At 44.2% G+C, this 246,692-nt stretch overlaps 6 protein-coding genes, 1 long non-coding RNA gene and 4 other non-coding genes across 13 annotated transcripts; 7 read left to right on the plus strand and 4 right to left on the minus strand.

The window, feature by feature from the left end:
- Window positions 1-31,998: 31,998 nt before the first annotated feature.
- Window positions 31,999-76,032, plus strand: TMLHE (trimethyllysine hydroxylase, epsilon). 3 transcript variants are annotated; one of them, XM_060692104.2, is made up of 8 exons: window positions 31,999-32,111; window positions 53,622-53,770; window positions 57,670-57,846; window positions 60,719-60,998; window positions 66,197-66,316; window positions 68,455-68,691; window positions 71,214-71,352; window positions 72,102-76,032. In XM_060692104.2, exons 2-8 carry the CDS (start codon window positions 53,623-53,625, stop codon window positions 72,231-72,233), a joined length of 1,233 nt encoding a protein of 410 aa, XP_060548087.2. In that variant the 5' UTR covers window positions 31,999-32,111; window position 53,622; the 3' UTR covers window positions 72,234-76,032. The 3 variants fall into 3 exon arrangements, with proteins under 3 accessions (XP_060548087.2, XP_034279936.2, XP_034279937.2); XM_034424045.3 differs by lacking the exon at window positions 31,999-32,111 and adding an exon at window positions 43,209-43,482; XM_034424046.3 differs by lacking the exon at window positions 31,999-32,111 and adding an exon at window positions 46,981-48,108.
- Window positions 76,033-83,058: 7,026 nt separating this feature from the next.
- Window positions 83,059-89,614, minus strand: LOC117669504 (putative G protein-coupled receptor 34). Its single transcript, XM_034424013.2, has 2 exons — window positions 89,425-89,614; window positions 83,059-85,682 (listed from the first exon to the last, which is right to left on the minus strand). Exons 1-2 carry the CDS (start codon window positions 89,436-89,438, stop codon window positions 84,680-84,682), a joined length of 1,017 nt encoding a protein of 338 aa, XP_034279904.2. The 5' UTR covers window positions 89,439-89,614; the 3' UTR covers window positions 83,059-84,679.
- A 4,292-nt stretch (window positions 89,615-93,906) lies between these two features.
- On the plus strand, window positions 93,907-95,931 carry LOC117669527 (40-kDa huntingtin-associated protein). Its single transcript, XM_034424047.2, has one exon. It carries the CDS (start codon window positions 94,090-94,092, stop codon window positions 95,149-95,151), a length of 1,062 nt encoding a protein of 353 aa, XP_034279938.1. The 5' UTR covers window positions 93,907-94,089; the 3' UTR covers window positions 95,152-95,931.
- Window positions 95,932-103,607: 7,676 nt separating this feature from the next.
- On the plus strand, window positions 103,608-123,133 carry DKC1 (dyskerin pseudouridine synthase 1). The gene is made up of 15 exons (XM_034424048.2): window positions 103,608-103,973; window positions 106,041-106,099; window positions 108,239-108,325; window positions 108,659-108,750; window positions 109,423-109,607; window positions 109,719-109,783; window positions 110,434-110,560; window positions 110,921-111,051; window positions 112,718-112,861; window positions 114,028-114,148; window positions 117,034-117,152; window positions 117,898-118,004; window positions 120,039-120,114; window positions 120,443-120,601; window positions 122,235-123,133. The coding sequence occupies exons 1-15, from the start codon at window positions 103,853-103,855 to the stop codon at window positions 122,304-122,306; spliced, it is 1,665 nt and encodes a 554-aa protein (XP_034279939.2). The 5' UTR covers window positions 103,608-103,852; the 3' UTR covers window positions 122,307-123,133.
- On the plus strand, window positions 110,740-110,815 carry LOC117669558 (small nucleolar RNA SNORD83). Its single transcript, XR_004592471.2, has one exon. It is a non-coding gene; the product is annotated as a small nucleolar RNA SNORD83 (small nucleolar RNA).
- LOC117669560 (small nucleolar RNA SNORA36 family) lies at window positions 111,093-111,229 on the plus strand. Its single transcript, XR_004592472.2, has one exon. It is a non-coding gene; the product is annotated as a small nucleolar RNA SNORA36 family (small nucleolar RNA).
- Window positions 115,411-115,660, plus strand: LOC117669561 (small nucleolar RNA SNORD17). The gene has a single exon (XR_004592473.2). It is a non-coding gene; the product is annotated as a small nucleolar RNA SNORD17 (small nucleolar RNA).
- Window positions 117,616-117,691, plus strand: LOC117669557 (small nucleolar RNA SNORD83). Its single transcript, XR_004592470.2, has one exon. It is a non-coding gene; the product is annotated as a small nucleolar RNA SNORD83 (small nucleolar RNA).
- A 1,494-nt stretch (window positions 123,134-124,627) lies between the features above and the next one.
- MPP1 (MAGUK p55 scaffold protein 1) lies at window positions 124,628-162,534 on the minus strand. The gene is made up of 12 exons (XM_060692105.2): window positions 161,960-162,534; window positions 143,934-144,077; window positions 142,362-142,440; window positions 140,172-140,257; window positions 137,603-137,671; window positions 134,512-134,708; window positions 132,862-132,968; window positions 130,953-131,033; window positions 130,269-130,349; window positions 128,469-128,671; window positions 127,196-127,270; window positions 124,628-125,589 (listed from the first exon to the last, which is right to left on the minus strand). The coding sequence occupies exons 1-12, from the start codon at window positions 162,065-162,067 to the stop codon at window positions 125,413-125,415; spliced, it is 1,407 nt and encodes a 468-aa protein (XP_060548088.2). The 5' UTR covers window positions 162,068-162,534; the 3' UTR covers window positions 124,628-125,412.
- Window positions 162,535-167,152: 4,618 nt separating this feature from the next.
- On the minus strand, window positions 167,153-174,193 carry LOC148112222 (uncharacterized). The gene is made up of 3 exons (XR_015729713.1): window positions 173,675-174,193; window positions 170,930-171,059; window positions 167,153-167,364 (listed from the first exon to the last, which is right to left on the minus strand). It is a non-coding gene; the product is annotated as an uncharacterized LOC148112222 (long non-coding RNA).
- A 1,765-nt stretch (window positions 174,194-175,958) lies between these two features.
- F8 (coagulation factor VIII) lies at window positions 175,959-231,041 on the minus strand. The gene is made up of 26 exons (XM_034424050.3): window positions 230,706-231,041; window positions 223,494-223,594; window positions 221,356-221,478; window positions 220,400-220,612; window positions 219,273-219,344; window positions 218,219-218,323; window positions 216,714-216,935; window positions 215,984-216,251; window positions 215,346-215,517; window positions 214,008-214,101; window positions 211,290-211,501; window positions 210,088-210,238; window positions 207,895-208,104; window positions 202,086-204,408; window positions 200,538-200,703; window positions 197,261-197,473; window positions 195,655-195,883; window positions 193,429-193,611; window positions 193,140-193,256; window positions 190,658-190,729; window positions 189,202-189,287; window positions 187,855-188,010; window positions 183,454-183,598; window positions 180,449-180,597; window positions 178,599-178,775; window positions 175,959-177,207 (listed from the first exon to the last, which is right to left on the minus strand). The coding sequence occupies exons 1-26, from the start codon at window positions 230,834-230,836 to the stop codon at window positions 177,049-177,051; spliced, it is 6,249 nt and encodes a 2,082-aa protein (XP_034279941.2). The 5' UTR covers window positions 230,837-231,041; the 3' UTR covers window positions 175,959-177,048.
- Window positions 231,042-246,692: the final 15,651 nt, after the last annotated feature.

Consider the following 246,692-nt stretch of genomic DNA (forward strand, 5'->3'; position numbering starts at 1 on the left):
AGTCCACTTACTGTCCAGCTCTCACTGTCAGAAAATTCCTCCTTATTTCCAGGTTGAATCTCTTCTTGATCAGTTTCCATCCATTATTCCTTGTCTGGCCTTCAGGTGCTTTGGAAAGTAGATTGATCCCCTCCTCACTGTGACAGCCCCTCAAATATTGGAAGTCTGCTATCCTGTCTCCCCTGGTCCTTCTCTTCACTGGACTAGCCATGCCCAGTTCCTGCAACCGTTCATCGTATATTTTAGCCTCCGGTCCCCTAATCATCTTGGTTGCTCTTCTCTGCACTCTTTCTAGAATCTCAACAGGTTTGGAGATTCAGTGTCTGGACCAGTGGTTTCTCAGCAACGTTAAGAAGTGTGGACTTCTTAACTCCCAGAAATCCCCAGCCAGCATTCTGGGAGTTGAAGTCCACACCTTTAAAAATGACCAAGGTTGAGAAGAACTGAACTGCTGATGAGCTGGGTGCAGAATCTGAACAGATGATCCTCAGCACTGTGACTGGTTTTTCCAGGTTCTCTTTTGTGTGTGTGTGTTTGCGTGCACACAACTTCCCACCCTCTGCTTTTCTCTTGACAAAAAGGGATGACCTAGCATGGAAGGGGACAAAACTCTATGTCCCAGAGACTCTACACACCCTGGTCCCAACCTATTGTCATGCATGTTACATACCCTGTTTCCCCCAAAATAAGACATCCCCTGATAATAAGCCCAATCGGGCTTTTGAGTGCACGACAATAAGGCCAACCGCTTATTTCAGGGTTCAAAAAAATATAAGACAGGGTCTTTTCGGGGAAACACAGTAATTTTTATTTGTTTTAATCTGAGGAAAGATTTTCCCTGTGACACTTTTGAATGATTGACACTAGGGCAGAAAGTGCGTTGACTGAGAGGGAAAACCTAGTTGGCTTAAAATGTCCTTCGGCTTGGTTTTGCAGATAGACACTTTGGGCTATGCCAGGGATCAGCAACCCGCAGCTCTGGAACCACATGTGGCTCTTTCATCCCTCTGCTGCGGCTCTCTGTCGCTCAAAATATATTCACAACCGCCAATGTGCGACACCTGTGGCACGTGATTTATGGAGCTTTTTGACCCTGGTAGGCCAACCATGGATAAATCCAAGAAAAGAAAAGTTTCAGAAGAAAACAGAATGTTTAATTCAACTATATATGCTAGTTTTGTGGTCACTCGGGAAATAGTCAGGCACGGGAAGGGTTTTGTGGCTCCCGGTGTTTTCTTTTCTGTGGGAAACGGGTCCAAATGGCTCTTTGAGTGTTTAAGATTGCCGAGACCTGGGCTATGCTCTTATCTTCTACCTTCTTGAAACTGTCGCTGGTGATTTAGGAGACAACCTCAGGGCCCCTCTTTGTGCTGGTGCTCCAACTCAGCCTGCCAGGATCAATGTCACAGAAGAGGTCAGGTGTGAGCAGGGTAGCTCACCCTCTTCTCCTGGGGTCATTGGAGAGGCTGAAGTTTCTGGCAAGGGGCTGGGCACACAACAGTTGCTACTGCATTGACTTTCTTGGCGGAGAACCAGGAATGGAGAAGACAAAAGAAGACGAGACGCTTCAGAAGGTGAATTCCTGTCAAAGTCAGCTGCTCTTGTCAGGTGGAGTGAGGCTGAGAGCATCCTGCCTTACCAACGTTGATGGGACAACATCACCATTTGCCAGCACGCTATTTTCACAGCTGACATCCTATCTAGAGCTAAATATAGCCATTTGGGCTTCTAGGCTGTTAAACTTTAATAAACTGCCTCTACTCGGGATCACAACTGCCTTCCGTTTCTTAGTCATTCCTTCCGTCTTGGTCTGTCTCTGCAAAAATAAATCAAAGAGCAACTTTTCCAGTTTCTCAAAGTTCTTATAAAAAGAGGGTGGGGGGCGATTTTAACGGAAAGGAAGGAAACAAAGAAATAGATAATAAAGCAGGGAAATGGATCTGGAAGGCAAGAAAACAAAACCAGTTCTTTGGAGGAGAATAGAAATGCCCCCAATGCATTTTTAAAATCAGATAGACGTGTCATTTCATCGTTTAAAGCTAATTTCCACATTTCACAATACCATGCGATATTAAAATTAGAAATGGTGACTATAAAGAAGATATTTTCTGGAAAATTTGGAAACCATTCGTGGACTATGCGCTGGGAAAATTGGATGCTTCGGTACCTGTACCCCGAGAACATGGATTTTGGCGATCATGAGGATATATCCGAAGAACCAAATCTTCCTTTGTTATGTATAGCACAGGGTGAAGTATTTTATATGTTGTTTGTAATGTTATTTTAAAAAAATAAAAAAAAAATTTAAAAAAAAATTAAAATCGGATAGAGCAGAATTACAGCACCATCTGACGCCCACAAGTTATTGAAAAATAAGTCCTCTGCAGCCTATTTATTTGTGAAATATATGTAACCTGAATCTTCATAGCGTGGCTACCTGAAGTAATAATTCAACTGGAACATCAATAAAAAAATAAGGTGGAAAGAAAAATACTGCTGGAAGAAAAAGGCCCAAAGCCAAGATGATCAACCCAGTGGTGAAATCCAGTTTTTTTTACTACCGGTTCTGTGAGCGTGACTTGGTAAGTGTGGTGTGGCTTGGTGGGTGTGGCTTGGTGGGTGTGGCAGGGGAAGGATATTACAAGATCTCCATTCCCTCCCCACTCCTGGGGGAAGGATATTGCAAAATCTCCATTCCCACCCCACTCTGGGGCCAGCCAGAGGTGGTATTTGCAGGTTCTCCGAACTGCTCAAAATTTCCGCTACCGGTTCTTCGGAACCTGTCAGAACCTGCTGAATTTCACCCCTGGATCAACCCAGTAATATTCAGGAACAATATTTTGAAATGATATGATGGATTCTTTTCTGCCCATCTGGGTGAAGAACTGGATGGTTTTCTTCCTACAGCAACATTTTCTCCATGAGGTGCTGGTGCCAAGAAGTCCATGTCTCCAATGATGTCAAGTTCTAGATTGGGGTTTGAAAATGTGTGGACGTCAATTCCCAGAATTCCCCAGACAGCACCTAATCTAGATGATGAGACAAAACAGGGTATCCAATGATAGTTGTCAGTTGCAGTCTTGTTTGTATTGGAAGAGGCAACAGTGAAAAAACCGCGCTATAAAAAAAGAGCATTGTAAGCACTAATCTCTTAAAATTCTGGCCATGTAGAGTTGGTAGTTATAGTTTTTAAATAATTTTCAAGTACCTCAATAACTACGTTTTCCAACTGCTACTTCCCTGTAGATGATAGGATAGTAAACTATGGAAATGACAAGCCAGTTTGGTCTCGTGGTTAAGGCACCAGGATAGAACCCAAGAGATGGTGAGTTCTAGTCCTGCCTTAACATGAAAGCCAGATGGGTGACTTTGGGCCAATCACCAAAAGATGGTGAGTTCTAGTCCTGCCTTAGGCATGAAAGGTGGCTGGGTGACTTTGGGCCAATCACCAGGAGATGTTGAGTTCTACTTCTACCTATGGTTTTCCCAGTTGCAATGTAGGGCTGTGAAAGTTGGACCATAATGAAGGCTGAGCGCCAAAGAATGGAGGCCTTTGAACTCTGGTGCTGGAGAAGACTCCTGCGAGTCCCTTGGACTGCAAGGCAAGCAAACCGGTCAATCCTAGAGGAGATCAATCCTGACTGCTCTTTAGAAGGCCAGATCCTGAAGATGAAACTCAACTACTTTGGCCACCTAATGAGAAGGAAGGACTCCCTGGAGAAGAGCCTAATGCTGGGAATGATTGAGGGCAAAAGAAGCCCCCTATCTCCAGCAGATAGGAAAGTTTGCTGCCTGTCAGTCTTGGGCAGGGATCAGCAACCTTAAACACTTAAAGAGCCATTTGGATCCGTTTCCCACAGAAAAGAAAACACCGGGAGCCACAAAACCCTTTTGACATCTAAAATGAAGATAACACTGCAGATATCTTTTTTTTTTACTTTTATGCTATGTATAAAAAAAAACTATAGCGTGTTGCATTTATGAAAACTGCGACAGAGAAAACAAATTTTTATTTCTTCATGCAACAAAAACATTTTGAACTCTGAAAACAAAAAAAAGATGGGTCAAAAAACTCAATAAATCACGTGCCGGCGGGTGTCACACATTGGAGGTTATGACACATATTTTGATCGACAGGGAGCGGCAGCAGAGGGATGAAAGAGCCACATACGGCTCCAGAGCCGCAGGTTGCAGACTCCTAGTCTTGGGCAACTCAGCACTCCAGTTTGGCAGCCAGGTTTGTAAAAAACATTTGGGGGGGGTCTGTGAAACCCCGGGGGCTGTTATCCAGTTTTAGCTTGCGTTAGCTTCACGGCAGACACAATGGCAGAGGAGGTCAGGGTGGCCAAAGGGGAGATATCCTGGAAGCCGCTTGCCAAATGAGCCTCGGAAGCTTTTGCCAAACCAAAATTGCGCTGAGAAGACAAGGGTGGACTGAAAGGGTATGGAAGGCCAATAAATCCCCGGTGAGGTTGGCAAAGGAGTCAGAGTGAGCATTATTTGTAAGCTTATTTCCTGTATGCACTGGAATCCAGCACCCCACAAGGCTGGATTGGGTCCTAGAAAGGGGCAGGGCAGCCAAAAACAGAAGTGTTTACCTTTCATTAGTTCCAGAAGAGGCTAATTTCTCACTTCTCACCTTCCATTATTTATTATATTTACCAGTATCTCGGTTCCTTGGCTCTAAGTAAGGAAAAGATTGCTCTTTCCTTCCTCACAACCAGGGGTGGGGGTTCGTAGGGGTTCGTAGGGGTTCGAGAGAACCTCTAGCTAAGATTCTGTGCAGTTCGAAGAATCCCCAAATCCCACTCCTTGCTGGCTCCACCCATTCCACCCCATCCCTCCTAGGAGTCCCCACGCAGCCCATTTTAGATGCAGGTAAGTGCAAGGCACACACAGAGGCTCAGAGAGAGCAAAAAATGGGCCTACCGGAAGTTCAGGAAGGCCGGAAATGGGTTCCAGAACCTGGGAAGGCTGTTTTCACCCTCCCAGAGGCTCGAGGAAAGACTCCGGGGCCCAGGGAGGGCAAAAACGCCCCACCCCCACCCCACTGTGGTGAGGGAGGCCGAGTAGGCCATGCCCACGATGGCCACGCCCACCAATGGTGGGTTTCAAATTTTTTTACTACCGGTTCTGTGGGTGTGGCTTGGTGGGTGTGACTTGCTGGGCGTGGCAGGGGAAGGTTACTGCAAAATCCCCATTTCCTCCCGATCAGCTGGGACTCGGGAGGCAGAGAATAGATGGGGGTGGGGCCAGTCAGAATTTTTACTACCGGTTTTCCGAACTACTCAAAATTTCCGCTACCGGTTCTCCAAAACTGGTCAGAACCTGCTGAAAGCCACCTCTGACGCCCACCCAGCAACCGGGCTGAGAACCCCTTGCTAACATTTTTGAAGCCCACCCCTGCCCACAACCATCTTCACCAAGAGATCTTCCCTTCCCCGTGTTCCTCCAGGTAAGGTGTTAAAGCTTCAATCTAAACTGACACTGAATTGCCATCTCTTGAGATAAGTCACTGCAAGGCAGGGGCAAGTTATTGCTGCTACCGTCACTTCTAAATGCCCGGAGAACCGGTAGTAAAAAAATTTGAAACCCACCACTGATATACATCCTTTATTTGCTCCATTGGATACTTTCCCCTGCATTTTCACCCACACCAACAATCCTGTGTGTGTGAGAGAGGGGGGTGGGACACACGACTCAAGTCGCCCAAGTACAACAGTCAACTTCACGTGGCTTAGCATCAACCTGAAGTAGGATCTTCCCAGTCATAATTAGTCACTAAGCCATGCTGGCTTAAAGCAGAACAGTCACCAATCATTAAGCAATCTGTAACTGACGAATAGTTTACTGTAACTGATGGGTAGTTACTAAGAGAGTAACTATCCATCAGTCACCTGACTACAGGACAATAGGGTGTCCTGAAGTCAGGTGACTGGTGGATGGTTACTCCCGTATGTAGGTTGTTTAATTTTAAGTCGGATTTAAACTTGACAGGGTGCCTAAGAGTGGCTACTTTTAAAGAAAAATCTACTCCTTATGTATGTAGCTCAATTTACTTCTTGCCCTCCCTCTCTGCAAAGAGAGGCAGACACAGAGAAGAATATTGCTCACACACAGTTTCTGCTTTCTACTTTTTCGTTGGTCAGAGGTCAACTGCATTGCAACCGAGTCAGGAGGTTTCAACACAGCACTATTAGCTCTTTAGACAGTGCGTTTCTCTCTCTCTCTCTTTTCTGCTTTCCTTCCTTTTCCTCTATCACTTTAAGGCACAGGCTTGGCTCCTAGCCAGCCAGCCATTTCCTGGTAATCCAATAGCTACAGATAAACTGAAAATGCATTTCCTGCCACCCTGCATTTCCTGCCACCCCGCTGTACAAAAAAAATAAATAAAAATTATTTAAGTAACTGGAGAATTTGCATCGTTGGCACAGGTTGCATCCTGAATTTCTCCCACCAATGAGACCGGTTGCAAAGATGAAGGAAGGGAGGGTTGAAATAGGGGTGGGAGGGGATGGATGTCTACTGAGCTGGCCACAAATGTGTGGTTAGATCTTTTGTCGATTTGTTACAGATACATTCTGCCTTGTCTCAGGATTGCAAGGTGAAACACACAGCATCCCCTCTTGCCTCTTTTCCTCATCTAAATAGGTTGGGCTGTGAGAAAGTGACTGTCCCCTAGCCATCTTCCATTGTTGGGGTAGATTCATCCCTGACTTCTACATATGTGTGTGTTGCCATTTTCCATGTTGCAGAGGGGAGGGAATGAAGATTTTGCAATATCCTTCCCCTGGAGTGGGGAGGGAATGGAGATTTTGTAATATCCTTCCCCTGGAATGGGGTGGGAATGGAGATTTTGCAGTATCCTTACCCTGCCACGCCCACCAAGCCCCACCCACCAAGCCACATCATGCCCACCAAGCCACGCCAACAGAACCGGTAGTAAAAAAAAAAAATTGGATTTCACCACTGCATGGTATCAACCACCTTCTGGAAGACATGGCTTTTGCTAGAAGCCTTGCTAAAGGAAGTCTGTCGTTTTTTGATCTGAGAAGCAATCAGGTTTATGAGGGCCAGAGTGGGCAGAGTAACCACACTTGGATTCCTGACTTAATGTGGTAAGATTTGGCATGCCTTGGATGGTCTAATGGGCTGCATAGGCACTGGATTAGCTCACAGTTCAAGTTACAGCAATAAATTGTTTTCTGCTAAAGAGAAAAGCTGGAGATTACCTGAGTAGTCTATTCCAGCCTTTGGCCCCAAAAATTCTTAATACACAATTACTTTAACCTCCAGCCAACATAGTCAACTCTTAGAGATGGAAGCAGGGTAGTCTAATATCTGGAGATCAAAGCTTGGGGAAAACTCCTCTACTAATAGCAATTACTGTACTGATTTAACCATCAATGGGAGCTGTCCAGGGTGCTGCAGAGTTCATTCACCCTAAATACCTACACACTTTCTTCTTTGGGGAGCATGGAAAAATGTTTTATCAACTGACCCTGAAGTAGACTTCCCCAATCAGAACATTAGCCAGATGTGTGGACTTCAATTCCCAGAATTCCTTAGCAATAGCATACTGATGTTGAAATTCAGGGAGTGAAGTTGACTCTTCTGAAGTCCATTGAAGACCACTGGAGGACAGCCAGACTGGAGAAGCTGTTCTTGTTATGTCTTGTGACAGAGATGTGAGAGCTAAGAATAGAATAGAATAGAATAGAATAGAATAGAATAGAATAGAATAGAATAGAATAGAATAGAAGTACAGTACAGTACAGTACAGTACAGTACAGTACAGTACAATTCTTTATTGGCCAAGTGTGATTGGACACACAAGGAATTTGTCTTTGGTGCATATGCTCTTAGTGTACATAAAAGGACAAGATACATTTGTCAAGAATCATAAGGTACAACACTTAATGATAGTCTTAGAGTACAAATAAGCAATCAAATCATACTAAGAAGCAATCAATATAAATTGTAAGGATACAAGCAACAAAGTTACAGTCATGCAGTCATAAGTGGGAGGAGATAGGTGATAGGAACGATGAGAAGATTAATAGTAATAGTAATGAAGATTTAGTGAATAGTTGGACAGTGTTGAGGGAATTATTTGTTTAGCAGAGTGATGGCGTTCTGGAAAAAACTGTCCTTGTGTCTAGTTGTTCTGGTATGCAGTGCTCTATAGCATCGTTTTGAGGGTAGGAGTTGAAACAATTTATGTCCAGGATGCGAGGGGTCTGTAAATATTTTCCCAGCCTTCTTTTTGACTCGTGCAGTATACAGGTCCTCAATGGAAGGCAGGTTGGTAGCCATGGTTTTTTCTGCAGCTCTAATTATCCTCTGAAGTCTCTGTCTGTCTTGTTGGGTTGCAGAACCAAACCAGACAGTTATAGAGGTGCAGATGACAGACTCAATAATTCCTCTGTAGAACTGGATCAGCAGATAATCCTAAAATAAGAGTATCCAAAGATATATCTTCTCCTGGAGTTACTGTAGTCATGTTTATGCAAATAAACACCATGAGAACCACACAGGCTCATCAGGAAAAATTGAAAATGCAAAGCTTGGTATTACTCAGACCAATTGAAATGACTTCAAAAGTTTCCATAATATTTAACGTTTACCAAAAATTTACACCAAATGTGCCTCCTCAAAAACCAACCATTTATTTTTATCATGACAAATGGTTTTGCGCACTTGAGACTACTTTTGTCAAAGGTACAGTAGGTCTTTCTGCAGGAGATAACTGATATTTAACAATAATTATTTTAAATTATTAAATTATTAGGGACTTGGTGGTTCAGTGGCTAAGACGCTGCTTGTTGATTGAAAGGCCGGCAGTTCAGCGGTTCGAATCCCTAGTGCCATGTAACGGGGTGAGCTCCCGTTCCTTGTCCCAGCTTCTGCCAACCTAGCAGTTCAAAAGTACGTAAAAAATGCAAGTAGAAAAATAGGGACTATCTTTGGTGGGAATGTATAACAACGTTCTGTATGCCTTTGGCGTTGAGTCATGCCGGCCATATGACCACAGAGATGTCTTTGGACAGCGCTGGCTCTTTGGCTTTGAAATGGAGATGAGTACCGCCCCCTAGAGTCGGGAATGACTAGCACATATGTGCGAGGGGAACCTTTACCTTTACTATTTTAAATTAAATCACATCTAGTTTTTACCCTGGCCATACCCACTGTTTTGCATATCACTTCTCATTGTGAGAGGTAGTCCTTAAAATCAGGTAGTCCTCAAAACTACAGGTAGTCCTTACAACAGGAAATATTATATAATCCTATTATAGAAAGAATTAAAGTGATGGAGCTTATTTGGCCAATGGATAAAGCTGTAAAGAAGTTTAGCAGACTCGTGCAGTTTGAAAGAATGACGTTTAAATAAGGAACAAAGGAGATTTGGCTGCTCCATCATTAGACCTCTGAAGTTTTGTTTTGCCTCTTGGGAGTTTTAGAGGAATTGCTCCTGACCTTAACATGACAGCGAGGAGGGGTAGTAGGGAGAGAAGTAAATAAAGACATGGCAGCTCCTGTAAAAAAAAAAAGTCTTCATGGATCTTGCTTGTGATTGAAAAAGAGTTGCACATGCATATGTATGAGCGTTCATTAATACTTTGAGGGGAAAAGCAAGAGAGTTCTACTACACTCACACAGGGCGGTGGGAAATAACAGATGGTGCGACATATGAATGGCTAAAAAAATATGAATTACAAATTGAGAATTTCCCAGTTGGACTGTCAGTTGAGATATAAAATTATGTCCTAACAGATTTCCCTAAGCAGGGCTCCCTCAAAATATGGAGGAAGACATTAGCTGTCACTCCCAACTCGGCGCAATCCTATGATGGGTGACATCATGTTGTATTGTTGAGGGACACAACCCATGTTGCAGTCCTGCACGTCTGTAGCACATCTGGTCTGTGAAGGTTCTCAACCTTCTTAGTGAATCCAGATAGAGCTAATCATTGTTTAGTCATAGTTATGATAAGATAGTGAATAGCTCGAACAGTAAAGTGGGTAATGGGCCAGAACACAGGGTGGTAGGTAGTTGATTGATTGGAGAATGCGGGCTCCTGTATGAGGCAATCTACATTATGATTGGTTGCTGGGTGTAAAGAAGGAGAGGGTTTTCTCTTTTTTCCCGCCTTTTTCTTCTGTGTGTTCTGTATGCCGTTCTGTGATTCACCTGACAATTTACCTCATGATGTAGTATGTCTTATTTGCTGTAAATATGGGTGTAAAATGTATTTATTTATATAAAGTTGCAAGCTCGTGTCAGCGTCTCTGGCTTCATTTGGACATTGGCTGTGCAATTCCTTGACAGATTTATATTTTTACATAGATTTTTATTTTTTATTTTTTCTATTTTTATTTTTATTATATATACAATATATGTGTGTGTGTGTGTGTATGTGTGTATGTATATACACACACACACACAAAAAAAACAACACTTAATCTCTCCCCTGGCTCAAGCTGATGAAGGGAGGAGAACTTGTGGCTCAGAGGTTAATACAACTGCCTAATATGCAGGCAGCCCAAGTTCAAATCCCAGTAAGGGTATGGCTAGCTGATGAGAGCTAAATACCTTGAAATAGATCTATACTAGTCTCCCTTTATTACTTTATCAGCAAATACAGGTATATTAGTAAAGAAAGAAGCAGACATCCTGCGAGCTCTGGAACTTAAAATTTTAAAATAATTAAAATTTTATTTTACTAAGCTTTCATCAGCCATCTGCTGACATCGTCAGAGTATTAAACTACCATTAGCTTAGTAAAATAAAATTTTAATTATTTTAAAATTTTAAACTTTTAAGTTCCAGAGCTCGCAGGATGTCTGCTTCTTTCTTTACATATGTGTGTGTGTGTGTGTGTGTGTGTGTGTGTGTGTGTGAGTGTGTATACTTTTTTTATATTTACCCTGCCTATAAGTACCGTATTTTTCGGAGTATAAGACGCACCTTTTTCCCCCAAAAGAGAGGGTGAAAATCTGGGTGCCTTTTATACTCTGAATGTAGCCCCGCCCAACTTCTCAAATGGAGGTCTCAGAGGCTGAAAAAAGCATCAGAAATGAAGCTTCAGAAAAGAAGCCCCCAAACAGAGCTTCTGAAAAAAAGTCTCCAAACAGAGCCTCAGAGGCTTTCAAAGGCAGGAAAAAAAGTTTTTTCTCAAACAAAGTTTCAGAAGTTTCAGAAGCAGAAAAAAAAGCAAGGCACAGAGCTCACAACCAAGGAACCTGTTGCTAAAATTCACCTCTGGGAACAGCTGATTGGGGGTATTCCGGGAGGCTGATCCACCTGCCAATCAGCTTTTTTCTTATTTTCCTCCCCAAAAACTATGGTGTGTCTTATACTCTGAAAAATACGGTAACTCAAGGCAGCAAACATACCTAATACTCCTGACTCCTATTTTCCCCACAACAAAAAACCTGTGAAATGAGTTAGGCTGAGAAAAAGGGACTGGCCCAAAATCACCCAGTTGGCCCAAAGGCAGGACTAGATCTCACCGTCTCCTGGTGATTTACCCGAAGTCACCCAGTCAGCTTTTATGCCTATGCCAAGAGTAGAACTCACAGTCTCCAGGTTTTCTGAGCCACCACCTTAAACACTACATGAGCCTTGGTGGCGCAGCAGACTAAAGTGCTGTTTAGCAGCACCAGCTGCCTGCAATTACTGCAAGTTCAAATCTCAAGGTTGAACTCAGCCTTCCATCTCAAGGTTGACTCAGCCTTCCATCCTTTCGAGGTAGGTAAAATGAGGACCCGGATTGTGGGGGCAATAAGCTGACTTTGTATAAAAAAGAACACCGCTTAGGGGGGGCCAAAAGCCCTACTAAGCTGGTATATACAAAAAGTATGAAGGCTATTGCTTAACACATTGTAAGCCATGCTGAGTCTCCGGAGAAGGGCGGCATATAAATCGAACCAATAAATAAATAAATACACCAAACTGGCTCTCTAAGGTGTGGGATTCTTCTTTAGGGAATCTATATCTTCATCCAGACAAGAAAAATGATAAAATAATGTCGGATAACTGATCCTAGCCAGAGTAGACCATACTGGCTGAGTTGGACCCAATGGAAAAATATAGGAATTTTTTCCTATAGTCCTCTCTCTGTCCCCCTACTCCAGATGTTGAACTCAGATTCCCGTGATTTTGAAACAGCAGCATTTCACAAATGTAAGAAGAGTAGGGTTTTGATTGCCCAGCCATGCCTACCATTTTTAAATGATAGTGATAGTTACTGCAAAACAACCCTGCTTCCAAAGGATTGCTGACTGAGGATGAACAGATAACCTGGTATCCCTCAACAGGTTTTGAACTACATCTCCCACAATCCATGGACATTGACTAGGCTCCCTGGGGGATATGGAGTTGGGTCTACAACAGATGGAAAACATCAAGGTGGCTTCCAGAGCAAAGGAAGACAACAGCGAGTCCCTAACCTGAAGAGTCCAGCTTTTAGGGAAGGGAAAGGTTCTCTTAAAATGCTCCATATCAAGTCATTCAACTCATTGTGGCTTCTTCTGCTGATTGAGAACAGAAGCAACCGGAACACCACACTGTCAGGAGATGAATAATTTAGTGCTCACCATCAACCATTGCTTCATTTGCTCTTGCATATCCATCTGCTTGTCTGGGCCAGCAGGCACAGATCCCAGAATTCTGGCTTCAGGAAGTGGAGAGGCAGTAAAATAAAAATGAACCAAGAATGATGGAAGACTTGGAAAAGGTCTTCTCCCGTATCTATTCCCCATGTTTAAAGGCCAACTACAGATACCATTTCAATGGGCCTATTATCTAGACAAAAACAAGGAACGGGAAGCTATCCAGATGCAAATGACACCTTGAGGTTAATTCCCAAGAGTTGTTGAGAGGTGTAATTCAGGAACTTCTGGAACATTACAGGTTCTACTGGGTTGGTGATCACCATGGCCTCCAGAAAAACATAGAAGTGATAGAACCCGTTATCTATTGTGGTTCACCACAATAGATTCAAGTCACCAGGTTTAGTTTGGAGTCTTGGATCTTCTGAAATTCTAAAACTTGACTGGAGTAGATAAGTTTCTTGTAGCTGATACTGCATGAAGTTTCATTTGGTTCTTCTGCTGTAGTAGCTAGCAGTGGTGAAATCCAAGTTTTTTTACTACCGGTTCTGTGGGCGTGGCTTGGTGGGCGTGGTGTGGCTTGATGGGCGTGGCAGGGGAAGGATACTGCAAAATCTCCATCCCCACCCCACTCCATGGAAAGGATACGGCAAAATCCCCATTCCTTCCCCATTCTGGGAGAAGGATATTGCAAAATCTCCATTCCCACCCCACTCTGGAGCCAGCCAGAGTTGATATTTGCCAGTTCTCCGAACTGCTCAAAATTTCCTCTACCGGTTCTCCAGAACCTGCTGGATTTCACCCCTGGTAGCTAGAGTACAAACATTGAAATTGCATTCAGTTTTATTTAATGTTCATCACCCATTAATCATTACATTGGAAGGTGAGGTACCAGTGTCTTATTAGATGGTGAAAATGATTATTTCATTATCCCAAAGAAAATGTTTTACTTCTTCTCCAGGAAGCTGGATGTTTGGACGAGAAGTGAAACATTTTCAAGGAAAAAAAACCAAGGAAGTCCAGTTGCCTTTTGGAAAAGCACCTTTTGAATAATCATGACCGGGATGATGGAGAATCTCCATAGTTTCTTTTAAAACAAGCCGCTAATAATCTTGAATAATAAATCTTATCTTGAAATAAGCCATTAGAAGCAGTGAGCTCCACATTTCAAGTTGCACTCTTTGTTTTTGGAAGCTTAACTCTAGGTGGACATGAGTAGATGAAGCTCTTCAGATTGGAAAAAGCATTTTACATCTACTCAGGAGGCTTTTAGCATTATTGAATGATTGGGCTGTAAGGACATGGTAGACTAGAGTAAAAAAGTATTATGTGGTTTCAGGGTGTTGGGAAAACACCAACAACTTCTAAACATGTTGCGTGAACCAGGCCTTCGCATGTATTGTATGATATTGTATGATACTATCGCAGCACCATTGAGAGTGTCCTGACATACGGCATTCTTGCATGGTATGGGAGCAGCTCTCTAGCAGACAAAAAAGCTCTACAGAGAATCATTAAAACTGCCCAGAATATCATCGGGCTCCAGCTACCAGCCCTGGACGACATCTTCGAATCTCGTTGTTTGAGGAAGTTGCATAACATTCTCAGAGACTCTTCCCATCCTGCTTACAATCTTTTTGGACTGTTGCCTTCCAGCAGAAGATACAGAACAATTCAAACTCGGACCACACTGTCTTCTGAATAGTTTTTATCCCAGAGCTATAATTGCACTCAACAATGAACTCAAAGGGCCACCATCAGTGAGCTGTTGGACAGCATTACCTGGTCTGTTGTGTGGATGTTTGGGTGGTTTAGGGGTAGGGAATTGTGGTGGGTGGGAGTGTGTTTGGGGATTGTTATGTGTGTTGGACCTGGTCTTTGGGTGTTAAGTGAATTTCATTGTGTGGGTATACTGTGTATACATGTACAATGACAATAAAGTTATTATTATTATATGCAAACAAAATTTGTCAATGTAGAGGGCATAAGTTGGTATGACAAGGGCGCTATGAATGGTTGCAAGAAAAGTGAAGTGTCTTAATATTTTTGAGACGTGGTGGCGCAGTGGTGAGAATGCAGTACCAGTACTGCATTCTCACCACTGCGCCACCATGGCTCAAGCTACTTCTGAAGGCTACTTCTGCCAGCAGTTCAGCAGTTCGAATCTCACCAGGCTCAGAGTTGACTCAGCCTTCATGCCTAAAACGAGGACCCAGATTGTTTGGGGGCCAATATGCTGACTCAGTAAACCACTTAGAGAGAGCTGTAGAGCACTGTGAAGCGGTATATAAGTCTAACCGCTATTGCTATTTTCCTTCTGCAAATTGACTTCACCATCTTCCAAAGAGGGCATTCAGAAGAGGCTATCCAGTATCCAGAATAAGTTTTAATTTTTTTTTCTCCTTTTTATTCTACTCTCAATAGAAGGTCCATAATCAGTCTCCGTGGCACAGTTGCCTCTGCTTCAACCTCGCAATATCCCTTTGAAGTAGATGATCAGTCCAAGAGATAGTGAGTAGTGAAAGGCCTGCATCTCCGGATGATGCATGGATCTATTGCAGAGGAAACTCTGGGGCGATGCCCAGGCCCAGACATTATAACAGCAGGGAAAGCTTTCTAAATTATAAGAGAAAACTAGAAGACCAGCAGGAATTCTTCCTCCTCTTACCCTCCCACCCTTAAACTGCTTAGTCTGAGCGTCTGAGACGACAGATAACCAATGTTATTTAATTTATTTTTTCAAAAGGGAAAAAAAAGGGGGGGAAGGAAGTTAATAAATAATGTAAAATGGAGAATGCATTAATGAAAGGCAAAGAAAGAGAGAGAGAGAGAGAGAGAGAACGAGGCGGGGAAGGGGGAAGGAGCAGAAGAGATGCAGAGGAGGTAGAAACTGGGGTGTATATATTCTTGTCCTCATCGATTGTATATGATTACATTAGACCTATCAAATATTTATAATGCATCCCACAGGAGGTCACTGTATGTCGTCCCACCCCCCCAAACCTGGTCTAACTATACCGTAAAGATGGAGGCAAGCCACAGGGTGAAGGAGAAAGAGGCTGGGATGTCAGTCTTCTTCCTGGGGGTCCTTTCTTTGGGTCAGGACCAGAGGGTGGGCTGCTGGAGGTTCACAGGGATTTGGGAGAACCAATAGCTAAGATTCTATGCAGTTCGGAGAACCCCCAAATCTCACTCCTGGCTAGCCCCGCCCTGCCCACCCCTCCCAGGAGTCCCTACGCGGCCCATTTTGGATGCAGGTAAGGGCATGGCACAGACAGAGGCTCGGGGAGGGCGAAAAATGGGCCTACCGAAAGTTCAGGAAGGCTAGAAATGGGCCCGTTTCTGGCCTCCAGAGGGCCTCAGGTGCCTGGGGAGGCCATTTTCACCCTCCTGGCCCGTTTCCAGCCTCCAGAGGAAAGCCTCTGGAACCCGGGGAGGGCAAAAACAACCCCCCTGCTGTGGTTCAGGAGGCAGAGTAGGCCACGCCCACCATGGCCACACCCACCCAGCCAGCAAACAGACAGAACAGAACCCCTTGCTAAAATTTTTGAAGCCCAACCCTGGTCAGGACTCATCACCCACAAGAGCTTAAGGAGGACGTACTGGTATCAGTGGTGAAATCCATTTTTTTTTTACTACCGGTTCTGTGGGCGTGGCTTGGTAAGTGTGGTGTGGCTTGGTGGGCGTGGCTTGGTGGACGTGGCAGGAGAAGGATACTACAAAATCTCCATTCCCTCCCCACTCTGGGGCCAGCCAGAGGTGGCATTCTCCGAACTACTCAAAATTTCTGCTACCGGTTCTCTGAACTACACCAAAATTGGTGGCTCAGCAGACTGATAGCATTATGATTAACACCAGCTGTCTACAATTACTGCAAGTTCGAATCTCACCAGGCTCAAGGTTGACTCAGCCTTCCATCCTTTCTAAGGTAGGTAAATTGAGGACCCAGATTGTGGGGGCAATAAGCTGACTTTGTATAAATATACAAAAGTATGAAGGCTATTGCTTAACGCATTATAAGCTGCCCTGAGTCTCCGAAAAAGGGTGGCATATAAATCAAATTAAAAAAAAAAATTCCGCTACCGATTCTCCAGAACCTGTCAGTACCTGCTGGATTTCACCCCTGACTGCTAGAAGATGATTAGTTGGTTAGGAGACAGAATTCTGAGATACTTAGGCTTGATCCCTGGTCCAGGGACCAGGGGGCTCCTTTCCTGCTAAAAATCTCCATTCCTTTGAGCATTTGCAGAATACCACTACAATGTCTTCTCTCTCTGGAGCAGATGGAGGAAAAGGAGGAATCTAAGCACCCAAGGGAGTTATAATAAAGTGGAGAAACAGCGTGATGATGAAGTGTCAGATTAGAATCAGGTTTACATCCCCATTCAGCCTGGAAAGCCGAAGGTGATGGCGAACCTATGGCACGCGTGCCAGAAGTGGCACGTACAGCCATCTCTCCGACAGGGGTGGGGTTCTAAATATTTTTACTACCGGTTCTGTGGGTGTGGTTTATTTTGTGGGTGTGGTTTGATGGTCATGTGACAATTCTTTAGGATTTAGCAGAGGTACTGGTCTACCAGGCTTTTAACTGCTTGCAGAGCTGTACCGGTCTACCCATTTGTTTTTCAAGCGCACTGGTCTACCACCATACTGCCTTTTAACACTGATCAGCTGTAGGGCGGCCCTTTGAAGCCCCACGGCAAGAGTTTAAACAGTTTTTTTCCTTCTAGCCGATCAGCTGGGACTCAGGAGGCAGCGAATAGATTGGGGGCGGAGCCAAATAAAAGGTAAGAATAATGTGGGGGTGGGCAGCTCCCGAACAAAGAGAACCGGTTCGGTGATGTCATATTGTCACTGCTATCGGCTCCGCCGAACCGGGCTGAACCGGGAGGAACCCACCACTGCTCTCTGGGCACGCTAGTGGTCCCCCGTTGCTCTTCCGGGTTCTGGCACACCGGCCAGCTGGTTTTTGCGCATGCGGGAATGCCAGAAACTGGAAGAACAGTTCCCTGGCGCTCATGCATACGCCGGAAAGCAGAACTTCTGGTTTCCACCAGACACACGTGTGCCAGCCAGCTGGTCTTCGAGCACGCATGCACACCAGAAACCAGAAGGCCAGGTGAGCCGTGCACATGCGCATGCCGGAAACCGGATCTCAGAAATGCTTATGTGTTGAGGGCGTGTCCTTAATGCTCTCTGAGTTTGGTTGTTTCCTTGCGGATGTTTTGTTACCCAAATTAGGTAATATCATCAGTGCTCTGCATCATCACTGCTGTCAGTGCTGATGATGTTACCTAGTTGGGTAATGAAACACCTTTCTTTGGGTCAGGACCAGAGGGTGGGCTGCTGGAGGTTCACAGGGATTTGGGAGAACCAATAGCTAAGATTCTATGCAGTTCGGAGAACCCCCAAATCTCACTCCTGGCTAGCCCCGCCCTGCCCACCCCTCCCAGGAGTCCCTACGCGGCCCATTTTGGATGCAGGTAAGGGCATGGCACAGACAGAGGCTCGGGGAGGGCGAAAAATGGGCCTACCGAAAGTTCAGGAAGGCTAGAAATGGGCCCGTTTCTGGCCTCCAGAGGGCCTCAGGTGCCTGGGGAGGCCATTTTCACCCTCCTGGCCCGTTTCCAGCCTCCAGAGGAAAGCCTCTGGAACCCGGGGAGGGCAAAAACAACCCCCCTGCTGTGGTTCAGGAGGCAGAGTAGGCCACGCCCACCATGGCCACACCCACCCAGCCAGCAAACAGACAGAACAGAACCCCTTGCTAAAATTTTTGAAGCCCAACCCTGGTCAGGACTCATCACCCACAAGAGCTTAAGGAGGACGTACTGGTATCAGTGGTGAAATCCATTTTTTTTTTACTACCGGTTCTGTGGGCGTGGCTTGGTAAGTGTGGTGTGGCTTGGTGGGCGTGGCTTGGTGGACGTGGCAGGAGAAGGATACTACAAAATCTCCATTCCCTCCCCACTCTGGGGCCAGCCAGAGGTGGCATTCTCCGAACTACTCAAAATTTCTGCTACCGGTTCTCTGAACTACACCAAAATTGGTGGCTCAGCAGACTGATAGCATTATGATTAACACCAGCTGTCTACAATTACTGCAAGTTCGAATCTCACCAGGCTCAAGGTTGACTCAGCCTTCCATCCTTTCTAAGGTAGGTAAATTGAGGACCCAGATTGTGGGGGCAATAAGCTGACTTTGTATAAATATACAAAAGTATGAAGGCTATTGCTTAACGCATTATAAGCTGCCCTGAGTCTCCGAAAAAGGGTGGCATATAAATCAAATTAAAAAAAAAAATTCCGCTACCGATTCTCCAGAACCTGTCAGTACCTGCTGGATTTCACCCCTGACTGCTAGAAGATGATTAGTTGGTTAGGAGACAATTCTGAGCTACTTAGGCTTGGTCCCCGGTCCAGGGACCGGGGGGGCTCCTTTCCTGCTAAAAATCTCCATTCCTTTGAGCATTTGCAGAATACCACTACAATGTCTTCTCTCTCTGGAGCAGATGGAGGAAAGCGAGGAACCTAAGCACCCAAGGGAGTTATAATAAAGTGGAGAAACAGCGTGATGATGAAGTGTCAGATTAGAATCAGGTTTACATCCCCATTCAGCCTGGAAAGCCGAAGGTGATGGCGAACCTATGGCACGCGTGCCAGAAGTGGCACGTACAGCCATCTCTCCGACAGGGGTGGGGTTCTAAATATTTTTACTACCGGTTCTGTGGGTGTGGTTTATTTTGTGGGTGTGGTTTGATGGTCATGTGACAATTCTTTAGGATTTAGCAGAGGTACTGGTCTACCAGGCTTTTAACTGCTTGCAGAGCTGTACCGGTCTACCCATTTGTTTTTCAAGCGCACTGGTCTACCACCATACTGCCTTTTAACACTGATCAGCTGTAGGGCGGCCCTTTGAAGCCCCACGGCAAGAGTTTAAACAGTTTTTTTCCTTCTAGCCGATCAGCTGGGACTCAGGAGGCAGCGAATAGATTGGGGGCGGAGCCAAATAAAAGGTAAGAATAATGTGGGGGTGGGCAGCTCCCGAACAAAGAGAACCGGTTCGGTGATGTCATATTGTCACTGCTATCGGCTCCGCCGAACCGGGCTGAACCGGGAGGAACCCACCACTGCTCTCTGGGCACGCTAGTGGTCCCCCGTTGCTCTTCCGGGTTCTGGCACACCGGCCAGCTGGTTTTTGCGCATGCGGGAATGCCAGAAACTGGAAGAACAGTTCCCTGGCGCTCATGCATACGCCGGAAAGCAGAACTTCTGGTTTCCACCAGACACACGTGTGCCAGCCAGCTGGTCTTCGAGCACGCATGCACACCAGAAACCAGAAGGCCAGGTGAGCCGTGCACATGCGCATGCCGGAAACCGGATCTCAGAAATGCTTATGTGTTGAGGGCGTGTCCTTAATGCTCTCTGAGTTTGGTTGTTTCCTTGCGGATGTTTTGTTACCCAAATTAGGTAATATCATCAGTGCTCTGCATCATCACTGCTGTCAGTGCTGATGATGTTACCTAGTTGGGTAATGAAACACCTGCAAGGAAACAACCAAGCTCAGAGAGCACCGAGGACTTTCCTTTTCAACCCTGAGCTACAAATATTCTCCTTTATTGGCTTACGGGGTGCCAAATACAGGTGGACCTTGAGACTGGCATGTCAACATGATATCATCTTATTTCATTTTAATCAAATTGATCTAAAATGGCATTGGGGCATGAGGCCCGCCCCGCCACAATAGTAATACCAGAGACATTGGTACTTCTGGTTCCCAGGATGGAGATTCATCGTTTAATGGATTTAGTGAATTTAGCTTGTGGTGTGGTTTTTTTTTTTTTTTAACAGATCATCATTTCAGGCAATGTGTCAATTCATTCAAAGGTGAGGTGTCCCTGCGTCACTGCCATCACAGAAGTGACACCCCTTAAGGGGAGATGAAAGCAGTGTGATTGTCATAGGGCCCTTCTCCTCCTAAGACCAGAGTGCTCTGAGCATTATCCGGCACATGGACCCAAGTGGAGAGAAAAGACAGCCAGACGGGGCAAAATGTCTTAATTTAATTGGTTTTTAACAGCACATTTAGTTCCCATCAGACCTGTTTCCGCCCGCCTGCCAATCTTCCCTGCTCTGCCATTTCAATTAGCAGCTCTCGAGTCAGCAGCTTGAGGGGTTGGGGAGCAGGGAGAGGCCAAGGCTAGAGTTACAGCCAGCTGAGCAGATGGCTGAGGGTTTGAGTCCGCAGGAAGCGAGGGGCGTCCCTGTATCAGCAGTGTTATCGGAAGGCAGCCTCTTCCAGCTGCTTGGGCACTACTGTTTCCCCCAGGTGAGACCTTCTAAGGCAGTGATGGCTAACCTTTTTGCCGACGCATGCCAAAAGCGGGGGGAGCACAGGGGTAATTCAATGGGTGTGTGACTCCCCCCTGTGTTCCCCCCACTTTTGGCACATGATGGCAAAAAGGTTACCAGTGGGCCCAGTAGGCCTGTTTTTTGCCCTCCCCAGGCACCAGAGTCTTTCTAGGAGCCTGGGGAGGGCGAAAACTGTCTCCCCCCCCTCCAGAGGCCCTCTGGAGGCCAGAAACAACTTGTTTCCCGATTTCCGGTGGGCCCGGAAGGCCTGAAAAGCAGCTGGCTGGTGTGTGCATGCGAGCTAGGGCGACGCTCGCATGCGCACAGATATGGCTCCGCGTGCCATAGGTTCACCATCACAGCTCTAAGGTTTCTCACCATTATCTCTGCTGTGTGAATGAAGGCAACCCATGTGGAATGGCCAGGTTAAGAAAAGGCTAAAAGATAACGGTAAAGGTTCCCCCTCGCACACATGTACTAGTCATTCCCGACTCTAGGGGGCGCTGCTCATCTCCGTTTCAAAGCCGAAGAGCCAGCGCTGTCCGAAGACGTCTCCGTGCTCATGTGGCCGGCATGATTCAATGCCAAAGGCGCACGGAACGCTGTTGCCTTCCCACCAAAGGTGGTCCCTGTTTTACTTCTACTCTTCGGCGAAGAGGTTGTAAAAAAAATGCTTTCAAAAGGCTCTGACGATCCCAGCTGAGTTGCCTGATCGGCAGAGGCTCCTTTTCTTTTAAAAGCTTCTGCCGATCAGGCAACTCAGCTGGGATCTTCAGAGGCTTTTAAAAGTATTTTTTTCTACAACCTCTGAAGAGGTTGTAGAAAAAATGTTTTTAAAAGCCTTTGACGATCCCAGCTGAGCCACGCGATCATCAGAGGCTTTTTCTTTTTTACTTTTAAAAGCATTTTTTCAGCCGAAGAGGTTGTAGAAAAAATGCTTTTAAATTTTTTTTTAAAAAAGCCTCTGATGATTGCGCGGCTCAGCTGGGCATGTGGGGGGGGCAGGGATTTTTGCTACCGGTTCTCCGAACCACCCGCCTCCATCGCTACCGGATCGGGCGATCCGGTCCGAACCGGGAGCATTTCACCCCTGGTATAACAGAAAAACAAGAGTTGGAAAAGACCCTTGGAGTTCATCTAGTCCAGCCTCCTGCTCACTCAGGAGACCTCTACTAGAGATTCGAACCACCGAACAGCCGACCTTTCGGATCGACAAGCTCAGGGTCTTAGCCACTGAGCCACCTAGTCAGGCTGCGCGTGAGAGAATCAGCAGAATTTCGTGCCCATGAAAGGCTCAGGGCAACTCCGTCGCTTGCCGTGTGAACTTAGCAAGACCTACCTTTTTACCCTGGGCTGCAGCGAGGGAATGCCCAGCCCAGTGCATCTATCAGCGAGCCGTCTTCTCCTCATCCATCCCCGCACGGCATATATTCAATACTCCATAAATATTTGGCCATTATGGACCATGTCGAACATATATTACGTTGTGTAAGGAAGTGGAGCGTTTGCAACCTAATGGCTTGAGTTAAAAGCTGCAGGGGGTCCTGATGGATTTTCTTCCCCTGCAGATGCTAAGAGCCACCTGGCAGCTTTGATGTAGCCGTTGGAAGCACAAGAGATCCAGCTACGTCACTTTTCCCATCCCGGCGCCTTTCAGAAAGCGTGTGACTCGGTTCCCATCATTCCCAGCCAGTTGACCCGGTAGGGTGATCTTAAACAACACGCCAGCCAAGGCACTTAGCTACTTTTCATAATCTGATCCCAGCAGGAATACTGGACTAGAACTCCAATCTTCCTTCCTTCCTTCCTTCCTTCCTTCCTTCCTTCCTTTCTTTCTTTCTTTCTTTCTTTCTTTCTCTTCTTTCCTTATCTCTCTCTTTGTTTCCTTTCTTTCTTTCTTTCTTTCCTTCTCTCTCTCTCTCTCCCTTTCTTTCTTTCGTTTCTTTCCTTCTTTCTCTCTCCCTCTTTCTTTCTTTCCTTCTCTTTTTTCTTTCTTTCTTTCTCTCTCTCTCCCTTTCTTTCTTTCTCCTTTTTCTTCCTTCCTTCCTTCCTCTCTCTCTTTCCTTCTCTATCTCCCTTTCTTTCCTTCCTTCTCTCTCTTTCTCTCTTTCTTTCTTTCCTTCTCTCTCTCTCCCTTTCTTTTCTTTCCTTCTCTCTCTCTGACCCTCTTTCTTTCTTTCCTTCTTTTCTTTCTTTCTTTCTTTCTCTCTCTCTCTCTCTTTCTTCCTTTCCTACTCTCTCTCTCTCCCTTTCTTTCTTTCTTTTCTTTCCTTCTCTCTCTCTGCCTCTTTCTTTCTTTCTTTCTCTTTTTTCTTCCTTCCTTCTTTTCTCTCTTTCTCTATCTTTCCTTCTCTCTCTCTCTCTCTCTCTCTCTTTCTTTCTTTCTTTCTTTCTTCCTTCCTTTCTTTCTTTGCGTATGGCATATCATACATGGACTAACAATAGATGCAGGTAGTCCTCAACGTATGACCACAATTCAGCCCAAAGTTTCTGCTGCTAACCGAGACAATTATTAAGTGAGCTTTGCCCCATTTTACGACCTTTCTTGCCACGGTTGTTAACTGAATCACTGCAGCGATTAACTCAGTAACACGGCTCTTAAGTGGCCTCTCCGTTGACTTCGCTTGTCAGAAGGTCGCAAAAGGGGGATCAATGACCTTGGGATGCTGCAACCGTCGTAAATGTGAATCCGTTGCCAAGCGGTCTGAATTTCGATCACGTGACCATGGGGATGCTTACAATGGACGTTAAGTGTGAAAAACAGCCGCAAGTCACTTTTTTCCAGTTCTGTTGTAACTTCGAACGGTCCCTGAAAGTCCCTGTTGTAAGTCAAGGACTAGCTGCATTAACATTCCAGCTAGATTACAAAATATGAATCTTAAAAAGATCTAAGTTCAAATACCAAATGTCTAGGCCATCTAGACAGAGGACAGAAATGTTAAACCCAGGGGAACAAAGCGGTTTGCATTTTTCCCAATGTCCAAATGCCGGAAACGAAGCACCCTGAGAAGGAATGGGGGGGGTAGAACGGGGAAGGAAAGGAATGATTGTAGAGGAATGATAGTTCATTCATTTAAAATGCAACCATCATTAATTAATTGGCGAACAAAGTGCTTATAAGGCGTGAGGCAGATGGCATTTTCCCCCCCACTGTCTAAATATTGGAAATAAAGCGATGAAAATCTGGACATTTGCTCAAAACCTTCCAAATCACAAAGCATCTGGTCCCATGTAACAGTTGCATATTGTTTCCATAACTTCCGTAATCCACCTGTTACTAAAGCCATCGCCGTTGGGCGCAATTAGCCAGGAACAAGAGCTCAAAAGTACTGCGAGGTTTATCCATTCATACAACGCACAATGCCTACAATGGTGGACTGTGAATTGTAGCTCACTTCATTCGATAGAAATAAAATGGGATCCTTTTGAAAAGTGTTCCCAAACTTCTCCTGAAGTTGTGCTGCTCTAGGCTAACCCGGTTCTTCTCCAGGACCTAGAACTGAAAACTGACCTCTTCCATCTTCAAATCTACCATGGCTTTCAAATCCATTCAATAGTTCATCTCTCTCTCTCTCTCTCTCTCTCTCTCTCTCTCTCTCTCTCTCTCTCTCTCTCTCTCTCCCTCCCTCCCTCCCTCCCTCTCCCTCTCCCTCTTCCTCCCTCCTTCTCCCCCCCCCCGCCCTCTCTCTCTGTCTCTCTTTCACCACACTGCTAACAGATTGTTTGTTTGGCTCTCCTTCAAGGCATTTTCCTTTTCTGGAATTCCCACAGTGCAAGATAGATGGTTGTCACCGGAAGCCCTTCCCATCTGCTCCAGCATGACAGCTCAAGCACCAGACACAAGTCAGCAGAGAAAAGAGAGAGAGAGAGAGAGAGAGAGAGAGAGAGAGAGAGAGAGAGAAAGAATGGGCAAGCAAGCAAGAGAATGAGAATGAGAGAATGAGAGAGAGCGAATGAGAATGAGAGAATGAGAGAGAGCGAATGAGAATGAGAGAGAGAACGAGAGAGAGAGAATGAGAGAATGAGAAAGAATGAGAGGAAGAGAAACGAGAGAGAGAGAGAGAGAGAGAGAATGGGCAAGCAAGCAAGAGAATGAGAATGAGAGAATGAGAGAGAGCAAATGAGAATGAGAGAGAGAACGAGAGAGAGAGAATGAGAGAATGAGAAAGAATGAGAGAAAGAGAAATGAGAGAGAGAGAATGAGAGAGAATGAGAGAGAGAGACAGAAAGAGAATAAGTGAGTAAGAAAGAGAATGAGAGAGAGAATGAGAAAGAGAAACAAGAAAGAGAGAATGAGAGAGAGTGAATGAGAGAATGAGAGAGAGAATGAGAGAAAGAGAAAGAGAATGAGAGAGATAATGAGAGACAGAAAGAGAATGAGCAAGCAGGCAAGAGAATGCGAGAGAGAATGAGAGGGAGAGAGAATGGCTAGGGAGAGGGGTAATGAAAGGAAATCGCACCCCAGACAGAAATGGACCAGAGGGTACAGGGAGTCATGCAACAGTTTGTTTATTGACTGAAGTTGCAACAGCCCTGAAAAAGGTGACTTTTGACCATTTTTCACACGTAACAGCCATCGCAGCATCCTCATGGTTACATGATCAAAATGACATGATGCTTGGCAACTGACTCATATTTATGACGGTTGCAGTGTCCCGGGGTCATGCGTGAGCCCCTTCTGACAAGCAAAGTCAATGGAGACCTTTCAGAGTCACTTAACCAGTGTGTGACAAACTTCGCAACTGCAGTGATTCACTGAACAAACCGTGGCCAGAAAGGCCATACGATGAGGTAAACCTGCCTTAAATGGTGTAGGGACGGGTCTCTTGGGCTGGGGGGGGTGGGGGGTTGGACTAGATGACCTACAAGGTCCCTTCCAACTCTTGTTAATCTGTAAACTAATGTTTCATTTAGCCACAGAAATTTTGGGCTCAATTGTCGTGCTAAGTTGAGGCTGGGAGGCCTGTTTTTTCCCAGACTTGGTTGTTCTCGTCACACCAATTCCCAATTATTGGTGGTTGGAACAAGACCAAGAGAACAAGGACAGAATGGATAGACATCTGAGCGATGACTTCCTTCCTCCTACTAGATCAAATCTTTTTCCCCCTCTTTTTCAGCGAGGAGAGGAAACCGAGTTGCCTGTGAAAAAATGTAACACAAATAAATATGCCCAGTGCAAAAGATCTCGGAGAGATGGGGATTCAAGCTCTTTGAAAGAGAACATTGATGTCACAAAGCTGGGTTTTCTTTTTGAAGAGGCAACTGGAGTTTCTTTGTTTTTCCTTTTTTCCCAAATTCAATTTCAACAGCGTTTTAGAGATCTCAGCGATAATAGGTTCATCGTTGCCACCGAATGAAATTTCCAAAGGCGAAAAAATATTGGGCTAAAATTAGAAGTTAGCTAGAAGAGATAATTGGCTACTATGTGGACTTTACTAGGGATATTAAACAGAACCTACGGTAAAGAAACCCGATATTTGATTTTGCATATAATTACAGCTGCAAGGATAGTCTACGCACAGGCCTGGAAAAATGAAAATGTACCAACAGAGGAAGAATTGTTAACAATGAATGGTTAATTGTTCTCACTGTCAGGAAATTTCTCCTTAGTTCTAAGTTGCTTCTCTCCTTGATTAGTTTCCACCCATTGCTTCTTGTCCTGCCCTCAGGTGCTTTGGAGAATAGCTTGACTCCCTCTTCTTTGGGGCAGCCCCTGAGATATTGAAAGACTGCAATCATGTCACCCCTAGTCCTTCTTTTCCTTAAACTAGACATACCCAGTTCCTGCAACCGTTCTTCGTATGTTTTAGCCTCCAGTCCCCTAATCATCTTCGTTGCTCTTCTCTGCACTCTTTCTAGTCTCAACGTCTTTTTTTACATCGTGGCAACCAAAACTGGATGCAGCATTCTAAGTGTGGCCTTACCAAGGCATTATCAAGTGGTATTCACACTTTATAGAGAAGACCTCCAAGCTCCCTTCCAACTCTTGTTACTCTTTATTATTTTGTCTGTTATTCCCTGGTTCCCGAACAGGGAAATTGAAAACAGAGCCCAAGGAATGTGCTGGTTTTGGGGGGGGGTCAACGCAGGAGGGAAGCGAAGGAGACGGTGGTGTGTACATCCAGAAGGAACAAGATTCCATTCAAGAGACGGGGGTCATTCCCATGGACATCAGGCCTGGCCACCACCCGTCGTGGGCTGGAACGGATCCCTCCCACGAACCCTCCCCCCCAGAGGGGTGCCAGCAGCCCTCAGGAATCCCAAGCAGGGCCTGTGAAATGTTCTCAGGGAGGCCAGAAATGCTTAAACTTTGAGCTCATGGAGTGTGAGTCACCATCTTGTTTCCTCTGGGAACTGCTCGGCATGAGAGCTCCTGCAAACCTCTTCCATTCCTACCCCCAGAGCAAGACAGTGATAAAAACATGTCCCTCTGAGTCTTAAAGTTTGTTGTAAGCTCCTTGCTAGTTGGAGCAGAGGGCGGGGTGGAGGGAAACACAACCAGTCAGATGCCTGCAATATGAACCGAAGAAGTTCATCTTCCAGAAAAAAACAGATGCCTTTTGGGAAAAAAGCAGTGGTGAAATCTAAAATTTGTTACTACCGGTTCTGTGGGCGTGGCTTGGTGGCGGGGGGGTGTAATGTGACTGGGAGAGCATGGCCATTTTTTTTTTTTTACTTTTAAAACCATTTTTTCTTCAGCAAAGAGGTTGTAAAAAAAATGCTTTCAAAAGGCTCTGACGATCCCAGCTGAGTTGCCTGATCGGCAGAGGCTTTTTTTCTTTTAAATGCCTCTGACGATCAGGCAGCTCAACTTGGATCGTCAGAGGCATTTAAAAGAAAAAAAGCCTCTGATGATCGCGTGGCTCAGCTGGGCATAGGGGTGGGGGACAGGGATTTTTGCTACCGGTTCTCCGAACCACCCGCCTCCATCGCTACCGGATCGGGCGGTCTGGTCCGAACCGGGATCATTTCACCCCCGGAAAAAAGTATCTTTGGGACAACTCGATGATGGAGATTCTCCATCTAGCAATCCTTTTAAATTTGACTGTTGTTGGGATGAATGTGTTGCTCCAGCTGCTTTTCTGAAATTAGGGTTCAAATGCCAGAATCAGGAAGTGAAAGGGACACAAGTGAAATTCTCAGTTTTGGGAGGGTTGTCGGAAGAAAACCCCACCAATGCAGTGAGGGAAGGGTTAGGGTTAGGGTTCACATTTACGTTCAGGATTCCTCAATTTATAACTTGTTAAATTCAGGTGGCCTTTGAGATTTCGGATTCTTCTTAACGCGTTCTGAAAAGCTGGCACTGTTAATTATGGCAAATTTAAAAGCGGTTGGAGGCACGGGTGATGCGCAGATGTGGTATTCAGCCGGTTCGGGCGAATCGGTAGTGGAAATCATAGGTGGGCCTGCCCTCCCCCCGTGCCCTGGCTCTACATCAATGATGGCTAACCTTTTTCTTGTTGTGTGTGCCAACGTTGGTCTGCTGTTCTTCAACTTGGCAAACCCCATTCTGGTCACTGACAGAAAAGTAAGGACAGCACTACAAAGCTGTAAGGCAGGCAAACTTTTTCAACGAGCCACCTGTTGTTGATGGCTCTATTCGGTATGCCTTGATTAAGCTAGAAAGGGGACGAAACAACGTCTATGGAGATTCTCCGTCATCCAGGTCATGATTGTCCCAAAGATGCTTTTTCAAGAGGCAACTGGACTTTCTTGGTTTTTCTTTGAAGACGTTTCGCTTCTCATCCAAGAAGCTTCTTCAGCTGGTGCTTAGTAAGACCACACGTAGAATCCTGCAGTCCTAAATTGCATTAACAGAGGGATACAATCAAGATCAAGGGAGGTACTAATACCATTCTGTAAAGCCGTAGTAAGACCACACCTAGAATACTGCGTCCAGTTTTGGTCACCACAGTAGAAAAAAGATGTTGAGACTCTAGAAATAGTGCAGAGAAGAGCAACCAGGATGATGAGGGGACTGGAGATTAAAACATATGATGAACGGTTGCAGGAACTGGGCATGGCTAGTCTAGTGAAGAGAAGAGAAAAGAGAGAGGAGAGGAGAGGAGAGGAGAGGAGAGGAGAGGAGAGGAGAGGAGAGGAGAGGAGAGAAGAGAAGAGAAGAGAAGAGAAGAGAAGAGAAGAGAAGAGAAGAGAAGAGAAGAGAAGAGAAGAGAAGAAGGACAAGAGTAGACATGATAGCAGTCTACCAATATTTGAGGGGCTGCCACAGAGAGGAAGGGGGTCAAGCTATTTTCCAAAGCCCCTGAAGGCCAGACAAGGAATAATGGATGGAAACTGAACAAGGAGAGATTCAACCTAGAAATAAGGAGGAATTTTCTGACAGTGAGAGCAATCAACCCATGGAACAGAAGTTGCCTTCGGAAGTTGTGGGAGCTTCTCACTGGAGGCTTTCAAGAAGAGACTGGACTGCCATCTGTCAGAAATGGTGTAGGGCAGGGGGTTGGACTAGATGACCTACAAGGTCCCTTCCAACTCTGTTAATCTGTTTTTTGTTTTGTTTTTTAAACCAAGGAAGTCCAGTTGCCTCTTGAAAAAAAGCACCTTTGGGGAAAAAAATGACCCAAACCTCTTTCAATCGTGGAGTAGGGCGGCCTCTAGTGGTAAGATAAGGGCTTTCATGCAGGCTTAGCTTAATTCCATTTATTCGATGTTGGTACCAACCAATTCTGGCCAGCTTACGAAGCGTAAAAGCAACATTCAAACAGTAAGTTAGATTGAAATTGATCAAGGAAAATTACAAAAAAGTAACCAAAGAATAATTACATGAGGTCAGGGTATGAGATCTCCTGCTGCTTGGAATGGCCTGGCTGGACTTGATGGTGATTTTGCCAATGCCAATGATATTAAACTGGTGCTCCAGATGTGTTGGGATTGCACCAGGGGTGAAATCCAGTAGGTTCTGACAGGTTCTGGAGAACCGGTAGTGGAAATTTTGAGTAATGGCTCAAGCAGAAAATCCTATACCTTTTCAGACAATGACTTTTCCCAAGAGGCCAGATGAGAAACTGGAATTGTTGCAGAGGATCAAATCAATAGGGCTTTTAAGGTGTGTATGCAGGCACACATGCACAGACACATGTAAACTGAAAACAAAAGGAGATACCTTCAAAATAAAAGCATCGATGTGGGCTGGACAGGGACAGCCAAAGGGCCAGATGTGGCTCCAGAATCTGTAAAATACCCAGGTCTGCCATAGACGGACGAAAGTCACATTATCCATTGGGGCAGGGGTGAAATCCAGCAGGTTCTGACAGGTTCTGGAGAACCGGTAGCGGAAATTTTGAGTAGTTCAGAGAACCGGCAAATACCATCTCTGGCTGGCCCCAGAGTGGGGTGGGAATGGAGATTTTGTAATACCCTTCCCCTGCCACGCCCACCAAGCCACACCCACCAAGCCAGAAGGATAATGTCCTACATAATTAGACTTGGAAAATTATATTATTAAAGCCCACTTTAATAGAAATAGCTTTAGCCTTCTTATGGAGCTAAGATTCCTAATCTCGCCTACCGGGGGTGTGGGGATGACAACAGTCTTGTAGGTCTCATCGTGCTGTAACTCTCCCTTCCCTTATGTTTAGAAATTAAAGAGCGGTTGAGATATTTGCTTCATGCTTTGTTTGGAAGTATGCTCAGCTGCTCAAAGTGGAAATTCTCCAGGGGTAGGGAATAAAAGGTGGAAGGAAGCAACATTAGCTGTTTGTCTTAGGGTGAATGGACATTTGGAGATGCTACCCATGAATGTGATTTTAACACAAACCCCAGCAATGTTCACTGTGCAACAGGGATGAAATCCAGCAGGTTCTGATAGGTTCTGGAGATCCGGTAGCGGAAATTTTGATCAGTTCGGAGAACCAGTAGTGGAAATTTTGAGTAGTTGAGAGAACCGGCAAATACCACCTCTGGCTGACCCCAGAGTGGGGTGGGAATGGGGATTTTTCAGTATCCTTCCCCTGGAGTGGGATGGGAGTGGAGATTTTGCAGTATCCTTCCCCTGCCACGCCCACCAAGCCACACCACGCCCACCAAGCCACGCCCACAGTAGTAAAAAAAATTGGATTTCACCACTGAATTGCACTAAGGCACCACTATGGTATTAATACTACCTTTGCTTTCTTTTACCACAGTCATTCTACTTCTATTTGCAGGTTGTTGTATTTATTATTAATAATACTATTAGCATTTTCACCCCACAGCCTGCCTACCAGATAAATCCGACTGGGCTTGATACTTTTTAACTATTGTATCCTTGCCAGGAACTAGGGTAGCTAAAGGTATCTTTATAAATCATTATATGTTTCAAATCATTATATGTTTCAAATAATGCAACTTTTGTGATTAACCTACTGAGATTCTGTCTGTTTCTATTGGATTCCATGTTTTTCTAGGTATTTTTGGTATGGCACTATTTTTTTATAAAAAAAAAATAACTCGGCAGAACATCTCAAATACACGAGTTGAGTACAGTACAATATTTATTACATGTATTTATTAATAATAATAAAAGAATAAGATAAAAGAACATAGAAGTGTTGGCTTTGGGCAGTTTAGTGGTGGGTTTCAAAAAATTTTTACTATCATATTTTTTACTAATAAATAAAAATAAATAAATAAAGCAAAAAATAAAGCAAAAAATAAAGTAATAAATAAAGCAATAAATAAATAAAGCAATAAATAAATAAATAAAGAAAGAAAGAAAGCAAGCAAGCAAGCAAGCAAGCAAGCAAGCAAGCAAGCAAGCAAGCAAGCAAGCAAGAAAGAAAGAAAGAAAGAAAGAAAGAAAGAAAGAAAGAAAGAAAGCAATAGATGACCATACAAGACTACAACTCAGGATCTCGCGGATAACCGCGCAATTATTCCCTTTCCTACAAGGCAAAAGGTGGAAAAGAGGGAAAGGGGCATTTTTATTTTTATTTTTTTTAGCCACATGATCGATTGGGATCCGGAAGTGTCTTGGCGCATGCATCTCTTCCCCTTTGCGCTCTTCTCTTTCCCTTTCTTTCGTTAGGGGCGGGGTCCTTCTCGGGTCCGCTCTGCTCCGGTCTGCTCTATGGTTGGCTGCTGCCCTTCTCCTCCCGGAGGGGCGGGGCAGGGTAGGAGTCCCCCTGCCGTCCCGAGACCCCGCCAGGTAAGTGAGTCCGTGCCTCGGGGGCTGCAGGAATGGGGGGAAAAATGTAGGGAGAGAAAAGAAATAGGGGGGATCGGGGGAAGGGGGTGGGGGGGCTGGAGAACTTTTTGGGGTTCCTGGAGGGGGGTCTCTTACTTAACTGCATTTCATTGAGAGGGCAGCTCAAGAAAGAGTGTTTCTGAACATGTTCAGAGTTCATTTGCTCTGCATAGGGTCTGGGGGTTGGAAGATGCATGAAAGCGTTTGAAAGGAATGAAGCCATTGGTTCCCCAAAGAGATCCTAGAGGCTATTTTTGTTGTTGTTTTGTTTTGTTTTGTTTTGTTTTGTTTTTCCTTTCCTTTCCTTTCCTTTCCTTTCCTTTCCTTTCCTTTCCTTTCCTTCCCTTCCCTTCCCTTCCCTTCCCTTCCCTTCCCTTCCCTTTTTCTTCCTTCTTTTCCTTTCCTTTCCTTCCCTTCCTTTCCTTTCCTTTCCTTTCCTTTCCTTTCCTTTCCTTTCCTTCCCTTCCCTTCCCTTCCCTTCCCTTCCCTTTTTCTTCCTTCCTTTCTTTTCCTTCCCTTCCCTTCCCTTCCTTTCCTTTTCTTCCCTTCCCTTCCCTTCCTTCCCTTTTTCTTCCTTTTCTTCCTTTCCTTTCCTTTCCTTTCCTTCCCTTCCCTTCCCTTCCCTTTTTCTTCCTTCTTTTTTCCTTTTCCTTTCCTTCCCTTCCCTTCCTTTCCCTTCCTTTCCTTTCCTTTCCTTTCCTTCCCTTTTTCTTCCTTCCTTTCTTTTCCTTCCCTTCCCTTCCTTTCCTTTTCTTCCTTTCCTTTCCTTTCGTTTCCTTCCCTTCCCTTCCCTTTTTCTTCCTTCTTTTTTCTTTTCCTTTCCTTTCCTTCCCTTTTTCTTCCTTCTTTTCCTTTCCTTTCCTTCCCTTCCTTTCCTTTCTTTCCTTTTCCTTTCCTTTCCTTTCCTTTCCTTCCTTTTTCTTCCTTTCCTTCCCTTCCCTTCCCTTCCCTTCCTTTCCTTTTTCTTCCTTTCCTTCCTTTCCTTTCCTTTCCTTCCCTTCCCTTCCTTTTTCTTCCTTTCCTTTCCTTCCCTTCCCTTCCTTTCCCTTCCTTTTTCTTCCTTTCCTTCCCTTCCCTTCCCTTCCCTTTTTCTTCTTTCCCTTCCCTTCCCTTCCATTCCTGAGTGATTTGCTTAACAACTATGGTAAAAGGAATAAAACCGAGTGCAACTCATCTAACAAACACATCTCTTAGCAATGGAAGGTCCCGTCCCAATTGTGATCGTTAAGTCAAGGACTACTTGTATAAGTGCCCTTCAAGATATGCTTGTGGGTATCATATGTGGTGGACATGTGTGGAAGCAAAAAAATATTGGGCAAGAATTCGTATGTGGTTGGAGAAGATCACGCAGCAGCATATTGATTTAAAACCTGAGATATTCCTGTTGGGGATTTTACCAGAAATGTATAGTAAAGAAAATGTATATTTGATTATTCGTGTAATAATTGCAGCTAGAATTGTATTTGCACAACATTGGAAGGGTGAAGATATCCCTACAGATGAAAATGTGATTAAGAAAATATTAGAATGCGCAGAAACGAATAGATTAACACTTGCAATTAAAGGAAAGGAAGAATCTGATTACTATAATATATGGGATTTATTTTACCAATGGTTAGAGAATAAATTTGAAAGCAATGTATTATAAAGTTAAGTAAGTTAAGAAGGGAAATGTAACAATAGATATGTTAAGCTAAAATTTCTTCATATTTGAAGGACCATTCGAATGAAAGATATGTACTGGAATGGAGAAGATGGATTGACTATATACAAAACAAATATGGGACTAAAAAGTTGCAAATAGCTGAATGAAATATTCAGATGATTTCTTTTTTTTTTCTTCTATTTTGATATCTTAGTATCTATGGCGGAGTTAAAGAGTAAGGGGAAGTTAAGAGTTTATAGTTAGTTTGCTTATGTTAGATTATGTTTGTTAAATGCAATACCCTGTATTTTGCTCTGGGAAGTCGGGGGGGGGAGGGAGAGGGGAACGGGTGGAGGAAGGGGGGAATTTGTTTGTAAAATATTTTAAAACTTTTCAATTAAAAAAAATAGATATGTTAAGTATTAAGTATTAGTATTAAAGTAAGAATAGATATAAATAATGAATATGGTGGTACGTTTTAACTATATACATACACACACACATACACACTGATGGTAGAAAATCCAGACTGCATGGATGCCACTGGCCATTAGATGGCACCAAAGAGAGGCAGAGGAATCTGAACTCTTTCCTGCCATCTAAGGAGCACCATTAAATTAGCAGCTCCGAGCTAGTAATTCTGAAATATGCAGGATTGGAATAATTCACATTATTTTGACCCGGCAAGGCCCCAAAAAAGCAGCTCTTAACCCAATATGACAGGAAGGCACCGGTCTGAGAAAGAATTCTAGTGGTGGAAGAAGGAAGCCTTGACTGGCGAAAACCAGCCATCTCTTTTTAAATATTTGAGATCTCCCCTGGAGATCAAAACAACGGTTGTAGGATTTGGCTAGTCTAGAGAAAAGAAGGACTAGGGGGGACATTTAACAGATTAACAGAGTTGGCAGGGACCTTATAGGTCATCTAGTCCAACCCCCCATTCAAGCAGGAGACCCTACACCATTTCTGACAAATGACAGTCCAATCTTTTCTTGAAAGTCTCCAGTGATGAATCTCCCACAACTTCTGTTCCGCGGGTTGATTGTTCTCACTGTCAGAAAGTTCCTCCTTATTTCCAGGTTGAATCTCCCCTTGATCAGTTTCCATCCATTCATTATTCCTTGTCTGGCCTTCAGGTGCTTTGGAAATGATAGCAGTTATGATAGCAGTTTTCCAGAATTTGAGGGGCTGCCACAAAGGGGGGGGAGTCAAATTTATTTTCCAAAGCATCAGAAGGTAGGACAAGAAACAATGGATGGAAACTAATCAAGGAGAGAAGCAACCTGGAATTAAGGGGAAACTTCCTAACAGTGAGGACAATTAAACAGCGGAACCCTCCAAGAAGTCGTGGGTGCTTCATCAGTGGAGGTTTTTTAAGAAGAGACTAGACAGTCACTTTTCTGAAATTGTAGGATCTCCTGTTTGAGCAGGGGGCTGGACTAGAAGACCTCCAAGGTCCCTTCCAGCACTACTCTGATTCTAATAATTCTTCGGATTCTGAAAAATACCTGGGGGGTGACCTTTGCTGGCAGGTGAGGCTGTTGGGTCACTTTTCCTGATGGTTTACATTCCTTCAAGGGATGGAACAGACCTGGGACAGGGGCAAAAACATCTGTTTTTAGATAGAGAGAGAGAGAGAGAGAGAGAAACAGAGAGACAGAGAGAGAGAGACAGCAAAGTGGAAATACAGATCTCTTAAGAGTCCCTGAATGAGCTCAGTATCAACAGTTGAGACTTTTTAGCAGTGTTATTTCTTCAACCTTTTATGACCCGGTGCCCTGCAGATGTGCTGGGAATTTAATTGCCATATTTGCCAGTCCAATCTATCTGTGTGGCTGCTAGGAGTTGAAAAACAACTGGATGGCATCTAATCTACCAATTGCTAATCTACCAGTCGTGATTTTTGCTGGTGGGGCATTTCAGACGTTTTGTTTTGTTTTTTTTTTTGTTTTTATTGAATTTGTATACCGCCCTACTCCCGAAGGACTCAGGGCGGTGAACAGCCATAGAATAAAACATATAAGTACAAAATTTAAAATAGAATAAAACAAATTAAATAATTCGCCTGAACAGATTTAAAACCCCAATAATTTAAAAACCAAATTTAAAATTTCCATTTAAAAAGGGGAAAAGACTTAGGTCAGGCCAGCTTGATGAAATAAGAACGTCTTGAGCGCGCGACGGAAGGTACGCAGATCCTGGATCCTCCGTATCTCTGGGGGGAGCTCGTTCCAGATCGTAGGTGCCCCCACAGAGAAGGCTCTCCCCCTGGGGGCCGCCAGTCAACATTGTTTGGCCGACGGCACCCGGAGGAGCCCCTCTCTATTTAATGCCACTAGAGGTAAGCAGGTTAGTTTATTTTTCATTTATTGGTTAGACTGGCCTCCTGCCTTTCCTCCAGCCAAAGGATGGCAGATTTAGCACTCCCTCGTTCATTTGTTTCTTCCAAACAACAACCCTGGGAGGTGGGAAGGAGCTTCTATAGTTGTAGATGGACTTCAACTCAGCTCTTTCCTCTTCTGATTTGAATCGAGGCTGGGGTGTTACTTGATTAGAATTCTCTTTGGAGAGTCTCAATCATCTCATGGATTGTCCCAAAGGTTGTTTTACAAAGGGCAACTGGATTTTCTTGTTTTGTTTTGTTTTTCTTGGAAAAGGTTTCACCTCTCATCTCAGAGGCTTCTTCAGTTCTGAAGAATTGAATAGGGAGAAGCTTCTTGGATGAGAAGTGAAACGTTTTCCAAGAAAACAAAACAACAACAAGAGAATCCAGTTGCCTTTTTTGCAAAAAAACACCTTTGGGATTTGATTGGGTTGAAATGGTTGTTTACTTGGTTGACTCAGCCTTCCATCCTTCCGAGGTCGGTAAAATGAGGACCCGGATTCTTGGGGGCAATGTGCTGACGCTGTAAACCGTTTAGAGAGGACTGTAAAGCCCTGTGAAGCGGTATATAAGTCTAAGTGCTATTGCTATTAGGGAGCCTGAGGGCACAGTGTTTAGAATGCAGTATTGCAGGCTAACTCTGCCCACTGCCAGCAGTTCGATCCTAATCAGCTCAAAGTTGACTCAGCCTTCCATCTTTCCAAGGTGGGTCAAATGAGATCCCAGATTGTTGGGGGCAAAATTCTGACTCTGTAAACCGCTCAGAGAGAGCTGTAAAGCACTGTAAAGCAGTATATAAGTCTAAATGCTATAGCTACTTTCCTTCCTTCCTCCCTTCCTTCCTCCTTCCTTCCTTCCTTCCTTCCTTCCTTCCTTCTCTCCCTTCCTTCCTCCCTCCCTCCCTCCCAGTGGTTAGAAAGCAGTATTGCAGGCTAACTCTGCCCACTGCCAGCAGTTCAATCCTGATCAGCTCAAGGTTGACTTAGCCTTCCATCTTTCCAAGGTGGGTCAAATGAGATCCCAGATTATTGGGGGCAAAATTCTGACTCTTTAAACAGCTCAGAGAGGGCTGTAAAGCAGTATATAAGTCTAAGTGGTATTGCTACTTCCATTCATAAATTGCACAGCTAAAGTAGAGATTTTTGGCACATATGCAAACACAACATCTTGGAGTAATTAAGTGCTTATCTCTAAATCATGCTATTTAGATAACAGAATGTCAGCGGTTTTCCAGTATTGTGGGTTCAGGGTCGATCCATTGCAATAGACTGAAGAATTATGAAAGGCATGAGCTTGTAACCTGTGGAGACCTTGCTGTTCCCTGAGCTTGGGGGTTTTCTTGCAGACATTTCATTACCCAACTAGGTAACATCATCAGTGCTAGGATGGAGTGACTGTTTATATACTAGGGCCTTGCCCTATCAGTGTTGGTGTAACTGTTCCTAATTGTTTTGAGTTGGTAGTTCTTTGATGGGGCGGTATATGGTTTATTGCTTGATTGTTGGTCTCAGACCAACTCTCAAATAGACAACTCAGACCAATATTCTCTTCCTTTGGTAGCTTGTAACCTGGTTCCCTTGAAATGTCTTGGACTACTAATCAATAAGTGGAAACTAATCAAGGAGAGAAGCAACTTAGAACTAAGGAGAAATTTCCTGACAGTGAGAACAATTAATCGGTGGAACAACTTGCCTGCAGAAGTTGGGAATGCTCCACCACTGGAAGTTTTTAAGAAGATGTTGGATAACCATTTGTCTGAAGTGGTGTAGGGTTTCCTGCCTAAGCAGGGGGTTGGACTAGAAGACCTCCAAGGTCCCTTCCAACTCTGTTATTCTATTCTACACTTCCATAGAACCCCATCTAATAGACCTATCTAATGGGTGTGGTTCAGGGGTGGGTAATTTTAATCTGGTTCACCGAACCGGTTGTTCCAAGGAGTAGCTGACCCGTCCCACCCTTCCTCTCCAAGGTGTCTCCATGCGGCCTATTTTGGAGGCTCTGGGAGGGCGAAAAATGGGCCTATCAGAAGTCCGGAAATGGGCCTGTTTCCGGCCTTCGGAATCCAGTGGAGGCTCGAGGAAAGGCCCTGGAGCCTGGGGAGGGTGAAAATGGTCCCCTCCTCACCAAGGTGCAGGAGGCCGAGTAGGCCATGCTCCCATGGCCACGCCCACCCACCAATCGGGCAGTGCTGGTTGCTGAAATTTTTCAATCCCACCCCGGTTGTGGTTTATGGGTGTCCTTGCTTCAAAGAATAAAGCAAGCAGGATTTCTGAGCCAATTGTAGGACGTTTTACTGGGAGAAAATTGGAGTTTGGGATCTCCTGGGTTTGGGCCCAGTGGTGTTTGTCCAAAGGAACCAGGGTGGATTTGATTTAAATCGAGTTGATTTAAATCACAATTTAAATCATGATTTAAATCACTGGTAAAAAGGCTTGATTTAAATCAACTCAATTTAAATCATAATTTTTAAAGAGCAACTGTCATCTCTGCTACTCCTTTGACCCATTGTTGACTCACCGATAGTCCCAGTGTTGCAGAATATACTGCCTCATGCTACATAACTAAGCTCCATTTCATGCTGAGTAAACTAAATTATTTATGTATCTTAAATAGAAAACTATCTTACGATCGATTTTTACCCCAAAAGTTTTTTATTAAAATAAATTCGATAAAAATTAAAAAAAATCCGATTTAAATTTAAAAAAAATCCGATTTAAATCAAAAAAATCTGATTTTTTTTATTATTTTTTTTAAAAATCATTGATTTTTATCCACCCTAAAAGGAACCTTTTACAACACGACCGAATTGCTCTCTGTTTGTTTTTCCTGAATCCCTAGGAATTACTCTCCTCTTTTGACATCTCTCGATGCAATCTGAACCTGATCTGACTTTTCCCAACTGAGGTTTGTCCTCATGAATCATTTTCAAATGTTCAGGGACTCCGAGGAAAACATGGGTGGAAGGTTAAGTAACCTAATATCTGAGTTTCTTTCCATTATTGCAGCCTGGATAAACAGTGCATGCGTGTGCGTTAGAGCTGGATGCTTATTTTAGTATCTGGGAAGGTAAGCCAATAAGTGCTTTTGGCAAAAAAAGGAACAAAGTGTTTCTTATTGCTCAGCGTAGCCTTTTATTGTAAAACGATCAAGGGGTCTGGAGGCTAAACCTTGCCATCAATGGGGAACTGGGTAGGTCAAGTCTAACGAAGATAAGGACTAGGGGTGATATTTATTGGTTCGATTTATATGCCGCCCTTCTCCGGAGATTCAGGGCGGCTTACAATGCATTAAGCAATAGCCTTCATACTTTTTTATATACCTGCTTAGTAGGGCTTTCGGGGTCCCCCCAAGCGGTGTTCTTTTTTTATACAAAGTCAGCTTATTGCCCCCACAATCCGGGTCCTCATTTTACCTACCTCGGAAGGATGGAAGGCTGAGTCAACCTTGAGCCTGGTGAGAATTGAACTCGCAGTAATTGCAGGCAGCTGGCAGCTAAGTGCTACTTTAACAGCAGTTTTTAGTCCGCTGCGCCACCAAGGCTCTTTTTTTGAGAATGACCCTCCCTGTCCCCTCAAGGCAGGAGGAGGATCAGAATATAGCAATGGTACTTAGACTTATATACCGCTTCACAGTGCTTTACGGCCCTCTCTAAGCGGTTGATAGAGTCAGCCTATGGCCCCCCAACAATCCGGGTCCTCATTTTACCTACCTCGGAAGGATGGAAGGCTGAGTCAACCTTGAGCCTGGTGAGATTTGAACTCGCGGTAATTGCAGGCAGCTGGCAGCTAAGTGCTACTTTAACAGCACTTTAGTTTGCTGCACCACCAAGGCTCTTCATATGATAGTCTTCCAGTACTTGAGGGCAGAGGTGAGCTTCAAAAATTTTAGCAAGGGGTCCTCTGTCCGGGTGTGGCCATGGTGGGCGTGGCCTAGCTGGCCTCCTGCACCACTGTGTGTGGGGGGGGTGTTTTTGCCCTCCCCGGGCTCTGGAGTTTTTCCTGGAGCCTCCGGGAGGGCGAAAACGGCCTCCCCAGGCTCCAGAGGCCCTCTGGAGGCTGGAAACGGGCCCGTTTCCGGCCTTCCCAAACTTCTCATTCTCTCAGCCCTGCTTTACTGAAATTGGTGCAGCTTTTTTCCCAAACCTGGAGCTCTTCTGGATGTTATATTGAAAAGCTGCTGTCCTTACTTTACCAGAAACATGATAGCAGTGTTCCGGTATCTCGGGGGCTGCCACAATGAAGAGGGAGTCAAGCTATTCTCCAAAGCACTTGAGGGCAGGAGAAGACGTAACGGGTGGAAACTAATCAAGGAGAGAAGCAACCTAGAACTAAGGAGAAATTTCCTGACACTTAGAACAATTAATCAGTGGAACAACTTGCCTCCAGAAGTTGTGAATGCTCCAACACTGGAAGTTTTTCAGAAGATGTTGGATAACCATTTGTCTGAAGTGATGTAGGGTTTCCTGCCTAAGCAGGGGGTTGGACTAGAACAGGGGTCAGCAACCTGCAGCTCTGGAGCTGCATGTGGCTCTTTCACCCCTCTGCTGCAGCTCCCTGTCACTCAAAATATGCGTCACAACCACCAATGTGCAACACCAGCTGGCATGCAATTTATTGAGCTTTTCAACCCCTGGTAGGCCAACCATGGATAAATCCAAGAAAAGAAGTTTCAGAAGAAAACAGAACGTTTAATTCAACTACATATGCTAGTTTTGTAGCCCCTCAAAAAATAGTCAGGCACGGGAAGGGTTTTGTGGCTCCCGATGTTTTCTTTTCTGTGGGAAACGGGTCCAAATGGCTCTTTGAGTGTTTAAGGTTGCAGACCCCTGGACTAGAAGACCTCCTAGGTCCCTTCCAACTCTGTTATTCTGTTTCTGAAGAGCTCCAGGTTGGAGAAAGATGGAGAACAAAGGAGCTGGGAAGTGGCTGATGGTTCTTGTAACTACAGGTGGCTCTTGCTGTTCCCATCCTGCAGTCAGCAAGGCAGTCCCAGCTTCTCCTGAACGTTTAAAAATAAAAGCCAATTGGCCAATTTTTTTCTACAAGGGTGATCTTTGTTCTGCCCAGCTACGTGCCAAATGAACAGATGAAAAGTCTTCAGAGGAGCTTCAAAGGATGAGCTGAGTTAATGGACCAATTAATACACTCGTTTACAATTAGAAGACCTGGGATGACTTAGAAAAATCGCCAAAGGGTGACAAAGGAACCAGTCAGGGACGCTCTTATACCCTTGACAAATACCGGTTGCAAAGTTAGTACAATCTCTTGCTTGCCTTTTAATCATCCAAGAGTGAATAGCATTTAGACTTATATACCGCTTTATAGTGCTTTACGGCCCTCTCTAAGCCGTTTACAGAGTCAGCCTTTTGTCCCCAACAATCTGGGTCCCCATTTGACCGACCTCGGAAGGATGGAAGGCTGAGTCAACCTTGAGCTGGTCAGGATCGAACTGCTGGCAGTGGGCAGAATTATCCTGCAATACTGCATTCTAACCACTAGGAAGGAGGGAGGGAGGGAGGGAGGGAGAGAAGGAAGGGAAGGAGAGAAGGAAGGAAGGAAGGAAGGAGTAGCTATAGCACTTAGACTTATATACCGCTTTGCAGTGCTTTACAGCCCTCTCTAAGTGACTTACAGAGTCACCTATTGCCCCCCATATGTGCGAGGGGAACCTTTACCGTTACTTTATGTGTTATAAATAGTCTATTCCTGGGGACAGTAAAATTTAGGCTTACAAAATCAACCTTCCCCCCCCCCTTTCTTTAATTTGCTTCCTCTGGGATCTCACCGGAAGGAAGAGAAACATTCTCCTTGAATTTGACAATAAAGGGACTTCCCAGCAGATCCCAGAATTCATTCACGACATTTTGAGGGAACCAGAAGGTTTTTCAAGCCTGCGTGTGTCTGTCTGTCTATCTGTCTTTCTCTCTGCGTGTCTGTGCCCAAAACTAACAGCTGCATCAATGTGGCTTTTCTCTCTCATTGGAAGACTGTCTGCTTTCCTTCCCCTTCCCCTCCTTAAATACACACACACAGAGAGAACAGCTAAAAAGCCAGCCCACAGCCGAAGCACCACGGAGCTCTCTCGGCTCCCCCGTGCAGCGTTGGGGAAGGGCTCGACCAGGAACCAAAAAGATGCGCTTTCGTGGTTGATGGCCAACAGTCCACACGGACTGTAACATGTAACAGTAACAGCTGGAAGGGACTTTGGAAGTCATTTAGTCCAACCTCTTGCTCACACAGGAGACCTGTACTAGGGATACGAACAGGGGTAAAATGCTCCCGGTTCGGACCGGATCACCCGATCCGGTAGTGATGGCGGCGGATGGTTCGGAGAACCGGTAGCAAAAATCCCTGTCCCCCCCCCCACCCTCCATGCCCAGCTGAGCCATGCAATCATCAGAGGCTTTTTTTTAAAAAAAAATATTTTTAAAAGCATTTTTTCTACAACCACTTCGGCCAAAAAAATGCTTTTAAAAGTAAAAAACAAAAAAAAAGCCTCTGATGATCCCGCGGCTCAGCTGGGATCATCAGAGACTTTTAAAAGCTTTTTTTTTTTTTTTACAACCTCTTCGGCTGAAAAAATGCTTTTAAAAGTAAAAAAAAAAAGAGAAGTTAGCCACGCCCACCCAGTCACACTACCCACCAAGCCACGCCCACAGAACCGGTAGTAATTAATTTTACATTTCACCACTGCCGACCTTTCTGATCGACAAGCTCAGCGTCTTAGCCACTGAGCCACCTAGTCGGCGTTCAAAAATTGCATTTTTGCTTCCCCCCCCCAAACTCTATCCCTTCGTGGACGTGTCTGTTTTGCTGGCGCGTGGGCCCTCCCTGCTGTTAACCTCTGCTGAAGAACTGGTTGAAGATTTTTTTAAAATTCTGTTTGCCTTAAATTTGGCAAGTTTAAGTGAAATATAGCCGAGGGTGCCTCTTCCCAGTGACTCACTCAGCAAAAAAAACCAAAAAACTCCTTGGCAAACTCCTTTGCCTGCCTGCCACCCACCAAATCCTAGAAATAATTCTCATTTCAGTTTCCCCAGAGAGAGGACAACGTGCCCAGCATCTCTGTCGAAACACCCGCAGAATTAAGAAAGCCAAACTTTCAGACTTTTTATAAAAAAAACAAACAAACTCCAAATATTGAACAGTGACGCCTACCGGAGCTGTTCTTTTCATCGGCTGTTTGCAATGAAGCAGATGGAAGGCAATGTGGCACTTCGCTGGACTTAAAAGAAAAATCCAGCCGCTTGGTCCTAAGTCCACCTTCCCTCGGCTAGAGAGCACTTGAAGGATTGAGAATATCGGGTAAGCTTGCAATTCTGTTCCTGCATTAAGCGAGAGGGAAGAGAGAAGGGGCAGGGAAGGGAAGGAGGAAGGGAAGGACGGGAAAGCTAGAAATTTGCCATCAGGAAGGAGATATAGAAGCATAGCCAGCCGCACAAACAGGCTGAAGAACAGTTTTTATCCGTGGGCTGTCAAACTCCTGAATGCGAAATTTATTTATTTATTTTTATTGTTTCAATTTGTATACCGCCCTTCTCCAGCAGGACTCAGGGCGGTGAACAGCCAGAATAAAACAGAACATACAAAATTTAAAAACAGTTTAAAAATTAAAAATAAAAATTTTTAATAGTTAAAAATATTTTTGGCCGCAATTTAAAACAACCCAATTAAAATCAATTAAATTTAACTAAAACAGTGGGATCAAGCCAGCCCGGCTAGGTGAAATAAATAAGTTTTCAGGGCCCGATGAAAAGTCCAGACGTCTGGTATTGTACGTATCTCTGGGGGGAGGTTGTTCCAGAGGGCGGGCGCCGCCACAGAGAAGGCTCTCCCCCTGGGGGTCGCCAGCCAACACGGTCTGGCGGATGGCACCCTGAGGAGGCCCTCTCTGTGCGAGCGTACTGGCCGGTGGGAGGCTATTGGTGGCAGAAGGCGGTCTCGTAAATACCCCGGCCCTAAGCCATAGAGCGCTTTAAAGGTGGTCACCAACACCTTGAAGCGCACCCGGAAGACCACTGGGAGCCAGTGCAGCTCGCGCAGGAGAGGTGTCACATGGGAGCGCCCCGTCGCTCCCATAATCCCCCGCACGGCCGCATTCTGGACAAGCTGGAGCCTCCGGGTGCACCCCAGGGGGAGCCCCATGTAGAGAGAAATAACATCATGACTACATAGTACAATGGACTTGCAGGGCCGGGCGCAACATGTAACATGTTCACACGGGTACAATAGAACTGGATGTTTTGTTAATATGATTTATTGGGTTAGGGGTTTTCTGTCTTCACTGTGAGTTGTTTTGTGCTGGGGGGGGTGCATTGTGGGAGCTCAACCAATCTCTTTCTTTTTAAAGTTTTTTTATCAATAATACAAATTTAAAGGCATTGGACAGGGTTTGACTTTTTTCATCAATTATTACCTTGGAACAAATACAATTTCTGATCGCTATACATACTTATATTATTCATCACATTTCAAACACGTGAGTTCTTTCATCGGTGAATGTTACATCACTACCCAGTTCATTCCTATCTATCACAGACGACTAGCGTAAAAGTTTCTAAACATTCAACTCATCAATAATCCTTTATCCCAGCATTCTTCCTCCTCTCCATGCAATAATAAAATTTGTTCCAGATTTCATAATACTCTGATTCGCTCTTATCCTTGAGTTCCAGCATCAATTTCCATTGTCCATTTCCGGACAAGTTAAGATTTTAGCTACTTCTTCTTCTATGGGCGTCTCTTTATTTTTCCATTTTTGTGCAAAGGCCAATCTTTCTGCTATTAATATATGTAACACTAGATACCCTTATTGTATCTCATTGTACATATATTGTGCACTGACAATAAAGGTTTGAATTTTGAATTTGAATTTGAAGAAGGGAAAAATATGGGGAGCTAGAGAAAAAGAGGAAGAGGAATGGAAAGAAGTGGTCTTCAGTAACAGTAGAGTAGGAAGGGACTACTCTACTCCAACCCCCTTGTTCACACAGGAGACCTGTCCTAGGGATTCGAACCGCCGAACTACCGACTTTTCTGATCGACAAGCTCAGTGTCTTAGCCACTGAGCCACCTAGCCAGGTTCAGGAACTCTCAAAAGTTCTAATAAAAATGGAAACCCTTTCATCGCTTCAAAGTTCTGAATTGAGTTAAGGGGCTGGATGAGAGCCAGGAACTCAGGAAATCGAGTAAGCAGAAGACAAGGTTTTCCTGACCATGGATGGTGCTTGGTGTTGGTTTCTGGTGGACAAAGATAGTGGAACAGAGAAGGCTGATGGTCGTGTCTTGAGAAGGAGATAAGGGCTTTTTCCTGGAAGGCTCTTGCCAAATAAGAAATCACTCAACAGCTTTGTCTGAGCAGGTTTGCGGTTTAATAACCGGGAATTACCACAGTCTGAAGGGTTTGGAGAAGTCTCGGAAAGACCTTTGAACGAACAAGTCATTTGTTTCTAAGCTGACTTTCCCAAGAAACAGGCAGTCTGAGCTAATCCTAATGAACGTCAGATGTTCTTGTTTCTTCCTTTCCTCGCTCTTTTTTTTTTTAAATCCAAATGTTCAAATTAATCTTTCGTCATTAATTATTGCTGCTTTTGTGACTCTGGCTATCCTTAATATCACTTTTATTCTCTTGCTTTTCTGGCCTTAGGACATTTAAGGTGTTAAAAAACAAAAAAGGCATGAAGAGTAAATACATTTTATTTATTTGTTAAATTCAGATTGCCGGTTACCTCACTTCCCAAAGTGGTTCTTAATCGTAGAAATCATTATCCTAGAATCATAGAAATCGTTGTAGAGTCTTAGAAATCATTGGTTAGGAACGATTCAAGGCAATGTTTCCTTTCTTTTTGCTTTTGCAAATCGTTTGAAAGCAAGAGCATTAGGACAACTTCTTAGCAAGAGCATCTTTTTAAATTAATGTTTAATTAAACAGTAACTGAGAAAGGACAAAACACAAAAGAAAATGATGAGGGAAAGATACATTCCCAAGGAAAAAACAATGCATAAAAGTACTTTTAAAAAGGGGGGAAATGCAAGAATATTATTAAGGTAAAGGTAAAGATTCCCCTCGCACATATGTGCTAGTCGTTCCTGACTCTAGGGGGCGGTGCTCATCTCTGTTTCAAAGCCGAAGAGCCAGCGCTGTCCGAAGACGTCTCCGTGGTCACGTGGCCGGCATGACTCAATGCCAAAGGCGCACGGAACGCTGTTACCTTCCCACCAAAGGGGGTCCCTATTTTTCTACTTGCATTTTTTTATGTGCTTTCGAACTGCTAGGTTGGCAGAAGCCGGGACAAGTAACAGGAGCTCATCCCGTTACGCGGCACTAGGGATTCGAACCACTGAACTGCCGACCTTTCAATCAACAAGCTCAGCGTCTTCATCACTGAGCCACCACGTCCCCTTTAAGAATGTTATTAGAGCATCTTAATAAAAAAGTTGGAATTGGCAAGTTAAATACAGGAAGAGTGAAAAAGATGATTAAGGGCTTATCATAAGGAAGATTGGTTGGTGTTTAGCCAAAAATCTGAGAGTTTGAATGCCTTTAACGGGCTGTCAAACAGAGGATGGAGCAAATATATTTCATGTTCCTCCAAAGGATAAAACCTGAACCAACAAGTTTACATTTCAATGCAAAGATTTTTTTTTGCTAATTATTAAGAAGAATTATTGCCAGATTCTTTTGTCTATGAGTTTTAAAAATTATACTGGATTTGGGAGGTAATTTCAGCCAATTTCCTGTATCGGGAAAGAATTGGAATTCAATTATCTTTATGGCTATGTTCAATTCTGGCTTTTTTTAAGGGTTTTAGGAGGATTTCACCTTCTGAGATGTTACAGAATTTCTAAAAAAAATAAATAAATAACCAAAGAACCACCAAAACAAAATATCTGCAATAAAAAAAAGCACGTGATTGAAAATTACTTCTTTCGGGCCAGCCAACTGGGTATTTATCTTATAAAATGTATGTTCCCTAATGCAACCTAATTTGATCTAATAAAAATCATCATTGATTTGTGCATCTTGTTCTTTGAAAGTAGCATACAGGTCGTCCTTGATTTACAACGACAACTGAGCCCGAAGTTCATGTCGTTAAGTGAGAAGTTTGGTTAAGTGAGTTTTGCCCCATTGTACGACTTTTCTTGCCACTACTGTTATGTGGATCACTGCAGTTGTTAAATTAGTAACACCGTTGTTAAGCGAATCTGGCTTTCCCGTTGACTTTGCTTGTCAGTGGGTCGCAAAAGGGGACACTGTGACCGTCATAAATATGAGCCAGCTGTCAAACATCCAAATCTAAATCACATGACCATGGAGATGCTGCAATGGTCATAAGTGTGAAAAATGATCAGAAGTCACTTTTTTCAGTAACTTCGAACGGTGACTAAATGAATTGTTGTAAGACGATGACTTCCTGTAATGACTTTCATCTGGCCGTGTCATTCATTTAGCCTCTGAATGACTCAAAAAGCCCAGCGAAGGAGACCTTACCACATCATGTGGCAGGCTGTTCCACTGGCTGACAGCTTGTACAGTCAACAGGTTCCTCCTGGCATCTAACCTGAACCTTGTTCCTTGCAGTCCGGTCTCCATTGGTTCTCTTCCTGCCCTCTGAGTCATTTGAAAATAAGACCAATCCCCTGATTAAAATGATTTCTTGATAGCATGAATGATTTGTTGTAAATTAATCTCTGTTTGGTGTCTTTGGGATTAAGAAATCCCCACTGTTTTATAATTGAATTTCCGGGCAAATGAACGGAGGGTTCTTGCAGCACCGAATCTGGGGCATATTTCTACTTCCCTCAGGATGCCGCTATAGGGCATTGCACACCAAAACAACTAGACACAAAGAGAGTTTTTTTCCCCCTGTGCCATCACTTTGCTGAACACTTAATTCTCACAGCATCGTTTTAGGCCTAAGGATATTCAAGGTGAGTATTGCTGTTATCCTTCTCATCTGCTCATCTCTCTCTTGTCATCTTTTCTTCTTCTCATTTTTCCCACTACCTTCTCCTCTTGGTATCTTATCATCTATGATTTGTTGTTTGCATCTGACGATTAATTACTGTAACTATGATTTATGATCTATGACCTATCACCTTGTTGTTTGTATGTACACTGAGAGCTTAGACAAATTCCTTGTGTGTCCAATCACACTTGGCCAATAAAGAATTCTATTCTATTCAACTCTACTCTACTTTACTCTACTCCACTCTACTCCCAATATTCTATTCTATTCTATTCTATTCTATTCTATTCTATTCTATTCTATTCTATTCTATTCTATTCTATTCTATTCTATTCCACTCTACTCTACTCTACTCTACTCTACTCTACTCCCAATATTCTATTCTATTCTATTCTATTCTATTCTATTCTATTCTACTCCCAATATTCTATTCTATTCTATTCTATTCTATTCTATTCTATTCTATTCTATTCTATTCTATTCTATTCTATTCAACTCTACTCTACTCTACTCTACTCTACTCTACTCTACTCCCAATATTCTATTCTATTCTATTCTATTCTATTCTATTCTATTCTATTCTATTCTATTCTATTCTATTCTATTCTATTCTATTCCATTCCATTCCACTCCACTCCACTCCACTCCACTCCACTCCACTCCACTAATATTCTGTTCTGTTCCGTTCCATTCCATTCAAAAATAAATTTCAAATGCAGGGATGTTGGAGAAATATATTCAGATCTGAGTTTTTCTACATTTATCTTAAGTATATGAACTGGAATGACTTTCTGGAGTGCCTGTTTTTCCAGAACTTTGCAATGCAGTTTGTTTCTCAAAAGCGTGCAGCAAAAGGCCTGCAATTGAGAGAAATTGCATGTGCAGATATCTTAAAAGTTTAAAAATAGGACAGCTAGAAAAATGCTATTTCATTCCTTTTCATAATGGCATTCTTCCTTCCTCTAACCTTAGATTGTTTTTGTGGTTTTGCTTCTCTATATAAGAAGGCTTCAAACCATAGATCTCCAGATAAAGTTTCTGGAGTCCAAATGTCATCATTTCCAACTATCAAAGAAACAGAACCATATCTAGGTTATCTCGCACTTCCATCTAGAAGATGTAGGTTTGGGGTGCAACTCTGCTCCTTAATTGGGGAAACTGCTCATTTGTAATAATATCCATGAGGTAGGAGTAGATGGTCATCCGATACGGATTATTTTTGAAGACGTGTCCTGTAAAAATCAAGAAGCATGTTTTAGGTTTTAAAATGCTCAATTGCGATATATATCTGGCAATTCTTGCCTGGAAGTATTATTCTGAAAGCTCATTTAAAGTTTCCAAGGGTTGGCTTTATTGTAAATCTGTATTGAAATGTGAGTTAATTACCTCCAAATAGGAAACCTATACTAGGGATTCAAACCGCCGACTACCGACCTTTATGATTGACAAGCTCAGTGTCTTAGCCACTGACCCACTTACCCAGATAACAGAATAACAGAGTTGGGAGGGACCTTGGAGGTCTTCTAATCTAACCCCTTACCATTTCAGACAAATGGTTGTCTAATCTCTTCTTAAAAACCTCCAGTGTTGGAGCACCCTCGATTTCCGAAGGCGTTCCTCTGATTAACTGATCTCACTGTCTGGAAATTTCTCTTTTTTTCCTATGTTGGTTCTTTTCCATATTGCTTCTTGACCTGCCTTCAGGTGCTTTGGAGAATAGGTTGATCCCCTCTTCAAATATTGGAAGACAACTACCATGTCAGCTCTAGTCCTTCTTTTCATTAAGCTAGACATACCCAATTTCTAAGGGACGCGGTGGCTCAGTGGCTAAGACGCTGACTTGTCGATCGAAAGGTCGGCAGTTCAGCGCTTCGAATCCCTAGCACCGCGTAATGGGGTGAGCTCCCGTTACTTGTCCCAGCTTCTGCCAACCTAGCTGTTCGAAAGCACGTAAAAAATGCAAGTAGAAAAATAGGGACCACCTTTAGTGGGAAGGTAACAGCGTTCCGTGCGCCTTTGGCATTGACTCATGCCGGCCACATGACCACGGAGACGTCTTCGGACAGCGCTGGCTCTTCGGCTTTGAAACGGAGATGAGCAACGCCCCCTAAAGTCTGGAACGACTAGCACATATGTGCAAGGGGAACCTTTACCTTTACCTTTTGCCCAATTCCTGCAACTGTTCTTCATTTATTTTAGCCTCCCATCCACTAATCATCTTTGTTGCTCTTCTCTGCATTCTTTCTAGAGTTTCAACATCAAATAAACCTCAAATACTTCATTTGATGCTTAATTATGACACATGCATGTATAAACCCACTTCTCTGACTTTCGGTTTGTGATTTAATCTATAAAGAGGCGTCAGAGGTACAACATAGGTGTTTTTCTGCAGACATGGCTACATTTTCCTTATTTCATCTCCAATTTGAAGAATTATGGGGCAGATAATAAGGGTTTCTACATGTCAAACATCTGGAAAAATGCAGCGGATATAGTGCGTAAGCATGCTGAGAAGCGCCGTGTTCAAATCTGTATGAAACCATGATGTTTGATAAGCACTGATTGAACACTGAAGATGTTATCTGGTTGGGTAATGAAACATCTTGCAAGCAAACAGCCAAGCTCAGAGAGCACCAGGGACTCCCTGAGCTACAGTAGTGGCCAAAATTTTGGAAACCTTTTGGGAAAAGTGTATTTTTGAGGTTTGATGGCTAATAACACCACTCTCTTGGGCGGGGGGGTTTCAAGATAATCCTATTCCACTGCTGGAATGGCCTGGGAATAGCCCAGACCTTCACCCAATTGAAAATCTATGGAGCCAACTAAAGAAACTTAATCAGTTAATCAGAAGCGACCCAGCAATAAAACCCAGTTAATAGAAGCAATCCTTCAAACTTGTTATTATAACATTATAACAGCTGCAGAACTGAAAGACTTGGTTCACTCCATGGGAAGATGTTGTAAGGCCGTAATTATTGCTAAAGGTTACCCAACTAAGTATTAACAGACATGGTGATCATTTTTGTATATCTCACTTTTTCTACGTGTTTCACTTTTCTTCTTTGTACTGAAACTGCTATTCTAATAGCAAGCCGTTCATAAAGGTTATTGCATTACGTTCATGATTACATGATCTTTCCATTGATATATCGTTTTATGATACTACTACTCCAAAAAAAAGTGGTGTTATTAGCTAGTTTTAGAAAATACACTTTTCCCAAAAGGTTTCCACAATTTTGACCATTACTGTAACTATACTCTTAGGATCAACAGAGCTGGCATTGGTGACAATTTATTTATTTTAACACATTTTTTATTATTATTATTTTTTATGCTACCCATCTTCCCTACAAGTGAGTTTCCTATAAAGTTTCCCAGCTTTCCTGATGAGCTGTAGGGCTTAAAAAAAAAAAAGCCTATTTATTTATTTATTCATCCATCCATCCATCCATCCATCCATTCATTCATTCATTTAAAGTTTCCCAGCTTTCCTATGCTATACCCTGTGCTTGTTCTGGGAAGTCTAGGGAGGGGGGTGGGGGGAAGGGGGAGGGGGAAAGGGTGAGTGGGTGGGCAAGGGGGGTGGGATGGGGTGAAGGTGGAGGGGTGGGAGGGGTGGAGAAAATGTTTGTATCTTTTATAAAACTTTTCAATTAAAAAAAAAAAGTTTCCCAGCTTTCCTGATGAGTTGTAGCGCTAAAAAAAAAAAAAGCCTATTTATTTATTTATTCATCCATCCATCCATCCATCCATTCATTCATTCATTCATTTAAAGTTTCCCAGCTTTCCTGATGAGCTGTAAGGTTAAAAAAAAAACCTTATTCATTCATTCATTCATTCATTCATTCATTCATTCTTTAAGGTAGCAAACATACCTAATACTCCTTCCTCCTCCTATTTTACCCCGCAACAGCACCCTCTGTGAGATGAATCAACTCTGAACCTAGCCGAACGGTGGCTATTTTCTTTTTGGTACTTTTTCTCTAGGGAGATTTTCTTCTTCTTCACGGCTTCAGGGCCGACACAGCCTGGAGCGAAGGGGCCAGGGAGGTGGGGGTGTAGAGACAGCTGCGGTGTTGTAGCCTAAATAAAATTCTTTTCCCTGGGAATCAAGGACGTTGGTGCAGGTGCTCAAAAGATGGGGACTGAGGTTACCTAGCAACTGGACTGTATGCTAATTGGACTATGAGACTTGGAGACAAAGTTTTACTTTTAATTGGGTGTAAAACCAGCAATTTTTCTGGTTTTTCACCAGGAATGTGCCAATTTGATATGTCCCAGTAAAATGTTCTTTGAGGAATTTGCCTGCCTCGGAGTTCTTATTGAATGGGACGTATTACTTAGAAACCTGACATGCTCTTCTGTTTGAGACCGTCTCTTGCAGGTTTGTCTACATGTGGAAGAAGGCAGATGTGCTCCCTGCTATTCTTTGGTGCTTTGGGGATGGGTGGGATGCTTCAAAGATGCTCTCGCTTTAATTCAAGTTTGGTTTTTTTTCAGAGTCCCCATCTCATTAGCTTGCTACTGCTACAAAATTGGGTAGCAATCTTTGTGTCAACTCGCAAAGCATCCCTGGCCTGCTCTCGAGTTGCCATAGGCCAGGAGGGATGGGAAACCTGCGAAATGGCACAGCAGCCAAAGCCAAAGATGCACATTCCACGCTTATCTCTCTCAAGGCTGTATCCCAGGGTTACCTACAGCAGCCGAGGGGAGTGACCTCTACAACTCCATTGGCAAATGTGATTGATGACACACCCTCAGGGAGGGGGGAAACAGAGTCATAATTGGAGCGTTTAACTACGTAGGTCAGAGTTGGCTTCACTTGGGAACATGCCGACATGAAGCTCCTAATAAATAACTGAATTTCTTTTGAAGCTTAGCTCGCGACTCATGTTTTAATTAGGGCATCTGTTGGAACCCTGAAACATTGGTTATAAAGACCCGCATTCTGCTCTTCCATTGACCCTCCAGGGCTAAACTCAGATTGCAGAGTTGCTGTCAACTCTGAATCGAGCCCGGATGAAGCCATCTTTTGCTGCTTCATAGTTGCTTCATAGTTGCCACACACTCTAAGGGGGAGGTGGATGGGGGGGGGGATATATAGACTGTCTTCAGACACAACAATGAGCTTTCCCATGGGAACCAAGGTTGTCCCAACAGGCGGCAGTTGAAGGAGGAGAGGAGTGACCGAGGAGCCCGCCGACTGTTTTAATTGGACAATGTGACTTGGGACAATTGGGGAGGGAAACAGTTACTCTTTTAATTATGCTATTCGCGCGGGAAACTTCAGAGTCGGTTTTCACTAGCTGTGCTGATATGATGTAGTAGCCAATAAATATGTTCATTGAGGGACCTGCCTACCTCGGAGTTCTGATTTCTTTGGATGCGTTATTTGGAACACTGAACAGTTGCTTTGCATTTTCAGTTGATTCTAGACGTCAGTGACTGTTTTCTCTTTGGGGCCTCCTTCTCCAGGATGTGGGGCTGTCAGCTGAGGCAGGTGCTCTGCAGCTTCCACCACCAGCTGAAGAAAGGTTTCAGGATCCTTCCAGCTTCGACCCATTGGCATCACACGGTCCCCACCCCATCCGACTGTGCCTGGCAATTAAAAGATGGCCACCTAGGTAAGAACTGGACATTGAAGGGAAGGGGGTTCAAAAGAGATGGGGTAGGTAGGAGCACCTCTAGGCATCATTGGGGAAGGGGAGGAGTTCCTGCTCTAGATGCCAGCCGCTTGGTGATGCTTGTTTCTAGAGGCCTACGTTCTTCTTTGTCCTACTGTTGAACATTATTCCATGCTCATGGTCCATCCTCTACTGCATTGCAGCATTATCAGGGGAGGGGAGGGGAGAAGGAAGGAAGCTGTGATGGCACAGTGGTCAAAGTGCAGTACTGCAGGCGACTTCTGCTGACTGCTGGCTGCCAACAGTTTGGCAGATCAAATCTCACCAGGCTCACGGTTGACTCAGCCTTCCATCCTTCCAAGGTCGGTGCAGTTCAGAGAACCCCCAAATCCCACTCCTGATAGGCTCCTTTTCTCCCACCCCACCCCTCCCCTCCCAGGAGTCCCCACGCGGCCTGTTTTGAATGCAGGTAAGTGCAGGGCACATGCATAGGTTCGGGGAGGGTGAAAAACAGGTCTACCGGAAGTTCGGGAAGGCCAGAAAGGGGCCTGTTTCTAGCCTCTGGAGCCTGGGGAGGCCGTTTTTGCCCTCCCGGAGACTCAAGGAAAGCCTCCGGATCCTGGGGAGGGCAAAAAGCCCCCCTTCTGCTGTGGTGCAGGAGGCTGACTAGGCCACACCCACCATGGCCACGCCCACCCAGCAACCGGGCAGAGAACCCCTTGCTAAAATTTTTAAAACCCACCCCTGGCTATAAAGCACTATGAAGTGGTATATAAGTCTAAGTGCTACTGGGAAGGAGGGAGGGAGGGAGGGAGGGAGGAAGGAAGGAAGGAAGGAAGGAAGGAAGGAAGGAAGGCTCTGCAAACCTTCTCTCCAAGTTTTCTCATTACATTCCTTTCATGCAAATGATACTATCTTGGCTTCATAAATACCCACACTTAGGTTACAACTAAATCAGGGCTCTGCAACCTTAAACACTCAAAGAGCCATTTGGATCCGTTTCCCACAGAAAAAAAAAACACCGGGAGCCACAAAACCCTTCCCGTGCCTGACTATTCCTTGAGCGGCCACAAAATTAGCATATGTAGTTGAATTAAACATTCTGTTTTCTTCTGAAACTTTTCTTGGATTTATCCATGGTTGGCCTATTGGGGGTTGAAAAGCTCAATAAATTGTGTGCTAGGAGGTGTCACACATTGGTGGTTGTGATGCATATTTTGAGTGACAGGGAGCCGCAGCAGAGGGATGAAAGAGCCACACGCGGCTCCAGAGCTGCAGGTTGCTGACCCCTGAGCTACATGCTTAAGCAACTTGTTCAGTAGAATGGGGAAGCTTATGCAAGAAATTAACACAAGACATTAGGCTGAGTCACAAGTTATACACACAGAGCAGCTCCACTGTTTTTTTCAGGGTTTCTGAAGGATCTTCCCATTAAGGACAGGATTAGACCAGCTCTCCTGCCTGTTAGCCTTTCAGAGCAGGCAAAAACATTTTTTATTTAATCACGCAATTGCTACCCAAGCAGGTTTTCATTGACTTAAGTAATTATTTGACCAATTCTAGCATGTTTTCATAGTGTTTTAATTCTGGTTTTAATAGGGTGTTGTTGTTTTTTTTAATGCCTTCAAATTTGCCTGGACTCCTGGCACTGCTTGGATAACATCCCTGCAGTTTTCTTGGCAAGGAATTCAGAAGTTGGTTCGCCCTTGCCTTCTCCTTTGCAGGGCTGAGAGGGAGGGACCGGACCAGAGTCACGCAACTGGACTTTGTCCCTAAGGCAGGGCCATCAGTCTTGGTCTTTTGGCTTCTAATCCAAGACCTTTGATAGCTATTTCAAATTGGCTGTCTAACAGTGCTTATACGGTAGTGGCCAAAATTGTGGAAACCTCTTGGGAAAAGTGTATTTTTGAGGTTTGATGGCTAATAACACCACTTTTTTTTTTGGAGTTTCAAGATAATCCTATTCCACTGCTGGAATGGCCTGGGAATAGCCCAGACCTTAACCCAATTGAAAATCTATGGAGCCGACTAAAGAAACTTGTTAGTCAGAAGCGATCCAGCAATAAAACCCAGTTAATAGAAGCCATCATTCAATCTTGGTTTCACATTAGAACAGCTGCAGAACTAAAAGACTTGGTTCACTCCATGGGAAGACGTTGTAAGGCCATAATTCATGCCAAAAGGTTACCCAACAAAGTATTAACTGACATGGTGTTAATTTTTGTATATCTCATTTTTTTTCTATGTGTTTCACTTTTCTTCTTTATACCGTAACTGCTATTCTAATAGCAAATCCTTCATAAAAGTTATTGCATTACGTTCTTGATTAAATTATCTTTCCATTGATATATCGTTTTATGGTACTACTCCAAAACAAAGTAGTGTTATTAGGTAATTTTAGAAAATACACTTTTCCCAAAAGGTTTCCACAATTTTGGCCACTACTGTAATCAGGGTGGATTTGATTTAAATCGAGTTGATTTAAATCATGATTTAAATCATGATTTAAATCACTAGTAAAAAGGCTTGATTTAAATCAACTCGATTTAAATCATAATTTTTAAAGAGCAACTGTCAACTCTGCTACTCCTTTGACCCACTGTTGACTCACCGATAGTCCCAGTGTTGCAGAATATACAGCCTCATGCTACATAACTAAGCTCCATTTCATGCTGAATAAACTAAATTATTTATGTATCTTAAATAGAAAACTATCTTACGATCGATTTTTACCCCAAATTAAAATAAATTCGATAAAAATCAAAAAAATCCGATTTAAATCGAAAAAGTCTGATTTTTTTTATTTTTTTAAAAAAATCATTGATTTTTATCCACCCTGACTGTAATTGCCTTTTATTATTTCTGTCGGTTCTGTGGAGTGAAAGATTACCAAGTGTGATTGCACGTTGGTAATTATTTACAAAACAGGACAGTTTGTTTCTTGAACGTTTTCCCATGGAAATTAAAAAAAAAAAAAAAAAGCCAACCTCTGTGTTCAGGTATGGTCCATACATTTCTGGAAGTATATTTGCTGATATTTGGACCTCCGTTCCCGAACAAGACCACACTTGGAATACTGCATCCGGTTTTGGTCACCATCCTACAAAAAAAAATGTTGGGACCAGTGATGGTATTTAGTTGGTTCTAACCGGTTCGCGCGAACCAGTAGTGGTGGCTGCGGGAGGCTCCACCCACCCACCCGGACATCATCACGTCCCGTTTTGGACGCTCTGCGCATGTATGGAAGGCACATTTGCAAACTGGTAGCGAAAGTAAGCCAATATCATCCCTGGTTGGGACTCTAGAGAGGGTGCAGAAAAGAGCAACAATGATAATTAGTGGGCTGGAGGCAAAACTGTATGATGAACAATTGAGAGAATCAATTAGGTATGTCTAATCCAGGGGTCAGCAACCTGCGGCTCCGGAGGCACATGCAGCACTTTGGGCCATCTGCTGTGGCTCCCTGTCAGGTGATCCCACCACTGGCTGGCCCCACCCCTTGCCCTCCCCTCCCAGTCACTCCTCGCCTGGCCTGAGAAGGTAAGGGCGACAGTGGCCAAGGCAGAGACAGAGATACAGAGAGAGAGGGAGAGGGAGGGGGGAGAGAGAGATGTCGAAAGGATTTTGTGGTTCCCGGTGTTTTTTAACAACTGGTTCTCTGCCCTAATGACTGGCTGGGTAGGCGTGGCTAGGGGGGGTCATGTGACTGGTAGAAGTGAGTGACATTGAGTTGGCCACGCCCACCCAGGTTTTGTGGCTCCCGGTGTTTTCTTTTCTGTGGGAAACGGGTCTAAATGGCTCTTTGGGTATTTAAGGTTGCATACCCCTGGTCTAGTCTAAAAAAGAGAAGGTCACTCGTTTTGACCGAGGGAAGGTCTTGTTTTATCTTGTTTTCCTAGAGCTGAAATACAGGGACACTCTGATGCGCTTCAATTACTTTTGGCTGCGTGACCACTGCCGCTCGCCATCTTGCTACAACACCAAGACCAACCAACGCAGTCTGGATACGGCCAGTGTGGATCTCACGATCAAGCCCCAGGCGGTACGAGTCGATGAGACCACTCTCTTTCTCACCTGTGAGTTTCTGGAGTTTTGTGTTCTCCAAAGGCAGAGTGGGAGATGGTTCTGGAGATTGCTTCTTTCTGAAATGGGGATGGAAATGTCTGTCTCCCTCTCCTCTCTCTCTCTCCTCTCTCTTTACTCTGTTTCTCCTCTCTCTCTCTCCTCTCTTTCTCGTCTCCCTCTCTTCTCTCTCTCCCTCTCCTCTCTTCTCTGTCTCCTCCTCTTTCTCCCTCTCTCTCTCCCCTCTTTCCCTCTTCCTCCCTGCCTCTCCCTCTCCTCCCTCTTTTCTCTCTCTCCTCTCTCCTCTCTCTCTCCTTTCCTCTCTCTCTCTCACCCTCTTCCCTCTCCCCTCTCTCTTTTCTCTCTTTCTCCTCTCCTCTCTCTCTCCCTGTCTCTTCTCTCTCTTTCTCATCTCCCTCTCCTCTCTTCTCTCTCTCCTCCTCTCCCTCTTCTTTCTTCTCTCTCTCCTCCTCTCCCCTTCTCTCTTCTCTCTCTCCCTCTCCCTCCCTCTCTCTCTCTCCTCTCTCTTTTCTCTCTCTCTCCTCTCTCTCCTCTCTCTCTCTCTCCTCTCTCTCTCTGTGTCTGACTGTGTGTTTATAGTAAAAGTAAAGCTGTTGGAACATTCAAATGTGCTTGGAGATTTTGTTCAAGATGAAAGTGGAGGGAAAATAATATTCTAGTTGGTGAATAATTTAGAGAAGGAATTCTTCTGTTCCCATGGATTCTTTCCTTCCTTCTTTGGTCATTCAACTGACCCTGAACTCAGTAGTTTGTTTAGGGTCACACAGAACCCACAAAACAGATCTTCTGCAATCTCAGAGCTCCTGATTGGATAGGGCTAAGCATTTTAGTTGTTTTGGAGGATTTTGGAGAAGTTCAGGCCAGGGACATATTGCACCCACTAAACCCCCATCTCCCAGGTAAAGAGCTGAGACTTCATCCTGCCCATTTTTGAAGGCCATTCACGACAAAGCTTACTGCAGGAATTACCTATTCTTAGTTCAACAGTACTTTTCTGAATTTTTTTTTTTCTTGTATAGCAAACATAAATATTTGTGACATTTCAAATGTGGTTGAACTACAATTCCCAGCATCCTTAGGATAGGAATCCTGTCCAATGTTAAAAGATGCTGGGTATTGTAGGTCATGGTTAACAGAAGAGCCAGAGGTTGTCTACCAATTTAATATATTTGCCAGATACTCTGTTCAAGTCCTGGAGTCATGTAATCTGCTTTTGCGACCTTCTGACAAGCAACGTCGATGGGGAATCCAGATTCACTTAACAACCGTGTTACCAACATAACAAATGCAGTGATTCGCTTAACAACAGTGGCACGGAAAGTCAACAAAGGGAGCGAAGCTCCATTAACAAATGTTTCATTTAGCAATGTTGGGCTCGGTGGTGGTCATAACTCGAGGACTACCTGTCTATCACTAACAAATACTTACCCTTGGAAGAAATGACCCACAGAATTTTTGGCTGGGTTTACGCTGTGTGCTAATCCATAGCTTGTCTTAACTGTAGTGGGGTTTTTTTAACAATCCCAAAGTGCGCTAGGGACGCAGTGGCTCAGTGGCTAAAGATGCTGAGCTTCTCGATCGAAAGGTTGGCAGTTCAGCGGTTCAATCCCTAGTGCCAAGTAACGGGGTGAGCTCCCGTTACTTGTCCCAACTCCTAGCAATTCGAAAGCACGTAAAAAAATGCAAGTAGAAAAATAGGGACCACCTTTGGTGGGACGGTAATAGCTTTCCATGCGCCTTTGGCGTTGAGTCATGCCGGCCACATGACCACGGAGACGTCTTCGGACAGCGCTGGCTTTCCGGCTTTGAAACGGAGATGAGCACCGCCCCCTAGAGTCAGGAATGACTAGCACATATGTGCCAGGGGAACCTTTACCTTTAAAGTGTGCTAACCTAGTTTACAAGAAGCAAAACCAAGCCACTTGAGAGCTTAGTGCAGGGGTGTCAAACTCAATTTCATTGAGGGCTGCATCAGGGTTGTCTTCGACCTCGGGGGCTTGGGTGGGCCTGGCCAGGGTGGCCAATAGTTTGCTAGTAGTTTGTTTTGCTAGAACCCTGCCACTGAAAACAGGGCTCGGGGGAGGGGGGGCACGTGCGGCCCTCCTGGGCTCCATTTTCAGCCGGGAGGGCCTCCTGCAGCTCTCTGCCAGTGAAAACGGAGCCGGGGGTGGGGGGAGCCGCATGCAGCCCTCCCGTCCTCCGTTTTTGGCCACAATGGCCTCCTGCCCCCCTCTGCCATCCAAAACAGAGCTTGCATGCGCCTCCCCCCCCCCCCGAGCTCCATTTTTGCACTGTAATAAAGACTGTCATAAACCGATTGATTGATTGATCTGACAAATAAAAAATTATAGACCAATATCTTTATTACCGTATTTTTCGGAGTATAAGATGCACCTTTTTCCCCCAAAGAAGAAGGGTGAAAATCTGGGTGCGTCTTATACTCCGAATGTAGCCCGGCCCAGCTTCTCAAACAGAGGTTTCAGAGGCTGAAAAAAGCATCAGAAATGAAGCTTCCGAAAAGAAGCTCCCAAACAGAGCTTCAGAGGCTTTTTTTCTGAAGCTCTGTTTCAGAGGCTTTCAGAGGCAGGAAAAAAAGCTTTTTCTGAAACAGAGTTTCAGAGGCAGAATGCAAAAAAAGCAAAAAAAAAAAGCAAGGCACAGAGCTCACAACCAACGAACCTGTTGCTAAGATTCACCTCTGGGAACAGCTGATTGGGGGTATTCCGGGAGGCCGATCCACCCGCCAATCAGCTTTTTTATTTTCCTCCCAAAAAACTAAGGTGCGTCTTGTACTCCGAAAAATACGGTAAATGTAGACTGCAAAATTTTCGCTTTCAAACCTGTCTGTCTCCCTATCGCCACCAGGGCCAGATGGCCACGTGACCAAGTATGGTTTGGAATGGCTGCTGATGAACAGCTACGAGGGACAGAAGCATCAGGTCATGCAACCCCGGATCCTGTGGAATGCCGAAATTTACCAGGAAGCTCAAGTGCCTTCGGTCAACTACCATAGTTTCTTGGAAACCAATGAGGGACTGAGAGAATTCCTGCAGAACTTCCTGCTGTACGGCATTGCATTCGTGGAAAACGTTCCCCCAACCAAAGAAGACACGGAGGTCATAGCAGAGAGGATTAGTTTGATCAGGTAATTATGGAACCTCGGGGAAAGCCTTTTGTTGAGGAATTCACAGAGCAACCCTTGAGTAGCAAGGGTGTGCACATGAAAGCGACTGAGAGCAATTGAGAGCAACACACAGATACACTGAGTTGTGTTTACTTTTAGGAAATAGTAATAAGGCACAGTCCAATACTCAGTCCAGGTCATACACAGATAAAGCAGTAGATAGTAAAACAATAGTCCAGAGATATTCCAATAACAAAGTCTTCTTACCAGTCGTTGTAGTCATACACAATAAACAGTTGCAAACAGTAGCGAACACAGCAAAAAGTAGTAACGAATAGTAATGTTCAGCAAAGATCAGCAGAGAGAAACAAACCGTGTTTCAAACTCCCTCTTAAGGACATTGGCTACAGAGCTAACCAATCAGAACGCAGTATGATGCAATACAGCAATACAGTCTTAAAGCTATATTGAGGTTTTATATATTGCCAACCCAACAAGTTAGGTAATTATCATTTCCTAACACCTTTCCCTTCGTTTTGTCCCTTTTCTTTTCTTTTTGAGACATTTCCCCTTGGATTAAAATGGGATTAAAGTATTAAATGTTGATACATGTAATACTTGGGTTCACATGCAGGTCAAGCACATTGGGTTGTGAGTTAGTCCCCTAATAAGGGTAGTCCTTGATTTACTAACATAATTCAATCAGAACAGAGCTGGAAGGGATCTTGGAGGTCTTCTGGTCCAGCCCCCTGTTCAAGCAGGAGATCCTATACCATTTCACACAAGTGACTGTCCAATCTTTTCTTAAAAACATCCGATGATGGAGCGCCCACGATTTCTGAAGGCCAGCTGTTCCACTGGTTAATTGTCCTCACTGTTAGGAAGTTTCTCCTTAATTCCAGGTTGCTTCTCTCTTTGATTAGTTTCCAACCATCATTTCTCGTCCTGCCCTCTGATGCTTTGGAAAATAATTTGACCCCCACTTTTTTGTGGGAGCCCCTCAAATATTGGAATACTGCTATCATGTTACCCCCTAATTCTTCTTTTCTTTAGACTAGCCAGACCCAAAACCTGCAGCCGTTCTTCATATGCTTTAATCTCCAGGCCTTTGATCATCTTAGTTGCTTTTCTCTGAACTTTTTAATTCTTTGCTTGAACTTGCTGAGCAGAAATATGAGCATTCCTCCCCAAGATAATTTTACTGCACCCTTTTTTCCTGGTTGTCCTATCTTGGAAAGGTTGTCTTTAGAAAGCAGATGTTTTTCCCTTTCTGAATTTTCACCTATGCAGATCGCCTCCTGTAATATATCTATACCATCAATTGCCTCCAGAGTCTCTTCTTGAATTATAAAGGTAAAGATAAAGGTTCCCCTCGCACATATGTGCTAGTCGTTCCCGACTCTAGGGGGCAGTGCTCATCTCCGTTTCAAAGCTGAAGAGCCAGCGCTGTCCGAAGATGTCTCCATGGTCATGTGGCCAGTATGACTCAACGCCAAAGGTGCACGGAACACTGTTACCTTCCCACCAAAGGTGGTCCCTATTTTTCTACTTGCCTTTTTTACCTGCTTTCGAACTGCTAGGTTGTCAGAAGCTGGGACAAGTAATGGGAGCTCACCCCGTTACGCGGCGCTAGGGATTCGAACCACCGAACCCCCGACCTTTCTGATCGACAAGCTCAGCGTCGTAGCCGCTGAGCCACCACGTCCCTTGTACAATAGTACCATCAATTGCTTCTAGAGTCTCTTCTTGAATTATAGCCATGTTATTTCTTTCTCTGCTTAAATATCCTGGCAGGTTTGTTTGGTTTTTTACTAAGATATTAAAGTCTACCATTTGCAGGCTAGCAATGCCCGATTCTAGCAAAATCTTGTTTTTCTGAAAGGCAGTGAAAGATCTTGAGCTAAAGAGAAAAGAAGCAAGATTTTGTAGCAGGGTGGGAATGTTTTAGTGGTTGGGGCAAGCCCTGATTTCCTGTTTTGACAGAGCAGACCGAAAGGGCAGCCTCAGTCCTGGGAGATCTGAAGATCAAAACAGTTTTCTCTGCTCGGGAGGAAAGGGCAAAGCAACACATCTCACACATCTAATTAAAATTAAATTGCCAGGCTGACCTTGAACTGACCAGGCGTCTGAAGAAAAAGGAATTTTGCAATGGTTCCTTGCTCCTTCCTTTCTTCCTTTCTTCCTTCCTTCCTTCCTTCCTTCCTTCCTTCCTTCCTTCCTTCCTTCCTTCCTTCCTTTCTTCTCCTTCTCTGCCCAGATTGCTAACCCTTAGCCTAAATTATTTGGAAAGAGGCTTTTTTAAAAAAAAACAACAACTGGGAATTTCCAAAATGCATTGCGCTGGCATTGAATGCAAATGTTTCGCTTCTCCAAGTTTGTGACCGTTTTCTTGTCAAAGATCTTAAATCGACTCCAGCAGATTCCAGCAGATTTCAGTAGTTCTATGAGATGTAGAGCTTACACCTGATTTAAAAAAAAAAAGAATTGCCCCTTGCATTTGAATGAACGATGACTCTAATTTGCAAACAATTTACATGTAGAGGATTAGTTTTTTTTTTAAAAAAAAAAGCATTTAAAGAGCAATGAATTACCATATTTTTCAGAGTATAAGACACACCTTTTTCCCCCCCAAAAAGAGGGTGCGTCTTATACTCTGAATGTAGCCCTGCCCAGCCTCTCAAACAGAGATTTCAGAGGCTGAAAAAAGCATCAGAAACGAAGCTTCAGAAAAAAAAGTCTCTGAAACGAAGCTTCAGAAAAAAAAAGTCTCTGAAACGAAAGGAGCTTCAGAAAAAAGTCTCTGAAACGAAAGGAGCTTCAGAAAAAAGCCTCTGAAACGGAGCTTCAGAAAAAAATCATCTGAAACAGAGCTTCAGAAAAAAAGCCTCCAAAACAGAGCTTCAGAAAAAAAGCCTCTGAAATGAAGCGTCAGAAAAAAAAGCCTCCGAAACAGAGCTTCAGAAAAAAAGCCTCTGAAAGAAAGGTTTCAGAGGCTGAAAAAAAAGCAAGGCGCAGAGCTCACAACCAACGAACCTGTTGCTAAAATTCACCTCTGGGAACAGCTGGTTGGGGGTATTCCAGGAGGCTGATCCACCTGCCAATCAGCTTTTTTCTTATTTTCCTCCCCAAAAATTAAGGTGCGTCTTATACTCCGGTGTGTCTTATAGTCCAAAAAATACGGTAAATCTCTGCATAATAAGGATAATAACAACAAGCTATCTCAATCTATTGTCCCAATTCCATTGGTCAAGAAGCAGTTTTAAGGTCTGGTGTTGCATTGTGGGTGTGTAACTTGCCATTCAGAACAGTGACAAGAACCCCTGATCGTTGATAAACACAATTAAAGATATTCATCGAACTTATCTTTAATTCAGTCAGTACAGGCAATCCTTGACTTAAGACCATAATTGAGTCTAGCACTTCTGTTGCTAAGTGAGATGTTTGTTAAGTGAATTTGCTTCGTTTTACAATCTTTCTTGCTGCAACTGTTAAGTAAATCACTGCAGTTGTTAAAGTGAATCTGAGTTCCCCATTGACTTTGTTTATAAGAAAGTCGCAAAGGTGATCACATGATCCCAGGACACTGCAACCGTCATAAATATGAGTCAGTTGCCAAGCATCTGAATTTTGAACACGTGACTATGGGGATGCTGCAACGGTCCTAAGTGTGAAAAATTGTCATAAGTCACTTTTTCCAGTTGTAACTTTGAACGGTCACTAAGTGTAAGTCAAGGACCACCTGTAGTGAATTACCCCACCCTGAAGGATTGAAACAGCTGGAATCATTCCTGGACCAACAAGCAAAAGTTCCACCTTTCCAGATGTTACTGGGAATTGTAAACTGTAATAGTGTCACGGACAATTATGCTTTCGACTTTATCCAGAAGATCCACACTTTGTAGGAATAGTTGATGTCCAGATGGATCTTGACGGACTTGAACAATGGGCCCTATCCAACAAAATGAAATTCAGTGTAGAGAAAAGTAAAGTCTTACATTTAGGCAAGAAAAACCAAAAGTACATATAGTATATAGTCTGGGTGAAACCAGGCTTAATAGCAGGAACTGTGAGAAGGATCTTGGAGTCTTAGTGGGCAACCAGTTAAATATGAGCTAATAGTGTGCAGCGGCAGCCAAAAAAGCCAGTGCAATCCTAAATTGCATTAATAGATGGATACAATCAAGCTCAAGAGAGGTACTAACACCACTCTATAAAGCCTTAGTAAGACCACACCTAGAATCCTGCATCCACTTTTGGCCCCCACACTATAAAAAAGATGTTGAGATTCTAGAAAAAGTGCAGAGAAGAGCAACCAGGATGATTAGGGGACTGGAGGCTAAAACATATGACAAACGGTTGCAGGAACTGGGCATGGCTAGTCTAGTGAAGAGAAGGACCAGGGGAGACATGATAGCAGGATTCCAATATTTGAGGGGCTGTCCCAGAGAGGAGGAGGGTCAACCTATTTTCCAAAGCACCTGAAGGCCAGACAAGGAATAATGGATGGAAACTGATCAAGGAGAGATTCAACCTGGAAATAAGGAGACATTTTCTGACAGTGAGAACAATCAACCCATGGAACAGAAGTTGCCTTTGGAAGTTGTGGGAGCTTCATCACTGGAAGCATTCAAGAAGAGACTGGACTGCCATCTGTCAGAAATGATGTCGGGTCTCCTGCTTGGTTGGGTGGTTGGACTAGATGACCTAGAACAGTGATGGCTAACCTTTTTGCCAAAAGGGGGGGTCGCAGTTGTGCATGCCCACACCCGTAATTCAGTGTGCCCCGCCTCCCCCCCGCGCATGTATGCATGACCCCACCCTGCTTTGGGCATGTGATGGCCCGGTGGGCCCGGTAGGCCCATTTTTTGCCTTCCCCAGGCTCCAGAGGCTTTCTTGGAGCCTGGGGAGGGCGAAAACAGCCTTCCCCACCCCTCTGGAGGCCCTCCGGAGGCTGGAAATGGCCTGGTTCCTGACTTCCGGTGGGACCGGAAATTAGCTGGCTGGCGCGCACATGCGTGCTGGAGCTGAGCTAGGGCAACGCTCACGTGCCCACAGATATGGCTGCGTGTGCCACCTGTAGCACGCGTGCCATAGGTTCGCCATCACGGACCTACAAGGTCCCTTCCAACTCTGTTAATCTGTAATCTGTTAAACTCAGTGTTGGTTTTCTCTCTGTTTCTCTGCCTCCTTGTCTCATTTTCTTTTCTCTTGTCCTCTAGAGAAACTATCTACGGCAGGATGTGGTATTTCACCTCTGACTTCTCCCGCGGAGACACGGCTTACACCAAACTGGCTTTGGATCGTCATACAGATACCACTTACTTTCAGGAACCTTGTGGGTATGAGCCAATTTGCCAAAGAGGCAGAAACACCACGAATGAGATGACTGTAGCTGGTGGTATGGGCCATTCTGACACAGCTTCTCCCACCTTGAGGAAAACCGCTTATGGGTTGGCGCTGGAGCCTCAGAATGTTTTGCACACCTCAAACTGAATCATATGGGTACTGTTTATCTTGTGGAGCCCTCGATGCCCTCTGAGCTTAGGTGGTTTCCTTGCAGATATTTAATTATCCAGCTAGGTAACCTCATCAGTGCTAGAACGGAGTGAGGTTTGCTTTCAGTTCACATACAAGTGGCTTGATCTGACATTGGTAGTTCCTTGATGGGGGTCTTGTCTACTGCCTGATTGTTGGTCTTGTATTGTTGATCTAGTATTAATCAACATCCAGATAAGCAGGGATTAATTATTTCTTTATTTATTCGATTTCTATGGCCACCCATCTCTGTCAATAGAATAGAATAGAATTCTTTATTGGCCAAGTGTGATTGGACACACAAGGAACTTGTCTTTGGTGCATATGCTCTCAGTGTACATAAAAGACAAGATACATTCGTCAAGAATCATAAGGTACAACACTTAATGATAGTCATAGGGAAACAGTCAATATAAATTTTAAGGATACCAGCAACAAGGTTACAGTCATGTAGTCATAAGTGGAAGGAGATGGGTGGTGGGAACAATAAGAAGATTAATAGTAGTGCAGACTTAGTAACTAGTTCGACAGTGTTGAGGGGATTATTTGTTTAGCAGAGTGATGGCGTTTTGGAAAAAGCTATTCTTGTGTCTAGTTGTTCTGGTGTGCAGTGCTCTATAGCGTCGTTTTAAGGGTAGGAGTTGAAACAGTTTATGTCCAGGATGCGAGGGGTCTGTAAATATTTTTTTACTGGAATGATGGTGTTGAATGCTGAACTAAAGTCAATGAGTGGATCATGCTCAATGACCCAGGTGATTAACACCAAGAGTAACTAGACCAAGTCAGACAAACAATCAAATAGTAAACAACAGCTTCATCAAGGAACCACCAAGGACATTTCCACCAACAGCGCCTTGGCAACAGAAATGTTGGATTCAGTTGTGGTTGTGAGTCCAGGATTACCCATATGGCATCTACAGAGGTCATGCAATCACTTGATATACAGCACTAATAAAGCACATTAGATGTACAAACATAAATATAAGTTTAAATGTACATGTATTTTAGGCAAATACATCTACCTAAAGTGTGTGGACAATACAATGGACGAGGATAGGATAGGATAGGATAGGATAGGATAGGATAGGATAGGATAGGATAGGATAGGATAGGCTAGGCTAGGCTAGGATAGGATAGGATAGGATAGGATAGGATAGGATAGGATAGGATAGGATAGTTGGAAGGGACCTTGGAGGTCTTCTAGTCCAACCACCTGCTCAGGCAGGAAACCCTATCCCATTTCAGACAAATTAGAAATCAGACAAATTTCAGACATATTAAAGTAAAAACAAAAATTGCCGTAATATGGCACCATAGAATCACAATAGGATAGATGTTATAGTCAATATAGGATAGATAGATAGATAGATAGATAGATAGATAGATAGATAGATAGATAGATAGATTAGATAAATGAATGGATGGATGAGAGAGAAAGAGAGAGAGATAATAGATGGATGGATTAGATGGATGGATGGATTAGATAAATATATGGATGGATGATAGATTAGATAGATGGATGGATGGATGGATGGATGGATGGATGGATGGATGGATGGATGCATGGATGGATGGATGGATGGATGCATGGATGGATGGATGGATGGATTAGATAAATAGATGGATGGATGATAGATGGATGGGTGGATGGATGGATGGGTGGATGGATGATAGATAGGTAGATAGATGGATGGATGGATGGATGGATGGATGGATGGATGGATGATAGGCAGGCAGGCTCAATACATCAAAGGAAGCTCAGCCCTCTAACTTCTAATTCCAATGTGGAATAACATAAATAACATAAAGAGATCATAAATCTAGTGTTTCAAGATTGCTAGAATAATTTTTTAAAAAGGCTCTTTGGAGCAATTTAGTCCATTTCTGGTTTCTGTCCCTTCCAGGCTTCCATTTCTGCAACTAATTGAGTGTTTCTTCTCAGCATCCAGTTATTCCATTGCCTCCGGCATGAAGGGACGGGGGGACGGACGCTTCTGGTGGACGGTTTCTATGCCGCAGAACAAGTGCTACAGCGAGCCCCGGACGACTTCGACCTTCTCACGAAGGTGCCACTGAAGCACGAATACATCGAGAACATGGGAAGCTGCCGCAACCACATGATTGGGGTTGGGCCTGTCTTGAATATCTACCCCTGGAACAAGGAGCTCTACCTGATCAGGTGAAGGGGAATGGCCTGCTGCTGAGACTTGCCTTCATAGGGACATCGCCCTTTAAGACAGTGGTCCCCAACCTTTCTGGCTTTGTGGACCTCCTTGGGGGGAGGGAGGGAGAGAGAGGAAATGGTTCTGTGTGAGCAGCAGGTGCATGCATGCATGAAGCTTCATGTGCACGCAAGAGTGCCCGCCACTCCTGCAAATGGAGCTGCGTGCATATGCTCACCTTTCAACATCCAGCTCGAGAATTCAGACTCATTCTGTTCCAAAAAACTTACTGTTTATTGAATACACCGCATGGTAATGTCTGTTCTGACCTACGCTTCCTTAGAAAGTGTACAGCATAATCTTAGTCCCAGCAAACTGTTTTTATTCATACAGCTGTGAATTATAGTCATTCCCAGTCTGAAAGGCTTCTCAAACAGTCTTTCAGGGGAATGTTTATAAACACCCACCTTATCTCCCTTGGAATGCTGCCAGAGAACTAATTGCCACACGCAGGGCAAGGCCAAACTTAGCACAGAGTCAAGCAGAGCTTTCCCAGAGCTTTTACCGACCAGATGAACTAATTGCTTCCTGCAAAAGTTGACGTCCCATTCGCTTCTCTTTTATGTCTTATGGGAGGGGCCAATCATCTCCAAGCCTTACTCCCAAGTCGACCCTGTTTTCTTAATTGTTCCTGTCTTCTGGCAGCTCTGCGCATGCGCACACTGGGAACAGGCTCCCGCTGTTCTTCTGCCTCGCTGATATCAGACTCCGGAGATTCCGGAGGCAGCAAAGAACTACCAGATGGCCCTGGCCCCCTCTCTGCCTCTGACTCAGAGCCCTCGTCCGAGCCTTCCCCAGACTCCAGGACTGGCCCACGTTCCTCCCCAACCTCCTCATTGTCCGACTCTGCTGCCAGCTCTGCTGGCCACTGGTGGGCCACAACAGTGTCAAAGCAAAACTAACTCTGAGGTTCCCAAACACCAGTTCGTAGAATTAAACAATAATTTCCCCCAGCCAAACCCCCAACCTCTCACATAGTCCATGTAAACAAGTTCACTTTGTTATGGGAACCATCTACTTCAACTCCACACCTTGCTATCATGTCCTTGAAAAGGATTCAGGCTCTCATCGTCTTCAGCGGAATCGTGGAGGTTTTGTTTCTCCATTTAACCCATTCTAAAGCGACAACTCCCCCTCCGTACTCTAATGGCAAGTTGAAACCAAGAGGCACGTAGCTGCCAAAGTTTCATACTTGACACGCCTGCCACTTGTGTGGCCTGGTTCTGAATGGGCCATGACCCAGTACCGGGCCACGGGTTGGGGGGCCCTGCTTTATGCCATAGAAGAATCTGCTTGTTCCTGGCTCAGCCTATGATGTGAATCTATTGTCAGCACTTCAAGCTGCATTTACTCTAGTGCTGACATAAGAAGAAAGAGCAGAGGCATCTGGAAAGGGACGTTTGACTTTTCACCTACTTATTTTCCCTGGAGATAATATCTCCTAGGAGATGGGATGGGAGGGGGGAAGTTCCTTGAGCTGGGGTGGTAGATTAGGGATAGAGTGACTTGGAAGATGGCCAATGAGTGCAGGGGAGTGGGGAACGGAAAGGGAGGGTTTTGGGTCTGGAAGTCAGAGTTGGCTGCAATTGGAGTCGGATTCAGAATGTCGTGCTTAATAAATGGGAGTTTTACTTCAAAGACTTTGTTTGAAATGCAATTTATTTGAAACGACCTCGAAACCTGACTTCTATCTCTGTTGTGGCCTGTCAGCAGCTGGCTACTCCAGCAGCCAAATCAGAGGAGGAGGAGGAGATATGGGAGTCAGGGTCAGCACCAAGGCAACCTGGGAGCTCCGAGGGGCAAGAGGGAATGGAGCTGGCAGAGAGAGCGAGAGAGAGACAGAGGCAGAACCTGGGCCGTCCGTCAGCCCCCAGATGGAGAGTCAACAGCCCACAGGTCTGAAGGCAGCTGATGAGGAGGAGGAGGAGGAGGAACAGCTGGGTCCAGTGCCTGATGCACAGCTGTGCAGATAGCAGAGGAAAGGAGAGCAGTGGAAATCTATGGGCCGGTCCTTGGGACGGAAGAGCCACCACTGCTAGCGAAGCCCTACCCTAGCTCTGGGGATAAAAAGCAAGGGGCGGAGATGAATAGATGTGGCAGACAACTATTCATCTTCCGGACGGACAGACTTGTTAGCCTGCGAGAGAAACTTTTTGCCAGGGCTGCTGACGTTCCCAATAAAGGAATCTTTGAGTTAACATGATGGTTTGTCGTGTTTGGGGAGCTGGGTCAGCAGAACAACCTCTTGTAGATGGTTAATCATGGCTTATGGCTTGCTACCTATGAACCTGCTTCACAGTGGCTTAAGCCATCCCAGAGCCCCAGGGGACTGACTATAGTGTATCAAACCAGCTGGATCGTGGTTGGCCAATGGTGATTAAAGCTACTTCTGCGTAAGGGGGTTCAGCAACAGGTAGTTTGCACTAGTAGAGATCCTTCCAGCCATATGCATTTGACTAATCTTCTGTTTCTTCTTCAGGTACAATAATTACGACCGAGCTGTCATTAACACAGTGCCCCATGACACTGTGCACCGTTGGTATATTGCACACCGCACACTCACCACTGAGTTGCGGAGGCCCGAGAACGAGCTCTGGGTCAAACTGAAACCAGGCAAAGTAAGTTAGAAGGTGGCTTGATGGGAGAACCTGACTCAAGGCCCCTTTGAGCCCTTAAAACTCCTGATACCCTTCCCTCCCTCAAAACACCAAAGTTGCTCCCCTGCTTACTTTCGGAGTGCCAAGAGCCTTGGTGGCGCAGCAGACTAAAGTGCTGTTAAATAGCACCAGCTGCCTGCAATTACTGCAAGTTACTTACGACCACAATTGAGCCCACAATTTACGTCAGTGAGACATTTGCTAAGTGAGTTTTGCCCCATTTTATGACCTTTCTCGCCACAGTTGTTAAGTGAATCACTGCCATTCTTCAATTAGTCACACGGTTGTGAAGGGAATCTGGTTTCCTCATATTGACTTTGTCAGAAGATCGCGAAAGGGGATCACGTGACTTTGGGACAATGCAACCGTCATAAATGTGAATTTATTTATTTATTTATTTATTATTTATTAAATTTATATGCCGCCCCTCTCCAGAGACTCAGGGCAGCTCACAATACATTTAAAAAAAAAAAAAACCATTCTAAAAACATTTAAAAGGTTAAAAAACATTAAAAACCTTGTCAAGCATCCGAATGTACATCACATGACCCTGGGGGAATGCTGCAACGACGGTCATCCATGTGAAAAATGGCCATAAGTCACCTTTTTCAGGGCCGTTGTAACTTCAAATCGTCACTAAATGAACGGTGGTAAGCCAAGGACTATCTACGTAGCTTTCTTCACTTTGCTTCTTTTCATTCCTTCTGTAGGCCCTCTTCGTGGACAATTGGCGAGTGCTGCATGGCCGAGAATCTTTCACGGGATATCGCCAGCTCTGCGGTTGCTACCTCACGAGAGATGATGTGCTAAACACGGCCCGTTTCCTTGGACTTCAAGCCTAGGGTGGCTTGGGCCTCTGATGGTCGGGAGCTGCTGATTCAGGAATGGAGAGAAAAAAGTGTATACCTCACAGACCTGGCCTCCTGTCCCAAGAGAGAGGAGAGGTCCTCTCACCATTACTTGAGGTCCATCAAATATTGTCTATTGCCTTTTCTTCATTCTCCCCATTCTAAGCTCCCTGATTGGTTCTCCTTGGTTTCCAAAGCCAGCCCATTGGCTCAACTCAGGACAGATGGACTTGGCAGCCATGTAAGAGACCAGTTCTGACCTCCAAGGTGCTACCTCTTGTGCCTTTTGCTATTGAAAGCAGCCCTGTCCTTTTGAGGAGACCTCCTGTGTACAAAACCATCAAGGTTTTTTATTGGACGTCCATTGTTGAAAACTGGTAGAGTCTCAAGGAAAGTTGAGCTAGTTCATTGGCAAGACATGTTTGTTGGCGTGCCAGCCTTTTGAGACCTCCAAAGTAGACGGCTACCCAATGTTTGAAGGTTCTGCTTCTCCGTGTCTCTTCTCTTTCCTGCCTGCCGGTGATGTTAAGCTTGCCATATGATGGGACAGTGGCTTCAGAAAGCCTTAGAACAGGAGGAAGGAAGAAAACATACAGATCTGGGGAGGGAAGGCAATATTAAGTCCTAATTTCCCAGCACTGTAAAAAAAAATATGATAACAATATAACTATAGCACTGTGTTTCTTTCCAGCTTAACTCTGTTGTCCATTCTTCATCTTGGTCATTGCTTCAACTTTCTCCAGAATTTCTTTGCTGTCCATTCTTACGTTGGGAGGAAGCACAATCCCATAATTTCCTTGCTTTGTTTCTTTCCTTTGTTTCTTTCCTTTGAAGGACTTTATCTTTAGGGACAACAAGAGGCCTCTTAGAAGCTGGAAACCGCCAACCCTTGTTCTGAACTAAAGCTCCAACAATCCGGAAGAGAGAGAGAGAGAGAGAAAGAAAGAAGACACTTGGTTATTCCTCTTAGCTAGTTAAGTGAAAATAATTGCACGTTTCGCTTTGACTGGCCTTCTCGGTAGCATTGGGCTCTTTCAGGCTCTTCAAGAAGAAAAGCAAGAGCGGCCTTTAGCCGAAACTGAAATGATTAGATCAAAGATCTGAATGGAGGCATTGCTTCCGCTATCTGCTCTTATCACCAGACCAGTGGTGAAATCCTCCGCGGATGGCCACCGGTTTGTTGCCCACGCATGTGCGGTACGCGGCAAACGCTCGCTGTGTGCATGCATGCACAGTGCACACCAAAAGCACGCTGCACATGTGTGCATGCACAGTGCAAACTAAACGCGTGTGGAAAAAGAAGGCTTAACAAGGTAAGTAGAACAGCGAGGGAGGATAACAGCTGTGCCGCGTGGTTTAGATTCCTTAGGATTTCCTGCTTTCTAACTAATATAAACGGCATGGCACAGCTGATTGTCGGAAATACTGGTTCAAACGAACCGGTAGCTTTTTTTTTACTACCGGTTTGCCCGAACCGGTAGTTTTTATCACTACCGGTTCTCCCGAACCGGTGCGAACCAGTAGCATTTCACCCCTGCACCAGACCCTTAAGATTGAGCTCCTTGTCTAGGAACGAGAAGTTCTAGGTCATCCTTCCTTCTAGAGATGGATGATGATCATTGCTTGCCCCCCTGCCATCACCAGAGAGACTCCGGTTCCTACTGCATCTCTTTGAGCAAGATCCAACAGGGATGCCCAGAACTTCTATAGGAAGCCAAGATTTGCCACTCCGTGGAAGAAACAGCACCTACGAGAAGTAGCCAAAGCCAGTTTTTTGCCTTCAAACCAAATAAGAAATATCTTGCCTTCTTTGGACTTGAAGCGACATTTTCATGATTCATAACGAAGGATGAAACGCTTTACCACAATTTGAGATGCAAATTCTGTGGTTGAGTTGGGTCTTCCTGGGCCAAAACTTCAAAACTAATCTGTGCATGAGTTTAGGAGCAGAAGGGGGGGGCTTCTACCTACAAGAGGGTCCAAGTAGACTTCATGAACAACAGAATAAATCTTTGTTCATGGTTGTCCTTGCCAAGCTCGGCCAAACTTGGTTGAACCCGTTGGCTCTCGTTGGAAAATTTCTGCTAATTAAGGAAAATCAACCCTCTTTCCTCCAGTATGTTTACAGCTGATCCCTTTCAGGTAAACATGATTTTTGTTGAATTATATTGAACATGCAAATCTGCTAAGGAGGAAACTCCAGAAAAGGAATTTTTGCAAGTTCTTATAGACATCAGGAAGCAGCTACCGTTTTCCTTGGACGGTGTTCTGCTCTTTGCAGCTTTCGAATTAAAGTAGTGGGGAAACTGGCAAGATTCCTCGAAGTCTAGAAGGATGCAGTTTTGACTCTCACTAAGCTGCAGAAGTCATATTTTGAACTGCAACATTTCCCGACTTAAATAGGGGAGCAGGAGAGAGAATGTTTTTCCAAGGAACTAGAATCAGGGACGGGCTGCTGGGGGTTCGCAGGGGTTCGGGAGAACCTCTAGCTAAGATTCTGTGCAGTTCAGAGAACCCCCAAATCCCACTCCTGGTTGGCCCTGCCCTGCCCACGAGTCCCAATGCAGCCCGTTTTGGATGCAGGTTAGTGCAAGGCGTGCACGGAGGCTCGAGGAGGGCACTACCGGAACTACCAGAAGTTCAGGAAACGGGCCCGTTTCTGGCCTCCGGAGGGCTTCCGGAGGGCTTCCAGAGCCTGGGGAGGCCATTTTCACCCTCCTGGAGGCTCGAGGAAAGCCTCCGGAGGCTGGGGAGGGCAAAAATGCCCTCCCACCGTGGTGCAGGAGGCTGACTAGGCCACGCCCGCCATGGCCATGCCCACCCAGCAACCAGGCAGAGAACCCCTTGCTAAAATTTTTGAAGCCCACCCCTGACTCGAATCCGACACGAACACCAGCAATTTAGGTTTAGTTGAATTTTCTCCCTGAGATGGCTCGTGTTCTTTAAGGAATGTATTTCAGGTTTGCTTGTTCAGTGAAAGCAGTATTTACAGTATCTCATGAGCTCCAAGCTGCTGTCTGAAACCATTTTGCCCAGCTATAGTTTTGCTACACCAGGGGTAGGTTCTACTTACCCTTACTACTGGTTTGAACGGGATCGCACACGCGCACGCTCGCTTCGCTCGCACCTTGCTTCTGCGCATGTGCAAATCGCCAATGACAACATCCGGGACGGTGGGCGGGGCGTCCCACCGGTTTTACTACCAGTTCTTGCGAACCGGTCTGAACCAGGGGCAACCCGCCACTAGGCTACACCTCGTTGAGTTGATGGTTCTTTGCACGATCTGTATCTGCTTCTCTCTTTTCTTACCTGTAGTTTTGGATGTCGTCTTAACTTGATTGATGCGGTAGCACTTTTTTGCTCTTAACACTCCTTAAGGACTCCTTTTAAACAACATTCAATTTTTAGTAGCGGAAGGCATTTGGTACTCGAGGCCATTTCTAACTTGATTTTCTTAACACTGTATGAATTTCATGACCCCGTAGAATGCATCGGATGTAGAGGTGGTGCAAATATGATCCTTGGATCAAGACAACTTCTACAGCTGTCTGGTATTTATTAGCTACTAAGTTTCAGGAATATATTTACTAATTTCTAAAAACATCTTTGCAAAAAAAGTACAGCTTGGGTTGTGTCCTCGGTATGTTTTGTAAGGACCGATGTGGCTTTGTTATAAGTAGCTGAGATCTCTTCATGCCCACTCATGTTTTACTCTAAGAACAAGATTATTATGGTCACCGTAATTGTAATTGTTTCCTGTTACTCTGCTTTTAATAAAAAAGTGCAACGATAAGTTTTTCTGAGAGGAATAGAAAGCTTTGTTTCAACTAAACGGATTTTGTAAAGTGTGGCCAACAAATTAAAAACACTGAATCATGCTGTAAATTGGAAGCCCAGAAGAGTTGTTTGTGCGTAAGGGGGTTGGATTAGGCTTCAAAAAGAAATTGTGGGTTTCGAATTTGTACATCCGTACAAATATTATGACTTCAGCATCAAACTCTGCTTCTTGCCCCTGAGGTTTACAGGTAGTCCTGGACTTACAACCGTTCTTTTAGTGACCGTTCGAAGTTACAACGGGATTGCAAAAAGCAACTTATGGCCTTTTTTTCACACTTAACGACTGTTGCAGCATCCCTACGGTCACATGATCAAAATTCAGATGCTTGGCAACCGACTCATATTTATGACGGTGTCCCGGGGTTCATGTGATTCCCCTTTTGTGACTTATTTTATTTTATATTATTTTATTTTATTATTTTATTTTATTTTATTTTATTATTTTATTTTATTTTATTATTTTATTTTATTTTATTTTATTTTATTTTATTTTATTTTATTTTATTTATTTTATTTTATTTTATTTTATTATAAAAGAAAACTTCAACTAAGTTTCTACTTACATTAGCTTATTTACAAATTTTTCCATATTATATCCATCATTTTATACACCTTTGTTGTACTGACATTCATAAATGTATTAAACCAATTTATGTAGCTGCCTTTCAACGCATCCATGGGTGACTCTGGGAGGTTTATGTTTAGAAGAATTTGTGAGTCTTAGAACCCTAGGACCATGTCAAGAAAAAAGTGGGACAACGGAAATCTGGAAAGGTTATATGTTCTTATTTGTTCTTATATTTTCTTTGAAATGCTTTGAGTTGAAGCCTCGTGGTTAACCTCATCTAACCAGAAAAGATGGGGCTCCGTTTTCTCATGCCTCTTACCTGATCTGGTTCCTTCGCTGACATTCCACAAAGGTTTGTGTGACATTTAGTTATTAGTTTTATTTTTTGTTCTCCTCACCCTCTCTCCTCTCCTCACCCTCTCTCCTCTCTCTCCTCACCCTCTCCTCTCCTCTCTCTCCTCTCCTCACCCTCTCTCCTCTTTTCTCTCTTCTCACTCTCTCTCCTCCCTTTACCCTCTTCTCCCCTTACCCTCTCTCCTCTCCTCACCCTCTCTTCTCTCCTCTCCCTCTCTCCTCTCTCTCCTCACCCTCTCCTCTCCTCACTCTCTCTCCTCTCCTCACCCTCTCTTCTCTTTTCTCTCTTCTCACTCTCTCTCCTCCCTTTACCCTCTTCTCCCCTTACCCTCTCTCCTCTCCTCACCCTCTCTTCTCTCCTCTCCCTCTCTCCTCTCCTCACCCTCTCTCCTCTCCTCTCCCTCTCTCCTCTCTCTCCTCACCCTCTCCTCTCCTCACTCTCTCTCCTCTCCTCACCCTCTCTTCTCTTTTCTCTCTTCTCACTCTCTCTCCTCCCTTTACCCTCTTCTCCCCTTACCCTCTCTCCTCTCCTCACCCTCTCTTCTCTCCTCACCCTCTCTCCTCTCCTCACCCTCTCTCCTCTCCTCTCCCTCTCTCCTCTCTCTCCTCACCCTCTCCTCTCCTCACTCTCTCTCCTCTCCTCACCCTCTCTTCTCTTTTCTCTCTTCTCACTCTCTCTCTTCCCTTTACCCTCTTCTCCCCTTACCCTCTCTCCTCTCCTCACCCTCTCTTCTCTCCTCACCCTCTCTCCTTTCCTTTTGTCCCCTCACCCTCTCTCCTCTCCTCTCCTGATTCAATACATCACTGTCCTGAAAGGACATATTCTTAGTCTATATTGTTGTCTTGTTTATTTTGAAACCTGCCAGGGCCCTAAACTTATTCAATTTTAAGACTTCTGGACTTGAACTCCCAGAACTAACTTCCCATGCTGGCTGGGGAATTCTGGAAGTTAAAACTCCACAAATCTTAAAGTTGTTAAGGTTGGATACCCCTGCTTTAAATCAAAGCCAAGGGAATTGAACATCAGTCAACACAAACCTGCTACCTTAAGAGACCACTAGTGGATGCGGTTGCACAGTGGCTAAGATGCTGAGCTTGCAAATCAAAAGGTCGGCAGTTCAGCGGTTTGAATCCCTAGCGCCATGTAACGGGATGAGCTCCCGTTACTTACTCCCGTTACTTACTCCCAACTTCTGCCAACCTAGCAGTTCGAAAGCACGTAAAAGATGCAAGTAGAAAAATAGGGACCACCTTTAGTGGGAAGGTAACAGCGTTCCATGCGCCTTTGGTGTTTAGTCATGCCGGCCCACATGACCATGGAGACATCTTCGGACAGCGCTGGCTCTTCGGCTTTGAAACGGAGATGAGCACCGTTGGGAAACGACTAGCACATATGTGCGAGGGGAACCTTTACCTTTTTAGAACTGGTAGCAAATTCCTAGCTAAAGACTCTAGGAAGATGGATTGGCTTTTGGCAAAGTTCCACAGCTGGTGGATTTTAGGACCTGAGAGGTCTTGAACAGATTAAAAAACAAAACAAAACTAGGTTCTCTACAAATTGAGTGATAAAATGACAGGATTTGGGAAAGCGGTGCCTAAAGTGGGTAATTTGGAAAAAAGAATTGATGAACTCTTGGCTCTTGGAGTTAGCATAGTTAATCTGCCTCCAGGAATGGATGGTTGGAACGGATAGTTGGATGGCCTCGTTGCCATCGAGTTCGTTAACATGAAAACAGAATGCAAATCTGAATAGACCTTCGACTTCGGAGGGTTTTTCTGTGTGTATATAAATAAAATTATTTGAATTATTCCCACAAGACAACCACAGCGTATTAAAGTTAACTATTTCACGCACCTCAGTCCGATCCTAAACTGACATGGATCATTCTCAGTTTATCATTTAGTTACTTCTTCCCAATGTTAGTGTTCCTGGGTTTTGGGGTGTGTTTTTTTTTTTTCTTTCTTTTTATGATCTCGGAAAATATATTTAGACTGACATCACACGTTCCTTTTAAATTTTCCACAATTTCATTTCATTTCATTTCATTTATTGGATTTATATACCGCCCTACTCCCAAAGGACTCAGGGCGGTGAACAGCCACAGAATAAAACACATAAATACAAAATTTAAAAACAGAATAAAACCGAATTAAACAATTTGGCCAAGACAAATTTAAAACACCCAATAATTTAAAAACAAATTAAATTCTCCACAATGTCCTAATGCAGCAGTGCAGCAGAGATATTTTGGATTAATAAGATAACAAATTAACAGAGTTGGAAGGGACCTTGTAGGTCATCTAATCCAACCCACTGCCCAAACAGGAGACCCTACACCATTTCTGACAGATGGCAGCCCAGTCTCTTCTTGAAAGCCTCCAGTGATGAAACTTCCAAAGGCAGCTTCTGTTCCATTGGTTGGTTTTTCTCACTGTCAGAAAATTTCTCCTTATTTCTGATCTCTCCTTGATCAGTTTCCATCCATTATTCCTTGTCTGGTCTTCAGGTGCCTTGGAAAATAGCTTGACACCCCCCCTCCTCTCTGTGGCAGCCCCTCAAATATTGGAACATGTCTCCCCTGGTCCTTTTCTTCATTAGACTAGCCATGCCCAGTTCCTGTAACCGTTCTTCATATGTTTTAGTCTCCAGTCCCCTAATCATCCTGGTTGCTCTTCTCTGCAATCTCTAATTATTTAAAATGATGGCTTATATCAAACTGGGCCTAATACAGGAAGTCACTGATTTACGACCACAATTGAGCCCAAAAGTTCTGTTGCTAAGTGTTGTGGCCCGTACGCGGCCTGTGCAACTAGTAGCTGATTCAGACAGTGAGGAGGCTGGTGTGGTGCTGCGCTAGCAGCCTGTGCAGTTGGCACTCGAGTCGGACAATGAGGAGGCTGGAGAAGATGTGGTGCCAGAGGTGGGGATTCAGCCAGGGCCTTCAGAACCTCCAGAAGCTCCCTTAAGTGAAGAGGACGAAGAGGAGGAGCCTCTTCTCGATGCACGGGCGCGCAGAGCTGCCAAAAGACAGGAGTGGCTCCTCCTTAGGAGGAGGTGTCCTCGAGAGTAAAGCTTGGGGCTAATTGGCCACTCCCTTAACCTATTTAAGGAGGAACGCTGATTGAAGCAATTTGCAGGGAACAACTTTGTGCATATACCTTCGTGTCTTGTCTTGCTTATCTTATCAGCTTCCTGCAAATTGCTTCTGGGCATTCTGCCAACCATAGTAAGCTTTCAGTTATTATTCTTTGAATTCTTGGCGGCTGTTAATGCAGTTAATTAACAGCTGTTGTTGTAAAAGACTGGTTTATTTAGTAAACTAAGGCTTGAACGGACTTTATGTGTGCTGCGTTCTTTGGGGTCCATAGCTGGGGCAGAACACTAAGCAAGATGGTTGTTAGGTGAGTTTTTCCCCATTTTATAATCTTTCTTGACACAGTTGTTAAGTGAACTGCTATAGTGGTTAAGTTAGTAACACGGTTATTAAGTGAATCCGGCTTCCCCATTGACTTCGCTTGTCAGAAGGTCACAAAAAGGGATCACAACCATGAGGGGACTCTTGCAACCGTCATAAATATGAACCAGTTGCCACGTGTCCACATTTTGATCACATGATAATGGAGGTGCTACAACAGTCGTATGTGTGAAAAATAGCCAAAGCTCACTTTTTTCAGTGCCATTGTAACTTCGGTCACTAAACAAATGGTCCTAAATCAAGGACTAACTGTACCCAAGATTCCTGCCAAGAAAAGATGGTTCCAAGCTGGAAATACCCATGAATCCCCAAGACAAAGGTTAGCTCGAGGCCAGCTTTAACCGCAGTTGTTTGCAATAACGTTCATTCAGCATTTTTTTAAAAATAAGAATGGAGTAAGTTCCTCTTAATTCCTCTTAAGCGGTGCTGAGGTGGAAAGGAAAAAGAAGAAAAGAAAAGTGTGCCAATTTAGACCTGATCATATGGCCACTCTTTGCAAAAAAAAAAAGAAGAAGAAGAAGAGTGAAGCAACTTCAAGCAGCTTGCTCTTAACAAATCACCAAAAACCACAAAACCCTCCAACGCAGCAAGAAATTTCCTTGTACTTTGATTCTTGGTGTGAATGTCTTGCAGGTGCCAGACCGAACAGTTTCAAAGGGCATCAGCATCATCTGACAGGGTTTGAGGAACTTCCAACTATAAGCCTGAGAAGCATATTTTTTTCTTTTTCTAATGAAGCTATGACCACCCAGGTGAAGAAGAGAAACTGGTTTGCACCTGGGGGTGCTGTTGATACATTTGAGTATTAAAGGACGTATGTTCTTTTCAACCAAGTCTCTCTTTGCCAATTTTCTTCCTTTGCTAAAAGCCCTCTGGATTGTATCTGGACTTAAATCCCCCCCCCCCATTTCAAGCTTGCGTGTCTATCGGTTGTTTGATATAACTCTTATCTAGATTCTCCTGCAGTCGCTTTCAGAATAGAATAGAATAACAGAGTTGGAAGAGACCTTGGAGGTCTTCTAGTCCAACCCCCTGCTTAGGCAGGAAACCCTACACCACTTCAGACAAATAGTTATCCAACCTCTTCTTAAAAACTTCCAGTGTTGGAGCATTCACAACTCCTGGAGGCAAGTTGTTCCACTGATCAATTGTTCTAACTGTCAGGAAATTTCTTCTTAGTTCTAAGTTGCTTCTCTCCTTGATTAGTTTCCACCCATTGCTTCTTGTCCTGCCCTCAGGTGCTTTGGAGAATAGAGTCAGCACTCCCAAGCTGCATTCACTCCAGTGCTGACATAAGAAGGAGAAGGTGGGGACATCTGGCAAGAGGACGCTTGACTTTTCACCTACTTAATTTCCCTGGAGATACTATCCCCTAGGAGATGGGTTGGGAGAGGGAAAATTCCTTTGAGCTAAAGTAGTAGATAACAGCAGAGTGACTTGGAAGATGGCCAATGAGAAGCAGAGCAGTGGGGAAAGGAAAGGGAGGGTTTGGATCAGGAAGTCATTGTTGGCTGCAACTGAGTCGGAGTTTCGATTGTTGTGCCTAATAAATGAAAGATTTTGATCAAAGACTATTTGTTTGAAATGCAGTTTATTTGAGACGACACCGAATCCTGACAAATAGTTTGACTCCCTCTTCTTTGTGGCAACCCCTGAGATATTGGAAGACTCCTATCATGTCTCCCCTAGTCCTTCTTTTCATTCAACTAGACATACCCAGTTCCTGCAACCGTTCTTTATATGTTTTAGCCTCCAGTCCCCTAATCATTTTTGTTGCCTTTCTCTGCACTCTTTCTAGAGTCTCCACATCTTTTTTACATTGTGGCGACCAAAACTGAATGCAGTATTCCAAGTGTGGCCTTACCAAGGCATTATAAAGTGGTATTCACACTTCACGTGATCTTGATTCTATCCTTCTGTTTACGCAGCCTAGAACTGTGTGGGCTTTTTTGGCAGCTGCTGCAGATTGCTGGCTCATATTTAAATGGTTGTCCACTAGGACTCCAAGATCCCTCTCGCAGTTTATTTATTTGTATTAAAAGATCTCAAAACCTTAAGTCTCTGTGCATTTGTATTCCAGGCCTGGATTTGGTTATTCTTACCTTAATCTGCCGTGCATAACAAAATGAGTGTTTCATAAAGGAAGTGGCATATATGTATAAAAATAATACAGGTAGCCCTCCATTTACAACAGTTCACAACGGCACTGAAAAAAAATGATTTACGACCAATTTTCAGACTTATGACCGTTGCAGCATCCCCAGGGCCACGTGTTCAAAATTCAGGCACTTAGCCTCTGACTCATATTTATGACGGTTGCAATGTCCCAGGGTCAGGTGATCCCCTTCTGCGACCTTCTGACAAGCAAAGCCAGGTTCACTTAAAAACCGTGTGAGTAAATTAACGGCAGTGATTCACTTAACAACTGTGGCAAGAAAGGTTGTAAAACAGGGCAAAATTCGCTGAGCGACAGAAATGGGCTCAACCGTTGTAAGTCAAAGACTACCTGTACAACTTAGCTGAGGAAAAATAATAGAAAATTAGGTGCCTTTTCCAAAAAGTCACTGTTGAATTTCTCTGGCTATTTTTTTTTTTTAAAAAAGATGTTTTTTATTGGTGTGATTCTAAAACTAAGAAAGACAAACTGAATCACTTCAAACCAGATTTCTTTATTTTTCCTCACCTCTAGACAGAAATCTTGCCAAACTGAAAGCAAACTACTTGCATTATTAAAAATACACTTGGAGAACTTCTAAGGAGGAGCTGTTTTAACTTTGTTTCTCCCACCCAAACTATCTAAACTTTGTTGTCTCTTGGTCCTCTGGAGTGCAGCTCCTTCTTCCTGGGAATCCGGACTCTATTCCACCCCATAATCCAAATGAAAATAGAGTAAAAGTAACCTAAACTGGATTAAACTACATGAAAGAAATAACGAGCAGAAAATCTTGCACGGAACCATGGCAAGAATTTTCTTGTTAAATATTTTTTCTGAACACCCGTGAGTGCAGAGCAAAAAAAGGATCGCTTTTTGCAGTTATAATTGTACGTTGCATAAGTGAGATTTTGCAATCTGATAGACCTCACGAGTCACCACACATATTTCTTGAACTTGCTACTTCAGCGCAAAGCATGTTAATACTTCGATTTTAGCTCTTTTAATTTTAAGAATCACTGCAAGTCTATTCGGATCTTTGTTTTGAAAAAGCCAAAGCATCCAATGAAATTGCTCTCCAGTAAAAATTATCATCAATTTCTCCAAATTCTTTAAATGAATTTGCGGGGTTTTTTTTAGAAATGATAACGTTCATCTCACCATCTCAATGTTAGATGGACATCTAACATTCAGCAGCAGCAGTTTTTCCCCTTTTTTAGTAATCTCCAAATCTGACATATAGAAATACCCCATTGTATTCAAACTCACAATAATTCTTGGAAGATTTTGTTTCCTTCCTAGAGGTAAAGAGAAATGTCTTCCAAGAATTATTGTTCCCATTTAAAGGGTTACTGTAAGCAAATAAGGACTTGCAAGAAATCATTTTCAAGCAACAATTCCTTAATCTAGAAATAAATATGTAGAAAATTGAGTTTTACAAAGAAGCCAAAAATAATGATGCATCTCAATAGCTCAGTGCCTTCCTAAACCTTTGGTTCCTTGTTTTGCTAAAAGGTACTAGAAAAATTATGCAGAAGATAATGGTCAGCGTATTTCCTGTTTCCTTAGAAGTAGAATCATGAGAGAAGATATTGCCCAAGCATAAACAAAAACTTTAAGACCGTAAGAACAGCTTGACAAATTTTTAAAAGCAACATGCTCAGTTTTCTGCTTAGATATACCAAATTTGTCAGCACTCAAGAATTATTTTTAACATTCATCTTCTTTTTTGCTTTGTTCTTGGTTTTCTCAGAAAAAAAAATTCAAATATAGCACATCCTCAGTAGGGACTAAAAATCCCATTCATAGCTTGTGTCTCCTCTTAACATATATCGATATTTTCACCAAGTGATGTCTAAGTCACGGTTTCTGGGTCCTAATGTCTTCTGGACTTGTTGGATTAAAAAAAATCCTTAACTAGGGCTTTTATTCATTGTAACTTCTGGCCTTCACCATCTTGAAGAAGGCTGATCTAGGAAGAACAACTCGTATCCAGAAGTTTATCCTAGTTATGCAACTTTTAGTCCTTCTCTACCCTGAAGTCTGTGATGGATTATTTGACGTACAATACTCTCTGGTTATTTTTTTGAGAAACCCACTTCAGCTTTCGGAGAGTGGCGTCCAGCAAGGATCTCTTGAAACTGCTGGACAGAAAGAAAAAAATCACAGGGTCAAAACAACAGTTGAGGGTTGAAATGCAAAGGACCAGTTCGTTGGCAAGATGGAGGACCTGAGAGTTCTGTTCAGAAATGATCCTCATTTGGGCAAGGATGTAGGGTATCCGGACCACATGGTAGGGGACAAAGCATACGATGAAGACTACCAAAACCACAAAAGTCTTTATTACGATTCTGGTGCTCATCCTTTTGCTGCGCTGCTGGGTTTTCTTCAGAGAGACTGCGTGGAGCCTGAGCGAGATTTTACCATAGGAAAAAAGGAAAAAGAAGAGCAAAAGGAAGAAGAAAATCACCACCAACATATTGAGTATGCCCCCGCTGGTGGTCCTGTACTTGAAATGGAAGCACTTGTGGTCACAGGGCCCACTTTTATTAGTGTCCAAAAGGAAGCAAAGCATTGTGATGAAGCAAAAGACCCATACCACAATGGACATGACGAGGCTGAATGACGTCGTGTGGATTCGGAACTGTTTCAGGGGCTTGATGATTTTGAAGTAGCGGTCCAGGCTGATCAAGCTGAGAAGCAGAATGCTGACGTACATGGTGATGTAGAAGATCATGCCTACCATCTTGCAGAGAGCTGGCGGGCCGCTGTGTTTTTGGTAAGCCACCCGGAAGGGCAAACAGAGGGAGAGCAAGAGATCAGCAATGGCAAGGTGCTTCAAGTATATTGTGATGGAGTTGGTTTTCAGACTGCCAAAAGAGAACACCCAAAGCGCCAGGAGGTTGCTGACGAAACCGATGATGGCGATGACGGAGTACATGACAGGCAGGGTCTCCATCAGAAAGCCATCCTGGATTCTACACGTGGATTCATAAGATAGGTTAGATGATCCATTACGGAGGTTCTCGCCGAGAGAGGAATGGTTGTTCATACTGCTATGGAAGGAAAATGGCAGAAATCATTAGACGATTCCATAAATTTCTTGGTAGCTCATCATTTCCTAATTAACTTAGGTAAAAGTAAAGATTCCTCCTCGCACATATGTGCTAGTCGTTCTCGACTCTAGGGGGCGGTGCTCATCGCCGTTTCAAAGCCAGAGAGCCAAGGCTGTCTGAAGACATCTCTGACATCATGTGGCCGGCATGAGTCACGCCAAAGGCATATGGAACACTGTTACCTTCCCAACAAAAGTGGCCCCTATTTTTCTACTTGCATTCTTTACGTGCTTTCGAACTGCTAAGTTGGCAGAAGCTGGGACAAGTAACGGGCGCTCCCCCATTATGCGGCACTAGGGATTTGAACTGCTGAACTGCTGACCTTTCGATTGACAAGCTCAGCGTCTTAAGCCACCAAGCCACGGTGTCCCGAATTAACTTAACAAGAATGAAACTCTAGACTTGTTTCTACTCTGTAAACCATTGCTACCGCTCTCACAGGGCACTTGGCTTTGTGAAGACATACTTAAGGCCACGAAGACCACTCTGATGTGGTCATTAAGGCACCAGGCTATAAACTGGGGATCCGGGAGTTTTAGTTCCAACTTAGGCACAAAACCAGTTGGGTGACTATAGGCCAGTCCTTCTCTGTCAGCCCTAGGAAGAAGGGAAAGGAAAACTACTCCTGAAAAACCTTGCTAAGAAAACCACAGAGTCTTGTGCAGGCAATCAGCAAGAGTCAAAAACTGACTTGAAAGCAATTTTTTTAAAAATAGCCATGAACAATTAGCTTTGCAGGCACTGGGGTAGGATGTAAATGAAGCCCAGCATGATTGACAGCATATTTGTATCTGGTCCTTGATATCGTTCTTTGATTTCTATGCTATGTTTTTATTTTGTTATTGTCCCCGTGGTAGACGGGCACCCATATGCATTTGACAAATATCTAGATAGGGTACGTACGTTGCTAAGAACTGTCAATAGATTTAAATAAGCTTGATAGTGCTTTCTACATTTGCACGCGCTGAATTTGGTGGTTTTTAAAAAACGTTTAAAAATATTCAAAGATAATTTTAACCCAAAAAAAAAAAAAAAGAACAAAAGTAACATTTGTTTGCTGTAGAGATATGGACCATACAAATGTTCTTTAGTTGTCCTTAGAAGTTGAAGAAAAGCAATTGTGTTTTCCTTGATTTTTATTGGGTTCAATTGAATCTATTTTTCAGCAGGTGCAAATAGGATGCATTGTTGAGAACTGCTTTGAAAAACCTAAACCTGACTGAGAAATGGGAGAATTCGCTGCCAGCTAATTTTGCGAGACGGAGGTGTGACAGAGACATAATGAAAGTGTAGCATACCAACACACATTCAGTTTGCAAGTTCTCCATATATGGAGGCATGTTGTTGTCTGCAAACATATGTTAAACATAATGTTGCTGTTTATTTAGATCAGAGAGGTGCTGAATCGTATAAAAACAGACACATCACTAGAAGCCAAAATCACGAGGCGATCTCTGATTTACTTTGGGCGGGTCATGAGTGCAAATTCTTTGGAGAAGGCAATGATGCCAGGAATGGTTAGTGGAACAAAAAGAAGGGGCAAGCAAAGAACTCATTGGGTTGATAATATCAAATCTGATACAAAAATGAACATCCAACAACTGAAAGAAGCTGTGCTTCACAAGGTCGCACTCGCTAAGAGTCAGACACGACTGAATGGTTCTAACAAGAAAAAATTATTTATACAGCAACCAAGATGATTAAGGGACTGGAGGCTAAAACATGAAGAAAGGTTGCAGGAACTGGGTATGTTTAGTTTAATGAAAAGAAGGACTCAGGGTGACATGATTGCAGTCTTTCAATATCTCAGGGGTTGCCACAAAGACGAGGGAGTCAAGCTATTCTCCAAAGTACTTGAGGGTAGGACAAGAAGCAATGGGTGGAAACTAATCAAGGAAAGAAGCAACTTAGAATTAAGGAGAAATTTCCTGACAGTTGGAACAATTAATCAGTGGAACAATTTGCCTACAGAAGTTGTGAATGCTCCAACACTGGAAGTTTTTAAGACGAGGTTGGATAACCATTTGTCTGAAGTGGTGTAGGGTTTTCTGCCTAGGCAGAGGGTTGGACTAGAAGACCTCCAAGGTCCCTTCCTACTCTGTTATTCTATTCTATATGTGGGCCACCTCGTCTATTGATTCTAAGCATCTTGCAAGGATAGCCAATAAAATACTGTAGTCTAAAATCAGCATAAATCATAACCAACATTAAAGCCAGTCTTAAATATTACTGCCGGTCATATATTAGCTTCTCCTCTTTGCAAACTCTGAAGAAGAATATTGAATATTTTTGTGCTCTCTAGATTGAGATAATATATATTTTTAAAAATCCCAGGTTAATTGCTGGAGTGAACTCTTCTAAAGCAAGAAGAGATTCTTAATTTTTTCCACAATGCTCCCTGCCTGCTTGCACGTATTGGCTGGGCAAATTCTACTGGGAACAGACAATCTCAGAAGCAATTACAGCTACAGGTAATCCTCAATTTATGACACAATTGAGCCCAAAATTTATGTTGTTCAGTAAAAAACATGTGACATGAATTTGTCCCATTTTAACAACTTGCCTTGCCCCCTTTGTTAAGTGAATCACTGCAGTGGTTAAATTAGTAACACGGCTTGTTGAGTGATCCGGTTTCCCCATTGACTTTACTTGTCAGAAGGTCACAAAATGACTCCTGAACACTGCAACCGTCATAAATATGAGTCAGTTGTCAAGCATCTGAATATAAATCACAGACCACGGGGATGCTGCAATGGTCATAAGTGTGAATAATGGTCATAAGTCACTATTTTCAGTGCCGTTGTAACTTTGAATGGTTACTCGATGAACTGTTGTAAGTTGAGGACTGTATTTAGTAAATCCCATGAGCAAAGCCATATACTTATTTCATCATATAAAGATCAAGAGCACAAAATAAAAATTAAAAAAATAGAAAACCTGTCTACTTCTGGGCTCTCACATCATTGTACACGTTCCTATTTGCCTGAAAAATAATAATATTTTTTTTAAAATGTAGTTCCTAAAACTGCCCATTCTTGGAAGTGTTATTTTTGATCTTTAAATGCTGATAACTGTCAGTGAGCAGTGTGTGTAGAACAGAACAGAACAGAACAGAACAGAACAGAATAGAATAACAGAGTTAGAAGAGATTTTGGAGGTCTTCTAGTCCAACCCCCTGCTTAGGCAGGAAACTCTACACTACTTCAGACAAATGGTTATCCAACATCTTCTTTAAAACTTCCAGTGTTGGAGCATTCACAATTTCTTCAGGCAAGTTGTTCCACGGATTAATTGTTCTGTCAGGAAATTTCTCCTTAGTTCTAAGTTGCTTCTCTCCTTGATTAGTTTCCACCCATTACATCTTGTCCTGCCCTCAGATGCTTTGGAGAATAGCTTCACTCCCTCTTCTTTGTGGCAGCCCCTGAGATATTGGAACACTGCTATCATGTCTCCCCTGGTCTTTCTTTTCATTAAACTAGACATAGCCAGTTCCTGCAACCGTTCTTCATATGTGATTGCTGGTTTCTTAGCTTTCCATTATGTAGAGTTTGAAACAATAATACTAAGCTAATCACTAAAAACCCACAGACCCAAAAATCACATTTGAACTCGCTCCAATCCTCCATCATCATCACACACACCCACACACCCAAAAAATTAAAGGGGTCATGTCATCACCTACCTTGACATCTCCATTCAGACATTCACCCTGATGAGGATGGAAGCTTTCACGTGGCTTCTCTTCTGAGAACTTTCTAAAATGTATGTTCAACCAGCTGAGCTTTAAAGCTCTTGTCAGCGGAGATAGAGAGATGGATGTGGTTGGCTGCTTACGAAAATCTGTTCAGTTTTTTACCACTAGATGAAGCAGCTGAGAAAGAACATAGGGAAAAGAGATTGCTTTCTTTTTAGAGAAATAGGAAGAATAAAAAGCGATGTGGAGGGGAGTTAAGGTTTTTGGTTTCATAGTGGGAGGGCTTTGAATTCTTAAGTCTTACTTTCCTTGTACTTAGACAAGGACACAAAGTCAAAATAGCACCATCAAATGCTTATTTATTTATTTTATTTATTTTGTCAAACATCTATAGGATGACAGATGTAAGTATAAACACGATTATGAATACAAGAAATGGATACGGATAAATGGGGACAGTAGGACAGGGATGGTAGGCACGTTGGGGCGCTTATGAACGCCCCTTAAAGATCTCTTAGGAATGGGGTGAGCTCAACAGTAGACAGTCTAAGGTTAAAATTTTGGGGATTTGGGGATGAAACTACAGAGTCAGGTAGTGCATTCCAGGCATTGACCACTATGTTGCTGAAGTCGCATTTACTGCAATCGAGTTTGGAGCGGTTTACCTTAAGTTTGTATCTTGTATATACAAAATACAATCAGCTTGTATTTTGTGTTCTAATTTTTTTTGCCAATGTGTAAAACAGAGCATTTGTTGGTTGAAATTTGGAGTTGCCAATTGTTTGACCATTCTGACACATAGTCAAGGTCTCTTTGTAGGGTAGCAGCACTGTCGGTGGTGTTGAATAGTTTTACATTATCTGCAAAGAGAACGCAGTTGCTTATAATATAATCGCAAAGGTCATTTATGTAAAGTATAAAGAGTGTGGGTCCTAAAACGCTGCCTTGGGGGACACCACTGTTAACAGGTGCAGGGTTTGATAGGGTGCTCCCTATTTTGACTACTTGTTGCCTGTTTGATAGGAACACAGCTATCCACTTATGCAGGGATCCAGAAATGCCATAAGATTTTAGTTTTAGGAGTAGTTTGTTATGTACCACTGAATCAAAGGCTTTACAGAAGTCTATGTAAATTGTGTCTATTGCTTTGCCCTGGTCAAGTTGTGTAGTCCATATGTTTTTGCAGTGTAAGAGTTGCAGATTACAGGACAAATTTTTCCCAAAACCAAATTGTTTGTTAGAGAGTAGGTTATCTGTCTCTAAGTGGAGGGTAATGGATTGGTTTGTGATTGATTCAATGACTTTACAGGTGATGCAACATAAAAAGATTGGTCTGTAATTTTCAACTAGGCTGGGTTCACCCTCTTTGAAGATAGGGATGCCAGTGGCTACTGACCATAGGTTGGGCAAGGAGCTGGTCCTGAAAGATTTTTCATAGATTATGCTTAGAGGTTCTGCTATGGCAGTGGAAAGCTTTTTTAAGAAATAGGCTTTTTAAAGAAGAACTACTCGGTGGATCCTGAATAGGTTGAGAGTTGGTATGCCTAAGTGTAAAACTGATATGCTCAAGTGGAGGCTTTCAGTGGATAACAATATGTTGTGAGAATGTGGAGAGATGCACAACCTGGCCCATCTGCTGGTATGTCAGCTACTACCAGAAACATGTACTAATAATGACTTCTTTTTTTGGCCAACGATAAAGTCACGTAGGTGGCTTCATTCTGGCAGTCTAAAGTTTGATCTGGACACGGAAGAAGAAGTGGTGTGCAGATCAGATGTTTTGCTCTTTAACTACTAGCTGTTAGGAAATGTATGGATGTGAGAAAGAACATTTATTGTATGTCTGTGGGTTTGGAGAAAGCATGTGGTAAGAGTGAATGGACGTGCTATGCATTAAAATAGAATTAATGGCTGGGCTTATACTGAATGTGGTAAAAGTGGAATATTAAGAAATAAAAATGTCAGCGTAATGGTTGGCAGATTACCTTTTCATAATTGAGCAGACTTCAATTTAGATTTTTTTTAAAAAAAAAAGCCCACTCTCGTGCAAGTAGAATAATTTGTGTACCTTCTTAGAATGTTTATTGAAGGATGGAATGGATGGATGGAAAAATTCCCAGTCTTGTTTTATGTAAACTGACTTCCTGGGATAGGTTTACATACATTTTATTATTAAAAAATGAATGGATATTTCAGTGTATCATGTAAACCAGCCCAACTTTGCTAGTCACTGCCAGTCTGGAAGAAAAATGGTGGAAGCCATGAGCTTTTTCAGACTTTCCTTTACTAAGCAAGCATCTTGGTAACATTTTGGGGTTGCTTGTCTTCAGAACAAATTGAACCTTGCAACACAACGCATCACAATTTGGAGGCAGCTAACATCCTTAATTATGGACCTGGTGAAGACTGGAACATGGACTTATTCTGCACTTTTTGGAGATTTAGAGTACAAACAAAAGTGATAGTAAGAAATTGACATTCCTACATGAAAGAGGGAGTCATATAAATTCATCTGAAAGAGATAGGGAAGCTTCAAATATTTCCGTTACAGAGAGGATATTCAATTTCAGTTCCTTTTTTTTTTCTGCTCAGATAATATCTTTGGGCAGACTGGTGAAACAGCAATCTTGGCAGAGATAAGTGTTTTTAGTTCTCCCAGATGCTGCCCAGGATCATGTTCCATGTAGAGCTAAACACAGCACAGTGACTATGCAATTATGTAGGCTCTTGGCCAACATTTCTTAGGTTCAGGAGTGGGCTACTGGGGGTTTGCAGGGGTTTGGGAAAACCTCTAGCTAAGATTCTGTGCAGTTCGGAAAACCCCCAAATTCCACTCCTGGTTGGCCCCACCCATCCCGTGAGTCCCCACGCAGCCCGTTTGGGATGCAGGTAAGTGCAAGGCGCGCGTGGAGGCTCGGGGAGGGTGAAAAACGGGCCTACCGGTAGTTCGTTTCCAGCCTCCAGAGGACCTCTGGAGCAGTAGTGGGTTTCAAAAATTTTTACTACCGGTTCTGTGGGTGTGGCTTGGTGGGCGTGGCATGGCTAGGTGGGCATGACTTGGTGGGCGTGGCAGGGGAAGGATACTGTAAAATGTCCATTCCCACCTCACTCCGGGAGAAGGATACTGCAAAATCCCCATTTCCTCCCGATCAGCTGGGAGTCAGGAGGCAGAGAATAGAAGTTGGCAAACAGGCCATTTCCAGCCTCCGGAGTGATTCCGGGGGAGTGGGGAAGGCTGTTTTCACCCTCCCCAGACTCCTAGAAAGGCTCTGGAGGCTGGGGATAGTAAAAAAAGGGACTTCCGGTCCCGCCGGAAATTGGCAAACGGGTCATTTCCGGCCTCCGGATGGCCTCCGTGGGAGTGGGGAAGGCCGTTTTTGCCCTCCCCAGACTCCTAGAAAGGCTCTGGAGGCTGGGGACAGCAAAAAACGGGCCCTCCCCCCCACCTCCCGAGGTCCTCTGGAGACAGGAAACAGCCTGTTTCCCTACTTCTGGTGAAAATCAGATGGCTGAGCTCGGGTGCCCACCGATATGGCTACGTGTGTCATCTGTGGCACGTGTGCCATAAGTTCGCCATCACGAGTATAGGGTCTCCTGTTTGAGCAGGGGGGGATGGACTAGAAGACCTCCAAGGTCCCTTCCAGCTTTATTCTGATTAATCTAATTAATTTATGCCTCAACTAGCGCAGAGTTCTGTAGCCACACCCATCCAACTACAGGCAGTCCTCGACTTGCAACAATTTGTTTAGTGACCGTTCGAAAGTTTACAGTGGCACTGAAAAACAGTCACACAACGGCTGTGTTACCATTTTTCACACGGCCGTTGCCGCATCCCCATGGTTATGTGATCAAAACTAAGATGCTTGGCAACCGACTCATACTTATGACGGTCACAGCGCCCACCGGTCCCCTTTTGCGACCTTCCGACAAGCCAAGTCCATGGGGGAGACCAGATTCACTTAACAGCTGTGCTCCTAATTTAAGACTGAAGTGATTCACTTAGCGACCACCATGGCAAAAACAGTCGCAAAATGGGGCAAAATGGCGTGCATAAGCCCGCCAGCGTGCCTACCATCCCTGTCCTAATGTTTTTCTTTTATTCGTATCCTTTTCATGTATTTATAATTATGTTTACACTTGTATCTGTCATAAAATACATGCTTGACGAAAATTTCATTTCATTTATTTATTTCATTTATTGGATTTGTATACCGCCCTACTCCCGAAGGACTCAGGGCGGTGAACAGCCACAAAATAAAACACATAAATACAAAATTTAAAAACAGAATAAAACCAAATTAAACAATTTGGCCGAGACAAATGTAAAACACCCAATAATTTAAAAACAAATTAAAATTTACATTTTAAAGGGGAAAGATTTAATAAAAATAAAGAAAATAAAGAAAATAAAAATAAATAAAACTTTAGGCTCTATTGTGGTCGTAAATCGAGGACTACCCGCAATAGAGCCGTTATCACCTTTCCACGCGCCCCCCCATAATTTAAATCAGCCAATCAGCTGCTCGTGCAGGCCTCCCTTAGCCCCACCTCCTCCCTTTCCACATCCTGGCCGTTTCTAAGCAACGAGGAGGCGTCACTTCCGGCGCGACGCAGAGAGAGAGAGAAAGAAATCCCCTCAAGAAAGAAGGCACCATGCTCTCCGTCCCGGGTACCGGGGCCGGCTCTTCTTCGGGCTTCGGCTCGGGCGAAGTGTCTTCGGGCTCCGGAGCCGGCGGCGACTTCCTGACGCGCTACCGGCTGGTGTCGTCCAAGCTCCGCAAGCGCTTCTTGCGCAAGCCCAACGTCTCGGAGGCCTCGGAGCAGTTCGCGGCGCTGGCGCGGGAGCTGCGCGCCCAGGAGAGCCTCCCTTACGCGGCCTGGTGCCAGCTGGCGGTGGCGCGCTGCGCCCAGAGCTTGGGCCACCCGGCGGGCGAGGCGGCGGCCCTGGCCGAAGCGGCGCGGCTCTGGCTTCGACACGAGCGGGAGCTCCGCCTGCGGCAAGGCCCCGGCTTGGGCCTCTCCGAGTACCTGCCGGCCGCCCACGGCTGCGTGGCCTTCGCCGCTCGCCTCCACGTCGACTTGGGGCAGCCGGCGTTGGCGGCAGGGCTGTGGCTGGAACTGGGCAACGAGCTGCGCTCCGCCGGCGAAGCCAGCCAAGCCGTGCCGGCTTTCCTGCGGGCCGCCGACCTGCTGGCCGCGGGCCACCTGCCTTTAGAAGCCGTGCACGGGCTGCGCGACGTGGCCTCCTGCCTGCTGCTCGGCCGCGACTACGACGGCGCCCTGGCGGTGCTCACGCAGGCCCAGCAGCTGGCCCAAGCGGGCGGCGGACCCTCCACCAACGCCCCTGCCTCCTCTTCATCATCCTCTTCCTCCTCCCCGTCGCTGCCCGGCGCTTTCCTTGACCACCTGCTCCACTGCGAGGTCACTCGAGTGCTGCTCTTGCTCCTGCTGCAGCCTCCGCCGTCCAAGCTGCTGCCCGAACATGCCCAGACCTTGGAGAAGTACTCATGGGAAGCCCTGGATGCTTCCTCGGGCTACGTTCCTCCGGAGCTTTTCTTGCTGCTCCAGTCAGCCGTCATGGCCTGCCAGGAGAAAGACTTGGAATCGCTGAAGGTTTTGCAGAAGGAACTGTGGCCGCTGCTGACGGCGGAGCAAAACAACCTGCTGCACTTGGTGGTGCAGGAGATGATCACCCCTTCCGGTCAGGGGTTCTGATTGTTTTTGTGCTCCTCGTGGTAGTTTTCCAATGCTCCATCCATGGATAGGTCTTGTGGAAGAGTCGAAAGAACTTGAGCGAAACTTCCGCCGATAGTCAAGGACTGAAGTGGGAGGTGAAACTTACAATTTTTGTTCCTCTATGCGTTAAACGTCACTAAACTTCCCACAGGATGAAGTGAGGACACTTATGGGCCCCAATACGTTGGATTATATCTTCCTACCATTTTTAAACATATTTTTTTGCCCGTACCAGAGGGAGTTTTGTTCTGCCATTCCAGGTTCTTTCTACCTTGTCATTCCTTGAACTTAAAATTATGATCTTGAGAGAACTGCGCATATACTGTTGGCCCATATTCTATTTTGCTGCTTCTTCGAATTTTTCCTTCATCCCTCAGGCCACAAGGGAAAACTATATGAGATTCGCAATTGGAACATTTCTCTTCTTTTCATTGAGATGATGGAAAGCTTTAAAAGCCATTTTGATCAGTGTCGCCAAATGTATTGTGTTCTTCTCAGTGCTGTTTCTTCTGATGGAGGCTATATTAAAATCAGCATGGATGACGGGAACAACAATTTGGGAGAGTTTAAGGGAATTTCAAAATGTTTCTATATTTGAACCCAAATGGGATTTCTAAGCTGTGTTCTCAGGGTACTGTATTGGATTAATTTCTGCCTTGAAATAATCTGAATGTTTACCTTGCTCGAGTCTTAGCTGGTTGTGTAATTGAATTTGGATCTGACAGGAGTTCTTTGAAAATAAACTGGTTTCTTAATTGGGATGTGGGAAAGTCTGACATTTTTTCAAGTAACCCTTTCCCTGAAAGTATATTCAATTTTAAATACACACTGTTAATTTTGATACACACTGCCTTCCGGGTAGCAGACCAATATGGCGATTCTTTATTGAATGCCAAGGACGAAGGGGCGATGTCCGGCATTTTCGAGGGTGTTGGGGGGGCAGCTGACCATCTTATAACCCCCACCCAGCAAGCTGAAGCATAGCCGGCTCGATTGAGCCGTAGATGGAGCCGGAAGAACACCCGGCCGCCGTGGAAATAGTTAGGGATGGCGCGGCGGGCGGTAAACGGCAGCGAACGTTGAAACCGAGGCCCAGCTGACTGTCATTATTCAAACGGCTGCGGGGCTGGAGCGGTTGAAGCAACGGTCAGCGATGTTGCTGTGGCGGTGGCGGCGGTCCCTGGGCTGCTGTAAACTTGATTTGCAGCGTACTGGGCGCTGCGGGCGGCAACGCGGGGCGGCAGCCATGGATACGGAGGCGGAGCCGACTAAAATGACACTTGCAACTACGATGTTGACAGCAACAGCAGCAGCAACATCGGGAGGCTAGGCTATGAGGATGCCCTCTCTAGACAATGGAGAGGGCTTTGCTGCAAGCAATTACCCCCCCTCGATGTAATGGGGAGGGGGCCTGGACATTCACTTAATCACCTGAATTCAACTTAATCACCTGAATGGCCCTATCTGAAAGAGCATGGTAGTGGTGGGGGCTGAGAACTGAAGACATTTTTTGATCTTCCCCTGTCTGCTTCTCCCCCCCCTTACTAGACCTAGGCCTAGTTTGGCCATTCAGCAAAAACAAACAAACAAACAAACAAACAAACTTGCAGCTGTTTCGATCAATTTATAGCCTTTTTAAAATATCTTTTCCTCCTTGACTATCCTAATTATCCTGATTATTTGATTTCATCTCTTCCACCTGGATGCTCCACTTTTGCTTTTTTCGACCTTATCTTCGGATTTTTGCTGGTATCAGAAAGGGAGGAAGCATAGACATCGAGAGTCTTGAACAATTTATTTGTAATATTTATACAAGTGGATGGGACGGACCATCTTCTCCTTTGTTTCTGTAACTCTGGACTGGTCGCCGTGAGAGGGCGGTCATTGTAACTCTCATCCCCTTTTTATGACTAACTTATTTTAATCACAAGACTTTCCCATCATTGTAAGAGGGAGATGGTATTCCGATGTTCTATTATATTAGCTTCCTTTTACAATTATCTACTTTACCCTTTTTGTCTTAACCATCTGTTTTAAACCATCTTTAACACCTTAAGAAGAAAATGGCCTTTCATCGCCTCCAATTCTATCTCACCTCCGATGTATTCAATAACAGAACTCCTAGCACTGCGAGATTCCCCCCTCTCGCAAGTTTGGCCCTCCCAGTTATCTAGGGCCGCCCTCAAGGACGGGTTTTGGAACCCCGAGAGGTGGTATGCTAAGAACCGGAAGCTTTGGGGTTTTTTAGATAGTTTTTCAAATTCTATTTTAAGGGGATCTGGGAGGAAAGTGGTTTCCAATGTAAATAATGAGGCTGGGGAGCCTCCCGGGAGGGGGGTGGGTTGTATGGGTTCAGGGATTAACCCGCGAGGGATGGGGTCTAGTCCATCTGAAGAGCACGGCGGAGGAGATGCAGAATCTGGGGCCAAGGAGAGGGTTAGAACTTGTGCTGTTGATAGACATTACATCAGTACTGTAGGTGGGAGGGGCAGATATGGTGGGAGTAGGGGGCCACATCAAGTTACGGGAGTGCGCGCTCGCTGTCTTCAAGCGGTGGCACGCTCCGGCCCCCAATGCTCTTCTCGTTCCCCAGGTGGCACAGACCCTCAGGCCCTGGGCCTTCGGCTGATGCTATGCAATGCCAGGTCTGTGGTAAATAAAGCCCCCCTCATTTGTGATCTTGTTCAGGAGGGGGGAGCGGACCTGGTGGGTATTACGGAGACCTGGTTGGGCCAGGAGGGGGGAGTCCCTCTCATAGAGATGTGCCCACCCGGTTTCCGGGCATTTCATCAGCCAAGGTCACAGGGAAGGGGCGGGGGGGTGGCAGTTATCATTAAAGAGGGTCTTAGTCCGAGGGAGGCCACTGTTCCTCAGACGGCCGGATGTGAATCCCTCCTTGTGAAGTGGGGTCATGGGGTGCAGATGGGCCTGCTGGTTACGTACCTGGCTCCCTGCCACGTGGCAGCGGCCTTGCCTGAACTACTCAACGTTATAGCCGCGGTGGCGATTGATACCCCTAGACTTATGGTCATGGGGGACTTCAACCTGCCATCCGTCGGTGAGGCGTCTGAGGTGGCTCAGGAGTTCATGGCTTCCATGACGGCCATGGACCTGACCCAGTTAGTTCATGGCCCTACTCACACGGGGGGAAACACGCTGGACCTGGTTTTTGTCTCTGGTCAGTGGCTGAGTGGTCTCGAGATAGGGGATATAGCGATCGAGCCCTTGTCATGGTCAGATCACTCCCTCCTTCGCTTTGACCTTCGAACTGCCACACCCCGCTGCAGGGAGGCGGAACCGATGAGGTGGTTCCGCCCCAGGCGCCTGATGGACCCGGATAGGTTCCAGACGGAGCTTGGGCCATTTCCTGAGGCTCTGGCACACGGCTCGACTGAAGACCTAGTGGCTATCTGGGATAGGGTGGCCGCTGGAGCTTTGGACCGGGTCGTGCCTTTGCGGCCTCTGACCCGGCGTCGATCTCACCTGGCTCCCTGGTTCACCGAGGAGCTGAGGGAGATGAAACGCCGGAAAAGACGCCTGGAGAGCAGTTGGAGGGCCAGCCGTTCTGAATCTGACCGAACACTGGTAAGGTCTCATATTAAGACCTACCTGGTGGCAATAAAAGCGGCAAAATGTAACTATTTTTCCGCTCTTATTGCGTCATCAGATAATCGCCCGGCCACCCTGTTTAGGGTGACCCGCTCCCTGCTCCACCAGGAAGCGCGGAAGGACCCCTTGGAGGGTAGAGCCGAGGACTTTGTACAATATTTGTATGACAAAATCGCTCAGATTCGGGAAAATTTGGACTCTGACTGGGTAGACTCGGGAGGGAGGATGGAGGCAAGTCTTGAGAATATTATCTGGGAAGAGTTTGATTCTGTGACTCTGGAAAACGTGGACAAGATACTGGGCAGACTAAGCGCGGCCACATGTTTATTGGACCCGTGTCCCTCCTGGCTGGTGCTGGCCTCTCGGGAGGTTACACGAGGCTGGCTCCAGGGGATTATAAATGCTTCCTTGAGAGAGGGTGTCTTCCCTGCTCCCTTGAAGGAGGCGGTGGTGAGGCCTCTCCTCAAGAAGCCTTCTCTGGACCCAGCAGTGTTGGCTAATTACCGTCCAGTCTCCAACCTTCGCTTCATTGCGAAGGTTGTTGAGAGTGTGGTAGCGCGACAGCTTCCTCAGTACTTGGATGAATCGGCTTATCTAGATCCGTTCCAGTCGGGCTTCAGGCCTGGATACAGCACGGAAACGGCATTGGTCGCATTGGTAGATGATCTCTGGAGGGCCCGGGACAGGGGTTGCTCCTCTATCCTGGTCCTATTAGACCTCTCAGCAGCTTTTGATACCATCGACCATGGTATCATGCTGCACCGGTTGGAGGAGTTAGGGGTGGGAGGCACCGTGTTGCGGTGGTTCTCCTCCTTTCTATCTGATCGGTCGCAGTCTGTGTTGACAGGGGGGCAGAGGTCGACCCCGAGGCCCCTTATATGTGGGGTGCCACAGGGGTCGGTTCTCTCACCCCTTCTGTTCAACATTTATGTGAAGCCGCTGGGTGAGATCATCCGTGGTTTTGGGGTGAAGTATCATCAGTATGCTGATGATACTCAGCTATACATCTCCACCCCGGACCACCCCAATGATGCCCTTAAAGTGATGTCCCAGTGCCTGGAGGCTGTACGGATCTGGATGGGGAGGAACAGACTCAGGCTCAACCCATCCAAGACCGAGTGGCTGTGGTTTCCGACGTCCCGATATAGTCAATTGGTGCCATCACTGACTATTGGGGATGAGTCATTGCCCCCCACGGAGAGGGTTCGCAACTTAGGCGTCCTCTTGGACTCACGGCTGTCTTTAGAAGAACACTTGACAGCTGTGGCCGGGAGGTCTTTTTATCAGGTTCGCCTGATTCGCCAGTTGCGTCCCTTTCTGGATCGGGACTCGTTAAAAACGGTCACTCATGCCCTCGTCACTTCACGCCTGGACTACTGTAATGCTCTCTACATGGGGCTCCCCTTGAAGAGCACCCGGAGGCTCCAGCTGGTCCAGAATGCGGCCGCGCGGGTAGTTATGGGAGCAGCATGGCGCTCCCATGTGGCTCCCCTCCTGCGCGAGCTGCACTGGCTCCCTGTGGTCTTCCGGGTGCGCTTCAAGGTCTTAGTTACCACCTTTAGAGCGCTCCATGGCTTAGGACCGGGGTACTTACGAGACCGCCTTCTGCCACCAATAGCCTCTCACCGCCCAGTACGCTCCCATAGAGAGGGGCTTCTCAGGGTGCCGTCAGCCAAACAATGTCGACTGGCGGCCCCCAGGGGGAGAGCCTTTTCTGTGGGGGCACCCACCATCTGGAACGAACTTCCCCCAGAGATACAGAAGATTCCGGATCTGCGCACTTTCCGCCGTGCCCTCAAAACATTCCTGTTTCAGCAGGCCGGCCTGGGCTAACTTTCCCTTTATATTGCTTTTTGATTTTATTTTAAACTGGGATGTCTTGAATTATCTAGGACCAGAATGTTTAGTATATTTTAATTGGTTTTTTATTATTAACGTTTGTATTACATGTATTTTTATCGTTCGCTGTTCACCGCCCTGAGTCCCTTAGGAATAGGGCGGTATATAAATTTAATAAATAAATAAATAAATAAATAAACAAGTGCCCCTTTAAGGACTTGCCTCTCTCCAAGAGTAAGTAAATAAATTAGTTAGTTAGTTAGTTAGTTAGTTAGTTATTAGTGTAAAAATTGATTTTTGCAATTCTTTCCCATCATAATTAAAGCATTTCAGTGCTTGTTTGATTTGGGCTTAATTTTTTATGTGACATTCAGTTGTGACCCATTCAACACACTATGATTAGGTAAAATGTTGGCATACTGTATTTTAAGATCAATTTGACCTCATGTCTATTGCAGGAGGAACATTGAAGTGACAACCCTTGGCTTGGTACGGAGATTTTTAAATAATTACTATTACAGAATAATGCAAAGTGGTGTAATAATTAACGGGCATGTCTTCTACAGTGTTTTGAAAGAAGACAGTCTAAAAGTCAGCTTGGGTTCCTGCTATCGAAAACATCCCAGTCCTAACAAGAAGAGATTGAATTGCCATTTGTCAGAAATGGTATAGGGTCTTCTGCTTGCGTGACAACCTATAAAGTCCCTTCCAGTTCTGTTAATCTCTTAACTTGCTTTCACTTTGTGAGCCAACTGATGTCAGTGTCCAAAGTGCTGCCTCCTGTACCATCCAATCTAACTACCAATATAACCATATTCTCAAGTGAAGCTGATTCATCCTCTGGCCTCCCATGCAAGGCACACATTTTTTTTAATTTGATTTATATGCCGCCCTTCTCCGGAGACTCAGGGCGGCTTACAGTGCGTTAAGCAATAGCCTTCATACTTTTGTATATTTATACAAAATCAGCTTATTGCCCCCACAAACTGGGTCCTCAATTTACCTACCTTAGAAAGGATGGAAGGCTGAGTCAATCTTGAGCCTTAAACATTTTCTGTTTATATGGGCCAAAGGATGGCAGGCAGTCTCTTGCTTACAGAGAATTCACTTAAGTCCCCCCATGAGCAATGATGATGTTATCCACTCAGTCAAAAGTCCGACTCTTGGCGATTCTGTGGGCCAGTCTCGTCACACCTTCTGATCTTGCTCTGCTTCTTTTGAGTTTTTCTATGCTCTGTCTTGTGTCAGCTTTGATGGTGTCCAGTCACTGTGTTCTTTGGTGGCCTGGCTTCCAAAGAACCGCTAACGTTTCCAAACATAATTGCTTCCTCCGGTGAATTCCCCCGCATGACACAGCCCAAATAAGTGAGACAGTTTCACTTTTGCCTTCTAGTAATATGTCTGGTATATGCGCTCCAATACTTGCTTGTTGTAAAGTGACAAGCTCCAAAAGCTTGTCACTTGCTGTCCAAGTAGTATGCAGGAGCTTAAACAAGTTGATTTTCTTCCTTTTTCTTAATGTCCAACTTCAATCATCCATAAGCAATAGAGAAAGCACTCTTTTTTCCCCCCTCCAACCTGCTGCTTTGTTGCTACTGTCTCAATTAGGTTGAAAGGAGGGAAAGTCTCCAGGGACCATCCATCAGATTGCAAATAAGGTCCAGCTAGTAAGGGACGCAATGGTTCAGTGGCTAAGACGCTGAGCTTATCGATCGAAAAGTCGGCAATTCAGCGGTTTGAATCCCTAGTGCCGCGTAACGGGGTGAGCTCCTGTGACTTGTCCCAGCTTCTCCCAACCTAGCAGTTTGAAAGCACGTAAAAAATGCAAGTAGAAAAATAGGGACCACCTTTGGTGGGAAGGTAACAGCGTTCTGTGCACCTTTGGCGTTTAGTCATGCCAGCCACATGACCACAGAGGCGTCTTCGGACAGCGCTGGCTCTTCGGCTTTGAAACGGAGATGAGCACCGCCCCCTAGAGTCAGGAACGACTAGCACATAAGGAACCTTACCTAGTAAGGTATTTGTCAACATTCAGATATGCGGATTTCAATTTTTCAGAATTCCCCCAGCTAGCTTCCTCTGGCTTGTAATCAGGTCCTCGAGTTATTATTGCAATTGAGGCCAAAATTTATGTCGCTAAGTGAAACATTTGTTAAGTGAGTTTTGCCCCATTTGGCAACTTTTCTTGCCACAGTCAAGTGAATCACTGCAGCTGTTAAGTTGGTAACCCGGTTAAATGAATCTGGCTTCCCCCTTGTGACTTCGCTTGTCAGAAGGTCGAAAAAAGGGGATCCCGTAACCCTGGGACACTGCAACCGTCATAAATATGAAGTGTCAGAATTTGTGATCATGTGATGTTGGGGATGCCGCAACCATCATAAAGTATGAGAAATGGTCATAGAAATTATATTTTCTTTTAATATAGTTTTTTTTATATATAAAATAGAAAGTCTTAAAGCTAAGGAAAAAGAAACATAATTTTAAAATTTTTTTGTTACATTTGGAAAGTAAATATTTTTACTAATTTAATGATTGTGCTCTATTTTAAACGAGCGAGTATCAGAAAGTGCAGCTCTATTATCTAATATTTTGGATTTGTCCCTATAGAGTTGATCCAAGATTTGCGCTGCTTTTTTTTTTTTTTTAATGAGTTCCATAATAAAAAAGAGTCAATTCTGCCTTGTTTTAAAAAATGCGTAAGGCAGTCCAGTCTGTCCCTTTTTACTGTGTTTTTTCTCTCCCTTCTTCTGGATTTGTTATTGTTCATTATAAACCACGGCTATTCCATTTTTATTTGGAAAAAAAAAAACCGGTCATAAATCAGTTTTTTCAGTGTGTCGTCGTAACTTTGAAACAGTCACTAAAATGTAAATCAAGGACTAGCTTTGTAGTTCCAAGTCGACCCGCAAGCAAGAGAAGAGCGGGTCAGTCTATCCTTCGTTAGTCTATATATTATCGCTGTTCATCCCCGCACCCCCACCCCCTACGCACGCGCGCGCTGGCCGTTTAACTCGACTGCCAGGGGTCCTCAAACTTGGCCGCTTTAAGACTTGTGGACTTCAACTCCCAGAGTTCTCCAGCCAGCTACGCTATGCTATACTAAACTATGCTGGCTGGAGAATTCTGGGAGTTGAAGTCCACAAGTCTTAAAGCGGCCAAGCTTTGAAGACCTCTGCAGTCTACTCTCAATGATCCTTTCAAGCCCCGCCCCTCTGGCGCGCTGCCTGCCGGGATGGGAGACGGAAGTGGGCGGAGAGGCCGCTTCCGGTCCGAGCGAGGGGTGGCGGGACAGCGCAGCAGCGCGCGTGAGTCCGAAGCAGCGCGTGGCGCAGGCAAGATGGCGGACGGGACAGGTGGGTTTCCAGACGCTTTTGCGCCCTCAGGATCTCGAACGGCGGGCAGGGAAGAGGCGGGTGGAAAAAGACCCCCGGGGTGGGGGTGGGGCTGGGGCTCACGAGGGGCATCTTTTTCTCCCCGACGGCCCGGGTTTCTTGAAAGGCCCGTGAAAGGGAGGGAAGCACGTGCTCCTGGGTCGCGCGCCTGTTGGGGGTTGGAGGGGGGGGGAATGCACTCTGTGCATGCACAGAAGCCCTTGAGGAGGCAAAAAGGACTGCGAGGGGAGGGGTATCCGCTGCAGAAACTTCTCTCCCGGGGGGGGGGCTTTGGAGAATTGGAAGGAGCTTCAGGGGGAGCCCCAGTTTTCCCCCTGGCAGCGCCACGAGGATGGATGGATGGATGGCCTGGCCTCCACGTTTCCTTAAAGGGAGCTTTTTTTTCCCCTTCATCCAGAAGTACATTTTGTGACTCCCGCAATCGGAGGCTGGCTTGGAAAATTTCATGCTGGGACGTTTTCGTTATTGCTCCTGTTATTATTTTATCCCTCCTTTTATGCATAAATGTATGTGTGTGAGTGTTTTACCCCTCCTTTTATGTATAAATATATGTATATGTGTGTGTGTTTTATCCCTCCTTTTATGTGTGTGTGTGTGTGTATTTTTCAGTATTTCATTATTCCGCCTGTTATTTTATCCCTCCTTTTATGTATATATATGTATATGTGTGTGTTTTATCCCTCCTTTTATGTGTGTGTGTGTATTTTTCATTATTTCGTTTCATTATTCCTTCTGTTATTTTTTATCCCTCCTTTTATGCATAAGTGTGTGTTTTTTATCCCTCCTTTTGTGTGTGTGTGTATTTTTCATTATTTCATTTCATTATTGCTCCTATTTTACCCCTCCTTTTATGCATAAATGTATGTGTGTGTTTTACCCCTCCTTTTATGTATGAGTGTATTTTTCATTATTTTGTTTCATTATTCCTCCTGTTATTTTATCCCTCCTTTTATGCATAAATGTGTGTGTGTGTGTGTGTGTTTTATCCCTCCTTTTATGTATAAATATATATGTGTGTGTATTTTATCCCTCCTTTTATGTGTGTGTGTGTATTTTTCATTATTTTGTTTCATTATTGCTCCTATTATCCCTCCTTTTATGTATGTGTGTGTATAATTTCGTTTCATTATTACTCCTATTATGATTTTATCCTTTCTTTTACGTGTGTGTGTGTGTAAAAAATAAACTCATGGCAAACATTCCTAATGCTCTGGCCCCTTCTTTTTTCCCAACAACAGCCCTGTGAGGTGGGGTGGCTTGAAAGAGAGTGACTGGCCTAAAGTCACCCATTGGGCTTTGATGGATGTATTTGATATGAATGCATGTCATTACCGAGTTTGGATGAATGCTTTGCAATGCTTCCCTGCTCATTAGTACTTTTTTTACACTGCTTTTGGACACACTTAACATTGAGTTGCATGGTTGTGTCTAATGTGAGTTGCTTGCAATGTATTGCAATTTTGTTGGTGTGATCCCAGAGTTAGAAGTTGGTGGAAGGGGGAGGGAAAAAAAAGGCAGACACGTGGTTGGATCTGGTAGGCCATTTTGGAGGATGCATCTACATTGCAATCCACCCAATGTGTTGATGCTAAAAATTCAACTATGAATATATCTATCCTGTCCTTATATATTTATAAGGAGTTTGAAATGAAAAACCTTCTCTAAAATATAAGTTCTCCAATTTTTTTTTCATTCTCTTTGATCCCTAAACATCTGGTTACAAGAATAGTTGGAAGTTCTTGTTAAAATAGAAAGGTGCGTTGGATATTGTTGGCTGCCTTGAGATAGTTGTAAAAGAAATAATGGTGGGATGCAAATAAATAAATAAAAAGTTTTGTACCACCCTCATTCATCCAGCTTTTGTCAGCTTCTTATTAAAGTAATGTGTGTAAACCCCATCAGCATTAATCAAACTACTAAAGCTTGGTTTTGGTAGACCAATATTTCCAACATTTCCTGATCTGTTTCTATTTTTTAAGTTTGTAATAGATGCTAATTTTTATTATTATTTTGTTTATACCATTGTAGATTCAGTTTCTAAGAAGCACAAGAAGAAAAAGAAGACTTTGCCAGATGAAGATGTTGCTGTGAGTTGGCCAATTACTATAGTTTGGCAATTTAGGCAGCCAGCTGTTTTAAGCCCCAATTATACCTTGAGCGTTTGCAAATAAATGTATAATTTAACTTGCCTTTGCTGGAACATTGGTACTTTATTAATCCCACAATAGAAAGATTAGCTCTTTTACAATATCATTATCTACAGATCCCATTATTATTATTATTATTATTTTTGTACCACTCATAATGCTTTCTCATCTGTCCATAATGTGTGTATACATCCTGAGAAAGAATTTGTTACAGGTAGTCCTCAACTTAGGACCACTAGTGAGCCCAACATTTCTGTTACTAGGCAAGGAGATTGTTAAATTTTGTCCTGTTTTACTTTTTTTTTTTGGGCCACAATTGTTAAGCGAATTACTGCCGTTTTTAAGTGAATCATGCAGTCATTAACCAAATCTGGTTTTCCCCACTGACTTTGCTTTTCAAAAGCCAGCTGGGAAGGTCACAAATGGTGATCATAGGATGTGCAACTATCATAACTACATGCCAGTTGCCATGTGCCCCAATCTTTTTTTTTTAAAGAAAAAACTTTTTTATTTTATGAACAAACAAATATACAATATATAATCAATCATTCATTGTATCGTCTTAAATATATCTTTTCATTTCATTTAATGTAACATTTCCCTCACATTTACTTATCTGTTAATACATTTATCTGTCTCTCCGTTTTATATCCTAACCCAACCTTCAACCCCCGCTCCCCACCCCCCACCCCCGACTTCCCTGAGCAAAAACAGGGTATAACATTTAACAAACATATGCTAAAATATTCTAACTTACTGCAAGATTCAAAACTCCCTCACACACTTTAACTCCCTTTTTACAAATTATTCATCAACCTTCCTTTTATAAATTCTGAAAATCAATTAAATTCTTTCTTCCTAAGTATAAAAGCCTTTTTCTTAGCATGTAATCCAATAACTTTTAGAATTTTAGAAACATTAACAAACACTGATAAATTTCATTCAAACCCTCAAACCATTCTTTTTCAACATTTAAAATGCTAAAATCTCATATTAAACGTTCTAAAAATCTCTAATCCAATGCCCCAATCTTGATTATGTGACTTTGGGTTGCTGCAATGGTCCTGAGCGTGAAAATGGGTCATAAGTCTCTCTCGATGTCCTTGTAAACGGCCATTAAACAAATGGTTGTAAGTTGAGACTACCTGGACTATTGTCTATTCTACTAGGCCAGGGGTGTGAAATTCAAGGCCCGTGGGCTGGATTAGGCCCACCCTGGAAACAGCAGAGAACTGTGGTGCTTCTGCCAGCGAAAACAGAGCTTGGGAGGGCCACGCATGGCCCGCCTGCACTCCGGTTATGGCCGTGACGGCCTCCTGCAGCCCTCTTGTCAACAAAAATGGAGCTCGGGGAGGTCATATGTGGCCTGCCCGGGCTCCATTTTCAGCTGCGACAGCCTCCTGCAGCCCTCTGCCAGTGAAAACAGAGCCCAGGTGGGCCGTGCACAGCCTCCCCGATCTCCGTTTTTGCTAGCAGGAGGCCGTCATGGCCAAAAACGGAGTCTTGATGAGTGTTGTCGAGCTGGCCAGCCCCCCTCCCCAATGAAATCAAGTTTGACACCCCTATACTAGGCAGCAGCTTCCCATCTGACTTATTTTTAAAAGTACCCTCCGAAGGATAGCGAGAGAAGTTTGATGAACTGAATGTTAATGATTTTTTCATTTCTAGTTTAAGGAAAAGTAAAGTCTTCCTAGAATCAAAGCCGACTTTATTGATAAGTCTTTGTAGCTTTCTTGGCAACCATTTAGAAATGGCTTTAAAAAATCCCTTTTTCTGGGATGGTTTTTGATTTCCTAGTTTAGCCTGCAGTCATGGAATTCGGCTCTGGTCCCTGCACAGCTCTTTAGCCCCACCAGATGGCTCTACCATCTGCGGAGATTAGAAAGTGCTACAGCTTCCGCATTTCCTCACTGAAAACAAGTCATTAATGAATAATATGATGCAAGCACGTGGGGTTTCATCCCTTGTTTTGGAGAGACAGTTCATCTTAAGGCCAATCTTGGCTGCAAGACAGGTTTTCCACATTCTTGTTCAAGGTCCCAGTCATTAATCTACTAATTCAATTGTTTTTTTTTTTAGGATATACAACATACCGAAGAATTTCTTATCAAGCCTGAATCAAGAGTGGCCCAGCTGGATACATCACAATGGCCTTTGCTTCTCAAAGTAAGATAGTTATACCAGTGGAATAGGTTAGTTTAATGTCAGTGTGACATATTTTGTGCAGACACAAGATAATTTATAATTCAAAAAAACAAATCTCTTCATTTTTTAAGAGTAAATTTTAGGTATTGCTGTTTTTATGGAGCTGACAGTGCATATTATACTCCAAAGAATTTATGTAGGAGGGAGATAGGTTTCAGAGCAAGGCAATTTGCTGAGGCATTTTGCCAAGTGAGATCAGATGTATAACATCTAATAAATACTTTTGGGATATAGCCCAAAATACGTATTTCCTTATAAACTAAATATAATTTTGCTTTGTTTTGGGGTTTGCAGAATTTTGACAAGTTAAATGTGAGGACTGCGCACTACACCCCACTTCCTTCTGGCTGCAATCCCTTAAAAAGGGAAATTGCTGAGTATGTAAGGTAAGATTGTGTTACACAATATAAAATCATCTTTTCTTCCACCCTATCACCAAGACGGTTTCTTCGGCAACTTTTCTTACGGAATTTCAGAATCACAAAAGGCTATTATCTTCTGCCCTTGGGTTTTCGGTACACCTATTTTTACGCATGAGTTTCTGTTTTAATAGTTACTCAGTACTGCCATTTCTTTATAACAGTTGACAGTTTGGCAGAGAATAACCTATCCATTGTTGCGGCACACAATGTGTAGTAAATCATCTGCTAAGGAAAATCAAAAACAAAAGGGAGTCTAGTTTAATATTTTACAGATAAATGTTCATTGCGACTTAAAGTTACAGTGAACCCTGTAATGTGCTTGAAATCTTTTTTGGGGGGAAGCATGGATGCCATCAAATTTATCTTAACACCTGGTAATTGCCTAGATTAGTCCCTGCAGTTTTCTTGATACAGGATTCCAAAAGTGGTTTGCCATTGCCTCCTTCCTAGGGCTGAGAGAATGGGACTGGCCCAAGGTCACCCATCTGGCTTCTTGCCTAAGGTGGGACTAGAATTCACAGTCTCCCAGTTGCTAACCTTATACTTTAAACATGTTAAGTTGATTTTTTTTTTTTAACCTGTAAAGCTTCTCGTTTAAGTCACTACCTTAAATCTAATCGCTGGTTTTTGTCCTAGGACGGGCTTCATCAATCTGGATAAGCCTTCCAACCCTTCTTCCCATGAGGTTGTGGCCTGGATCCGCCGCATTCTCCGTGTTGAGAAGACAGGCCATAGCGGCACATTGGACCCCAAAGTTACCGGGTGCCTGATTGTGTGCATCGAGCGAGCAACACGTTTGGTCAAGTCTCAGCAAAGCGCAGGTATATCATCTGCTTTAGTATCTCTAGTCAAGAAAGAGAGAGCCTTCAGCCTCGTGATGGAACAGTAAAATTCAAGTGGCCCCTCCTTACTACTCTTCTGTCATCTTCCAGGCAAAGAGTATGTGGGAATCGTTCGGCTGCACAATGCAATTGAGAGTGAAATGCAACTTTCAAGGGTAAGTTTTGGCCAGTCAGGAAGTGAAACTTTCACCTTGTCGTCTTTTATGCCTAGCTATGAAAGGGAACGTCAATTGCACCAGCAAACCATGGTTTGGACTTAGGGATAGAAAAAAGGTAAAGGTTCCCCTTGCACATATGTGCTAGTCGTTCCCAACTCTAGGGGAGCGGTGCTCATCTCCGTTTCAAAGCCGAAGAGCCAGTGCTGTCCAAAGATGTCTCCATGGTCATGTGACCGGCATGACTCAACGCCAATGGCGCACAGAACGCTGTTACCTTCCCACCAAAGGGGGTCCCTATTTTTCTACTTGCATCTTTTACGTGCTTTTGAACTGCTAGGTTGGCAGAAGCTGGGACAAGTAACGGGAGCTCACTCCGTTATGCGGCACTAGGGATTCGAACTGCCGACCTTTCTGATCGACAAGCTCAGCGTCTTAGCCACTCAGCCCTTAACGATGCTGAGAATGCGGCTCTAGTTTTGATGGCCATTTCAACATCTGCAGGCTTAAAATAGCCACTCTGCCCAAGTTTGGTCTTCCTTAATTTGATGTTTCCCTAAACCAGTTGAGGGTGTAGTTAAAATTCCTCTCATCATTGCTTGAGCTGCTTGACATAATGCTATTTTATTTTATTTTTTTTCTTTCTGTAGGCAATAGAAACTTTGACAGGTGCCCTCTTTCAGAGACCTCCCCTCATCGCTGCAGTGAAGAGGCAGCTGAGAGTCCGAACGATTTATGAAAGCAAGCTGGTTGAATACGATCCAGAAAGAAGACTGGGTAACGGCACCCTTTTTTTCCCCACTCAAGGAGGGGGGGAGGGTTGGTCATTCTGGGACCCCGGCTAAAAATAAAAGCCCCATTTCTGTCCCTTCCTGCAGCTCTTTCCCTGCAGCTTAGCCTTCTATGGCTGCTTTTGCAGTAGTTTTGCAGTCCCTCCTGCCATTAGCATTTTCTGAGCCAAATGATGTAGAAATGATGACATAGCCCATCGTGCAAAGATGACGTTTCATCTATCACCCAATTCTGATGGCTTGGATTGAAAAGAGTCTGCTCGTATTCTTACTGACAAGGTGATATTCTTATCTTTGGCATCAGTGTAATTTTTTTCCCCCCTCTCTCTCTCTGCCCCTCTTCCAGGTATTTTCTGGGTCAGCTGTGAAGCCGGAACCTACATCCGGACACTTTGCGTGCATCTGGGTTTGCTGCTGGGAGTTGGCGGTCAAATGCAGGAGCTCCGACGAGTCCGGTCTGGGGTAATGGGAGAGAAGGTAGGTCAAGGATGTAACCTTTCAAGCAAGTGGCCTTATCTACCCAAAGAGTTGAGTTCAGTTCAGGGTTCTCTCCCCTGCACTGGTAATTAAACTTTGGGATAGTAAATAGTTGGGGGAATGTCAGGGTAGAAAGTTTCGCTTTTCTGCCAGTCCACCTCTCTCTCAACCCACAATAATATATAGCATCCAATTGAGATAAATTACCGTATTTTTCGGACTATAAGACACTCCGGTGTATAAGACGCACATTAGTGTTTGGGGAGAAAAACAAGGGAAAAAAATTCTGCCTCTGCCTTACCAGCATCCATCGGTATTCATCTGGCTAGCGTCCTTGCAGCAAACAGCCTGGTCAGCTTCAGCACGGTTATCGCAGCCTGATTCAGCACGACCAGCTGATTGGCGGTTGGATCGGCCTCCTGGAGTACCGCCAATCAGCTGTTCCAGGCTGCGGGATCGCCACAGCCCATCGCCGCCTCCCTGTGTTGCGTTTTTGGCCTCCGCGTGTTGCATTTTCAGCTGGTTCCAGGTGGGGATTGCTGCTGATTTCTGCCGCCTGGAACTGGCTGAAAATGCAACGTGTGGAGGCCAAAAACGGGACACGCGAAGGTTAAAAATTATTTATTGGTTTGATTTATATGCTGTCCTTCTCCGGAGACTCAGGGCGGCTTACAATGCGTTAAGCAACAGCCTTCATACTTTTGTATATACCTTCTTAGTAGGGCTTTCGGGGGCCTCCAAGCAGTGTTCTTTTTTTATACAAAGTCAGCTTATTGCCCCCACAATCCGGGTCCTCATTTAACCTACCTCGGAAGGATGGAAGCTGAGTAAACCTTGAGCCTGGTGAGATTTGAACTCGCAGTAATTGCAGGCAGCTGACAGCTAAGAGCTACTTAACAACACTTTAGTCCGCAGCACCACCAAGGCAAAAATGCAACACACAGAGGCCAAAACCATGACGTGCGGAGGCAATAACTGGTGGCGATGTGCTGTGGCCCGCAGCCTGGAACAGGTCTAAAATGGAGTGTGCGGAGGCAAAAAACGTGATGCACGGAGGCCAAAAATGGCCGAAGGGTGGGGGCCAGCAGGTGGACAGGGTTCAGCAACATTCGGTGTATAAGTCGCACCATACTTTTCACCCACTTTTAGGGAGGAGGAAGTGCGTCTTATACTCCGAAAAGTGTGGTAGATCAGGGGTGTTGAACTCAATTTCATTGTGCGCCGCACCAAGGCTATGGTTGATGGGGGGGGGGTGGACTGGGTGTGGCCAGCTTGACATAACTCCCCAAACTGCTGGCATGTTTCCTCTTCATATTGGGTAGACCGGGCCAGCCCCTTAATATTTTCCAGGATGGCATAGACTGGATCCGGCCCGCGAGCTTTGAGTTTGGCACCCCTGAATTAGATAGAATTACAGAGTCCCAAACAAAAAACACGAAATTAGGACTTTTCCTCCCTTATTAGTTATTTTAGCCTGTAGTAGTTTTTAACCTTTGTTTTTAAAACTTTTACAGTGTTGTGTAGGTATTAAGATGGAAAGGATCCATGTTAAAAAGAAAACGGAATTTCAGCTTCCTCTCACGAATAATTCAGTCGCTTTTAACTTCTCTAAAGTTGCTAGAAAGACTTCTATTAACCGAGGACTGGTGGGGGAATCTCCTTCTAGGATCACATGGTGACCATGCACGACGTGTTAGATGCTCAGTGGCAGTACGACAACAACAAGGATGAGACTTATCTCCGGAGGGTGATCTTCCCTTTGGAGAAGTTGTTGGTGTCACACAAGCGGCTTGTTATGAAGGACAGCGCGGTAAGTGCCCTCTGATGGCCTTGCGGTTGTGTGGCTTGGAACTCTATAGTCACTTTGGCTCAGCCTGGTCTACCTTTCCAGGGTGGGTTGCTTAAAAGGTAGAGGAAGGTTGTCAGACTCAAGGCCCAGGGACCGGATCTGGCCCACAGGGCCACCCTGGAAACGGCAAAGGACCGGCCTGAAAACAGGGCTGTGTACGGCCCTCCCGAGCTCTATTTTCACTGGCAGAGGATTGCAGGAGGTCATTGTAGCTAAAAACAACTCGGGAAGCTGTAAGATGTAAATCCAGAACATAAATAAATAATTGGTGCCTGGGGTTGCTTCCAGGCCAGAGATGGAATCAGTATATATATATTTTTTACAGATGACTTGATTTCCCGGGTCGCTTAAATCTGAAATAAGTTCAAATTTGTATATGTAAATTGGCATCTTAAGGAAGCTGGGAATTCTTTGCTGCAACAGGCCTTTTTTATTTTTTATTTTTTCAATTTCTCCAACATACCGTATTTTTCGGAATATAAGACGCACCTACCTTTTTTGGTGAGGAAAAGAAGAAAAAGAAATCTCCCTCTGCCTCTAAGCAATTTTGCCTCATTGCAGCAAACAGCCTGCTTTACTTTTTGTTTTAAGCATAGCTTGATTAGCACAAGGGGAAAAAAATCTGCTCCAGCAATTTACCTCTTTGCAGCAAGCAGCAGAGCCTCACGCAAAACAGCTGAGTCGGGAGGCCAGTCCAATCAACTTGTGCTAATTAGGCTGTGCTGAAGCTGAAAGGAGCTGTTTTCTCTTGCTGTTGCTTGCAAGGAGTAAACTGCTGTGAGGCAGAGGCCAAAGGGTGGGGGCCAGTGGGTGGGCGGGGCTACATTCGGTGTGTAAAACGCACCTAAATTTTCACCCCCTTTTAGGGGGGGAAAAGGTGTGTCTTATACTCCGAAAAATATGGTAGGTTTTATTGTCACTTTTTTCTTTGAACACACTGGCACACATTAAAAAATGAAATTCTGAAGCCTGCTCTCAAAAGAAATTATTCCTCAGTGCTACTTGCGCACAATGTTCAAAGCTATGAAAGGCAAGCGGCGTACGTTTGCAAGACTTCGAAATCAAAAGGAGCAGTTCCAGCTGAAATGTAGAATTCCCTGCTAAGCTAGTCACTGCTTTTCATTCAGGTGAACGCGATTTGCTACGGTGCAAAGATTATGCTTCCTGGATTACTGCGATATGACGATGGGATCGAAGTCAACCAGGAAATAGTCGTGATCACCACAAAAGGGGAGGCAATCTGCATAGGTAAGAAATGGGAAGGAAGTTTATTATCTGCAGCTAAAGTCTGTAGAGATTCTCAGTCATCCAGGTCATCCCAAAAGTGCTTTTTCAGGAGGCAACTGGACTTACTTTCTTTTCTTTTTTTTCTGTTGAAGACATTTCCCTTCTCATCCAAGAAGCTTCTTCAGCTCTTACTTGGATGGTGGGGAATGGAAGGATTTATATTCCTTGTAGACAGCTGGTCTTTTGCATCCTTTTAGAGAGTCGTTGAGGTGACCCTGAGGACGCAGATAAACCCCCAAGAGGCCTCAATGACTCTCTAAAAGGATGCAAATGACCAGCTGTCTGCAAGGAATATAAATCCTTCTATTCCCCACCATCTAGTTAGAGCTGAAGAAGCTTCTTGGATGAGAAGCGAAACGTCTTCAAAAGAAAAAAACAAGTCCAGTTGTATCCTGAAAAAACACTTTTGGGATTGTCTGCAGCTGCTCTTCTAATGACTTTTTCAAAATCATTTCTTCTAGAAGCCTGTGGAGTTTCTTTTTATGCTACCAGAATAACTGATTATGAGCAGTATCCTATAAGACCTGTTAGCAATGCAATAAATTACAGTGAACTAGTGACAAATAATTGCTCTATTGTGGGGTTTAAATTACTTAATTTCTTTTACTATATGCTACTTTGAAGTTCCCTGGTAGATATGTGATTAAATCTCTAAAAAGTATATTAACTTTGGAGCTTGGTTTGGCGATTAAGGTATCAGGCTAGAAAATGGACACGTAGGAGTTGTAGTTCCGCCTTAGGCACAAAACCAGTTGGATGTTCTTGGGCCAGTCACACTCTCAGCCCTAGGAGAGAGGCAATGGCAAACAACTTCAGAAAAACCATGCCAAGAAAACTGCGGGAACATGTCATGGCAATCTCCAAGAATTGAGCATGATAGAACGGGGGTGGGGGGATCTTGTGTTTGTCTGCTTTTGGATGTAAAAATGCAATCACGGAGATCATGTAAAATGATGCTATAAATTTTATTCGCTAGGCTTTTGTTCTGGACAAAGTAAATGTGTTTCTGATGCCATGGCACAAGAGGGAAACTGCAGGATTTAAGGATTGGGAAGAGCTGCTTTTCCAGAGATCAGAAATGAGGTTCTGCTCTCTCTCTCTCTCTTTTTTTTCCTTTTTATTCTCACAAGACAGGTCCCTATAACTGTGGCACAGCTTTGTGTGTCCTTGCCCATCTTTCAAATGTGTTCTTGGCATCCACCTGCATTTGCTGGGGGCCATATGTGAAGTGATGATGAAGTTTATCCATTCTCTGAGTGCAGCTTGCTTTGCCCTTCCTGTCGCGTTGAGACTTCAGTTCTGCAGCCTCGACGTTCCGTGGCTTCTAAACACCTTCCAGGCTCCCAGTGTTCTACTGGAAGTTGTGGGGATGTTTGGCTAGCTGCTGACTGGAACTGGGCAAAGGAAGCAGAGCCAGACCCCCTTTCCTGTGGGGCCTGACTCAACCAAGAAGAATGAAACTTGTCTGATCACATTTTGCTCTGATGCAATGCTTTCTACAAAGACACATCCAAAGTGCAGAAATACAGGAAAAAAAGATATAAAATCCTCCTGTACAGGTAGTCCTTGACTTATGAACACAATTGAGTCCAAAATTTCTGTTGCCAAGAGAGACTTCCTGAGTTTTGCGCCATTTTATGACTTTTCTTGCCACAGTTAAGTGAATCGGGTGAAATCCAGCAGGTTCTGACAGGTTCTGGAAAACCGGTAGCAGAAATTTTGAGTAGTTCGGAGAACCGGCCGATACCACCTCTGGCTGGCCCCAGAGTGGGGAGGGAATGGAGATTTTGCAGTATCCTTCCCCTGCCACGCCCACCAAGCCACGCCCACAGAACCTGTAGTAAAAAAAAATTGGATTTCACCACTGAAGTGAATCGCTTAAATTGTTAAATTAGTAACATGGTTGTTAAGTGAATCCAGCTTCCCCATTGTCTTTGCTTGTCAGAAAGTTGGGTCAAATGACTCTTGGGACACTGCCAAGCATTTTAATTTCGGTCATGTGACTGGGGATGCGGTAACAGTCGTAAGTGTGATAAGGGGTCATAAGTCAACTTTTTCCCCAGTGCCTTTGTAACTTGGGACGGTCACTAAATGAACCGTTGCACATCGAGGTTCACCTGTACACTTGGGGATTTTTCTCAGGTGATAAGCGTGATCTGTTCCTGCTTTGTACTTGTATGCATTGGTGTATCCCAGGTGAAAATTCAGAAGGGAAAAATAGCTGCTTTCCAAAAGCAGAATCATTTCAAGATAGGACACCAGGAAGAAAGGGGTGCAGTAAGATTATTTTGGGGAGGAACGCGCATATTTCTGCTCAGCAAGTTCAAGCAGAGAATTAAAAGGTTCAAAGAAGATGATGAAAGACCTGGAAACTAAAACATACTGAAGAACGGCTGTTTGGGTCTGGCTAGTCTAAAGAAAAGAAGAATTAGGGAGTAACATGATAGCAGTATTCCAGTATTTGAGAGGCTGCCACAACGAAGAGGGAGTCAATCTATTCTCCAAAGCACCGGAGGGCAGGACAAGAAGCAACGGGTGGAAACTAATCAAAGAGAGAAGCAACCTGGAATTAAGGAGAAACTTCCTAACAGGACAATGAATCAGTGGAACAGCTTGCCTTCAGAAATCATGGGTGCTCCATTACTGGAGGTTTTTAAGAAGAGACTGGGTAGTCACTTGTCTGAAATGATATAGGTTCTCATGCTTGAGCAGATCTTCAAGGTCCTCTCCAGTTCTATTCTACTCAATGCCCTTCCCAAATTGATTGCAATTTTAGAGCAAACTCCGAGGCTGTGTGAAGCCTTCTTGGTTAGCAACGCTCAGCTTCCCTTTCTCTTTTCCTTCAGCTATTGCTTTGATGACAACGGCAGTGATCTCTACTTGCGACCACGGCGTTGTAGCCAAGATCAAGCGTGTGATCATGGAAAGAGACACTTACCCTCGCAAGTGGGGGCTTGGCCCCAAAGTAAGTTCTTGTGTAGCCCTGGGTTACTTGCCTTCCTCTGAAGGACTTAGCGGATTCTGGAGACTGTGGGTCCTTGGTGCTCTGCCTTACTTGCAGAGTTTAATCACCTTCCCTTACATCATGATGATACTTAGTCAGGTAATGAAATGTCTGCAAGAAAAGAGCTGAGCTCGGAGCACCAGGTCCCCCGTAGTTCAAGCCTGAGTTACAAATATTCTCTTCTATTGGAGTCTAGAGAGCAACAGTTTTGGTTCTGTGTAGCAGTGCTGTCCAGAAATAAGAGAGCCATTGGGTCATCCACTTTTCAGATCTTTAGCGATGTACCTGAGGGTGTTAGCATGCTCACGGTTTGGTCTTTTTTCTCTGGACTTTTTAAACAGAGATTTCCTTTGAACTTTCAAAAACTTTTATAAACTAGACTCAATTTGAGGAGCAGCCCTTGATGCTAAGTCTTTCTTGGTGAGCCAAATGATGTTTCAACAGCTCAGTGAGCACTCTGTGCAAAGATGACACCCATCTATCACCCAAAACTGATGGCTCTCCAGCATAGACTGGGCATGTAAGAGTTGGAGATTTCAGCTCACATAAAGCCATCCTGTGCTTTTGTATATCGGTTTTATCTGTGGAGCTCGCACCGCCTTTAAAATGTGGTGGTAAACTGGATGTCAGTTTGGTTTTTATTTTAGGACAGTGTATCAGCTAAAGGAAGCGTCAAAATTGGAACGGTCTCCTTATTTTTCCTCAGGCTTCTCAGAAGAAGATGATGATCAAGCAAGGCTTATTGGACGCTCATGGCAAACCTAACGAAAAAACCCCACATGCTTGGAAAAAAGACTACGTAGATTATAACAGGTAACGATTGCAGTGCTTCTGTTTTAAAGTCATAGCAATAGCAGTTAGACTTATATTCCGCTTCACAGTGCTTTTACAGCCCTCTCTAAGCGGTTTACAGAACCAGCCTCTTGTCCCTAACAATTTGGATCCCCATTTTACCCACCTCGGAAGAATGGAAGGCTGAGTCAGTAGTTCGGTCAGGATCGAACTACTGGCAGTGGGCAGAATTAGCCTGCAATACTGCATTCCAGCCAAAAGGAAGGAAGGGCAATAGCAATAGCACCTAGACTTATATACCACTTCACAGTGCTTTTACAGCCCTCTCTAAGCAGTTTACAGAGTGTTGTGGCCCGTCAGCGGTCTGCAGTTAGTAGCTGATTCCGACAGCGAGGAGGCTGATGTGCTGCGCCAACAGTCTGTGCAGCTGGCGCTCAAGTCAGACAATGAAGCTGGAGAAGATGTGCCAGAGGCGGGGATTCAGCCAGGGCCTTCAGAAGCTCCCATAAGTGAAGAGGAAGAAGAGGAGGAGTCTCTTCTCAATGCACAAGCGCACAGAGCTGTTAAAAGGCAGGAGTGGCTCCTCAGGAGGAGGTCTCCTCGAGAGTAAGGCTTGGGGCTAATTGGCCACTCCCCTAGCCTATTTAAGGAAGGACGACGACTGATGCAATTTGCAGGAAACAACTTCGTTCATATTCCATCGCATCTTGATTCCAGAAATGTTTGATTTGGCTCTTGTTTCTCTCTTGTTAGTTTTCCTGCAAATTGCTTCTGGGCATTCTGCCAACCACAGTAAGATTACAGTTATTTGAAATACTGTGCCTCAGAATTGAGTTGTTATTTGGATTCTTGTCGGCTGTTAATGAAGTTAAATTAACAGCCCTTGTTCAGAAAAGACTGATTTAAACTGTACTTGTGTTTGAACAACTACTAAGAAAGCTCATTAGTAGTCCTTAATTAGTAAATTAAGGTTTGTACGGACTTTGTGTGTGCTGCGTTCTTTGGGGTCCGTAGCTGGGGCAGAACACAGAGTCAGCCTATTGCCCCCCAAACAATCTGGGTCCTCATTTAACCCGCCTCGGAAGGATGGAAGGCTGAGTCAACCTTGAGCCTGGTGAGATTCGAACTGCCAAATTGCAGGCAGCAGATGTAGCCTGCACAGTACTGCACTCTAACCACTGCGCCACCATGGCTCCTACTGGTTGACATGCTGTTTTCTGGCCTCTTAAATCAGCTGCCGTAGGAAAGCGAGAGGGAGCTGCAGATGGAGGATGCTCCTTTTTGGTTTGGGTTGGCAGGCAGTTATCCCTTTCTTGCTTGATCTCCATGGCTCTAGAGGGAGTCAGCCTGCTATATGAATCTGGGAAAGCTGCTTCCTGGCTCCCTGACGTGGGTGTCTTTGCCAGTTTTCCAGACATCACATTTCCTCTTCAGGGTAAAAGTGGGGCAGAACAGGGTAGATCAGCACTTCATCCTTAGCTGAAGGAATAATATTCTGTCCCAGCTACGGACCCCAAAGAACTGAGCACACACAAAGTCTGTACAAAACTTAATTTACTAAAATAACTCAGTCTTTTTCAAACAAAGGCTGTTAATAAGCTTTCTTAACAGCCTACAAGAATCGAAAGAATAAATAATCTTAATCTTACTACGGTTGGCAGAAAGCCCAGAAGCAATTTGCAGAGAACTAAGATCAAGGCACGAAGGAGAGTGAATGAAGTTGTTCCCTGCAAATTGCTTCAGTCGGCGTTCCTCCTTAAATAGGCTAAGGGAGTGGCCAATCAGCCCCAAGCCTTACTCTCAAGGAGACCTCCTCCTGAGGAGCCACTCCTGCCTTTTGACAGCTCTGCGCGCCCGTGCATCGAGAAGAGGCTTCTCCTCTTCGTCCTCTTCACTTAAGGGAGCTTCTGGGGGTTCTGAAGGCCCTGGCTGAGTCCCTGCCTCTGGCACCACATCTTCTCTAGCCTCCTCATCGTCAGAATCAACTACAATCTGCACAGGCCGCTGACAGGCCACAACAAATAGTGCCAACTAAACTCCTGCTTCTTCACACAGGGTTTCTGTAAAGAAGGAGGCAGAAGAGAAGATGGAGCCAGAAGAGATCAAAGAGCAGCCAGAGAGGATGCCAAAGGTTGGTTTTGGTTTATTGCAAAGTGTTTCCATTGATTTTTTTAGCACGAAATCTCCTGGCTTCAAGTATTCGGCAGTGCACTGAACTTTGAGCAATGGGTTCTTCGAGTTTGAAGCAAAAGACTCTAAACGAGTTAGTTTTGCACGCTCAGATCAGCTTGAAAACAAAGCTTCAGTCCTTTTTTTTAAAAAAAGAGAGAAGATAACCAGAATTTATAGATCACAGACACAGGCTCTTCTGAAAGAGCAAAAGCAGCAACTCGGCTGCAGAATAGGCTGCGCCCTGACCAGAAAACCTCTGATGTTCTTGTCTTGGTATCTTTTCTCAGAAGAAAAGAAAAATCGAGAGCGATGGTGATCCGGAACCAGTAGCTTCATCTCCCCCGGCGTCTCCAGAGGAACAAGCGGAGATGAAGAAGAAGAAAAAGAAAAAGAAGGAAAAGAGGAAAATGGAGTCTGCGGAGAGCAGCGGAGAGTTAGTTGAAATGGTAAGGCCCCGTGTAATCCGTTGCCACGATTTTGGCGATCTCTTGGGCCACGCGGTTAAAAGAGCAAGATCCTTCTTTTCACATACATCATTCAATTGCTGTTGGTGAATATTTCAGCCGTTGAAAATCGAGTAAGTCTGATTACACAATACATTTAATCAGGCCAAAGCAAATTATACAGGTATTAGTCCTCAAATTACTGTAATTGGGTGGGATTCAGCCGGTTCGGGTGAATCGGATATTGGTTTTAATCTGGTTTGCTGAACCGGTAGTTGCAAGGACTGGCTGGCCCCGCCCACGCAGCCTGTTTTGGATGCCAGGTAAGTGCAGGGCTCACGCAGAGGCTCTCGGCGAAAAACTGGCCTATTGGAAATTCGGAAACAAGTTCGTTTCCGGCCTCCAGAGCCCAGGGAAGGCTGTTTTCACCCTCCCAGAGGCTCCCGAGGAAAGTCTCTGGAGCCTGGGGAGGTGTTTCCTGCCGTGGTGCAGGAAGCCAACTAGGCCACGCCCACCCAGCAACTGGGCAGAGAACCGGTTGCTAAAACTTCAATCCCACCCCTGACCGTAATGGAGGTTGCCTAGCATAGTTGTAACTCGTGGCTGACATAAATCGAGTCACCTACATTACAACCTTTTTTTGCAGTGGTCCTTAGATGAACCAATGGATTGCTATGGCCGGGTTTTGCCAAAACGTTGCGAAATGCTACCTTGGGATGATAACAACCTGCCTTAAATGCTACCAGGTTGCTAAGCATCCAAAGTGTGATCAGGTTGACAGGACAGGAGGAGGAGGGCAACCATCAGAATTTTGAATCCAGGTATCCCCAGGGAGGTCTGTCGGAAGGTCAAATGGTTACTAAGTGAGCGGTCATATAGAAGATCTATATAGCATTTTCATACCACCTTGGTAATTTTTTTGGTGGTTTAGCCAGATGTGCAAACCCTGGAAAGGTTTATGTGAAAACAAGATACCGTACTTTTTGGAGTATAAGACACACTTTTTTCCCCCCAAAAGAGGGTGGAAATGTTGGTGCATCTTATACACCGAATACAGCCATTTTTGGCCTCCCAAAACCCTGCCCCCCGCGTCCCGTTTTTGCCAAAAACAGGCCCATTTTTCGCAAAAACGGGATACGCAGAAGGTTTGGGGGACCTGCAGAGTGCTCCTGGGGGCTGGGGAGGGCAAAAACAGGATGCGTGGGGGGTTTGGGAGGCCAAAAACGGGATGCGCGGAGGGTTTGGGTGGCCTACAGAGTGCTCCTGGGGTCTGGGGAGGGCCAAAACTTTTTTTTCCTTGTTTATCTCTTCGAAATCTTGGTGCGTAATACGGTAATTCTATAATTCTGAAAACATCTGCAAACATGGGGTATGACAGGTTTTAGCTGTGATGGCTCATTCACAAAAGCAAGGTGTGCATGTCCAGAGCAACATCCAATAATAGCAATAAAAGGGAGGTTGCAATTATTGCACAACATTTTTTTTTTTTCAATTGCCGTGCCAGATTTTTAAAAAAGCCTTCAGAATTACTTTAGCTGGCATCCTTGGGAACTAAATCTTCTTGAAAAATAACATTGGAATTTTGGGGTTCTCCAGAAAGGAGTCTCTCTTGACCTCTTCTCTTCTTCCCCCCCAGGTCAGTGATACGAGTGTGAAAAAGAAAAAGAAGAAGAAGAAACGAGAAGAAATAGAGGAGAGTTCGGAATAAATTCCTCGCTACTATCCAGAGCCAGCAAGCCTGGACCAGTTTGGGAAGGCAAAAAAAAAAAAAAAAAACCCACAAAAGGCCTTCGCAGGAAAAAAAAAATGCAGACTGGATCAGCGTGTAGAGGCTTGTCCTAATTGCTGTGCAAATTATTTGGGGCGGGCCAAGTGTGGCATCCCTTCCCTCTGTCCTGTTCTAAGGATAGTTTAAGATAATTGAGGCAGCAAACTGGCTCCCTGGTCCTTGGGACTTTCAAAGTGCTATCCAGGAGATGCGATAACTCAAATCTTGGCTGTTAGCAACCCTCTTTTTTTTTTGTACCTATCGGTCCAAAGAGCTGCTGAATGTTGAAGATTTAAGAGGAGGAAAGCGGTTAAGCCAGATATCGTCAGATGCTTCGTTTTAAAAACGTTTTTTGTAACCTTTTTTTTTTCTGTTTTGTTTTGTTTTTTCACTTGCCTTTGATTCAGAACAAATCCAGATATTTCCCACTCAGGGAAGCTTTTGTTCCTTCAAAAAGGGAACTTGATAACTTGTATCGACGAGAGGAAAAGGGGTGGGTGGGTGGGTGGGCATCAGCCATCCGGTCTAACGCGAGAACAGAATTCAAGGATTTATTTTTTGTTCTCCCCCTCCTCCGTTTTCACCCTTCCCAAACAACTCTCCACAAGAAGGTTATGCAAATCGATCTCGGTGCTCACAATTGTCGTAGAGAGACTACAATATCAGCAGGATGGTCTGGTCCGGTCGTATCCCGTCCTATTTTTCTGAGGCAGAGTTCCGATGCTACTTTTAAAAAGCTTTTCTAATTAAAAAGTTCACGTATCTGATTTCAATCGTGTTTTCTTTGGCTGGACTACGCTACTGCAAGACTGTAGGGAGAAATGGACAGCAGTTGGGAGATGAAGAGAGGCCCGGAGGAATGGTACCATTCCCCCCCCCCCATTTTCGTTCTCATAGTCTTAGTCCTCAAATTATAACCATAATGGGAGCCTGGAATTCCCGTCATAAATTGAGACACCAACTCAATTTCACAGCCTTTTTTTTTTCTTCAATGATGGTTAAGAGAAACCACTGTCATAAAGCAAGACTACATTTCTATGAGCATTTTTTTGGCAGAAAAAAGAGTTTTTAGCAAAAGGGGGAAAAAAATTCGTGTCACTAGCACACTATAGCTGTCTAGAAAAGCGAGCCAGGTTCCAAGCATCCGAAATGAAGTCGTGACTGCAGGAGGGCTGTTAAAAACTCCCAAAACCAGGTCATTTGTACTATTTTGGCAGGAGGGGGTCTGTCATAACTTCAACTGGTCATTAAGTAAAGACTGCCTATATCTCATCAGCAAGATTCGTTGACGTTCATGTTGCTGAGAACGGTAGTATTGCCATAGTTTTCATGATGTCATGAATTCAGCATTCTGGGAATTCTGGGAATTGAAGTCCACACATTTTAAATTTTTTCCCAAGATTGAGAAACAGTGCTGCAGTGTTTGCTGGTTTAGCTAACTGCAATATACCTTAACCAAGAGGAACTATTCTCCGCTTCTTCATAAGTCTGATACAGTGATGAAATATAAAATTTGTTACTACCGGTTCTGTGGGCTTGGCTGTGGTGGTGGGGTAATGTGACTGAGTGGGCATGGCCAACTTTAAAAAAAAAAAGCTTTAAAACCATTTTTTCTACAACCTCTTCGGCCCAACTGAGTTGCCTGATCGTCAGAGGGTTTTTTTTTCTTTTAAAAGCCTCTGACAATCCCAGCTGACTTGCCTGATTGTCAGACGCTTTTTTTCCTTTTAAAAATCTTTTCTACAAGCTCTTCGGCCGAAGAGGTTGTGTAAAAAAAATGCTTTTAAAAGCCTCTGATGATCCCAGCTGAGCCCGCACGATCATCAGAGGCTTTTTTTTTTTTTACTTTTAAAAGCATTTTTTCAGCCCAAGAGGTGGTAGGAAAAAATGCTTTTAAAAATTAAAAAAAAAAGCCTCTGATGATTGCGCGGCTCAGCTGGGCATGGGGGGGGGCAGGGATTTTTGCTACCGGTTTCTCCGAACTACCCGCCGCCAACACTGCCAGATCAGGCGATCCGGTCCGAACCGGGAGCATTTCACCTGTGGTCTGATAGCAACTATCAGACACTGCAAGCTGCACCGTATTTCATCGGATTGCAAGAGTTTTCTGCTGTTGAATAACATTGATTAGTCCGTTATGTTTGCTACCGCTTTCAGTTCTCTTCCACCATGATCTAACATGCCTCCTACGTCAAAATCTACCTTCCGTTTCCAACGTTCATTAAAAAAAAAAAAAAAACGGGTACAGTGAGACTCCCCAGTCACGTTTTTGAATCGTATTTTATTGCTGCTTGTTAAAAGTTTTCCCTGTAATGGATTCAACCGAATGTTTCTATTGCACGTTTGTTTCAATTGTGTTTTTTTTTTTTGGCATCCCAAGAGCATGGGATTTTAACACCTGGCCATCCGTGCTCCCTTTTTCTTATCCCTGTTAGTTACAAAGGTAGTTATTTGAGGGCCGTACCCTCCCTGGTGTTGTGCATGGGTGCAGTGGTAGAACAAACGCTTGTGACGGAAGCAAAAAAACTCCAAAACCGCTCCTAGTTGAACAGGACATCCAACATTAGTTCAGAGTTCTCTGCCCTTCCCCAAAAAGACGAGTGAAGGAGTAAATCTCATTCATGCAGAGGTTTGGAATGCGCTTCTTGTCACAAGTGGGAAAAAACGAAAACCAGGAAAATGCGTTGTTGTTAAAACACAGCTCTTAACATTTACGGCATTATGGCTTTTACCTAGAACATGTTCTTGGTATCCCTGTTTAAAACCTTATTGATTGCGGAAGAAGGATATTCTTGGACCATCCCCTGCTGCTAACATCTGCAAATAAATGGGAATACAGAACAACGAAGGAGCAAGCCGCATCATAGATGCTCGTCTGAGGATGTTTACAGCTGGAAGGACCCGGACTCTCATCCTGGCAGTAACAGGCGATGGTGTAGCTCCAAGAAGGTTGTGTATTGGGCAGAAGCATAGAGCAGGGAAGAGGCTGATCCTTTTATTGTCCTCGACATGCTGCAGTGAGGTGGGCCTAAGTAGTGCTGCCAGCTCAGTACACCCAAGAAACTGGCACCCACTGCGGGGAACTGCATGCCCGATCGAAAGCTGCCTGCAGTTGCTCAAGGCTCTCTTCCACACCGTTGTTCACCAACACCAAATCAAAGTAATGGGCGTATCTGCTCCGGATGGCCTCTGTATCCTTCTGAAGCTGTTGCAAGGTTTCTATCTGCAGAGAAAAGAAAATTTCAAGGGTGAGGCCACGGCCTGCAGATGTTATGCTTACAAGTACTGTGAAGAACAGGACGCGGTGGCTCAGTGGCTAAGACGATTGAAAGAGCAGTTTGAATCCCTGGTGCCGTGTAAAGGGGTGAGCTCCCGTGACTTGTCCCAGCTTCTGCCAACCTAGCAGTTCGAAAGCACGTGAAAAATGCAAGTAGGAAAATAGAGACCACCTTTGGTGGGAAGGTAACAGCGTTCTGTGCGTCTTTGGCGTTGAGTCATGCCAGCCACAGGACCACAGAGAAGTCTTTGGACAGCGCTGGCTCTTTGGCTTTGAAACGGAGATGAGCACCGCCCCCTAGAGTCGGGAACGACTAGCACGTATGTGCGAGGGGAACCTTTACCTTTTTACTGTTAAGAAATGACGCTCAGCTAAAAAAAATAACATCTGTGAAGACCATCGGCCTATATAAGGCAACTCTCCTCTTTCTGTCTTCTATCTACGGATGCATTTCAAACTGGTTTAATATATATATATATATAGTTTTCGGAACCAGTGTATAAATATCTAATTGTCTCTACGCAGTCAGTTGTAAGTCTAGGATTACCTGTAATTGATTTCCAAAAAACTCAAAAAAGGTGTTTCGACTTTTGTAATAATCCGTGTGTGCATCTTTTATTCAACTGTTGGCCTTCCGAAAAGCGGTGAAGACCTGGCTTTTCCGGCAGACCTGGGGCTGTTGATCTCGCTGTTGCGATTTTGTGAGATCTGGCCATGAATGGTGTGAATGGGTTTTAATGTTTTAATTTTTAAATGTTTTTATATTGTTTTTTTTTTTTAAATGCATTGTAAGAAGCCCTGAGTCTCTGGAGAAAGGCAGCATATAAATTGAACTAATAAATAAATAAATAAATAAACTAAGCTATAGTTGACAAAATCTTCCAAAGATCACAACAATGAAGAGGTTTTAGGTTATATACCAGGAATTGCTGAAATTCAGGTAGCTATATCTGTTCTGTACGGATAATGCACTCATGGAGGAAGGGTTGAGTAAAAAGCTATGCTCAAAGAGAGCTACCGTATTTTTCGGAGTATAAGACGCACCTCCCCCCCCCAAAAAAGGGTGAAAATGTGGGTGCGTCTTATACTCCGAATGTAACCCGCCCAGCTTCTCAAACGGAGGTTTCAGAGGCTGAAAAAAGCATCAGAAATGAAGCTTCCGAAAAGAAGCTCCCAAACAGAGCTTCAGAAAAAAAAGCTTCCAAACAGAGTTTCAGAGGCCTTTTTTTTTACTGAAGCTCTGTTTTGGAGGCTTTCAGAGGCAGGAAAAAAAGTTTTTTCTGAAAAGAAGTTTCAGAGGCAGAAAAAAAAGCAAGGCACAGAGCTCACAATCAACGAACCTGTTGCTAAAATTTACCTCTGGGAACAGCTGATTGGGGGTATTCCGGGAGGCCGATCCACCCACCAATCAGCTTTTTTCTTATTTTCCTCCCCAAAAACTAAGGTGCGTTTTATACTCCGAAAAATACGGTAAATATTAAGGAAGGAGAGTTCTTCATTAATCCCAGAAGAGCATTTATAATTTAACGTTTAAGGCCCCACCGCTAGATACCTGATCAGCTTGCTTTGGAGGAACAACGAACACAATGAACGGAGAAAACTCGGCAGTGTGGATGATTTTCAGTGTCTGTCAAAAGGAAGAGAGAAAGAGTAAATTTCCGCCTTAAATCAAAAAGATAGCCTATTTCCCCAATTTACTACAGGACTGCCTATTACACTTCAAGATTTTGAAGAGCAAATGGACATGGATATGGTTAATTTCCATTCTTGCTTAAACAAAGCGACAGTTGCATGATCCTTGATTCTGACCTCTTAGAAATGTCGATCTGAATAAAAATTACAGAGTCGGAGATAATACAAAGGAAAGTGGAGTCTTCTATTGACCGAAGCCACATCAATTTCCCCAGGTGTTTTGGATCACTTTTCCGTGTCATTTCCCAATTAAGGAAGAATAAATGGAAAGCTCCACTTCTATCATACGTCAAAGAAGACTCAACCATCCAGGCCAAAGGTGTCTAAAGTTTGAATCGTGACAATTGGGCCAAACTTTATTCATCTGAGACGCTTCATTGCTAGATGAAGTTGCTTGGATGAGCAACGGAAGATCTCAGATTAACAAAAGTTTGGCCCTCTTGCCATTATTTATTTATTTATTTATTATCAGATTTATCCTGTCAACCTTTAGACACCAACTTCCATCTTTTTTCTTGGTTCTGATGTGTCAATACAGTCCACTTGTTTCTGCTCAATGTTTCTGAAATTTACCGTATTTTTCAGAGTATAAGACACACCTTTTTCCCCCCTAAAAGGGGGTGAAAATTTAGGTGCATCTTATACACCGAATGTAGCCCCGCCCACCCACTGGCCCCCACCCTTTGGCCTCTGCCTCACAGCAGTTACCTCCTTGCAAGCAAACAGCAAGAAAAAACAGCTCCTTTCAGCTTCAGCACAACCTAATTAGCACAAGTTGATTGGATCGGCCTCCTGACTCTCAGCTGACTTGCTCTCGGCTGTTTTGCGCAGGGCTCTGTTGCTTGCTGCAAAGAGGAAAATTGCTGGAGCAGATTTTTTTCCCCCTTGTGCTAATGCTGAAAATGAAGATGAAAATAAAGCAGGCTGTTTGCTGTTTGCTGCAAGGAGGCAAAATTGCTCAGAGGCAGAGGGAGATTTCTTTTTCTTTTTTTCCTCACCAAAAAAGGTAGGTGCGTCTTATACTCCGAAAAATACGGTACATTTTTGCCCTCTTTCCTTTCTCTTAGTGGAGTTAAGAAGGATGCTGACAAAATTTAACCTGCTGATTAAACGAACAAACGGCTCCTCCTTACCTGAGGCTCAATGTCCAAGATTGCAATTTTGCCCTGTTGATGGATCTTGTGCAAAGTTTCAAATTTGGTGCCAAACATATAGCCCTGGTAACTTCCAAATTCCAGGAACTCGTTAGCAGAGATATCTTTTGTCATGTCTTCTGTGGAGACAAAGTGATAGTTCTTTCCATCCTCTTCATTCTTCTTTTGGGGCCGAGTGGTATCTGTGAAAATTAATGAAGCGTAACAATATTGCAGTAGGGTGATTCACCATAGAGCAGTGTTTCTCAACCTTGGCTGCTGGACGATGTGTGGACTTCAACTCCCAGAATTCCCCAGCCAGCTCTGCTGGGAATTCTGGGAGTTAAAGTCCACACATCGTCCAGCGGCCAAGGTTGAGAAACACTGCCATAGAGCCTGCCTAAATTATGGAGGAATTTGGAGGATGCAATTAAGTGAATAGTAGCATCTACATGGAGATGGTGAACCCAAGAAGTCTTTATAAATCTGGGTTCCAGAGCACTTGAGTGGAAATACAGCTCAACTAATCTTGACCGGATTAATTGTGGAATTTGGGTAGGGTTAATATGGCCAATCCAAAAACCTCTGGAGATAGCTACCAAACATTCTCCACCATCCCAATTAAGCTTTTTTATTCTTTTTTCCAGATGGAAAAAAAAAAAAAAGACACAGACTTCCAGGCTTTTAAGTAGTTAAGAAGTGGAGAAGCAATCGTATGGGCCAGAAATAGAAGGAAGAGTGAGAAAGAAATTCAAAATAACTCCACCTTGATTATGTTCAGTATCAGACCAGACAAAAAAAAACCTGGGCAGAATAATTGAACCACAGAATTGAAAGGGATCTTCTGGTCCAACCCTCTGCTCAAGCAGGGACCGTATAGACCCTATACCATTTGAGACTTTCAAGATTTTGACAATGTACTTTATAATAAAACCGTAATATTCTTGGAATCCTTATTAGGATAGGATAGGAGAGAATAGAATAGAATAGAATAGAATAGAATAGAATAGAATAGAATAGAATAGAATAGAATAGAATAACAGAGTTGGAAGGGACCTTGGAGGTCTTCTAGTCCAACCCCCTGCTTAGGCAGGAAACCCTACACCACTTCAGACAAATGGTTATCCAACCTCTTCTTAAAACCTTCCAGTGTTGGAGCATTCACAACTTCTGGAGGCAAGTTGTTCCACTGATTATTTGTTCTAACTGCCAGGAAATTTCTCCTTAGTTCTAAGTTGCTTCTCTCCTTGATTAGTTTCCACCCATTGCTTCTTGTCCTACCCTCAGGTGCTTTGGAGAATAGCTGGGGGAATTCTGAAAAGTTGAAATCCGCATATCTGAATGTTGAGAAATACTTTACTAGGTAAAGGTAAAGGTTCCTTATGTGCTAGTTGTTCCTGACTCTAGGGGGCGGTGCTCATCTCCGTTTCAAAGCCGAAGAGCCAGCGCTGTCCGAAGACGTCTCTGTGGTCATGTGGCCGGCATGACTCAACGCCAAAGGCGCACAGAACGCTGTTTCCTTCCCACCAAAGGTGGTCCCTATTTTTCTACTTGCATTTTTGACGTGCTTTCGAACTGCTAGGTTGGCAGAAGCTGGGACAAGTAACGGGAGCTCACCCCATTAGGCAGCACTAGGGATTCGAATTGCTGAACTGCCGACCTTTCAATCGACAAGCTTAACGTCTTAACCACTGAGCCATCACGTCCTTATCTTAAAGTTGCTAAACTTGAAAAACAGTGATCTAGTGTCTCCTCTCAAAGAGACATATTGAGTAGACATATTCATGTGGACAGACATACATGGAACAGGATATCCGAACTTGTCCGGGTATTTGTTGAGCAGCATGTTCTTAATGTGGCTTCGTCCAACACCACTTGCCCCTAATCCAAAAGAAAAAAAAATAAGTCAGGCATCACAAAGAGAGTTATTTTTATCTGTTTTCCCCATCTCATATTGACAAGAAGCTGATGTTAGTTTCAAGCAACTTTACTCTTCATGAAAGCTCTTAAGAGCCTTGGTAGTGCAGTGGTCTAAAGCACCCTGTTATTAAGACCAGTTGCCTGCAATTACTGCAGGTTCGAATCTCGCCAGGCTCAAGGTTGACTCAGCCTTCCATCCTTTCTAAGGTAGGTAAATTGAGGACCCAGTTTGTGGGGGCAATAACCTGACTTTGTATAAATATACAAAAGTATGAAGGCTATTGCTTAACGCACTGTAAGCCGCCTTGAGTCTCCAGAGAAGGGTGGCATATAAATCAAAAATATATAAATTATAAAAAAATTAAAAATTAAGGGCTGTAATATTATCCACCTGGAGTTTAAATATGTAATTCCTATATTTTAATATACCAATTGCTAATGTAGGAGTGAATAAAAAAGTGTGTGTTCTTTTCTGATACTTAACTTGGTTATTTAAAACATTAGAACTGTAGGGATTCATTGATTTAACATTTGAAGAAGCAGAGTGAGATGTGATTTCATTACCTATAAGCACCAAAGTTTTCCGCTTAAAAGCTGGCAGTTGGACCACCTCCTCGTAAGATACTACATCAAGCTGGTCAAAAACTAAAAGTAAAACGAGAAAGAGTTTAGACAAAACTCCAGAAGGCTGTGAATCCCACAAATAACCTACAGTTGTGTTATAGTGTGATCTCCTTTAATGTTCTGGAGAACTTCAGTGGTTGGAAACTTCAATCCGCGTGCAAATTTGTGTGCTTTATCCAAATCATAAAGTTTGGGGGGGGGTGTTTCTGCTGGAGAAATTGTGGCTGTGTGGATCACCGACCTCTTTCCTGACTCGGATCAACAAAGCAGGACTTTGCAACACAATGGAATTTTTGACACAGCAAGCCCACTAACCTAAGAATGAACGGGTTTGCTGCTTTAGGAATGGCCAACAGATTTTGAGTATTAAAAAAAGTTAACGGCAGTTTCTGGCACCGACAGTTCAAAAAACAACAGAAAACAGGATGCTGCAGACAAGACCAGGATGAACTAATTGGAAAAAACAGGCCAACCAGAAGCAATTGTGATGTTCAGGAACACGCTGCATTGTTTCAACTGTTTGTTTGCTCCGATTATAGAACTGGATTTGAAAATTGTCTTTCACGGGAGAATAGAGTTTTTGATGACAGGGCTGAGGAATGAACAGATTGGACCACTACAACAATCTTAGGAACATGGCAGGTGAAAGGAAGGATTTTTTTATTATTTTTGGTGGCTGGGGAATTCTGGGAATTGAAGTCCACCCCTCTTAAAACTTTCCAAGGTCGAGAAACACTGACATAGAGGTCTAGTCTACTCTGGAAGAACTCCAATGCAAGTTCTTCACACCATCTCAAGAGAAGTCCTGCCTTCACACAACCAATATGCAGTCCTGATGGAACATGTGGCGTTCTTGAACTTACTCAGTTTCATAGTTGGCCAAGGGGCACATGTGAGTGTCCCATTTTTCACTGTACGGCCTCTCAATCTACTGCCCCACAGTCTTCTATGCATCAACTTTATCCCAACAGAAGGCATGTGAACAGAATTCCATTAACTGAGGGCTCTTTGGAGCAGGCTGCCAGAGAGTGATGATGTATACATGAAGTTGTATACATGTACACAAACCAGAGGTGGGCTGCTGGGGGTTCGCAGGGGTTCGGGAGAACCTCTAGCTACGATTCTGTGCAGTTCGGAGAATCCCCAAATCCCACTCCTGGCTGGCCCCGCCCACCCTGCCCCGCCTCTCCCAGGAGTCCCCACGCGGCCCATTTTGGATACAGGTAAGTGCAGGGTGCGTGCGGAAGCTTGGCGAGGGTGAAAAATGGGCCAAGGAAGTTCGGGAAGGCTGGAAACCATTTCCATCTTCCAGAGGGCCTCTGGAGCCTGGGGAGGCTGTTTTCACCCTCCTGGAGACTCAAGGAAAGCCTCTGGAGCCTGGGGAGGGCAAAAATGTCCCCCACCCCACCATGGTGCAGGAGGCCAACTAGGCCACCCCCACTATGGCCGTGCCCACCCAGCAACCAGGCAGAGAACCTCTTGCTAAAATTTTTGAAGCCCACGCGACACAAACCAGTGCTCCCAAAAAATTTTTCCAATGATTTCCAAGTGTCTAGTCTTCCACCTCTCCATCCCAATCTCACAACGACCCCTCAGTAAAACCAGTGTATAACAGCTGCTCTACCCCATCATCCAGCGCAAAGGCTGGCTTCATATATAAAGGGATTAAGTAGTTTGTGGTTAGCTTTGTGGTGCGAATCCCTCTCTTAACACCCTAAACTAGACTAGCAGGTTAAACTAGGCACGTATATTGGCTTGGCCCCAAAATATTGTGCAAACCCAGCCACAAAGTGCATTAGGGACCTGGTGTTGTGCAGGACCCATCATAACACCGAAAGTTGTGACTTACTTGAGCTGTGCTTTGCCAAGTACTTGTCTTTGCACTTTTTCTTCTTTCCAAAAGGGGTGCAGCTCTGGCCTTCGGACTGATTCTCTTGGGTTGTGCTCGCAACACGCCTGCAGGAAGGTTTCAGTGAGAGCGGTCAATCTTCGGAACAAATGGCTACTACCTCATCCCATTTCTCATTCTCAAAAGGCGGGGAAAGAGGGAGAAGATGGCTTTCTGTTGGTTTTATCAAGGGATCCGCTGGATCCCGTGCTCCGCTACGAAACTATGTGATCGGGCTTGATAAATCGACACTTACAGCTTCAAAATTAATGAGTAGTTACAATCACAGAGGCCTCTTCTATCTTATCCCCTTCTCTCCCTTTCAGGTGGGGAGTAGAATGTCTAAACTCCCAGCCCGCAGGCCGGATGAGTCACACGCTGGCCACGCCCACGCCCAAGTGGCAGTTGGGACAGAGTTTTTTTCGGGTGGGGAGGGGGAGTAGATCGTCTAACTCCTCAGCATCAGAGCATGCTAACAATAATATAAGAAATACTAATGATCTGATGGTCATTTTGAAAAATCCTTTCTTAGCAAGCACCTAGAAGCCAAGAAGAACATACTGTATGTGCCAAATTTCAAGTTTGTAGACTTTACGGTTTTGGAGATTTCTTGATGATGATGCGTGAGTGGTATTTCGGTTTTATATATATAGATTGAAATCTGTGCCATGGCTGCTAGAAGGGCACCAAATAAGGACTAAGTTGGGTATATCAAGTACAAAAGGGGGAGCTCAAGAACTGGGGTTCAGCCCAAGGTGGCCCTGGGTATCTTCATCTATCAAACTTCAGCAGATAGCTGGCAGAGACCAATGAACCTTCTCCTGTTTGGCTGCCAAAATGTGATTCTCTCTTAATCATCATCATCATTTTACCATCCCATAATCCCTTGCGGGGTGAAGTTTGGGCAACTGAATGGAGCTGAATGTTTACTGGCCAGATGCCCTTCCTGTCGCCAATGCGGAGTTATATTTAGCAGATAAATTCTCATTGTGCCCAGAGAGAGAAATATTTGCCTCTACCTAGGATCAAACTCACAGCCTCCCTGATTATGAGGCGAGAGCTCCACCTCTAGGCTACCGCACCACTCTTGATCTCTTAATCTGTGACATCATTTAATATGCCTTCAATGGCAATATTCTTACTTCACATTTAAAAGCCTTTTAGAAAAGACCTTCAAGAATTAAACTCAATTACTACTGTGGATGATGGGATGAATGCATCCATAAGAGTGAAGCCAAGCAAGGTTTTTGGGGGAGGGAATTGACAGAATTCAAAGTCAGTTTCAGCCATGCTGGTCAGCCCGGCCTCCACTTCTCTGGAGGGATCAGTTTGCAGAAAGTTTCTCAAGCTAATAATTAGAGAGCTAATAATTGGTAGAGTGGTTAAAGCACCAGGGTAGGAACCAAGAGGCCATGAGTTCTTGTCTCAACTTAGGCACTAAACTAGCTAGTGACCTGAGGCCAGTCATTCTCTCTCAACCCTAGGAAGCAGGCAACGGCAAACCACTTCTGAAAAACCTTGCCAAGAAAACTGCATAGACTAGCCCAGGCAGTCACCAAAAATCAAGACTGACTTGAAGGCATAAATAATAAGCAAGCAAGCAGGACCTACCATTCTTGAAGCTCCAGAGATGGAATAAGCCCTGCCGAGCCATTGGAAGAACCTTCTATCCGGCCTTGCCACCAATTACTATCATCTTTATTGATAATCTCAATTACATCTCCGGTTTGGAACTTCAAACCAGCTTCTTTGCAAGGAATGAGGTTGTCCTTCTGCGGGTCGTAGTTAAATTGAGCTCTGACAAACATCTGTTGGGAGGGAAGCGAATCAAGAAAACCCAAGTTGGTCCATCAACTTGATTTGGATCTCATGAATAGCGTTAATTTTGAATATAGAAGAGCAAAGGTTATACAAATTCAAATTCTGAAGGAAAATATGGCAGGGAGAGGTTGCTCGTGACAAATACCTAACCTACAGTGTTTCCTTCTAACGTTTGTGAAAGTCTAGAAGATGATGATCCATATTTAGATACAAATCAAACTCGGATCTGGCTGGCTGGTTGGGAATTCTGAAAGTTGAAGTCCACACAAATTACGTAAAACTTCCAAGTTTGAAAAACATGGATTTAGAAGCAATAAGGAGAATCTGATCCACTCTGGAAAAACTCCAATACAAGTTCTTCATACCATTTCAAGAGAAGTCCCTCCATCCCTCGCCTTCCTTCCTTCCTTCCCTCCCTCCCTTCCCTCCCTTCCTTCCTTGCCTGTCTGCCTTCCTGTCTGTCTGCCTTCCCTTCCTTCCTTCCTTTTCCTTCCTTCCCTTCCTTGCCTGTCTGCCTTCCTTCCATCCTTCCCTTCCTTCCTCCCTCCCTTCCTTGCCTGTCTGCCTTCCTGTCCCTTCCCTTCTTTCCTTTCCTTTCATTCCTTCCTTCCTTCCCTGTCTTCCTTCCTTCCTTCCTTCCTTCCTTCCTTCCTTCCTTCCTTCCTTCCTTCCCTTCCCTTCCCTTCCCTTCCCTTCCCTTCCCTTCCCTTCCTTGCCTATCTGCCTTCCCTTCCTGCCTGCCTGCCTGCCCTTCTTTCCTTCCTTCTTTCCTTTCCTTCCTTCCCTGCCTCCCCTCTCTTCCCTCCCTTCCCCCACCAATATTATTCACCCGAGCCTCTGTATTTCCATGCTTCCTTGACTATCTGTTTCTACCAACTTCTTTTGCAGGAAATTAACCCATTCCAGATAGCCAGGAGGAAATTACCAACAACCTCTGACTGTGTTACAGAGGCAGCAGTATTTCTTACTCATAACATCTGCACAACATGCAATCATGTGTGACAATTTCCTCTTTTCATTCCCCAACTGGCTTCCTTTCTTTCTTTTTCTTTCTTTCTTTTTTTATTTTGCGTTGCCCTATAGGCTGTAAACTTAACAATAATATCTGTTTTCTTCTTGTTGCTCTCAAAGCCATCCTTGTCGCCTTACCAGTCGAAAAGCAGGTTATAAATACTATAAATAAACAGACGAAAATAAAACCAGCATGGCAGTCATCTCTGCAAGAAAGACGACTCCCTGAACTGAGCTGCCACTAGATCACCTAGCTAGCAAAAGCTTCCCGGGATCAATTTTTTTATCGGCTTTGCAAGCAGTCAAAAGTTGGAAGAGATCCACTAGGAGGGGCAAAAAAAAGATAAATAAAGGGGGAGAGAAATGGAATCTGTAGTTTGGGAGTTCTTGGGAAAGAACGGATGCATTAAACAGCACGGATCAATTCTGCAGTGGTTCCTGAGGAGGGCTGCAGCGTGTTCAGTATAGTCTCTGTTTTATTTCCAAGAATAGGAAAGAGAGAAGCCACTTAAAATAGCTTTTCCCCCACAAGAATCTGCAGCCCAGCAATGTGACGTAACTTCAAGGGCAGGTGAGAATCCACAAAACCGTTTCTTGCCTGGGTTCCAGCAAAGATTTCAAAGATACCAGCTCTCTTGTTTTTAAGTGAGACGCCTCTAGAGAATTATTCCCTTCGGCAGGGGTTCGTTGAACTTTAATCAGCCTTTTATCCTGCTGCTTTCTTTCCCCCCCCTCTTTTAAATAATTAATCTGTGTGGATTACTTGCTTCCTGGGCATGCTACAGGACTCTGAACTTTGCTTGTCTCGGCTCTAAGGAAGGAACAAGCTACCTTCAGAACGGACAAAAAAGTTGCAGTCTGAGAATTGGGGGGGGGGCTTCTGTTTCTCATAACGACCCCAAGTTCTTTGGGCATTGCGCTGCTGGATCTCCATCCTTTAAGAGGCAAAGCAGTAATGCATACAGTAGTGGCCAAAATTGTGGAAACCTTTTGGGGAAAGTGTATTTTCTAAAACTAGCTAATAACACCATTTCTGTTTTTTAGTAGTACCATAAAATTATATATCAGTGGAAAGATAATTTAATCGAGAACGTAATGCAATAACTTTTATGAAGGATTTGCTATTAGAATAGCAGTTACAGGATAAAGAAGAAAAGTGAAACACCTAGAAAAAACGAGATATACAAAAATGATCACCATGTCAGTTAATACTTCTTGGGTAACCTTTTAGCATGAATTACAGCCTTACAACGTCTTCCCATGAAGTGAACCAAGCCTTTTAGTTCTGCAGCTGTTCTAATGTGAAACCAAGATTGAATGATTGCTTCTATTAACTGGGTTTTATTGCTGAGTCGCTTCTGACTAACAAGTTTCTTTAGTCGGCTCCATAGATTTTCAATTGGGTGAAGGTCTGGGCTATTCCCAGGCCATTCCACCAGTGGAATATGATTATCTTGAAACTCCCCCCCAAAAAATGGTGTTATTAGCCATCAAACCTCAAAAATATACTTTTTCCAAAAGGTTTCCACAATTTTGACCACTGCTGTATATGTAAAAAAAAAATTAAAAAAAGGAAAAAAAACAGCAGGGAAGAGAGAAGGCATTTCCCAGTAACCTACACCAGGGTTTTTCAACCTTGGCCAACTTTCAGATCCCAGAATTCCCCAGCCAGCATCCTCTTTTGCGAAGAGACAGGAGTAGAATTTGGCTGAGCGATCAAGCAAAGATGATCACATCCGTGTTACGTACCAGGTGCAAAATCCATTTTTTTTTAAAAAAAACCTGATTTTTAAATCAGTTTTTAAAAAAAGGAATGGATTTTGCAGAGCAAATCAGAATAAAAACTGCTAATTAAAAATGTTCTACCTACCTGGAGAGGCAGAATACGATTCTGCTGGTTGGGAACAATCTTTAGGGTGACGGTTCCCTTAGTTTCTTTCTAGATGTTCAAAGAAAAGAGAGAGAAAAAAAACGTTCTCTAGATTAAGAAATGGTTTCCAGACCAACCATGGAATAACATTTCAAGTGTTCCTTCTTCAGCCACCCAAGTGAAAATACGGAGGAGACTATAAGTCAGTTCTGAAATTCCACAGAAGCTGTAGGACAGTGATGGCTAACCTTTTTGCCATCACGTGCCAGAAGCGGGGCGGGGGGGTTTTGCGCGCCTGTGTGCTCACACCCATAATTCTATGTGCCCTGCCCCCGCGCATGTGCATGTGACTCCCCCCGCTCCTGGCACGTGATGGCACGGTAGGCCCGTTTTTTGCTCTCCCCAGCCTCCAGAGCCTTTCTAAGAGTCTGGGGAGGGCTAAAATGGCCTTCCTCACACACTCCGGAGGCCTTCCGGAGGCCGAAAACAGCCCGTTTGCCAACTTCCGGTCCCAGCAGAAGTTGGCAAATGGGCCGTTTCTGGCCTCCGGGGAGGTGGGGAAGGCCGTTTTCGCCCTCCCCAGACTCCTAGAAAGTCTCTATAGGCTGGGTGAGAGAGAAAAACGGGCCTTCCCCACCACCCCCTGAGGTCTTCCAGAGGCAGTAGACAGCCTGTTTCTCTACTTCTGGTGGGCCCAGAAGGCCCAAAAATCAGCTGGCCGGCACACACATGCGCACCGAAGCTGAACTCGCGTGCCCACCAATATGGCTACACGTGCCACCTGTGCCACACATGCCATAGGTTCGCCATCACGGCTATAGGAGATACCAGGCTGAGCCCAAGGGCAGGGTCAAATCCGAGGTGGTATTCAGCCGGTTCGGACTGGTTGACCCGAAGTGGTAGCAGAAATCGTGGGTGGGCCTGCCCACCCGACCCGGCTCTATGCCATCTTATTTAGGCACATTTTTGAGGCTGGGCACATGCGTGGAAGGCACGCCTGCACGCAAAGCACATGGTGGAAGGCCGGGCGCATGTGCGGAAGGCAGGTGCACACACAAACTTGTGCGCGCGCACATGAAGCAAGTGTGCGTGCGGTGAACCGGTAAAACCCACTGCTGGGTCAAATGCATCATCAATCTGGAATCTCTACGCCCTCATATAATAGACCCAAGTCCAGCCTTCTTTGAAGTCCGTTGACTCGTATCTGGCACCAATTCACCTCGACTGTTAGTAGATCAGATTCTTATGTATAAGTTTAGGAAATAAACTCGTCGTGATTTTGAACCCTCTCCTGACTTCTTGAACCTGATAAAAGCATTTCAAAAGATACATATTGTCCTGGCAGTCTGGGAAAAAGACGAATTTATGAGCTTAACCAGGCAGAGGATTTAATGTTCAAATCCATACCTAGCAGTATTTCTCCTGCAAAACAGGCTGAATTTCAAAGCTCAAAGCTAGCTGACCCCAAAGGGAAATAAATAGGAGGCGGGAAGGAAGTCTGGCTCACAAGTAACACCGAGCCATAAGAGTGGTTTGATGGTGTCAGGCTTCCCATGGTGAGTAAATTCAATTCTTATGGCTTAAGAATTCTACTTAACTCCTTATGTGTGAATTCCATCTAATTTTCAAACCATAATAGAGCCGAGGTGGCGCAGTGGTTAGAATGTAGTATTGCAGGCTAATTCTGCTGACTGCCAGCAGTTCGATCCTCACTGGCTCAAGGTTGACTCAGCCTTCCATCCTTCCGAGGTGGGTAAAATGAGGACCCAGATTGTTGGGGGCAACAGGCTGACTCTGTAAACTGCTTAGAGAGGGCTGTAAAAGCACTATGAAGAGGTATATAAGTCTAAGTGCTATTGCTGTAGCTATAATTAAAAATCTTGGGTTGACATGCTGGCTGAGATGCTAAAGCTTGATTCCCAAACTTACTGAAATTGTGGACCATTAAATAAATTTCAAGACCACTCAATTAAAAAACTGCATCTTTCACATGTTGTTTTCAAGAATATATTTTTCAATGAACACGGTAAGAGTTCCATCTGGATATTTCTTCTCATAACCTCCTTTTAAAAGAACCGTTTAAGACTAAGCATGTACCCCAAGACCTATGTCCAATGATTTCTTCTCCCCCACTTCTGGGAATTGTAGTCTGTCAATGCATTCATGACTGGCAGAGACATGGTAACAAGGTCAGCCAATGAATAGAGCTTAGTAACAAGGTCAGCCTATAGGAGCTGAAACAGTTTGGAGCCTGGGTGTGGCTTAGTTCTGTAACATCTGAGTCTGTGCAAAAACTAGTCAGCTCTGCTGAACTGAAACAAAAACTTCTCTCCTCTGCTTGTGTTTTGCTTGTAACTACTACCACGTTGGAGAATCTGCCATTGGTATTGTATATTTATTTCATGTGTTATTATATATAAAGAGAAGATAATGAATCCTGCTGAATCAGTTACCTGTGTGTGCTTTCTGGATTTGATTTCTGCAACACACTCTGACATAGTCACCCTTGATTTCTGTTCCCCAAGGAAAGCTTAGATTCATCCTGCCTTCCTTGGTCCCCCAAACCTACCAAGATCTTTTGCAACTGGTCTACCGAATGGTTGGCCACACTCTTCCCATTGATCTCGAGGATCTCATCTCCCACACGAAGGAAACCTGCCAAGGTAGGACACACAGAATGGTGAAGCGTCAGAGCAGATTTGCCAGAATGCCAAGAACAAGAGAGAGCACAATTTATAGCTTGAAAAATGGCTCACCCCCTACCCTACCGTTGGGATGGGTGGGCCCCCTTTTTAAAAACCTGTAAAAATTAACTGTCAAATGCCAGAAATCAGGAGAGGAAACCTTAGAAGAAAGTACCCAACAAGCTTAAGAATTAAAAATGCGAATTTTCCACTCTCTGTCCATATTCTTATTAAGATTATTAGCACGATTATGGTTATTGTTTTACATTTACACAAAATTAATTATGCCCAGACAACACGCGGTTCAGATAGACATGGAATTTTTTATGGTTTTAAAGAAAAATGTATCAATAAAACCAGCGGTGGGCTGCTGGGGTTCGCAAGGGTTCGGGAGAACCTCTAGCTAAGATTCTGTGCAGTTCGGAGAACCCCTAAATCCCACTCCTGGCTGGCTCCGCCCACCCCACCCCTCCCCTCCCAGGAGTCACCACACGGCCCGTTTTGGATGCAGGTAAGTGCAGGGCGTGCACGGAGGCTCAGGAAGAGTGAAAAATGGGCCTACTGGAAGTTTGGGAAGGCCAGAAATGGGCCCGTTTCCAGCCTCCAGAGGGCCTCTGGAGTCTGGGGAGGCCATTTTTGCTCTCCTGGAGGCTCAAGGAAAGCCTACAGAGCCCGGGGAGGGCAAAAATGCCCCTCCCCCACCGTGGTGCAGGAGGCCAACTAGGCCACGCCCACCATGGCCACGCCCACCCAGCAACCGGGCAAAGAACCCCTTGCTAAAATTTTTGAAGACCACCCCTGAATAAAACATGTTAAAAAAAAAAAGAACTAAAAATGCGAATTTTCCTCTCTCTATCCAAACAGCAGAAAAGAAAGAAATGGGGAATCGTAGTCCCACATTGATACGGCAGGTACTCCTGGACTTACAACCATTTATTTAATGACCATTCAAAATTAGAACAGCACTGACAAATATATCTAACAACCAATCCTTGTACTTTACCACCGTGGCATAAATCAGTTCTTTTTTCCAGTGCCGTTCCAACTTTGAACGCTTATGGAAATGAACTGTTGTAAATCAACGACTGCCTGTATAAGGACCCCTTGGGAAGTTCAGGATCCCGGATTCAGCTGCTAAAAAGGGGGAAAGGGGAGTCAGGCATTAACTCTGCAGTCGGAGGCGTGATCCAAAAGCAAGCGGTTCTTTAGAGTACAGGTAGTCCTTGACTTCCGACCACAATTGATCCCAAAGTTTATGTTGCTAAGAGAGACATTTGTGGAGTGAATTTTGTGCCCCATTCTATGACCTTCCTCGCCAGAGTTGTCAAGTCAATCCCTGCAGTTGTTAAGTTAACAACGCCATTATTACCATATTTTTTGGAGTATAAGACGCACCTTTTTCACCTAAAAGGGGGTGAAAATTTAGGTGCATCTTATACACTGAATGTAGCCCCACCCACCCACAGAATGTAGCCCCCACCCTTTGGCCTCTGCCTCACAGCAGTTACGTCCTTGCAAGCAAACAGCAAGAAAAAGCAGCTCCTTTCAGCTTCAGCACAGCCTAATTAGCACAAGTTGATTGGATCAGCCTCCCGACTCTCCGCTGATTTGCTCTGAGCTGTTTTGCGCAGGGCTCTGCTGCTTGCTGCAAAGAGGAAAATTGCTGCAGCAGATTTTTTTCCCCCTTGTGCTAATGCTGAAAACGAAGATGAAAGTAAAGCAGGCTGTTTGCTGTTTGCTGCAAGGAGGCAAAATTGCTCAGAGGCAGAGGGAGATTTCTTTTTCTTCTTTTCCTCACCAAAAAAGGTAGGTGCGTCTTATACTCCGAAAAATACGGTAAGTGAATCTGCAGAATCTGTGATCACCTTTCCCCTGTCGTGAAAGGTGATCACAGGACCCCGGGACATTGCAACCGTCATAAATATGAACCAGTTGGCCAGCCATCTGGACTTTAATCACGTGACCCCCGGCAACATTGTTTTTCAGCGCTGTTGTGAATTCAGATGATCATCAAGTAAACTGTTGCGTAAATCAAAGAGGACTGCCTGTATTTTTCCAGCTCAGCTTCTATTTACCTTGCCTGTGAATCATGCCCCCGTGAAGGATCCTGGCCACCATGCAGCTTTTCTTCTCGTTGAGCTTCAGGGTGATACCCTGGAAGAGACAGGGAGTTAATAGAAATAGAAATTAGAACGGAACAGAATGGAATTATGGAATAGAATAGAATAGAATAGAATAGAATAGAATAGAATAGAATAGAATAGAATAGAATAGAATAGAATAGAATTACAGAATTACGAAATGGAATAGAATGGAATGGAAGGGAAGGGAATGCATAGAAGAGAAGAAGAGGAGAGGAGAGGAGAGGAGGAGAGGAGAGGAGAGGAGAGGGGAGGAGAGGAGAGGAGAGGAGAGGAGAAGAGAAGAGAAGAGAAGAGAAGAGAAGAGAAGAGAAGAGAAGAGAAGAGAAGAGAAGAGAAGAGAAGAGAAGAGAAGAGAAGAGAACAGAGAGTGGAGTCGAAGGCAAGGGAATAGAATAGAGTCTACTCTACTTTCTAGACTAGACTAGAAAATAGAAAATAGAAAATAATAGAAAATAGAAAATAGAAAAGGAAGGAAGAAAGGAAGGACAAAAGCACTTAGACTTATATACCGCTTCACAGTGCTTTGCAGCCCTCTCTAAGAGGTTTACAGAATCAACATATTGCCCCCAAGAATCTGGCTCCTCATTTTACCCACCTCGGAAGGATGGGTCAACCTTCAGCCGATCAGGATCGAACTGCTGGCAGCGGGCAGAGTTAGCCTACAATACTGCATTCTAACCACCATGCCACCAGAGCTCCTAATAGCAATAGCACTTAGACTTACGGATATACCGCTTCACAGTGCTTTACAGCCCTGTCTAAGCGATTTACAGAGTCAGCATTTTGCATTTGCCCCCCAAACAATCAAGATGGCTCCTCATTTTACCCACCTCGGAAGAATGGAAGACTGAGTCAACCTTGAGCCTGATGAGATTCAAACTGCCAAATTGCAGGCAGCCGGCAGTCAGCAGAAGTAGCCTGCAGTACTACACTCTAGCCACTGCGCCACCGCGGCTCTTAACTAGGGATGATGATGTTACCTAGTTTGGGTAATGATTTCTCCCAGCAGCTGGAATGCCCCAAATTAAATCTCTCCTCCTCTTTTACTTTACTTTACTTTACTTTATTCAAATTTCTATACCGCCCTTCTCCTTTCGGACTCAGGGCGGTGAACAGCCAAGATAAAAACATCTATACAAAACATCACAGTTAAAAAATAAAGTTAAAATAATTTATAAATTTGGCCCATAATTTAAAACTTGTCAATTAAAATCAATATTAAAATTTTAAAACTAACCCTAAAATCAAGACAGACCGGCTAACTGGAAAAAATGAGTTTTTAGGGCCCGACGAAAAATCCGAAGGTCGGAGATCACTCGTATCTCTGGGGGTAGATTGTTCCAGAGGGTAGGTGCCACCACAGAGAAGGCTCTCCTCCTGGGGGTCGTCAGCCGGCATTGTCTGGCCGACGGCACCCTGAGGAGGCCCTCTCTGTGGGAGCGAACCGGCCGGTGGGAGGCTATTGGTGGCAGAAGGCGGTCCCGTAAGTACCCATCAACTCACCATGGGCTCCTCGTTGGTCTTCTCAAACTGGATTAAACGTATCTTCCGCATCTCCTGGCCATTGGCATGAGCGAGGCTACCGTTCTTGGCTGAGCCGTTGGTGTAAATGTCCTCGGTTATTGCATTCATTGGGCAAGAGACCGTCTGTAGGAGCAGAAACAGAGGTTGGGTTTAAGAGAGATCCCGGCTAAAGGTTTCAGGTGAAGAGACTTCCAAGGCAGGACTCTTCTTTCTAATTTCCATCCTTGGACCCATGTTCAGTCTACGAGCACAGCTGTCGATTCCAGAATGCAGGTCGGTGGTCCTTAACTTATGACCACAATAGGGGCCAGAATGTCGATTGCTGAGCAAGGCGAGTCAGGCCCGATTGCATGTTTCTGGCCTGGGTTCTTAACTGCAGCGCAGTTGTTAAATGAATCATGTGGCCATGAAGCAAATTCAGCTTCCCTCACTGTCTTTGTGTGTCAGAAGTCAGCTGGGGAGGTCGCAAACGGTCATTATATGATGCTGCAATTGTTGTAAATTTCCCTTCCTTCCTTCCTTCTTTCCTTCCTTCCTTCCTTCCTTCTTTCCTTCCTTCCTTCCTTCCTTCCTTCCTTCCTTCCTTCCTTCCTTCCTTCCTTCCTTCCCTCCCTCCCTCCCTCCCTCCCTCCCTTTTCTTTCTTTCTTTCTTTCTTTCTTTTCTTTTTCTTTCTGCAGAACCAAATAATTAAAACTCAGAATGTTTATTTTTAAATCTTAGAATTTCCTCCTCCTCCCTTCCTCCCTTCCTTCCTCCCTTCCTCCCTCCCTCCCTCCCTCCCTTCCTTCCTTCCTTCCTTTCTTTCTTTCTTTCTCTTTCCTATCTACCTACCTACCTAACTTTCCTCCCTCCCTCTCTTTCCTTCCTTCCTTCCTTCCTTTCCTTTCCTTTCCTTTCCTTTCCTTTCCTTTCCTTTCCTTTCCTTTTTGCAGAACCAAATAATTAAAACTCAGAATGTTTATTTTTAAATCTTAGAAATTCTTCCTCCTTTCTTCCTTCCTTCTTTCCTTTCTTTTTCTTCCTTCCTTCCTTCCTTTCTCTTTCCTACCTACCTACCTACCTACCTAACTTTCCTCCCTTGCTCCCTCTTTCTCTTTCTTTCCTTCCTTCCTTCCTTCCTTCCTTCCTTCCTTCCTTCCTTCCTTTTTTCTTTTCTTTTCTTTTCTTTTCTTTCCTTCTTTCCTTCCTTCCTTCCTTCCTTCCTTTTCTTATATACCAGGCCAAGAAAATTATTTCACCAATGGTCTAGGGTTTCCTGCTTGTGCAGAGGGTTGGACTAGAAGACCTCCAAAGTCCCTTTCAGCTCTGTTATTCTGTTAAATTCTGTTAAATTCAATCTGGTCCAATTCTCAGAAATGGTTTTGTTTACTAAATAATAATAAATAATGTATAGGCCACCTGACTTTCAACAGCTGGGCGATTTCCAGTCAATTGCTTTACATTCCCTCTACCTTTCTTGTTCGAAGTTTTAATGTCATCTACCTTTGTAATCTTCTTAATGACCATCATGTGGTTTATCAGTACGAAAGGTTAATCTGATATGAGTAATTTTTGTTTTTTAGTTCACTGGAAGGACTTGTTTGCTATCGCTATTATTTATTTTATTTAATGAAGCGCAACAATATGTGAAACAAAACAAAGATGATTAAGATAAGTAAGAGCGTAGGTATGTTCCTGATGCTCGAAATAGCACAACAATAAGACCTCGCGGGCAGTGGTGGGTTGCTACTGGTTCTCCCCGGTTCGCAAGAACCGGTAGTGGAAATTTTGAGTAGTTCGGAGAACCGGTAAATACTATCTCTGCCTGGCCCTGCCCCAAATCTATTCGCTGCCTCCCGAGTCCCAGCTGATCAGCTAGAACAGTGGGTCTCAACCTTCCTAATGCTGCGACCCTTTAATACAGTTCCTCATATTGTGGTGACCCCCAACATTAAAATTATTACTAAGACCATTGGAAATATGTGTTTTCTGATGGTCTTAGGCGACCCCTGTGAAAGGGTTATTCGACCCCCAAAGGGGTCCCAACCCACAGGTTGAGAACCACTGAGCTAGAAGGAAAAAATCAGGGCTCACTTGACAAAGAAGAGAGAGAGAAAAAACAACAAGATACCGTAACTTTAAATTGAGAAGCCAAGAAGCCTCCCAACTGATCGGCTAGAACCGATCCGTTCCTTGTAAACCACTCGGTGGTGGTAGATTGGCAATTGAGGCCAAGCTGCCTGAAAGTGGTTTCTGATGCTCTCGGTGGTGGCAGAGCGGCAAAAAACTGTCTAAACTCTTGCGCAGCGCTTCAAAGGGCCGCCCTACAGCTGATCAGTGGTAAAAGGCAGTGTGGTGGTAGACCAGTGCGCTCCAAAAACAAATGGGTAGATCGGAACGCTCCAAAAACAAATGGGTAGACCGGTACAGCTCTGCAAGCAGTTAAAAGCCTGGTAGATGAGTACCTCTGCTAAATCCTAAAGAATTGTCACATGACCATTAAACCACGCCCACTAAATAAGCCACGCCCAGAGAACCGGTAGTAAAAAAATTTAGAACCCACTCCTGCTTGGGGGGGAGGGGGGGAAATATATGGCTTCATCTACTGGTAATCCTTGATTTACAACCAGTGATGGGTTATCCCCGGTTCGGCCTGGTTTGCAAGAACCGGTAGTAAAACCGGCGAGAGGCTCCGCCCACTGCCCCGGATGTCATCATAGGTGATCTGCGCATGTGCAGAGGCCTGGTGCGCATGCGAGTGAAGCAAATGCGTGTGCGTGATCCCGTTGCGAACCGGTAGTAAAGGTAAGTAGAACCCACCCCTGCTTACAACCATTCAAAGTTACATTCAAAGTTACAACTTCACTGAAAAAAGTGACTTATGACCACTTTTCACACTGAGACCCACTGCCTGCAGCGTCTCCAACGGTCGTGTGATCAAAATTCAGATGCTTGACAACTGACTCATATTTATGACGGTTACAGAGTCCCGGGTTCACATGATCCCCTTTTGCGACCTAGGGGAAAACCCACTCACTGTCTCGCTTAGCAACAGAAATCGTAACTCGAGGACTATCTGTATTGCTGGATCCCCACAAAACCTATAACTAAAATAATAAAGTCTTTAGGCTGGGCTCTCAAAAATATCAAAATATGGTATGTCTAGTTTAATGAAAAGAAGAACTAAGGGAGACAGGATAGCAGTGTTCGAATATCTCAGGGGCTGCCACAAAGAAGAGGGAGTCAAGCTATTCTCCAAAGCCCCTGAGGGCAGGACAAGAAGCAATGGGTGGAAACACATCAAGGAGAGAAGCAACTTATAACTAAGGAGAAATTTCTTGACAGTGAGAACAATTAACCAGTGGAGCAACTTGCCTCCAGAAGTTGTGAATGCTCCAACACTAGAAATTTTTAAGAAGATGTTGGATAACCATTTGTCTGAAGTGGGGTAGGGCAGGAGTCAGCAACCTGCAGCTCTGGAGCCGCATGTGGCTCTTTCATCCTTCTGCTGCGGCTCCATCACTCAAAATATGCATCACAACCACCAATGTGCGACACCAGCCGGCACACAATTTATTGAGCTTTTCAACCCCCGGTAGGCCAACCATGGATAAATCCAAGAAAAGAAAAGTTTCAGAAGAAAACAGAACATTTAATTCAACTACATATGCTAGTTTTGTGGCTGCTCAAGAAATAGTCAGACACGGGAAGGGTTTTGTGGCTCCTGGTGTTTTCTTTTCTGTGGGAAACGGGTCCAAATGGCTCTTTGAGTGTTTAAGGTTGCAGACCCCTGGTGTAGGGTCTCCTGCCTAAGCAGGGGGTTGGACTAGAAGACCTCCAAGGTCCCTTCCAACTCTATTATTCTATTCTATTCTATTCTAAATGTTGCCGAGCCCTGGAGTATGAAGTCATTTGCAGTCCAACTGGTGATCGTTTTAATCGTGTGATATTCTTGGCTAAAACAGATGCCTCGCTTTCATCAAAGAAAGCTCAAATTGTCACTTGGCATTCGGCGTATCGTCAGACAAGAGACGCAATCTATACGATCAACACAGCTGCTAAAGCAGGCCGATTTAATTAGGTCTCTCTTGTATTGTAGGTTGTTTTTGTTTCCAGGCTGAGCACGAAGCATTTAGGGAAGCTGGTATTTTGGTTTCTTCTTTGTAATAACATATTCCGTCTCGGTTGCAAAAGAGAGAGAGAGAGAGAGAGAGAGAACGGTGAACCAATTGCAAAGAGAATCTGAGGTCTCGCACCTGCCCTATTCAGTGAACCGCCGAACAGAAAAATACCGCGAATAGTTTAGCAACCATCTGCACCTCGATATCGAAAAGATTTAAAGAGCTGAGCGTTGGTTGCGGAGGGATGAGATCCAGTTTGTGCAGGATCAAACATGGTTTTTCTAACGTTGGATTCCTATCCCCACGAGTACGGTTCGCAGAGACCAAGAAGGCTTTTCCGACAACAACGGAAAGATTTGCAGGGTCGAGGGAAAAAGATCAAGGAGCGATTCAACCTAGAAATTAGGAGAAATTTGCTGACAATGAGAAAAATCAACCCCAGATTTTGTAGTACTTAGTTTCGCTTTTATCCTTGAGTTCCAAAGTGAGTCTGTCCATTTCTGCGCAGTTAAAGATTTTCAGTAATATTTCCTTTTCAGTTGGAATTTCTTTCTGGAAAATCTGGGAACAATTTTACGATTGGATAGATAACAAGAGGGTAGCCAAGACAAATGTATAGTGTTAAAACAAAAATATAGATATTATTATAGATAAATGTATGTTTAAGAGAGGAATAAATATACTAGAAATAAGGGGGAAAGTATTAATATTGTATTATGTTTAAATAATGAACAAAGCTTAAGAACTATATGTTTATATGAGTACTAATATTATCGTAAAGTGACGGAAAATGTTTGGAACCAGTGATGTCATATCTATGTCCAATGTTTTTTAATTTTGTTAAAAAAAAACTTTTTTTTTTTTTTAAAAAAGAGAGAAAAATCAACCAATGGAACAGAAGTTGCCTTCAGAAATTGTGGGAGTTTCATCACTGGAGGCTTTCAAGAAGAGACTGGACTGCCATCTGTCAGAAATGATGTAGGCATCTCCTGCTTGCATGGGGGGTTGGACTAGATGACCTACAAGGTCCCTTCCAACTCTGTTAAACTAATCTAATCTAATCTAATCTGATCTAATCTAGGAAGCTTGAGGGCCAGCCAAGACATCTCTAGGAGATTGGCGTGTCCCCTTAGCATGATCAAAAAAGACGTGATTGATCTGATTCTGAATTCTGACTGAAGCTGGGATGGTGCAATCCACACTCTACCTGTTTTTAGGTGTGTTGCACGTAAATTGCATAATCCCGTTTCGGGCCTGGTTTGAAACCATCTGGAGATAAGATGGTTGATCTTTCATCCACCTTTCCTTTCCCTAGGATTAGTTGCTTATTAACAAAATGACACACATACAAAAAAACAATCCCAAAACACCCCCAAATTCCTGATCCTTCCATATATACATTAACTCTTCTGCAGGAAAAGCAGAAAAATGAAACGATAATACTGCTTGCTTAAGATGGGGAAATAACAAGATACAGAAGCGACGGTTAAAAGAGATGGTTGGCCAAGCATCAAAGAGTCCTTTTCACACAAGGTGGCCCTTAGTTGATTTTTTTAAAAAAATGAGAATGACTGAGATAGATGAGGTCCAAGCCACAAGAACTGGACAATGTGGCGATCATTCAGATGGGAAATTTATTAGATTCCTGAAATCCAGAACTTACTAGTGGTGGCAGTCTGAAATAGCAAAGCTGAGTTTGGAAGATGAGGAAAGAAATCTGCTTTATGTTGCAATACTTTATTGGCTCAATGTTCGTCTTCCCCTTGTCTTCTCCAGCCAAGACATTGACATCAGCCATGGCCTGGGTTTAAAGTGCCTGTCAAGAAAGCTGATTCAGCCCAACCTCATCCCTTATCTCCTCTCCTTTCCTTGACGTAGCCATTGACAAAGCTGCAGCCCAGATCTCTAAGCTCAGCAAAGATTTCCCAGGAACACAGCACTATTCTATCTACTAGCTCAAAGGTTAAATCAGGATGTTCTCATTTTATCCCAACCGGTTATTCCCCAACCTTTGCTTGGAACAAGAGAAGAAAAACAGGCTCCTCGCACGAGTAAGAGGAATCACCGGGGAAGACTGGACCTGGGAGCTCCTCATATTTGGATATTGTAGGCCACCAGAGATACGGGTTAAAAGGTAAAGGTAAAGATTCCCCTCACACATATGTGCTAGTCGTTCCCGATTCTAGGGGCGGTGACAGAGGTGGATTTCAGCAGGTTCTGACCAGTTCTGGAGAACCGGTAGCGGAAATTTTGAGTAGTTCGGAGAACCGGTAGTAAAAATTCTGACTGGCTCCGCCCCCATCTATTCTCTGCCTCCCAGGTCCCAGCTGATCGGGAGGAAATGGGGATTTTGCAGTATCCTTCTCCCAGAGTGGGGTGGGAATGGAGATTTCACAGTATTCTTCCCCTGCCACACCTACCAAGCCACACCCACAAAACCGGTAGTAAAAAAAATTTGAAATCCACCACTGGGCAGTGGTCATCTCCGTTTCAAAGCTGAAGAGCCAGCACTGTCCGAAGACGTCTATGTGGTCATGTGGTCAGCATGACTCAATGCTAAAGGTGTACGGAATGCTGTTACCTTCCCACTGAAGGTGGTCCCTATTTTTTTCTACTTGCATTTTTTACGTGCTTTCGAACTACTAGGTTGGCAGAAGCTGGGACAAGTCACGGGAGTTCACCCTGTTACGTGGCGCTAGGGATTCGAACCGCTGAACCCCCGACCTTTTGATCGACAAGCACAGCATCTGAGCCACTGAGCCATCGCGTCCCTTCAATATAGATACAGATTATATATAATCGATATAGATACAGATAAAGAGATACAGGTTACGCTAGGACAAAAGAAACGGCGGATTTTCAGAGGGAACTGTACTATAACTCCCAGCTCTCCATGCTTAGCCATGCTTTTTAGAACCTGGAAGCTATGGAGTTTGGTAGCATCTAGTAATCCATATGTCCCCTACTTTTTTTGAGTAGCAAGGCTAGAAATCCTAGCAATAGCTGGTCCCAGATATCCTCGCAGCGTCCATTCATTTGCACCCATCCACCTACTGTTCTCAAACTCTCATAATGCCTTTGGGAGGCCAATGAAGCACGGGGGGGTCTGAAGACTTGTGGGAACCTACAGCGATAAGCCGTTTTTCAGATTTAGTAGCTGGCTTCAGGCAAGACGCTACCTAGGTCAGTGCGTGCACCAAATCCATCAGGGAGAGGCGTGAGAGACCAGGTGGTCCAAGAAATTAACGATGGTGATGATATCAGCAAGTTTTCTGGAGCTGGCCTGAGAATACTGGCCATCAACAGGCTTGAGCAAGAAGATGATAAAGATATCCAATCTAAAACAGACTGCTGGATTTTTGTGTGCCTTGACGGCAGTGAAAACCATCAGCTACAAAATCAGTGGGTTTTTTTTTTTATACAGCCAGTTTTTCACTGTGGGAACAGGCTGCTAAACCAGGGATCCAATCCAGAAAGACCTGCTTATGTTCTTATGGGTTTCCCACTAACAAAACTCAACTAACACATTTTTTTTTTAATTTGATTTATATGCCGCCCTTCTCCGAAGACTCAGGGCGGCTTACAATGTGCTCAGCAATAGCCTTCATCCTTTTGTATATTTATACAAAGTCAGCTTATTGCCCCCACAAACTGGGTCCTCAATTTACCTACCTTAGAAAGGATGGAAGGCTGAGTCAACCTTGAGCCTTGGCGAGATTCGAACCCTGCAGTAATTGCAGGCAGCTGGTCTTAATAACCAGCTTAATAACAGAGTGCCTTAAACCCCTGTACTACCAAGGCTCTTGGGGGGGTCCCAGCAGGTCTACATACTACCAAACAGGGGTGGGTTCTAAATTTTTTTACTACCGGTTCTGTGGGCGTGGCTTATTTTGTGGGTGTGGCTTGGTGAGGGTAATGTGACTGGGTGGGCGTGACCAACTTTTTTTTTTTTTTTTACTTTTAAAAGCATTTTTTTCTACAACCATAAGTGGTTGCAGAAAAAAAATGCTTTTAGGCAACTCAGCTGGGATCGCCAGAGGCTTTTAAAGGCATTTTTTTTTCCTACAACCTCTTCGGCCAAAGAGGTGGTAGAAAAAAATGCTTTTAAAAGCCTCTGACGATCCCAGCTGAGTCGTGCGATCATCAGAGGCTTTTTTTTTTTTTACTTTTAAAAGCATTTTTTCAGCCGAAGAGGTTGTAGAAAAAATGCATTTAAAAGTAAAAAAAAGAAAAAAGCCTCTGATGAGGTGGGCGGGATAAGCGAGCGGCGACTGGGCTGGGGTCCGGTTCGGGGGTGTGGCCAGCCAATGTTATTACCGGTTCTCCGAACTACTACAAATTTTTACTACCGGTTCTTGTGAACCGGGAGCAACCCACGACTGCTACCAAACCTTTAGCTTCCTGGTTTGAAATTCTGAGTTCTCAGCTTCTCATTCTTACTTTCGGTATCACAAATGCTTGAAGTTCAGCGTCGGAGAGACAGGGTTTTTTTTTTTTCAGAGTTCATGACCCCAAGTGGCTTTACAATACTAGCAATGCAGAACTTAAGAAACGTGGAAAATGAAGGGCCCCTCCCAGAGGGAATAAAAGAGGAGCGAAAGGGGAGTGGAGTTTGCAGAAGACAATTAGTTCATTCCTGCATTCTTGCCAAGTATTGCGGCGTATGAAAGATATCGGCCTGGCCACTCTCCAAGCCTGATAAAGGTCGGTAATTGTGAACTATCTTAAAAGACTGTGGGACAGGAAAGACTTTGCTGGAGAGTAATTCACTGTAAATTAAATAAAAGGGGTTTATTGGGATGAGGAGTTGGCTTTGTGCTGCTGGGGAAGCCTAGGTCAGAGCACCTGCTTGGACATGCCTTCTTGTCCAGGAACTGAATGTCACTGTTGCAATATGGCAAATTGCCCTTTTTTATTGCTACGATAGGACGCAACATGGCCCTGTACGATGCCAAAGTTCTCCTTGCACACAATGTTCTTCTGGCAGGAGGAAAAAATACCCACAATCAAACCAAAAATAATACTGAATTTAGGAGCTTCAAGGAAGAAAACCTGGCTTGAAAAGAGCCTGGGAGATAAGACTTGGCCACCTTCCCAGCTGTGCTTCATTACAAGTATCTTCGTGCCCATGCGGGGAGTGGATTCTGGGGATTGCAATTCCCAGCCCCATGTAAAGGTGCTTTAAAGCTGTTAAGAGGAAGAGCTTTGAAAAATAAAAACAATCGTTTTTTTCCCCCATGCAAGCACAAGTTTCCATGCAACCCACCTACACGCCTCACAAGAGGTGGGGTATATACAATGCAAAGCGGTGTGTTAATAGGTTCAAATATTAACAAGACCATTCATTTCCAAGTCATTAGTTCCTTTTAAAAGCCACCGTTTGCATCTGGAGGTCATGCGGAAATAGATTTTACTGCAGCCACCCCCAATCTGGTACTCTTATTGTAGATGAAGTACAGTTCCCATCATCCCCAGCATCCTTTCTTCTCCAAAGAATGCGCATTGGGAAATTTTTGGTAAAGGTTTTCTGTTGCTTGACAGCTGTTTGGAAATGCACGGAGAGCTCGCTTGACGTACTTATGTCAAAGGAGATTTCGATTTTAAAGAGCGTTACATTAATTTTACATGCTGTATAAAAAAATGTGTGAGAAGAAAGTATATTCACAGTGGGAAACATCTAAAAAGTAGAACTTGATTCAGGATGGGGAAAAGAAACCAGCGGACTTCAGCAGTATACTTTGAAACCTTTTAGCCAAAAGTAATGTCAATATTTTACTGTAACATTTGCAAACCGTTAAAGAGATGATAATCAATAACAAACATATGTCCATTTCCTTTTAAGTTACTGAAGAACGTTACACAAAAGGAAAATAAACCAAGAGTTGTAACATCGGTCACAAGACGTTCTTCCTTAGTTTGCTGTGACTTTAATTTCAGAGTTCGGGCTTCTCTTTGGTATATTATATTTTGGCTTTACACTTTCATTAGCAATGAAATCCTTTCTCATTCTTCCATTTCTCTAGCCTGGTATTCGCTCACACATTTTTCAAAAGGGTATCGGGGTAAAATAGGAAAATTTTCAACCGAATAATAGAGCAGGGAATTTTTTCCAACAGAAAATATTGCATCTCATTTTATCATCAACTGGTGATAAAGTAAAGGTAAAGGTTCCCCTCGCACATATGTGCTAGTCGTTCCCGACTCTAGGGGGCAGTGCTCATCTCCGTTTCAAAGCCGAAGAGCCAGCACTGTCCAAAGACGTCTCCATGGTCATGTGGCCGGCATGACTCAATGCCAAAGGCGCACGGAACGCTGTTCCCTTCCCACCAAAGGTGGTCCCTATTTTTCTACTGGCATTTTTACGTGCTTTCGAACTGCTAAGTTGGCAGAAGCTGGGACAAGTAACGGGAGCTCACCCCGTTATGCGGCACTAGGGACTCGAACCACTGAACTGCCGACTTTTCGATTGACAAGCTCAGAATCTTAAGCCACTGAGCCACCACATCCCTGGTGATAAATAGGTTCAAATTCACTTCCCATGGAAGTGAGGCTGGATGTGATTGATAGATGTTTCTCGCTTCACTCCAATTTGCGCTGTTTGGACCTTCCCCCCGATCTCAGCTGCTGTATATTCAGATCTGGGCATAACATTTTAAGAAGGATCCAAACAACCATGAACAGCTGTCAAGAGAATTATTAAGGAGGCCTGGAAACTAACTGTAAGAGTAATTTAACGGTGGAAATAATTCATAGACGAGTGACTCAGTCTGCTGATTATGTTCAAGCAGAGGCTGAATAGCCAGCTTGCCTCTGTCGTCTGCTGTAATCTGTGCTGAATAGGGAATAGATAGATGTCAAGGACCCTCCTGATTCTGATTCCATAATCCAATCAACAGCATTTCAAAACTTGCAAATGTTCAGCGATACAGGATCACGCGCTACAATGATATCACGACTTAAAGGTAGCATTCCACCCACAATCTGACAAGCACTGAATTGAGCAGCAAGCTAATCTCAGGTTTTTGTTTAGTAGATGCCAGGAAATTCTCAAGACCCTGACAAGCCCAGAAAAGCTTCAAAGGAAAACTGCAAACTCAAAAGTCCTCCCCACCCAACCATCCCGTTTCCAAGTCATGTGAAGAAAGATCAAAGCTACTGGGTGGCTTTAATTCAAAGAAACAAAAACTGGAGTTGTCCCAAAGCCAACGCTAGATATCCCGAGAAGTTAATTCTCTACTGCAGATTATTTTAGCTGCATATCTCCATTCTGGACTGAACAGGAGATGCAGTATAATCATTGGGTCCTTGATGCTCTCTGAGCTTGCTAGTTTTCTTGCAGGCGTTTCATTACCAAATTAGGTAACACCATCAGTGTAGCACTAAGGACCCTACAGTTTAATCCTGAGCTGGAAATATTCTATCAGTTTTAGGTGTAATCCAAGCAGGACAGAGCGGCTAATTAATTCCAAAGGCAATTCATGCCAGAATTATACCAACTTTATGCCAGTTCTGACTCTGGATGGGGCTAGGACTTCTCCTGAAGGGCAACCTCACAATCTGAGAGGTTACCTGGACTCACAGTAGATCAAGAAGAGGCCATGGCCAGGAAGAACTTCACCCCTCTTCAACCTTTCCTGGAACATCACTCTGCTAAACAAATAATTCCCTCAACACTGTCAAGCCATTCACTAAGTCTGCATTACTATTACTATCGTTCCTATCACCCATCTCCTCCCACTTATGATTGTATGACTGTAATCTTGTTGCTTGTATCCTCAAGATTTATATTGATTGTTTCCTAGTATGATTTGATTGCTTATTTGTACCCTATGACTATCATTAAGTGTTGTACCTTATGATTCTTAACGAATGTATCTTGTCTTTTTATGTACACTGAGAGCATATGCACCAAAGACAAATTCCTCGTGTGTCCAATCACGCTTATTGAGTCTGTCATCTGCACCTCTATAACTGTCTGGTTTGGCTCTGCAACCCAACGAGACAGACACAGACTTCAGAGGATAATTAGAACTGCAGAAAAAACCATGGCTACCAACCTGCCTTCCATGGAGGACCTGTATACTGCACGAGTCAAAAAGAGGGCTGTGAAAATATCTACAGACTACTCGCATCCTGGACATAAATTGTTTCAACTCCTACCCTCAAAACCGATGCGATAGAGCACTGCACACCAGAACAACTAGACACAAGGACAGTTTTTCCCCCATACCATCACTCTGCTAGACAGATAATTCCCTCAACACTGTCAAGCTGTTTACTAAGTCTGCACTACTATTAATCTTCTCATCGTTCCCACCACCCATCTCCTTCCACTTATGACTGTATGACTGTAATTTTGTTGCTGGTATCCTTACGATTTATATTGATATTGTTCCTGATTGCTTATTTGTACCCTATGACCAGTGGTGAGATTCAGCCAGTTCGCACCACTTCGGGAGAACCGGTTGTTAACTTTCTGAGCAGTTTGGCAAACTGGTTGTTGGAAGAAATCATTAGGGCAGAGAACCGGTTGTTAAATTACTTGAATCCCACCACTGCCTATGACTATCATTAAGTGTTGTACCTTATGACTCTTGACGAATGTATCTTTTCTTTTATGTACACTGAGAGCCTATGCACCAAAGACAAATTCCTTGTGTGTCCAATCACACTTGGCCAATAAAGAATTCTATTCTATTCTATTCTATCTAACAGGAAGGGGTGACTATGGTTACGTTGACTGTTGTCACCTCTTGAATGGATTACTGTAATCCACTCTACAGGGAGATAACAGATAACAGAAGAACAGAGTTGGAAGGGACTTTGGAGGTCTTCTAGTCCAACCCCCTGCTGAAGCAGGAGACCCTGTATGATTTTCGGACAAGTGGCTGTCTAGTCTCTTCTTGAAAACCTCCAGCGATGGAGCACCCAAAACTTCTGAAGTCAACCCGTTCCACTGATTGTTAAAATATATCAACAAATATTTCAGATGAGGAGGTCTCTATCTAATTATCGAATCGATCCAACGTCTAATATATATATGTAAAAAGAGAAAAGAAAAGAAAATCAGTCAACAGGTTAGCCCGAATATTACACTAGTGTTCAAATCCCTCTGTTAACTATCTGGTATTATATTTAACACGTAGAAAGTCTCTGTGTGTTTTTCTACTTCGCTGCACAATATTCTTTACCTAGAACATTTATTCTTAGGAGGAAAAGAATATGCCTATTTCCAAAACAAGCGCTGAGCCCCAGCTGCCTGTCTTTTTTTTTTAAAAAGCTTGTGAAGTCATATAACCTCTTTCCATTTTACTCTTGTTTTCATTTGTTAAAAGCCTTTTTTCTTCCCTCTGTTATTTCTCATAATTACTCCACTCCATCATCATCATCATCATCATTATTATCTTTATTCATTAAATATGAAGCTCAGTCAACTGAATATTCAAAAATGCGTCACAAATACCATTGACTGGTGCTAATGGTTGATACGGGTTGCTGCCAGCGTCCTAGGTATCAACCAAGTGCCTTCTTAAGATGTACTATTATTATTATTATTATTATTATTATTATTATTATTATTATTATTTAATCTTTAGTGAGATTCTCAGCCTTTGAGGCTGGTTAATAGCTCAGCAGCTCAAGTCCTAACCAAGGACCTAGGAACTGTTAAGGTATCGTCGGAGGATGTAAGCTGTTCCGAGTAAGGTGGGGTTTTTTTTTTGTTATTATTATTATTATTGTTATTTTTATCATCATCATCATCATCATCATCATCATCATCATCATCTCTTTTATTCATTAAACATGAAACTCAGTCAACTGAACACTTAAAAATGTGTCACTAATACGATTGACTGGTGCTAATGGATATTATTATTCTTTTTTTTTAAAAAAAAAATCTGTTTTTCTTATAGGGGAAACGATAAGGGGAAAGATATCCTTTTTTAAAAAAAGTTTTTTTAAAAAAAAAATGCAATCCAGAGATGTCAAAAGCAGCGAGTTACGTAGAAAAACAATTTAGCTCAAATTAATCTATTTCCACATTCCTTTTCTCGGCAGCTGAATCAGCATCAGCTCAGCTGCTTCCAGTTCAAACCAGATGAAACTTTGCAGCAAAACCGAGAATCAGTTTCCTCCTTGGCAGGCACCCGATCTTTCTCTCTCTCTCACACACACACACTCTGCCCAAGCACTGTGGCAATGTGGCCAATCACAAGGATGGTTCACTTCAATTCTTATCTCTTTCCTACCTATAATCATCTTGCTTCTTATGCAATCTAAGGAACAGAGTGGCAGCCAGCAGAAAACAATAAGTATTGTCTCCTCTACCTGATCTCTCCCTCCCTCTCTCTTTCTCTCTCTCCCCCTCTCTTTCTCTCCCTCTCTCCTTCCCTCTCTCTCTTTTTTTCTCTCTCTCTCCCCCTTTCTCCCTCTCTCTCCCTCTTTCTCCTTCCCTCTGTTTCTCTCTCTCTCTCCCTCTTTCTCCCTCTCCCTCCCTCTTTCTCCTTCCCTCTGTTTCTCTCTCTCTCTCCCTCTTTCTCCCTCTCTCCCTCTTTCTCTTCTCCCCCTTTCTTCCTCTCCCTCCCTCTCTCCTTCCCTCTCTCTCTTTTCTCTCTCTCTCTCCCCTTTTCTTCCTCTCACTCCCTGTCTCCTTCTCTATCTTTCCTCCTCCTCCCCTCCCTCTCTTCCTCCCTCCCTCCCTCTTTCTCTTTCTTTCTCCCTCCCTCCCTCCCCATCTCTCTTCCTCTCTTTCTCTCTCTCCCCCCTCTTTCTCCCTCTCTCTCTTTCTCTCTCTTCCTCCCTCCCTCCCTCCTTCTGTCTCTCCCTCTCTTTCTCTTTCTTTCTCCTTCCCCCCCCTCCCTCCCTCTCTTCCTCTCTCTCTCTCTCTCTTTCTTTGAATTCAGTTCTGTCCGATTCTCAGAGACTGCCTAGACCAGTCCCTGCAGTTTTCTAGGCCAGTTTTTTTCAGAAGTGGTTTGCCGTTGCTTCCTTCCTAAGGCTAAAGAGGGAGGCTAGCCCAAGATTACACCCCTGACTTGGTGCCCAAGGCAGAACTAGAACTCACAGTCTCCTGGTTACAACCCTGGTGCTTTAACCGTTACAGCCAAACTGGTTCCAACCCATCTGATCTCTACCCTCCCTTTAAAGGTATTTCCCCTGATTGTTCCAAACACAAAAGAACAGCACCAAATAAGCCAGATTTGGGAGCAGCCTTCATCTCGGTCAAGGCCAATATTTCTCAGCCTTGGCTATTTAAGATGTTCAACTCGCCATACAGGTACTCCTTGACTTACAACAGCTCATTTAGTGACCGTTTGAAGTGACAACGGCATTGGGGGAAAAATGACTTGTGACCATTTTTCACACTTACGACCATTGCAGCTTCCACGTGATCAAAATCCCAGATGCTTGTCAACTGACTCATAGATATATAGAGAAAAAAAAAATCACTTATAGCAACAGTCTCCCTTAGCAACCAGAAAGTCTGGGCTCCATTGCGCTTGTAAGTCGAGGACTACCTGTATGACTGGCTCAGGAATTCTGAGTTGGGTTGAAGTCCACACATCTTAAAGTTGCCAAGGTTGGGAAACGCTGATTAGGATATAAGGAGAGCAGTCCGCAATGGTGGCGTGGCGCCTGGTGGCGCAGCAGACTAAAAGCCTGTTATTAACATTCAGCTGCCTGCAATTACTGCAAGTTCGAATCTCACCAGGCTCAAGGTTGACTCAGCCTTCCATCCTTTCTAAGGTAGGTAAATTGAGGACCCAGTTTGTGGGGGCAATAAGCTGACTTTGTATAAAATATACAATAGTATGAAGGCTATTGCTTAACGCATTGTAAGCCGCCCTGAGTCTCTGGAGAAGGGCGGCATATAAATCAAATTAAAAAAAAATGAAGGAACATTTAGTGCTATCGAAAACAAAAGAAGCAAAAACCCAGCATCTAAAAATGACATAATTTTACCACTGGGTTGGAGTGGAGTATAGCACAGCAACATTTCTACCATTGTTTTAAGCACAGCAAAGCTAAAAGTACAGGAAAACAGCAGTGTGCAACCCAGATAGGGGTTACTAGCGCATCATGCATTTCCACTGTGAGGTTGCGTACACTTGGTCAGTAACAGTAACACAGTTGGAAGGGGCCTTGGAGGCCATCTAGACCAACCCTCTGCTCATGCAGGAGGCCCATACTAGGGATTCGAACCGCCGAACCGCCTGCCGACCTCTCTGATCGACAAGCTCAGCGTCTTAGCCGCTGAGCCACCTAGCCAGGTCCACTACAGTAAGGCTGGTTGACGGTTTGTTTTTCACATCTCCTGTCCTTCATGATAATCTTTGCATGGGGGGGTCAGACTATAAAAGAAGGCCAAAGGTCAAGAGGTTCGATGTCAGGAAGACGTCAGGAAGTGAAACATACGGTGCTCCTTGTTGTCGACCTGTCTGGCTACAACGTCGTAAGTCTGCATTCTGCTCATAAATACCGATATTTTGCAGAGCTCGCCTTTCCCACAAGAATGCGAGTCCTTAAAAGTCTATCCAGATTTCAACTGCTACTGATTTCTACTTTTGGGAGAAACTGGGGGACTCCCACCCACTTTCAATCGGACATAGCAAGCCAGATCATCTTTTTCCCCAACCTTGGGGTGGTCCCCAGTAGCTGGCTGGAAAAAACACAACTGGCCAGAGGTTCAACCCGCCTAAGATCTCTTTTAACCCAATAGGTCACTTCATTTTATTTTGGCGCGTTGCTGCTTTGCAGTCAGCTTCCTGAGTGTGGTCTCGTAGAAGAAATCACAGGGTTGGAAGGGAAGATTGATCATCGTTTTCCAGTTTCCACCCCAATAGTTGGGGTGGACTATCGGGGTGGAAACTGGAAAACGATGATCAATCTCTCCCAAATAATGCCCCCCCCTTCCCCGTGAACGTTGATGGATGGATTCCAAGTGAACTTTTTGGGCTGCAAGCAGCATTTTTTTTTCCTCTTGGAATTTTGTGGCGGAGATTCCCACCAGACTGCCTAGATCAGGGGTCTCTCCAACCTTGGCAACTTTAAGCCTGGCGGACTTCAGCTTAAAGTTGCCAAGGTTGGAGACCCCCTGGCTTAGATGTAGAACCACGTTGTGGTTGAGAAAGAGAATTGATGCATACATGGTAAAGTCAACTAATTCCCCAGCCTATTTTAGGCTCCCCCAAACATCCATTTGGAAGTGCCAAATTAATAACCACGGCTCAAGCCCCACCTCTGGGCCAAGACTCCAATACCATATAATTATCCAAGAAGCCCAGAAAGAGCCGCCACCGTCTCCTCCTGCCGGGTTCCCACCATTCACCCTCCCCCCCAAAAAATGCATTTTTCCCCACCACAACCCCCAGCCACAGTCAAGGCAGAGAAGCTGTTGACTCCAAGAGCCAGCTAGTCAATTTTGGCTGAAGATGGAGAAACCTCCAGTCGAGGCTGGTCTCCTGGAGAAGGTTGGCCAGGGGGGACGGATCGGAGGAGTAGGTTCCCCCCCCACCCTCCCCCCAGCCCAGCCGGGAGCTCCCTCCAGACGTTTCCTCCAGCGGTGGGGGCTTGTTTTCTACTCCCGCGAATCCGTTTCTGACTTCCGCACCACGCGTCATGTTCCATCCAGGCTGTTTTGAAGCGCCTTGCCTTAAGCGGAGATCCCCGTCCCCACGTCCCCCAAACGTCCCCTGTAAAAAAAACCCAACAGGCCAACCTACCCGTTGGCCAACCCAAGAACCCAACCCAACTCAACTCAACCCAACCGGGCCTGGCTTGGCTTGGCTTGGCTTGGCTTGGGGAGAGACAGTCTCCTTTCGCTTCGCCCCTACCCAAGGTGCGCCCAGATGCGTCCAGTTGCCCCTCGCCCACTTTACCCGAGACGCCCCTTCCCCTCTCACCTCGACCCTGGGCTTGCTCTGCAGCAGGTGCTCCAGGTAGAGGTCCGAGAGCGCCGTCCTCATGCTGCTGCTGCTGTTGTCTCCGCTCCGCTCGGATTTCAGCGTCATGGTGCAACGGGAGGTTGCTTGGCTGGCTGGCTGGCTGGCTGGGGGCGCAGGGCGCAGGGCGCACGGCTCTGGCTGGCCCCGGGCGAGAGGCGGATCTTCTCCGGTGCGCTTCCCAGCCGGCCGAGGGGAAAAGGACCGAGCAGCCGTCAGGCGTCGGGAAGGGAACCGAAAGGAAGGAGGGCTTGGAGAGCTGGGCCCGCCCGCTCAGCCGCCGGGAGGGGCCAAACGGGAGGGATCCCCCCCCCTCTCCACGCCGCCAGCCCGCCCGGCTCCTCTCTGCGGCCGCTCCTTGCGCGATTCAGTTCAGCCCGGGCATCCGCGGGGCAGAGGAGGCGCAAACCGCGCAACCATCAGAGGCTGAGCCCGCCCGGGGGCTCCCTCTTGCCGCTGTCAGTCCTCGCCCCCTTCCCCACCCGGGGTGCTTGCAGGCCTTGCTTGCAAAGCAGAGGGAGCCCCCGCGCGAAGTGGGTGGGTGAGGGGGGTGCCAGGCCACAGGGAAAGGGTTCGCCTACCAGCCACCCTCGTTCCACGGGGCTGTCTGTCTTTCTTTCTTTCTTTCTTTCTTTCTTTCTTTCTTTCTTTCTTTCTTTCTTTCTTTCTTTCTTTCTTTCTTTCTTTCTCTCTCTCTCTCTCTCTCTCTCCCTCCCTCCCTCCCTCCCTTCTTTCTTTCTTTCTTTCTTTCTTTCTCTCTCTCTCTCTCTCCCTCCCTCCCTCCCTTCCTCCCTTCTTTCTCTCTCTCTCTCTCTCCCTCCCTCCCTCCCTCCCTCCCTCCTTTCTTTCTTTCTTTCTTTCTTTCTTTCTTTCTTTCTTTCTTTCTTTCTAGGTGCTATAGCTACTGCCTTTCCTTCCTTCCTTCCTTCCTTCCTTCCTTCCCTTTTTTCTTTTTTCTTTTCTTTTTTTGTAAACCAGGGTTTGTTTGTTTGTTTGTTTGTTGATTTATTTATTTATTTATCAAATAATAATAATAATAATAATAATAATAATAATAATAATAATAATAATAATAATAATAATTTTATTTCTATACCGCCCTTCTCCCGAAGGACTCAGGGCGGTGTACAGCCTATTTAAAAACACAAGACAAAACAACAATTAAAAATTTAAAATGATTAAATAGATTTGGTTCAATTTAAAACCCCAGAAATTTAAAATACCCCAATTTAAAATTATTTAAAATTATTATGTTGATAGCCCGGCCTGGCGGAACAATTTATCTATTTATCTATTTATTTATTGGTTCAATTTATATGCCGCCCTTCTCCAGAGACTCAGGGCAGCTTATAATGTGTTAAGCAATAGCCTTCATACTTTTTTGTATATACCTGCTTCGTAGGGCTTTCGGGCCCCCTGCCAGCAGTGTTCTTTTTTATACAAAGTCAGCTTATTGCCCCCACAATCCGGGTCCTCATTTCACCTAGCTTGAAAGGATGGAAGGCTGAGTCAACCTTGAGCCTGGTGAGATTCGAACTCGCAGTAATTGCAGGCAGCTGGTGCTACTTAACAGCACTTTAGGCTGTTGCGCCACCAAGGCTCTTTAAATGGCTCCGGCCGTGCCCCCACCCCCCAACTCCGTTAATAAAGTCTTGGTTTACTTACTTAAGTAAATGTTGAAATACTTTAAATGATGATACAACGGATATATTTTATATAAGAATAAATTTGGGATATGTAGTGATATTGTGAAGAGAGGAGAGGGCACTAGGGGTGCAAACCAACCGATGTACTGTCTGTACTTGATTGAATGAATGATGTTTGTATGTTTTGTTTTTCTTTCTTTTTTTAAATAAAAAATGATTTGGAAAAATAAATAAATAAATAAAGTATTGGTTTATTGTCCCAAAGGTGCTTTTTATTTTTTCAAGAGGCCACTGAACTTTCTGGGTTTTTTTTTATTTCTTCTTTGAAGACGTTTCACTTCTCATCCAAAGAAGCTTCTTCAGCTCTGACTGGATGGTGGGGAATGGAAGGATTGATGCTCCTTGCAGACAGCTAGTCATTTGCATCCTTTTAGAGAGCCAGTTGAGGCCACCTGGAGATTTATCTGTGTCCTCGGGGTCACCTGAGTGGTGCAAATGGGTGTGGAGCCTTCTTGGAACTGTTGTTGAAAGGACTGTATTGTAGATTGGAGATAGAAGATGCCGTATCCCTCCAAACTCTGTTGAGACAGGGCTGTTCAATTTGGACATAGATGGCCTCTTTGAACCCTTTTCCAAACCAGTGGTCCTTTCTGCCCTCCTTCCATTCCCCCTTCTTCCATTCCCCACCATCCAGTCAGAGATGAAGAAGCTTCTTGAATGAGAAGCGAAACGTCTTCAAAAGAAAAAGCAGAAAATCCAGTTGCCTCTTGAAAAAAGCACATTTGGGACAACCATGACCTGGATGACTGAGAATCTCCATAGACATTAGAATAGAATAGAGTAGAGTAGAGTAGAGTAGAGTAGAGTAGAGTGTAGTGTAGTGTAGTGTAGTGTAGTGTAGTGTAGTGTAGAGTAGAGTAGAGTAGAGTAGAGTAGAGTAGAGTAGAGTAGAGTAGCATAATTCTTTATTGGCCAAGTGTGATTGGACACACAAGGAATTTGTCTTATTGGTATTGGCTTATTGAGTACACCAAGGGTAAGCAAGCAGTGGTTTAGTGTATAGTGTGGTCCCTAGATACCAGCTTGGGGAGTGGGGGTTTCCTACTGCCTGTCATCCTGAGATCCACCTTCGCAAAAATAGGAGATTACCAAGGTTGTTGAGAGTTTGGGTCATGTTTCCTTGGGCTGGCCTCCAAGTAAGTCATCTGGAGTTTTGCAATCACTCTGCAGTAACTCCAAGACTGCATAACCCCACCGCACATCTATTGTGCTCATCTAGCAGAACACCTGGAGCAAAGTCGTAACCACAGCACCTGGAGTGAAATAATAACCTAACGATTAAAGCCAGATCTTTACAAGCTTTCAGAATCAGATGTTCTGTATCCTTGACCAGCTAAAAGCAGTGGTCTCTTAAAAAGGTAAAGGTTCCCCTAGCACATATGTGCTAATCGTTCCTGACTCTAGGGGGCGGTGCTCATCTCCGTTTCAAAGCCAAAGAGCCAACGCTGTCCAAAGACGTCTCCTGGTCATGTGGCTGGCATGACTCAACACCAAAGGCGCACGGAACGCTGTTACCTTCCCACCAGAGGGGGTTCATATTTTTCTACTTGCATTTTTTACGTGCTTTCGAACTGCTAGATTGGCAGAAGCTGGAACAAGGAACGGGAGCTCACCCCATTATGCAGCACTAGGGATTCGAACCGCTGAACTGTCAACCTTTCGATCGACAAGCTCAACATCTTAACTACTGAGCCACTGCATCCACTAGTGGTCTTTTGGGGTAGCAGGTTTGTGTTGACTGATGTTCAATTCCCTTTGATTTAAAGCAGAAGTGTCCAACCTTAACAACTTTAAGATTTGTGGAGTTTTAACTCCCAGAATTCCCCAGCCAGCATGGGAAGTTAATTCTCGGAGTTCAAGTCCAGAAGTCTTAAAATTGAATGAGTTTGGGGCCCTGGCAGGTTTCAAAATAAACAGAAGTCAACAATGTTGACTAAGAATATGTCCTTTGAGGACAGTGATATATTGAATAAAAAGTCGGGTTTTAGAGTCAAGAAAAAGGTGAACTATTTAGGGGTTATGTTGACAAACACAAACATAAAACTGTTTGAAAATAACTTACATTCCTCTGTGGAGGGCTATTAAACAGGATCTACAAAGATGGGGTAAATTGCGTTTATCGCTACTGGGAAGAATCTCTTTAATTAAGATGAATATTTTACCAAAGATGCTTTTTAAAAAATTTTCAGACGTTACCAATAGTTACATCCAATGATAACCCATTTAAACAATGGCAGAAGGATATTTCTAGGTTTATATGGCAAGGGGAAAAAAACCCCAAGAATTAGTTAAAATTGTCAAAATGGGAGCCCTCTGATTTAAAGCAAGCTTAAAGTTTGCTTTTAGGAGCCTGAGTGGCATAGGAGGCTAATGCCTCCTACTAAGGCAGCATTTAACATCCAGCTGCCTGCAATTACTGCGAGTTCGAATCTCGCCAGGCGCAAGGTTGACTCAGCCTTCCATCCTTTCTAAGGTGGGTAAAATGAGGACCCAGTTTGTGGGGGCAATAAGTTGACTTTGTATAAAATATACAAAAGTATGAGGGCTATTGCTTAACGCATTGTAAGCCGCCCTGAGTCTCTGGAGAAGGGCGGCATATGAAAATAAATATAAATAAATAAATAAAGTTGTCACTTGTAACCACAACTTGGGTCAATTTGTGAGCTACAGCTCAGAGTTGGATTTCAGCAGGTTCTGACAGGTTCTGGAGAACCGGTAGGGAAATTTTGAGTAGTTCAGAGAACCGGTAAATACCACCTCTGACTGGGCCCGCCCCCATCTATTCTCCGCCTCCCGAGTTCCAGCTGATCGGGAGGAAATGGGGATTTTGCAGTAACCTTCCCCTGGAGTGGGGTGGGAATGGAGATTTTACAGTATCCTTCCCCTGCCACGCCCACCAAGCCACGCCACACCCACAGAACCAGTAGTAACAAAATTTGAAACCCACCACTGCTACAGTTTATGGCTTAGTGCCTTCGGCAGAGCTGGCCAAATATGGTTCATTCCAAATCATGGTTAAGCAAACAGTTGCTTAGTCACAGGCTGTGAAAAGCCTTAACAACAAAAGAACAGATGTTTCATTTCTGGCAACCCATCCATCGTTCTCTGGTGAATGAATTTTCCACGGGAAGCAAAATCATTGGAATGGAAGACCAAATCTGAGCCGCCTTTCTGAAATTCCCCACGAAGGAATTAAGGGCAATTGCGCAATGAAATAATTGCTTGGAAATCTTTGTGAAACTGATGCAACTACAGCTGTTGTTTCACAGCTGAGAGGTTTACATGCCTGTAATCCTGAAGGAAACCTAATGAAAACAAACAAACAACAACCACAAAGCACACACTGGAATTGCTGTGGGTTGCGTTGTAAAATCCCAGTTTTTCAGGACCTTGTAAATGAAGCTTCGCATTCGACTGGCCTGTTTTTCAACCATGGGAATCAAGTTGATTACTCTTCCGGGGATACTTTTATTCAGACTGCATTACTTTCATTCTGAGATAATAGCAAAGGTTGGTCTGTTTGTGAAGTTATCAAACAAGGTCGTAGAGGACTTTCCTGGAACTTATAGGACAACATTCCACACCTTGAAAAGTCTTCAGGAGGAGGGCCAGCAAAACACTGATTTCCTTCAAGAAGCTGTATTTCAGTCCAGGAGAACACTGAGAAGAGATAAAAATATAAATAAGGCTTTGAAATAATTCCCATGGGAAAGAAATTACAAATTAACAATGGCTGCAGCATATAAAGAGAATTTGTATAAAATGTTTTATAGATGGCACATGTCACTGGAAAGATTGGCAAAAATGTTCAAAGATAAATCAACTAAATGTTGGAAATGCCACCAGACATTGGGATCGTACTATCACATGTGGTGGCCATGTCCAGAAGCGAAAATTATCGAGTAAAAATTTGAATTTGATTAGAGAAAATGATACAGCAACACATTGATCTTAAACCGGAGCAATTCCTGTTGGGTATCTTACCGGAGAAATTTAGTAAAGAAAATACGTATTTGATTACACATGTAATAACGGCAGCAAGAATGGTATTTGCACAAAATTGGAAAGCAGAAAAAATTCCTACAAAGGGAGAGCTAGTTAAGAAAATATTAGAATGTGCAGAAGTGAGTAGATTAACATTAGCAATTAGAGGGAAGGGAGAATCGGAGCATTACAACATATGGGGGCAATTTTATCAATGGATAGAGATTGAATATAGACAATAGACAATGTAAAAATAAGAAGCATGGGAAAAATATGTTGTAATACATCAAATTGAGATGTAAGAAGAAAGATAAATATGTACTAGGAAAATGATAAATGTTGAATATGATGACACAAAAAAATCTTGTACCCGGATGTTACACTGATTGATTAATGATGAACTCTTTGTTTAAAAATAAAAATAAAAAACTTATTTTTTTAAAAAAAGGATTTGAAATAATTGTACAGCAGTAGCACTGTTTAAAATAGTATATATGCTAGCTAGTGTGTATTTTTACCTTTATTTCATGGCAAGTGGAATGCCAGGACAACTGCACTGCATTCAATAGATATTTATGTCTAAACAGTAAAAAATATATTTAAAATAAATCAATAAATAAGGATTTGAATTACTTTTAAGTCCCGTGGGAGATGCCTCTACATTTCCTTAGCTGGGTTTTGGAGAAATTTTTGCTATCGCTTAATTCTTAAATCTTTTTTTTTAAAAAAAAACTTTTCAGCTGCTCTTTCTTGTCCTTTTAGCTCTCCGATTTCTTTTTCTCTTCCTCGCTCTTATGTTAGTTTGTGATTTGTTTTTTGTTTTTAAAACTTCGAATAAAATGATATGCTAAGCAAAGAGTGGGTGTTGCTGATGGTATTTGGCCCATTTCAACCCTATTACCCACGCGTAATAGCACAGAAAGCATTGAAGCCAAAGGTGATGTGAGTTTATCAAGTTTCCTTGTAAGACTTGTTGACACTGGAGATGTTATGTCTGTCTCCCCTGTCCTGGAATTTTGAGAGATACATTTTCAAACCCACCGTTCAGCCAAGCGATCCTTCCTCTTGGTTATATGGTGCTATTTAAATCTGCCCACTGAAAAAACGAGCTGGGTTCACCCTTCCCCACCCTTCATTTTCCGAAGACGTTTGACTTCTTGCGCAATGGAGATGGTTTAATTGAGGAAGGTCAAGCCGGGTCATCTTGGAACAGCTGAGTTATTACATGCCCAGCTTGGAGAAACATCTGTGTTTTGGTGCAACTGAAGACTCCAGCAAGGAGTGGCGTGACAGCCTTAGAGCAGACTCTGGAGCACAGTGCAGACCTTACTCAGCAGAGTAGGCAGGAGTTCCCCCAAGTGTAACAAGGCTTTCTTGCTACAGTTTGCAGAAAATGAAGGCCTAGCACGTTGCTATTTTCTCCAATTGGTTACCTTCCTAATGTGGGACTATACAGTTTCCATGGTGGTTAGAAGAAGTGCAGAATCTGGAGAACAATAGATTAAAGGTAAAGGTTCCCCTCGCACATATGTGCTAGTGGTTCCCGACTCTAGGGGGTGGTGCTCATTTCCATTTCAAAGCCGAAGAGCCAGCGCTGTCCGAAGACGTCTCTGTGGTCATGTGGCCGGCATGACTCAACGCCAAAGGCGCACAAAACGCTGTTGCCTTCCCACCAAAGGTGGTCCCTATTTTTCTACTTGCATTTTTTACGTACTTTTGAACTGCTAAGTTGGCAGAAGCTGGCACAAGAAACGGGAGCTCACCCCGTTACCCGGCACTAGGGATTCGAACCGCTGAACTGCCGACCTTTCGATCGACAAGCTCAGCGTCTTAGCCACTGAGCTACCATGTCCTCTTTTAACAATAGATTAGGGAAAACTTGATATAAATAGATGGATGTCAGACATGAAAGATTAGGTCCACGTGTGATGATCCAATTAAACCGATTTATTCCTAAAAACCGATGCATGAGAATCTTTTCAATGAATTCAGGGGTGTCAAACTCAAGGCCTGGAGGGGTGGATCCGACCCATGGGTTGGTTAGAGCTGGCCCACAGGGCTGTCCTGGAAACAGCGAAGGACTGGCCCCTGTGGCCTCTGCCTGTCAAAAATGGAGCTTGCGAGGGCCGCGGGGAGCCCTCTTGAGTTCTGTTTTCGCTGGCAGAGTGTTGCAGGAGGCCATCCAGGGGTGAAATCCAGCAGGCTCTGACAGGTTCCGGAGAACCGGTAGCGGAAATTTTGAGCAGTTCGGAGAACCGGCAAATACCACCTCTGGCTGACCCCAGAGTGGGATGGGAAAGCAGATTTTGCAGTATCCTTCCCCCTGGAGTGGGGAGGGAATGGGGATTTTGCAATATCCTTCCCCAGCCATGCCCACCAAGCCACGCCCACAGAACCGGTAGTAAAAAAATTTGGATTTCACCACTGAGGCCATTGCAGGTGAAAACGGAGCTCAGGAGCCCGTTTTCGCTGGCAGAGTGCTCAGGCCACCACAGGTGCCACTGAGATGAGTGATGTGGAGCTGGCCACGCCCACCCCAGGCCCCCCGAGGTCAAACATAATCCTGATGTGTCCCTCAATGAAATTGAGTTTGACACCCCTGAATTACCTGGTTAACACCTGCTTGGGGTTAGATAAAGGTCAACAGAATTCAAGGGCAGTTGGACTTAGTTTACTTGCGTTGACATAGAGATTCTAGGCTGATGCCTCTCTTAACTCCACCCTCCAGGTTCTGCCACTCCTTCTCCTACAACGGGTGTTTCTTCCAGACTTCAAAGGAATTTCATTGAGCCTGTTATGCAGATGAGTGACACCTTAACTCTTCATGAGCCTTGGTGGCGCAGCAGACTAAAGCACTATTAAGTAACACCAGCTGCCTGCAATTACTGCAACTTCAAATCTCACCAGGCTCAAGGTTGACTCAGCCTTCCATCCTTCCGAGGTAGGTAAAATGAGGACCTGGATTGTGGGGGCAATAAGCTGACTTTGTATAAAAAAGACACCGCTTAGGGAGGGCCGAAAGTCCTACTAAGCAGGTATATACAAAAGTATGAAGGCTATTGCTTAACGCATTGTAAGCCGCCCTGAGTCTCAGGAAAAGGGCGGCATATAAATCGAACCAATAAATAAATTTTCTAAAACCTTTGTTCCATTTGTAGAACTTCACCCTCTTTCCCAGCTTGAGACCTGGAGCAAATTACAATTCCCCCAGACGTGACTTGCACCATTACAACTCACTTACGTGGCACAGCAAAGAAGGAACATGACCACAAAGATAACAGGGAAGGCATATAGTGCTCCTCTAGGAAAGGAGTGAGAGACGTGAGCCCAGAGATCATCCAGATATTCTGACAACCAGGACCGACGGACACCTATGGAGTCAACCGAAAAGTTACCTCAGCTTCTGAGACAAGAAGTGTATCATTTCCCCTGATTTTCTTTGGCAGAACGAACACACAAAAAATACATTTTTCATCCTGCTATGTGAAGAACTGAGGATGAATCTCTGGCTAACTCAGTGATGGCGAACCTTTTAGACACTAAGTGCCCAAACTGCGTGAGCATGCCCAAACGGAAAGATGCTTCCATATCAGAGGTGGGTTTTAGCAAGTTCTGATCAGTTCTGGAGAACCGGTAGCGGAAATTTTGAGTAGTTTGGAGAACCAGTAGTAAAAATTCTGACTGGCCCCCTCCCCATCTATTCTTTGCCTCCCAAGTCCTAGCTGATTGGGAGGAAATGGGGATTTTGCAGTAACCTTCCCCTGGAGTGGGGTGGGAATGGAGATTTTACAGTATCTTTCTCCTGGAGTGGGGAGGGAATGGGGATTTTGCAGTAACCTTCCCCTGGATTGGACAGGGAATGGAGATTTTATAGTATCCTTTCCCTGGAGTGGGGTGGGAATGGAGATTTTACAATATCCTTCTCCTGCCACGCCCACAAAGCCATGCCCATTGAGCCATGCCCACAGAACTGGTAGTAAAACATTTTGAAACCCACCACTGCTGCCCTCCTCTACCAGCATAATCATCATTTTCATGTTTTACGAAACCATTTTCCCTGCAGATTCCGAAATGGTTTGTCTAAACTGTCACCAATTGGATACTAGAAACCAGAGAGTTGGCTTCACTAGATGTGCTAAACAGTTTCATTTTCCTTATGAAAGATATTTAAGAATACTTCCTTTTATAAACATGAGCTTTTCTGCATTTTAGAGGGGTAAAAGGTTCCTCACCCATCTTTTGTCAGTAATAGAATGCCCAAATCCCTTTCAGTATGTAGGTATGTATTTATCGCACTTGTATACTGCTGAGCCAAGAACAAACTCGAATGACAATTTATTGTACCTCAGTTGCAATAATATAAAAACTTATATTTAGAGCAAGCTACACTTTGTCTAGCCTCCTCAAGAGGCTGCTGGAAGGAACAAGGCAAAAAGATGAAAAATGCATGAGCAAAAATGACTTGGACAAACAATTTTGAAGAATATGTCTCATAAGGTTATGTAACCATTTTATTATCAAAAGTCTTTGACGATGTATAGCTGGAGCAAGAAATACTTTGGGGTATATGTTGGTATCTGATTGGTAATTTGGGGAGAGAATACTGGGCTCAGTTGACCATGGAGTTTAATTCAACCAGAATTATTGTTACATTCTTAAACTTTTATCCAGTTTACAGATGTACAGATTAACACAGTTGGAAGGGATCTTGTAGGTCATCTAGTCCAACCCCCCACCCAAGCAGGAGACCCTACATCATTTTTGACAGATGGCAGTCCAGTCTCTTCTTGAAAGCTTCCAGTGATGAAGCTCCCACAACTTCCGAAGGCAACTTCGGTTCCATGGGGTTGATTGTTCTCACTGTCAGAAAATGTCTCCTTATTTCCAGGTTGAATCTCTCCTGGTTCAGTTTCCATCCATTATTCCTTGTCTGGCCTTTGGAAATTAGCTTGACCCCCTTCCTCTCTGTGGCAGCCCCTCAAATATTGGAACACTGCTATCCTGTCTCCCCTGGTCCTTCTCTTCACTAGACTAGCCATGCCCAGTTCCTGCAACCGTTCATTGTATGTTTTCGCCTCCAGTCCCCTAATCATCTTGGTTGCTCTTCTCTGCACTTTTTCTAGAGTCTCAACATCTTTTTTATAGTGTGGTGACCAAAACTGGATGCAGGATTCTAGGTGTGGTCTTACTAAGGCTTTATAGAGTGGTGTTAGTACATCCCTTGAACTTGATTGTATCCCTCTGTTAATGCAGTTTAGGATTGCATAGGCTCTTTTGTCTGCCGCTGCACACTGCTGGCTCATATTTAGCTGGTTGTCCACTAAGACTCCAAGATCCCTCTCACATTCACTGCTATTAAACCTGGTTTCACCCAGTCTATAGGTGTACTTCGGGTTTTTCTTGCCTAAGTGTAGGACTTTACTTTCCTCTACATTGAATTTCATTTTGTTAGATAGAGCCCAGTGTTCAAGTCTGTCAAGATCCATCTGGACCTTGAGCCTATCATCTAGGGCAGGGGTCTGCAACCTTAAACACTCAAAGCCATTTGGACCTGTTTCCCACAGAAAAGAAAACACCAGGAGCCACAAAAACCTTCCCGTGCCTGATTATTTCTTGAGCGGCCACAAAACTAGCATATGTAGTTGAATTAAACGTTCTGTTTTCTTCTGAAACTTTTCTTTTCTTGGATTTATCCATGGTTGGTCTACCGGGGGTTGAAAAGCTCAATAAATTGCATTCCAGCAGGTGTCGCACATTGGCGGTTGTGACTTATATTTTGAGTGAGGGGGAGCCACAGCAGAGGGGTGAAAGAGCCACATGCGGCTCCAGAGCCGCAGGTTGCTGACCCCAGATCAAGGGTGTTGGCTCTTCTTGCCAGTTTAGTATCAGTTTGTGACTCTAAGCATCCTGAGCTAGAGAAGACATTTCCTTCCATGGTGAGGCCATTCCACCCAACGATCGTGTGGCTATTTTAAAAAAAACTTACGTCGGATCGTGTGTCCAAGATTTCCAGCGTTTGGCCTTGTGGTCACCCGTAGGAGCACAGGGGGTTGCTTAAGCTGCTTTTCAGTTTTGCGTCTTTTAAACCTGTTGTGAAAGATAGCGATTAAGGGCATCCTAGCCCCATCACAGACACAGCCTGGAGACATGGCTATCGAGAGCACCTGGAAGCAGACCATTTCTTGCCACATGGCATCCATCAGACGCAGGTAAGGTCAGTTAGAATTGCCTCTTGGACACCACATGCACACCCGTTAGGCTGCAAATTTGGGGAAACACCGGATCAGGAAGCTCATTCGAAATCAGTCAAAAGTGTAGAATCAAAATAGTTCCTTAGTGATCAGAAACCAGAAGGGTTTCCGCAGTCCCGAAGCAATAATCCAATATTTTGGGGACTAATTATGGATCCAGCATGCTGTTTAGAAATCCTTCTGAAGGGCTGTGCTCAACAAACCTCAGATCCAAGCCAAGGCGTGCCCGGCGGATTTCAGCTGCTTGCACACATGGAACCTGGCAACCTTTATGATGTCACTTAAACCTCTGTAACACAGCCTTCCTCCACTCAGTGTCTTTCAGATATGCTGGGATCATAATATTCCAGGTGGTGTTGCAATGGGGGGGGGTGTCTTTCACATTCGCAAGGTCAAGCTATCATGGATGTGCGTGTGTGCGCAGAGACATGTGTGGCCAGAGTGGTGGTAAAGGTAAAAGTTCCCCTTGCACATATGTGCTAGTCGTTCCTGACTCTAGGGGGCGGTGCTCATCTCCGTTTCAAAGCCGAAGATGTCTCCGTGGTCATGTGGCCGGCGTGACTCAATGCCAAAGGCGCACGGAATGCTGTTACCTTCCCACCAAAGGTGGTCCCTATTTTTCTATTTGCATTTTTTACGTGCTTTCGAACTGCTAGGTTGGCAGAAGCTGGGACGAGTAATGGGAACTCACCCCGTTAGGCGGCACTAGGGATTCGAACTGCTGAACTGCTGACCTTTTGATTGACAAGCTCAGCAGAACGCTTCTAATCATGGAAATCTACCATGATGTAGGTAGGAGAAGAGCAGGCAGAGCCCGAGGGTGGAATCAAACGAGCCATCAGCATAGAATCATTACGTTCCCATAAATGGTCTTAAGTTTAACCTCTTGAATCCTGCTGAGCCTTATCTAGTGCCAATTTAGAGTTGACCGTTAATTGACTCATTTTTTTGTGAATAGGCATGATGTGTGGTCCCGATTCTTCATGCCTGACGGATGGTCTGGGATGGCTTTGGAAAGCCCTTCTTTATTCATTAAAAGTTGGGCCTTTTTTGTGGTGGAATACATTATGTAATAGTTGCTCCTGGGGAGGAAAGCTATGGCAAATCTAAACAGCATGCTAAAAAGCAGAGACATCACCCTGTCAACAAAAGTGCGTATAGTCAAGGCTATGGTTTTCCCAGTTGCAATGTATGGCTGTGAAAGTTGGACCATAAGGAAGGCTGAGCGCCAAAGAATGGAGGCCTTTGAACTCTGGTGCTGGAGAAGACTCCTGTGAGTCCCTTGGACTGCAAGGTGATTAAACCAGTCAGTCCTAGAGGAGATCAACCCTGACTGCTCTTCAGAAGGCCAGATCCTGAAGAGGAAAGTCAAATACTTTGGCTACCTAATGAGAAGGAAGGACTCACTGGAGAAGAGTCTTAATGCTGGGAACGATTGAGAACAAAAGAAGAAGGGGACAACAGAGAACGAGGTGGCTGGATGGAGTCACTGAAGCAGTAGGCCTGAGCTTATATGGACTCCAGAGGATGGTAGAGGACAGGAAGGCCTGGAGGAACATTGTCCATGGGTTTGCGATGGGTCGGACATGACTTCACAACTAACATTATATAACCCTTGCCTGTCTAAAATTTTCTCTCTTTCTCTTTAACCCTGATGCAAAGCTCCCTTGTTTTTTCTTACAATTGGTCTCCATTGTGTGTACAAGCAGAGGCTCTTATATCCCATTTCAAATTTTGCTGGCCCATGCTTTTGGGGGTACTCTTTGGACCGGCAACCATTCAGTAATCTTGGAAAGCATGCACTTGGAAACATGAAGCCCCTCCATGAAATAAAATAATAAACCAAGCTCTTGGTTTGAAAACTTCTGAGGTTGCATTCGGAAGCCTTAAAACTTACAGGGGAAGATTCATTCCTCACCGGGTAATTAATTATTATCAGTATTAATGCTGACTCAGTCCGCTGGAAAAACTTTGTGCCGGGGCATCAGTCAAGAAAAACAAGGGAAGAAAGTACAGATCTTCAGGAGATAAAAACATTCTTTAATTACCTGGCTGTATTTTCCAGCTACATTCATGTCTGCATCGAGCAAATGATATGCAAATGCTGAATATGTGGTTGGGTTAACATCTGAAGGATGTATTGGAGTTTGCTTAACAGGATTTGGGGAGGAGATAGAATAGAAAAGCAACTTCTCCCTTTAGACAATGGCTAGAAGCAAAAGGAAGTTTACTGGTAGCTTAACCACTACAGATACGGAGATACCTACTAGTAGGGATCAATCAAAGAGTAGTAGTAAACCCTTTTTTTTTCAACTGAACAGCTTTTTTGATTTGACAGATGACAATTCCGATTGGTCCCATCCTACAAGACTGTTTGTAGTCCAATGTCAAGCTAAGGCTGTAAAGGAGTAAAGATAATATGTACTCTGTTTCCCCGAAAATAAGACATCCCCTGATAATAAGCCCAATCGGGCTTTTGAGTGCATGCGCTAAAATAAGCCTCCGCCCCCCGAAAATAAGCCCTCCCTGAAAATATTTAAACGCAGAACTGAAAATCAGGTAAGATGGCAAGAGGAGCCCCATTTTGCTCCATGCGCCCCAAAATAATAAGACCTCCCCAAAAATAAGGCCAAGTGCTTATATCAGGGCTCCTCCTGTTCCTCTGCCTCTCTACTGTCAGCCTCTGGAGGCTCTGGAGTCCGCATATCACTCCCCGTATGAGAAGAGCTGCCAGAAGGCAGGTGCAGCTAAAGCAGAGAGGACGACTCAGGAGTAAGGCCAAGAGATGATTGGCCCCTCCCATAAGGCTTAAAAGACCAGCAACGGCTCTTGGCCTCTTTGCCGGAAAACAACCGTTGAGAGATTTGCTTCGTGTTTAGATGTATTTCTTTCTTGTCAGCGTCTTCTGTTCCTGAACTGTTGGCAAGAAAAGCCTTTGGCAGTTTGCCTAATTATCCCAAGGTCAGAGATAAACTGAAGGTGTTTTGAGAACTTTGCTTTCATTTAATTTGGAATAAGATGAGAATGAGTTAATTCTCAGCTGTTTTAATAAAATCTGTTTGGTTTTTTGAGTGTTTGCAGCAAAAGCCAAAGAGGGGTTTCATCCTGACTAGTAGTCCGTCTGCTCGGTGTCGCAGCCCAAGACCTCCATCCTCAGGGCAATATATTTGTTCCACTTGAGTGGGTGTATCCTCAAATATTTGGCAAATAACGGGACATCCACAAAGTTCATTACGGGCTGGAAATAATCGAAATTTCCCTGGAAAACCTGAAAAACAAGAGGATGGTAACTGAGTCGCTTTTCTCAGACCTTTTCACCGATAAGCAAAAAAATAGCCCATAGATCGTCCTCAACTTACAACTCTTCACTTGGTGACCATTCAAAGTTACAAAGTCACTGAGAAAAGTGATGTATCGCCACTTTTCACACTTACGACCAACGTAGCATCCCCATAGTCCCGTGATCAAAATTCAGATTCTTGGCAACTGGTTCCTATGTATGACGGTGGCATATGCAACGTCCTGGGGCCGTGCATTCCGCTTTCGCGACCGTCTTACGTGCAAAGTCAATGGAGGAAGCCCGATCCACTTAACAACCGAGCTGCTAACTGAACAACTGCAGTGATTCACTGAACAACCATGGCGAGAAAGGTCGTAAAATGGGGAAATAGTCACTTTCAGCAACCGTCTCCCATAGCAATAGAAAGTCTGGGCTCAATGGTGGTCGTAAGTCGAGGACTACCTGTATGACCGACTCGGGAATTCTGGGGGTTGAAGTCCACACATCTTAAAGTTGCCAAGGTTGAGAAACGCTGATTAGGATATAACAGTGATGGTTAACCTTTTTGGTGCCGAGTGCCCAAAGTGTGCATGCATGTGCCCGAACCTCCCAAAATACAATGTGATCACCCCCCGCACATGCTCCCCGCCCCCCGCCCATGTGCCCCAATTTGCCCACACATACACCCCGTTTTGGCTTCCAGGTTGATGCGGGGGACTTTCCAGGCCCAAAAACGGGGCCCTGTTTTGGGCCTGGAAAGCTTCCTGCACAACCTGCAACCCCTGCGCATGTGCCCCACCCCCGCACATGCATGCACATGTCCCCTGCATTTGCCCCGCCCCCCACAGAAACCCAAAGATCAGCTGGCTGGTGGGAGGCATGCACCAGTGGTGGGTTGCTCCCGGTTCTGTCCGGTTCTTTAGAACCGGTAATAAAAGCGGTGGAAGGCTCCGCCCACCCGCCCTGACATCATAATTGATGATTTGCACATGTGCAGAAGCGCACAAGCAAAGTAAGCACGCACGTCCGCTCCTGTTGCAAACCGGTAGTAAAGGCAAGTAGAACCCACCCCTGGCATGCACGCATCCGCGGTGGAGCTGGGTTGGTGCGACGGCTGGCGTGCCCGCAGAGAGGGCTCTGCCTGGCACCTGTGGCACGCATGCCATAGATTTGCCATCACGGGTATATAAGGATAGCAATCCCCAATGAAGGAAGATTTATTGAATGTTTATATATTGGTATATAAGGGGAGCAATCCCCAATATCGAAACAAAAATCCAGCAAAGCTCACTTAACAAATGTTTCACTCCGCAACATAAATTTTGGGCTCAATTGTGGTCGTAAGACGAGGACTCCCTGTAGGCAGAAACGGTACCGACCTGTTTCTCCCCATGTTGAAGGACGGATGTCCAGTTTTGTCCATCCAGGCTGGTGGAAAGACTGAACTCCTTTATGAACATATGGGTGAAGACAGACTTGGCGCCTTGAGTTATTAATCCTGTCACCCGTACGATCTTCTTAAAGTTCACCTGAAGCCACTCGGCGGTGCTGTCAACCTGGGGGAAGAGATGGAAATGACATCCTTGCTCCATCCTTGGAAAACGAAAAACAGTTCAGGCTTTCTAGCTCCTTTTCCCGATCACCAATTATGTTGAAAGAATACAGATGTTAGGCCTGGAAGCCATCTTTTGCATTGGGCCTTCAGGACTGCCACATTTAGTGCTGTGGGAAACTGGGAGGGGGGATTGTGTGGAGCAGGGTTGATATAAAAGGGCTTCCCTTTTGCCTTTCAGCTCCAATCCAGGAGCCCTCAAGCATTCATGACAAACCATTTTAACTTGTGGCTCAGAGGTTAATATAACTGCCTAATATGCAGGCAACCCAAGTTCGAATCCGAGTAAGGGTATGGCTAGCTGATGAGAGCTTAAATACCAAATTTATATTTCTCTCCCCTGGTTCAAGCTGATGAAAGGAGGACAACTTTTGGCTCAGAGATTAATATAACTGCCTAATATGCAGGCAGCCCAAGTTCGAATCCAAGTAAGGGTATGGCTAGCTGATGAGAGCTAAATAGCTTGAAATAGATCTATACTAGTCTCCCTTTATTTCTTTATCAGCGAAATATAAATCTGATATATATATATATATATATATATATATATATATATATATATATATATATATATATATATATATATGTTTTCTTTCCTTTTCGTAGGCTTTATGTGTATTTCTCTTTAGCCAGGTTCTTCCTACGTAAACCAAGATTTTTATGCAGCCCTAGTTCAGTGAAATCACTCCCTTTAAGGGAGGATACATGGGATGAGGGTGTGACTAACTGATGAGCACTTATAAGTCCGAAATAGATCTATCTTAGTTTCCTTAGTCTCCCAATGGGCAGCAGAGTGTTTGCTGGCTGCCAGAAAAGAAAAAAAAAAAAAAGCCTAGAAACTAGTGGATTGTGATTTCACTGAACTAGGGCTGCATAAAAATCTTGGTTTACGTAGGAAGAACCTGGCTAAAGAGAAATACATACATACATACATACATACATACATACATACATACATACATACATATTTATATATATACATACATATATATATATATATTTTGACATGAAGGTATATGAAAGAACAAAAGGAAAGTTTAGAATTGAAGGGCGATAGTAAAAGATACTGTATGTGTATATGAAACTATGAAAATGAAATGTAATAACTAGGAGTAATAACATGTTTATTTTACTGAAAATGCATGATACCCAGATATCACACTATTCACGCATTGATATGTATAAACAATATAAAATAAAAAAACTTGAAATTTAAAAAAAAAGAAATGTTGGGCTCAGTTGTGGTTGAAAGCCAAGGAACAACCTGTATGATATAAAAATAATAAAAAAAAAACAATGGACATCTGGAGGCAGCCGAAATGGTTGCCCCATCCCATGAAAAAGGCCCAACTGAGCATTTATCTAAGCCATCTTTTTAAGACTCCATTAGGAGGACTGTAAAAATTAGTTGGGCAGAACCGTGGCAAATGCAAAGCCATTGTTGCAGCTGGAATGAAAGGAGCCAAAATAAAGGAAGACACGGTGCATATAATGAGAAACTAGAAAGTTGGGGGGAAGGAGGTCTTAGCCAATAGAGAAAGGAATTGAATTCTGGGAGTTGGAATCCACCCATCTTAAAGCCCTTCGAAAAACACTGCTATAAGACATTCAATTTACCTTTGGTCTCCATGCATTTATTCTCCCTTTCAAATTGAGCCGGGCCAGAAAGGGAGACCAAGTAGCAAATGCATTGTCAACCCAAGAGGAGGCAGTAATCTGTTCATTAGGAATGGATTTGCTCTCCATTCCTAGTGGCATGGAACAACCTAAAGGGAAAGAAAATAGACAAACCTAGTAACCTTCATTTAGAACATAGAATCATTAGCACTGGAGGGCACCTTGCAGGTCTTCTAATCCAAGACCTGCTCAAGGCCGGAGACCTTATACCTGTGATGGCAAACCTATGGCACGCGTGCCACTGGTGGCACACGGAGCCATATCTGTGGGCACGCGACCATTGCCCTAGCTCAGCTCCAGCTGATTTTCGGGCCTTCCGGGCCCACCGGAAGTCGAGAAATGGGCTGTTTCTAGCCTCCAGAGGGCCTCCGGGGTGGTTGGGGAAGGCAGTTTTCGCCCTCCCCAGGCTCCAAGAAAGACTCTGGAGCTTGGGGAGGGCAAAAAACAGGCCTGCCGGGCCCACCAATAACCTTTTTGCCGTCATATTGGCCTTCCGAAAAGCGGTGAAGACCTGGCTTTTCCGGCAGGCCTGGGGCTGTTGATCTCGTTCTTGTGATCTGGCGAGATCCGGCCATGAATGGCGTGAATGAGTCATTCACTGCCTTATACCATTTGTGGTCAAATGGTTGCCCATTCTTGTCCATTTAGTTTCAGTAGACTCTTTACTCTACCTCTATCCCTTGTGCCAGATCGTCATTCCTTGAATGGCATTCAGTTGTATACATTGCATCCAAACTGCTTTTGATGAAGACATCCTAACCCTTGTTGACTTCATCGTGGGGACAAGTCCTGCTTGGCAGTGAATTTTACCCTGATTTTTAAAAAATCATGCGATTTTTACCCATTACAGAGTTAGTCATTTACCTCCTTATTAACCATGCGATCTTACATTTGTTTGCTCAGCAGTTAACACATGGACCTTTCTCCCAAGTACAGTTGTACTGTACTAGAGCCAGTGAGGTGGAGTGATTAAAATGTTGAACCAGGATTTAACTTGAAGTCCAACCTTAGGCACACAAGCTCCCTGAAGACTTAGGGCCTGTCTTGCTCTCTTAGTCCAACCCGCCTCAAAGAGTTATTGCTTTGGTGAAAAATGGGGAAAAGGAAGTACTAAGTAGGCTGCCTTTTTGCTTCTACAAGAAAAGTAGCTAAACTGTCTATTGCAATTCTAATGAATACAAGAATAACAAATAACAGAATTGCAGACTATATTGCTTAGGTAGAAACATCACTTCGTGGCATTTTAAGCAGCTTCGGTAGCTGAATGTCTCCGTCCAGGTGAGATAGTGCTTGGTACGGACCTTAAAAGTTCTCATTGGGATGGAAATGATATTCCTTAAGGAAGATGAATCCATGGGAGGCAATATGTCTATAACAGGGGTGTCAAACTCAAGGCCCGTGGGCTGGATCAGGCCCACGGGGTGGTTAGATCTGGCCCGTGGGACCGACCTGAAAACAGCAAAGGACCGGCCCGTGGTGTCACTGCCAGTAAAAATGGAGCTCGGGAGGGCCATGGACATTTTCGCTGGCAGAGGGTTGCAGGAGGCCGTCGCAGCTGAAAACGGAGCTTGGGAGCCCATTTTCATTGGCAAGAGCACTCGGACCTCCACAGGTGCTCCCGACACGAGTGTCGTCAAGCTGACCATGCCCACCTTGGCCTCCCGGGGTCAAACACAACCCTGATTCGGCCCTCAATGAAATTGAGTTTGACACCCCTGATCTACACGAAGGACCTGTTGACTCTTCAGATAATGCCACCAACAGACATGAACTCGTTGGCACCATAAAGAGGGATTTTTAGAGGAGGCCCTGTCGATCAGGATTGAGATGACCAAGATTCTTACATTGAAATGACTGAAATAAAGGGGATATGGGGAAGGATGATAGAGAAACCACAAAAGGTTCTTGAAATAAAGCTTGCTCAAAATACTTATCGCTGTAGGATGTGAGCACAGATATTTTAGCAACTTCTTTACTTTCACACAGACAGCTGCGTTTCCTGTTTATGTAACCAAGTACAGCATAAAAGCATGTTAAAGAAATTGTTTAGGATCTTCCCCAGTCTTACGGGAGGATTCGCCATGGTCTGAAGAAATGTGTGATTCAGAGAAAATTGGACTCTGTCTCTTCGTTCACACCAAGCTGGACCTGGACTTACACTCCATCTTTGAAATTTTCTTTCCGGAAAAGCTCGCCTGGTGCTGAATTGATTATCTCTTGGGTGCAGAGAAAGGCTGATTAAGAATAGAGTCACGGGTGGGCTGCTGGGGGTTCGCAGGGGTTCCGGAGAACCTCTAGCTAAGATTCGGTGCAGTTCGGAGAATCCCCAAATCCCACTCCTGGCTGGCCCCGTCCAACCCACCCCACTCCTCCCCTCCCAGGAGTCCCCACGCGGCCTGTTTTGGATGCAGGTAAGAGCAGGGTGTGCGGGGAGGCTTGGGGACAGCAAAACCCGGGCCTACCAGAAGTTCAGGAAGGCCGGAAACAGGCGTTTCCAGCCTCCAGAGGGCGTCGGAGCCTGGGAGGCTGTTTTTGTCCTCCCGGAGGCTCGAACAAAGCCTCCGGAGCCCACACCATGGCCACACCCACCCAGTAACCGAGCAAAGAACCCCTTGCTAAAATTTTTGAAGCCCACCCCTGAATATAGTCATTAAGACTGCAGTAATTCATGGATTCAATTTAATTCCCACTAGAGGGTTTGAACCCCACTGAATAAAATCTCATGATGATCCCTAAAAAAATGATGAAAACAGTCATGGATTCTTGGTGCAAGGTGTAAATGACAACAATGACTTCTGGGTACAAAAATGTTTGTCCCAGAGTTGTAGTGACTGTTCAGGGAAGACACGGTAGCGTCTTCAAGTATTTGTCACACAAAACAATGGAATGAATAGACCTGCCACCATTCTATGAATGGAAAAAGAAGGAAAGGCCTCGTTTCATACTGTTCAGGTCACAGCCTAGCAGCTCCATCCTCAAGGTGTTGCGAAAGTTGAAGTGCGTTGGGTGAAGACGGAGATAACGGGCTACAAGGGGAGGGTCGAAGGCATTGTCTTTCACGCTGACTCCGTCCACGTTTCCAAAGAATGTCTGCAGGCAAGAAGCAAAAAGCAGCTCTGTTTACATCGGGGCATACAAAGGAGGACAAGAGGAGTGGTGTGGTGGCCTAGAGGTGGAGCTCTTGCCTCATGATCAGGAGGCTGTGAGTTCGATCCTAGGTAGAGGCAGATATTTCTCTCTCTGGGCACGAAGCAGGGGTGGGTTCTACTTACCTTTACTACCGGTTTGCAACAGGGCCGCACATGCGCAGAAGCATTTTGATGACGTCGGGATCAATGGACGGAGCCTCCCGCCAGTTTTACTACCGGTTCTATAGAACCGGTGCGAACCGGAGGCAACCCATCACTGGCATGATGAGAATATATCTGAACAAAACTCCACAGTGGTGACAGGAAGAGCATCTGGTCAGTAAACACTCTGCTAGCTCCATTCGGTTGCCCAGGCTCTACCCCACAAGGGATTATCGGGTTATTAAACAAAGATGATGATGATGCAAAGGAGGGCAAGAGCTGATAGGGGCTCTGTGTGAAATCCACAATTTAGACAGCAATTTATTTTCAGGATAAGTAGAAGAGTGAGGAACTGCTGGTTTGCATCAGAGCCAATTTGGTGTAATGGTTAAGTCAAGGCTAGAAACTGGTAGATCATGAATTTTGATCCTGCCATGGGGCCCAGAAGCTAGCTGATGTAAGAGATGACCAGGCTGAGCCCAAGGATGGGATCAAACACAGTTTGGATTCACTTTGTGTTCACAAAGAGATCTACTGTATGTCCAGCCTCCTTGACTGGATTCCATTGACTCTTATCTGGCGCCAATTTGCCTTGATCATTAGTAATTCAGATTCTTGTACATGGGTCAGATAAAATAAACTTGTACTCCTTTTGAACTTAATCCTGGCTCCAGAAATCCTGGATTTCTTGCCCTTGACAGCTGAGTGTCCTTGGGCCAGTCCCTTTCTCTCAGCTCTAGGAAGGAGGCAATGGCCAACTACTTCTGAAAACCTTGACAAGAAAACTGCAGGGATTTGTCTAGGTAGTCTCCAAGAGACACGATGAAACAGGAAAAAACCCCCAACAACCCTGAATTGCACATAACCCTATCCGGATTCAATCCTCAACATCTCCAGGATGGACTAGAGGGACCATCAACTTTCTAAATGTCCCTTGTTTCTTACATTTATTACCTGTTTTGACTTCATTTATTAGAAATCAAGCTCAAATCTAAAGGGCTTCAGGGACAGGATCTCCATAGCTTTTTTTTTTTGGTTGCAACATGGAAGAGCTTTTCCACAACTTTCTCTGGACTGGGTTTTTGATTTCCCAATCTAGCCTATGCCCCAATGTTTTTTCTGCCCACCCAAATCTTAACCAGGTCAGGCTCTGCTTAGCTTCTTTCTAGCCTCAGCCAAGCTCAGCTAAATAATTCGCCCTGGCTTGACTTCTTTGCAGAAGATGCTAAAATGTGAGTTGTTCCAGGGAGTTTTTGCTGATCAGACCAAACCCGTCGAGGTTTGCTTGTTGTTAATTGTTAATTGAACCTGCGATTGTTACTGCGTTATCAATTTTGTTGTTTGTTCAAGTATTACATGCATCTTTCTTAATTTGCCATATGGTGGATGTTTTATTGTGGTGTCTATTTTATTATTAATTGCCTAGCAGATTATATGTAACCCAGATGAAGAAATAGAACAGAAGACGGAAGGGAAGGGAAGGGAAGGGAAGGGAGGGGAGGGGGAAGGGAAGGGAAGGGAAGGGAAGGGAAGGGAAGAGAAGAGGGAAGAGAAAGGAAGGGAAGAGGAGAGGAGAGGAGAGAAGAGAAGAGAAGAGAAGAGAAAGAAGAGAAGAGAAGAGAAGAGAAGAGAAGAGAAGAGAAGAGAAGAGAAGAGGGAAGGGAAGGGAAGGGAAGGGAAGAGGGAAGGGAAAGGAAGGGAAGAGGAGAGGAGAGGAGAGGAGAGGAGAGAAGAGAAGAGAAGAGAAGAGAAGAGAAGAGAAGAGAAGAGAAGAGAAGAGAAGAGAAGAGAGAAGGGAAGGGAAGGGAAGGGAAGGAAAGAGAAGAGAAGAGGGAAGGGAAAGGAAGGGAAGAGAAGAGGAGAGGAGAGGAGAGGAGAGGAGAGAAAAGAAGAGAAGAGGGAATGGAATGGAATGGAATGGAATAGAATAGAAAGAATGGAATGGAATGGAATGGAATGGAAATAATGGAATGGAATGGAATGGAATGGAATGGAATGGAATGGAATAGAATAGAATAGAATAGAATAGAATAGAATAGAATGGAATGGAATAGAATGAATGGAATGGAATGGAATAGAATAGAAAGAATGGAATGGAATGGAATGGAATAGAAAGAATGGAATGGAATGGAATGGAATAGAAAGAATGGAATAGAATAGAATAGAATAGAATAGAATAGAATAGAATAGAATAGAATAGAATAGAATAGAATAGAATGGAATGGAATGGAATGGAATGGAATAGAAAGAATGGAATAGAATGGAATAGAATAGAATAGAATAGAATAGAACAGAACATTTATTGTCACCTTGAATGTACACTAGTCAGCATACATTAAAATGAAATTTCATTGCATTCAGCTCTCAAAAGATAATCGTTATGCATATACCCCCACCCCCCCCCACACACATATACGACACAGAGAAACATCACACTCTAGTTCGAACGTATACGTATACATGGGGGGGGGGGAAGAATCACGGATGGCATAAACAACAAAGCTGTTACAGAATCTAGCAGTCCTGCTATAGACTAAGCACTGCCACCTCCTGTTGGCCATTCATGTATGCATCCCATTTATCACCATGTATAACCTGAGCCATAAAAAGAAAAACACCCCTGAAGTCCTGAAGTCAAGCAAGTCCGCATTTTGCATGAACCGGGTTCTTTTCAGCAGTATGCCAAATATTCAAATCGCTGTATTTATATTCTTGATTTGTTCTACTTTTGTGGTGGTTAAAAAAAGATGGTGAACGTAGCTATTCTCGCTTTTTTTCCCCCTCAGGTACAAGTCATCCTGTATTTAGCCTTTTTTCTACCCCAGCTATGATGTTTTTGGTTTGAGGCAACTTCTCAGATTGAAGAATTATCTGCCAACCGCAGTATCAGATTTAACGCAGCCTTTTCCATCCCGGATGCATTAAATCCATTGTTATTATTATCTCATAATAATAACATGTAACATTAATATAATGTTATCTCCTCATCAGGAGATCATTAAAAGTGGAAAGCAGCTCTAAACTTCAACTCTGCGGGTAGCAAATTTAAAGATTTGCAGCCTCAACGTGTCTGAAGGGTAAGGTAAAGGTTCTCCTCGCACATATGTGCTAGTCGTTCCTGACTCTAGGGGGCGGTGCTCATCTCCGCTTCAAAGCCGAAAAGCCAGCGCTGTCCGAAGACGTCTCCGTGGTCATGTGGCTGGCATGACTCAACACCAAAGGCACACGGAACGCTGTTCCCTTCCCACCAAAGGTGGTCCCTATTTTTCCACTTGCATTTTTTTTATGTGATTTCGAACTGCTAGGTTGGAAGAAACTGGGACAAGTAACGGGAGCTTACCCCATTACGTGGCACTAGGGTTTTGAACCACTGAACTGCCGACCTTTCAATCGACAAGCTCAGCGTCTTAGCCACTGAGCCACTGTGTCCCCTGTCTGAAGGGTACTGCTGCTTCTATTTGACCCTCTTAAACATGCCTTCTACCATGAAATGATGGTTTGCATTCTCAACAGTATTAGTACATTTTCAAACTGTCCTTCTGTTTTCTGATTACAGGATTATTTACGGGACGGCCTACTACCACAAGCAGCCTCCCACCGGCTGGTACGCTCCCATAGAGAGGGGCTCCTCCGGGTGCCGTCAGCTAAACAATGTCGACTGGCGGCCCCCAGGGGGAGAGCCTTCTCTGTGGGGGCACCCATTATCTGGAACGAGCTCCCCCCAGAGATACGGAGGATCCTGGATCTGCACACTTTCCGCCATGCTCTTAAGACTCTCCTATTCCAGCAAGCTGGCCTGGCCTAAATTTTCTCCCCTGTTTTAAAATTCTTTTAAATTGAAATTTTAGTCTGTTTTAAATTATTGGGATTTTTAATTGTCTCGGGCTAAATTATTTAATCTGGTTTTAATTATGTTTTTAACTTTTGTATCTATGTATTTTATTTTGTGCCTTTCAACACCCTGAGTCCTTTGGGAGTGGGGCGGTATATAAATCTAATAAAACAAAACAAACAAACAAACAGGAGAATCACTAAAATAAAAAAAAAAATAATTACCATTTGAGAGCTGGTAGAATTGCCTTTATAACTCTTCCAATTCTCTCCATCCAGACTATAGAAGATGACAAACTGGGAGATGTAATAGTTGGATAATTTCTGCCGAGCTCCTTGGGTCTTGATTCCATGGATGATCTTGGGTTGGAGCAAGTCCACCTGAAGAACAAAGACACACACTTTTCTTTTGGAAAACAAAGTTTCTATAAAGCATCTTTCCTCAACTTCCAGATGTTTGGGATTGCACCTCCCAGAGTTTCAAATTCAACACCGCAACCATTAAACAGAAATGACTGTTGAGTGTCATTCGCATTGTCACTGGCCTCCTTAGGAACTTTTGAGGTCCTACTACCCCCAAAGAACCCACTGCTGATATTGGTCCTGGGGTTCCCACCTAATATACACACTACATAGTAAGATACATGAACCTCCCGTCATCTTACCTCTTTTTAAGGCCAGTTATCACCATTTAAGATTACAGTAGGAAATTTAAAGGGTGACCATCATTTCAAATGGTGGCAGTGATTCCATTGCTATTCAACTATATTAGATCTGATCTAGCTTGAAAACATACAAGTGCAATAAAGCTGCTAATCTTAAAATTGCATTACAAGGTCTAGTTCATGTGTGGACTACAAGGTCACTTAGTGAATTACTTTCACTTTCTCTATTGTCCTAAAGAAGTGTTGGTGGCCCACCAGTGGCCAGTGGATCTAGCAGCAGATTCGGACAGCGAGGAGGTTGGGGAGGAACATGGGCCAGTCCTGGAGTCTGGGGAGGGCTCTGACGAGGGCTCTGCATCAGAGGCAGAGGGGGGCCAGGGCCGTATGCCAGTTATCAGCTGCCTTCGGAGTCAGACATCAGTGAGGCAGATGAACAGCTGGAGCCTCTTCCCAGTGTGCGCGTGCGCAGAGTTGCCAGACGAAGGGAACAGCTAAAGAACAAGGGTCAACTTGGGAGTAAGGCCACAGGTGGACGATGAAGGGCCCCTCCCAGAGGGAATAAAAGAGGAGCGAAAAGGGAGTGGAGTTTGCAGGAGACAATTCGTTCATTCCTGCATTCTTGCCAAGTATTGCGGCATCTGAAAGATATCGGCCTGGCCACTCTCCAAGCCTGATAAAGGTCGGTAATTGTGAACAATCTTGAAAGACTGTGGGAGAGGAAAGACTTTGCTGGAGAGGAATTCACTGTAAATTAAATAAAAGGGGTTTATCGGGACGAGGACTCGGCTTCGTGCTGCTGGGGAAGCCTAGGTCAGAACAAGAAAAAGGGGAGCTGATAATTACGCATCCTATTATGCCCATTTGTTATTTACCTGTAGTACATCTCCATCCTAACGATCAAGCTTACCTGGATCCAGGAGTTCTTTTGGTCACTCCTCCAAGCATTGATTGACCCAGAGTTGTCCAATCTGGCCAGACTGGGGACCCATCCACCTTGGACCAAAGGAAGAAGACAAGAAACTAAGAACATGAGGTTTTGGCAAGTTGTGGCTCTCAATAGCTGGTCTTCCTTAGTGGTGGACCTTGGATTGGACCTTAAGGCCAAAGCCTTTAAGGGGTTCCTAACCACATGGTGACCCAAATAAGGCAGAGAGTAAATAGCTAATGGGGCAGCGGTAACCAAAAATGATGTCAATATCTGAGCAGAGAGAGTGATGCTCAAACTCAATGAAGCAACCATGCAATAATATTTTGTCTGATTGATAGATGGACTGGAGATAGAAGCAACCAGCCAAGAATGTATATAATTGCAGATAATGTTATGATTTCATTGAATATTTGATAATCTTTTGCACAATTAAATATTCCTAGGCAATTAGAGCCTGGATAGCTCAGCAGACTAATGCATTGTAATTTAACTCCAGCTGTCTGCAATTAGTAAGTTCGAATCTTGCCAGGCTCAAGGTTGACTCAGCCTTCCATCCTTTCTAAGGTAGGTAAATTGAGGACCCAGTTTGTGGGGGCAATAAGCTGACTTTGTAAAAATATACAAAAGTATGAAGGCTATTGCTTAACACATTGTAAGCCGCCCTGAGTCTCTGGAGAAGGGCGGCATATAAATCAAATTAAAACAAAAAAAAATTAAACAGTGGAAGAGCTTGCCTTCCGAAGTTGTAGGGGCTTCATCACTGGAGGTTTTTAAGAAAAGACTGGACTGCTACTTGTCCGAAACGGTATAGGATCTCCTGCTTGAGCAGGGGGTTGGACTCGAAGACCTCCAAGCAGGGGTGAAATCCAGCGGGTTCTAACAGGTTCAGGAGAACCGGTAGCGGAAATTTTGAGCAGTTCGGAGAACCAGCAAATACCATCTCTGGCTGACCCCAGAGTGGGGTGGGAATGGAGATTTTGAGTATCCTTCCCCTGCCATGCCCACCAAGCCACGCCCACCAAGCCACACCATGCCCACCAAGCCATGCCCACAGAACCGGTAGTAAAAAAAAAATGGATTTCACCACTGCCTCCAAGGTCTCTTCCAGCTCTATTCGGTTGACCATACCTGCATAATATCCCCCTTCTTTCTTAACAGAACCAAAACAATATATTTATTTATTTGTTTCCATTTCTATACCGCCCTTCTCCAATAGGACTCAGGGCGGTGAACAGCCAAAGTAAAAAACAAAACATACAAAATTTAAAAACAGTTTAAAATAATTAAATATTTTGGCCGTAAATTAAAACAACCCAATTTAAAATCAATTTAAAATTTAACTCAAGCCAGCCCAGCTAGTTGAAATAAATGGGTTTAACAATATAGACAAAACCCAGGATCCAATCAGAGAAGAAACCAAGGTTCTCGTTCTCACCATTGTGTTCTGAAGCCGTGATCTGAGAGTCAGCAATATATCCAGAAGCTAAGCCCAGAGGACTCTGGCAATCTGAAACCAAGGGGTAAAAAAAAATACAGTGATGTAGTAATTGTTGAACACACGACCGATCCGATTTTTGAGTTTTTTTGTGGCAGACCTTAAGACAATATGGCAGAAGTAAAACGAGGATGCAGCACGGTCCTTAAGCAAACCGATGCTTCTCTATGGATGTGGCTTTGCCAAAAGCCAGAAGGAACTGCCAGTGACCATGAGACATTGCATACCGTCATAAATACAGGTAGCCCTCGACTTACGACTACAGCAGAGCCCAAAACTTATGTTGCTGAGTAAGAAATTCGTTAAGTGAGTTTTTACAATTTTTCTTGTCATATTTGTTAAGCGAATCTCTGAGTAACATTAAGTGAATCTGGCTTCCCCATTGACTGTGCTGGTCAGAAGGTCACAAAAGGGTGATAACATGACCCTGGGACACTGCAACGGTCATAAATATGAACCGGTTCCCAAGCATCTGAATTTTTTTTTAATAATGTTTTTATTGTACATTTGCCTTTATTCTATATCACAGTGTTCTGACCCAGCTACGGACCCCAAAGAACGCAGCACACACAAACTCTATACAAAGCTTATTTTACTCAAATAACTTAGTCTTTATCAACCAAAGGCTATTAATAAACTGTCTTAACAGCCTACCAGAATTCTGAGATAAGGTAATCACAGTCTTACTAGAGTTGGCAGAAAGCCCAGAAGCAATTTTGCAGAGAATCCAGACGCAAAGGAGATTGAACTAAAGTTGTTCCCTACAGCTTGCTGCAAGCGGTGTTCCTCCTTAAATAGGCTAAGGGAGTGGCCAATTAGCCCCAAGCCTTACTCTCGAGGAGACCTCCTCCTGAGGAGCCACTCCTGCCTTTTGGCAGCTCTGCGTGCCTGTGCATCGAGAAGAGGCTCCTCCTCTTCGTCCTCTTCACTTAAAGGAGCTTCTGGAGGTTCTGAAGGCCCTGGCTGAATCCCAGCTTCTGGCACCACATCTTCTCCAGCCTCCTCATTGTCCGACTCGAGCACCAGCTGCACAGGCTGCTGGCGCACCACCACACCAGCCTCCTCGTTGTCGGAATCAGCTACAATCTTCACAGGCCATTGATGGGCCACAACACAGAGATTCAGTTTTGCAACCGCAGTATATTGATTGTATCATACTCTTTTTGAAAAATATATATGATGTTATACATCCTAAACGCAACCGTTTTTTTCTTAATCATATAGTATAGTCTCTTTTTACATACATATTATTGTACGTCATAATTATATCCATTATTTCTATGGTTATACCATTGGAGCCTATACATTTATCACTCTATGTGTTTTGATTTACAATTGTGTACAGTCCAATAATACTATTGCTTGTAATGTATATTCTTATATATATCTTTATACTTGTATTTACCGTATTTTTCGGAGTATAAGACGCACCTTTTTCCCTCTTAAAAGGGGGTGAAAATTTAGGTGTGTCTTATACACCGAATGTAGCCCCGCCCACCCACCGGCCCCCCACCCTTTGGCCTCTGCCTCACAGCAGTTACCTCCTTGCAAGCAAACAGCAAGAAAAAAAAGCTCCTTTCAGTTTCAGCACAGCCTAGTTAGCACAAGTTGATTGGATCGGCTTCCCAACTCTCAGCTGATTTGCTCTCAGCTGTTTTGTGCAGGGCTCTGCTGCTTGCTGAAAAGAGGTAAATTGCTGGAGCAGATTTTTTTCCCCCTTGTGCTAATCAAGCTATGCTTAAAACGAAAATGAAAGTAAAGCAGGCTGTTTGCTGTTTGCTGCAACCAGGCAAAATTGCTGGGAGGCAGAGGCAGATTTCTTTTTCTTCTTTTCCTCACCAAAAAAGGTAGGTGCGTTTTATACTCCGGTGCGACTTATACTCCGAAAAATATGGTATTTCTAGTTTGTTAATCTTCTTTCATTATTAATTTTCTAATCTCTGCACGTATTATCTAGCCATTTATACAATGAGTCCCATATTGAGTAATATTCTGTTTCTCCTTTATATTTAAGTTCCATCGTTAACCTGTCCATTTTGGCACATTCTAATATTTTCTTTATTGCCATTTCATCTGTAGATGTACTTCCGTTTCCCAAGAATTTTGATCACATGACAACAGTTGTAAATATGAAAAACGGTCATAAGTCACTTTTTCCAATGTTGTTATAACTTCAAATGGTCACTAAATGAACTGTTGTAAGCCGAGGACCACCTGTACGGCCATGTTGCCAGTGCTTGACAACATGACTGTGGTCATATGACTGTGTGGGGTGGAACCATTAGAATTTCCAGGATGTATTTCCCCATTTTTTTAAATTAGATATAACTTCAAGTGGCTGCTATGTGACCTGTCCTAAGTTGAGGACTACCTGAAGATTTTTGTTATTGAATTAGAAAGAACAAATTGCTCAATTTCTTACCTTTGTTGTACACGAGGAAGAGGGCACTCATTCCCGCCTGTTCGTGCTCACTAACTGCACATTCTACTCGCCAGATCCCGGGATGGGATGGTCTCATTTCCACCGTCTCAAAGGCACCTGCCCGAAGTTGCAAGAATAACAAACAATCAACACAACAAAGCAGCAGAGGATTGAACTAGAGTACATGTCTGGCTACCTCTAAGTTTATCATTCCATGGTTAAAGAAGCTGTTCTTACTAAATTCAGGCATAAACCGGCAAAAGGTTCAACCACTCATACTGTGTCTCACCAGGGAAGAGGTTATAGATGGCCAAACGGTACTCCTCAGCCGTTCGGATGGTGAACACCTGCCCATGGAAGTGGACAGCGTGGATGTCTTCAACACCACCTGCATTCAGCAGATACCATCTGACCTGCTGATGTAGACCCATCACTAGCCCTGGCAACGTGTCTCTCACATGGCCATTGATAGCTGAGGAAAAGAGAATGGAGAATGTTCAGGTTTAATTCAGCCCTATCTTAATTATCAATTTAGATTCTAAGTACAGCTGAGAAAGGTTGGGTGAGGAACATCACCATTCATGAAAGCTATAAAGGAAGACAGAACAGCCCTTTTTCTTAGACGACTGGAATGACCGGTCTGTTGTGGCCCGCCAGCTGCCAGCAGAGCTGGCGGCAGACTCGGACGATGAGGAAGTTGGGGAGGAACTTGGGCCAGTTCTGGAGTCTGGGGAAGGCTCTGATGCATGCTCTGTGTCAGACGCAGAGATAGAGCCAGGGCTGTCTGACATTTCCCAGCCACCGGAGAGGCAGCTGCCTTTGGAGGCTGAGATGAGTGAGGAGGAAGAACAGCTGGGGCCTGTTCCAGATGCACGTATGCACAGAGCTGTTAGGAGAGGAGGACAACGGAGGACAAGGAGTCGATTTGGGAAGCAAGGCACACGTGGACGCTGAATGGCCCCTCTCTGGCTGGGGAATAAATAGAAGGAAAGGGGAGTGGTTGTCGTAGGAGACAACTGTTCGTATTTCTGAAGATTTTGCTCATTGTGTTTCGTGCCACAGAGACTGCTTGCCAGAACTTAATTTGCAGCCTTTCAGCTGGGAGCTCACGGCCTTGCAATTATCGCAAGGAACTGATAAGATCTATTGCTGCCGTTAACTCCTTGAAGAACTAATACCTGGACTTTTCGGTGAGTGAATGCCATTAATTCACTAGAGATAAATCAAGAAGGGGTTTTCGTGACAAGGAATCTGTTTCGTGTTTCTGCCAAGGCTGGGTCAGAACATGGTCATTCCATGGAACTCACTAGCAAAAAGAAAGCATTGAGGGTGTCTCAACCAAAAAGAACTGGTGATCGGATTCCATGAGCAGACTTATAGGCAGTCCTAGACTTACGACCACAATTGGGCACAAAATTTCTGTTGCTAAAGCAAAGCATCTGTTAGGAGAATCTTGCTCCATTTTGTGATGAATCACTGCAGTCACACGCTTGTTCAGTGAATCTGGCCTCCCCATCGGCTTCGTTTGCCTGAAGGTCGCAAAACGGGATCACAACCCTAACCGTCATAAATATGAGCCAGTTGGCAAGCGTCTGAATGTTGATCATGTGACCATGGGGATGTTGCAACCGTCGTAAGTGGGGAAAACAGTCATAAGTCACTTTTTTCAGTGCCATTGCATCTTTGAATGGTCACCAAATGAACCTGTTATTACTCAAGGTTAGTTGGGAGATTAGTTAGTTCATTAGCCTGATTTTCTTAATCATTTCCTTGAGAGCCTAGAAAGAGAAGCAGGAGAGAACAGGGATAGAAGGAAGGTCCTTACCCAGCAGTGGGCTGCTGCCAGCTTGGACCGGTTCGGGCGAACCGGTAGTTCTGATGATCAGCTGGCCCCGCCCACCCGCCCCCGCCCTATCTTGTCCTATATTTCCTTCTTTCTGGCTCAGTTGATTCGCGCGGTATAGCTGATTTCCATGCCTCCGCTGTTCTACTTACCCAGGCTGCCTTAGAAGGTAAGCAGCTGAGCTTCAAATTGAACGCTGCATGTGTGCTGACAGGGATGGGCTGCTGGGGGTTTGCAGGGGTTCAGGAGAACCTCTAGCTAAGACTCTGTGCAGTTTGGAGAACCCCCAAATCCCACTCCTGGCTGGTCTCACCTACCCCTCCCCTCCCAGGAGTCCCCACATGGCCTGTTTTGGATGCAGGTAAGTGCAGGGCGCACATGGAGGCTCAGGGAGGGCGCAAAAATGGGCATACCAGAAGTTTGAGGCGGCCGGAAATGAGTCTGTTTCCGGCCTCCAGAGAGCCTCCGGAGCCTGGGGAGGCTGTTTTCACCCTTCCGGAGGCTCGAGGAAAGCCTCCGGAGCCTAGGGAGGGCAAAAAGCCCCCCCCCCCGCTGCCATGGTGCAGGAGGCCGACCATGGCCATGTCTACCCAGCAACCTTGCTAAAATTTTTGAAGCCCACCCCTGATAGAACCAGTTGTTAAACCCGTTGCAGCCCACCGCTGTCCTTACCATAGAAGGTGTGGTTGCTTTTAAGGGCAGGATCGTCCATCTGGATTTGGCAAGGAGGCGGGCAGCTCCTTTCAAAGTTCTCAGCAAAATACCAGCTCTTCGTTTCGTCAAAGATGGTGAAAAGTAAGGCGAATTCTTGAATAGCCAACTGTCTGACATGTGTGGTGTGGAGAATCGCAGCCCGGCAAATAATCAGAGGTCCAATAAGTCCAGAATGCAGATCTTTTTCCTGGAAAAGAAGCGGGAGGAAGAGAAGCCGAAAAAAGAATGACATCGCTTTAGAACTGTCTTATTTATTTATTTTTTAAAAAAACTTTCATTCAGAGCATCTAAGACAGTACTTGCTGGTGTCTTTGTTTACCATTAGAAGTGCATTAAAACACCCTTGAAATTGTCTTTTTATTATTTTCTTTGAATTTTGTTAATATATTTGGCTTTAATGCTGGCTTTGCAATTTACAATTGTAAATCAGTGGTGGCTTTGAAATTTTTTTACTACCGGTTCTGTGGGTATGGCTTTGTGGGCGTGGCATGGCTTTGTGGGTGTGGCTTTGTGGGTGTGGCAGGGGAAGGATACTGTAAAATCTCCATTCCTACTCCACTCCAGGGGAAGGATACTACAAAATCTCCATTTCCTCCTGATCAGCTGGGAGGCAGAGAATAGATGGGGGCGGGGTCAGTCAGAATTTTTACTACCGGTTCTCCGAACTACTCAAAATTTCCGCTACCGGTTCTCCAGAACTGGTCAGAACCTGCTGAAACCCATCTCTGTTGTAAATGTATAATTTACAACAGAGATATAATATGCTTCACTAACTCAAGCCTATTTTAATTTCCGCCGAAACAGCTGGCTTCGTTAATAAGCCAGCATTTTATTATAAACCAAGCCGTTTTATTATAAACTGTTTTATTATAAACCATTTTATTATTATATTAGTTATTATTTTATTATAAACCAGCATTTATGTACAGTGGCCATACATCCTTTATTATAAAAGACAGTCCTTTGGAATTTATTTATTTTTCAAAAACTCACTTTTCTCCTTTGTTTGAATCATTTAACTGGAAAGCAAAATTTAAATTTGACGGAAGCCCTCCTAACGTATTCTGCACATCATTTTTTTTAAAAAGAATTCATTCAAACAGGGATTGTGGTGCTTAATCTATGCCAGGGGTATGCAACCTTAAACACTCAAAGAACCATTTGGACCCGTTTCCCACAGAAAAGAAAACACCGGGAGCCACAAAACCCTTCCCGTGCCTGACAATTTCTTGAGAGGACACAAAACTAGCAAATGTAGTTGAATTAAACGTTCTGTTTTCTTCTGAAACTTTTCTTTTCTTGGATTTACCCATGGTTGGCCTACCGGAGGTTGAAAAGCTCTATAAATTGCATGCTGACGGGTGTCGCATATTGGCAGTTGTGACTCATATTTTGAATGACAGGGAGCTGTAGCAGAGGGGTAAAAGAGCCACAAGCATCTCCAGAGCCGCAGGTTGCTGACCCCTGATCTATACAAATTCCTGATCTAATTTTTCAGGTTGCTGTATATCCCTAAACATTTGATATTGGTAACCCCAGTAGAAAATAAGAATTCTCCATTTACCAGGTTAACGCTGGAAAAATAGGCCCATGCTTTGCAGTCAAATTCAGTGGGACTGGGAGCCATTTCAGACAACACCTTGAGGGAGTATTGGCGAACCTGGTTTGGCTGAACAGCCTCTGGCTTCTGGTGTTCTCCATCTTCCTGGCTCCCTTCATATGGCAGTAAATTAGAATGGAAAGAATAAGGTCGGGAAGCCATGTTCTTGAAAGTCACCTAATATGAGGGAGAAATTTGTGAAGTAGAATTAGGAGAAAGGTGAGGAATCCACAGACTTTGAACTATGTGTCATTCCCCCATCGGAGCCTGAATCTGCTGGGGAAGATGAGCTGGAACCTGAGCCGACAAAGATTGAGGGGATGGCTTCGTTGTCTTCGGAAGAAAATGGGGAGGGCCAGAGCCTTTCAGGATTAGGGCAGCTTGTAGACAGAGAGGAACAGGGGCAGAATGAACATGAGAGACAGAGCTCAGGCGAGGAGCAAGGACCACCCCCTCCTGATCCGAGAGCACGGAGAGTGGAGAGAAGGTGTGAACAGTGCAGACTGAGCAGGCTACTTGGGAGAAGAATGCCCTGCCCGTCTTCACAAGGTGAATGAGACTTAAGGAGATCTGTGGGGGAGGGGCATTTGTCAGGAACAAACGCTGAGTTCCTGAAGTGTTGAGTGCCAACGTTTGAACTTTCCAAGAGTCCTTGCATTCTTTTTGGCTTTCTGGACTAATTACTTGGATCTTTTGCTTTCTGAACTCCTTGATTTGCCCTGCTGGATTTATTGCTGTGCAGCCCTGGTGTACACAGCGCTGGGCTGGACTAATTGCACCCAGAGGCTGCTTGAGGTTTGTGTGGGGGTTTGTTATCACTTTGCTCTGGGACTTGCCAGAAACGTTGGGGGAATTTGGAGCAAAAAAGTGGTGAAGTGCCAGCTGCTTGTGCAATCTCTGTGCCATGCCCCGGATCATCACACTATGGGAAATCCTGAAACTTTATTCTTTATTCTAGGAGCTGTGGTGGCACAGTGGTCAGAATGCAGTACTGCAGGCTAACTCACTGTTTACTGTCAGCAGTTCGATCCTGACCAGTTCAAGGTTGACTCAGCTTCCCTCCTTCCAAGGCTGGTAAAAAGAGGACCCAGATTGTTGGGGGCAAAATGCTGTCTCTTTAAATTGCTTAAAAAGTACTCTGAAGTGGTGTATAAGTCTAAGTGCTATTGCCATTTCCTAGATACCTTGGAAATCTTAATGGAGGAAACCATCAACGAAACCCACTTGAAGCATAGTTGGTCTTCACCTTTAGGAAGCCATTAAAAAGGTAAAGGTTCCCCTCGCACATATGTGCTAGTCGTTCCTGACTAGCGGTGAGGGGGCGGTGCTTATCTCCGTTTCAAAGCCGAAGAGGCAGTGCTGTCCAAAGACGTCTCCGTGGTTATGTGGCTGGCATGACTCAACGCCAAAGGCGCATGGAACACTGTTACCTTCCCACTAAAGTTGGTCCCTATTTTTCTACTTGCATTTTTTACGTGCTTTCGAACTGCTAGGTTGGCGGAAGCTGGGAGAAGTAACGGGAGCTCACCCCGTTACGCGGCACTAGGGATTCGAACCGCCGAACTGCCAACCTTTCTATCGACAAGCTCAGCGTCTTAGCTGCTGAGCCACCGCGTCCCATAAGAAGCCATTAGAAACAGAATTTTTCCAGAGGTCCTTTGGTGACCATAATACCCAGAATGATTGTAACTGTACCTGTGTTTTGAATGATTTACTGATTACCATTTTAATTTAAACTATAGATATTTTCTTTTTCTTTTTATTACTTTTTAGGGCCTTAGGATTGTGGTGAGTGAAAACAAGCAAATCAAATCAAGTAAGTGTGATTTCTCTGCGCTTTTTTAGAACCTTCAAACAGCTGATTTCATCTATCAGTTTTGGGATGGGAGTTACACACCAGATGAATGGAACAAACCAACCTTCAGGTTCCAACATTGCTCGCGTAAAAAAACCTGTTATCTTATGTCTACATTGTCTGGTTCACATTTTGAGAAAGAATAAAAAGAACAAGGAACTTAAATATGAGTCAGCCGTGTGCAGCAGCTGCCAAAAAAGTCCACACAGTTCTAGGCTGCATTAACAGAGGGATAGAATCAAGATCACGTGAAGTGTTAATACCACTTTATAATGCCTTGGTAAGGCCACACTTGGAATACTGCATTCAGTTTTGGTTGCCATGATGTAGAAAAAGATGTTGAGACTCTAGAAAGAGTGCAGAGAAGAGCAACAAAGATGATTAGGGGACTGGAGGATAAAACATATAAAGAACGGTTGCAGGAATTGGGTATGTCTAGTTTAAGAAAAGAAGGACTAGGGGAGACATGATAGCAGTGTTGCAATATCTCAGGGGCTGCCACAAAGAAGAGGGAGTCAAGCTATTCTCCAAAGCACCTGAGGGTAGAACAAGAAGCAATGGGTGGAAACTAATCAAGGAGAGAAGCAACTTAGAACTAAGGAGAAATTTCCTGACAGTTAGAACAATTAATCAGTGGAACAACTTGCCTCCAGAAGTTGTGAATGCTCCAACACTGGAAGTTTTTAAGAAGATGTTGGATAACCATTTGTCTGAAGTGGTGTAGGGTTTCCTGCCTAAGCAGGGGGTTGGACTAGAAGACCTCCAAGGTCCCTTCCAACACTGTTATTCTAAATTCTAAACTAGAGCCATTTTTTATCCCGCAACTCATCATGAGGTTGTCAGATGGTTATCCAATGTTTTCATTTTAGAACTAATTTTAAGGAGCCTTGGTGGTGCAGCGGACTAAGTGCTGTTATGTAGCACTTAGCTGCCAGCTGCCTGCAATTAGTGCGAGTTTGAATCTCACCAGGCTCAAGGTTGACTCAGCCTTCCATCCTTCCGAGGTAGGTAAATTGAGGACCCAGATTGTGGGGGCAATAAGCTGACTTTGTAGAAACACCGCTTATGGGGGGCCAAAAGCCCTAATAAGCAGGTATATACAAAAGAATGAAGGCTATTGCTATAAGTGCATTGTAAGCCGCCCTGAGTCTTCAGAGAAGGGCAGCATATAAATTGAACTAATAAATAAATAAATAAATAAATTTTCACCTTGATGGTCTCAGATGGCTGACTTGGAGATCGCAAAGGTAGGACAGAAGACATCAATGTGGCAAATATAGAAGAGGGATTTAAATGACAAAATATTCCTTTTCTTAAAGAAAAGTCCTGTTTAATTATGGGAGATTTGACCCTCTAATATTTTCCACCCACAGATCTATATCTCACCACAATTGTATCTTCAACCTGTCCACGGATGAATGGTCCCAGAATACCCAAATGTTCATCTAGCTCTCCACGGACAATCTGTCGGGTAAAAGTGCTGTCAAAATATTCTTGGAAAACAACTTTCTTGTAACTTCTAGAGAGCTTTCTCCAGCTGGTCCTAGGATCACTGTGTATAGAACATAAGCAATTGCTGTGATGAAATGAAACCTTTGTATTTGTACCCCGTTTCCCCGAAAATAAGACCCCACTGGAAAATAAGGCCTAGCATGATTTTTCAGAATGCTCGTAATATATTTTTTAAAAAATCTTCTCCGGAGACTCAGGGCGTCTTACAAGACATTAAGCAATATAAGCCCTACCCCCAAATAAGCCCCAGTTAAGATCGTCAACAGACGGAGGCATTTAGTACTGTATTTTCCTCAAAATAAGACCTAACCAGAAAATAAGCCATAATGCATCTTTTGGATGAAAGATTAATATAAGACCCGGTCTTATTTTGGGGAGCTAAAATTGTATGTAATCTGTAATATTTCTTCATCGTTTCTCTTGTTAGTCTTGTTAGTCTTCCACCCAACTCATCTGCAGTTAGTTCTTATGCTTTCTGGTAGTACCTTTTAGTTATGCTACTCGGTTGATTACAGCTCTTGGCTAGCATTGAGCAAACAAACTGTCTTTTCTCAAATCTTTGGTAGATATTTCCGTTTACAAAATGGCGGCTGTTACAAAGAACACAAAACGAATAGTTAACTACTACCCATGATTTCAGTCATAACTGTTATCTCTGAACTTTTTGTCTTCTTTCTACAATCAAGTGGCAATACTGATATATCAAAAACATTTCCTGACAGTGAGAATAATTGATCACTGGAACAACTTGCCTCTGGAAATTGTGGCTGCTCCAACACTCGAGGTTTTTAAGACGAGATTGGACAGCCATTTGTCTAAAATGGTATAGGATTTTCTGCCTGAGCAGGAAGTTGGAATAGAAACCTACAGAGACCCTTCCAATTCTATTATTCTGTTAGGGCGTATATTTGTCTGTCTATGTAAGTTGATCCAAACCTTAACAATCATTTTTATACTCATGTGAACTAAAGGTTTGAGAAGCAGTCTTCCCATATCTCAGGGGCTGCCACAAAGAAGAGGGGGTCAACCTATTTTCTGAAGCACCAGAAGGCAGGAAGAGAAGCAATGGATGGAAACTAATCAAGGGGAGAAGCAACCTAGAACTAAGGAGAAATTTCCTGACAGTGAGAACAATTAACCAGTGAAATGGCTCGCCTTCAAAAGTTGTGGGTGCTCCATTATTGGAGGTTTTTAAGAAGAGACTGGACAGTCACTTGTCTGAAATGTTCTAAGGTCTGCTCCTTGAGCAGGAGATTGGATTAGAAGACCTCCAAGGTCCCTTCCGACTCTGATATTCTGTTATTTAAATAATATTAATATTGACTTTAAATTACAAATAAAAACAGGATTCAAATCCCATTTAGTCACAGAACCCACTGAATGATCTGAGCAATTTCGGCAAAGGGATGGAAAAAAACTTACTTGTCTCTCAGATATGGGGAGGGAATAGATCCACCATAATCCCATGTCACCTCAACCGCAGCAATGTAATATTGTCGGATTTTCCCAGCGAACATACGTGGATCCTGTTCATCTTCATAGATATCGAAGTCCTCCTTGGTCTCCTCTGTATTGCTATATTCATCATAGTCAGATTTCTCTTTCACAGGCCTTGAGAAGTTTTCTCCTGCTGGTCGGTTGACATCTAAGGAGGTTCTGGAGACCTTCACATGAAACTCAGCCCCTGAATCCTTGCTGAGTGGGATTCCCACTTCTTCCTTCCCTTTGAATACTGCTGTTTCATCTTTTGAGCTAGGAATCTCACTTTGTTCATCATTAAACCCATTCATTTCTTTTGAGCTATTGATGTCCTTCAACAGCTGCCCTTGAATGTTCTGGTTGGATACTGGAAAGACTTGAGAGAGCATATCATGTGCTGATGGAGTTTGTTGTAGTGAGATGTTCACCTTCTCTCTTTTAATGATAGCCTTCAAAGATTCATTTCTTAATGTTTGTTTTTCATCTCCACTAGACTTCCTTAAGTTCAACTGCAAAAAAGTTTCTGGGCCAGCTTGTCTCATTATTGGTGCATCTTTGGGAGAGCTAAATGAGCCAGAGGTGTCTGCTGGTTCTGTGTTTTTTGGAGAAAGAACGTTGACTTCTGAAATATTTCCTTCTGCAAAATCATTTGAAGTCAGCCCTTGCTTTGTTTCCATATTATGGTCGCTTGTTTCTGTTCTAAAATGATGAGGAACCACAGTGATATTGATTACATTCTTCATCGCTGGGGATGAGCTTAGATTATATTGGATGATGTTGCGGAGAGAATAATACGAAGCTGTGGTTCTGCCATCATCTGTTATAGGATGATCTCCTTTAGCTCTACCTGTTAAGGGAGGTCCCGTTATGGAAGACACGGTCTTATTGCTTGTCCTAAGGAAGTTGAGCAATGGCTGAACTCTGACATCAATCTCGCTAGAAGTTTTGGCTTTGATATCTGCTCTAGCGCCTACTTCATCCAACGGGACTTCCCATGACTTCGCAGACCTCTTTCCCAAGTGTCTCCTGCAACCATGGGAATGCTGTTGACAGGCCGTTGACTTTGTCGTACGTGTCGTTGTTTCTGGGCTCTCTTGGTTTAGTTTTGACTGACTCTCTTCTGGGTTAGAACTTACATTCTTCTCCAGGCCAGCTAGCTGCGATGGAGAGGTTCCTTCCAGGTGTAAAATATCCTCTTCCCCAGATAAATTAACTTGGGGAATCCTTAAAATCGATCTACTTTGTGTAACCTTTTGCTCCACGGATATGTTCAGGGCTCCATGGGAATTTGTGACACTGGGTGCAGCATTGAATCTGGGCAAAGTTTTTTTTCCTGAGAGAAGCTTGTCTTGGTTTGTTTCTTGAAAATCTCCTGGGAGAGGCACACTATCTTTTCCAGTATTAGTAGAAGAGAGGTTTATAAAGAATCTATCATTATCATTTTCAATATCATTAACATAGAGAGATTTGTCCATAATATCAGTCCATTTATCTGAACCCATTGCCTCCTCTCTCTTTGGAAACAAGGGGTTTTGTCCGTTCAAAAGATTTGGCAATCCAACAGTTGGATTTATCTTCAGTTCCATAACCTTCTCCCTCTCATTATCCCGAGGAGTCTTCCTCAGAGGTTCTGCATTGATTGCTTCATTGTGGGGCACCATAGGAATATCATTGTTACCAAGGGAAAGAAGTTCACTTACAAATGTAGAGTTTCCAGCACCATCGCTTGGCCTCTGAATTCCTGCATCAAGAGCTTTTCTATCTAGATTGGCTAAACTTGCTAACGAAAGGTTACTGTGATGTGATATTTCCTGGGTGAGTGGTGAGTTTTCTGAAGGAGAAAACTCTTCAAAACTTTGCTTCCGTAGAGGTGATTGTTCTTCTATGGGGAAAGCATCCCTGGGCAAGACCTCAAACAAGGGTTCATCTACAGGTAAGGGTTCCCCTGGAGAGATGACTGAGTCAGTGGAGTTCCTGGGATGGTTTTCTTTGAGAAGATGTCTGGATTGCTCAAGACACTTCAGCCTTTCATCTTCTGAATGTGAGGTAGCATTTGGGCACAGTTGGAGATGTCTACTTGTCTTGGAGAAACCTCTTGGCTGGGGGTTATTGGCTTCACCGATATAATCCGATGGAATGCCTTCATTGTAGTACTCTTCATAGTCCTCGCCAACATACTCTTCTTGGTGACATACAAAAATACTTAACTTAGCTCTCATTCCTTGTTTTCGAAAATTAGGATTCAAGCATCCCAGCATCCATTTGCCTGTCTCAGAGAAAAGGAAAAACAGAACCAAGAAATAAACTGAGAGGAAGATTTAAATAACATACACATTATATCAGAGGTGCATAATCTGGGACCTCAGAATTAATATGACCTAGCTAGAAACCATGAAGAAACCTTCAAAGGTTATTACCAAATTGTTGTAACTGAAGAAAAGGTTTAAGCTGTGATCTTTGACATGCCGGTCAGAAACCAAGAATGCCCTTCAGCCTCAAACAGGAGCTGTTCTGACCCAGCCTTCGCAAGCAATGAGAAACCACTTACTCATGAGTAAAAGAGTCCTGTTTCTTAAAACAGTGCGTGAACAGTCTTTATTCACGTTGGATAGACAACAGCAAAAATATTTACTGTATTTTTCAGAGTATAAGACGCTCCGGACTGTAAAATGCACCTACATTTTTTGGGGAGGAAAACAAGACAAAAAAAATCTGCCTCTGCCTCTGCCTCCCAGCAATTTGCCTCCTTGCGGCAAACATCCTGTTTCAGTTTCATTTTCAGCACAGCCTGATTAGCACAAGAAAAAAAAAATCTGCCTCTGCCTCCCAGCAATTTGCCTCCTTGCAGCAAATGGGGCACACAGCAATAGGCAATGGCAATCCCTGCAGCCTGAAACAGCTGATGATCAGGAGGCCGATCCAACCAACAATCAGCTGCTTGTGCTAATCAGGCTGTGCTGAAGATGAAATGGACTGTTTGCTGTTTGCTGCAAGGAGGCAAATTGCTGGGAGGCAGAGGCCAAAGGGTGGGGACCGGTGGGTGGGCGTGGCTACATTCAGTGTATAAGACACACCCAAATTTTCACCCTCTTTTAGGATGGAAAAAGTGCGTCTTATACTCCGAAAAATATGGTAGTCACAAATGAAAGTCTTGTCCTCTTATGAAACAGGGCACGAACAGTCTGTTCCATGAGGACTCAAGATAAAAAAATTTTGCAATGATTAAGCCAAGTGGAAACAGTCCCTGTTCACACTGACTGAGGCAAATTCATTCCCTGTTATTCAAATACAGAGCAATTAGTCCTGAGAAACCTGGTTCTGGCAAAGGAATCTGACTTGATTGTTGTACACTGGAAAACAAACGGTTATCTGTGACAACCGGCCACTCCTAAAATTTATTTCCCAGCAAGGGAAGGACTGGCTAGCATCTATGTCTGCTTTTCCCTGAGAGCCGGCTTATTGCTTTCCTCTCCTCTCCTCTCCTCTCCTCTCCTCTCCTCTCCTCTCCTCTCCTCTCCTCTCCTCTCCTCTCCTCTACTCTACTCTACTCTACTCTACTCTCCCCGCCTCTCCTCTCCTCTCCTCTCCTCGCCTTTCTTCTCCTCCTCTCCTCTCCTCACCTCTCCTCGCCTTTCTTCTCCTCCTCCTCCTCTCCTCTCTTCTTCTCCTCCTCTCCTCGCCTCTCCTCGCCTCTCCTCGCCTTTCTTCTCCTCCTCTCCTCTCCTCGCCTCTCCTCTCCTCGCCTCTCTTCTTCTCCTCCTCTCCTCTCCTCTCCTCTCCTCTCCTCTCCTCTCCTCTCCTCTACTCTACTCTACTCTACTCTACTCTACTCTACTCTCCCCGCCTCTCCTCTCCTCTCCTCGCCTCTCCTCACCTTTCTTCTCCTCCTCCTCCTCTCCTCTCCTCTCTTCTTCTCCTCCTCTCCTCGCCTCTCCTCGCCTTTCTTCTCCTCCTCTCCTCTCCTCGCCTCTCCTCTCCTCGCCTCTCTTCTTCTCCTCCTCTCCTCTCCTCTCCTCGCCTCTTTCCTCCTCTCCTCTCCTCTCCTCTCCTCTCCTCTCCTCTCCTCTCCTCTCCTCTCCCTGCCTCTCCTCTCCTCTCCTCTCCTCTCCTCGCCTCTCTGCACATACATGCATCTGGGATGGGCCCCATCTCTTCCTCCCCCTCACTCAGCTCAGGCCGTGAAGACAGCTGACTCTCCACCTGGGGGAGGATGGAAGGCCCAGGCTCTGTTTCTGTCGCCAATGCTGTTTCCTTATCAGAGCCTTCCAAAAGCTCCAAAGCTGCCCAGGTCCTCCCTCCATCTCCTCCTCATCTGATTCTGGTGCTAGCTCTGCTGGCAGCCGACGGGCCACAACAGGAACACACCTGTCAAGCTTCTAGCAACGTAAGAAATAAAGATTCATAATGAATCTCCTTGGTCAATCTTTCTATTGTCAAGAAGATAAGAGCATTGGGAAAATGGAATAGGTCAAGTGAGTTCACTGAAGGGATTCTGAGAACTATTTCAACCTCTTTGTCATTGAATGCAAGATAACTTGTCTTTTTCCTAGCTAAGACTGAATTGAAATGTCCATCATTTTCTCATTAATAACATTTTCAGTTACTCCCATTTTTCCCCCCAATTCTAATATCAGCCTGAAAGATCTCCTTGTTTTGTATGACTCAGCATCGGTTGCAATTTCTGCTAGCTATAACTCTTAACTGTCAGATTTTAGGAAATATCTTAAAGTTGGATTACTTTCTTTCCAGGTGAGTTTTTTTTAATTGTGTCCACTTTTATATCTGGGATTTGGATGAAGGGACTTAATCATGTTATTCGTTTATAAGTCTTGTATGTTTTCCAACTATTTTCATTCATAAGAGCCACGGGGGGCGCAGTGGTTAGAGTGCAGTACTGCAGGCTACTTCTGCTGACTGCCAACTGCCTGTAATTTGCCAGTTCGAATCTCACCAGGCTCAAGGTTGACTCAGCCTTCCATCTTTCCGAGATCTGTAAAATGAGGACCCAGATTGTTGGGGGCAATAGGCTGACTCTGTAAACTGCTTAGAGAGGGCTGTAAAAGCACTAGGTGCTTATACAGCCCTATACAGCTATAGCACCTAGTCTAGGTGCTATAGCTACTGCCCTTCCTTCCTTCCCTCCCTCCCACCCTTCCTTCCCTCCCTCCCTCCCAGTGGTTAGAATGCAGTGCAGGATAATTCTGCCCACTGCCAGCAGTCCGATCCTGACCAGCTCAAGGTTAACTCAGCCTTCCATCCTTCCGAGGTCTGTAAAATGAGGACCAAGATTGGGGGCAATAGGCTGACTGTGTAAACTGCTTAGAGAGGGCTGTAAAAGCACTGTAAAGCAATATATAAGTCTAGGTGCTATAGATACTGCCCTTCCTTCCTTCCTTCCCAGTGGTTAGAATGCAGTATTGCAGGATAATTCTGCCCACTGCCAGCAAGTTCGATCCTGACAGGCTCAAGGTTGACTCAGCCTTCCATCCTTCCGAAGTCAGTAAAATGAGGACCAAGATTGTTGGGGGCAATAGATTGACTGTAAACTGCTCAGAGAGGGCTGTAAAAGCACTGTGAAGCTGTATATAAGTCTAGGTGCTATTGCTATTCCGACCATCAAAAGGACATCTGTTGGATTCCAATTTGCAGCAACATCTGTCCTATTATCAATGATTAGGAAAGGTGGGAATTCTAGTTCATCAACCCCTGAAGGCATCAACTTGCTTCAAAGAACAACGGATGTCAACCTAACCTGGATTGTCCATGGACATGATAACCGTCTCTCCAGAGAAGGGGTAGATTGCCAGGACCTCTTCAGAGACAGTGTTGTGCTTAAAAGTGTTTCCCGAGAAGAAGACAGAGACGATCTCACTCTGGGCACCCACATTCAGGACATACCAATATACCACTTGGTTCTGGCAGAGTTTCATTTGAAGATTATCGAAGACATACCCATTGATACCTGGAAGAAGAGTGAGGAAAAAATAATTATGAAGCACAAAGAATTTCAATACTCTGTTAGCACCCTAGGGCAGGGGTCCCCAACCCCCGGTCTGTGGATCAGCCCTGGGTCACGGCATGCCAGAAACTGCGCTCTGCGTCGGAGACAGAGAGTGTTCTGTCCCCATCCCACATGCACACACACCAACAGACGTTCAAGAGTTAAAGACCAAACCAGCCGGCAAAATCCTTTTCCTTATGATAACGGAACTTGGCAACAACCTAGTGGCTGCCTGCCAAGAGTTTATTACTTACAAAGAAGAGAGATAACTTCTCCCCACTTCTGGTACATCAAAGGAAACAGCTCAATAATTACAGAGCCAATCAAGTCCAGAGATAATCCAGCAAAGTCTATAGCAAAAATCCGGCAATGCAGAATGGCGTGGAAGCTTTCAGCTTTGTTCATCACAAGGTTTGACTGGCCCCCACGCTCCCTTTTATATCCTGTGGGGTGTGGTCCAGTGACTCATCCTAATCTCGGGCACGCCTTTTCTTCTGTTGTGCGCGCTTATCTCTGCAACGCTGGCGTGGATCCAGCCAAGACTCATTACCCTCATCACTGTCCACCTGTGGCTGCGTGGACGTGCTTGGCCCCGGCCCTATCTCTTGCCCTTCGGCGGACACAGAAGGCATTGCCAAAGAGGAGGGTCCTAGAGAGGGAGGCCTTGCCAACTCCTCTCCTTCACTCTCGATGTTCTCTCCTGCCGATGACACAGGCTCAGGTAATGGAGCCAAAACAGAAAGGCAGCTAAAGAGCAGTGAGGCAGAGGAACAGCTGGAGCCTGTTCCCAGTGTGCGCATGCGCAGAGCTGCCAGAAGACAAGAACAACTAAGAAAGCAGGGTTGACTTGGGAGTAAAGCCACATCTTGGAGGTGATTGGCCCCTCCCATAGGAAACAAAAGAGGAACGAACGGGGAGTGGGCTTTTGTAGGAAACAACTTGTTCGTTCGTTTCAAGAATGGAAAGTTCTGTTCATGACTCTAAGAGACTCTGTGCCAAGTTTTGCCTTGCCCCGCATTTGGATAATAGTTATCTGGCAGCTTTCCAAGCGAGATAAGGTCTGTGTTGATAAATATTCCTCTGAAACACTGTTTGCCAAGCCTTGCTGACCATGAATGAAAGGAATTCACAGTCATGTAAATAAAAGGGGTATGCCAACTTTTCATACCTCATGAGAATGGTATTTAGTTTAGGAACATTAGAATCTCCCAACTAATGAAATTGGAAACTCTGTTGAATCCAGCATCATTGGCATCCTTCAGTCTCAAGAGACTATGGTATCGTGCTCTGGAAACAGCATCTAGTGTGACTAAAAAGATTCCTTTGATATTCGAAGTGGAGTGAAGCAGGGCTGTGTCCTCGCACCAACTTTATTCGGGATCTTTTTTGCTATCATGCTGAAACAAGCTTTTGGAACTGTAACAGAGGGTATTTACCTCCAGACCAGATCAGATGGAAAACTCTTTAATCCAGCATCTTTCACCAAGCTCAAGGTTGACTCAGCCTTCCATCCTTCCAAGGTAGGTAAAATGAGGACCCGGATTGTGGGGGCAATAAGCTGACTTTGTATAAAAAAGAACACCGCTTGGGGGCCCCCCAAAAGCCCTACTAAGCAGGTATATACAAAAGTATTGCTTAACGCATTGTAAGCCACCCTGAGTCTCCGGAGAAGGACAGCATATAAATCGAACCAATAAATTAAATAAATAAATAAGTTACACCATCTTAAATAACCTGTCCCATGGAAGAAGGAAAAAAAAATCAACAACAGCCTATTTTCAATTTATAAGTATAAGGAAATTCAGGATCCAACTTGGAGCAGCATTATTAGATCTTCCACAACAGCTCCAGCTACATGTAAGAAAAGCACATGTAACATCTTATCTTTCTTTCACTGTTCTTCACACCATTTGTTTTTTTAAAAAATAAACTGGAGCTACTCACTGTACATGAGGTTGGATGCATAGAATTCAGGGTTTTGGGGATTAACGTCGGCTGCATCGGAACAAAATTGCTTGATATTCTCTGACAAGTACCAGCTCCAATTTTCATTAAAGACAGAAAACAGCACAAATCTTGCTTCATCGGCAATCATCTGAAAGGACCACAAACGTAGGGGATTAATGGGTCAGAATCTGAGAGGGGAAACTAGAGATTAAGATGTTGGACCAGGAAGACCAACGATCCAAAAGTTTATTTGCTGATTGTAAGATTGCCACTATCTTTCAAAATGACAAGAGGGGTGTCTCAGCTCTTTGAATAATGCCAGGCTGTGGATCAAATGTTTCCAGCGAAGTAAAGGTAAAGGTAAAGGTTCCTGTGGGCCAGATCTAAGCACCCTGTGGGCCAGATCCGCCCCCCTCCCCCCGGGCCTTGAGTTTGACACCTCTGCTTTAGCCATTTACACCACTTTGGAAACCTGGTGGAAATGTAGCATCAGATACCCTGTTTATAAGATGCTTAAACAATTAGATCTGAAAAAAGCTACGACATTTACTTGAAGCCACTCCACATGGATGGAACCGAGGTCTACATCTTAACCAGGGGTGAAATCCAATTTTTTTTCCCCCTACCGGTTCTGTGGGCGTGGCTTGGTGGGTGTGGCAGGGGAAGGATAGTGCAAAATCTCTATTCCCACCTCACTCCTGGCGCCAGCCAGAGGTGGCATTTGCCGGTTCTTCAAACTACTCAAAATTTCCGCTACCGGTTCTCCAGAACCTGTTAGAACCTGCTGGATTTCACCCCTGATCTTAACCCTTGAGGGCTGTCAAAGAGATCTGAAGTCTCAATTCTCAAGAGAAGCATATAAAATCTACTACATCCAGGCATCGTGTGTGGTTAACCTAGTTCAGGGGTCGGCAACCTTAAACCCTCAAAGAGCCACAAAGGTCCTAACCGGAAGCCCCCCATTCAATTCTGGAGCCGACCGGAAGTCTGGTTCCCCCACCATAAAGTCCCTTCCTAGAGGGGCATCCTTTTTCCTCTACCTGTCCTAACCGAAAGCCCTATCAATTGTGGAGCCCACCGGTGACAGGGAGCTGCAGCAGAAGGATGAAAGAGCCACATATGGCTCCGGAGCCGTGGGTTGCTGACCTCTGACCATAACACCCACAATTGTTTCTGCCACGATGTAGCAATGAACCAACCTGATTTCCTCTCTGATCCATGGTTTCTTTGAAACAGATCAGGAGGGGTCCAATAAGCCCAGATGCTAAGTCTTTAGCTGGTTTGATTGAGCTGTAATAGTAGCGAGTCAGGCAACTAGGATCAGATCTGGTGGGGCCGTCCTCTGGCATTATCTTCCATCTGTACATGAACACCTGTTTGGGTCGTATTGGTATCACCTTCATATTCTGATCTAGGAGGAAACAAGCCACCAAATCATTTGGTTTAGTTTCCTACCGGTTTGCTGTAGCCACGTTTGTTGAACGACTAAGGCACGGTGGCCTGGATAACACGTGATGCTAAGCCACAAGCCCATGGCTTCACAACGGCCACTGGGCTATATCACACCGAAACAAAACTTTAAAAACTCTCATATTAGGTCATCAGGTATGTGCACGTACAGTATCAGGGATAAGGCAGCTATAGAAGTTCAACAAATAAATTTGCTCCCATAGCCTTCTCCAATTCCACAAGGGGGCAGCAATGGTCTTTAGAAAGCCAGAGAGGAATCTAGTTCAAGCACAGAGAGACACAGAGAAGAAGAGAGAGGGAGAGAGAGAGAGAGAGAGAGACATGGAGGGAGGAAGGGAGAGACAGAGATGGAAGGAGGGAGGGAGGGGGGGAGAGAGAGACGGAGGGAGGGAGGGAGAAACAGAGACAGAGACGGAAGGAGAGAGGGAGAGAGACAGAGAGAGAGACAGAGATGGAGGGAGGGGAGAGGGGGAAGGGAGGGAGAGGGAGAGATGAAGATGGAGGGAGGGAGGGAGAGACAAAGACGGAAGGAGGGAGGGAGACAGAGAGAGACAGAGATGGGGGAGGGGAAGGGAGAGAGAGAGAGAGACATGGAGGGAGGGAGGGTGAGACAGAGACAGAGATGGAAGGAGAGAGGGAGAGAGACAGAGAGAGAGAGAGATGGAGGGAGGGGAGAGGGGGAAGGGAGGGAGAGGGAGAGATGGAGATGGAGGGAGGGAGGGAGGGAGAGACAAAGACGGAAGGAGGGAGGGAGACAGAGAGAGACAGAGATGGGGGAGGGGAAGGGAGAGAGAGAGAGAGAGACATGGAGGGAGGGAGGGTGAGACAGAGACAGAGATGGAAGGAGAGAGGGAGAGAGACAGAGAGAGAGAGAGATGGAGGGAGGGGAGAGGGGGAAGGGAGGGAGAGGGAGAGATGGAGATGGAGGGAGGGAGGGAGGGAGAGACAAAGACGGAAGGAGGGAGAGAGACAGAGAGAAACAGAGATGGGGAGGGGAAGGGAGAGAGAGAGAGATGGAGACAGAGGGAGGGAGAGATAGAGACAGAGAGAGAAGGAGGGAGGGAGAGAGACAGAGAGAGAGACAGAGACGGAGGAAGGGAGGGAGGGAGGGAAAGAGAGAGAGAGAGAGAGAGAGAGAGAGAGCAAAGTGTGTGGAAGGCAGATTTATAGCCTTAGGATAGAACAAGTGGGGGAAATGGTTTGATTGGAAGAGGGCAGACAAAACCCAGGAATGATGAAAAGGAAAAAAAAAAAGAATTTTAATGCAAATCTGTCCATATTCCAACAATCATAGAATAGGTAGTCCTCGATTTACGACCACAATGGGAGCCCAACATTTCGGTTGTTAAGTGAGACATTTGTTAAGTGAGATCTGCTCCATTTAATGACCTTTCTTGCCACCGTTGCTCAGTGAATCGCCGCAGTTCTTATGTTACTAACATGGTTGTTAAGTGAGTCTGGCTTCCCCATCGACTTGGCTTGTCAGAAGGTCACAGAAAGGGATCACATGACCCAGGGACACTAAATATGAACCAATTACCAAGCATCTGAATCTTGGTCCTGTGGCCATGAGGATGCTGCAAAGGTCGTAACTGTGAAAAACGGTCATAAGTCACATTTTTCAGTGCCGTTGTAACTTTGAACGGTCACTGAATGAACTGTTGTAATTCGAGGACTACCTGTAGCTGGGATTTGTAGACTATAAAACTCATCACAAACTAGATAAGGCTGGTCTAATCTGCAGTTAGCAAGCCTCCTTTGCATTTCAGGCTCGATATTCCAATAAACACCTTCCTAATTTTGAAAGAAACCAAGCCGGCTTGAAAACTGGGGACAGCTCTGACTGGAAGCAACAAATATGAACCAGAAGAAGCACCATTCCTGTTTTCTCCTTCTATTAGCCGACACAGAACAAATGATGTAACATTAAGCAAATAATGTTGGCATCTTAGATTAGCTACAAACGCTCAATTTATCATCATCATCTTCTTCATTTAACGACCCTCATAATCCCTTGCAGGGCGGAGTCTGGACAACTGAATGGAACTAGCAGAGTCTTTACTGGCCGGATGCCCTTCCTGTCACCAATGCGGAGTTTTGTTTAGCAGATACATTCTCATTGTGCCCAGAGAGAGCAATATCTGCCTCTATCTAGGATTGAACTCACAGGCCTCCTGATTGTGAGGAGAGAGCTCCGCTTCTAGGCCACTGCACCACTCCAAACGCTCAACTTATCATGATGTTTGATTTCGCACAGAACGCAACCTTCAGACCAGCTTTGCAGATCAAGCTGAGAGCTCAGCCTGATCAGCGAACCAACTTGGCTTGTTTGACTCCTCCCTCCCTCGCCCTACTTTCGGATTACGTATGAATGCAGCATGAGAGTCATCCCCCACCCCCTCCCACAGCCCTTTCCCAAGAGATTCCCCCCTTCCGGCATGTCTTACGTCGAGGACTTCCGATAGGATGGAATGAAGTGACATTGGTGATTCCGTGAGGGTAAATGTTGTATGGCCGGCTGGCCATATTCTTAAACACGATCTGAAACGAGAGAGTTCGATATTCCATTCAGTCCCTTCGCAGCATTCCAGATGTGGAACAATATTATGTATCAAATCTACCAAAATAGAGAAATGAAGACCTGGGACCTTCCAAATCGTATTTAATTCCAAAATTCTGGAATATTGTGGTCCAATAATATATGGAAAAGTATTTTTTTTAACTTTCGAATAGCATTTCTCCGAAGTCTGAAAAAATTTCTTAACAAAAGGTTTAACATTCATTTGTTAAAAATGTAAAGCGTCTAATTAATGCAGGTTCGAACGAAAGATACATATTGGAATGGAGAAGATGGATTGATTATATTCAAAACAAATATGGGACTAAAAAGTTGCAAATAGCTTATGAATGAAATATTTAGGTGAATTCTTATATTATTATATTTTGGTATATATGGGGGAGTTAAAGTGTGACGGGGAGTTAAGAGCTTATAGTTAGTTTGCTTATGTTTGCTTATGTTTGTTAAATGTTATACCCTGTATTTTGCTCTGGGAAGTCGGGGGTGGGGGGAGAAGGGAATGGGTGGGGGGAGGAAGGGAGGGGAAATTTGTTTGTAAAAATATTTTAAAACTTTTTAAATAAAAAAAAAAGAGTCAGTTGCCAAGCATTCGAATGTAAATCACATGAATATGGTCATAACTTTTTTCAGTTGTAACTTTGAAAGGTCACTAAATAAACTCTTGTAAATCAAGGACTGCCTGTATTTCTTCTCTTGGCTCTCACCTTTCATGAATATCCCTGAGATACTGTCTGAATGAGAGGTCCTAAAATGATTCTTTGGAATCAATTTCAAAGTAATGCCCAAGTCAGCAATGGTCAAAGATGGCTGATAACCCTCAAATATTTTCCTCCCCAAAGAATAACTAAATGAACATCAATTTATCAGAACATTTCTGATAGAGTCCATTAAAGATCCTTCTGTGGTTTTGATTGTGGAGTCTTGAAAGCTCACCAAAGACTGTCTATTAAACATTGGGACAGCCAACCTTCTGAAATCATGGATGTCGTTCCATCAATTGGAGGCTTCCAAGAAAATATTGGACAGCTCTTGGTCTGGGATGATCTGAGGATTCCTTTCAAGGTCTTATCCATTCAAACCTAGGTTTCTACGATATTTCAAGGGCCAAAGGATTCCCAGGCTGAGCCAAGAGGATTTGTCTGCATGGCACCAATATTTTTCTATCACTCACGATAACATTCCCAGAGGAGAGCATCTCATCACTTACAATAAACTCGTCGCCAACTTCTCCTTTCAGGACTGGTCCCAGGAGGCCCAAATGATCTGCTTTGGATGCCTTCCGCTTGTTAAAAGTCGCATCCTCGTATTCCACAAACATGGCTTTTTTATACTTGGACCCGATCCGCTGGGGGCCATTTTCCAGAGATTTGCTATAAGCGCTGCGGAGGAGAACAGAAAGCCAGAGCTAGAACTCAAGTGAAATATTAGATTGGTAATGGTTTAGCAATTCCTTAGTTAATCAAATGCCTTTTTATCCATTATTTACAGTATCATTGAAATGCTAAGGCCATGATGGCGAACCTTTGGCACACGTGCCACAGGTGGCACGCAGGGCCCTCTCTGCGGGCATACCAGCCATCGGCCCAGCCCAGCTCCACCGTGCATGCACACACGCCACACACCAACCAGGCTATAGGGAAGGAAATAGGACTGTTGCAAAAAGTCAACTCGAAAGGCAGAAGTCTGAGAAAGATTTATTCCACCTTAATTATGCTAAGTATAAGTAGATCTGCAGAATTACAGTCGTCCTTTTGAGAGTATGTACGATAAAAGTCTTTCTTGTTTCTGAGTTCGCCCAGCAAGAAAAGCTTGATCTGAATATCATAATTACTTGAGGCGATTTACCTGTCCAGGTGTTTGGGCTTCACTGGGGCATAGTCCCAATCACCTTCCTCTGCAGCGATATAATGCGTCCAGGTCACAGGAAGTCTTTTGGCCCGAGAACGTCCAGTAATCCTTGGGGAAAACTCGTCCAAGTCTATCACGGTGCTTTCCATATTCTCTTCCCCATATTCATCATAATAGTCCTCACTTGGAGATGGTTCTACCATCCTCAGCTTCTTCTGGATAAATTCTGGACAAACTTCCACTTGAATTAAGGCTTCCATGCCAGCTGGAAAGTCAATGGTAAACCAGATGTTAGCCAGGTTTCACTTCCTTTTTGTTGGAAGCAAGGTTTAATGCTTGCTAAGACAGTCAACCTGCACTTCAGGTTATGCATTTTTTTTAAATTTCAAAATTAAAATGTTATTTTTTTGTTAAATAGAAAATGATAGAGTCGCACTCTGTATCTCTGACACCCATCAATCATCATCTTCTTTTAATGACCCCATAATCTCTTGCGGGGTGGAATCTGAGCAACTGAAGTGTTTACTGGCTGGATGCCTTTCTTGTCACCAATGAGGAGTTTTTCCCCCCAGCAAATATATTCTCATTTTGCCCACAGAGAGAAATATCAGCCTCTACCTAGGATCGAACTCACAGCCTCCTGATTGTGAGGCGAGAGCTCCACCTCTAGGCCACCACACCATTCTGACACCATCAATCATGTTGTTTAATTGCTAAAAGCAGTTACCTTGCTGATGTGATGGAATCTGGCAGAACATCCGAAATGTGCCATTAGCTCTGGGTGTCGTCTCGGCAGTGAGGAAAACTACGGGGGAGATGTCCAGAGTGGCAAGTCGATGTTCTCTCACCAAGAAACTGTGACCCTCAAGAAGTATGGAGTGAACTTCAGGGCTGGTGCCCAGGCTAATGACATACCAATAAACAGGCCTCTTCTCACACAGCTTCAGATCTGCAGGTAAAGAAAAGAACAACATTCTAGGTGAGATGCTTAAGTGATGCTCAAGGCAGCGTGTGGGTGAGATGCAGGAGTTCAAACTTCCAACTTCGTATTTTCAAACCAAGGAAGGAATCTAAGTTCAAATCAGCATTCAAAGCTTGACCTTCACAGTATTACGCCCCGCAATTTGCTAATAATAAGGACAATCGACAGTGATATAACTATATTGGGAATCAATGCATATGCTCCTAGAAATCGTGTAGCAAAATGCGTTATATTAGGGCAAATGTAGTTACAAATGAAAAATGCACGGGCTGGTAGAAATGGAAATGAATGTGAATACTTAGAGCAAAATTTGAAAAATAAATGTTGAAGAGTGATAAATGAAGTCGGACAGTCGCAAAAATGAAGAACGGCAAGCTACTTTGAGAGAGTTGTCTTTTCTTATTATTTTATTTATTCATTTCATTTCTAGTTCATTCAGCTGATTACTATTAAGTGATATGATCCAAATGATTCTTTGAGCGATCCCAGAGATGTCTTCCTTTAGTTTCTGGGAGGCAGTTTACATCAGACATACAAAGACCAAAAAATTATTCAAGTTCTGAGAAATAGAAATATTCCACATTTTGATCGATCAATCTATCTATCTATCTATCTATCTATCTATCTATCTATCTATCTATCTATCTAATCTATCCATCCACCATCCATATCTATCTATCTATCTATCTATCTATCTATCTATCTATCTATCTATCTTTCTAATCTATCCATCCACCATCCATCCATATCTATCTATCTATCTATCTATCTATCTATCTATCTATCTATCTATCTATCTAATCTATCCATCCACCATCCATCTCTATCTGTCTATCTATCTATCTATCTATCTATCTATCTATCTATCTAATCTATCCATCCACCATCCATATCTATCTATCTATCTATCTATCTATCTATCTATCTATCTATCTAATCTATCCATCCACCATCCATCCATATCTATCTATCTATCTATCTATCTATCTATCTATCTATCTATCTATCTAATCTATCCATCCACCATCCATCTCTATCTATCTATCTATCTATCTATCTATCTATCTATCTATCTAATCTATTCATCCACTATCAATCTAATCTAATCTAATCTAATCTAATTTAATCTAATCTATCCATCCACTATCTATCTATCTATCTATCTATCACATATATATGGCCTATCTCCAATGTCATGTATTGGCTGATATGGTTTATAAAATGTGGGGTCCTTTTTGCCAGACTCTTACCAGGCAGAGAAGAATGAACGAACCCATTGATGGTATGAAACTGATGTTGAGTCAAAGGAGACTTTGAGTTTCCGCTGATGTGAGAGTGAGAATACCAGCTCTTGTCTGATGGACATTGAAGAGAGGGAGAGAAGGATGCAAGTAATAGAGTTTAATTCAAGGAACTCCAAATCACCAAGAAAAGAGCCATCATTATCCACTGTTTCTGTCCTACAGGCCCATTATAGGAAAATCAGAATTAGTCATTGAATCTAAACCTTTTCAGGTAGAACCTATAACCAGTTTCCTACAGCTGCAGATGAGTTTGTTTTGGAAGAGAAACAGTCCTGACTGCAGTTTGGCCGTAAACCATGTAATTTGCATCTTGTCTTTCTGTAGAAACCAGTCTTAAACTAAAATAAAAATGAATTTCCTTAGAATCTGCTAAGCACAGTATGCAACTAACCAAGAGATACAATCTAGAATGTTTGGTTGGACATGAAGAATTAAACCAATGGTGAAATCCAATTTTTTTTTACTACCGGTTCTGTGGGCATGGCTTGGTGAACGTGGTGTGGCTTGGTGGCCATGGCTGGGGAAGGATACTGCAAAATCTCCATTTCCACCCCACTCCAGAGGAAAGATGCTGCAAAATCCCCATTCCCTCCCCACTTCTGGGGGAAGGATATTGCAAAATCTCCATTCCCACCCCACTCCAGGGGAAGGATACTGCAAAATCCCCATTCTCTCCCCACTCCTGGGGGAAGGATATTGCAAAATCTCCATTCCCACCGCATTGCAGGGGAAGGATATTGCAAAATCTCCATTCACATCCCACTCTGGGGCCAGCCAGAGGTGGTATTTGCCGGTTCTCCGAACTACTGAAAATTTCTGCTTCCGGTTCTCCAGAAACTGTCAGAACCTGCTGGATTTCACCCCTGAATTAAACCCATTAGGAACAAGCGAAGCCTAAATCCTACAGAAAGGTGTATTAACTGCTGATGACTTTATTCCAAGGAATAGAAACACAAATACAAATGTTCTTTTCTCTCCTTCGTCCCCATTCTTCTCTTACCTTCATCAAATACAGAAAACAGCAGCACAAATTCTTGTATTTTGCCCCCGGATTTTATACTCATCAAAGCTCCTGCAAAGGAGAAACTCTGTAGAACCATCAAAACAAAATGACAAAAAGACTTTCCACAGATTTTTAAGCAGATAACAATTTTCTAAACTGGAGCAAAACAGGAATCCTGAAATATCTTAACTGTCTACTACATCCTCTGAAGGCTCATCCATATTATACTCGGGTAGCTAGGCGTTAGGGATGCGGTGGCTCAGTGGCTAAGATGATGAGCTTGTTGATCGAAAGGTCGGCAGTTCAGCGGTTCGAATCCCTAGTGTCGAGTAATGGGGTGAGCTCCCGTTACTTGTCCCAGCTTCTGCCAACCTAGCAGTTCAAAAGCACGTAAAAAATGCAAGTAGAAAAATAGGGACCACCTTTGGTGGGAAGGTAACAGCGTTCCGTGCGCCTTTGGTATTGAGTCATGCCGGCCACATGACCATGGAGACGTCTTCGGACAGCGCTGGCTCTTCAGCTTTGAAATGGAGATGAGCACTGCCCCCTAGAGTCGGGAATGACTAGCACATGTGTGCAAGGGGAACCTTTACCTTTTAGCTAGGCGTTGAAAGGACTTACGATTTCCTGGACTAGTTTTAAGTCACCTTTTATTTCTCAGTCCTTACACATTCTATGTTATGCTCTGTGCAGTTGTGATATATTTTCCCCCCTAATTTCACAGTACTGTGATAATTGAAATCATGCATGAGATAATACATAGAATTAAACTGGAATGTTTCAGAAAAATACTGTCTTAAGTGTTATGATAGGAGCATATTTGGAATGTCATACAAAAGAGTACGCAGCTATCTTGCTTTTCCAGAAGAAAAAGCAGAGACAAGATTTTTGAAGTACCCACATTGGATCTGCAAGTGAATCTGGCATGAACATATGGACTAAAAAATCACAAAGATTACTTGATGAATGCTAGTAAGTCCATGTGAATCTGAACAAAGCATGGAGTAGGAATAATACCTGGTTCTCAACATGTCCCAAAGGTGCTTTTTCAACTATGACCTGGATGACTGAGAATCTCCAATAGACTCTCAAGAAGATGGTCTACTTCTACCACCTGATCTTACCTGGCTTACAGACCAGTAGTGGTCCAATCAATCCAGAATTAATATCCTTGACGCTGTCCACATGAGAGGAGTAGGCATAAGTTAAGCAGTGGGTGTCCGATCCGGTTGGCCCTTGATCTTCTAAGATCTCCCACACATAGACATGTGTGTGACCAGGTTCCACAGCATCGTCTTCTTTCTCTAGCTGGCTGGTCAAATCATCATAGCCCGCCCCTGAAAACATACAAGCACTGTCATCCATGACTATAAAAGTTGAGATCATACAACATGCTAAGCCCAAACCATGCAAACTACACTGCGGCTGGGTCCAAGGGCTGAATCGGATTGCACTCTTCGCTCTGGCTCTTGAATAGAAAATTGCGCAATACCAATAGCATTTAGACTGATATACCGCTTCACAGTGCTTTACAGCCCTCTCTAAGCGATTTACAGAGTCAGCCTATGGCCCCCAACAATCTGGGTCCTCATGTTACCGACCTTGGAAGGATGGAAGGCTTAGTCAACCTTGAGCTGGTCAGGATCGAACTCCTGACTGTGGGCAGAATTATCCTGCAATATGGCATTCTAACCACAGGGAAGGGAGGGAGGGGGGGAGGGAGGGAGGAAGGAAGGAAGGAAGGAAGGAAGGAAGGAAGGAAGGAAGGAAGGAAGGAAGGAAGGACCATAGCAATAGCACTTAGACTTATATACCATTTCACAGTGCTTTACAGCCCTCTCTAAGCGGTTTACAGAGTCAGTCTATTGTCCCCAAACAATCTGGGTCCTCAGTTTACCGACCTCGGAAGGATTGGAAGGCTGAGTCAACCTTGAGCCGGTGAGAATTGAACTGCCGAACTGCTGGCAGCTGGCAGTCAGCAGAATTATCCTGCAGTACTGCATTTTAACCGCTGCGCCACCGCGGCAATGGAAAGAATTTGAAGAGCATGCAAGAGGGACAATTGGGGTGTCACCCTCACCTTCAGAAGATTTCCAATAAGATACCCCTTTGGCATGAATATTGAAGGGACGGGAAGCCATATTCTTAAAGGTCACAATCACCTTGTCATAGACTTCAGCTTGGACGATGGGGCCCAAAAGACCTGATGGAAAGAAGAAAAATCGGTAGAGGCTGAAGTTCTGCTGATTGTGAAGGAGAGATGAGATGGGAATTGGGCTTTGGAAGTGTCCTCCATCCCATCTAAAGTTGAGCAAGAAGAAATTCCAAGGATGGGTTTGGATTTCTTTGAGTGAGAGTGACCTGTTCTTGCAAATATTTGAAAAACCTTTGATTCACACACCACTATTGCAGGTTCACATATCTCCTACTACATCCTCTGCTGATTGAGTTTCTTTTCCTGTGATAAATCTTCCTGAAGTACATACACAGCATCAGTGGTGAAATGTAAAATTTGTTACTACCGGTTCTGTGGGCGTGGCTTGGGGGGGGGTGTAATGTGACTGACTGGGCGTAGCCAACTTTTCTTGTTTTTTTTTTACTTTTAAAAGCATTTTTTTCTACAACTTCTTCGGCCGAAGAGGTTGTCAACAAAAATGCTTTTAAAAGGCTCTGATGATCCCAGCTGAGTTGCCTGATCGTCAGAGGCTTTTTTTTTTCTTTTAAAAGCATTTTTTCTACAACTTCTTTGGCCGAAGAGTTTGTAGAAAAAATGCTTTTAAAAGGCTCGGACGATCTCAGATGAGCCGTGCGATCATCAGAGGCTTCTTTTTTTTTACTTTTAAAAGCATTTTTTTGGCTGAAGAGATTGTAGAAAAAAATGCTTTTAGAAGTAAAAAAAAAAGCCTCTGATAATCGCGTGGCTCAGCTGGGCATGGTGGGGGGGGCAGGGATTTTTGCTACCGGGTCTCTGAACCACCCGCCATCATCGCTACCAGATCAGGCGATCTGGTCCGAACCGGGAGCATTTCACCCCTGCATAGCATGTTCCCATTTATAAGGCTAGAGAAACAAGGCATACATGAATTTCCATCCTTCTCTTGATCATTTAACTTCCTATATTGGTAAGCAAATGAAAATTATAAATGTAGAGGACTTGTTGTTTGTTATATTTCATTGTTTTTAACGTGTGGCAACACATCGGTAAATAAACCTGAAGCTAATGTAGCTGTTTCACTAACAATTACCAAGATAATTGTTATTTATCTTATACAATTATAATTATACAAGAGCAACCAGGATGATTAGGAGACTGGAGACTAAAACATATGAAGAACGGTTGCAGGAACTGGACATGGCTAGTCTAGTGAAGAGAAGAGAAGGACCAGGGGAGACATGATAGCAGTCTTCCAACATCTCAGCGGCTGCCACAGAGTGGAGAAGGTCAAGCTATTTTCCAAAGCACCTGAGGGCCAGACAAGGAATAATGGATGGAAACTGATCAAGGAGTGTCAGAAACTGGATCTAGCCCAATAACTCAAAGACATAGCCCAATTCTTTTCAGTAGTTTTATTGTTGATCTGTTGGTACTGGAGGTCACTGACCTTGTACCTTTCTCTTTCAGGTATACATCTGGAATCAATTGTGGAACATGTGGTTGGACCTTTTGTACCCAGGAGGAGGGGCCAAGAGGTAAGGAGTGGTTACAGGGATTATGGGATACGTGGTTAGTTAACCCTTGAAGGACCGGGTGGTCAGGGAGATGTAGTAGTTAGGCATTTATCATGACAAGGAGAGATTCAACCTGGAAATAAGGAGACATTTTATGACAGTGAGAGCAATCAATCAATGGAACAGAAGTTGATTCGGAAGTTGTGGGAGCTTCATCACTGGAGGCTTTGAAGAAAAGATTGGACTGCCATTTGTCAGAAATGGTGTAGGGTCTCCTGTTTAGGCAGGGGGTTGGACTAGATGACCTATAAGGTCCCTTCCAACTCTGTTAATCTGTTAAAATGTTCTCCCCACCTCTTCCAAGTTAGTAAATAAGATAATATATTTTGCACCAATTCTGGTTCCCAAATAGTCTTCTAAGAGAGTTGCATGGACTCTGTATTACAGCAATCAATCAATCTAAGACGTTTTTCAGGGCAGGAATAACTCCAGTAAGATCCCCAAATTCAGCTGAGAATCTTGTAAGCAAAAAAAGATTCATTAGCTCACCCATCCAAACAGGTTTGGGTTTTGCTTCTCTGAATGTAGAATCCGTGTATTCCAAATAAATTGCCTTCTTATATTGAGGGCCTGGGGTGGAGGAAGACAACCTAAGGAATTAAAAAAAGAGTTAATCAAAGAAAGAAAATTGAGATCAAAAAGACTGGGCTCTGCGTTTCAAATCCTGCAGTGTTGATCTGCATCAGGGGTGAAATCCAGCAGGTTCTGACAGGTTCTGGAGAACTGGTAGCGGAAATTCTGAGTAGTTCGGAGAACCATCAAATGCCACCTCTGTAGCTAGCCAAACAAGCCAACAGTAAACAGCCCAACCAAACCTCTAAGACCACTCCCAGCAACACTGACAGGGCAAGCCACTATAATATAAACCGAGAGTAAACCCCATTCCTTACTAGCACTGATGATGTTACCAAGTTTGGGTAATGAAATGTTTGCAAGAAAACAACCAAGCTCAGAGAGCACCCAGGACCCTATAGTCCTCCTCCTCCTCCTCCTCCTCCTCCTCCTCCTCCTCCTCCTCCTCCTCCTCCTCCTCCTCCTCCCCTCCTCCTCCTCCTCCTCCTCCTCCTCCTCCTCCTCCTCTCCACAAACGACACTGCCTTTTAGCACTGATGATGTTACTTAGATGGGTCATGAAACAACTGCAAGAAAATAACCAAGCTCAGAGATCACCAAGGACCCCACAATTCAACCCTCGGCTACAAACCTTCTCTTTTATTGATATTTTTAAATATATATTTTCTAACATTTCTCCAAAGTTGACGTAGGATTTCATCGTGCTCTGCTTCCCAACATTTATTTTACGCGGGGGAGCACGTAGAAGGAGGGAAGCAGATAACAGAACCCAGCACGACGTCTACCTTGTTACTAGTACAATTGGAAACATTTGAGGGCCACTAGGTATCAGAGGTCAGACGTCCAAGCCTGCTAAAGAAAAAGTCTTGGCCAGCAGGCAAGTTTCCAAGAGTTTCTCTCTAGGATGACTCAGACCAGCCAAGGAAATCCGGGCGTTAGGAGCAACTGCAAAACAAATAAAGGGGAGCTGTGGCTTTTGAGTTTTATTTCAAGAGTTGTAAATCAGTACAGGGGAGAACCAGTTTGGTGTCGTAGTTTAGGCATCAGGTTAGAAACCAGGAGACTTTGAGTTCTAGTTCTGCCTTTGGCACAAAGCCGGCTGGGTGTCCTTGGGCCAGTCACTTTCTCTGAGTCCTTAGAAAGGAGGAGGCAAGGACAAATCACTTTGCTAAGAAAAAGGACAAAGCTTTGCTAAGAAAAAAACGCAGGGATTTTTGGATTTTTCCAGGTAGTCTCCGAGAATTCGAGACAATTGAACTGAGAGGGGGTAAAAAAAAATCAGTCCAGGTATCAAGATCACGGGAAGTGTTAATACCACTTTATAATGCCTTGGTAAGGCCACATTTGGAATACTGCATCCAGTTTTGGTCGCCACGATGTAAAAAAGTTATTGAGAGTCTAGAAAGAGTGCAGAGAAGAGCAACAAAGATGATTAGGGGACTGGAGGCTAAAACATATGAAGAATGGTTGCTGGAACTGGGTATGTCTAGTTTAATGAAAAGAAGGACCAGGGGAGACGTGATAGCAGTGTTACAATATCTCAGGGGCTGCCCCAAAGAAGAGGGAGTCAAGCTATTCTCCAAAGCACCTGAGGGCAGGACAAGAAGCAATGGGTGGAAACTAATCAAGGAGAGAAGCAACTTAGAACTAAGGAGAAGTTTCCTGATCGTTAGAACAATTAATCAGTGGAACTCCTTGCCTTCAGAAGTTGTGAATGCTCCAACACTGGAAGTTTTTAAGAAGAGGTTGGATAACCATTTGTCTGAAGTGGTGTAGGGTTTCCTGCTTAAGCAGGGGATTGGACTAGAAGACCTCCAAGGTCCCTTCCAACTCTGTTATTCTATTCTATATCTTAGAAGTGAACTCTCCTGCCCACCTTCCCCTCCACCCAAAAAAATGCAGTTCTGCATAAAACAAAAGTTTTTTCCTTATTTTAGAATTTAGAAACAGACCATGTTTTAATTTAAACAGCATCACAAAAGCACAATTAAGGGAGCTCAGAGTCAAAAGTACAAGGAGGAGGTGAATAAAGAAGGACAGATTTCAAAGCTCCCGCTGAGATTTTCCAAAGTCAAAATACCCTGTTTCCCCTAAAATAACACCTCCCCTGATAATAAGCCCAATCGGGCTTTTGACTGCATGCGCTAAAATACCCCATCTTTTCTTTTTCTTTTTAATTTTGATTTATATGCCGCCCTTCTCCGGAGACTCAGGGTGGCTTACAATGCGCTAAGCAATAGCCTTCATCCTTTTGTATATTTATACAAAGTCAGCTTATTGCCCCCACAATCTGGGTCCTCAATTTACCTACCTTAGAAAGGATGGAAGGCTGAGTCAACCTTGAGCCTTGGCGAGATTCGAACCCTGCAGTAATTGCAGGCAGCTGGTCTTAATAACCAGCTTAATAACAGGGTGCCTTAAGCCCCTGTACTACCAAGGCTCTTTAAAATAAACCCTCCCCAAAAATATTTATTCGCATGCACAGCCAGTCTCTGCCATTTCCTCTGGTTAGAGTTAGGGAGACAGAGCTGGAAATCAGGTAAGAAGGCAAGAGGAGCCCTATCTTGTTCCACGAGCCCCAAAATAATAAGACCTCCCCGAAAATAAGGCCGAGTGTTTATTTCAAAAAAATATAAGACAGGGTCTTATTTTCGGGAAAACATGGGTTGTAGTCATCTCAGTAAAGCCAACCTGCCCCCCCCCAAAAAAGAGGACATTTTGAGTGATTGGAGCATTTGGCACGATTTGTTGTCGTCGATCTGCAAAATTCCGTATGGAGGCCAGAAATAACACTCCATGCCATTGTGTTCCAGCTCCCGATCACAATTTGGTCTTTGCTGGCTAGGAAATGGAACAGTGACCTTTGGGGAGAAGAATAAGTGAGCCCCGTGGGAGGAAGACCTTGGCAGTTCGGGGGCAGTCGGGTGAGGAACAGTTGCGCAATGTTTTTTGGGGAAAGAGGGAGCATCGGTTGTAGTGATGCCATCAAATTACTTCCATTCTTAAAGGGTGTCTGTTTCTGTTTTTCTGAAACTGTGTCATGCTATGTCTTTTCTACCATGCTGCAAAATCAGCAGTGGGTTTCACATATTTCTTGCCACTGGTTCGCCACGCACATGCACGCTTGCTTCACTCACGCACTCACGCCTTTCGTGCATGCGCCCGGCCTTGAAAACATGGCTAAATAGGATGGTATTACATCCGGGCAAATGGGTGAAGGCACCCACAGTCGCTGCTACCAATTCGGCCAAACCGGCCTGAACCGGCTGAATACCACCTCCGTGCAAAATGCTTGGGTGTTGTTATAATTCAATATAACACATGAAACTTCTTCAATGTTTTAGTAGTATTTCACTTGGTCCAAAAGTATTATCCCTTTGATAGGTTGATTTCACATCCCGCCTCTCAAGGAACTATTATCTCTTAATTCTGTACTTCGCTTTGTCTAATCTCTCCACTTTTTTAGCTATCTTCTTTGCATTTCGTCCCAAAGATGCTTTTTCAAAAAGCAACTGAACTTTCTGGTTTTTCTTTGAGGATGTTTCATTTCTCATCCAAGAAGTGTTGTGGCCCACCAGCTGCCAGCAGAGCTGGCGGCAGACTCGGACAATGAGGAGGTTGAGGAGGAACTTGGGCCAGTGCTGGAGTCTGGGGAAGGCTCTGATGGATGCTCTGTGTCGGATGCAGACATAGAGCTGGGGCTGTCCGACATTTCCCAGCCACCGGAGAGGCAGCTGCCTTTGGAGGCTGAGATGAGTGAGGAGGAAGAAAAGGGGAGTTGGTTGTCGTAGGAGACAACCGTTCATATTTCTGAAGATTTTGCTCATTGTGTTTCGTGCCACAGAGACTGCTTGCCAGAACTTAATTTGCAGCTGGGAGCTCATGGCCTTGCAATTATCGCAAGGAACTGATAAGGTCCGTTGCTGCATTTAACTCCTTGCAGGGCTCTTGCTTGGACTTTTCGGTGGGTGAATGCCATTAATTCACCAGAGGTAAATCAAGAGGGGGTTTTTGTGTCAAGGAGTCTGTTTCTTGCTTCTGCTAAGGCAGAACAAGAAGCTTCTTCATCCAAGACCTTCTTGGATGAGAGCTTCTGAGAGCTTCTTGGATGAGAAGCAAAACGTCTTCAAAGAAAAACCAGAAAGTCCAGTTGCTTTTTTAAAAAAGCACCTTTGGAACAACCATGACCTGGATGACCGAGAATCTCCATAGACTTCTTTGCATCTGTAAGCAGACATGACCCTATGGCAGAGGTGGTATTCAGCAGGTTCTGACCAGTTCTGGAGAACGGAAAATTTGAGTAGTTCGGAGAATCAGTAAATACCACCTCTAACTGCAAGTCAGTTTGATACCCCTGACCTATACCATTCTGGACAAGAACTTCAGAGTTGGATCCTGATGAGTCTAAATAGCTCCATATGATGTTCTTTGCCCTCCTGCAGATGTTCCTGAGGTGATTTGAGGGAAACAGAGAATATTTGATTTACTGGTCAACCTTTTTTAAGTGTTCTTAACTCAGAGTAATTCTTGTGCTCAGTTGGGGCCACTGACTTACAGTAAGATAAAAGGTAAAGGTAAAGGTTCCCTTCGCACATATGTGCTAGTCGTTCCTGACTCTAGGGGGCAGTGCTCATCTCCATTTCAAAGCCAAAGAGCCAGCACTGTCCAAAGACGACTCCGTAGTCATGTGGCCGGCATGACTCAATGCCAATGGCGCATGGAACTCTGTTACCTTCCCACCAAAGATGGTCCCTATTTTTCTACTTGCATTTTTTACGTGCTTTTGAACTGCTTGGTTGGCAGAAGCTGGGACAAGGAATGGGAGCTCACCCTGTTACTAGGGATTCGAACTGTTGAACTGCCGACCTTTCAATAGGCAAGCTCAGCGTCTTAGCCGCTGAACCATCGTGTCCCTCTTGACTTCTAATACACTTTTCAAAAGGCTATTCATTCTAACGCTATTTATGATTGGCTCCAGAAAACCTCATAACTTGTAGATAATGGATGTAAAGCTTTATTTCCTTACATATCTGTCATCAACTGAATTTCAGCATTTTTATTTCTGGTATCTTCTTTAAAAAAATTTTTTTTCCTGTTCTTCATGTTTGGATCCTAAGACTCTGTGTGCATGTAATACATTACTGTATACAAAAATATACACTGTATACATGAGCCCTGGTGGTGCAGCAGAGTAAAGCACTGTTATTAAAATCAGCTACCTGCAATTACTGCAAGTTCAAATCTCCCCAGGCTCAAGGTTGACTCAGCCTTCCATCCTTTCTAAGGTAGGTAAAATGAGGATCCAGATTATGGGGGCAATAAACTGACTTTGTATAAATATACAAAAGTATGAAGGCTATTGCTTAACACATTGTAAGCCGCCCTGAGTCTCTGGAGAAGGGCGGCATATAAATAAAAAATAAATAAATAAATAAATAAAAATATGCACAGTCTAGCAAAATGAGGAAACTCGTTGATATTTTTAGGATGGCGATTCTTGGGGTATTAATTAATTACTTTTAATCATACAGTACTTCCCCCCTCCCAAAAAACTGCTATGAAAATGGAAGAAGATGAGACACCTTAGAAGCAATGGCCTGTGCTTTATTCTCGCAGAGAATGGAAATTGAGGAGCTGAAGGGAGCATAGTACAAGAACCAAAGCTGGAACAAGATGGGGATTTCAATTTGTGGAGTCTTTGGTGCCCTGAAACTCTTACCTCATTGGCCAATGAAACATCTGCAAGCAAACAACTAAACTCATGAAGGATTCCACAGTTCAACCCTGGGCTATAGATATCTGTTGATATCTAGGTTTAAATCCTTCTTCCACTGCAAACTTTATTGGATGATTTTTGAACAATTCATGCAAACCACCTCACAATGTTACTGTAAAGATAAAAGGAGGAGCTAATTAACTTGAATTAAATTAGAGGGCAGGACAAAAAGCAACAGATGGAAACTAATCAAGGAGAGAAGCAACCTGGAACTGAGGAGAAACTTCCTAACAGTGAGGACAATTAACCAGTGGAACAACTTGCCTTCAGAAGTTGTGGGTGCTCCATTACTGAAGGTTTTTAAGAAGAGACCGGACAGTCACTTGTCTGAAATGGTATAGGGGGGACCTCTTGCTTGAGCAGGGCCCTGGACTAGAAGATCTCCAAAGTCCCTTCCAATTCTGTTAATCTGTATCTGCATCTACTTCCAAGGTTCCTTCCAGCTCTATTCTGAATTGAGTTTGAAAAAAACCCAGATCTAACCTTATTCTGTTTTTCTCTCTTGACCACAACGTTATGAGATGGGACCTCAAGAAAGTCCCACAAAAGAAGCATCTAGATCAGCATGTTTTCTTCTTTTTCATCCAGGTATTTATTGGGTTTATAGGACTATTACTCCCATAGGAACATCTTGAGGGCATCATATAAACTAATGGTATTAGCAGCTTCCTGGTGTCTCCAGTTGACATTTCCCCCATCACCTGCTGAGCTATTTTAATTGGAAATGTCAGGGATAGAACCCAGGTCCTCCTACATCCAAAAAGTCCACCTATCATTGTACTACGTTGCTTTTCCTAAAGGTAAAACTGAATAACACCCACACGAAGGAGACCTTCTTCCATAAATCACCCTGCTCCTTTCATCCCTTTCCACTCTACTTGACCAAGTGGGTCTTCATCAGTTGTAGCCGGTATCTAGAAAGGCTTCAAGATGATGACTTGCTGAACGCAATGCCAACCAGGCTGCCAACACTTCATTAAATAAATGTTTCCTTTCCCTTCACTCTTGGCACATCCAGCAGAGAGGAGTCAAGCAGGGCTAAGGAGATTAGTAGCAGAAAGGAGGAGCCAAGTGGTACAAATTGAGGATAGAAATGCACAAAACTATAAAATAATTGGTAATACCATATCATAAAAACAACCATAACCTCTCCATATGATTTTCAAGACAATTGGAACCAAAATCTTTTGACACAGGTAGAGTCGGTTAGTAGAGATGGGAGGTTCTCCAGAACTTGGGAACATCAACGAGAGTTGATGTTCCCAAGTTCTGGAGAACCTCCCATCTCTTTTCTGTACTGAAACTACATTCCCAAACCTTTAGTAGATAATATATTGTTGCTGTATTATTACCCATTCTGTCTGTCGGGCCTATAGTTCCATTCCTTCTCCACTGCTCCAATGAAATATCGTCTGGTGATGCCAATGCTTTCCTGAAAGATGCAGCACAACCCAATAAGTCCGAGTGACAGCAATCTCCACATGGTCCACCAACATCTGCCAACGGTCTCCGATTCAGAGGGAAATCCAGGAGAAGAAGGAGACGAAACAGCCTGACCTATTCAGCAAACTCCATCCTCAGGTTGCTGTGAAACACCAGTGGGTTTTCTGACATGCCACTGGAGAAAGAAACATGGTCACAGCGCACACGCTATCAGTGTGCTGGAAGTTATGAGTGAACAGCAGGGTGGGGAGTAACAGGATGAGAGAGGGGAAAAGGAAAAGCAGCCGAGGAAAGTTTAACCTCTTGTTCACTGCAGGTTTCCAACTCTTTAGAAGTATCTTGCCAATGCAATCCTAAATTGCATTAACAGAGGAATACAGTCAAGATCAAGGGAGATACTAATGCCACTCTATAAAGCCTTAGTAAGACCACACCTAGAACACTGCATCCAGTTTTGGTCACCACACTATATAAAAGATGTTGAGACTCTAGAAAGGGTGCAGAGAAGAGCAACCAAGATGATTAGGGGACTGGAGGCGAAAACAGACGATGAACGGTTGCAGGAACTGGGCATGGCTAGTCTAGTGAAGAGAAGGACCAGGGGAGACAGGATAGCCGTGTTCCAATATTTGAGGGGCTGCCCCAGAGAGGAGGGGGTCAAGCTATTTTCCAAAGCACCTGAAGGCCAGATAAGGAATAATGGATGGAAACTGATCAAGGAGAGATTCAACCTAGAAATAAGGAGACATTTTCTGACAGTGAGAGCAACCAACCTATGGAACAGAAGCTGCCTTCGGAAGTTGTGGGAGCTTCATCACTGGAAGCTTTCAAGAAGAGACTGGACTGCCATCTGTCAGAAATGGTGTAGGGTCTGCTTGGGCAGGGGGTTGGACTAGATGACCTTCAAGGTCTCTTCCAACTCTGTTAATCTGTATCTTAAAATAAAACTCTTTTTGGAGCAGGTTAGGAGTCCCATTTGCAGATGAGCTCTGGAAGCCCACAAGCCTTCTGAGCTTCCTTTTTGCCTCTGATATATCGAATTAGATATCTTCTATTTTGAAATGTAGAAGTTCTGTCTAGCTGCCAAGGTTAAGTTGATATTTCATATTTGAGTTACTCCCTTCTGAAATATGAGGACCGGGGCTAGATAAAATCATTTTCAAATGTTCTGGTGTTTATGGGGCTTTCATCATTTTGTAAAACGAACAGCAGGCAAAAATGTTGGGTTCCGTCTGTGTAGGTCGGTTTGTTCCGTGCTCCTTTTCTTTGATAGATGAACAAACGGTACTTTTTAATGGTATCAAATCTGATCAGCTACCTTTATAGTAAAATAACATGGCTCTTATGATTCAATGTCTGTTTTCAGAATTAAGTATGCAGGGAGAGGCAATGAGCAAATTGTAGATGTCATGACTGATCATCACAAAACAGATCATCTGGGTCAATGAGGGTGAATGAACTGCACCAACTCTTCTAAAGACAACCTTAGTGAATCACAGATCAAGAATGGATCTCGGAGATCATTTCACTGACCTCAATGCTCAGGAGGGGATCCATAATATCTGTTGTGGTCCACCCGCAGCCTGCGGAGCTGGCAGCGGAGTCGGACAGCGATGAGGCTGAGGAAGAACATGGGACAATCCTCGAGGCTGGGGAAGGCCCGGATGAGGGCTCTGCGTCAGAGGCAGAGAAGGGGCCAGGGCCATCGGGGAGTGATGTGCGGACTCCGAAGCCCCCAGAGGCTGACAGCAGAGAGGCAGAGGAACAGGAGGAGCCTGTTCCTAGTGCACATATGAGAAGAGCTGCCAGAAGGCCAGAGCAGCTCAAGCAAAGAGGACAACTTGGGAGTAAGGCCAAGAGATGATTGGCCCCTCCCATAAGGCTTAATAGACCAGCAACGGCTCTTGGGCTCTTCGCTGGAAAACAACGTTGAGAGATTTGCTTCTTGTTTCAGTGTATTCATTTCTTGTCAGAGTCTTCTGCTTCTGAACTTTTGCCAAGAAAAGTCTTTGGCAGTTTGCCTAATTATACCAAGGTCGGTGATAAACTGAGGAATGGTGTTTTGAAGAATTTGCTTTCATTTAGTTTGGATTACACTGAGATTGAGTTAATTCTCAGCTGTTCTAATAAAGTCTGCTTGTTTTCGAACTGTTTGTATTTAATACTAACTACTTGGGCCTGGGTCACAACAATATCAAATGAAAATGCAACAATCCTCAGTGTCGTGCAGTTCCTCAGCCAGCATGGGATTCTGAGAGTTGAAGTCCACAAGTCACAAAGTTCCCAAGGTTGGAGACCCCTCGCATAGACAATTCCTTCTTTAATGGAAGTGTTTACCTTTAAAGGTAAAGGTTCCTCTCGCACATATGTGGTGGTCGTTCCCGACTCTAGGGGGCGGTGCTCATTTCCGTTTGAAAGCTGAAGAGCCAGCGCTGTCCGAAGACGTCTCCGGGATCATGTGGCCAGCATGACTTAATACCAAAGGCACCTGGAACGCTATTACCTTCCCACCAAAGGTGGTCCCTATTTTTCTCCTTGCATTTTTTATGTGCTTTCGAACTGCTAGGTTGGCAGAAGCTGGGACAAGGAACGGGAGCTCACCCCATTACGCGGCACTAGGGATTTGAACTGCTGAACTGCCGACCTTTCAATCAACAAGCTCAGCGTCTTAGCCACTGAGCCACCTTGTCCCCTTACCTTTACTCATCATTAAAGTTTTAGATTATTACATATATCTTTAGTCACTTAAATGTAGTAGTTGGCTGTCTTGGGAGCCATGCTTAGACTTCTCTTTTCAGTTTTCAACAAAAGATAAAATGCAGGTAGTCCTTGACTTATGACCATAACCGAACCCCAAATTTTTGTTGCAAAGTGAGACGTTAAAGTGAATTTTGACCCATTTTACGACCTTTCTTGCCACAGCGGTTAAGTGAATCACTGCAGTTGTTCAATTAAATATTTAGCATGGTCGTTAAGTGAATCTGGCTTCCCCATTGACTTTGCTTGTCAGAAGGTCTCAAAAGGGATGACGTAATCCCAGGATACCGCAACGCAGTGGTGAAATGTAAAATTTGTTACTACTGGTTCTGTGGGCGTGGCTTGGTGGGGGGGTGTAACATAACTGGGTGGGCGGGGCCAACTTTTTTTTTTTTAACTTTTAAAAGCATTTTTTCTACAAACTCTACAAGTTGTAGAAAAAAATGCTTTTAAAAGGTTCTGAGGATCCCAGCTGAGTTGCCTGATCATCAGAGGCTTTTAAAAGCATTTTTTTTTTACAATGTCTTCGGCCGAAGAGATTGTAAAAAAAAATGCTTTTAAAAGCCTCTGACAATCCCAGTTGAGCCGCGCGATCATCAGAGGCAATTTTTTTTTTACTTTTAAAAGCATTTTTTCGGCGGAAGAAAAAATGCTTTCAAAAGTTTTAAAAAAGCCTCTGATGATTGCGCAGCTCAACTAGGCATGTGGGGGGAGGGGGGGCAGTGATTTTTGCTACCGGTTCTCCGAACCATCCGCCGCTATCGTTACCGGATCAGGCGATCCGGTCCAAACCCGGGAGCATTTCACCCTTGCTGCAGCGGTCATAAATGTGAGTCAGTTCTCCAGCGTCTTAATTTTGATTCCGTGAAAACAGGGATGTTGCAACAGTCATAAGTGGTCATAAGTGCCTTTTTTCAGGGCTGTTGTAACTTCAAACGGCCACTAAATGAACTGTTGTAAGGCAAGGACTCCCTGTACAGGGAAATGGAAATGAAAAATTAAGAAAAAAGGAGGCCAAGGGAAAAGCAATTTGAGGTGCAGAAAAAGAAAATTCCAGTTTCTTCTTGTCCCCTCTCTTTTAATTACAGTGTATTTATTAAGATCCCTATTAACTTTATATTTTCTATACATTCACATATTCATTATTTCCTTTTTTACATTTCATCCCTATTTTTCTTTTCCATTATTCCTATTCTCCAGCCACTTATACCATTTAGTTTAGTTTTAGTTTTATTGAATTTCTATACCGCCCTACTCCCGGAGGAGTCAGGGCGGTGAACAGCCACGAAATAAAACACATACATATAAAAATTTAAAATCGAATAAAATGAATTAAATAAATTTGGCTGAATTAATACCCATAATTTAAAATACCCATATTTTAAAACACATTAAAATTTAAAATTTGCACTTAAAAGGGAGAAGATTTAGGCGAGGCCAGCTTGATGAAATAAAAGAGTCTTCAGTCATTTGTGCCAGATTATATAATATTCCGTATCCTCTTTTTTTTCTTTTTTTTAATTTGATTTATATGCCGCCCTTCTCCGGAGACTCAGGGCGGCTTACAGTGCACTAAGCAATAGCCTTCATTCTTTTGTATATTTATACAAAGTCAGCTTATTGCCCCCACAAACTGGGTCCTCAATTTACCTACCTTAGAAAGGATGGAAGGCTAAACAACAGTAATGCCAGTTACTTATGAGAGGACTGAATATATGAAAAGATAATTGGCAAAGTATTGGTTTATTTTTCCTGAGGATAGGGCAGATCTCTGCAGTGCTGAATTATTTTGGGATGTGAAAAAGGCCCTAAATTGAATGGTTGGAAACATCTTGTTTGATTTTTGGATTTCTGGATAAATATATTACGTGTATGTCGAGTTACATGGCAAGAGATTTACTGGATTGGGGCACGCAGAAGATCTGGTTGTTACCCTATTACGATGGTTGGAATTAATAATCTGGATAAAAGACACCTCCATAAACATTATACGGAATATAATTATAAAGTCACTCGGGTGGTTGTTGGGGGCTCTTTTTGTTTCTTTCTTCCAATATGAAGATATTCGTTACTGATGGGGGCAGATGGTAATTGAAGATTCTGAAAATACTGTTGGAATAAGGATGCGATGTTACCCTAACATGGGTGATGGAATTTATCATCCAGTTGAAGGATATTACAGAAGATGTTATATGGATTATAAGCAAAAAGTTTTTTTTTTCTTTTAGGATTTTATTTACATAAGGGAATATTCTTCTAGGGGAGTGGGCAGAAGAATAAAGATATTAAGAATAATTATGGTAATTTTGTAGGAAAGTGGGTGGAGACAGGATAGGTTACGGAATGTTTAGTTTAAAGAAAAGGGATATTATGTTTAGATGTGAATGTATGTAATGAAGGGGGGGAAGGAAATGGGTAGTTGAACTGAATAAGTCTTAAATTGGGATTTATTGAATAGTATTAGAGTGGAAGTATGCTTTGAAATGTTATATTGCATGGGGGGTAGTAAAAGGGTAGATTACGAGCGGAAATTGTTAAATTGGGAGATATAATAATATCATTATGTTAAATCAGGAGTTACTAGATATTGTTATAATAGAATGTCACTTTGAAATGCATATTATAGCATAGTATAAGGGGGGTATGATAATTTTATTAGAAAGAAAGGGTCAGTATATGGAGATGGAGTAAGTGGATAGCAAAGTATGATATAATCTGTTATGAATTTGGGTTTTATTATGAAGAAGTCAAAGGAGAAGGGGGGTGAGGGGGGTTAGGGAGGAGGGGGGGGAAGGGGGAAAAATTTGTATTTGAAAAACTTTTTCAATAAAAAAAAAAAAAAGAAAGGATGGAAGGCTGAGTCAACCTTGAGCCTGGGGAGAATTGAACTCGCAGTAATTGCAGGCATCAGATGTTAGTTGATGTTAATTAGTCTGCTGAGCCACCAGAGCTCATTTAAGCTCTTTTGTTAAGTTATCCATAATAATAGAGTTATTTTTTTAACCTGAGGGAAAAATGCAATTCAACTTTCAAGGGATTGGGATCCAATCCCCTATCAACTAGGTGTAAAGTGTTACAGACTTTTTAATTTGTGGGGGGGAGGGGGGGAAACAAACCCAAGAAATTTCAGGAAGGAAACTTGATCAGATATATAAAAGGGGTTTCCCCCCCCCCTTCTATTTCTCATAATACAAGATCAGGCATCAAACTGAATGTTGGGAGATTCTGGACCAATAACAAAAAAAGCTTGGCTGGCTCATAATGAGCAATTAAAAAGATGGAATTTAGCAAAGCCAAGATGATGTGATAACTTCACCCTCAGACAGCTTTGAAAGGTCATTAGACACATTCCTGAGTGCAACCATCGATTAGGACAAGTATTAGAGTACATTGGTGTGTAGAACAGCATTAATTAAAGAAACATGTAGCACAGGGGTGAAATCCAGCAGGTTCTGACAGGTTCTTAAGAATCGGTAGCGGAAATTTTGAGCAGTTCGGAGAACCAGCAAATACCACCTCTGGCTGGCCCCAGAATGGGGTGGGAATGGGGATTTTGCAATATCCTTCCCCCAGGAGTAGGGTGGGAATGGAGATTTTGCAGTATACGTCCCCTGCCATGCCCACCAAGCCACACCCACCAAGCCACGCCCACAGAAGTAAAAAAAATTGGATTTCACCACTTATGTAGCAGCATATTAATGCCACTATACAATCAATAGACTGTCAGGTTAAAACCTTTTTATTATAAAATGCCTAATCTAGTAACAATAACTAGCTTTATTTTAGTGAATGGAAATGTACAAAAGAGACCCAACAGAGTTGGTTCTACTTGAGTGGCATCAAAATCAAATAAATGGAATCAACCAACCAACCCAAAGGGAAAAAGTGTTGCTCATGGAGATTTTAGCTTATGCAACACTGGGGAGAGGATGATTTTAAAGAAGACTCAAATCACGATTGTCAAAAGAAGCAGACACCAATGAACTGGATGAGCTGCATAATGGAAAAAGGATTAAGAGGTATATGCAAAGGTGCTTTTTCAAGAGGCAGCTGGACTTTCTTGGGGTTTTTTCCCCCGCTTGAAAACGTTTTGCTTCTCATATAAGAAGCTTCTTCAGTTCTGAATGGCGGGGAACGGAAACACTTATATTCTTAGCGGTCACCTGGTCATTAGCTTCTTGGATGAGAAAAGCAAAGCGTTTTCGAAGTCCAGTTGGGAAAAAACACCTTTGGGACAACCATGACTGGAATTATTGAGAATCTCCATAAACATCGACCAAGAGGTATACCAAGAGAAAAATGCCAAGGAAAGACTTTGGTAGAAAGTATAACAGTTGCATTTAAATAGTAATCAGGGATGAAATCCAGCAGGTTCTGACAGGTTCTAGAGAACCGGTAGCGGAAACTTTGAGCAGTTTCGAGAACTGGTAGCAGAAATTTTGAGTAGTTCGGAGAACCAGCAAATACCACCTCTGGCTGGTATTACCAAGGCCACCACTATCCAGAAATTCTATCTGCTGGTTAGAAACCCACTTCCTCCATCCTCCTGATTCCTGGCTTAGAGCTCTTAAACGCTGTTTATTTTGTAAATGCAGTCGACACAATTGCAAATTTCAACAGATGTTGTTTTGCCTCATTTGGTCCCTAATAGGGAAACATCTGGGTCTGGAATTAACAGGGTTTTTTTTGTTTTGTTTTGTTTTTTTGAGTCATTCCTCAGACAGAGACGGAAGAGAAATGAGGAATTTCCCTCGCAATCTTTTCACTTTTTACTTGATCAAAAACCTTTCTTCCTCCCTCAGACTCAGCAAAGGGTAACGTGGGATGATTCATTCAAACTTTTATGTAAATCACATGTTCGTGTTAATATGACTGTCGAAACACAATCCCTTGTATTAAAAACATAGCTTGGTTCTTTAACCGTACAGGAGAAAAAGATTTTATATTGACCGGTAGCAGCTGGCGCTATGCCATCCTATTTAGCCATGTTTTCGAGGCTGGGCGCATATATGGAAGATGCGTGTGCGAGCAAAGTGCATGCGTGTGTAGGAAGTTAGCACCCACCCCTTTCCTAGAGGAATGAAATATTTTGGGAAATATTAAAAAGGCAGAATATTATGTTTCCCTGGATGAGAAATGGAGAAGCATGTTTTAAAGACGAAGCAGCTCCCATCTTCCTGCCCCCACCCTTTTGTCAATGGGCCAGAGGCAGAAACTCAATCTTTGTCAATGGACCATCATCTGCAACACAATAGGACCCATCTAGCAACAGAAACTAACACAATAGGACCCATCTAGCAACAGAAACTCACCACATGGCACCTGGGAAGATTACATCAGCCAGCAAGGCTAGCTAAGACCCCCACCCCCTGGGAGTCTGACAACCAATCAGGATACTCTTTCTGAGCCCCAGGAAGTTCAAAGCCAGAGAGGGCATAAAACCCCAGGACTCACTGCGTCTCACCCCTTTTCTGTTCAGGAACTCAAACCATGTGATTCTGTCCACCATTAAACCATCTTTCCAAGCAGTCTCCATGTTTCCAGTGTCTTTTTCCCCACTTGGAGTTGAACCCAGAAGGATATTTCTTCTAACACATGGAAAGCACGCACACGAAGAGAGTGTGTGCGCACGGGGTGGACCTGTAGGAAAAATATGTGAAACCCACTTCTGATTACATGGTCACAGGATGGGAACGTGTTGAAACAACGTAGGGTATTGTTCTTTTCAGTCTTCTGGTTTATTTCAAAGATAATTCCATGTTATCGATTGGGGTAGAAAATGCATGTCCTTGTTGGGAGCTACATTCCCTTAGAGATAACCTGTCAAGCAAGTGTCCAAAATAATTTCCTCCCTAAAGATTTGCAACCTTCTCGCAGTCCCAAAAATAACAATAACAACGACAGGGTTGACAAAGCCACAGCCAACAGTTGCAGTGCAAGCTGCTATAAATCACTAGCGACTGAATGGCCTTGGACTCTTTTAGTCCCACAGTCCAAAAAGACGCGGCAGGAAAAGAAAAGGAGGGGAAAGAACAGATTTAGACACAATTTGTAAAGTTGTGTTCTAAAGTTCTGACGATCAGATTGGAAGAAAGTTAAACGGTTGAAACAACGGGGACCGTAAAGAATGAGTCCAGTAAAGTAACTTTACAACATTACTTTATCATACAAATGTTGTAACTGCCTTGGTGCATCCCAAGTCTGACACAAGTCATAGTGTTGTGTGTTGTGGAGCTATGCTTTCTGCAGGATGTTTTCCGCCCTGTGTCCCTTCACTGTTGAAGTCAGGCGCTGGCTGTTGGGGATGACTGTACTGCACAAATAGAGTAGAGTAGAATGGAGTGGAGTAGAGTGGAGTGGAGTGGAGACTAGACTAGACTAGACTAGACAGCGTAGTAAAAAGCAGAGACATCACCCTGCCAACAAAAGTGCACATACTATAGTCAAGGCTATGGTTTTCCCAGTTGCAATGTATGGCTGTGAAAGTGGGACCATAAGAAAGGCTGAGCGCCAAAGAATGGAGGCCTTTGAATTCCGGTGCTGGAGGAGACTCCTGCTATGAGTCCCTTGGACTGCAAGGAGATCCAACCAGTCAGTCCTAGAGGAGATCAACCCTGACTGCTCTTCAGAAGGCCAGATCCTGAAGATGAAACTCAACTACTTTGGCCACCTAATGAGAAGGAAGGACTCCCTGGAGAAGAGCCTAAATGCTGGGAACGATTGAGGGCAAAAGAAGAAGGGGATGGCAGAGAAGGAGGTGGCTGGATGGAGTCACTGAAGCAGTAGGCATGAGCTTAAATGGACTTCAGAGGATGGGAGAGGACAGGAAGGCCTGGAGGAACGTTGTCCATGGCGTCACGATGGGTCGGACACGACTTCGCAACTAACAACAACAACAAAGACTAGACTAGAGCAGAGCAGAGCAGAGCAGAACAGAACAGAACAGAACAGAACAGAACAGAACAGAAGCTAGAAGGGACCTTGGAGGTCTTAACAACCATATAAGTCACTAAACAAGTGCAATAGATTGACTTAACAACCATGGCAAAAAAGGATCATAAATCGAGTGTGATGTACTTAATAACCACCTTGTTTAGCCATGGAAAATCTGGTCCCAATTGTAGTTGTAAATCAAGGACTACCCGTATAGGAAAGGAAGAGCCTTGGTCACTGGAATGGATGACCTGTGTCAGGACTGGACTGGGAAGAAGGCATCTCTCCTGGACCAATGAAGTTCTAAGCAATGCTTGATGCCTTCAACCCTCTTTTCCTCCCGTTCTACAGTAGCTTTGCTCCTTCTGAAGTAGGTAGTCCCAGTTAGTAGTAATTGATTTCAGTGAAGTCCTCATCCTGCATCTGGGAACTCTGAAGATTGGATGTGACAACACAAGTTTAAATATAACCCCATAGTCTTAAAGACTTAGAATAACAGAGTTTGAAGGGACCTTGTAGGTCATCTAGTCCAACCCCCCGCCCAAGCAGACCCTATACCATTTCTGACAGATGGCAGCCCAGTCTCTTCTTGAAAGTTTCCAGTGATGAAGCTCCCACAACTTCTGAAGGCAGCTTCTGTTCCATGGGTTGATTGCTCTCACTGTCAGGAAGTTCCTCCTTATTTCCAGGTTGAATCTCTCCTTCATCAGTTTCCATCCATTGCTTCTTGTCCTACCCTCAGGTGCTTTGGCAAATAGTTTGACTCCCTCTTCTTTGGGGCAGCCCCTGAGATATTGCAACACTGCTATTATGTCTCCCCTTGTCCTTCTTTTCATTAAACTAGACATATCCAGTTCCTGCAATTGTTCTTCATATGTTTTAGCCTCCAGTCTCCTAATCCAGTGGTGGGTTGCTACCAGTTTGCCCCGCATCAGGCGAACTGGTAGCGGCGGCGGTGGCGGGAGGCTCCATCCACCCACCCGGACATCTCTGTGCATGCGCAGAAGCATTGCGCATGAGCGTGTGTGTGCGCACACCCGCGAGCAAACCGGTAGTAACCGAAATTGAAACCCACTACTGCTCTAATCCTCTTGGTTGGTCTTTTCTGCACTTTTTCTAGAGTCTCAACATTTTTGTTTATAGTGTGGTGACCAAAACTGGATGCGGTACTCTAGTACCTTAATGTGGTCTTATTAAGGCTTTATAGAGTGGTACAACTACCTCACGTGATCTTAACTCTTATGGGGCATAATTGTTGTGCATGTAATAATTGTTGCGCATGGGGCATGTTATGGACTTTAAGAGTGATTTTGATTGGAGATGTCTCTGTGTGTCAAATTATCCAGAGCAATTGGATTGAAGCCACGGACAAAGCCTGAACATAAACAAGGTATGTTGAGGATATGTGGTTGATTTGTGACTATCACGTAAAGTGTTAATACCACTTTATAATCCGTGGTAAGGCCACACTTGGAACATTGCATTCAGTTGTGGTTGCCACGATGTAAAATAGATGTGGAGACTCTAGAAAGAGTGCAGAGAAGAGTAACCAAGATGATGAGGACTGGAGGCTAAAACATATGAAGAACGGTTGCAGGAACTGGGTATATCTAGTTTAATGTAAAGAAGGACTAGAGGAGACATGATAGCAGTGTTCCAATATCTCAGGGGCTGCCACAAAGAAGAGGGAGTCAAGCTATTCTCCAAAGCACCTGAAGGCAGAACAAGAAACAACGGGTGGAAACTAATCAAGGAGCGAAGCAACCTAGAACTAAGGAGAAATTTTATAACAGTGAGAACAATTAACCAGTGGAACTACTTGCCTCCAGAAGTTGCAAATGCTCCAACACTAGAAGTTTTTAAGAAGAGATTGGACAACTATTTGTCTGAAATAGTATAGGGCAGGGGTCGGCAACCTTAAACATTCAAAGAGCCACAAAGGTCCTAACCGGAAGCCCCCCCCTTCAATTCTGGAGCCGACTGGAAGTCCAGTTCCCCCCCACATAGAGATTGGATGCCTAGCATGGCATCCTTTTTCCTCTCCCGACTAGAAGTCTGGTTTCCCCACCATAGAGCCTCCTCCTAGCACGGCGTCCTTTTTCCTATACTTGTCCTAACTGAAAGTCCTCTCAATTGTGGAGCTGACCAGCGACAGGGAACCGCAGCAGAGGGATGAAAGAGCCACATGCGGCTCCAGAGCCGCGGGTTGCTGACCCCTGGTATAGGGTTTCCTGCCTAAGCAGGGGGTTGGACTAGAAGACCTCTAAGGTCCCTTCCAACTCTGTTATTCTATTTAAATCTCTCAGTAGCCATTCCTGCAGTCATCAAGAGATCCTTGTAAGCCACCCTTGTGTGAATATAATATAAATATAATATAAGCAGTATAAATTTTCTAAATCAACAAAATAATGCACAGATTGGTTTTTCTTCTAAAAGAAAAACTGACCCCCCCAACTGCTTTGTCAAACACGCCATTTACTGAAACATGTAAGCCTTTTAAATAGCCGGTTGCCAATCAGGATGGCCCTTTTGGACATCCTAGCTGGGTTTGTTAGTTCCAGTTGTTTTGTATTCTTTTGATAGTTCTCATAAATAGTTTTAGGAAATCGGTCAAAAACCCCGGAGCAAACTCAAAATATGAATAAATTTTAAAAAAAAAAACAGAATCCCCCCCCCTTTTTTCTCCTCCTTTCTTTCATAGGGTTGCCAGTAAACATTTTTTTAAAAAAAAAATCGGCCTCTTGTCCCATATTCAGGACCAAAAAAACCCTACCCCACCCCAAGTTCCTTTCCCTGAAGAATGGATGATGGTGGTTTTACAGCTACTGGGTATTATTTCCCCAGATAATAAAGCAGGAAAGTGTAGGTGGCTTGTGAAACTTGATGTTTCTGACTACTCAGATGGGAGAGCCCCTAGAAAAATTTGAGGGGCCCTTTTGGGGAGCCCGAAGCTACGAGCCCATAGCCTCGGTCAATTTCCCCCTCGGTTTCCCAAAAACTCATCTTGGTTATGCATGGAACATGTTCTGCTGAGAAATAAAGAGCTCAAAAAAAAATGACTTCTGCTGTTTTGCAGGTGATTTCTCCATTTCCTTAGGTGTAGCGCAGGAAAGCCACGCCGTTTAGATTATGCCCTTCGATGTTCCATGCACAGATGAAGAAAGAAGGGTGCAGTGAAGCACCCTAAGACACGGTGCCACCGACGTCAGTTCTAGGCTCCAGGAGATGATGGAACATAATCTTCACCAGTAGCTTCAGCTGCGAAGAGGAAGTTGCTTGGAGAGAGATTCCAGGCAGTAGGAGTTTATAGGATAGGTTTCTTATTTCTCCTCAAATCTCCTTTTTCGAAGTGAGCCGTTGAAGGTCTGGAGATTATGCCCTCCTTCATTCATGTATCTCTTCATCCATCCAGCCAACCATCCTAGGACATCCATTCCCTGCTTTGTCCCCCGCCCTTTTTTTTTTATTCATTAGGGTTGCTGATTTTAATTTTATTTCATTGTGATTTGTATCAGGCAACTCAGCTGGGATCGTCAGAGGAAGGGAAGAAGGGAGGGAGGGAGGGAGAGAGAGAGGAAGGGAGGGAGGAAGGAAGGAAGGAAGAAAGGAAGGAAGGATGAAGGGAGGGAGGGAGGAAGGGAAGAAGGAGGGAGGGAGGGAGGAAGGAGGAAGGGAGAGAGGACACCCAAGTCACTTCGGCCAAAGAGGTTGTAGAAAAAATGCTTTTAAAAGTAAAAAAAAAAAGCCTCTGATGATCGCGCGGCTCAGCTGGGCATGTGGGGGGCGTGCAGAGATTTTTGCTACTGGTTCTCCGAACCATCCACCGCCATCGCTACTGGATTGAGTGATCCGGTCCGAACCAGGAGCATTTCACCCCTAGTCCATTGTAACTTCAAACGGTTGCTAAGTTAACCAATGATATATTGAGGACTACCTGGTCTAGATGACTGTGGACTTACCCAAGAACTGCATTCGTGCTTTTAGCTACTGAATCGCAAAATGTATTCCTAGCCGAACAATCCCATCCTGCAACCTTCCTCAAACTGTACACAATAACGGTTGCAAACAACTTTCAGGTACGTTTTATTGAGCTTCTCAGTCATCCAGATCACGGTTGATCCAAAGATGTTTTTCGATTGGACTTACTTTGATTTTTCTTTGAAGATGTTCTTCAAGCAGGTTTTTTTTTTCTCTTGATGTTCTGAAGAAGCTTCTTGGATGAGAAGCTTCTTATTTTATTTTATTTATTTATTTATTTTATTCAATTTGTATCCCGCCCTTCTCCTAGTGGACTCAGGGCAGTGCACAGCCAGAACTAAAACACATACCAATACAAAATTTAAAATTATTAAAAGAATTATATGACTTTGGCCCCAAATTTAAAACATTCAAACTAAAACCCATTGACAATTTAAAAGGCTAAAAAAAAAAAAAGGTGGGGGGGGGGGTTTTCACGCCAGCCCTGCTTGATGGAAAAGAAAAGTTTTTAGGGCACGGCGAAAGACCCGGAGATCTGATATCCTTCGTATCTCCGGGGGCAAATCGTTCCAGATGGCAGGAGCTGCCACAGAGAAGGTCCTCCCCCTGGGGGTTGCCAGCCGACATTGCCTGGCTGACGGCACCCTAAGGAGACCCTCTCTGTGGGAGCGTACTGGTCGGTGGGAGGCTTTCGGTGGCAGAAGGCAGTCCCGCAAATACCCAGGTCCTATGCCATGGAGCGCTTTAAAGGTGGTGACCAACACCTTGAAGCGCACCCGGAAGACCACTGGAAGCCAATGCAGCTCACGCAGGAGAGGTGTCACATGGGAGCGCCCCCTCGCTCCCATCATCCCCCGCACGGCCGCATTCTGCACCAGTTGGAGCCTCCGGGTGCTCCTCAAGGGGAGCCCCATGTAGAGAGCATTGCAGTAGTCCATGCGGGAAGTGACGAGTGCCTGAGTGACTGTGCTTAAGGAGTCCCGATCCAGAAAGGGACGCAACTGGCGAATCAGGCGAACCTGATAAAAAGCCCCCCTGGCCACGGCCGTCATATGCCCTTCTAAAGACAGCCGTGCATCCAGGAGGACACCCAAGTTGAGAGCCCTGTCTGTGGGGGCCAATAACTCGCCCCCAATAGCCAGCGATGGCACCAGCTGGCTATATCGGGACGCCGGAAGCCACAGCCACTCGGTCTTGGAAGGATTGAGTCGAAGTCTGTTACTCCCCATCCAAGGGAGGATGAGGATGAGGAAGTCCAGCTGCCTTTTGAAAAAAAACACCTTTGGGACAACCTCCAGGTGTCCAGTTTGTCCGCTTGATATTTATTTTCCAGGAGAAAAACGGATAACAAAGTCATTCTAAGTACCAGTCAGAGAGATGAACTAATAATGCCCGTCTGGCTGAAGCAGCCAGAACAATAGATGCAGGAAAAGAGGGACAGAGGCATCAATATTTTTCCTCCAGTTCTTTTGCTCATTTCCCTGACAGCTCAACCCGCAGCCTTGAAGAAACACAAAGGGGAATCAAATCACAAGTCACAGCTCTGGATGTGTCATTGGTGAGTCAATCGTTGCATTTCTGGAATAGAACCAAATATCCAATTTTTACAACCTGTCTTTTTTCAGCTGAACGCGGTTTTTTTTTACTCATCCAGTGAAGTTTCAGTTCTAAGAACCAGTTTCTTCAAGCAGAAAACAGTACTCAGATATATGTGTTTTCGAGATTCAGGCATTTATGCTTGGCAGATAGGGATGGTCCTTGACTTACAACCACAATCGAGCCCAAAATTCATGTTGCTGAGACAGTAGTGTTTTTTTTTTTTAATTTGATTTATATGCCACCCTTCTCTTAAGTTTTCCCTTAAGGAAAACTCCATAAAATTCAGAAATGGGCTTAAATGCAAGTTAAAAACTAAATCGTAGCAAGGGTTGGAGAAAGCTGTGCCACTCAAACCCCGGTTGTTCAGAATGGCTGACCGACTGTGGCACCTAATTTGATCCCGTAGTGCTGTTGAAGCCAGTCTCCAACATGCATTCATTTATTTATCAAAAGGAGAGGATGCGATGGCTCAGCAGATAAAGACAACTAAGCTTGTCAGCTGGAAAGCTGACAGCCCGGGGTTCGAGACCCGAGTGCCACACAAAGGGGTGAGCTCCCGTCCTTGCCCCACTAGCAGTCCGAAAGCATGCAAATGCGAGTACATAAATAGGCACCACTTCAGTGGGAAG

The sequence above is a fragment of the Pantherophis guttatus genome, chromosome 12, assembly GCF_059756535.1.
Source record: "Pantherophis guttatus breed Tessera chromosome 12, ASM5975653v1, whole genome shotgun sequence".
In the NCBI taxonomy this organism is placed as follows: domain Eukaryota; kingdom Metazoa; phylum Chordata; class Lepidosauria; order Squamata; family Colubridae; genus Pantherophis; species Pantherophis guttatus.

What these genes read in the sequence shown, in the direction of transcription:
- LOC117669527 (XM_034424047.2), top strand. Translation starts at nt 94,090, where the DNA reads ATGCTCTCCGTCCCGGGTACCGGGGCCGGCTCTTCTTCGGGCTTCGGC.
- DKC1 (XM_034424048.2), top strand. Translation starts at nt 103,853, where the DNA reads ATGGGAGACGGAAGTGGGCGGAGAGGCCGCTTCCGGTCCGAGCGAGGG. An exon ending in CAAGATGGCGGACGGGACAG is followed by an intron (nt 103,974 to 106,040) that starts GTGGGTTTCCAG and finishes ATACCATTGTAG; the next exon opens with ATTCAGTTTCTAAGAAGCAC. An exon ending in CTGGGGTAATGGGAGAGAAG is followed by an intron (nt 111,052 to 112,717) that starts GTAGGTCAAGGA and finishes ATCTCCTTCTAG; the next exon opens with GATCACATGGTGACCATGCA.
- F8 (XM_034424050.3), bottom strand. Translation starts at nt 230,836, where the DNA reads ATGTGGAGATTGCTGTCACTCGGACTTATTGGGTTGTGCTGCATCTTT. An exon ending in TTATTGGAAATCTTCTGAAG is followed by an intron (nt 220,613 to 221,355) that starts GTGAGGGTGACA and finishes GTATGTTTTCAG; the next exon opens with GGGCGGGCTATGATGATTTG. An exon ending in CACGGCTTCAGAACACAATG is followed by an intron (nt 189,288 to 190,657) that starts GTGAGAACGAGA and finishes CTTTGGTCCAAG; the next exon opens with GTGGATGGGTCCCCAGTCTG.
- MPP1 (XM_060692105.2), bottom strand. Translation starts at nt 162,067, where the DNA reads ATGACGCTGAAATCCGAGCGGAGCGGAGACAACAGCAGCAGCAGCATG. An exon ending in ACCAGTTGCAAAAGATCTTG is followed by an intron (nt 137,672 to 140,171) that starts GTAGGTTTGGGG and finishes TTGAACATCTAG; the next exon opens with AAAGAAACTAAGGGAACCGT. An exon ending in CTCCAAAGCAAGCTGATCAG is followed by an intron (nt 125,590 to 127,195) that starts GTATCTAGCGGT and finishes TTTTCTCTGCAG; the next exon opens with ATAGAAACCTTGCAACAGCT.
- TMLHE (XM_060692104.2), top strand. Translation starts at nt 53,623, where the DNA reads ATGTGGGGCTGTCAGCTGAGGCAGGTGCTCTGCAGCTTCCACCACCAG. An exon ending in GACCACTCTCTTTCTCACCT is followed by an intron (nt 57,847 to 60,718) that starts GTGAGTTTCTGG and finishes TATCGCCACCAG; the next exon opens with GGCCAGATGGCCACGTGACC. An exon ending in GAGAGGATTAGTTTGATCAG is followed by an intron (nt 60,999 to 66,196) that starts GTAATTATGGAA and finishes CTTGTCCTCTAG; the next exon opens with AGAAACTATCTACGGCAGGA.